This window comes from Canis lupus, chromosome 24 (assembly GCF_011100685.1).
Source record: "Canis lupus familiaris isolate Mischka breed German Shepherd chromosome 24, alternate assembly UU_Cfam_GSD_1.0, whole genome shotgun sequence".
NCBI classification, from domain to species: Eukaryota; Metazoa; Chordata; class Mammalia; order Carnivora; family Canidae; genus Canis; species Canis lupus.
In genome coordinates, this window is record NC_049245.1 from 20,010,047 (window position 1) to 20,294,383 (window position 284,337).

The 284,337-nt window shown below is 45.8% G+C and overlaps 9 protein-coding genes and 5 long non-coding RNA genes across 56 annotated transcripts; 6 read left to right on the forward strand and 8 right to left on the reverse strand.

Annotated features, from left to right (window-relative positions):
* Positions 1–19,050: 19,050 nt before the first annotated feature.
* LOC609523 (signal-regulatory protein beta-1) lies at positions 19,051–38,666 on the forward strand. 5 transcript variants are annotated; one of them, XM_038571827.1, is made up of 6 exons: positions 19,051–19,215; positions 20,979–21,332; positions 31,647–31,961; positions 36,606–36,899; positions 37,661–37,772; positions 38,167–38,666. In XM_038571827.1, exons 1-6 carry the CDS (start codon positions 19,143–19,145, stop codon positions 38,243–38,245), a joined length of 1,227 nt encoding a protein of 408 aa, XP_038427755.1. In that variant the 5' UTR covers positions 19,051–19,142; the 3' UTR covers positions 38,246–38,666. The 5 variants fall into 5 exon arrangements, with proteins under 5 accessions (XP_038427755.1, XP_038427757.1, XP_038427756.1 ...); XM_038571829.1 differs by having other exon boundaries at positions 38,238–38,666; XM_038571828.1 differs by having other exon boundaries at positions 36,630–36,899.
* A 12,320-nt stretch (positions 38,667–50,986) lies between these two features.
* Positions 50,987–65,577, forward strand: SIRPB2 (signal regulatory protein beta 2). 3 transcript variants are annotated; one of them, XM_038571832.1, is made up of 5 exons: positions 50,987–51,206; positions 59,844–60,209; positions 61,311–61,652; positions 62,203–62,268; positions 63,331–65,577. In XM_038571832.1, the coding sequence occupies exons 1-5, from the start codon at positions 51,107–51,109 to the stop codon at positions 63,474–63,476; spliced, it is 1,020 nt and encodes a 339-aa protein (XP_038427760.1). In that variant the 5' UTR covers positions 50,987–51,106; the 3' UTR covers positions 63,477–65,577. The 3 variants fall into 3 exon arrangements, with proteins under 3 accessions (XP_038427760.1, XP_038427762.1, XP_038427761.1); XM_038571834.1 differs by having other exon boundaries at positions 63,620–65,577; XM_038571833.1 differs by having other exon boundaries at positions 61,314–61,652.
* LOC111092086 lies at positions 58,057–62,741 on the reverse strand. The gene is made up of 3 exons (XR_005377696.1): positions 62,237–62,741; positions 59,787–59,957; positions 58,057–59,557 (listed from the first exon to the last, which is right to left on the reverse strand). It is a non-coding gene; the product is annotated as an uncharacterized LOC111092086 (long non-coding RNA).
* A 4,476-nt stretch (positions 65,578–70,053) lies between the features above and the next one.
* On the forward strand, positions 70,054–93,543 carry NSFL1C (NSFL1 cofactor). Of its 3 annotated transcripts, none has more exons than XM_038571835.1 (10): positions 70,054–70,212; positions 72,705–72,802; positions 78,651–78,725; positions 80,630–80,635; positions 81,228–81,393; positions 82,006–82,098; positions 83,134–83,243; positions 84,043–84,180; positions 90,599–90,763; positions 91,833–93,543. In XM_038571835.1, the coding sequence occupies exons 1-10, from the start codon at positions 70,108–70,110 to the stop codon at positions 91,993–91,995; spliced, it is 1,119 nt and encodes a 372-aa protein (XP_038427763.1). In that variant the 5' UTR covers positions 70,054–70,107; the 3' UTR covers positions 91,996–93,543. The 3 variants fall into 3 exon arrangements, with proteins under 3 accessions (XP_038427763.1, XP_038427764.1, XP_038427765.1); XM_038571837.1 differs by lacking the exon at positions 70,054–70,212 and adding an exon at positions 70,806–70,922; XM_038571836.1 differs by lacking the exon at positions 80,630–80,635.
* A 3,071-nt stretch (positions 93,544–96,614) lies between these two features.
* On the reverse strand, positions 96,615–112,572 carry LOC119865641. Of its 2 annotated transcripts, none has more exons than XR_005377698.1 (2): positions 112,335–112,572; positions 96,615–96,952 (listed from the first exon to the last, which is right to left on the reverse strand). It is a non-coding gene; the product is annotated as an uncharacterized LOC119865641 (long non-coding RNA). The 2 variants fall into 2 exon arrangements; XR_005377697.1 differs by having other exon boundaries at positions 112,331–112,572.
* A 308-nt stretch (positions 112,573–112,880) lies between these two features.
* On the forward strand, positions 112,881–138,143 carry FKBP1A (FKBP prolyl isomerase 1A). Its single transcript, NM_001252190.3, is given in 5 exon segments — positions 112,881–112,943; positions 113,054–113,101; positions 131,967–132,079; positions 134,952–135,116; positions 137,016–138,143. Coding segments are annotated over 4 exon segments (327 nt in total). The 5' UTR covers positions 112,881–112,906; the 3' UTR covers positions 135,081–135,116; positions 137,016–138,143.
* On the reverse strand, positions 121,884–165,357 carry LOC119865643. 3 transcript variants are annotated; one of them, XR_005377714.1, is made up of 4 exons: positions 164,845–165,357; positions 149,910–150,061; positions 145,794–145,962; positions 121,884–122,765 (listed from the first exon to the last, which is right to left on the reverse strand). It is a non-coding gene; the product is annotated as an uncharacterized LOC119865643 (long non-coding RNA). The 3 variants fall into 3 exon arrangements; XR_005377712.1 differs by lacking the exon at positions 121,884–122,765 and adding an exon at positions 133,961–134,208 and having other exon boundaries at positions 164,845–165,352; XR_005377713.1 differs by lacking the exons at positions 121,884–122,765; positions 164,845–165,357 and adding exons at positions 133,961–134,208; positions 158,191–158,338.
* Positions 124,680–133,375, reverse strand: LOC119865644. Its single transcript, XR_005377715.1, has 3 exons — positions 131,022–133,375; positions 128,921–129,083; positions 124,680–128,126 (listed from the first exon to the last, which is right to left on the reverse strand). It is a non-coding gene; the product is annotated as an uncharacterized LOC119865644 (long non-coding RNA).
* Positions 165,358–165,506: 149 nt separating the features above from the next.
* Positions 165,507–166,478, forward strand: LOC119865642. The gene is made up of 2 exons (XR_005377711.1): positions 165,507–165,736; positions 166,150–166,478. It is a non-coding gene; the product is annotated as an uncharacterized LOC119865642 (long non-coding RNA).
* Positions 166,479–172,386: 5,908 nt separating this feature from the next.
* On the reverse strand, positions 172,387–177,984 carry LOC111092251. Of its 13 annotated transcripts, none has more exons than XM_038571840.1 (4): positions 177,821–177,984; positions 173,841–173,938; positions 172,963–173,068; positions 172,387–172,731 (listed from the first exon to the last, which is right to left on the reverse strand). In XM_038571840.1, the coding sequence occupies exons 1-4, from the start codon at positions 177,932–177,934 to the stop codon at positions 172,402–172,404; spliced, it is 648 nt and encodes a 215-aa protein (XP_038427768.1). In that variant the 5' UTR covers positions 177,935–177,984; the 3' UTR covers positions 172,387–172,401. The 13 variants fall into 13 exon arrangements, 1 of the variants encoding a protein (XP_038427768.1); XR_005377703.1 differs by lacking the exon at positions 177,821–177,984 and adding an exon at positions 177,315–177,429 and having other exon boundaries at positions 172,442–172,731; XR_005377704.1 differs by lacking the exons at positions 173,841–173,938; positions 177,821–177,984 and adding exons at positions 176,812–176,867; positions 177,315–177,361 and having other exon boundaries at positions 172,442–172,731.
* Positions 174,282–190,540, forward strand: SDCBP2 (syndecan binding protein 2). 2 transcript variants are annotated; one of them, XM_038571838.1, is made up of 9 exons: positions 174,282–174,351; positions 181,596–181,668; positions 182,320–182,374; positions 183,104–183,204; positions 186,422–186,580; positions 187,145–187,320; positions 187,398–187,569; positions 189,664–189,755; positions 190,005–190,540. In XM_038571838.1, the coding sequence occupies exons 2-9, from the start codon at positions 181,615–181,617 to the stop codon at positions 190,057–190,059; spliced, it is 864 nt and encodes a 287-aa protein (XP_038427766.1). In that variant the 5' UTR covers positions 174,282–174,351; positions 181,596–181,614; the 3' UTR covers positions 190,060–190,540. The 2 variants fall into 2 exon arrangements, with proteins under 2 accessions (XP_038427766.1, XP_038427767.1); XM_038571839.1 differs by lacking the exons at positions 174,282–174,351; positions 181,596–181,668 and having other exon boundaries at positions 182,349–182,374; positions 183,104–183,208.
* A 3,012-nt stretch (positions 190,541–193,552) lies between these two features.
* Positions 193,553–228,251, reverse strand: SNPH (syntaphilin). Of its 9 annotated transcripts, XM_038571844.1 has the most exons (8): positions 228,107–228,251; positions 227,743–227,848; positions 207,177–207,232; positions 204,562–204,589; positions 203,173–203,825; positions 202,370–202,477; positions 198,783–198,932; positions 193,553–195,523 (listed from the first exon to the last, which is right to left on the reverse strand). In XM_038571844.1, the coding sequence occupies exons 5-8, from the start codon at positions 203,352–203,354 to the stop codon at positions 194,347–194,349; spliced, it is 1,617 nt and encodes a 538-aa protein (XP_038427772.1). In that variant the 5' UTR covers positions 203,355–203,825; positions 204,562–204,589; positions 207,177–207,232; positions 227,743–227,848; positions 228,107–228,251; the 3' UTR covers positions 193,553–194,346. The 9 variants fall into 9 exon arrangements, with proteins under 9 accessions (XP_038427772.1, XP_038427771.1, XP_038427776.1 ...); XM_038571843.1 differs by lacking the exon at positions 207,177–207,232; XM_038571848.1 differs by lacking the exon at positions 204,562–204,589 and having other exon boundaries at positions 203,173–203,269.
* An 8,140-nt stretch (positions 228,252–236,391) lies between these two features.
* RAD21L1 (RAD21 cohesin complex component like 1) lies at positions 236,392–266,275 on the reverse strand. 11 transcript variants are annotated; one of them, XM_038571853.1, is made up of 15 exons: positions 266,150–266,275; positions 265,369–265,464; positions 264,137–264,310; positions 262,850–262,979; positions 260,861–260,954; positions 258,374–258,447; positions 254,540–254,710; positions 253,540–253,635; positions 252,039–252,149; positions 250,147–250,373; positions 249,806–249,905; positions 248,360–248,484; positions 246,370–246,465; positions 243,955–244,032; positions 236,396–238,326 (listed from the first exon to the last, which is right to left on the reverse strand). In XM_038571853.1, the coding sequence occupies exons 3-15, from the start codon at positions 264,278–264,280 to the stop codon at positions 238,138–238,140; spliced, it is 1,635 nt and encodes a 544-aa protein (XP_038427781.1). In that variant the 5' UTR covers positions 264,281–264,310; positions 265,369–265,464; positions 266,150–266,275; the 3' UTR covers positions 236,396–238,137. The 11 variants fall into 11 exon arrangements, with proteins under 11 accessions (XP_038427788.1, XP_038427783.1, XP_038427786.1 ...); XM_038571852.1 differs by having other exon boundaries at positions 236,398–238,326; positions 258,341–258,447; positions 265,310–265,464; XM_038571850.1 differs by having other exon boundaries at positions 237,315–238,326; positions 258,341–258,447.
* Positions 266,276–277,961: 11,686 nt separating this feature from the next.
* On the reverse strand, positions 277,962–283,011 carry C24H20orf202 (chromosome 24 C20orf202 homolog). The gene is made up of 3 exons (XM_038572986.1): positions 282,937–283,011; positions 282,399–282,542; positions 277,962–278,607 (listed from the first exon to the last, which is right to left on the reverse strand). The coding sequence occupies exons 1-3, from the start codon at positions 283,009–283,011 to the stop codon at positions 278,374–278,376; spliced, it is 453 nt and encodes a 150-aa protein (XP_038428914.1). The 3' UTR covers positions 277,962–278,373.
* Between the last annotated feature and the right edge of the window lie 1,326 nt (positions 283,012–284,337).

Below are 284,337 nucleotides of genomic sequence, written 5' to 3' on the forward strand. Positions count from 1 at the left end.
GGACGTTCCTGCCCCGAGCTGAGCAGATCAGCGGCCCCTCCCCGGAGCCTCCAGGCCCTGCAGACGGAGAGCTCTGGAGTTACTGCGGGAGCTGAATTCAGGGCTCCAGAGCTGGACGCTGCCACTGGGGTTGTTCCTCCTGGGGCCCCACGGGGTAAACAACCCCCGCTGAGCCCTGCACCAGGCAGGGGGCAGAGCAGCTCCCCCAAGTGCTAACACCTGAAAATCAGCACAACAGGCCCCGCCCCCAGAAGACGAACTAGACGGACAAGTTCCAGGGGAAGTCAAGGGACTTAAAGTATACGGAATCAGAAGATACTCCCCCGTGTTTTTTTTGTTTTCCTTTGTTTTGTTTTGTTTTCCTTTGTTTTGTTTTGTTTTGTTTTTTTGCTTTTTGATTTCTGTTTTCTTCCCCCACCCTTTTTTCCCTTTCTTTCTTTTTCTTTCTCTTTTTCTTCTCTTTTTTCTTCCTTTTTTCTTTTTTCTTTTTCTCTTTTCTTTCCTTCTTTCTCTCCTCTTCCCAATACAACTTGTTTTTGGCCACTCTGCACTGAGCAAAAAGACTAGAAGGAAAACCTCACCTCAAAAGAAAGAATCAGAAACAGTCCTCTCTCCCACAGAGTTACAAAATCTGGATTACAATTCAGTGTCAGAAAGTCAATTCAGAAACACTATTATACAGCTACTGGTGGCTCTAGAATAAAGCATAAGGGACTCAAGAGACTTCAAGACTGCAGAATTTAGATGTAATCAGGCAGAAATTAAAAATCAATTGAATGAGATGCAAACCAAACTAGAAGTCCTAACGATGAGGGTTAACAAGGTGGAAGAATAAGTGAGTGACATAGAAGACAAGTTGATGGCAAAGAGGGAAACTGAGGAAAAAAGAGACAAACAATTAAAAGACCATGAAGATAGATTAAGGGAAATAAACGACAGCCTGAGGAAGAAAAACCTACGTTTATTTAGGGTTCCCGAGGGCGCCGAAAGGGACAGAGGGCCAGAATATGTATTTGAACAAATCATAGCTGAAAACTTTCCTAATCTGGGAAGGGAAACAGGCATTCAGATCCAGGAAATAGAGAGATTCCCCCCCTAAAATCAATAAAAACCGTTCAACACCTCGACATTTAATAGTTAAGCTTGCAAATTCCAAAGATAAAGAGAAGATCCTTAAAGCAGCAAGAGACAAGAAATCCCTGACTTTTATGGGGAGGAGTATTAGGGTAACAGCAGGACTCTCCACAGAGACCTGGCAGTCCAGAAAGGGCTGGCAGGATATATTCAGGGTCCTAAATGAGAAGAACATGCAACCAAGAATACTTTATCCAGCAAGGCTGTCATTCAAAATGGAAGGAGAGATAAAGAGCTTCCAAGACAGGCAGGAACTGAAAGAATATGTGACCTCCAAACCAGCTCTGCAAGAAATTTTAAGGGGGACTCTTAAAATTCCCCTTTAAGAAGAAGTTCAGTGGAACAATCCACAAAAACAAGGACTGAATAGATATCATGATGACACTAAGCTCATATCTTTCAATAGTAACTCTGAACGTGAACGGGCTTAATGACCCCATCAAAAGGCGCAGGGTTTCAGACTGGATAAAAAAGCAGGACCCATCTATTTGCTGTCTACAAGAGACTCATTTTAGACAGAAGGACACCTGCAGCCTGAAAATAAAAGGTTGGAAAACCATTGACCATTCGAATGGTCCTCAAAAGAAAGCAGGGGTAGCCATCCTTATATCAGATAAACTAAAATTTACCCCGAAGACTGTGGTGAGAGATGAAGAGGGACACTATATCATACTTAAAGGATCTATCCAACAGGAGGACTTAACAATTCTCAATATATATGCCCCGAATGTGGGAGCTGCCAAATATATAAATCAATTATTAACCAAAGTGAAGAAATACTTAGATAATACACTTATACATGGTGACTTCAATCTAGCTCTTTCTATACTCGATAGGTCTTCTAAGCACAACATCTCCAAAGAAAGGAGAGCTTTAAATGATACACTGGACCAGATGGATTTCACAGATATCTACAGAACTTTACATCCAAACTCAACTGAATACACATTCTTCTCAAGTGCACATGGAACTTTCTCCAGAATAGACCACATACTGGGTCACAAATCGGGTCTGAACCAATACCAAAAGATTGGGATGGTCCCCTGCATATTCTCAAACCATAATGCCTTGAAATTAGAACTAAATCACAACAAGAAGTTTGGAAGGACCTCAAACACCTGGAGGTTAAAGACCATCCGCTAAAAGATGAAAGGGTCAACCAGGAAATTAAGGAAGAATTTAAAAGATTCATGGAAACTAATGAGAATGAACATACAACCGTTCAAAATCTTTGGGATGCAGCAAAAGCTGTCCTAAGGGGGAAATACATCGCAATACAAGCATCCATTCAAAAACTGGAAAGAACTCAAATACAAAAGCTAACCTTACACATAAAGGAGCTAGAGAAAAAACAGCAAATAGATCCTACACCCAGGAGAAGAAGAGAGTTAATAAAGATTCGAGCAGAACTCAATGAAATTGAGACCAGAAGAACTGTGGAACAGATCAACAGAACCAGGAGTTGGTTCTTTGAAACAACTAATAAGATAGATAAACCATTAGCCAGCCTTATTAAAAAGAAGAGAGAAGAGACTCAAATTAATAAAATCATGAATGAGAAAGGAGAGATCACTACCAATACCAAGGAAATACAAACGATTTTAAAAACATATTATGAACAGCTATACGCCAATAAATTAGGCAATCTAGAAGAAATGGACGCATTCCTGGAAAGCCACAAACTACCAAACCTGGAACAGGAAGAAATAGAAAACCTGAACAGGCCAATAACCAGGGAGGAAATTGAAGCAGTCATCAGAAACCTCCCAAGACACAAAAGTCCAGGGCCAGATGTCTTCCCAGGGGAATTCTATTAAACGTTTAAAGAAGAAACGATACCTATTCTACTAAAGCTGTTTGGAAAGATAGAAAGAGATGGAGTACTTCCAAATTCGTTCTATAAGGCCAGCATCACCTTAATTCCAAAACCAGACAAAGACCCCACCAAAAAGGAGAATTACAGACCAATATCCCTGATGAACATGGATGCAAAAATTCTCAACAATATACTAGCCAATAGGATCCAACAATACATTAAGAAAATTATTCACCATGACCAAATACGATTTATCCCCAGGGCACAAGGCTGGTTCAACACTCGTAAAACAATCAGTGTGATTCATTATATCAGCAAGAGAAAAACCAAGAACCATATGATCCTCTCATTAGATGCAGAGAAAGCATTTGACAAAATAGAGCATCCATTCCTGATTAAAACTCTTCAGAGTGTAGGGATAGAGGGACCATTCCTCAACATCTTAAAAGCCATCTACGAAAAGCCCACAGCAAATATCATTCTCAATGGGGAAGCACTGGGAGCCTTTCCCCTAAGATCAGGAACAAGATAGGGATGTCCACTCTCACCACTGCTATTCAACATAGTACTGGAAGTCCTAGCCTCAGCAATCAGACAACAAAAAGACATTAAACACATTCAAATTGGCAAAGAAGAAGTCAAACTCTCCCTCTTCACTGATGACATGATACTCTACATAGAAAACCCAAGACTCCTCCCCAAGATTGCTAGAACTCGTACAGCAATTTGGTAGCATGGCAGGATACAAAATCAATGCCCAGAAATCAGTGGCATTTCTATACACTAATAATGAGACTGAAGAAAGAGAAATTAAGGAGTCAATCCCATTTACAATTGCACCCAAAAGCATAAGATACCTAGGGATAAACCTAACCAAAGAGGTGAAGGATCTATACCCTAAAAACTATAGAACACTTCTATAAGAAATTGAGGAAGACACAAAGAAATGGAAAAATATTCCACTCTCATGGATAGGCAGAATTAATATTGTGAAAATGTCAATGTTACCCAAGGCAATTTACACGTTTAATGCAATCCCTATCAAAATACCATGGACTTTCTTCAGAGAGTTAGAACAAATTATTTTAAGATTTGTGTGGAATCAGAAAAGACCCTGAATAGCCAGGGGAATTTTAAAAAAGAAAACCATATCTGGGGGCATCACAATGTCAGATTTCAGGTTGTACTACAAAGCTGTGGTCATCAAGACAGTGTGGTACTGGCACAAAAACAGACACATAGATCAATGGAACAGAATAGAGAACCCAGAAGTGGACCCTCAACTTTATGGTCAACTAATATTCGATAAAGGAGGAAAGACTATCCACTGGAAGAAAGACAGTCTCTTCAATAAATGGTGCTGGGAAAATTGGACATCCACATGCAGAAGAATGAAACTAGACCACTCCCTTTCACCATACACAAGATAAACTCAAAATGGATGAAAGATCTAAATGTGAGACAAGATTCCATCAAAATCCTAGAGAAGAACACAGGCAACACCCTTTTTGAACTCGGCCATAGTAACTTCTTGCAAGATACATCCACGAAGGCAAAAGAAACAAAAGCAAAAATGAACTATTGGGACTTCATCAAGATAAGAAGCTTTTGCACAGCAAAGGATACAGTCAACAAAACTAAAAGACAACCTACAGAATGGGAGAAGATATTTGCAAATGACGTATCAGATAAGGGCTAGTTTCCAAGATCTATAAAGAACTTATTAAACTCAACACCAAAGAAACAAACAATCCAATCATGAAATGGGCAAAAGACATGAACAGAAATCTCATAGAGGAATACATAGACATGGCCAACATGCATATGAGAAAATGCTCTGCATCACTTGCCATCAGGGAAATACAAATCAAAACCACAATGAGATACCACCTCACACCAGTGAGAATGGGGCAAATTAACAAGGCAGGAAACCACAAATGTTGGAGAGGATGCGGAGAAAGGGGAACCCTCTTACACTGTTGGTGGGAATGTGAACTGGTGCAGCCACTCTGGAAAACTTGTGGAGGTTCCTCAAACAGTTAAAAATATACCTGCCCTACGACCCAGCAATTGCACTGTTGGGGATTTACCCCAAAGATACAAATGCAATGAAACGCCGGGACACCTGCACCCCGATGTTTATAGCAGCAATGGCCACGATAGCCAAACTGTGGAAGGAGCCTCGGTGTCCAACGAAAGATGAATGGATAAAGAAGATGTGGTTTATGTATACAATCGAATATTACTCAGCTATTAGAAATGACAAATACCCACCATTTGCTTCAACGTGGATGGAACTGGAGGGTATTATGCTGAGTGAAGTAAGTCAGTCGGAGAAGGACAAACATTATATGCTCTCATTCATTTGGGGAATATAAATAATAGTGAAAGGGAATATAAGGGAAGGGAGAAGAAATGTGTGGGAAATATCAGAAAGGGAGACAGAACGTAAAGACTGCTAACTCTGGGTAACGAACTAGGGGTGGTGGAATGGGAGGAGGGCAGGGTGTGGGAGTGAATGGGTGATGGCACTGGGGGTTATTCTGTATGTTAGTAAATTGAACACCAATAAAAGATAAAAAAAAAGATAAGAAGCTTTTGCACAACAAAGGATACAGTCAACAAAACTAAAAGACAACCTACAGAATGGGAGAAGATATTTGCAAATGACGTATCAGATAAAGGGCTAGTTTCTAAGATCTATAAAGAACTTATTAAACTCAACACCAAAGAAACAATCTAATCATGAAATGGGCAAAAGACATGAACAGAAATCTCACAGAGGAAGACATAGACATGGCCAACATGCACATGAGAAAATGCTCTGCATCACTTGCCATCAGGGAAATACAAATCAAAACCACAATGAGATACCACCTCACACCAGTGACAATGGGGAAAATTAACAAGGCAGGAAACCACAAATGTTGGAGAGGCTGTGGAGAAAAGGGAACCCTCTTGCACTGTTGGTAGGAATGTGAACTGGTGCAGCCACTCTGGAAAACTTGTGGAGGTTCCTCAAAGAGTTAAAAATAGACCTGCCCTATGACCCAGCAATTGCACTGTTGGGGATTTACCCCAAAGATAGAGATGCAATGAAACGCCTGGACACCTACACCCCGATGTTTATAGCAGCAATGTCCACAATAGCCAAACTGTGGAAGGAGCCTTGGTGTCCAACGAAAGATGAATGGATAAAGAAGCTGTGGTCTATGTATACAATGGAATATTACTGAGCCATTAGAAATGACAAATACCCACCATTTGCTTCGACGTGGATGGAACTGGAGGGTATTATGCTGAGTGAAGTAAGTCAATTGGAGAAGGACAAACTTATATGTTCTCATTCATTTAGGGAATATAAATAATAGTGAAAGGGAATATAAGGGAAGGGAGAAGAAATGTGTGGGAAATATCAGAAAGGGAGACAGAACATAAAGACTCCTAACTCTGGGAAAAGAACTAGGGGTGGTGGAAGGGGAGGAGGGTGGGGGGTGGGGGTGAATGGGTGACGGGCACTGAGGGGAGCACTTGACGGAATGAGCACTGGGTGTTATTCTGTATGTTGGTAAACTGAACACCAATACAAAATAAATTTATTATAAAAAACAATTTGCATATAGAAATACAGTCTGCTAAAAATTAAAAAAAAAAAGTGATAGAGAAACATCCAGATAAGAAAATCCAAAAGAGGACAGTGTATTTAAAGTTTACTCCAGCTATAATTCAGGAAGCATCACATGGCATACATCTGAGTCCATTCCCAAGATACTCTGTTGTACTTATCTTTATTTTATAGATCTGTGGGATCTCAGGAACTAGGAGGTCATTTGGGTTTGGATCAATCACATAGAAGTGAACAAATGAATAAAAGTAAGAATATTGATCTTAGAGTATCAAGACTGATGCTACCATTACTATCATTATTCAGATGATACATTCTTGTGAATGCAATGTTAGATGACTTGAAGAGGTAGTACATAGGAAAATGAATTGTCAAAATAACATACCACCTTGGGGCGCCTGAGTGGCTCAGTCAGTTAAGCATCTGCCTTCAGCTCAAGTTCTGATCCCAGGGTTCTGGGATCAAGCCTGAGTATGGCTCTCTGTTCAGTGGAAAGCCTGCTTCTCCCTCTCCTTCTGCCCCTCCCCAGCTCTCCCCGCTTGTTCTCTCTCTCTCTCTCTCTCTCTCTCTCTCAAATGAATCAATAATTAAAAAAAAAAGAACATGCTGCCAGGACGCCTGGGCACCTCAAGAGTTGATCGTCTGCCTTTGGCTCAAGACATGATCCCAGGATACCAGGATCAAGTTCTGCATCTGACTCCCTGCATGGAGCCTGCTTCTCCCTCTGCCTATGTCTCTGCCTCTCTCTCTGTCTCTCATGAATAAATAAATAAATAAATAAATTAATTAATTAATTAAAATTTAAAAAAAGAACATACTGCCTTGATATAGGTTTTTATTACACACATAATTATCGCTTGCCAATAAAACATATCATCCCCAGCTAGACGTGCAGAACATTGTGCTGGTCAAGGGCCAAATCACAAAGTTCCTTATCAGTCTATTCCAACACTATAGTCTGTGTGTTCTGGCCCCTCTCTCTCTCAGTGGTGTGCTCAAAAGTTCAGCCAAAATTTGATTATCCCGGCCGCAGGGAAGGATTTCCTTTGTCTGATACTAGTTCTGACAGACACAGCTGTAGAGGGACGTCAGCCCTCCCTAAATGGCTGGTGCCTCATTGGCTCTCGGGGTCTCATTGCAAATGTGGGGTCTCACTCACATTTCTTGTTAGATTGATTTCTATATAATATATTGGATGCTATTACAAAATGCTATTATTTGAATTTTTTTCACTTTCTAATATTTATTACAATTAATTTTTACGTATTGATTTTGTTTTTAGCAAGCTTGCTAAATGTTCATATTATTTCTAAAAATGTCTTATAGATTCTTTTTTTACTTTCTCAATGCAAAATGATGCAATACATAATAATAACAGTTTAGTGTATTCCATCTTAATTTTACACCTTTTATATATCCTTGTGACTTAATAAGCAACCTAGACTCTGATAAAACATTAAATTGAAATTGTGGTAGCATGCATGATTATATTGGTGCAAAGCTTCCAGTATTTCACACTGAGTATGATGTTTGCTATATTTTTAAAATTGGGATGAGCCATATGATATTGCCAATATTCTACCATTTTGCATTGGACAAAAATAGTAATTGCATATAGTTCAATCTAATAGATTATCAGATTAAATAATTAGCTTCTATTTTCAGTTTGCTAAGAGTTTTTAAAGATGAATATTGATATTTTAATGTTTTTCCTTTATCTATTGAGATGATCACATGGTTTCCTTTGTCTTTCTTCCCATTTGTAAATGCAATGAATTATATGAGTTGATTTGCTAATATTAATGTAATTCTTCGTTTCCGGAATAAAACTAACTTGGTGATAGTGCATTATTTTGTCAGAGTTTTGTTTGGGATTTATTTATTTATTTATTTATTTATTTATTTATTTATTTTTAGATTTATTTATTTATTCATTCAGAGAGAGAGAGAGAGAGGCAGAGACACAGGCAGAGGGAGAAGCAGGCTCCATGCAGGAAGCCCGATGTGGGACTCGATCCCGAGTCTCCAGGATCACACCCCAGGCTGCAGGCGGCGCTAAACCGCTGCGCCACTGGGGCTGCCCCGAGATTTTTATATTTATAAGTGAGAATGATCTATGATTTTTCTTCTTCATTCATCCTTGCTGGAGTTTTGTTATTGAGGGTATGCTAGCTTCAAAAAATGAGTTGGGAAGTGTACCTTCTTTTTCTATTCTCTAGAAAAGCTTGTGTAAGATTGAAATTATGTCAGTCAAATGTTTTGCAGATATTGTCTGTGAAATCATCCAGATCCAAAGTTTTCATTATAGGGAGAATTTTTTAATTACTAATTCTTTATCTTTAATGATTTGGGGACTCTTCATGTCCTATTCTCATTCAGTTTTTTGTTTTGTTTTTTTTAAGATTTTGTTTACTAGAGAGAGAGTGCACAAGCTGGGAGAAGGGCAGAGGGAGAGGGAAAGAGAGAATCCTCAAGTCGACTTCCCACTGATCATGAAACCCAAAGAAGGGCTTGATCCCAGGACCTAAGATTATGACCTGAGCCAAAATCAAGAGTCAGACTTGACTGACAAGCAATCTAGCACCTTTTATTCAATTTTGATAAGTTACATTTTCTAGGTAGTTTCCATTTCTAAATTTTACATCTAATATTGGCAAAGCTGTTCATGATATTCTCTTTTTATCATTTTAATATCTGCATGATCTATAGGAATGCCCCCTTTACACTCCTGGTATTGACTGCATTCCCCACTCTCCCTTTTTCTCTTCCTTCCTCTCTCTCCATTACCTCATCTTTCTCTCTCCCTTTCTTTTTTTTTAAGATTTTATTTATTTATTCATGAGACACACACAGAGAGAGAGAGAGAGAGAGAGAGGCAGAGACACAGGCAGAGGGAGAAGCAGGCTCCATGCAGGGAACCTGACATGGGACTCGATCCCGGGTCTCCAGGATCACACCTTGGGCTGAAGGCAGTGCTAAACCGCTGAGCCACCCGGGCTGCCCTCTCTCTCCCTTTCTTATCCTCACCAGAAGATTATAACTTTCAGAGAAATAACTTTTGATTTTGTCAAATATCTTTCTTTCATGCTTGTTTTCTGTTACATTAACTTCTTACATTTGTTTTTTTTTCCTCTTTCTTGTTTATTGCTTGCCTTTAAATTTTGTTTATGGTGTTTCTTATCATATATAATTTTTATCATTGTTACACTTACCTTTATAAACCTTTAAAGTTGGGGCACCTGGGTGGTTCAGTGGTTAAGTATCTGCCTTTGGCTCAGGTCATGATACCGAGGTCCTGGGATTGAGTTCTGCATCAGGCTCCCTGCGGGAAGCCTCCTTTTCCCTTTGCCTGTATTTCTGTCTCTCTCTCTCTGTGTCTCTCATGAATAAGTAAATACAATAGTTTTAAAAAATAAATAAAAACAAAAATAAACCTTTAAAGTTGACTTTACAAATCTGTGGGGCTTTTTAAGGATCTTATCTTAAAGCTTTTTCTCATCCCAAAGACATCAAGTTTCAGATATAAGAATTTAATCTGTTGGGATCTCTGTGTTCAACAATAACTATAAAAAGGTAACTTCCCCCAACATCACGTGTTGCCTGGCTCACTTTTGTCACTGATCCCCAAACTCCCATGTATATGTGGGTTTTCCAATCCATTAGTCTTTTAGTCAACAGATTGACTTGTATTCTCTGTTTACATTTTTTTCTTCCTTCCCGATTATTGCATATTCAATTACTTCTTCTTGTCTCATTGCATTGGCCAGAATCACCAGTACATTGTTGAACAGATACAGTAAAAAGTAAGTGTCCTGTCGCTCAATCTAAAGGACATTTTTGTAAAGTTCCACATTAGAGATTATATTCTGTTCTAGGATTTTGCTAGTTACATATCATTTAAAAACTTTATTAAATGAGAATGAGTAACAGGACTGATGAATACCAAAAGTAAGAAAGATATAGCAACATGGCTCTGAACAGAGAAATAATGTGGCCTGAGAAAAGCGCACAAGCTATGTGATCAGAGAACCCTGCATCCTAGTCATGGTTCTGCCAATTTTTAAGATGTTCCTTGCTTCTATTAGCCTCCATTTCCTTGTTTATAGAATGTACATTATCATACCTAATCACAGAGTTGTCAGAATTTAAAGTATATAAAGCACATATAATATTGCCTGGCTTACCAACATTAACTGTGTATTATTCTTTCTTCTTGTAGTCCTGCCCTCTCTGCCTGTGGTAATAGGCCCCTTGGAGAGGGCTCTAATTGGGCAAACTGTGAATTTCAGCTGCATGTCCTATGGCTTCTTTCCCAAAGATATCACCCTGAAGTGGTTCAAAAATGGGAAGGAAATCTCATCCCTCCAGACCCACATTGTCCAGATGAAGAACAGCAATACCTACAAAATCTCCAGTACTACTGAGGTGGTCCTCACTCTACAGGACTTCTACTCTTATGTCACCTGCGATGTGAATCATCTAAGCCTACATTATCCTCTTCAAAAGAATGCTGATTTGTCTGAGACTATACTAGGTAGATGACATCACAGGTGACCAGGCTTTGACCTAGCTTTGGAGAACAGTTCTCCCAAGATTTACTTTGGTAAACAGGTCTAAATAATAATAATATCTTTTTAGCTATTAAGCACCTACTATGTGTAAGGGATTGCCACATGCTAGGTAGGTGCTAAGTAAATGGCCACCGAGTAATAAGCAAGGTGCATCTGATTGTTTCACAGAGTCTGAGCCTTTGTCCTATACTATTTCAGTTCCATCCAACATGTCTGTTTTTGAACATCTCATCCCAAAGAACAAGATAAATGTCATCTGCAAGGCAAAGAAGTTCTACCCCGAGGGCATACAGCTGATCTGGCTGAAGAATGGAAATATCTCCCAGATAGATAAGACCCTGACCCCCAGCATGAGTAGTGATGGACTATATACTGTGTAGAGCTGGATCTTGGTGGATGGAACTAACCACCAAGAGGACACAGTGCTCACATGCCAAGTAGAACAAGATGGGCTACAGGAGGCCACTGCAAAAATGACATTTTTGGTTTCTACTCATCTGGGTAAGTCTGAGAAATAGCCAATGGCAAGACCTACATGACTTACTGAAGAAGGCACCATGATCTTTACTTAAAATTTTCTTTTCTAAATCTTGAAATTTTACATTATAAAAGTAAAACATGCTCCTTCTCTCCCTCCCTTTCTCTCTCTCTCTCTCTCTCACCCAAACAATCCAAAAATTATATAAATAAATAAATATATAAACAATATCTAAATATCTGTTAGAAATGAAGTACACCCAATCCAACTCCCCAGGGAGGTCTCCTATTTATGATGTGCTAACCTCCTTTTAGGTCTCATTTATCCACAAAGTGGATTTCAGGAACTCGGTGGTGGGAGGCCTGGTAATAGCTGAGATCCTTAAGCCAGGGAGTCTATGTTCCCTTGAATGACCTCTTCATTTTTTTTCAAGAATGGTTTCTTGCCAGGGGACGTTTTAGTATTTCCTTAGATTCTGTTAAGCCCAAATCCCAAGATGAGCACTGCAGTCTTGAAACTCTCTCAACAGAAACACATCTATACTCCATTCACTACCAGTGTAGATAAACACTGCTGTGCCTAGTATGTTCTTATGCTCCTAGTTTCTCCCTGGAAGTCTGGGTATCCTGTCCTTTCTTGATCTACAGAGGCAACAATGATCAGCATAGTATTTTATAGACATGATTTGGACTTCTCACTGCTTTGTGAGCCTGGAAAGATACCTAAAATTTCTGAGCCTGAATTTTCTCACCAATCCAGAGAGAATAATACCCATGTCATAAGACTAGGCTGAGGAACAAATAAGGTGGTGCAAGATAGTTAAATGACTAAGGCTGCCCCTGCTTTCTTCTAGATAAGGCCCAGCCCAGCCATGTGAGATGTATGTGTGTTTGCCTGGCTGAGCTGCTGTTTGGGGCTTCTGTGCCAGCCAGAGCACAGTGCAGGACAAAGGGTTGTCATCAATTATGGGAAAGTGAAGACCCAGGAGCATGGACTCCCATGATGACTTTTGCTGCCCACCCTTCCTTTTGTGGCCTGCCTCCTATGTCACAAGGTGCTGCTGGTGATGGAGGTCTCAACCTCCATTCTGCAGGAAGCAGAGGGCTTGATTGAAAGTTGAGAGGAGGCTCGAGGAAAGAAGACAAAGTGGTGAGAGGAGGCTCAGGGAGAGAAGACAAGATAGTGGCCATAGCCTGGCCTAAGTGCAGGTGGAGGTCAGGAGTCATCAGTCTAAGAAGGGCCCTCTAGGTCACATGGGGCCAAGGTGTATCTGGAGGTAAGAGAGGGACACAGAACTCTCACCTCCCCAGGAATTTCCTGGAACTCCCTTAGGATTTCCATCTCAGGTGTGATGATGGGAGAAACAAGGTTGGATCAATGGTTTGCAAAAGATGTCTGAGGGGGATCCCTGGGTGGCGCAGCAGTTTGGCGCCTGCCTTTGGCCCAGGGCGTGATCCTGGAGGCCCGGGATCGAATCCCACGTCAGGCTCCCAGTGCATGGAGCCTGCTTCTCCCTCTGCCTGTGTCTCTGCCTCTCTCTCTCTCTCTCTCTCTCTCTCTCTGTGTGACTATCATAAATAAATAAAATTTAAAAAAAAAAAAAAAAGATGTCTGAGGAACAGTACAGGGTATTAGGACCCAGGGAGAGGGCAGTGTCTGATTTCACAGGACTGAATATCAATGCCCCCCCACCAATTCCTCTCTGGGCAGGGCATAGATGCTGGCACAAGTAAACACTTGAAAAACCTGCACTCCCTGACCAAACAGACACATGGATGTGCTTTCCACAGCTGTTCCCTTTCTGGCACTGTGGGAACTTCAGTCTCTGTTGCCCCTCTCCCCTCCAGAGGAACTCAGCCTGAGAGGAGCCTGAGAGGTCTGAGGAGCTCCACATGCCTCCACTCACTGGGCCACCTGCCCTCCCTATGCCTGTCCAGACCACAGCCCCCAGGGAGGGGTCTCAGGACAAGACCTGGGGCAGCTGAACAGGAGACCTTTGGTGAGGGCCAGGAGGCTCATCTTACCTCCCTTGGGAGGGAGTACAAGCAGTCTTGAGTCCCACTCTCCTGAGTTCTCCTGAGCTCTGCTCATTTCCCTCTCAGCCAGCTCCAACTTCTCCACCTCAGCGGGAAGGGGGGTTAAATTTGATAGCATGCCGCGTTCCTCCTAACCCTGCTTTTAAAGTATAAATGCTCTAGCATGCTAAGTTAGTTTTCTATCGCTGCATAAAAAAAAATTACGCCACAACTCAGGCCTAAAAAACAAACATTTTCTCACAGTTTCTCTGGGTCAGGAATTTGAGTGCAAGCTTAAATGGGTCCTCTGGCTCAAGCAAAGTCAGGTGTCAGTCACAGCTACTGTCAACTCAAGACTTGACTGGGTGGTGGTAGGAGGGTGCTTCCAAGCTGACTTCCTGTCGACAGGACTCACACTCTTACTGGCCGCTGATGAAAGACTGATCCATTGTCTCATGGATCTCCCTATAGGGCAGCTTACACCATGACAGCTGATTTTCCTTAGAGTAAGAGAGAGAGGCGATAAGCAAGACAAGAGTCACAGACTCTTTGAGACCTGATTTTTGGAGGTGACATCCCATCACATTTGCTGTATTCTGTTCATTTAGAACTGAGTCGCTAGGAGCAGCCTGCACTCAAGGGAAAGAGATTGCACATAGTTATGAATTCCAGGAGGCAGGGATCATTGGGAGCCATTTTAGAAGCTGTCCACCAGGCTCTTATATCCTTAAGTTTGGACATATAACTGACCTTCTATTTTAACATGGATCTAATTTATTTGCTGTTTCATTTTCCATAAGATTCAGGTGATTTAAAAGTTCGTTTCTCATACTGTGCATCAAAATTAAAATTGAACAATTAAAAAAAAAAGAAACCGTCCACCACATACATCAAAAATCTTGAAATGATCATTGTTCTTCTTTTCCCTCATACCTCATATTCAAGTCACACTCTATGTCTTATTATCTCTATGTTCAAAACAGCCCCAGAATCTGGTCACTCCCCACCACCTCCAAGGTATCGCCTTGGTCCATGTCCGTGTCAGTACTCACCTGGATTATTGCTAATAATCTCCCAACTCTGGTCTCCCTGCTCCCATCCACGCACATCTCAGCCTCTTCCCCTCAGAGCAGTGAGGGATCCCATGACTCTTCAAACCCACCAGTTTGAAGGAAAGCCAAGAGGAAATCCATGATGAATGGATTTAAAAGAGGAAAGCCAAGAGGAATCCATGATGGCCAAGAGGAATCCATGATGGCCTACCAGCCCCTGTCTGAGTTGTCCAACCCATCTCCCATCACATTCCCACTTACACACCGGGCTCTGGCTGCCCTGGACCCTAGATCTTCACAGTCCTCCTCAGGAATTTTGCCTTTGCTCTCCTCTCTTCATGGAACACTCTGCTCCAGGTATCTTCATGGCCACTCCTTCACTTCTTTCAAATTTCTCCCAAACATCATGTTATTTTTTAAAGACTCTGACTGCCCTAGGAGCACTTGGCTGGCTCAGTCGGTGGCGCATGCAACCCTTGATCTTGTAGTTGTTTGAACCCCACACTGGGTGCAGAAATTACTTAAAAATAAGATCTTTAAAATAATAATAATTTAAAAATAAAAGACTCTAACTGTCGTATATAAACCATCTTCTTGCAAGCCGAGCATCCCCTTCCCCAATACCCAGCTGTATACTTCATGTAGCACTCTTAAAATCAGACATTCTATGTATTCACTTAATGGTTACCATGTGACCCACTTACATGCACAGGAGCTCCTTGGGGGCAAGGGTATTGCCTTTGTTCTTTCTCACTGTTATATCCCCAGTGCCTAGAGCAGCGGCTAGACCCAACAGGATGCTCAAATAAAGATTTGTTGTGAATGACTGGGTGCTTCCTTAAGAGCTTTGGTTACCTTTAGGAGGTGCTTGCCTGGTTCAGTCAGAAAAGGATGTGACTCTTGGTCTTGGAGTCATGAGTTCCAGCCCCATGTTGGGGGTAGAGTTTACATAATTAAAAAAAATTTTTTTTCAAGAACTTTGGTGACATTTTTCAACATAAAATGGTTGGAAATACAAAACTATTCTCCACAAGTCACTTTTTTCTCACATTCAAAAGCCTTAGCTCTACTCAAGTCTACTGCGTTGGCTTTGAGCTTAAGAGATCCAACCAGGAACTCAACCACCTCTTTGTTCTCACCCATGCCACCCTCATCCTAATAATGCCTGAGGGCTAATCCTAATGGGAGCTTGGGGGAATGGTCTGTGTATATGTTGCATGGAAATGTTTGATGAGGATATTCTGTGTTAATATCCCCAAATTTATCCCACCCCACAGACATAAGGCTTACCCTCTTTTGTTTCTGTGATACCTACCAGGAGAGCCAGGCACTAAATAGAGACCCAAGAAGTCTGCCACTTTGTTCCCTGCTAATATCCACCCAGGGGAGCTCCCAATACTAAGAGGAGAGCCCAGCCCTCACCAAGTGGGATCAAGAATGAAGTAGCTGTGAAGCCACCACTATGGTTTACTTAGTGAGTTTCAGGCTCCAAGGGTTTCCAGGGATAGAGGAGCCAAAAAAGGAACAAGGGGAGGAGAAAGCAGCTCTAAGATGCCAGAGAGGGTCCAGATCCTGTGGCTCTACTGCTTCCAGGAAGAACCAGACCAGAGACCAACACCTGGGGTTACCACACACACACTTACCATGAGTCCACCATTCCCTCTGGCATTTAAAAACACCTGTTGAGTATTCTCAGTGAGAGGTGGAGCAGACCCACCCCCTGCTCTCTTTGAGGCATATGCTCTAGTGGGCAAGGCAAACAGTGAAAATGAGTACATGATTACAAATTCTGATAGGTAATTAAGAGTGCTCTGGGCTTATTTATAATGAAGAGGAGAAGTGGGTGGACATCCTCAGTACATGGAAGAAAGAGAGGAGTATGGTGCCTGAGTCACTGTGAAAGGTGAGCCCAAACATGGGGGAAGAGCTAGGTGAGGCTGGCAGAGCAATTAGAGCAGTCAAGCACATGAGGAGAATCCCATGTGGCCATAAGCACCCTAAAAAGCCACTTAAAGAGAGTGACAAGATCAGATGTATCATTTTAAAGTAGCACTGTGGGGGCACCTGGGTGGCTCAGTGGTTGAGCTCAGGTCATGATCCCAGGGTCCTGGGATTGAGTCCAGCATCGGGCTCCCTGCAGGAAGCCTGCATCTCCCTCTGCTTGTGTCTCTGCCTCTCTCTCTGTGTGTCTCTCATGAATAAATAAATGAAATCCTTTAAATAAAAAATAAAAAAAAAAAAGTAGCACTCTGGTTCCAGTGTGATGAGAAGACCGCATGCGACAGACAGGAGAACAAAGAGGGAGGTGAACTGACCGGCTAGCTAAGCAGATGTGACAGCAGGGAGACAGTCACAGAAGGATTTAAGATGTATTTAGATGAAAGGATGTGGGGACAGTGAAAGGAGTCATCAAAAAATGACACCAACATCTCTGGCTGAACTAACTGGCTCACTGGAGGTGTCAGACACTGAAAAGGGGACACAGACAGAGAGCCTGATGGGGAAGTGAGTGATGAAAATGGTTTGCAGGTGCTAAGCAGACAGTATGACACAGGCATGTACATGACTTGGTCACAGTCATGCAGGGACCATATGGGCCCAGGATTCTAACCAAAGCCCCTCAACTTGTCTCCTAAAGTCACGTTCAATGGTCACTGCCAGCAAGGAGCACCAAGCCCAGTAAAGGAGGTAGACACTAATGAGTGCGGATGGGGAACAAGGTTGCCAAGGGTAGCATTGGAGTCACTATTGCTGTGTAACAAAACATCTCAAAACATAGGGGTAGTAAACAATAATTTTATTATGATCAGTGGTACTGTGGGTCAGAATATCAGACAGGACACAAGAATCGCTTGTCTCCTCTGTATATGTCTGGAGCCTTAGCCAGGAACACTCAGCTAGGAGTGACAACTTCTAGGGTCTGGAATCATCCAGAAGCTTCTTCATTTACATGTCTAATGATTGACTCTGGCTACTAGCTGGACCCTAGCTGGGCTTTCAGCTAGAACTCCTACGTCCATCCTTGCAGCATGGTCTTTGTATGCGTGCTAGTGTGGGCTTCCTCCTAGCCTGGTGACAAGATTCCAAAAAGAAGCATCCCAAGAGAGCAGAGGAGAAGTCCAGGGAAGTTTTATGGTCTGGTCTTGGAAGTCACCTCACATCACCTGTGTTGTCATCACAAGCCTGCCCAGATTCAGGGGGAAGAAATATTTACCCACTTCTCAATGGGAGGTGTGTCAAAGAGCATGATGAAGGGGATATTGCTGCAGTCATCTCTGGAAAATACAATCTGTCACCACTGAAAAGAGGAAGTGGGTTGGAAGAATGGAGCTAAAAGGAACACTCTGGCCAGGGCCTAGTCAAGGATCCCCCAGTCAAACTCTCTCAGGAAGGAAAAAAAAAATAGCTAGAATAAGCAATAGCATCTCAAGGGAAGAAGAAGCTTGTCCTGTGACAAAACAATCTAATACCATCTCTGACTTCCTCTTTGGTTCTGCCAACATATAGTCAGCTGCTGGGATGGAAGCAAGGGTCAAGAATAGTGGGGAAACTAAGTCACAGAAGGCAGTATCTAATGTGGGCCCCATAGAAGGCTCTGGACACAATCTTGTGTGCTGGCTGTTGCTGTTCAAAAGAAAAGAGGGGGTGCATTTTTTTAATAATAACTTTATTTTTTATTGGTGTTCAATTTGCCAACATACAGAATAACGCCCAGTGCTCATCCCGTCAAGTGCATTTTTGATGTGGGGTTTCTCCTCTTCATGCCCCAGAGCTGGACAAACAGAAGAGGCACCCCTTCTCCTCCTGGGCATGGGGTGTGTTGCTGTCCTTCAGAATGGACATGCTAAAGTCCCTTCACCACACAGGCCTCCTCCACCCTCTAAAACAGAAGCCATCCTCCCCCTCCAAAGACCTAATTCTTTGTTCACCCGAAGGTCTTTCCCCTGTAGGTGTACTCTCAAAGCCCATCAGACATGGCTCATTTTTACCACTGACCTCTCTGGAGCAGGGAAAGAGGGCCCCACTCCCTGGAAGCCCTATTCCCCAGAGCCTTCCTCCTGGACAGCTGGGCAGTTCATCTGGACCGTTCTCGAAGACTCAACACACCCTCTACTCTGGCAGACCATGTACCTTCATGCTCCTGGACAAGAAAAAGCCAGCAGGGCCTCTGACATGGAGTGAGGGGGCAAAGGGACACAGCCCTGACACTAACAGGGTCTGCCACAACTTCTCCAAGCATCTTGGGAGCCTTCTATCTATAATTTCATAGCCTAGCCTGCTTCCTCTTTCACAGTCTAGAAGCAGAAATTGTCAAAATCCCACAGCACATTCTTCCAATCACAGTCACTTCCTCTTTCGTGAGTGAGACAAGACTTCCCCTCTCATCGCAGAGCGAAGTCCCAGGCCTCTCCAGCACAACATTCACACAGAGTAGGCTCCCTGCCACCACGATGCCTGCACCTGCCTCCCCACCCCGCCTGCCTCTGCCACCCCTGCTGCTGCCCCTGCTGCTGGGCCTCACAGGTGAGTGCCACCCTTAGGGACCACTGGGCAGGGTGCTCACCTGAGTGCAGCCGCAGTGGTACCGGTTTCCCATTGGCAATGGGGAGGACACTGCCGCTTCCTTTTCTGCTTTTTTTTTTTTTTTTAACATTTTATATTTATTTGACAGATTGAGGGAGCACAAGCTGGGGAGCAGCAGAGGAAGAGGGAGAAGCAGGCTCCCCACTGAATAGGGAGCCTGATGTGGGGCTTGATCCCAAAACCCTGAGATCATGACCTGAGCTGAAGGCAGACGCTTAACTGACTGAGCCCCCCAGGCACCCCTGCCACTTCCTCTTGAAGACATTTCTCTGAATGTTTTCTTTTACAACAAGGACCTCCCAAACAAATCCCCCCAGAAGGCTTATTACTTGGAAGTGTCATTTCCTTTCCCAGTCAGGTCCAGACAGCATTTACCCCACCAGGCATTTCTCGGTGACGAGGTTTCCCAGCCCTGCTTCACTTCTAAAACTCCTATCACCCTGTGAAGGCTCCATGACCCCCTGTGGCTTGATCTGCAGGACCTGGTGCCATCCTGAGAGAGGAGGCAGAGGTGCAGCATCTGACTCCTGCTGAAAACCCTAGAACCTGGGAGTCAGAGCCACCCTCATTTAAGATAGAGAGGATCATAGATAGGAAGATCAACAGATCACAATTACTCCACATGCCATGCAGAGGGATTAGGAAATTGGGAAGTGGGGAGCACCTGGATGGCTCAGTGGTTGAGTTCAGCTCAGGTCATGATCCTGGGATCCTGGGATCCTGGGATCAAGTCTCTCATCGGCTCCCTGTGGGGAGCCTGCTTCTCCCTCTGCCTGTGTCTCTGCCTCTCTCTGTGTCTCTCATGAATAAATAAATAAAATCTTAAAAAAAAAGAAAAGAAAAGAAAACTGAGAAGTGGTACTTTGTAGACATTAAGTATCCCCCAAATCTCAACATCCTAAAATTATATTCTTAATATGGGAATTAATCATGCCTTTTGGTTCCCCCCTTCTTGCCAGACCTAATCCCAGGAGCCTGCAGACAGGTGAAGTGCCCCTTCTCCCCCACAGCAGGTTGACACCTCAGTGGAAAAGCTGTCCAGGAAAGTGGTTAAAAGCACAGATACTTTTTGAAACATTATCAGTCAGAGTTCAAATCCAAGTTCACCACTTATACCCGGACTTCGGACAAGTTACAAACTTCTCTGTGCGTCCATTTTCTTGTGTGGAAACAGGGATAAATACTAATGCCTTTCTCACAGAGTAGTGGCAGGAGCTGAAGGAGTCAGTTCTGTATGTGAGTGCTTAGAGTGATGTCTGGTACACAGAAGGGTCTGTGGAAACTCGCTGTCAAATCCTTCTAGGGTTTAATGAAGGCAAATATGAACACATAAAATGACAGTCCTGCTGATTCTGGCCATTATAGCACTCACTCCGTGTCCTTGACAACCCATGTCTTCATTTAAAATTCACAGCACTAATGGGGAAAGGCTTGACCCATCCTGCTTGACAGAGGAAACTACCGAAGCCCAAGGATGGAGGGGAAGGAGGGAGGGGCTTCCCCCAAACAGCAGCAGGTTTGTGCGTCCTGGGATCTGGCCTTGAGCCCACATCAGCCTGACTACAGGTCCACAGTCTCCAGGCCCTAAGGCACAGTCCTGAGTGTTTTTCAAAAGTTCCTAATTTCAGTCTTACAACAAAGTTGTAAGAGAAGTCCCCTGGGCCAGGCTGGGGACAGTGGAGCTAAATTCTTTTTCCCTCCAGGAGTGGCAGGTGAGGTGGAGCTGCAGGTGATCCAGCCTGAGAAGTCAGTGTCACTCCCACCTGGAGAGGCCCTCACTCTACGCTGCACCCTGACTTCCCTGATCCCCATTGGGACGGTTAGGTGGTTCAGGGGGACAGAGTCAGGCCGAGAGTTAATCTTCAGCTTCAGAGGAGGCCATTTCCCCCGAGTAACAAATATTACAGATACCACAAAGAGAAACAACGTGGACTTTTCCATCCGCATCAATAATATCACCCCAGCAGATTCCGGTACCTACTACTGTGTGAAGTTCCAGAGAGGAAACCCCGATGTGGAGTTGAAGTCTGGACCAGGCACCAGGGTGTTTGTACATGGTAAGTCCAGATTCCTGAGAACCCAGCCCCTTGTTCTAAGACAAATCACAAACTCCAGGCTCTCAGCCCAAGGCTCTCCCTTTGTTAACCCTTGTGTCAAAGTTGAGGACAGAAGATGGGGATAGTAAGAAATCACAGCACAAGAGCAGAGTGAAACATAAACCCAGGGCTCCTAGCAGTAGAATCCTACCCTTTAAAATCTTACATTTTCAGGATCCCTGGGTGGCGCAGCGGTTTGGCGCCTGCCTTTGGCCCAGGGCGCTATCCTGGAGACCTGGGATTGAGTCCCACGTTGGGCTCCTGGTGCATGGAGCCTGCTTCTGCCTGTGTCTCTGCCTCTCTCTCTCTCTCTCTCTCTCTCTGTGACTATCATAAATAAAATCTTACATTTTCAAAAGCCACAAATTAGAGTGGAAAGCAGAGTGAGTAAAATTATAGGCACCAGGGCCAAATGGTCTGGATTCAACTTTTAACTGCCATTTTCAAGCTGTGTGACTTTATTGACTTTCTTAAATTCTCTGTGCCTTCATTTCCTCATCTGTATGATAGGGATAATAATAGCACCTCATAGATATGTTATGAATAGTACAAACATAAATGAGTTTATAAATGTAGAACACTTAGAAAAGCACCTGTAACATAAGTATTGCGTTAATGTATATCATCATTATTTGGGATATTAAAACCACTTAAAAGCATAATCTTAAAGGCATGGAAACATGGATTCACAGAAACAAAGAATGAAAGAATTATTGAAGCAGAAAATCATAAAAATAGTATTTGGGGATATGGACTATGTAATCCTTATACTTCTTAACTTTTGCTCTTGTTTTTTTAAGACCCGTGTATTTTTGGATTTGGTCCAGGCGGATAGAATGGTGGCTCAAGACAAAGTTCACAAGACTCTAAGCAGCATCCATACAGGGAAGCCTGGGAAGCAGAGCAGTTAGTTTAAGCCTGTTTTACTAATGACTTGATGATTGTGTTGTTTTCTCTGTTAAAAATTAGTGTGATAACTTACTCTAACAAAACAGAATAGAAACATACATCAACAGAATTTTTTTTCATCAACAGAATTTTTTAATTACAACTTTAGCATCTCAGGGCCATGGAGAACCAAAGGGAATTAGTAGGCAGTCTTTTGAGACAAAAAGAAGGTCATATGATTTTTAAGAATTGAAAATAAAAAGCAACTTGTATGCAAACCATTTGAATGAGATCAGCATGAGATGTATATAGGGAACATACATGCTAGAAGACGAAGAGTGGTGCCTTCAAAATACTTAAGGAAAATGATGTCCAACTTAAAATTCTAGAGCCAGCCAATCTGTTGAATTTGTGACATCACCAAGAGCTACCTTTCAATGTATCCTTTCTGTTTTACCAAAATAAAAGGTAAACAAAGAAAAGTAAGAATGGGAACCAGAAATAGAGGACTGGAGACTCCAAGATAAGAGATGTGAAAAGAGGCATAGGAATAGCCAGTAGGCCATTGTAGAACAGGAGGACTGAGGGCTTTAGAGGGACATCTCAAAAAGACTGAATTGCTAGAACATTAGTCTTCAAACTCATGCCCACCACTTTTTTTTTATAAATTTATTTTTTATTGGTGTTCAATTTGCCAACATACAGAATAACACCCAGTGCTCATCCCGTCAAGTGCCCCCCTCAGTACCTGTCACCCAGTCACTCCCAACCCCCGCCCCGCTCCCCTTCCACCATCCCTAGTTCATTTCCCAGAGTTAGGAGTCTTTTATGTTCTGTCTCCCTTTCTGATATCTCCCACTCATTTTTTCTCCTTTCCCCTTTTTTCCCTTTTATATTCCCCAAATGAATGAGACCATATAATGTTTGTCCTTCTTCGATTGACTTATTTCACTCAGCATAATACCCTCCAGTTCCATCCACGTTGAAGCAAATGGTGGGTATTTGTCATTTCTAATGGCTGAGTAATATTCCATTGTATACATAGACCACAGCTTCTTTATCCATTCATCTTTCGATGGACACCGAGGCTCCTTCCACAGTTTGGCTATTGTGGACATTGCTGCTATAAACATAGGGGTGCAGCACTTCTAATATCATTTAAGATTAAAGTATTAGCCAATGCTTTCAGAAAGAAGAAAACAGTAGAAAGCATACAAATTATAAAGGAAGTGGAAAAACTATCTCTCTTTGTAGATGATATGGATTCTGGAAAATTTAGTGGACTCAACATTAAGCTATTACAAAGTATAAGATACTTTAGTAGTGTGGCAAGTTATAAAATCAATAAATAGACTTCATATAAGCAAACAAAAAACCAGTTAGAAGATATAATAAAACAGATGATCACATATACAATATCAAATTTAATACTTTGGGCACCTTCTACCAAAACAGTGATTTACTTGCCCACAAAAAAATCTGGGCAAATTATATGAAATAATGGTTGACAGGATATTGGACAACAGGCAACAAAGGACAGTGATCCATGAGAGATGAGAGACAAATGATGTGGAACCCAAGTTTGCCCTCCAGCTTACTCTCTGAGAAAGCTTCCATGCCATCATGCAGTAAAAGAAAACTCAAATGGAGCACGGAGGTCTCTTCGAGTTGACAGAGAGAGCTAGAAGTCCAAAGAGGGCAAAGTGGCTGGAGTTTTCATAGGAGAGCACTGAAGATGAGAAAGATACACAGAGAGAGAATCCCAAAGATCTTGAGTATTTGACAAAAGAGTATGTCCATGAGGACATACATGTTCATGAGTATATGTACATAGCCTCAAGGGAAAATATCCCTGGAGCTCACACAAGGCTATTCCTTGTACCTATTCCCACCAACCTGAGTGAAAAACTTCATAATTTATGGGGGGCATCTGGCACAGTATGCAAGAGAAAACAGCTATAATCTCAGATTTCAACACTCCTCTTTCAATAACTGGCAAAACAAGAAGGCAGAAAAATCACTAAATATGTAGAAGCTTTGAACAGCATTATAAAACAACTTAAGCCAACTGACGTTTATAGAACACCTGAGCCCCAAACAGCAGAATACACATTCTTTTTGACTGCAAAGGTAACATTTACCAAGATGCACCATATCCTGGTCCATAAATTGTCTTAGTAAGTTTAAAATGAGTCAAGTCATACAAAATGTTTTCTCACTGAGATTATATTGATAATAACAAGATAATCTCTGGAAAATCCCCAGACATTTGGAAACAAAGTGATACACTTCTGAATAACATGTTATGAAAGAAAAAAATAAAAAGAAAATGAGAGCATTCTAAACTGAATGAACATAAAAGTACAACATACCAAATTTGTGGATGCAGCCAAAACAGTGTTTAGGGGGAAATTTATAGCACTAAATGGACCGAAGAATAGTTTCAACTCAGTGACCTTACAAATTAGAACAAGAAGAATGAATGAAACCCAAAGTAACCAGAAGAAAGGCAATAATAAAGAACAGAGCATAGGGATCCCTGGGTGGCGCAGCGGTTTGGCGCCTGCCTTTGGCCCAGGGCGCGATCCTGGAGACTCGGGATCGAATCCCACGTCGGGCTCCCTGCATGGAGCCTGCTTCTCCCTCTGCCTGTGTCTCTGCCTCTCTCTCTCTCTCTCTGTGACTATCATGAATAAATAAATAAAATCTTTAAGAAAAAAAAATAAAGAACAGAGCATAAATCAGAAGTAGAAAATGGAAAACTAGGAGAAAAATCAATAAAACCAAAAGCTGGTTCTTGAAGAAAATCAGTAAAATTTATAAACTCCTAGCCACACAGTCAGCCAAGAAAAAAGAGAGAAGACGCAAATTACCAATATCAAGACTGAGAGATGGGATGCTAGGCTGGCTTAGTCAGAAGAGTAACTGTTGATCTCAGGGTCATGAGTTTGAGCCTCACCTTGGGTGTAGAAATTACTATAAATAAATAAATGAACAAACAAACTTGAAAAAAAAAGAGAATGAGAGAGTTAACGTCCCTACAGACTCCACAGATATTAAAAATATTATAAGGAAACTTTATGGAAAATTTTATACCTATAAACTCAACAACTTAGATGAAATGGACAAATTCTTTGGAAGACACAGACTACCAGAGGTCACTCAAGAAGTCAGTAGCCTGATTTTTGAATTTGTGATTTAAAAACCTTCTCACAACAACAGTCCAGGCTCAGATGACTTCACCGAGGAACTCGATCAAACATTTAAGAAAGAAATACGAACAATTCTACACAAATTATTCCAGAAAATTGGAAAGAGAATGATGCTTCCCAATCAATCTTTAAAACCAACATTACTGTGATACTAAAACCAGATAAAGAAAACTTGAGATCAATATATCTCATGAATGTATAATTATTATAAAGCTACAAAAATCATACAGTGTAGTATTGGCATCAAGGTAGACAAGTAGATAGGGGTGCCTGGCTGGTTCAATCAGAAGAGCATGCAACTCTTGATCTTAGGGTCGTGAGTTTGAGCCCCACATTGGGTGTAAAGATTACTAAAAATAAACTTTTTAAAAAAGATAGACATAGATCAATGAAAAAGAACAGATTCATATAATAATATATAGTCAATTGATTTCTTTAAAAAAAAAAGTAAAGGCAACTTCATGAGGAAAGAAGTCCTCAACAATAGTGGTGATTCCATTGGACCATTAGTAAGCAAACCAATGGAACAGAATTACAAAATCCAGAACAGTTCCTCCTACCACATACCAAAATTAATTCCACATGGGTCAGATATTTAAATAATGAAACTGTGCAAGTATGAGAATCATGTCTGGATTCTTTTGTAATCTGGAAGTGAGGAAAACCTTCCCAACTGTAATTCAAAATGCAGAGACAAAAAGAGGAAAAAATGACAATTTGATCATATTGTACAAAAAGAAACTTGTTTATGGAGTGGGGGTGTGTGCATATACTATTTTGCAACTTATAACACAGACATAGAATCACCCCTAATGTATATAAAGAGCTTCTAAAATTTTACAACAAGCAACTTTATAGAATTATGGGCAATACATATGAGAAGACAATTTATAGAAAGTGAAATAGAAACATCTCCTAAATATATGAGTATGTTTAATCACCCTCATATGAAAGGATATACTATTTAAAACTACATTGGGACACAACTTTTCACCTATCTGGTTGGCCCAAAATTCAAAATTGTGACAATACACTCTGTTGGAGGAGCTGTGGGGAAACTGATACTTCCATATATTGTAGGTAGAAATTCAAAATTATGTAAGTCATAAGGAGGTGGATTTGGCAATATTTAGCAAAATTACATATTAGATATACTTATTACATGCTTATACATTACCCTGTGACCTAACCATCCCACTTCTAGAAATGTATCCCAAAAATATACTAACATAAGTATAATGTTTTATGGTTAGGCTCTTGGTTACAACACTATGTATAAGAATAAAAGGCAGGAACCCTGGGTGGCGCAGTGGTTTAGTGCCTGCCTTTGGCCCAGGGCGCGATCCTGGAGACCCAGGATCGAATCCCATGTCGGGCTCCCAGGGAATGGAGCCTGCGTCTCCCTCTGCCTATGTCTCTGCCTCTCTCTCTCTCTCTCTCTCTCTCTCTGTGTGTGACTATCATAAATAAAAAAAATTTAAAAAAAAAAAAAAGAATAAAAGACAACCTGCTAAATAAATTATGGTAGAGTCACACAATGCAGTACTACAACTTTAAAAAGCCCTGAGAAGAAGTCAGCACTTTGCTTCAGCATGACCCACAGGATATCATTAAACAGGAAAAGTAATGTGAAGAATAGTGTGTGGAGCACACTATCTTTTATGTTAAGAAGAGTGGGAAATACAAGCATATCCATATTTGATCGTATTCTTTTAAAAGAGGAAAAATCAAAATGTACTTTTAAACATTTACCTATAGGGGAGGAAGGCAGTAGGGTAGAAGGGACAGGGATGAAAGTTAGACTTCTCTGACTGTACTTTGAGGTTTTGATTTTATAAACATTGCACATTTTAAATAATTAATAAACAAAATTTTAAAATTTCTGAATATCTAGATTACTAAATCTAAATTTTAACTAATTAATCTAACTATATATTGATGGCTTAACCAGATAAAGAGAAGTTATTTCAAGAGACTTTAAAACATAGGGCTTTAGGGGCATCTAGGTGGCTCAGTGGTTGAGTGTCTGCCTTTGGCTCAGGTTGTGATCCCCAGGTCCTGGGATTGAGTCCCACATTGGGCTCCCCACAGGGAGCCTGCTTCTCCCTCTGCCTATGTCTCTGCCTCTCTGTGTGTGTCTCTTATTAATAAATAAAGTCTTTTTTTAAAAAAGATAGGGTTTTAGCTTGGACTCACCAAGCAGATCCTTAGACAAATATATGAGTGCAAAGAACCCCAGTAAGGGAGTGGTAAAATCAGTTAGTGAAGGTTGTGTCATCAAGCTCACCACTACTGTGGGTAAATGAAGCTTAATCAGATAAAAACTATGGGAAATGATACAGAACATGTCTCAGATGTATCCCTCTTGAAAGGAAAGGTGTTTGGGCTGATTATATACCAATTTCCTCTCAGGCATTGATTGAGAGCTGTTCTCAGAGGATGTTAGATGCCCCATGCTTCATATGCACGGACAACCTTCCATATAATCAATCTTCTGAAAAAGTTTTCAGGAGGAAACATGCATAGACAGGCTTGTGGAAGTAGTCTTGAATGCACTGAGGTGGTCAAGCTCCAGGAATTGGGGCATACCTTGGAGAGTGTATATTACATACAATATGTATCTATATCTCCAATGAAACATATCCTAAGAACAAAGGGAACCAAGAGGAAATCCAAAACTCTATTCAATAATTTGGTAATAATATCTGATGTTGGTATTTATAAGTATTGTATATGTGTTGAAGGATAAAGCAAATAAATAACTGTGTTGAAGTCCTTAGGAACTGGAATTTTCAGGATAGAGACAGATACCAGGCAGAAATAGAGAAGTTAGGTTTAAAAATTGTATTCTTAAAATGGGATTACAACTATCAGTATTAACCTGTTTAATTGTTTCCCTCCTTAAAAAATACTTACTTCATAGCCCTGTCCTCCAAAAGGACCTGGAAGCAGTGACAACCTAGTAGTAATGAGCATCACTAGTACATAGATTATGGTCTCTAGCACTTTCACAAAAAACACCCAGGGCTATATAGGGCAATGACCGATTCCAGATCTTGGACAGAAAATGTGCGAAATGAGCATGGAGTATTTTGTTGTGTGAAAAGCAAGTAAACTATCAATGTCTACTGAAATTATTTAAAAAGACTCAGGAACTAACTTAAAGGAAGCTCCCATTGGCCAAAGATGAGATGATTTGAGCATTAAAAAGAATAAAAATCACAGTAGATTGACATCCATCAAAAATGTTTAAAATTATTATTTTATAATGATACAAAAATAAAAGAAACTTCATTACTCACCTTTGGGGGTTACTAAGGCACCAACTCATTTTTCCAAAATCCAAAAGACAGTAAGCAAAGGCATTTTCCCTGCCTTTCCTATATGGACTATATGTCAGAATAACCAAAAATAGTTGAATGAAAAAAATAATTTCAACTGATACCAACAGAAGGAATGGTAGCAATAGTCAGCCACCAGTGCGTAACTCCTGGTGGAATGATGGATCAAGACAATAATTACCTACATTTGTTAAAGACATTAGGCTGAAGGCTAGTAGAGAATTTCATCACAGACAGATCAATCTGACAACACCCAAAGCCACTAATCAATCTGCACACTATAAAAAGAGGCAGCGGGGCCCCTGGGTGGCTCAGTGGCTGAGTGTCTGCCTTTGGCTCAGGTCGTGATCCCTGGGTCCTGGGATCGAGTCCCACATTGGGCTTCTCGTGGGGAGCCTGCTTCTCCCTCTGCCTATGTCTCTGCCTCTCTCTGTGTTTCTCATGAATAAATGAATAAAATCTTTTAAAAAATAAAATAAAAATAAAAAGACAGTACAGCCAGATACTACATACCTCTTAATTAACCACCTACAAGGTGTTCTTGCCAAAATTGTGAACCGGGATCTAACCAACTAGACCCTTCAGATCCAACTGCAGGCAAAATATGGGAGAGAGAGGATTGTTTGAAATGATACAACAGAAGGGGCTCCTGGGTGGCTCAGTCAGTTAAGCATCTGCCTTTGGCTCAGGTCATGGTCCCAGGGTCCTGGGATTGAGCCCTACCTACATCAGGCTCCCTGCTCAACTGAGAGTTTGCTTCTCCCTCTGCGTCTGCCACTCCCCCTGCTTGTGCTCTCTCACACTCTCTGTCAAATAAATAAAATCTTTTTTAAAAAATATGATACCACAGAAATATATGCCAGAATGTGGAAAATTCTGCAGGTTTTTCCTGCAGGCTTGGGTTTTTCAATAAATAAATATTAAGAAAAATAAGAGGAGGGGCTCCTGGCTGGCTCAGTCAGTAGAGCATGCAACTCTTGATCTCAGGGTCCTGAGTTAAGCCCCACATTGGACATGGAGCCTACTTAAAAAAAAAAAAAAAAAGACATAGCAACAAAATGTAACATGTGATCTTGTTTACATCCTGATTCAAACAAATCAATTATAAAATGATATTTGTGATAAAAGCAGGAAAATTTGAATGCTGGAAAGTATTAGATAATAATAAGAGAATTACTATAAAATTTTAAGTATGATAATGGATTTTGATTATGTTTAAAAAATAACTCTTTTTTTTAGAGAGAGAGAGCATGAGTGGCAAGCAGAAGGGGCAGAGGGAGAGAGAGAATCTAAAGATCTTAAGATGGCTCTATGCCCAGCATGGAGCCTGACTCATCTCATGACCCTGAGATCGTGACCTGGGCCAAAATCAAGGATCAGAGGCTTACCCAACTGAGCCACTCAGACAACCCTTATACTTTGTGTTTTAATAAAGGGTTTTTTAAAACCCAAGCCTGTATAATCTCTGAAAAGTCCTTGTACATTCTCAGGTATTCATGTACCCTAAATGGAAGTTCACTACACTACTTAGCAATATCAAACATACTGGGAGGACTTATACTTATCTGGCAGAAAGTTTAGGGATGAATTTGTCATAGATTCATTAAAACTAAGCAAATAAAAAGTATAGGACAATTAGGGGCACCTGGATGGCTCAGTCAGAAGAGCATGCGACTCTTGATCTCAGGGTCATGAGTTCAAGCCCCACATTGGATGTAGAGATGACTTCAATAAATAAAAACTATTAAAAAAAAAGAAAGATATAAAAACTGGGTTGGGGGGGAAGTTGTGCAAGAAAGGAAATGTAATAATGATATATTACATGGCCCAGTTGTGAACAATACTTCTTTGGTCATAAAATATAAATGCTGAATACTGATAAGATAAAAGATTTTGATGTGTCTATTATAGGAAGATGTAAGGGAAGGAAGTGTGACTGTTTGGTGGAGGGAGATATATGAGAGTTAAACCGTCATCTTCCATAGTAGTAGGTCTATTCATAATATATGAAACTGAAAAAAAAGACAAATAATGGTATAAGCATCTTATTTAGAAACACAGAGAGGGGGCACCTGGATGGCTTAGTTGGTTAAGCATCTGACTCTTCATTCCAGCTTGGGTCATGATTTCAGGTTCATGGGACTGAACCCTGTGTCAGGCTCCATGGTAAGTGTGGAGCCTGCTTGAGATTCTCTCTCTCCTTCTCCCTCTTGCCCCTCCCTGCTCACACTCATATTCTCTCTCTCTCTCTCTTTCTCAATAAAAGGGGAAAAAAAGAAAGAAAAAGGAAGAAGAAAGAAAGAAAGAAAGAAAGAAAGAAAGAAAGAAAGAAAGAAAGAAAGAAAGAAAGAAAAAAGAATGAAAAAAAGAAAGAAAGAAAGAAAGAAAGAAAGAAAGAAAGAAAGAAAGAAAGAATCCAAAGAATCAGCTAAAATACTTAAAAGTGGTTGGTCTGTACATTTTTTTCCTAGGAGAGGAGGCAAGGGATCTGATGTTTTTAATTCTATACCTTATATGACTTTTTAAACAATGTACTTTAGGAAGGGGAGGAGGGAAGGAGGTTGGGGAATGACAATTTCTGATTTGCATTTTAACACTATTGCCATGGTCTGATGTTGAGTGCAGACAGCAGGGTTGAGAAGCAGTCAGTGAGGCCAGTTGGCAAACTGTTAATGGTAAGAAGTGTCATAATAAAAATTACGCAGAGGAGAAGACTGGAGGTGAGAGTTTGGGGTGAGTGGAGCTGGGTGAACCCTAAGGGCGGGTATCGAACTAAAGAGTAACCTGCCATCTTTATTTCTCTCTCTTCTCTCTCAACTTTGCCTCAATCAAAGCTAAGCCCTCTTTTCCAGAGGTTTCTGGCCCCTCCAACAGGACCAGCACAGGCCAGATAGTGAATTTCACCTGCACGTCAACTGGCTTCTTTCCCAAAAACATACACCTGAAATGGTTTGAAAATGGCATGGAGCTTCCCGCCTTTCAGACCTTGGTCTTCCTGCTTGGAGATGCTGCATCCTACACTATCATCAGCATAGCCATGGTGACCCTTGACTTATCCTCACTCCACTCCCAGCTCACCTGCCAAGTGGCTCACAGTACATTGCAGAGCCCCCTCAGTAGGCACGTGAACATCTCCAAATTCCTCCAAGGTAAGGATCCCCCCACCCACCCAAATGGCCAACCCTTGCTGACCACTACAGGTTCCGTTTGGAGCACTTCACCTGCCTCCTCCCATTTATTCTTCATCAAACCTCTTGTAAGATAGGTATGAGGTTCCCTATCTTATAGGACCATCCTCTTCTTACAAGATGCCATGGTTAGGTACTTCTCTTTCAGAGCCCCCTTTGCTCTCTTATATTTGGGAGGTGGAAATTCATTCATTCATTCAACAAGTGTTTACTGAGCATCTGCTATGTGGCAACATTATTCTAGGTGCTGAGGATTCCATGGTAAACAGAACAGACCTAATTCTGCTCTACCAAGTTCACAGTCACATAAGCCCCATCAACAAGATGCAAAAACTGTACAGTTCTAACTTTTTTCTAAGATTTACTTATTAGAGAGAGGAGAAGCAGAGGGAGTAGGAGAGAGAAAATACCAAGCAGACTCTCTGCCAAGCCCAGAGTCTGATGAGGGGCTCGATCTCACGACCCTGAGATCATGACCTGAGCCAAAATCAAGAGTTGGATGCTTAACCAACTGAACCACCCAGGTGCCCCATATAGTTCTAACTTATAATATGTGCTATGAGAGAAAAGAACTGAGTATTAAGATAAATGAAAGCAGGAGAAATGTAGTTTACTAAGGAAATGCCTTTTTGGGGGAGCCACGGCAAAAAGATGAAAGGGGGTCCTCCAAGGAAAAGATGGAATGTTCCAGGCAGAGAAAACAGGGTGTGTAAAGGCCTTGTAATGGGGACTGGAAGCGAGACATGCCAGAGCAGAGTGGAGGAAGAGATCCATGTGATCAGAGCTCAGGGAAGCAGGGTGTGTGGAGAAGGAAGAGGCTGGAGAGAGAAGCAGGGACAAGACCACACAGCGCTTCAAGCCACAGCAAGGAAGTTTCCCCCTATTGCATTGTCCCTGCAAATTCCTAACACTATGGTGTAAACCACCACACCACCATCGCTTTGCTGCCAGTCGTTGGATTTGAAACCCACCCTGACATCAGGGGAGAGGACAACGCAGGAAGGAAATCACCCTCACTGGCCTTCACAAGGGTGTCTGCAAGGGATCTGCGCTCTCCTCAGTCACCACCCCACAGCAACCTCAGAGTGCAGAGACCCCACTCACCTCCTGTAGATGGGCACATCCCTTTCAGGGCTCTGGAGCCCCAGTGCTCCTTCTCTGTCTATGCCAGCCAGAGCAAAGCAAAGAGAAAACCCATTAACAGCATCACGGTCTCCACAGCAACCCTCCTCCTCACTGGAGACCATGTTTAGTACCAAGGTAAAGAGTTTAGCTCCTCATTTTGGAAATGCCTCCCTCCCTAAGTAGTAGTTTGCCCTTACATAGCCAAAAGATACCAGAGAATAAATAAATAAATAAATAAATAAATAAATAAATAAATAAATAAATAAGGATACCAGAGAGTTCCAGCCTGGAAATGGAATTCTAGCCTCCACCTAGAGCATCCCAAAGAAGCTAGGTGTCCCTGCTTCACGCAGATGATGAAATCAAGTTGCAGGGAAGTAAAATGACTTGTCCAAGGTCACGTGGCTTTTAAGTTCATGAGATGGAATTTGAACTCAGTAATACGCCTCTTGGATGACCATGTCAGACCTCCCACACAACACAGATACCAGAGCAAGGCAGGGTCCCCCTTCCCCAAGAAAGGTGCTTTCATCATGGTCAGTACAAGATAGGCATTGTGCTGCTTTCTGCACTCTCTCCAAACCCCTGGTTCCCCGTCCTTCCCTATATCAATGAAGAGACACACCATCAACCCAACCATCTAAGCCAGAGACCTATTTTACCAAATCTATCACAAGTTCAACCAAATAGACTTCTCACGTCTCTCTGACCTCATCCATTTTAATGCCACTGCCCAGATTCGTCCCCAAGTTCAAGTCAACATCATCCCTTACCTGGTCACCATAGCCCCTTCTCTCATATCTACCATTACCCTTGACAGTGCAGCCCCCAAGTTCCCAGCAGTCAAACGCATTTTATAAAGGAGGCAGATCTTGTCCCTTCTTTGCTTAAAACCCTTTGCTGGCTCACCACTGCTCTTACAAAAATAAAACAAAATAAAATCCTTATCAGCATGTTCAACAAAAATCTTTAAACATTTTTTTCATATACTCCGAGATAATTGTGAAGAACTATGTAGTTCCTTATGTATTTTAAGGTAACATCTAAAATAGTTCATCACGAGTTGCCTGGGTGGCTCACTCAGTTAAGCATCTGCCTTTGGCTCAAGTTATAATCCCAGGGTCCTGGGATGGAGTCCCACATTGGTTCCCTGCTCAGTGGGGAGCCTGCTTCTCCCTCCCCCTCTGCCCCTCCCCCTGCTCCTGTTTTCTCTTTCTCTCTCTCTCTCTTTCCCTCTCTCTCTCTCTCTCTTAAATGAATAAAATCTTAGAAAATAAAATAAAATAAAATTGTTCATCACAGACTTAAATAGTTGCAAGGGCCAGAACCCCTGGGATATTTCTTTAAAAAAAAAAAAAAGATTTTATTTATTCATGAGAGAGAGGGAGAGAGAGAGAGAGAGAGAGAGAGGCAGAGACACAGGCAAAGGGAGAAGCAGGCTCCATACTGGGAGCCCGATGTGGGACTTGATCCCAGGACTCCAGGATCACGCCCTGGGCTGAAGGCAGGCGCTAAACCACTGAACCACCCAGGGATCCCCCTCCCCTGGGATATTTCAAATGTTACATCTCTCTGAAATGTTCAATGGAAAAGTAAAGTCATATTGCTTTGATTTCCACCATCATCCATTACAATAGACATAAACAAGCTCTTCTTGAATAATCAGAAATTTTATAATTTTCTTTTTACTTCCTAAATTTGTATTTCCATTCTAATTCCTGGGGAGAACTTTATCCTACTGTAAATATATTCTATATTTGAAAGTCCTTATTGACCACATCATCATACATATCATAGAGAACTATGAGAAAACATAGAACTACCACAAATATATATGTATTGAATATTGTATATAATAAATTGTATATATAACTTGTTATATAGAAAATTCAATATATATATAAATTGAATTTTTAAAATTGTTTCTTATGACCATAGGCTCTAAGTGTTAAAAAAAATTCTTTTGGATTGAATTGCACAATCGATCAAAACAATCTAAGTATCTGACAAATTTTGACAAACAGTCATCAAAATAACCACTAAAATGTTATCGGAGATGCAGCTCAGTGAGCAAGATGGGGGAGGTTATGATGCTTTGATTAAAGTAGGCATTCTAGCCAGCAAGATTTTGAACTGTCCTTTTATTTTGTGTCCCAGAGTGTCACCCAAGGTCACTGCACCAGAGGTAGATTTGGGATGTGTGGCAGGAAGGTCTTCCCTCTGCAACATTGGGAGAAGGACTGAGGAGCAGGAGCAAGAGGCAGGAGTAGGCAGTCTCAGGCAGATCAATTTCAGGAAAGAGTCATGTGAGGGCTCAGGAGCTGGAAATTAATTGTCTTAAACTACCAATGTATGGGCTCCTTAGGATGTTGTTATGTGCCCCCAGGAGCAAGTGTGTAGGACCAGTAAGTGCAGATAGTCTTCATGGCCAGTGGCTATGAATTTGGTTTCATCTCACTCATGCTCACCCTCACTCATTCTGATCATCTTTCTGCCCTTGGACACGCTAGGCTTCACCTCAGGACCTCTGCCCATGCCCTTCCCTCTACCTGAGAGGCACTTCCCTACATGTGGCCTCTCCCAGAGCCTTCCTTCCTCTGGCCCTCCACCAGTCCCTTTGCCTAATATTCCAGTTAGCAGGACTGCATAGCAAATTATTCCCAAACATATTCCAATTTTTCTAAACTTACTCCAAATCTCCCAAATTATTATGCTCACATATTCTGTAGGGCAAGAATTTGGAGAGGGCCTGGCAGAGATGGCTTATCTCTGCTTCATGATGTCTGGGACCTCACCTCAATGTTTCCAGGGCTGAGATCATCTCAAAACTGCTTCACTAACATGCCTGGCCATTGGTGCTGGCTATTGGCTTGGGGCTTCTGTTCTTTTTGACATTGGCCTCTCCTGATCATCTTTCCATGTGGGTTAGTTTGAGCATCCTTGTAGCTCCAAAAGTGAATGTCCCAAGAGTCCAAAGTGGAAGTCACACCAACTTTGATAACCGACCTTTGGAAATTACAGTGTCAGCTCTGCTATACTCTTCGTCAGGCAGTCACAAAGTCCCACCCAGATTCCAGGGCAGAAGTAGACTCCCTTTCCAATGGGGAATGGCAAGGTTCTGGAAGACATGTGGGGACTTGCTGTGGCCATTTTTGGAAAACACAATCTGCCACATGCAGTTAACTCCTATTCATCTCTCTTATTTCTGCTGAAAGGTCACTTCTTTCAGAAACTCTTCCCTAATATGCCCCATCTCCAGACCAGGTCAGGTGATCCTGGGTAGGTTCTCAGAACCCGTATGAGGATCATGTCCCTGCTTTTCTCCTTCTATGTCCTTCATAGAAGAGCAGGAGCTCTGTGAGGCAGGGATAGTCTTGCTCGCTGCTCTATCCCAAGAACCAGGGTTGGAAAGCTAAGGATGCTCCTTGAACATCTTTTGCTTGAGGGAAGGAAGGAACAAAGGAAGGGCTGTTGTTTCAGTTATACCCACAGTGACTATATCAGCACACCAGGTTCCAAGCCTTCAGCTGGCCATACTCACTTGCCACATCCAAAGGTTCTACCCTGAAGTCATACAAAGCACCTGGCTAGAGATGAACAAAGGCCTTAAGGCCTGTGAGGCTTCCGTGCTCACCAAGAACCCAGATGGCACATTCAACCAAGACAGTCATATCCTGGTCTACACCTCTGAGGACAAAGCACAGCTCACCTGCCAAGTGTGGCAAGAGGCCCAGCCACCAGTCCAGGCCAGCATGCAACTGAGTGAGTTCAGAGGTGAGCCAGCATGTTGGGGTGAGTAGCGGGGGGAATAACCAAGCAGTGAAAGGTCCAGACCTGGACACCAACAGGCCAGGTTCATATGATGGCTCTGCCATGTCTGTCATGCGTGACTTTAAGGAAGTCACTTCACCTTCCTGTAACTCAGTTCCTTCATCTATAAAATGGGACAGGGCAGCCCGGGTGGCTCAGTGGTTTAGCGCTGCCTCCAGCCCAGGGTGTGATCCTGGAGACCCAGGATCAAGTCCCATGTCAGGCTTCCTGCATGGAGCCTGCTTCTCCCTCTGCCTGTGTCTCTGACTCTCTTTGTATGTCTCTCATGAATAAATAAATAACAATCTTCTTTAATAAATGGGACAGCAATTAGAGCAACCTCTGCTGAGGGTGCTGTTTGGTCCCAGAGGCTGCTGCCTGCTTTCATCACCCAGCTGGATCCTGACTGCACACTTCTGGCACCAGCTCTTCCAGTGAATAGCTAAATTCATCTGAACTATCTTCCCCCATTTTCACCCACCCTGTCCAAAGCCATTGGGATTCAACAATTACCGAGCACCTATTAGGGTGCTCTCATTTGATACCGAGACATCCTGAGGTACGTTTTATCATCCCCATTTTAAAGATTATGAAATGAGGCTTAGAGAGGTGAGGGGATTCCTTCTCCGGCTGAGTCTTGAGACCGGAGTCTTAGGTGAGGCTAGGCCTGCCTAAGGGTTGAGAGGTGAGAGCCGGAAGCCAAGTTCGTCCCCATATCTTTCCAGAAGCCAGAGCATTCAGCGCCCCCTCTGGGACCCTCATCCTGCTTGGCTGGAAGTTGTTTTCCCTCACTGCACTTTGCACCATCTGTGTCCTCAAGAGGAGATTCCCTTCCAGGTAAGGGGGACCTCAGAGAGAGGTTGGGTTTCCAGGGGCAGGGATACTCCAGGCCAACAGGGGGCACTGTGAGAAGAAGCCATTTCATACCGACCTTGAAGGTATGTGGGATCCAGAGTGTCTCTAAGAACTGTGCCCCAATCCTTTCAATCTTCCCCTCTGCCCCTCACAGTTCCAGGCTGAAGATGCACAAAGATGCAGGCTTCCCTGTTCTGGGCAGGGGTAGCACCCCAGGAAGGATACTTAATATGGAAACTACACTCTTGGGGTGATCTATGATGAGAAGCCTGAGAACAAGGGCTTTGCCCCAGCTCCCTGCTTCCCCTACAGGTCACAGGTACCACAAGGCCCTCCACAGTGACACAGGAGCCTCAGTCCCTCCTGTTTTATTTAGGAGAACTGATCCAGGAACAGCACTTGCCATGAAGCCTGCAGCCACTACCAAAGCTTCTCCTGTCCCACCAGCCTCCTGAGACCTGTCTAGCACTGGCTGTCCCTCCCTGTCTCCTGCAGCCCACAGAAAGGATGAGAGCCTGGACTGGGAAAGGCTGAGAGGTAGCCTTTCACATCCTATGGACAGCAGTTTCTCTGGGGATTCTGGGCATGAAGTCCATTACCCTGAGCAAGAAATCCAGAAGAGGCAAATTAAGCTCCTACCCAGGGAGGCACACAAACCTGCAATTCTGAAGGCCCCTCCCAGACTCCTCAAGGAAAGCCTGTTGTGCATGAGACCTTTACAGCTCCATCATTAAAATGTTATAAGAAACATCTATGGCCAATAAACATATAAAGAGATGTCCAATCTCATTAGTAATCGGGAAAAACCAAAGCAAAACCACCCTGAGACACCACTTGCTCCCTACATAGAAAAAATAAAGAAGCCATTGACTCTTTCTCATGTTGCTGATGGGTATGTCAAGTGGCACAGCTGCTTTTGGAAAACAGCTTGGAAAATTTGAACTTGAACATTCACATACTCCATAACCTGCTATTTCTGCCTTTGAGTTATATATATCCCAAAGAAACTCTTTCACATGTGCTCCAGGAGGTATATTCAAGTATATATATATGTGTGTGTGTGTGTGTGTGTGTGTGTGTGTGTGTGTGTGTGTGTTAGCATGGTTTCAAATTAGAAAAACCTGACAAAACAATCCAAATGTACAGCCACAGGATGATGGGCAAATAATTTAGTATAATCACAGAACGGAATGTTATAGAGCAATAAAAGTGGATGAACTATAGCTGCATACAGTAATGTGGATAAATCTTAGCAAAAACAATACTAGGAGTGAATAAGACCTAAAAGATTTCATACAGCATGATATTATGTTTCTAAAGCTAAAAACAGCTAACAAATGGTTTTTAGGGATACATATAAATATTATAAACCCATATTTTTTCAAAATAGATGAACTCAAGATTTTTTAAATATTTTATTTATTTACTCATGAAAGACAGAGAAAGAGATAGAGAGAGAGGGAGAGAATGGTAGAGACACTGGCAGAGGGAGAAGCAGGCTCCATGCAGGGAGCCCAATGTGGGACTCGATCCCAGGACTCCAGGATCACGCCCTGGGCCGAAGGCAGACACTAAACCACTGACCCACCCAGGCATCCCTGAACTCAAGATTTTAAATGGTAGCCTGAGGTAGGGGAAGGGAAAAGGATGAAAAGGGTGGTTATGTATAGGTAGTTGGAAGTTAATATCAGGATTCTAGCTTCCATTCTGAGTGGTAGCTTCATGAATGTGTATATCATTATAAATTTAAAAATAGAATAACAGTGTAAGTTGATAAATAGATATGTCAGTAGATAGGTAGATGGACTGATTATTGGAAGGAAGGGATGGAGGGAGAGAGTATATGGATGGATAGATGGGTAAGTAGATTAATAAAAGAGGGTCATGCATGGATCAATGATGAGTGTGTCATGAAGCTAGAATTATGATAGGTATAATTCTATGTACTTAAGATCCAAAGGAAAAATAAATGGAAAGACAATACCTAAAGAGCCCCCAAGTTCCCTTCCTATTATGACATTTATGAATCCACATTAGGAGGAGAGCATAGTCACCCCAGGTCCAGCACTTCACATACAGTCCTATTTATACTAGTCCCACAAGATGTGCACCATTCCCCAATTTGCAGGTGAGGGATCTGAAGAAACCTACTCAGTATGACTCAGATAACACATTATGGAACCAAAAAAATTCAGACTCAAACCCAGCTTTACTCGGTGGTTTCCAGGGAGCTATACTGCCTACTGTCTATGGGCAGATGGGGAGACTTTAACTCATCATCATTCTACTGCTTCCCAATCTTTCAGTCCTGTGTTCTACACTAAATCCCACTCTGTACCTCTATAGGGAACAGAAAGGAAGGACACCTGCACTTTTCCAGTCGTGGAGTGGATCTAGGGTTAGTCCTTAGTCCCAAAACAGCCCTGGGAGCCTCGGTGTCCATCAAAAGATGAATGGATAAAGATGTGGTCTATGTATACAATGGAATATTACTCAGCCATTAGAAACGACAAATACCCACTATTTGCTTCGACATGGAGGGACCTGGAGGGTATTATGCTGAGTGAAATAAGTCAATCGGAAAAGGACAAACATTATATGGTCTCATTCATTTGGAGAATATAAAAATTAGTGAAAGGGAATAAAGGGAAAGGAGAGAAAATGAGTGAAAATATCAGTGAAGGTGACAAAACATGAGAGACACCTACCTCTGGGAAATGAACAAGGAGTAGTGGAAGGGGGGTTGGGGTGACTGGGTGATGGGCACTGAGGGGGGCACTTGGCGGGATGAGCACTGGGTGTTATGCTATATGTTGGCAAATTGAACTCCAATTTAAAAAAAAAAAAAAAAAGAAAAAAAAATGGCCCTGGTAAAGATCTGGGGGAGGAAGTGTAGGCCAACTTCTGGAAAAAGGCTCTCTATAGAAAGATCAATATACCTAGGGGAAATAGGCATCCTACTGCGTTTGTTTCACTGTGGCCTTGAATCTTTGTAGTCACAGAGTTGGAGGGGCTGAACCCCAAACTACATTACCCCTCAGACATGAATCTCCTCTTCAACAATTTCTACTCACAGTAGAGCAGCTTCCACTTCAATATCCCCATCCCCAGCCTCTCATGCTGGGAGCTCTGGGTTGCCCTGGCCTCCTTGCCCCATAGCTCCCCGCCCCCCCACCCCCACCCCCAGAAGCAGGGCCAGGAGAAGGATGAAACAGTAAAGTGCCTAGGGAGCAAGCAAAATTTAGAGACACTCTCTGGGTTCATCAAGGACAGCAAAGACTTGCCACGTCATATTTTGTGTCCTAGACACCCTGGGTACCAAGTCCCATGACTTCTCCGTCCTGTCCATCTTCACATTGCTCAGACCCCAATCAGCATGTACCTAGGTCACACAAATAGCCTCCTCAAGATTCTCACTCTAGAGTCTCCAATCCATATACTACACAGACCTCAGAATGGTCTTTGTCAAACATTTGCTCAAAAATTTCGGATATCCGGGCAGCCCTGGTGGCTCAATGGTTTAGCTCCGCCTTCAGCCCGGGGTGTGATCTTGGAGACCCGGGATCCAGTCCCAAGTCGGGTTCCCTGCATGGAGCCTGCTTCTCCTTCTGCCTGTGTCTCTGTCTCTCTCTCTCTCTCATGAATAAATAAATAAAATCTTAAAAAAAAAAAAAGAAAAGAAAATTTCAGGTATCCATTATAGTTCAATTTTAAAAATACATTAAAAAAAACAATTTCAGATAGTTCCTCAATCCAAGTCCTACCTCGAGAAGGTGACAGTGACTATCCCAGTGTCTCATACCTTGACACTAGAGGGAAAAGGAAGCTGTCAGAAGAGTCCCAGCTTGAACATAAATAAAGATGCCTCTTCCTTTCAGAGAAAGCTCATGTCCTGAGCAAGCCAGAGCTTCCACACAAATAATGCCTCATTGCAAAGAAGATAATGCCTTCACTTATCTCACAAACATTACTGAGTTTATACTCTGTAGCAGGCACTGTTTCAACACAGAGGAAACACTGGTGAACGCTGGTAGGGATGGTCCCTACCTTTGTGGAGTTTACAGTCAAATGAGGACAGTTACAAAGAAGGAAAAGAGGGAAGGACAATGGGGGGAAGATGTCAGGGAGGAAGGGAGGAAGGGAGAAGTTAGTAAGGAAGGAAGAAGAATGTGATACGTGTCCTGAAGAAAATAAAGGGGTGCACAAATACTGCAGATTGCAATGACAGCTCCACGGAATCAGGAATTAAGTGGTAGCTATCTAGAAAGAATAGTAGAGGTGCGCCTGGGTGGTTCAGTCAGTTAAGCTTCTGCCCTCAGCTCAGGTCATGATCCTGGGGGTCCTGGGATTGAGCCCCTGGGATTGGGCTCCCTGCTCAGTGGGGAGTCTGCTTCTCCCTCTGCCCCTTATCCCACTCATGCTCTTTCTCTTACTTGCTCTCTCTCTCGCAAATAAATAGGTAAAATCTTAAAAGAAAGACAGAAAGAACAGTATTGAAAGCCTTTCTGAAAAGGGAATATTTGAGCTGCTATCTGAAAGTTGCCAGAGCCTGGGGAAATAAACTCCTGTTATCAGAACCCATTGCACCAAGACCTAAGCTATGAAGGAATTTGGAACCTCCCCTGAAGGGGGAGCAGGCCAGTGGGGCTGGCATTGGAGAGTAGTGGGACATGGAGCAATGCTGAGGAGATGGGCAGGAGACAATCACACAGGGCTGTTGGCCATGATGGGGGTTTGAATTTCACTCAAAAAAGAAAGGAAAGACATTAGAGAGTTTTAATCCACAGAATAAATTATAAGATCAGATATACATTTTTAGAAATCACTATGACTCCTAGGAAAGCAAGTTTTGAACATCTTAAATGAACATGTTAAATACAATGTTTGTTCATCATCCAAGTGCCAATGTTGAGTAGGCAGATGAACATATAGGTCTTAGGTTCAAGAGAAGGGTCAGAGCTGGAGAGATATTTTTAGAGTCATGGGGTCTGTAAAGCTGGTTGCTAGGGCAGCTTTTTCTTCTCCATCCTTCTTGCCTCCTAAAAGTCCTTGGACACAACATAGACTCTAGGCTCTGGTACAAAAGGGGTACCCATAGGCATGACTTGGAAAGGGGAGCAGAAGGACAAAATATTTCATCTATCATGATGGCAGGATTGTATATATTTTTTCTTTTGCATTTTCATATGATCTCTGCTGGGGCTGAGAATGTCCCCCTTCTCTTATCACCCTGGGCTAGCCTGGTGACTCTCGATAATCTCACTGGACACTGGGGAGAGGAACGCTAAGAACTAACATATAAGAAAAATATTCACAAGTGGGCAGTGAAACAGCTGAGAGATGCTGACACACATCCTGATCAAGCTGAGCTGGAAAAGCTCCTGATACACCTAGTCCAACCTTTCCTCCCAACCCCCTGCTGACAAACAGGGAAGTTGTGTGTGTCTTGGAGAAATTAGGTAACATGATTAACCTAATGCAACTAAATTTTGATGCAACTCTCAAGCCACCATTCCAAGTGTGCAAAAAGTATTACATTGGGGGGGTGCACCTGGGTGACTCAGTCGGTTAACCATCTGACTTTGGCACAGGTCATGATCTCAGGGTTCCGGTACTGAGCCCCGCATCAGGCTCCACACTCAGCAAGGAATCTGCTTGTCCCTCTCTCACTCATGTTCTATCTCTCTCTCTCTCAAATAAATAAATAAAATCTTTTTTATTAAAGTATTACATTTTTTAACTTTTCCATGATTTAACATAATATTTATTTTAAGCACCCTTTCCAGGGACTTAATCTTGATATTCAGGTTATCCTCCATCAAATCAGGCTTCCCTCAATCTCTCCATCCCCAGTAGTATCTAAGTTGCCTCTGTGACTTCAGTCTATGCCAGCATGTGCTAGCACGTCCATCACCCTGTGCTAACTTTAACTACAGACATACAAGGGACCCTAGAATTAACTTTTTCCTGATCTCAGGGCTTCCCTACATCTGCTGGCTTTCAGCTTTGCCCACAATCCTCCTCAGCACATTAGAAAATCTGGCTACTCTGGGACCCCAGGAAACTCTGCAGGGTGGTTTCAAGTCCTCTCCACTCAGGCAAAGCACATATCCAGATCTGTTCTTCCACTGCCGGGCCAGACCGGGGCAGGAACTCCACAAGCCATGTCACCAAGAAGGAAGGCCTGAGTCCTGACTCTCCAATCCATCCAAATTGGAGCTGTGGTTTTCAGGAGGAGCAGGTCACAGGACCCTTCCCAGAACCCCACCAGTGTTTGTTACCTCCATCTCCCATCCTCTCCCCGACAGATGGGGCAATGTTGCAAAGTCTCAGAAATGTGTATAAGGGGATGGGAGGAAATAGGGACAGACTGCCTCTACAGGAGACTGTGTTTTACCAAACTTTCACATCTTTCATCTGGAGCTCAGCTTTGGAAACTCAAAGATGAATTTATGCTCTATTTCTGCAATGACAATCTCCCTTGAGACCGATGCATTACATTTACCTGTGCCCAACTTGGCCACGATAAAGTACAGAACATGGAGAGAAAGGCATCAGTAAAGAACTGGGCTGCAGAGCTCTGCAGTGACACCAACAGGCACATTTTATGACTACATTGTCAGAAGTTTATACATACAGAACATGAAAGACTCCTAACTCTGGGAAACGAACTAGGGGTGGTGGAAGGGGAGGTAGGCAGGGGGTGGGGGTGACTGAGTGACGGGCACTGAGGTGGGCAATTGACAGGATGAGCACTGGGTGTTATTCTATATGTTGGCAAGTTGAACACCAATAAAAAATAAATTTATTTTAAAAATCACAAAATAAAATAAAGTCCAATGCATCTCAACTCTGAATATATACCATTGAACTGTGCACTCTAAACAGGTGAACTTTATGCTGGGTCAGTTATAGCTCAATACGTATATAAAAAGATGAAAAGGCTACAACAATGTGGGGATATTGTATAAAGTTATTTAGTTTCTTTTCTTTTTTTTAAATAAACATCAATTTGACTTTACGGGAAAATATCTAATGCATCCAAACACATAAAACATCAATTTTCTCAACCACACAAAACACCAAATCTCTATGTGCCTTGTTCCTACAAATTTCCAACACTCTTCCATTATTAAAATGTGGGAAGAGAGAAAATAATGTGTTCCATGAAAAACAGTTGGAGGGGCAGCCCAGGTGGCTCAGCAGTTTAGCGCCACCTTTAGCCCAGGGCCTGATCCTGGAGACCCGGGATGGAGTCCCATGTTGGGCTCCCTGCATGGAGCCTGCTTCTCCCTCTGCCTGTGTCTCTGCCTGTGTGTGTGTGTGTGTGTGTGTGTGTGTGTGTGTGTGTGTGTGTCATGAATAAATAAAAATCTTATAAAAAAAAAGAGCCTACGGAATGGAAGAAAAAATTTGCAAATCATGTATCTATAAGGGGTTAATATCTAGAACACATAAGAAGCTTACACAAATCAGGGCAGCCCGGGTGGCTCAGCAGTTTAGTATCGCCTTCAGTCCAGGGTGTGATCCTGGAGACCTGGATCGAGTCCCATGTCAGGCTTCCTGCATGGAGCCTGCTTCTCTCTCTGCCTGTGTCTCTGCCTCTCTCTCTCTCCCTCTCTCTCTCTCTCTCATAAATAAATAAATAAATAAATAAATAAATAAATAAATAAATAAATAAATAAATAAAATCTTAAAAAAAAAACTTACACAAATCAACAAGAATAACCTGATGAAAAATGGGCAAGGATAAGGATTTGAAAAAACATTTCTCTGAAGAAGACATACAAATAGCCAACAAGCATATGAAAACAGATGGTCAACATCTCCAAGCAGAAATGTGAATCAAAACCGCCATGAGCTAGCTACCCTCTCCCATCTATGAGGATGGCCACTATTTAAAGGGACAGAAGTGTAGGTGAGGATGTGAAGAAATTGGAACCCTGTACACCATGGCTGAGAATGAAAAATGGAAAACCAGTCAGGCAGTTGCGTTACAAAAAAGAAAAAAAAAAAGCAGCAACTGTTCACAACCCTTTCGGGGAACTTCCCCAGGGTAATCTGAAACTGGCCTCCAAAAGCACAGAGGGCAGGGAAAGACCAAAGAAACAGGGAGGCCACTCCAGACTGGTAGACAGCAGGTTTGTTTGTTTGTTTGTTTGTTTGTTTGTTTGTTTAGAGCACAAAAGGGGGTGTGGCGCAGAGGGAGAGAGAGAGAAAATCTTAAGCAGGCTTCATGCCCAGAGCTAAGCAAAAGGAAATTACATACAAGACTTGTCTCGGGTGGCAGGAGATGAATGGATCCCCGCATCCCACTGTCCAATCTTCAAAGTTTCTATAGTGGCTTTAACTGGTTCAGTCACATATGCCTTACAAATGTTACCATCACATTACTATCTCAAGGCTATGTCCTTGGAGCAGCTTCTGGAAGCAGGAAAGGCAAGTGGAGCCCATACTCCAAGGACAGGGGGAGGTATGGAGCTTCCCAGTGCCCAGGTCCAGCTCACAGGTCAATGGATGGCCACATCTGTCCAATGATCTTCCCCAACATCCTGGAAACACGCACCTGCTGTCTGCTTGGGTAGCTCACACTCCCATTGAACTGCCATTTGCCATGGACAGAATATTTGTGTCCTCCTCAAATTCTTAAGTTGAAGTCTAACTCCCAGTGTGATGGTGTTAGGAGGTGGAGCCTTTGAGAGGTAACTAGGTCATGAGGGTGTAGTCCTCAGGAAAGGGATCTGTGCCCTTGTAAGAAGAGGCAGGTCACAGTTTGCTGCTCTCACACAACTGTCAGGGCTTTTACACAGAGATTGAATGGGAAGGAACAAGAAAGATCCTTCTATGTCTCATGGTGGTGATTACACAGGTGTATCCAGATATATAAAGTCTAAAAATTCAGTGAGCCGTGCACAATACTTGTGCACATGCATATAGTACTATGTGTGTGATACCTCATAAACCTTCAAACAACACCAATGAGCATGTCATGGGATTTGACATAAAATAGGACAAGGAACAAGAAAGGCAAACCAAGCCAAGGACAGGACAAGTTGCAAATAGTAGAAAGTCAGATTCAAGGACCTCAGAGGCTTCAGTATTAATGAGATATCAAATCATCCCAAATGATGAGAATGGCAAAAATCATACTGGTTGACTTTCAAGGTTAGGCCATAAAAAAACATGCATCCTTGTTTGTTTCCTGGAGAAATGTGGGATTTGGCGCTTACAGACCATTGGAAATCCTCACTGCCTTAGCTCCCAAGCTCACTGCTAGCACCTGGAGAATCAGGAATCTGCAAGATGCCCGGGAAGCGCCACCAGTGATGACAGCTGCCTGTGGTTTACAGGTGGTTTACGGAGGGGAGCCTGGGGACCCCTGCAACCTTCATGTTCACCATCTGCTGATGCTCCGCATCTGCCTCTCTCCATTTCTAGAGGGGAAACCATGCCTCTCCTCACTCAGTTTCTAAATCTAATGCAAACACCTCCCCTGGGCAGAACCTAATCCAGAGCAATGCTGGCAAAGAGCTCTGGAAAAATGGGATTCTGAGAAAGAGGAGAACAGAGAAAGGAATGGAGATAAAGCCTGATCACAAGAACACCAATATTGCTGCTTTTTAAATTGGTGTTTGTTTTTAAACTGGCATTTCTTCGATTGCCTAGGAGATTGAATGTTTTCCCTAGACTTGCTTACTACATTTTTCGTTTTGCAGTAAACATTGAAGAAGCTGTAGTTTTAACAAAGTTTCATTTTTCTTTGGTGGGTGGGGAGAAAAACAAAAGCCAGGATAAGTATAGATGTATTTTGGGACGCCTGGGTGGTTCAGTAGTTAAGCATCTGCCTTTGGCTCAGGGCCTGATCCTGGAGTCCCGGGATCAAGTCCCACACTGGGCTCCCTGCATAGAGCCTGCTTCTTCCTCTGCCTATATCTCTGCCTCATGCTCTCTCTCTGTGTCTCTCATGAATAAATAAAACCTTTTTTTAAAAAAGTATAGATGTGTTTCATTCAAGCACCTGTTGAAAATACATTGGGCTAACTACTCCAGCTAGTTACAATCACTGCCTGTGACTGCCCAGCACCCTGACCCTTGCTGAACCCTTATGGGGAGCCATTGCCCCTCCCCCTGCTGTGTGTGGGTCCATGTTACAGATAAGTGGGGACAGGACTAATTTTTTTTAAGATTTATTTATTTATTTATTATAGACATAGAGAGAGAGTCAGAGACACAGGCAGAGGGAGAAGCAGGCTCCATGCCCGGAGCCCGATGCGGGATTTGATCCTGGGACTCCAGGATCGCACCCTGGGCGAAAGGCAGGCACTAAACCGCTGAGCCACCCAGGGATCCCCCAGGACTAATATTTTTGAAGCACTTTCTTGTGCATTTCTCCCTCTCCCAGGAGTCAGGTTCCTTGCTGTGTAGCTCTGTCCCTTACCAAAGCTAGAGCCTGAGATTTGTTGCCTGGGGAAGGGGGCCAGGAAGGCAACTAGCTAGAACAAAGATCATGTGTTCAGGAGAGGGCTGAGGTTAGGAAAGTCCCTGCAGAGGAAAAGAAGGGGAATGCCCCCCCTTAGGACTTTAGTGAAGGGTGGTGAGAAAAAGAGGGAGAAGAACAGGCGTTGAGACACCAGGGGCCCCGGCACCCCCATGCCCTGGGGTCAGAACTCAGGGCAGGGGATGGAGTAATAGAAACCCCAGCTATGTTTAGAGATTCCTAGAGCAGAAAGGACCATGGCCTGGCTTTCTAGGGTATCCAGGGGGCCACAGGGGCCATGTCCAACCTGGCTTCTGAGAAATAGATCAAAAAGAGTGCAGGACTTGAAAGTTCCAAAAGTGGTAACCATAGCCGAACCCCAAGGAAGGTGATATCTGGGAGCCCTATAAAGGAGATTTTGAATCCTGTGAATTCTCCACCCTGTAGATGCCCGTGGTAGGTAAATTACCAGAATGTTCACCATTCTTTTTTTTTTAAGATTTTTATTCATTTATTCATGAGAGACACAGAGAGAGAGAGGCAGAGACATAGGCAGAGGGTAAAGCAGGCTCCCTGCGGGGAGCCCAATGAAGGACTCGATCCCAGGACCCCGGGATCATACTCTGAGCCAAAGGCACTCAACCACTGAGCAACCCTGGTGCCCTGTCCACAATTCTCTACCCCTTCCCTACATCCACACCCTTGGCAATATGATTTTGCAGCTCCTTCTATCAAGAGGTGCGATCTGCCTTCCATCCCTTCTATCTGATCTGGTCTGTGATTTGCTTCAGCCAAAAGAATGTGGCAGGAGTGACACTTCTGTGATCTTGCAACTTCTGCTCTCTCCATACACTGCCCCTCTCATGTGAACAAGCCAGACTAGCCTCCTGGAGAATGAGAGACCACGTGGAAGAGAGCTGAGGGGGTCCAGGCGATAGTCAGCCAACCGCAGCAGCAGTCACCTCGCCAGCCTGCTGCTAATTTCAAATGCAGCAGCGATCCTAGCCAAAACCAGCTGCAATGAGAACCTTGGAGCTGAGCCCAGGCAAAATTGTCAACTCATAGAGTCACCAGTTAAATAAATGGTTATTGTTTTAGACCATTGCATTTTGGGGGTGGTCTGTTACACAGCGATAGCTAACCAATACACTACTTTACCTATTAAAATAAATAAAATTAATTTTAAGTAACTCTCGAGAAGAAAAGAAATAGTGGAAAAGGAAACCAGGCAGATGTGCAGGCGATTTAAAAGCTCCCCTGGGAGAATGACACGGAGGGGCTAAGGGGCTGATGGAATCTTCTAGGGCTATGGTTAGTTCAAAGAGGCTCCAATATCTAGGTCTCCTAAAAAGCAGAACAAGCAGAAAGAGCAATGGGATTTAGAAGACAGGACCAGCCACACCTCAGGAGACCCTGTACAAAGTGCTCAGGGGCCAGGCCAGACTGACCTCCCCATAGCAGACACCAGGCCCTGAAACAGAACTCAGACCCAAGGCCCACCACTCTGCCCGGAAAGAAACTTTAGCCTTTTCTACACCCAAGACCACCTGAAGTAAGAAGGAGGAAGGGAAGCATTGGAAGCTTGAGGGGTTTTTTCTTTTCTTTTTTTTTTTCAGAAAAAAAAATAACAGAGTTAAACTAACTCAGAGAATGATGGCAGCATATACAATGCTCACTCCACCTCATACATGCAACCATATTTTTATTCCTGTCTTACAGATCAGGAAACTGAGGCACAAAGTGCTCAAATGATAGTCATGATGGATAAAGCCACAATTTGAGCCCAGACACTGCTGCTGAAGAGACTAACAGAACTCTGAAGATCCTGGGATTGCTTTAATTGGCAAATATAAGTAAGCTTTCCTTCCTGATAACCAGGATGATAGGGGGTCCCGAGGAAGTTACAGAAAGTTAAAATGCCACGAACACAATTTTTTATATGATCTGGGTGTGTTACATTTGGACCCCAGGAAATGAAGGTTTCAAGAGTTTCCTACTATTAAACATTTAGGAATGGGGTTGTGCCTTCCCCACACTGTCGAAAGGACACTTGCTTTATAATAATAAATCCTTCTTCTTACGCAAATGCCACCTCTCCTCCTTCCTGCATATCATGAATAACAATGGCTGGGATGTTCAGCATTTTCATTGTGCTGTACATGTGTGGGCCCTCACCCACACACATATCTTATAATTCCCACAACACCTTTCTGAGGAGGGGATTACTACTGTCCCCATTTTGCAGATGAAGAAACAAAGATTCAGAGGTGGGAAGTGAGTTTGAAAGGTCACACAGCCAGGGAGAGGCAGACGCCAATACTTGATCCCAAGTCTAGCTGACTTGGATGCAGGACAGGCACGTTCATCTTCCGTCCAGATGCCAGGGCCTATGGCAAGGGGTCATTGAGGTTTGGACAGAGTGATTACAGGAACCACTCACTGCCCAAACACAGAACCCGGAAACCCTGGGCAGCCCTGGTGGCCCAGCAGTTTAGTGCCGCCTTTAGCCCTGGGGTGTGATCCTGGAGACCCTGGATCAAGTCCCATGTCGGGGTCCCTGCGTGGAGCCTGCTTCTTCCTCTGCCTGTGTCTCTGCCTCTCTCTGTGTGTCTGTCATGTATAAATAAATAAAATCTTTTAAAAAATAAATCATTAAAAAAAAAAGAACCCGGAAACCCTCTAAACTTCTCCTTCCTCTTGCACCAGCAGCCCTGTCTTAGTGTAGTAAAAACACTTCCCCAAGCAGCCTTGGCCACAAGAAGCAGAAACAACCTTGCCCACGGGTCCCATTTCAGGCTCTAACACCCACCAAATCGAAGAACGGTGGCCAACTTTGGGAATGCAGGAGAAACTTGTGCCCCTTGCCATGACCACCCCTACGCATCTGGCCCACTGTCTTCCCTGCTCCTGGCTGCTGATGCTGCTCCTGGTCTTCTTTGGTGAGTGGGATCTGGGACAGAACAGGACCCTGCCCTGGCTTGTCCCAGAGAGGGCCACCAGGGTCTCTGGCATGCCTAGAGGGGCTCGACCCCACCAAGAGGGAATGGGAATGGGGAGCTGAGAGATCTCCTGATCCCAGCAGAGTGCAGATCCAGTGTCCAAAAAAGGAGGACTTCTTGGGAGGCAGCACAGTGAAGTTAAGTTCCCAGGCTCTGGGCTCTCACTGAATGGGCTCTGGCTCCAACTCCCATGTGCCCATGTCACATGCCACATCACTGTCCTCTTCCACAAAGAGGGCTGCTAATGAGGTGCTGTGAATATTAAGTGTAAAAATGGGGAGGCTCAGGGCACCTGGGTGGCTCAGTCAGTTAAGCGTCTGCCTTTGGCTCAGATCATGATCTTAAGGTCCTGGGATGGAACCTCAAATCGGGCACCCTGCTCAGCAGGGAGTCTACTTCTCCCTCTCCCTCTGCCCCTCTCCTCAAGCTCGTGCTCTCTCGATCTCTCCTGCTCTTTCTCAATAGATAAAATCTGTTTTAAAAAAACACTTATTGGGATCCCTGGGTGGCGCAGTGGTTTGGCGCCTGCCTTTGGCCCAGGGCGCGATCCTGGAGACCCGGGATCGAATCCCACGTCGGGCTGCCGGTGCATGGAGCCTGCTTCTCCCTCTGCCTATGTCTCTGCCTCTCTCTCTCTCTCTCTGTGACTATCATAAATAAATAAAAATTAAAAAAAAAATATTAAAAAAACACTTATTAACTAAATAAATATAAATAAGAATGGTGATGCTCAGCCCAGGATCAGTGACATAATTTGCTGGGCCCAGTGCAAAATATAAACACAGGTTCAAAAAGTATTGAGAACTTTAAGACAGCAACAGCTGAGCATTAACACAAGCATGAGGCCCTGTGTGGCCACACAAACTGAACATCCATAAACCAGCATGGGCTCAGCCTGAGAAATCTAGGCTCAACCTCACCACGGATTGCTTCAAGAAACTTCTCTCTGAGCCTCAGTTTTCCTGTCTGTAAAATGGGGTTAATCATGGGACCTACTTCGTGACTTTATTTGGAGGATCCAATGAGATCATACCTCTAAGCACCTGGCACATATACAGATTTAGTAACTGTTGGCTGTTATTATCCTACCTGTGTCTTCTCTAAGTCAGGATCAGGCTGATTTAGCTCCTGAGTCCTGGGGCACCTGGGTTCAGCTCAACCTCTGAACCCAAGTACCTCTGATCCAGCAGGCAGGATGCTGGGCTTTTAGCAGGCTCATTCCATCTCCCGTCTATCTGGGCCACTGTCCCAGCTCCTGTTGAGACCCAGATCCTGCTCATCTCACCTTGGGTCCTCCAGAATGGTCACCTCCCAGAGGGGCCCTGGTGGGCTCAGATCTGGGGCCAGACCTGGCTACTCCTTCATTCCCCGGCTGTGATTTGGGGCACCGCTTCGCTTCTCTGAACTGGTTTCCCTGATTGGAAAATGTGAATTGTAATTCCTATTGCTTATTCCACAAATACTCTTGAGTATCCACTGCATTTTAGGCTAGAAAGTCACATGCATAAACTACCCAGGATCAAATATTTTTGAAAAATATGGGTTTTATACCAGGCTTCCAAAATGGAACCCCTCATCACAGACCAAGTAAGGCAGGGCAGAAAATAGGTGGGAAGGAACCCCAGGGCTGTGGGCAAGGGGCTGCTCCAGCCCTGAAGACAAGGTACCCAGGACATTTCCCAAAGTCCATGGGATGACACAGAGGGAGAACCAAGAAGGGGACAGCAGGAAGAGGTGACTGGAACAGGGCTTCCTTTCATTGGGGTACAATTGACATACAACAAATGACACATATTTAACATGTACACTTTCGTAAATTTTGTTGGGTTTTAGATATACTTTCACTCCTGTGTACTCATCACCAAAATCAGTATAATGAATATACCCAAGACCCACAAAACTTTCCTTGTGATTCATCTTTTCCACTTCTCCTCCTCTCCAGGCAACCACTTATCTGCTTTCTGTCATTATAGACTAGTTTGCATTTTCTAAAACTTGATACAAGATCATGCAGTATGTACTCCTTTTTGTCAGATTTCTTTTCCTCGGCATAACTATTTTGACCTTAATTCATGTTGTTGCACATATTAATAGTTCATGCATGTCTTTTCATTTCTACCCTCTGTATGGATAAGCCACAGCTTGTTTTTCCATTCAAACCAGACATTTGGCGGGCTTGCAATTTGGGACTGTCACAAATAAAGCATTTATAGATGCTCACATACAAGTCTTTATATGGACTTATGCTTTCATTTCTCTTGGGAAAATGCTTAACAACATGACTGGATCATATGATACCTATGTGTTGAACTTTTAAGACACCTCCAAACTGAAAGGGGAACCCTCCTGCACTGTTGGTGGGAATGTGAACTGGTGCAGCCACTCTGGAAAACTGTGTGGAGGTTCCTCAAAGAGTTAAAAATAGACCTGCCCTACGACCCAGCAATTGCACTGCTGGGGATTTACCCCAAAGATACAGATGCAGTGAAACGCCGGGACACCTGCACCCTGATGTTTATAGCAGCAATGTCCACAATAGCCAAACTGTGGAAGGAGCCTCGGTGTCCATCGAGAGATGAATGGATAAAGAAGCTGTGGTCTATGTATACAATGGAATATTACTGAGCCATTAGAAATGACAAATACTCACCATTTGCTTCGACGTGGATGGAACTGGAGGGTATTATGCTGAGTGAAATAAGTCAATTGGAGAAGGACAAACATTATATAGTCTCATTCATTTGGGGAATATAAAAAATAGTGAAAGGGAATAAAGGGGAAAGGAGAAAAAAATGAGTGGGAAATATCAGAGAGGGAGACAGAACATGAGAGACTCCTAACTCTGGGAAACGAACTAGGGGTGGTAGAAGGGGAGGTGGGTGGGGGGTGGGGGTGACTGGGTGACAGGCACTGAGGTGGATACTTGACAGGATGAGCACTGGGTGTTATTCTATATGTTGGCAAATTGAACACCAATAAAAAATAAATTTATTAAAAAAAGACACTTCCAAACTGTTTTCCAAGAAGGTTGTACCATTTTGCATTCTCATCAGCAACGTATGAAGATATTTCTTCTATATGTTCGCCAACACCTGGTATGGTCAATCTTTTTAATTTTAGTCATTCCCACAGGTGTGTAGTAATAGCTCATTGTGGTTTTAATTTCACTTGCCTAATGTGTAATGTTGCTGGACTTCTTTCATGTGCATCCTTTTTGGTCAAGTGTCTCTTCAACTCTCATTTTTTTTAAAGATTTATTTATTTATTTTAGAAAGAGAGAGAGTGTGCACACACGTGGGCACATGAAGGTGGAGGGTGGGCAGAAAGAGAGGGAGGGCAAGAGAACCCCAAGCAGGCTCCACACCTAGTACAGAGCCTCTGTTTGGCCCCATCCCAAGATCCCAAGATCATGACCCAAGCCAAAATCAGGAGTCAGACACCCAACCAACTGAGTCACCTGGGTGCCCCTCGACTCCCATTTATTTTTCGACTCCCATTTTTAAACTGTTTTTCTTATTATTGAGTTTTGAGAGTTTTTAATATATTCTGGTTACAAATCTTTTATCAGATATATACTTTGCAAAGATTTTCTCCAACTCTGTAGGTTGTCTTTTTTATTCTCTTACAAATGTCTTTTGAACAGCAAAAATGCTTAGTTTTCATAAAATCCAATTTATTAATTTGTTCTTTTATGGATTGTGATTTTGTTGTTGTATCTAAATGTATGGCAGAATTCACTAGTGAGGCCCTCTGGGCTTGCAGTTTTCTTTGTGGGAAAGTTTTTAATACAGGTTAAATGTTTTAATTAGATAATAGGGCTACTTAGGTTATCTATTTTTTCTTGACGGAGCTTTGGTAACCATTTGTGTTTTTCAAGGAATTTGTCCCTTTGTCAGTATATATAGCCATGAACTTTCCATAGTATTCCCTTATTCCCATAGTTCTTTAATATCTGTAAAGTCTGTACTGCTGCCACCTCTCTCATTCCTGACTGGCCATATCTCTCTCTCTCTCTCTCTCTCTCTTTCACCCTCTCTCTTTCACTATAGCTATAGATTTATCAATTATAATGATCTTCTCAAAGATTTCATTCTTACTGATTTTTCTCTGTTGTTTTCCATTTTTTTACTTTGTTGCTTTTCACTCAGATATTTGTGGTTTCCTTTCTTCTTCTTACTTTGGGTTTAATTTCCTCTTTTTTCCTTATTTCTTCTTTTTTATTATTTTTTTTTTTAGAAACAAAGAGCAGGAGCAGTGAGGGAGGAGCAGAGGGAAAGGAACAGAAAGAATCCCAAGCAGGCTCCACACTGAGCACAGAGACCAACACAGAGTTCATCCCCAGAACCTTGAGATCACAACCCAAGCCCAAATTGAGAGCTGGATGGAGGATGGATGCCCAACCAACTGAACCAACTAGGAGCCCCTCCTTGTTTCTTAAAGTAGTGACTAAGGCCATTCATTTAAGTCCTTTCTTCTTTCCTAATATAGTCATATAATGCTATAAATTTCCCTATACATTCCACAAATTTTATTATTGTTTTCATTTTCATTTGGATCAAAATACTTTTTTTAAGATTTTATTTATTTATTCATGAGAGACACAGAGAGAAAGAGAGGCAGAGACACAGGCAGAGGGAGAAGCAGGCTCTATGCAGAGAGCCCAATGCGGGACTTGATCCCGGGACTCAATCCCAGGACTCAATCCCAGGACTCCAGGATCATGCCTCAGGCTGAAGGCAGGCGCCAAACTGCTAAGCCACCCAGGGATCCCCAGATCAAAATACTTTCTAATTTCCCTTTTATTTTGTCTTTAACTCATGTGTTATTGGAAAGTGTGTTATTTAGCTTGTGAATTATCTCAGGGTTTCCTGGGCATCTGTCTGCTATTGATTCTAATTTAATTCCACTGTGGTCAAAGATTATGCTTGAATTATTTTAAACTTGTTGAGACTATTTTTATGACTCAGAATATGCTCTATCTTTGCAAATGTTCTTTGTGCATTTGAAAAGAACTGTATATCCTGCTATTTGGGGGCATAGTGTTCTATAAATATCAATTAGGCTAAGTTAGTTGATAGTGCTTTTCAAGTCTTCTGTATTCTTTCTGACTTTCTGCCTACATGTTCTATCAACTATGAAAAGAAGGATATTGAAATCTCAGAGCATAGCTGTGTATTTGTCTGTTTCCCCCTAACATTTTACTGGATTTTGCTTCATATACTTTGAAGTCCTATTATCTGTTGCACAAATGTTTGGGATTTGTGTATCTTCTTGTTTAATTTGCTCCTTTATCATTATGAAGCAACATTCTTTACTCCTAGAGATATTCTTTGCTCTAAAATCTACTTTACCTGATACTAATATAGCCACTCCAGCTTTCCTTTGATTAGTGTCCATATGCTATAGCTTTTTCCATCATTTTCCTTTTAACATATGTGCACCTTTAATATTTAAAATGCATTTTTATAGGCAACAGATAGTTAGGTCTTACTTTTTTATCCAATCCAACAATCTCTAACTTTTACATATGTATTTAGAACATTTACATTCAAAGTGACTTTTTATAGGATCAGATTTAGATATTACTACCTTCCTATTTGTCCAATTTGTTCTTTGTTCCCTTTTTACTCTTTTTCTGTCTTCTTTTGATTGTTGAATATTTTTATAATGCTATTTCATCTCTTTCATTGGCTTATTAGCTGTAACTATTTTGTCATTTAGTGGTATAAAGTTTATAGTATACATCTGTAATTGATTGCAACCTACCTTTAAGTAACAGCATACCATTCAGCATACAGTATAGGAAACTTTTGAAAGTATCCTAGTGTTTCCCCCTTCCAGTCTTTGGTTGCTGTCAGAGCTTCACTTAAACATGTGTTAAAGCCTCACAATGGAATATTGTTTGTTTTTATCATTTCAGGACCTTGCTTTTCAGATTTGCTAGATGAGACCAGAGCACTTCTTTCTGAGTAATCTCTTCTGTCCTTTCTACCCATTGCTCTGTCAATCATGAGGTTTTCCAGTTTGGCTGGTGAGGACAGGCACTATTCTCAGCCCTGTGCTGAGTGGAGGGCACCACTCAGTGCACGTGTACGAGGTGCAAGGAAACTACTGAGACCAGGGAACAGACCGCCATAAAGGATTAGAGAGAATAGATCTAGATCTGACTTGCTCACATTATGGTATTTGAGGGTGGATGCTGCCAAACTGCTCAGAACTTAAGACACCAAGGACAAAAGCAATCCCTAGGACTGAGCATGAGGTATCACTTAATCACAACTGTGAGGCAGTTCTTGTAGAGGCTAGCAGCACAAGCCTAGCAGGCAGAAGAGGAATTTAGAATTCCACATTCCCCCACCCCCACCCCAGGAAATGTCTGCCTCACATCCCTACTCCCCTACCTCACTTTCAACTGAGAAACATCATGATTTCCTGCAAACCTATATCTTGGAGTGAGACCAAGTCATTCACCAGGCCTGATGGTCACATACACCAGGGGACAGTCGGGACACAAAGCTGATGACCTGTATTGATTAGAACCTTAAGTCATAGGCAGCCTGGGTGGCTTAGCGGTTTAGTGCTGCCTTCAGCCCAGGGCATGTTCCTGGAGACCTGGGATGGAGTCCCATGTCGGGCTCCCTGCATGGAGCCTGCTTCTCCCTCTGCCTGTGTCTCTGACTCTCTCTCTCTCTCATAAATACATTTTTTAAATCTTAAAAAAAAAAAAAAAGAAAAGAAAAGAAAAAGAAACGTAAGTCACCTGATCTGAGTCCAGATCCTCAGTCATACTGCTAATGGAATGCCTTGGTCCCCTCATGTTTCTTCCCCATTAGGTTTCCTCATCTCAAAAATGGAGGTAATAACTCATGCCTCAGGGAGTTCTTGAGGGGAACACCTGAGATGATGTTTATTACCCAGGTATGAAAGAACTTGCATGAGAGGCCTTGGTCCTCTTTCTCTGTGCCTGTTTTAAGGCCCAACTCAGCAGTTCAACAACCAAAATAGACCCACTTCCCTACACACCAACAAGCATTGCAGTTTTTTTTTTAAAGATTTTATTTATTTATTCATGAGAGACACAGAGAAAGAGAGAGGCAGAGAGAGAAGCAGGCTCCATGCAGGGATCCTGATGTGGGACTCGACCCCGGGACTCCAGGATCACGTCCTGTGCCTAAGGCAGGCGCTAAACCACTGAGCCACCCAGGGATCCCCCAAGCATTGCAGTTTGGCAAAGAATTCACACAAGACACCTGAAAATAATATAATGTTATATTCAACTCTACTTCAAATTAAAAAATGTTTTGAGGTGCCTGGGTGGCTCAGTCAGTTAAGCGTCTGCCTTCAGCTCAGGTCATGATCCCAGAGTCCTGGGATCGAGCCCCATGTCTGGCTCCCTGTTCCACAGGGAGTCTATTTATCCCTTTCCTCTCTGCACATGGTCTCTCTCATGAGTAATTCTGTGTCTCTCTCTCAAATAGATAAATATTTTTAAAAAAATTTTTAAAGTTATAGAACTGCATACAGGACATAAAATTTCTGGTATTTACTGTATGTAAATAATACCTCAATAAAGTAGTTTTTTTTAAGAAAAGAATTCACGGGGGTGGGGCAAGGGGCATCTGGCCGACTCAGTTGGTAGAGCATATGACTCTTGTTCTCAATGTTGTGAGTTCAAGTCCCATGTTAGGCACAGAAATTACTTTAAAATTTTTAAAAATTCATTAATTTTAAAAAGAATCCACAGGAAACAAGGAGGATGTTTACACTAAACACCACCGTGCACACACTTTGTGTGATACATTTGTGAGCTGAGAGCTGAGAGCAGGGGCTCCAGAAACAGACTGTCACATTCTTATTGGATGAGGTATTAGTTTGGGTGGCCATAACAGACTGGTGGTTTAAATGTATTTTCTCATACTTCTGGAGACTGGAAGTCTAGGTATCAGCAGGGTTGGTTTCTTCTGAGGCTTCTCTTCTTAGCTTACAGATGACCATCCTCTCCCTATACCTCCATGTGGGCCTCCCTCTTTGTGTATCTGTGTCCTAATCTACTCTTCTTCTAAGGACACCAGTCATATTGGATTAGGGTCCACCCTCATCCTCTAATTTTAACTTAATTTCCTCTTTAACAACCCTATCTCCAAATGAAGCCACATTCAGAGGTACTGGGGGTTAGGACCCCAACATATGAATTTGGCCAGGGAGACACAATTCAGCCCATAAATAGTGATCCTGGGAAACTTACCTAATCATCTGGGCTGTCAGGGTCTTCTGTGAAGATAGGAATAATGCTGCCCACGTCACAGGAGCGTTGGCAAGAATAGATGTGGTAAGCCACACAGGGCTTGGGACATGGTGAGCACTTAAGTGCCACTTATTATTTGTAAGTTCTCCATTCAATAGTTCTGTCCTGCCTCTTCAGCCAACCTCCCCATCTTTTGCACTTCCCTCTCCCAGCAACATCCCTCCAGTGTTGTAATTGTTCTTGGCCAGCCAATGACTAGGTTGGGTTAAGCTCACCTCTTAAGGCTCCAGTTCCTTCCTGCTAAGCACAAATCCTTTCTTCCTCTGTTGTAGGAGCCTCTGAGCCGAGCTATGGGAGTAAATGGCAGGTGCTACAGCCTGAGGGTCGTATGCTGGTGGCAGAAGGTAACACACTCCTACTTCGGTGTACAGTGGACGGCTCCTGCACTGATGACATGATTAAATGGGTCAAGGTGAGCCATCAGGACAAGGAGGAGATTTATAACTTCAAACACGGCTTCTTTCCTGGAGTCATGCCATTGATCCAACGGACATTGGAGCCACTTAATTGTGACTATTCCATCTATATCTACAATGTCACCAGCAGGCATGCTGGAACCTACCACTGTGTGTGGTTTGGTAACAAGAATGAGAACTCAGAAAAGACACTGCAGGAGGGCACCTCAGTGTTTGTGAAGGGTGAGTATCAGGGCTCTGCGGGTCTTAGCACCTGGCTCTGATCTGTGTCCCTGCATCAGCCGCCTTTAACCACAACCATGCCGTACACACAAATCCCAGTGGCACACAAAATAAGTGTGTCCCATCACACATGTACAGACAGCTGGAGTGGTTCTGCTCCACGTGCCTTGTTCCAGGGCCACGTCTCATTGCAGCTACCTAGGGTACATCTGTGTCGTGGAGATGGCAGGAGCAAAGAGAACAAGTCCCAAAGCCTCAGGCACATTTCTAGCTTCTAACCACGTAATGTCTACTAACAGCCCATTGGCTAAAGCAAGTCACTTGGCTAAGCTCAAAGGGAGAGACCGTGATGTGTGCCTTGCCACAGTGAGGCCACGGCAGGAGCAGGGATGTACCATACTACCAGAGGACTCAAGAGCTAGGGCTGATCCTTTCATCGACCTCACTCCCCATATAATAAGTCATGCTATCTGTAAGCCCAGCAGCGGTGACCTGGGCACTCAAATCCTGATCCTGCCATTCGAGAAGAGTGTGTTAAATTGATCACTTCAGCTCTACACAGTTCAAGTGCTTAACTTGTAGGATAGGTGACATAATTCCTACTTGGAGGGTCATTCGGGTGATGAAATAGAAGAACAGTCTACAGAACACCATGTAGACTGTTGACAGAATGTCTGTGTAAGGTGGCTGGGGGCAGAGGGAAGGGTTAATTTTTAACTTGATGCAAGCATGTCATAAAGGTTTCTCAGACTCCTTCCAAGCTGTGACAGGTACCTTCTCTTGGTCCTACAGTCCTCTGGGTTTTCAAGCTCAGGAGGATTTTCTGGGCCATCTCTATCTACCACCAGACTGAGAACTTTCCTAGCAGGACATCTGTATGTCTTGCTAAGCTTCATTTTTCTCAATCTTAAACATCAGCACATAGTAGGTACTAGAAATTTCTTTACTGAATGAATCAACCTGAGAGTAATGGGGGGATGCAGAGGGAGTTACTGAGTAGAGAAATCAGGGAAAGGGGAGGGAGGGAAGATATGAGGGAGGTAATGAGCAGACAGTGGAGGAGGAAACAGAATACCACAAGGCCCCTCTCTTTGACTTCAGAAGCCGGGGACCCAGAGCCAGACCTCTGGATCATTCAGCCCCAGGAATTGGTATTGGCAACCATCGGAGACAATGTATTCCTGAACTGCACAGTGCTTGGAGATGGTCCCCCAGGTGCCATCAGGTGGTTTCGGGGAACTGGTCTGAGCCGGGAGGCCATTTACAACTTTGAAGGCATCTCCCATCCTAATGTGACAGCAGTCCAGGCCTCCAGGAGGGATTTTAGCATTCTGCTGCAAGGCGTCTCCACTGAACATGAGGGCACCTACTACTGTGTCAAGTTTCATAGGAAATTCAACAGACAATACCTGTCTGGAATGGGCACCAGACTGAGAGTAAAAGGTGAGACAGGTGGTGAGGGGATGAGGGAAGGGGGAGGCGTTGGGGGTAAGAGGAACGTGGCCTACAACGAACTTTCCATCATGTCCCAAATAAGCCAGCTGTTCTCAGCCTCCAACCTTTACAAAAGTTGTTCCGCTGTCTGGAATTCTTTCTTCTTCTCTCTGAAGAACTCCTACTCATCATTCAAGGCCTACCACAAATAGCCCCTCCTCTGTGAAACCTTTTGTTTCTCCCAGGCAGAATTAATTTCTCCCCATTCTGGGCTCCACAAAACTTTGTATAGACCATTAATGATTTAACAACATCTGTTAAGTGCCTGTTTATTGTCCTGCACTGTATTAGGTGTGTAGATACTGCAATGAACCAGACATTGTCTCTACACCAGAGATGCTCCCACACGTCTAACTAGTCCCTCACAGTAGCAGGGTTTGACTTCTAGCCCCCATCCCAGATAGACTCATCTTGATGACTCCTGGTCCTAGCGCAGGGGCTCAGGAGATGGCAGGACAGAAAGAAAAGGGAAATGTGTGACTATCTCTCTTCCTTGCAGCAAAGCCCCCTTCTCCCCAAGAGACAGAACTCACCAATGAACATGTCGCCGGGATATTTCCATCAGGTGAGTGTACCTACGTCCTGGGAAGGTAACCAGTCCCCAAGGCAAGGGTGGCCAAACATGACGTGGGCCATGGGAAGGGAGCAGTCCCTGACTCCAAAGGCCACCTGTCACCAAGAAAGTCCCCAAGACTTCATCTTGACTGCAGAACCAGGAACCCAGAGAACCATGTTGAAGCTCATTTAAAGAAGGGACTCTCTAACAGCCAGTGCTAACTATTCAGTAGGCAGTCTTGCCTGAGAAGTAGTGAGCTCCCTGAAGTCCAGTGCAAGGATACACCGTGAAACTGTACATCACGGTACTGGAGAACATGGCTTTGTAGCCAGGCATCCTGTATTGAGCCCCTTTCTAGCTGTGTGATTGTGGCAATTTGCCTCGCTCCTTGAATTTTTATAGTCCTACTCTGCGAAACTAGTGGGGAGAAGCAATAAGAATCAGAGAGCCTACCACTCAAGGTGGCATGTAGATCTAATGAGATCACATGTGCCAAATGCCCAGAACTGTGCATATCACATCACATCACATCACAAGGGCCCCTTGTGACTGAGGCGGGGCTGGGGGTGAGACTTAGGGTAGCGACCTCAGATGCTCCCTGTGGCTCAGCCCTGTTCCTGCCATTCTTGGGAGCTGTAACACCTGGTCCCATCACTTCTCTAACATATATGTCCCTGAGAAAATCATTTTCCCACTCTGAGTCTGCCTCCTCATCTGTACCAATTGCATTATTATCCTACCTTGCAAGATAAGTTTAAGGGTTATGTTAGGCAATTAGGAAGTGCTTAGCTCAAGGTCTGGGGCAGAGATGCTGAACAGCCAATAAATGAACACAGTTTTTTATTACTATCAGAGGTCAAGAATGCTGCCAAGATGACTAAACTTACGGGTAGGATATTGGGCAAAGCCTCTTTAGGCCCAGGATAGAGGGAGGGGTCTTTGGTCTCCTCTCTCAGTGTACAAAGAATGTGGCCCAGCAGCTGGGGCCAGACTTCCCTGTGGGGACACTGAGGTCTGGACTATTGGGGAATCACCCAGGGTCCTTCCTGAGTTCTCCCCTGCGTCCTCCAGACCTCCTGTCTGTGTTCACATCTCTGGTCCTGGGGCTGAAGGCAACAACCCTGGCTGCACTCCTGCTGGTCCTGGTTGCCTGCCAGAGGAGACCATGGCAAGAAGACGTCAAGACTCCAGGCCCAGCAAAACTGGGCCCACATTAGCTTGGGGCATGGGGCATGGAGCATGGGGAATAGGGCATGGGGCATGGGGCGTGGGTGAGGGGTCGGCCCCAGAGTGGGTCCTCTGAATCAGAGGGAGGCCAAGGCTTCCCAACCATTTCTCTGCCTCTGATCTCAACCTCCAGAGGCTCCCCAGGACTCATGCCAAACTCCGGGATCCACATACCTGGTTTCCACTCACCTGGTGAAGTCCTCCACTGGGCACTGACTGAACTCCCTTCTGATGTGCCGTGCTCTCCCTTCACAGCCCCTGTAAGCCCTCCTCCTCCTCCAAGGCTTTGCCCAGCCCTCTTCTCAGGATCCTTGTTCCTGCCACAGCCCCTTCTGGAGTGTCTGCCCCCTTCTGCCCCTCTCCACATTTTCTCATCCTTCAAGATTCAACTCAGAGTCCTTTCCAGAAGGTTTTCCTACGCATCTCTGAGCTTGCAGAGCCAGACTGGCCAGGCCCCCCCATTTACTCCTCCTCTCCCCATTTCCTGCCTTCTTTCCTTCCCTACTATGGGTGGCTTGGGTAGCTGTAATAGTTAAATTCAGGCTGGGCAACTTTAACAAAACTCTTAAATAACAGTGGCTTAACCCAGAAGAAAACTAGTTTATCTTGTGATAACCAAGCATAAGCAGGCCAGGCAATAGAGGACTCCTTGATACTGAGACCTGAGATTCCTGGATCTTGCTACCAAGTCATGCCAGGCAGCAAGACTAGGGAAGAAGGCAGTGAAGAGAAGTAGGACCCTCTCCTTCAAGAGCATCGCTGAGAATTTGCCCACATCACCTCTGATTGGCTGGAATCTGGTCGCATAGTCACACCTAGTTGCAAGGAAGACTGGGAAATGTAGTCTTTATTCTGGCAGCAGTGTAGCCAGCTGTCATTTTTCACTAAAAGAACCAGAGGGCAAACATCAGTAGATAACCAGCAGTGTCTACTTCAGTGGCATAGAGGCAGCTGCCTCCTTGCTCTGTCTGACAGTTGAGTTCAATTCCCAGCTGAAACAGCACCTCTTTGTACCACCACCTCCACTAGGGCAGTATAATAGAGAGCAGTAGTTCTGAAGAAGAGGAGGCTTCTCCCCCAGCATACATTTTGCAATGTCTAGAGACACTTTCAGTTGTCACAACTTGGGGGTTGTCCTAACTGGCTATCACCATCTAGTGAGTTGGGATCAGGGATGCTGCTAAACACCCTGTAATACACAGGGCAGCCCCCACAACAAAGAATTGTCTGGTCCAAAGCATCATAGTGCTGGGGCTGAGCAGCCCAATGTAGGGGAAAGTGTGACACACCTAGTTTGCAATTCCGAAGCTTCCATCCACTCCCTCTCAGTGTGCCCTTCCTGCCTCATCAGTCACTCCACCTCTTGGACTCTCATGGATAATAATGTGGACAACGATCATAATGTGGACTTTTGTGCATCGTATAAAAACTGATTCAATTCATATACTCAGGGCTTAATATGTGCTGTGTGCACCAAGTACCCTCGATACCTATGAACTCCCTTTTTGCTTTCCACGTGAACATTTACTAGCACCTACTCTGGGGGGAAGTGCATTAGTCTGGCTGGTTTTCATTATAACAACAGAAAAACAGCTTGCAAAATATAAGCCAAAGGGGCCATTAGTTTACTCTGAGAGTCGCATAAATCGTTGAATTACCAGTCATCAGAATAATGGCCCCCTGCCAGAAGATATCCACGTCCTAATCTCTGGAACCTGTGACTATGACCTCACATGGCAAAGAAAAGGACTTTGCAGCTGGAATTAAGGATCTTGAGATGGGGAGTTTATCTTCGATTATCTGGGTGAGCCCTAAATGCAATTGAGAGCATCCTGATGAGGGAGAGACAGAGGGAGTTTGAACACTGAGGAGGAGACAGCAATGTGACCACAGAGGCAAAGATGGAAGTGATGTGGCCATAAGTTAAAGAATGCCAGGAGCACCCAGGAGCTGGAAGAAGCCAGGACAGCTCTCCCCAGAGCCTCCAGAGGGAGCAGAGGCCCACTGACACCTTGACTCTGCCCAGTGATACGGATTTCAGACTCCTGGCCTCAGAACGATGAGACAATAAATTTCTGTTGTTCTAAAGCACCAGGTTTGTGGTCATTTGTCACAGTAGCCATGGGAGATTAACAGCAGGGAAGTGTGGAACTGAGCCACTGGAAAAACTGCTCTGCCCCCAAAAACTCCTGGACTTGCAGGGCCCTGCTTGATGCAGTCCCTGCAAACCAGCCCCCTCTCCAATCACTTCTCCCACTACCACCCGCCCACCTGACACCAACCTGATACCCATCTTGGCCTCGGCCATGCCACATTCTCTAACTCATCCAAGTCTCTCTCCTCCACGAAGGCTCCCAGGCTGCTCCGTCCACCATGACATCTCCATCCTTCTCATGCCTCATGCAGCTCACATGTTCTTCACCGCACTCATGACTGCCTGAAACAAAGGGGTGTGTATTTCCTTCATGATTGCCAATTGTCTCCACTAGAACTTGAACTTACTGAGGGCAGGAACCTAACGTCTCGTAGCCCTGCCATTCATTCATAAAAGTGGCTGAAGGTGACAGGGAGCCAGGCACTAATTAGTGTACTGAGAAATAAAGAGAAAAATCTGCTCTTTCAAGACATACCTACGACTGGGGGAAGACAGACAACAAGCAAGTAAATGTAGATAAGTAACATGTCACATGATGGTGAATGCTAAAGGAATAATAGGGCTGAAGGAGGAGTCTGGCGGGGGGGGGGGGGCATGCCAGAACAAGGTAGAGGAGATACATTTTATTTAAGGTGGTCAGAAGGGTCCCCACAGGTAAAGTGAGCAGAGACTTGAAGGGAGTGAGTAGAGAGTTGCCGATAACTGGAGGGGAGAATGTAATAGGCGCAAGGAACAGCAAGGGCAAAGACTCTGAAGCAGGAGTGTGCTTGACAGGACACAGGAAGCGTAAGCACCAAGCAGATGCTTGGCACATGTTAGACCCCTGTAACATCTGAGGGGGTGTAGAGGGTAGAAGTAAAGTCCACAGTCTTGGGAATCTACTCAGATTCAAATTCCAGTTCTCCTAATCATCTCTTGGGTGAGTTTGTTCCTCTCACAGTGTGTTGGTTTCCTTGGTTTCCATAAACTGGTAACAACATTAGCATCTCCCTTCTTAGGTATTTTTTTTCTAAAGATTGTATTTATTTATTCATAAGAGACACAGAGAGAGGGAGAATCAGGCTCCATGCAGGGATCCTGATGTGGGACTCGATCCCGGATCTCCAGGATCACACCCTGAGCTGAAGGCAGATGCCCAACCACTGAGCCACCCAAGCATCCCTCCATTCTTAGGTAGTTTTGAGGCTGAAATGCATTGGTGCATGTAAGGCATTAACTGTGCCAAGCCCAGTGGGTGTGCAAGCAGGAGCAGTCCTGGCAAATAAAACAAACCATGGGTAACTCAGGGCCCTTGGTGGGCACAGTAGGAAAACCTGCTGTTGACAGCCTGAAAGAGTGGGGAAGGAACTGGTGTCAGAGCTGCCCAGTCCAGCCCCTCCCTTGCCTTGGGGTGTGGAGCCCTATACCTGTAAGATGACCTACGAAACACAGAAGAGGGTGTGGGCCCCAGGCCACAGATCCTACTACAGTTTCATCCTGCTTGGGCCTCGGAATCCAGACCTTGGGAGGTCAGTGGCTGTAGTCCAGGCCTCCCTGAATCAGAGCATCTGTTTCTTCCCTCCTCTTCTGTTTTCTTCTTTCCTGCTCCTTTTCTTTCTCTCTTTCCATCCCCACCCATGGTTCTTGCCGTCTCCTCCATCTTCCTGAGAAAACTCCTATCAAGCCTGCCCAGGCCTGGCCTCCATGGCAGCTCCTAATGAGAGATGGGCCTGTTCCCCATTGCTCTCCTCGGGCCTCCAGAGCCCCCGCACTTGCTCCTGCAGAGAAGGCGGAGAGCCCAAGGACGAGGAGGGATAGGCAGGAGCTTCCCGCATCCTGCCACCCTGAGGATGGCAGCCTTGAGCACTGTTCCCTGGAGCAGGGTGAGAGGGGTGCCATGCCTTGGCATGTTATTCCACACGTCATTCCCAACCTTGCTTTTTTGGCTCAACATTCAAGATTGATCCAGGTTGGCTACCTGCAGCTCTGATTCATGCATCTTCACAGCTGTGTGATACTCCATTGTGTCAATACATCACATTTGTGATTCTGTTGATGGAGACCTGAGTTGTTCTGTTCTGTCATTATCGCACACAGAAACAATGCCATTGTGTCTCCTGATGTGTGCACGCCAGCATTGACTTGTGAACATCCACAAGTAGAGTTGGCAGGGGATCTAGGTTTCATGACTCTTCATCACCACTAGGTTTGCCAAGTTGTGTTCCGTCTTTGAACACCACAAAGGAAGGTCCCTCCACCTCCATGTCCTCCCAGGACTTCACACAGCTGAAAACCTGTTTTTTATTTTAAAAAAACTTAGATCCTACCTGAACTTAGACCCTACCTCATTTGACATATAGAGTATTTTTTTTTGTACGGCTTTAAATATACACCAAATTTCCCAGGAGTGTAACTACTATGTCATCTGAGGAAAGACTGAACTTTGTGTTGTTTGCAACTTTATCAATAAATTTCTTATAATTTTGAAAAATTATGTCACCCACAGCAACACATTTATAATATTTTAATCATGCATAGCACAACCCTGTATGGGGTTGCTTGAGTGGCTCAGATCTTGATCTCAGGGTTTGTGAGTTCAAGTCCCATGTTGGGCTCCATGCTGGGCTTGGAGCCTACTTTAAAAAAAAAAAAAAACAACAACAACAAAAACAAAAACGAACAAAAAAGCATCCCTGTACACAGAGGTGAGCCCCTAACTGGCTCATTTTGTCTTGTATTATATTTATCCCTGAGAATTGAAATACAGATCATCTTATTCCTAATTATTTCTTTATTTCTCCAGTTAGGGCATGATGTTGATTTTTTTCAATGTGTGTAGGTCAATTTTATCATCTCTGAATTCCATGTAAGGTAGTAAAGGAGTGATAGAAAATGGTTTTTTATGAAAAAGGGGTTGTGGGTCTGCGAAGGCTGTGAACACTGGACTAGCCCGACTCCCTTCCCACCTTGTTTAATTAAAAGCAGGCCCTCAAGCCCAGAGAGGGTAGAGACCTGCACTTGTCACCCAGCTTGTCTGGGAGAGCCCAGCCCACAACCATGATGGATACTGAGGGCAATGTTTTTGCAGCCACCTCACTTGGGGAAGGAACATTTATGGGTCTGAGGTCTCAGGCCATTTCTCCCCATTATAAAGGCATCTGTTTTACGGAAAAGGAATAGTTCTTTTTCTTGAAATTGGATCATACCCCACAGTCAGCTCAACACTCTCCAGGGGTCCAGGTACCCGCCCTGCATCCTTGTCCTCCTCAGATTCTGACCTTGAACTTCTCATCTGGATGCTCAGATACTCCATTGATTCAGCAAAGGATCAGTAAGTGGCTGTTTAATACCAGTGACTGCAGGTCCCAGGAGGGAAAATGACAGCTAACATTTGTAGAGGGCTTGGCGAGTGTCAGGCATTACCCTGAGCACTGGATCCTCACACACACACACACACACACACACACCCGCCCCCTGCAGTACTGTAAGGAGCTCCGTGTACCCATCAGGACACTGCGGCTTGGAAAGACCATACAAGCAGTACTACCTGGGCTTCAACCCCAGGCTGAGTCCAGAGCGAGTGCTGATAAGCCACGTTGTGGCCCCCGGGGAAGCCTGACACTTCATGTGGCCCCACAGGGCCTGCACAAGGATGCCTGATGGAGCCCAGGGATGTGGAAAGGGCTCCTTGAGGAGGGAATACCTACACTGGGGGGAGGGGGCGTGCCCTTAGAGCAGAAGCCTGAGGAAAGTGGGGGAACACCTCGCCACCAAGGAAAAAGGAGCCTCCCCTGCTGGCAGGGCTCTGAGGCGGATGCACGCCTGCAAGACAGCGAGCCTGGAGCTGGAGCAGAGGGATTTCGCGGGGTGCCTAGGACATGAGATGGAGGAGCTGGCAGGTCTCGCACGGGTCCTGCGGGCCCTGAGATTCCGTCTGCTGCGCGGTGTGAGAGCGGAGGAAGGCGCGGGGAGGCCCCTGGGAGCAGAGGAGGGAACCTGTCGCTCCAGGCCTGTTTTTTCCCCTAGAATGTGAGCAAAGGCGCAGGAACTTTGCGTTGCTCCTCGCCTGGAAGAGCACCAGGCCCTTTGACCGCCTTCAGTAAATATGTGAACAAGGGCATGAACGAACGAATAAATAAATGAATGAGATGAAGGAATGAGTCCACGCATAACTGCGAATCCGGCTCGCCCCGAGAGCCTCCGTCCCACAGGTGCGGGCAAGCGCCGCCGCGCCCCTCCTCCTCCGCGCGGCTTCCACCGCCGCCCTTGAGCTGCCTGTCCGCGTCGCGGCCGCCAGGGGGCGCGGAGCTGGGGGGGGGGGTGGGGGCGGTTCCGCACGGAGGGCTTTGCGTGAGGCACCGCATGGGGCGGGGCCTGCGGGCTGGCGCCGCTCGGCTGGGCCGGGTCGACCCGCGGGCGGAACGCGGCTGCGGGGCTGAGGCTGTGCGGCGGCGGCCGGAGCGGTTGGGGCGGCGCACAGGGCGAAGATGGCGGCGGAGCGGCAGGACGCGCTGAGGGAGTTCGTGGCGGTGACTGGGGCCGACGAGGACCGGGCCCGCTTCTTCCTGGAGTCGGCCGGCTGGGACCTGCAGGTAGCGGCGCGGGGCCGGCCGCGTCGGGCCGGGGCTGGGGGGCGGGCGTCTGGCGCCTCCAGCCCGCGGCGGCCGAAGCGCACAGTCATCCCGCGGCCGCGGCCCGCCCCAGGCCTCAGGGTCCCGAGGTGGCAGGCCGCGCGTCGCCAGCTCGGCCGGGCGTGGGGAAACGCGGGCCGGCCCCGGCCGGGCCCCGCTCTGCCGAGCGTCGCGCTCCCCTCCGCCCGGCCCGCCCGCGAGGTCGGCGGGGCTCGGGCACCGCGGCGAGCCGCGTGGAGGGGGAGCCTGGGGGCGTGGCGGCCGCGCCGAGGGGCCGGGCGGGCGGGCGGGAGCGACGGCCCGGGTGGCGCCGCGCCGGCCGCGGGGGTCGTCGGTCCCGTCTGCGCCGCTCGGGCCGCAGGGGGAGGCGGGACCCGGCCGGCGAGTCGGCCCACGCCCCCTCCGGCCTGGCTGCCGGGAGCCGCTCCCCCGAGGGCGGGGGCGCGCGTTCGCCTCTCCGAGTTAGGTGCTCCTTGAGGGGAGACGCGTGGGGGTTATGGTCGTCACGTACTAGTTAGTGAGGACTTTGAGGCGACCCCACGAGGGAGGGCGTTTGTCAGGTCTGACTCCCCGCGTGCCTGGCTCAGAGCGGGCGCTCGGTAACTAATCGTAGAAAAAAAGAACTGCGCCAGGGGTCTCGGCCCGCCCTCCGTCCGAGGTAGATGACGGTGGTTAGTATTTCTTGAGCCAGGTGCCCTTCCGACTGCTTTACGTGTCTTTTTTTTTTTTTTTTTTAATTGGAGTTCAATTTGCCAACGTTCAGAGTAACACCCAGTGCTCGTCCCGTCAAGGGCCCCCCTCAGTGCCCGTCACCCAGTGCCCCCATCCCCCGCCCACCTCCCCTTCCACCACCCCATAATGTCCTAAAGCATTTCAGCGACTTCTAGGAAAAAAGCAAAGACGTGTCTTAAACTATTTAATCTTTGCGTTTGGCAGCTGAGGCTTAGGGAGGTTAAGTGATTTGCTCAAGACGTCACTAGTTACACTTTGGAAGCGGAGAAGACAGAACTCAGTTCTGATTCCAGAGCCCAAGCTCTAAACCACCAAGTGCCAGGCACTCTACAGGTGACGATTTATTTAATCCCAGCAACGCTGAGGTAAAGAGGACTAGGTCCTTCGTATAGGTGAGGAGTTGGAAGCCTAGAGGGCAAGTAGTGTGCCCCCAAGATCCTACAGCCAGTAAGCAGTGAGGTTGAGATTTGCACTGGATCTGCAAACTCCACCATTTAAATTGCTTCCCCGGAGCAAAAGAGTCAGGTGTAGCATCACGCTTTGTACACACGCACAGTGTAAAGCCCCCGTGTGGGGCAGAAATACAAAATACAGCTGCTGCCTGGGAAACCTAGAAGCTCACAATGTTACAGTCACCAGGTCATCAGTCCTAGTCTCCTGACACAACAGGTAGGGCAACTGAGGCCCATACATGTGAAGACTTGCCTGGCAGGGCCAGGAATTGAATGTAGGCCCGCCCTCAATCCCAGTTCAGTGCATGTTCTATGACAGCACGCTGCCTCCAGCCAACTGATTCTATCCCACAGGGGCACACTCCTCATGGGCTGACGACATCCCACAAGGGCTCACTTCGAGCCTGTAAGGCTGCTGATCTTGAGACCAGGATCCATATCTTTCTCATTTCCGTAGACCTCAGTGCTCTTTGTTTCTCTGTTTAAAGTAAGGGATTAGGAAATACCTAACCATTGAGTCTGAAAGAAACGATCAAACACAAAGGGTCAAAAGAATCCCATATACCTTGTGTGCGTAGAGAGCTAAGGCATGACTGTGCAGGAATATTAATACGTCCTCTTGTGCATCATGCAGGGTTGGTGGGACAGGTGTCTCCATTGCATAGATGAGGAAACTGGGCCTCAGTGAGAAAGTAAAAATAGCAACCTAGACCAGTCTCCCTGTTCCTGGCTCCTGTCTATCCCATAAAAGCTGAGTAAGGGCCTGAGCAGACTGCCTGGGATGGAACCTGGCTCTACTCCTTATCAGCTGCTTAACTTTGGGCAATTTTCTTAACTTCTCAGTGTTTCTGTGTCACTTATAAAATGAGACAATAATAACACTAATCACATAGGGTTCTTTGAGGATTAAATGAGTTAACATATGTAGAGTTATCCTCAAAACAACATGGCACATAAATAAATGCTCAATAAATGTACACTGCTTTTCCTGGATCACATTTCCTGATAAAATGAGAGTGAGGAGTGTCTCTATCCCAGCCTTCCTTTTTGCCTTCTATTCCCCTTAGTAGGTGAAATTTGTTTCAGATGATTATGAAGTGAAATAGTTGGGCTGCTATCTTTTGATCTTACTTTCTCTGGTCCCCAGATACAGGCCACATTGTAAAACATGGGCCATATCTTGGTGACTTTGCTTTTTTTTTTGCACTCAAAGGGATCATGTGTTAGATGAAGGCTTAAGAATCCCAAGTTACTACCTCTCTGTTTCAGATCGCCCTAGCGAGCTTTTATGAGGATGGAGGGGATGAAGACATTGTGACCATTTCGCAGGCAACCCCCAGTTCAGTGTCCAGAGGCACAGCCCCCAGGTAAGGGCCAACTTCTATTATTGCTACATGGGTGTGCTTCCAACAGTGATGAGGAGCAATTTCCTGACTTGAAGGAGGGTTCAGGCCTGGGGATACGGACCAGTGGGTTGGACTGAGAAAGTTAGATTAACTGATGGATACTAGTTCCTTACATGCCTTGCTCCTTTCCTGTAGAGGAGATGCACGACACCCTCAGGTGGAGACTTTTACCTGAGTGTGGTTTATGGTCCAGTCCTGGGGAGAAAGAACCACAGAACCTACTTTTAAGATATTTGGGAGTCTTTTATTTATGAATGTGAGGAGTATTCTCCCTATCTCTGGAAGTTTTTAAGTAGAAACCAAAGAACTTCCTTTCTGGGATGCTGTAGATGTAAAAGATTAGACTATATGACTTTAGAAAGGCTCTTTTGATATTTTAGGATGCCCATTACCCTATCAAGTCTTAGAGAAAAATAAACCTGTGTAACCCACTCTTTCCCAGGTTGATTAAGTGAAAAAGAGTTACCCTTTATAATCCCATTTCTATTGCCTGTCCCAGCCTCTAACTCCTAGGTTCCCATGATGGATCAGTGCTAGGATCTGCTGAGTGAGACAGTTCTGGTCTTTTAGGAGACAGGCAGGGCGTCTTCCTACAAAGGTATCTGAACCACAACTCTCCTCTCTGCTCTAGCCTGATTTGTTTCTACTCTGTGGTATATGTTTTTGCCATAAAAATTTGTTTGGTTTTTAAATCAACCCCAAAATACAGATAGAGTGTTTCTTTGCCAGTGGGGTGGTAAATTGTGTTTTTCTCTAAGGGCATCCAAGCTTTAAATTACATTTCCTCCCTCTAAAAACAAGGAACTCTAACCCCAGATTTTGTTCCTCCTTAGCTTCTTTCCCTATCTACCATGTCCAGAAAAAAAGTAGTAGGCAGATGATCTTTTAATTATTCACAGGGACTGACCTACGAGGTGTGGGTGATGGCTCACCTGGATGTTACTACCTGGAACATAGCCACTAAAGAGATGGCTGATTTCCTGGGTGCCTCTCTCCTCTGTAGCTTCAAAGTCTTATCAAGGCAATGATTTATTGGAGCATAGGCCTATCGACCAGACTGCTTGCATTCAAATCCCAGATCTGCTACTTGGGAGCTTTGTGACCTTGGACGTTTTACTGAATGTCTCAGTCCCTTGGTTTTCCTCGCTTCTCACATGGGCATGATAGCAGTGCCTACTGTATGGGAGATTAAATGAGTTTGTAATTTACAAAGCACGTTGAACATAGCACATGTTAGCCATTGTCCTTTTATTATTATTATTGTCAGTATCAGTTTTCATGATCTCTATTCTTTTCCTGTGTGTCCCCTGTCTCTTTCCACAACAAATACATAAACTAAAAAGTAGACCTACAAGTAAAAGAATCAAGGAAATAGAGTTTAATATTAAGACCAAGGAGAGAGAAAGACTGAACACATGTGCAGGCTAAAGGCCTTGCTTTGTTGCTTTGGTTAGGCCTCAGACATAGTACTCAGCTTGGGTGAAGCCAAAAAAAGGAGCGAGGGAATACACAGTCTGTAACGTCATTGTCCTTGTCCGGAAGGGAAGACACAGTCTGTAACATCGTTGTCCTGGTCCAGAAGGAAAACCCAGAGTGCCTTCTCAGGACAAGCCACATTTGTACCAGCACCTCAGAAGAGTTGTGTGTGTGTGACCTGCCTCTGCCCTCACCCTGAGGGACCTGAGTGTTGTAGGACACTTAGCCTGCTTCCAGCTCACCCTGTCCTGCTGCTCTCGACTGTTGCTCTGGAGCAGAACTCCATTAGTGAGGTCGTCTCTTGATTCTAGAATGGCAGTTCTTAATGTGGAGGCCCTGAACCCCCAGGAGGAATCTGGAATGGATGTGAGAAGGCTTATAAATGCCCTGAAATTGCAGGCAGAATTTTGTATGTGTGTTGTATCTTTTCTGGTGAGAAAATCCATAGCTTTTATCAAATCTTCTAAGGTCTGTGAGACATAAAAAGGTTAACTATTGCTATAAGATAGTCTAAACTCCTCAGTAATAACAGTTGTCATTTATTGAGCACTTGCCAGGTGCCAGGCCCTGGTTAAGCCTTGACATGTATATCTCTTTAGTCCTCACTACAACCCTATGTATGTGTATAGTACCCATTTTACAGATGAAGATACTGAAGCTGGGCATCTTCACAAGATGCATAGCTAATAAAACAGGGATTTAAAATGCAGATTTGTTTCTGCTTCTATCGTTCAGCTCTCAGCCATAATGATGTACTGCTCCCTTTGTGGACATTCAGGGTCCTCCAGAGCTGGCCCTGAACCAGCCCATCCTAATCTTACCCCTTCTTCCTTGTTTCTTGAATCTTTATTCCAACCAAACTGATTTCATTGGTATCTCAGTTTTGCCTCATATTTGGTTCTCCTGCTTTTGTTTGAGCCTCTCACCTAACTGGACACGCTTGCACTCTTGCCTGTCTACATCCCACGTGTCCTTCCAGGTTTAGCTACTCCCTACCTTCTCTGTTGAGTGCATCATCCCCAACCCATAGGCAGCATGCAATGGTATTGTTACTCAGAAATCTAGTCATCTGTAGTTCATTCATTCACTGCTTGACCCATATCCACGTACTGCTTGGTGACCTCTCCTGGGTTGTCTTGAACTCTTCTGATATTTAACTTCATTTTTTCTCCCTCAGTAGATTGTAAGTTCCTGGAAGTTGGAGGGCTGGGATTTCAGGAGCACCCACCATCTGTCTCTTCTTACCTATGTTGTTATGCCTCAGCAACTTTGGAAGTCGGTAGGGTGCTGGGTGTTAGATTGAGTAACTGATAGCTGCTTTTAGGGCAGATTCAAGCCCAAGTCTGTGTATATTCAGAGCTGCTTCTGCCACATATGGCCTCCCTGTCCAGCACCTCTGACCCCTCTACCTAGCACAGGGCAGAGCAAGAGGTAGTGGTGAATGTCTTCCTGTTTTTGTTTCTTCATCCAGCTAAACTCTTCTTTCCTAAGAGTGTCAGGGACTGCCATTTTCTGATTCTCTAAAACTGTACTATCCAGTGTAGGAGCCAATAGTTTAATATGGGTGTTTAGTTGAAATTAAAACAAGCATTCAGTTATTTATACAAAACACATTTCAAATGCTCAGTAGTCACATGTGACTATGACTTCCATACCGGACAGCACAGGTATAATGTTTCTATCACTTATGAAACATGAATCTGACAAAGTACCTTATTGCACTTCAGGATGCCAGGGTACCTGGGAGATAGAGTTTTTGATGCTGAAAAATGGAATTTCTGAGACATTTTACCACTTTGTGGAGGACAGAGTGTTCTAAAATCAGTGGTATCCCCTGGACATCCATGCCATAAGGTAACTCTGAGTGCTACTCTAGTGCAGCTCTAAGCATACATCAGAATTACTTAGCTCCCCAAATGCAGGGTGCTGGGCACTCCTCTCAGAGTTTCTGACCCAGGAGCTCTAAGGCAGGCCTGGGGACTGGCATTTCTCACAGTCTCACAGATAGTGCTGATGTTTTCAGTCTAAGGACCAGCATTTTGAGAACCACTTCTTGAGACTAGCACTTGAAACGTGCTGGCACCATGCATCAGTGCCCTGACAGCTCACAGAAAGCCTGGGAGTTTAGTGCTGTGATTGACCCCATTGGCACACGAGAATATGCAGACTCTGAGAACTTTATTAACATGCCCTAGATCCCCGTGTGGCTCATTTGGGATTAGAACCAGGTATATGGACGTCAGAGTCCAGAGTCTGGATGTGAGAACTTTTGGAGAAAGAATTAAACCTGTAGCCAGAGCAAGTAGTATGCTCCAGCACGTGTACACATGGTATTTGAAGGTATTTAACAACAGAGAGAGGGTTTTTTTCCCCCATGGATGCTAGGCTGGAGTATCTGTAGAAAACTCCTTTTGGGAAGATTAATGAGTGGAATTAGCCTTTCAGGGCAGTAGTGCACATCTATCACTTGGATCCTTTTGAACCATGTCATATAGAGCATCCAGGAATGCCCAGGAGGTTGCTATCAGCTAACTCAAGCAAAGAATGCATTTGCTACATTAATTGGTCTTTGTTCTCTCTTTTCTAGTCTGTGGCACTTCAAAGCTTGTTCTGTCCTGTGATTGTCTCCTTGATACAGATCTTCAGCATTGAACTGAGGTCTCTCTCCCTAGAAAATAGTTCCTTGAAGTTTCTTGGTCTATCCTCACCAAACTTGTATTGCACATATTATAAACAACCTACTTTTTTCCCCCTAAGAAATACAGAAAATGTTTTTATATAATGTGTCCCATGATTCCTATGTTCCTTGAGGACAGTCTAAACAAAAAAAATGACAGTGTAAAAGTGTCAGAGGAAGAAGGTGACCCTTCTCACACATTTTTAGTGTGCTCTGTCCGGCCCCCCCACACAGTTCTGCTTTTTTCCTGAACATCAATAAAAACTTTCTCTTGACTAGCCTGCAGCAGAAACAGAGGTGTACTAGTCATGTGTTCATTTCCTTTTTACTTCTGGATAACTTGTCCTTCCTGGAATGTGTTACTCTGTATGTATGTATAGCACTTTCTGCAGTGCCCTGTGCTCCCTTACCCCCCTCCCACCTTTTATCCACCTGACTGATGGTCCACTTGTTCTTTGGCACACAGTCCAATGTTGCATTTTCCTGGAAAACCTTTCTTGATGTTCCCCCATCCCCACCCCATGAGGGAAAGACATTCTGTACCCACACGTCCCATGTACTTTCCTCTGCCACAGCCCCTACCAATAGTATTTAACAGATGATTTCCTGGCCCAGGGGTCACAAGCCTATAAGCAACTGAAGAATAAGAACTGGGGGTGCCTGGGTGGCTCAGTCGGTTAAGCATCTGCCTTTGGCTCAGGTCTTTTTTTTTTTTTTTTTTTTAATCTTTAGTTCATTTAGTATACTTTTTATGATAGGAAATTAGGATTTCATTTTTTTTTTTTTAAGACTATTTATTTATTCATGAGAGACACACAGAGAGAGAGGCAGATACAGGCAGAGGGAGAAGCAGGCTCCATGCAGGGAGCCCGATGTGGGACTCAATCCCAGGTCTCCAGGATCACACCCCAGGCTGCAGGCAGCACTAAACCACTGCCCACCAGGACTGCCCTGGCTCAGGTCTTGATCCTAGAGTCCTGGGATCGAGCCCACATCAGGATCCCTGCTCAGTAGGGAGTCTGCTTCTCCTCTGCCCTTCACCGTGCTCATGGCTTGCTCATTTGCTCACTCTCTCTCAAATAAATAAGTAAACTCTTAAAAAAAAAAAAAAAAAGAAGAACAATGTTTGATTATAGACCTAGTATCCAGTTCAGTGCCTAACACACAAGCGTCCCTTGGTATTTAAAAATTAAATGATGAAGGTTGCCTGGCTGGCTCAGTGGGTGGAGCCTGGGACTCTTGATCTCAGGGTTGTGGGTTTGAGCCCCACGTTGGATGTGAAGATTATTTAAAAATAATAAAAATCTGTTAAAAATTAATAAAAATTAAATGGAAAGAGCTATCCAGTTTTAAGTTTTTAAAGTAGTACGTACCCCATACCATTCCCCTTTCCTCCCTCTAAAGGAGCTTAAATTGGACTCCATCTTATTTCACGGTAGCCCTTTCTAATTTACTTGCAGTCCTGAGTGACCTCAAAGAAAAATGCCACATTATTTTGATAAATTTTAAAAAAGGCTAGCTTTCTTTCACATAGTTGCTCTTCTACTCCACCAAAAAAATCTAACCCCTGCGTCCTCAACTCCTTAGCAACTGTTAATGGGGATTAATTTTGTTTAACTCTCCCTGAGATCATTTTGCTCCTTTCTGTGTCTCCAGTGATAATAGGGTGACATCCTTTAGAGACCTCATTCATGACCAAGACGAAGAGGAGGAGGAGGAAGAGGGCCAGAGGTGAGTCTTTGTTGAGGAGTGCACAATCCACAGGAAAGTTCATGATAATGTATATAAATCATCTAGAAAAATAATTTGCCAGTTATCATTTGCCATTACTACCATGGGCTAGTCTGGGTGGTTTATATCCTAGAAACAGTCTTCTATTCCCTGTAGCTTAGAGGGAACGGAGAACTGAGAGCAACTGAAGAATAAGAACTGGGGGTGCCTGGGTGGCTTCCTTTCCCCTATTACTTTTTTTTTTCTTTTGTGGTATTCTGGGTTTTTCTTTTTTTAATTAATAAAATAATACGTATTTGTTGAGGAGTATTAGGGGAAGGGAAACAAATTGAAAAGAAGGAGAAAACGTTATTCATAATACCGCAACCCAGTGGTCACCAGGTGTCAGTATTTTGGGTGTATATCTTTCCAGTTTTTCTTTTTAATTAAAAAAGCAGTGTATCACATAATAAGAGTAAAAGGGATATCAGTGTGTATTCCCCCACATACGTACGTGCATACATACATACATGTACTGTTTGTTTTTAACTGTTAGAGAATGCTGTAATAAAAATAGTGTCCATTGTGGAAAATACAGAATATGTACTGAAAAAATACAACACTCCTGAACCTTTTGGTAACTAGAGTTAAAGTTTTGGCGTATTTCTATTCAGTCTTTGCTCTGTATAAAAATGTACTTTGGTATTATATTTTACATGGTGATGGTCAGATCATTTTGTTTTTTGTTTTTCTTGGAGTAATGCTATTTTTTCAGTACTTCTCTATGCCATTAAGATTCTTCATTAGTGTTTTCAGTAATTATAATAATAATTTATCATGTGGGTTGTCCAACACTTAGGTTTTTGATGGTTTTTTACACTGTAAATATCAGTGCTATGAACATCTCTGTATATTAATCTTTGGCTACATTTCAGATTATTTTCCTAGGGAAGTTTCTAGAAATCAAAGTGTGGGTTAGGGGAATGAACATTTTTAAGCACTTAATCATAGGCAAGGCTTTGAGATTCCATAATAAAGACCTTTCAGTCCACTGAACAGAACCTCATCTGCAGCCTCATTTCACAGGTTTTAGTTCCTCATGGGCCCTGCCTGGGTCGGTCAGATGTTCCTGAGGATCATCATAGTAGGCCTTATGGAAATATACTTATCTCATGGTCACTCTTTGGGAAGCGGGCTGAGAAATTACATGTGTTCTATTCTCTGTTTTCATCCATATAGTGACCTTTACACTGCCTCACAGCCTTCTTTTTAGATACATTCAAGGTTCAGAGTTTTACACTCCTTGAGTGAAAGGCAATGCCATCAAGTATGTGAATGCCCAACTCCTAAATGGCCGCTGCCTCCTTTTCCTGTCCTGTCACATACTCCAGGTGATGACCTTCCTTTATTTCACATCCTGATTACATCCTTGCCCCCTCAGCATTTCAGACGTGATGACATTGGTGCTGTCGTCCTTGTCAAGGCCTGTGGCTTGCCTTGCAGTCAGTGGGAAATGTCAGGAAGTAGAAGGCTGAGACTAATTTTATAGGTAGGTTCTCAACTCTTCTCCACTCGGAGACATGTTGTTGACCTGGCAGTGAATAGGAGTGACAAACAAGTGGCTAGCCAGGCTACACACGTACTGGTTTTCAGAACCAAATTAAAAACTGCTAACTTAATCTCAAGCCACGGTTGGTCCATTGCAGAGCCTCGTGTAGGTATCTTGGGGCTTGGATTTGTCTTTCCCAACCTCCTTCAGTACCTTCTTTTCATTGCCCCCAGTGGATACCACAAGAATAGCAAGGTGAGGTGAAGCTTGGGTGAGCTCTCGGTGCTGTTATCACACCACGTTACATGTGTGCATTACTCTGTGCTTGTTCTTTTGCATACATCCGCTGATTTGAACCTCATGGCCCTGACTTAAGGAGCAGGTAGGTAGGGCATGTGGTCCTTCCTTCCCATTTCACAGATAAGGAAAATGAGATTCAGGGCAATGTACTGGTTTTTCCAGGGTCACTCAGTGTCAGAGCCAGCACCAGAGCCTAGCTGCTTGTACTAACCATACCACTGCCGTTGTTAACCCAGAGCTGCTAGTGATAGCTGCTTCTGACTGTGACCATAGTTGCTATCTCCTAGAAAGGTGCTGGCCACCGGATGGTTAATTCCCAGTTGGGACTCTTTCTGGAGCTGGCATGTTGTCATGCATGCCTGGAATGCCCTTCCCTGGTTTCTTCACCTGATAAACATATCCTCATCCTCAAGACTCAACCCAGAAGATATTCTAGGAAGCCTTGATTATCTTCCCACAGCCCAATGCTCCAGAGCACCCCTTACCTCCATTGCTGTTCATACTGCATTATGCCTGCCTGCCTACTTACTATTTCCCCAGCTAGACAATAAATTCCTTACAGATGGGCATTGCACCCTTTATCTCTGTGTGCCTAGCCCTAGCCCAGAGCCTGGCACATGTTCTATTCATGTTTTCCAAGTGCGTTTAGTGGTAGACATGTATTTTCTGCACAGGTTTTATGCCGGGGGCTCAGAGAGAAGTGGACAGCAGATTGTTGGCCCTCCCAGGAAGAAAAGTCCCAACGAGCTGGTGGATGATCTCTTTAAAGGTGCCAAGGAACATGGAGCTGTAGCTGTGGAGCGAGTGACCAAGAGCCCTGGAGAAACCAGTAAACCCAGAGTGAGCATGGGCAGTTATTGTCTATGCCCACAGGACTCTGGTTCTGAGGGCAAGTGGGAGCCCTTTCTCACCCCAGTACTGACAGAGTTTGTTTCGTTTTGTCTTTTATTGCTTAGTTACTCTTACCTATGGCAGAATAATGTAGATTCTCTCACTTTTTAGCATGAAATAAAGATTTGAGGCAATTTTCAAACCTGTAGCCTGTGGGCTGGAACAGATCCTATACACACGTTTTTATTTGGCCTAAACCAACTTGATTTACTCAGTATTTTGTTTTAATTAGTAGCCACCTGTGTTACAGAAATTCTAGATTTCTGTTGTCTTTGGGAAAGTCAGAAAGTCTGTGTCTTGCACCCAGATTTCTGCATGACCATTATTAGCTAGAGTTTAGTAGCAGCTTTTCCCTTTAGCCAAGCAGCACCTCCTCCCTCATTCCACTTTTCACCAATCCTGGCCACTTAATTCATCTGCCATACTACCTGGCCCAATGGCTTGGAGTTCAGTACCAGAGAAAGTGCACCTAGTAGGTAACAAGCTTGAGGTATGTTACTGTATCTGAGTAACTCACCACCATTGACCGTCTCAAGTGTTTTATGACCTTGTGTTTTATAGCCATTTGCAGGGGGTGGCTATCGCCTTGGGGCAGCACCAGAGGAAGAGTCTGCCTATGTGGCAGGAGAAAGGAGGCGGCATTCCGGCCAAGATGTGAGTGTGCATCTACGTTCCTTGGGAAATAGACTGTTCTGCCATTTTTCAGAAGAGATTGGTCACATGTTAGTGTGCACCAGCAGATCCTCAAAGGGAAGAGGCAGTGCCCTTACTGTGGTCTGGGAGTGGAGAGGATTACATGACTGGGCAGGGGCACTTGTGAGAAGGGGTGAGCAGAAGGGATGGACAAATGAAGGAGTTTTCTGAGCATTCCACAAATTTTGGGCAGAGGGATCATGATTCTGGGGTTTTCTGGCAGTGTGGACATGGCTAAAGAACTTGGCCTTCAGTCTACCCAAGAGGCCTAAAACACAACTTTGAAAAAATTTTCCTTACTACTACTGCCCACTCCTTTTTTTTCTGTGCATAGGGTCCTCTACCCTAAGTGTCTCAGACTATATCGATAATTGTGAAGTTTGTGAACGTAGTATTATGCCATAAACAAATGTCTTGTCTTGTGACCATTAGTTTCTATAATGTGTTTATTTTTAATCATTTGAGGTTTTATTCCAAAATATAGTCGACCAAGAAGAAAATAAAAACTGTACCCATCTGAGGCAGTAGCTACTAATATGTTGGTTTGTAGCCTAGACCCTTTTCTGTGAATATGTATGGAGAGTTAACAGGGATTGTAGATAGCATTTGTAATGACTGCAAAATAGTCCCATGAGTAATTTTGCCATGGCCGTTTAGTTGAGCATAAGCTACATGCCAAGCACACTGGAAACCCTTCAGATAAGCCACAGCTTTGACTTAGTCACTTGCTCAGAGCCACTTAGCTAGTGAGTGCAAAATCAAAATGTAGACCCAGGTCGGCTTAAATCAAAAGTCCATGCTCTTAACCTGTTGCCATATCACCTTATTTTAGGTTAATATTTGGTGATTGATTTCTTTGTGCATGCGTGTGTGTGGTGTGTATCATTTTGATAATGATACAGTAAAATAGTAAGAACTTGCTAATTTGCAGGTTCGCGTTGGAGTGCTTGCCAGTTTCCTGACAATGTATGGACTGCTTACCTCCTATTGTCACAGGTTCATGTAGTGTTAAAGCTCTGGAAGAGTGGGTTCAGCCTGGACAATGGTGAACTCAGAAGCTACCAAGACCCATCCAATGCCCAGTTTCTGGAGTCTATCCGCAGAGGGTGAGCAGAGAAGCCCTCCTCTGGGTTCCATGTCCGTGAGTGGAATGGCAGATGGAAAAGAAGCTGATCAGATTTTTATTATTTAAGAAGTGAAAGAAAAAAAAAGATTATTTTAGAGCAGGAGAGTGCGGGGTGGGGGGGGCAGAAGGACTCTCAAGCAGATTCTACACTGAGTGTGGAGCCTAATGTGGGGCTCGAGCCTATGGCTCTTAGATCATAGCCCAAACCAAAACCAAGATGCTTAACTGACTATGCCACCCAGGTGCCCCACCTTCCCATTTTTAAATTTTTTTTTAACTTTTTTTGAGAGAGTATGCACGAGTGTGTACATGTGAACATGGGAAGGGGGTGGGGGGAGAAAGAATCTCAAGCAATTCCCATGCTCCGCACAGATCCCGACCTGGGGCTCAGTCTCAGGACCCTAAGATCGTGACCTGAGTCGAAACTAAGAATTAGACACTTAACTGACAGACACCCAGGCAGGCAAAGAAGTAAAAAGTTTTAAGCAGTTTTAACACAATTGGAATACAGATTCACAGATCTAAAACCGTGTGTGTCTGTTTTTCCCTTCTGGGCCTGGGACAGAACCAAGTTACCAAATAAGATAGAGGTCTCAACTGGGACTTTGAGCAAGTGAGAAACAAGTGGGAGGCAGACAGTAGCCACTAAAGTAGCTGCTCCCTGTGGAGGCCCAGCGATTTTCACATTTGGAACTGAGATATTTCTCCTCCCTTTACACCCTTTGTTGCCGGTTCCTGTGCTGCTCGTGTGGACCCCAGTATTGCCTTTTCTTCTGCAGGGAGGTGCCAGCGGAGCTGCGGAGGTTAGCTCACGGCGGGCAGGTGAATTTGGACATGGAAGACCATCGGGATGAGGATTTTGTGAAGCCCAAGGGAGCCTTCAAAGCCTTCACTGGCGAGGGTCAGAAATTGGGCAGGTAAGAATAGCACAGGCGGAAGCGGAACATGCTGGTTACTCTACCACACCCTGCAGACCCTATAACTCACTCACTTTACATCCAGCTCTTCACCATTACAGGGTACTGCATGGTTCATTTTTATGGGAGGAAGAGAGTGGAGAACGTAGACCTTGGTGTTAAAAGAACTGAGCTTGAAATCTCTTCTTCACATTCTAGCTGTATGACCTCAGACTTTATAGCCTCAGTTTGCTCAAATACAAAATAGGACTAATGAGAGTCCTTACCTCCCCAGTTATTGTGAGGAGCACAGAGCACTGCCCCACAGTGAGCAGTCAGTGTAAGCAGTAAGGGTAATATGTTGTTGCTTTGATTCAGTAATATAGCATGTTCATGGCATGCTAGTAACCTCCTTCATGGCTTATGGCTGAAATAGACATGCGTTTTCTCAGGTCACCTGGAATGAGGTTTTGCAGGGATGAATAATTCTAGACTGGCCCACCCAGCCAGCCTTAGAGCAGCATTGTTCAGGATCCAAAGAAGGTTAGGAACATTGTTGCCATGTGCAGGCTGCTGCTCCACCATCATAAAGGCTCTTATCTCTCCTTTGACCCTGCCTGACACTGTCACTTTCTGTGACTTTTTCTGCCTTATGTCCTTTGCCACTGCCTCCATCTTGCATTCAAACCCCTGATAGGATCTGATTGGTAAAGTCACTGTTGCCTTTGATAGGCAGAGTTCTCCCACCAGAGAACCCATACATACACAGGCTGCCTTCTCTCAGAGCTCTGTCAGTGGGTCACTTGGTCAGTATTCTTCAGAGAGAACTGTGCTTAAAAGAGGCATTCAGGAAATAATGACCCTCCCTGCTAGTACAATCATTATTTTACTGAAGGAAAGCTGAGATTCTTGGGTTCTAAGAGTTACCCTTGGGTGCATGACTGGTATGTGGTGAAACCAAGATTGGAACCCAGGCCTTCTAACTGGCATTGCTTCCCACACCTGCCCAGCAAGCATCCTCTCTGACCTATTTCTGGCAGTTTTTGAGCTTTGAGCGGGCCTTCTCCTAGAATCCCCTACCTCCCTATTGGCCATTCATGCTTTATTAGAAGCAAAGGTAATAACTCAGAACATTAGATACCAATAGATGATTTCCCAGGACTGAAATATTAAGTCTACCATGCTTTCACTTTGTCCACCCTGTTGGGCCTATGGGATAGTCCAAGACAGACAGTTGTCCTCAGAGTGGTCCTGTCTGTGGCTTCCCTGCCAGCTATGGTAAACTTGTAGAGCACTAGGTAATTTTTTTAATTATTAAAATAACACATATTAACTTTTAGAAAATACAGATCAAGAATAAAAACTAAACCTAACACCCAGATATATCCAGTTAGTATTTTTCTAGTCCTATACGTTTGTGTAAACAATGTTGTTTTATTACTTGCTATTTTGCCTAATGAAAGATACTGGTATGGCTGTCATTCAATACCAATAAAATGCATTTCTACTATTTTAGTTCTAATACATAACTTTTGATCTTGTGTACGTGCTATAGTTTAACCAGTCCATGCTGTGAACCATTTAGGCAGTTGCCAGTATTAAGAACAACACTGCAATGAATATCTCTAATTAAATTCTTATATACCCACTATTCTTGGGCCAAAAGTAAAATTGCTGGCTCAAAAGGGCTTTCATTTTTTTAAGATGATGTCATATTGTCCTCCAAAAAGGATGTATCTATTTTTACCTACCAGCAATTATAAGGAAGGGCTCAGAACTCAAAACACTGTACAGTTGGGCTTGTTTGGTTTCAAGATACTTAATGGAAAGTCTCTGTTATTTATTTGTGCAAGACTCCACATCTCAAAAAATTAAAATGTTTTTAAGGAAGTCTGTTTTAACAAAATGGGAATAAATAATTTATTATGTGGAGGATGAATCCAACAAGTTGAGACAGATCTTTATAATCAGGTGTTTGGCAGACCTTGATGTTGTCAGGTAAATAAATATTCTTTGCCAGTGCCACTTTCATTTTATTTCAGTTTGGCTTTCTAAGTGAGGTTTTAGCTTTTCAGTCTTAAACAGATGGACAACTTTTTTAGTTTTTCCATAAATTTTGCAACATTTTCCATTGTCTTGTCAATTAAAATGATCAAGAGCCAAAGGTTTAAGAAAATGTTCTCAAGTTTGCCTCAAAAATCAGTCAGCTCTGGGTTTTTTCTCTAATGATCTGAATGAATAAATGGTTCTCAGTTCAAAAATTTGAGAAGATTCTTAAACTTGTTTTAGGTTTTACATTTGTTTGGACAGGAACTACTCTGAAGGTCCAGGAAAGACTGCATTTATTTAATTATGAGTAACAAATGCCAAGAGTGCTCTGAGGAGGGTATAGGGTTGCTGCTACCCAGATTGAATTTCAGCTGCTCACCATGCTTTCTGCAGTGGTCATATTTGTAAAGAGATGGCAAAGTGTCAGCACTTATAATTGTGACAACAAAGCACCTCAGTGCCCATTAATTCCTGACTACAAAGGAAATGAACAATTGAGTAATTCAGGCTCTCGGTCTGGGTGAGGCTCTATTGCTCTGTGAGTCGTATGGTATTTACAGGGAGATAGTAAAGAAACTTCTGGATGTCTGATCTGACCGTTCCCATCCCTAAATGAAGTGCCTTCACTGCCTCAGGTGCCCAGCCGCTGAGAGGAATGGCACAAGTGTTAGGAGTTCTTAGGAAACACCAAACCCAAAGCTGAGTTCTATTACAAATGCATGTGGTTCTCATACACAATTAGAGCAATTTGGACCTAATACACTTTGAGTGTTCTGCTACAAATAAGAACCATAAGATCTGGTATAGAGTTTCCTCCTCCTTAATCCTCACCCTCCTTGAGGGCAATGTAGGTTGGGCGTGCCCCTTAGGTGACCTTCCAGTTATAGCCCATGGCTAGGCAGTAGCATCTCCAGCTGATTTGGGTCCAAAATACAGACAAATATAAGTGGGACAGGACCTTAAGAAATGATAGAATCAGCTTTTAGAGTGTTTTTCTGTTATTAGCTAAGCAGTGTAGTAAGCATTTCATATGTGTTACTATCTTTAATCCTGTTTCAGTCTCCAGTCTACAAATAAAGACTTTGAGCCTTGAAGAGGTCAGATCACACCCAGGGTCACACGCCTGGTCAGTTCAGAGATGGGTTCCTTCCAGTCTCTGTTCTTACCTGTCATGCTGCATTGCATCTGGGATTGTTATTACATAGCCACATAAGCATTTGTTTGTGTTTCTAGTATATGCTGGATGTGGTGGATTATTTTTAACTATTATCTCAACCAGAAATTTCATTTAATTCCCATTTAATTATCAGTGAGCAAACTGTGTGTTGGAACAGTGTTCTGTAAGTCCAGGTCTAGGTCTGCTTGATCCCAAGGCCTGGCAGGAAAGTGTGGCAGATGTTAAGAGCACAGGACAAGAGCCAGGCAGCTTGGATTGTGTACTGGTTTCACATCAAACCAACACTGGGATCTTCAGTATGTTACCTAATGCCATTGTGCCTGTTTCCTCATCTATACATTAGAAATAATGAATCTCTACCTCACACGCCATTGAGGATTAAATGAACTACTTTGTGTGAAATACTCAGCCGAAGGCCCAGCTGGGTGATTAGTGTATCGTAGACATATAGTGTTGTCTGTCCTGCCTCCCTAACTCACCTTAATCGTGGGATGTGCAAGAGAAACAGAAGCAACACAGCCAAGTCTGTGCATCAGGCTTTCCCGGTCTTCATATGATGAGCACCAACTCCATGCAAGAAGTTGTGCTGGGAAGAAGGCCAAAAAAATCAGTTGCCTCCGTATATGGAGGACTTCTTAATTGTCTGGTTTATGTCAGGCCTTCTGCACACATTATCTCAGCTAATCCTCATGGCAGAACAGTTCCTTGTTACCCATGCAGATACTGGAGCCCAGCAGGTTGAGTAACTTGCACAAGGCCACATCTCTTGTATAATTCCATAGTAGAACTGAGATTGGGTGGCTGGTCCTCTGCTGTTTTTCCAGCATCACACTTAACTCTGTAATGGCTGCTATGTGTGGACTCCCTGCCCTGAAAGGTATGGTTCTATGGTTCTTTTTACAGAAAAGGAAATGGAGAAGCCTGGATGTTCACTAACTTGCTGAGGGTCACCCAGCTCATAAGGGAGGGATGTTTCAGATTCTCTGGGAGCAGGGGAGAAGTCTGAGAAAGCATTTTTGCTGTAAAGTAAACCACGGAATGTGAGGCTTGACTGGTAGGAACACAGAACATACAGGGAGAAAGCTTGTTATGTAAGTTTTTAAAAATTGAAAAACTGCTCTACGACATACACTTCTGTTTTCCCATCCATAAAATGGAGAACTGTACCCACAAGGACAGTTGTGGTGAGTCATGAGGCTGAGGCTATCAAAACCCCCAAGACAGTGCATGCACAAACACCCATGTTTATGGGTGTTTCTATTCTGTTTCCCTGCCTCCTCCACCGTTGCCCAAACAGGTACCCTGGGCCCTCTTGAAATAGCTTCTCTCTCATTGTAGGCCTGACTGAAAATGTAAGAGTTCCCTTTCTGGCAGGCAATAGCTTCACTGAGTGCTTCTTTATCCTTGGAAGTGTTATATAAACAGTTGAGGGACAGTCCACCTACAGTCTAATTAGACAGTTGACCTAACACCCATAAAACTACTGAATAAAACAGTTGGTCTTAGGCATTTACAGGTGTAATGTTGAACTTTCCACTGTGAGCATCTCTTGAAGTCTGTGGTGTTGTGATTTCTCTGTGTGCCCTGGCCCGCATTTGAGTCCCATGTGCTGGGAGGCTGATATTATAGAAGCAGTTCCTCTCGTAGCTGGTAACAGTGGCCAGAGTTGTCTCCTGAACTCTACTTGGTGGCTCTCTGAGCCCACGCTCTCACATTCACAGAACAGAATAAGTTCACTGTTCAGTCCTTTGCTAGCTATGTGTTCTGGGGCAGTGTTTGACATGATACAGTATATACAAGTGTCACCTGAAAAAAGGATGTGGTCAAATAAGTTTGCCTTAACTGTACAGTCTCTCAAGACATTTAATATGCAAGTGGCTTCTGGTGCTGCCAGTTTGTTAGGAGACATTTCCACAACTTCCCTGGGTTGTGGGGGGACTAGGGTCCCAGAAACACACTTGGGAAAGCACTTTCTGTTGGATTTGCTATGATTACCATTTTTAGCTTGTAAAGATGGGAGAAGTGTAGGAACTGATAAAATTAGAAGCTTGGGGGAAGCAAGCAAGCTGGCATATCATGGCCTTCTCTCTGCATGGGTCTGGGCTAGGGTATCTGCTAAGAGAAATGTGGAAAGTGAGATGCATGGGTGTTTACAGGAGAGGAACAAAACCTCCCAACAGTTGTCGAGAATTGGGAGGTAGGTTTTTTTTTGGGGGGGGGGTTAAGATTTTACTTATTTGAGGGGGAGCATGTACACAGCGGGAGGAAGAACAGCAGACTCCACAATGAACATGGAGCTGGACGTGGGACTCAGTCCCACAACCCTGAGATCGTGACCAGAGCAGAAATCAAGAGTCAGACATTCAACTGACTGAGCCACCCACATGTCCTGAGAATTGATAGTTCTGTGTACATTTTGTATATGTCAGTATCGTATGTAATTCTCCTTTTTCTCCCTCACAAAAACTGAGGAAGGCACATAGCCTTCACCCTTGTTCAAGATCCTCATTACTACCCTTCTTGAAACTAAGTGAGTTGAGTAACTTGCCCTGCACTACAGAGCTAGTGTGTGAATTTAGACCCCGGTCCATCTGATCTAAGATCTGAGCTCTAAACACTGCAACAGACCATGTTCTGCTCATACTATGTAAATATTCCCTGTGGTGCAGGGTACTTGGTTGGCCTGTGGGAAGTCTCTGCCTCCTTCTAATAGTTGACACAGGAGAATAAATGTGCACACTCCTGAGGTTGCACTAGGGAATGCAGGCCTGAAAATTCCATGACAGGGAAGGAGTCTGAACTGGTCCCTGCGTTCCAGCAGCCACCTGCCTGGCTGTGTCAGGCCTCCTCTGCTGCAGAGTTGGACTGCCCTTCTCTGAGGTTAAAACTCATCCTGGTCTGGTCTGGCGGTAGGCTGCCATGCATCCTGCTTTCCTCCCTTTAAGCCTTTGTTGAGGTGAGGACAGCAGGGAAGGGGCTGAGTCACCTGCCCAGATTACTCAGGAGTGAGGAGGCTAGCAGCAGCTCGGGGCCTGAGTACAGTCTGCTGGGCCCCTAGATTCCACAAGGGCAGGGCTTGTCTCTGTCACTCTGTAGCGGCAGCAGCAAGCCTAGTGCCGGGCACAGCCAGGGCTCAGGCTGGCTTCGAGGCGGGATTGCCCTCCTGCAGGGCCTTGTTTCTGTGTGCAGCTTGATATGCTCCTCTCTCCTCAGCACGGCCCCCCAGGTGTTGAATACCAGCTCTCCAGCCCAACAGGCAGAAAACGAAGCCAAAGCCAGCTCTTCTGTCTCAATCGACGAGTCACAGCCCACTACAAACATCCAAATACGGCTTGCCGACGGCGGGAGGCTGGTGCAGAAGTTTAACCACAGCCACAGGTGCCTTGCGCCGTCTGGCCCCACTTATTCTGGGAGGGCCCCCTAAACAGCAGGCACTGTGTGCTGGCCCCAAAGGAGGCAGTGGGAGGGGAAGGTCTACAAGTCTGAAGCCTTTGTTTCTAGTCCCGGCTCTTGCATTAAGCTTGTGGCCAGTGACTGTTCACTTCCCTTCCGTGGGTCTTATTCCTCACATGTAAAATTAGGGGCTTAGAATTATTAGTATCTTTTTTCACCCCCACAATATTTATTTACAGAAAATTTCATGGTAAAGCCCAGGTGTAGAAAAATAAATTCTGAACTACTGTGGTTGATGGAGGGGAGGAGGGGACATAATGCCAACATCCCCTCCAACTGGCTTCCTCTATCCGCCTCCTCCCTTTGCCCCGGGGATCTCTAAAAACCACTGGGCTATGAAAGTGCCTTCTAGATCTGCCCCTTGAGAATTCTAGAATACCTGCTCTACTGTTTCAGATCATCTGGGCTAGATCAAAGCAAACTATGCCAACCTCATTTTAAAGATAGGGAAATTGAGGCACAGAGATTGAAGAGATTAACAGGGGAAGAGTGTTACTTGGTTTTATAGGTATTTGGCAGTGCTTTTTTCTAGAATAACAGTATCTAAATTTCATCAGTCATAGGCCAACTAAACCAGAAGTCCATATGGGACCCAGGGAATGGCTTGACAGTCCTTGAGTGCTGACAGAGTTTGCATGTGGGCTAAACTGAAACGTGTGTGAGTAGGATTACAGGAGAAGGATCGGCAGAGGAGCCTTTAGGACCCCAATGTGGGCAGGAAGCACACGGCATGAGAACTTAGGAGGAGGAAGACAGAACAAGGGGAAGGGGGCGGTGTTAAATTAGGACTTGGGATCACAGTAAGGTAGTAGAGTTGGTGTTTATCCCAAGGAAACAGGGAGCAGCTGTGAAGGTTTTTAGGCAAGGGAGTGACATGATCTGATGTGGTTCCAAATGAGTGTTTTGACTGCCTTGTGGAGAAGGATGCCCGGGGTTGTGGACAGCAAAGAAGGGTCCTGCTCACCCACCTCCCCACTCACCCTCGCTCCACCAGGATCAGCGATATCCGACTCTTCATCGTGGATGCCCGGCCGGCCATGGCTGCTACCAGCTTTGTCCTCATGACTACCTTCCCGAACAAAGAACTGGCTGACGAGAGCCAGACCCTGAAGGAAGCCAACCTGCTCAACGCCGTCATCGTACAGCGGTTAACATAACCGCCCGCCTGGCCGGCAGCCTCATCTCCCTCCTGCGTCTCCCACGGCCAGCTGCCCCGCGGGGACCGCCTCTCCCGCCCCTTCCCGCACACCCAGCAGTCCAGTGCCACGTCTCCTCCGTAGCTCTGGGTTCTTAGATCTCGGTTGGACATTGGTTTTCTCCTTAGTTGCATTTCCTGGGTTTTTGTGACGATCAATGGACTTTAAAGAAAAAAAATAAAAATAACCAAAAAAATTGAAGGAATATCACCAGCATGTTGTACAGAACCTCTCCCACTGAAGGCAGCTTTGATTGCTGGAAGATCACATTAATTTCCAGGGTACGTGGGGAGGAGTCTGCCTTCCATCATCTCTGCTTAGAAATTGCTGTGACACACAGCTCCCATCCACTAGTGTCCACCTGCCATCCCTGAGATGACTAGTAGAGGGTTTCCCGCTTTGTTGGGAAGGGAGTCGGGCACTTGAAGAAAGAGGCTCTGTAGCCACTTGCTCCCACAAGAACAAATCTCTTGCTTAGATAAAACTGGGCAACAGTAGGCATGCCTAAAGTGTGAGGTCAGATCTAGATGCACACGAGCCCTTTAGGTGAAAATAAATACTTCCCTGTGCTCCTTTCACTCAAACCCTGGGAAATTCAAGCTCCCTGGGCCTTGGCCAACTGGGATTCTAACTATGCCACCTGCCCAAGCCCTTTCCTCCCTCATCTGGGCTACTTGCGCCCCGGATCTCAGCTGTTCTGCCCTTGTCTGCCCTTGTCTTACTTACTCTACATGGAGAGATCTATACCTGGGAGATAGGGTGTCTTCTCATTGGGAAGCTGCTCCTGCCAACCCAAATGAGTGCAGAATAAGCATCTTGGCCTGGAAAAACAGAACCAGAATGTCACTGAGCTATCCACTGATGATGCAGGGCAAACCACATGGGAGAGAAGGGATGGGTTCCCGTTTTACCAGCCCCTTCTGTTAGTGTTTGCCAGAGACTCCTGAGTCCATTTTGAAGGTGAGTAGCATCCATGACTCTGTGCAAGTCTTGTTCCCAGTACTCTGCTCTGCTGCCTTCCCACTGGCAGCAACTCAGGTAGTCTTTCCCCCTGAGAAAGAGCTCCCCCCAGAAGTGTACTTCCTGTGTAAGTTCAGTACAGGAGAATTACAGGGGTCTTGGATGAAAGTCTTTCCACTACCCTATCCACTGAGCCCAACACTGAATCACCACTGACTCAGAGTCTCCTGGTTTTGAATCATCATAATATGCCTCACCCCTCTTCTCAGGCACTCCTTGCCACACACTTTCTCTTTCCTGCTTCACCCCTACGGCGAGACAAGAATACTACTTCTACCCAGAGCTAGGGAAGGGCTTGGGGTTTCACCCAGTACCCATCCCGAGTAAGGGATGTGACTTGGTGTTTGTGATCACAAACTGGTGGGGGCCTGCCAGGGGCAGCAGGATCCATGGCATGTCTGGCAGGCAGAGGTGACTGGAAACTAGACATGGGTCTGCAAAAATTTTGTGAATTGTTGTCACCTTGGCTATTAAAAACCAGAATGAGGACGACAGAGTTTTGTACTTTCTAATGGATTGTTCTAAAGGAGTGTGATAACAGTAGCTACTACAGTGCAAAATCTAAAGCCCAGGTCACAGCTGGTAAAGTGGCAAGGTGGTGTCGGTCAGCTTCCAAAGCTCGTATTCTTAACTGCCATGCCCTGTATCTGTATATACTCCAGCCCAGACCCCAGCCCCCAGCCTTGTATGCCTACACTCTGCTTATGTTATTTCTGCTTACATTAATTAGTACATCCCCTAAGAGATCGTAAAAACACCACTTAGAACCTGCATCTAGAAGAGTTTGCAGAGGGTTCTTTGAATTCCCACCTAACCTGGAAAGTGGGTGGGGCAGCTGATCTAACTGTTACAGCCACCACAGTTCAGACAGGCTGGGTGTCTAGCCAGCCCAAGGTCAGAAGGATTGCCAGCCACCAAGCCAGAGATCACACTGGTCTGGATCCAGGCCAGGCAACGATGTTTTTAGCCCTTTCTGTTCTGGGTGGCTCAGGTGGAAAAGTCCATCACAGACATTTAGAAAAAAAAAAAAAAAAAAACATTAAAACCACTGTTTCTGGGGCTTCCGAATTCAGGGCAGTTGTTCTCCACACAATTCCATTCGTGTTAGGGGAACATTTTGAATCATCCCCAAATTTGATTGGTTGATAGGGGAATCTCCTGGCATTGTATGGGCCAAAGGTATATTGCAAAGCATAGGACTTGTCCTGATGGAACAATATTTAAAATTCATCACAGTAAAAACCACAAGTTAACTGTAATGATGATACCTCACCAGGTTCAGTTTAAACTGTTCATTGTGTAGCATGTGCATTTTTGTTTGGTCTTATAAACTATACGATACATCTGGTCCCTGGCCCCAAAAATCTGTTCACAAACAGGCACCACACCCATCACTCCCTTTAAAGCTCTCAGGCTCATCCCCACCCCCCTTGCCCCTGGAAACCTCTCACTGAGGCCTGAAGAGCACCACAGGGCTGACTCTGCCCGTCACTTGATATCCCTTTGTCCTGCTTTATTTTTCTCATCTGACCTCCATCTGGTGCATTATTATCTATTCTATCTTCCTTCATCCCTCCACTAGATTATGAACTCGATGAAGGCAGGGGTTTTGTGTTCTTCACTCTTGTACCCTGAGCACCCAGCACAGTGCCTGACTCATAGCAGATCCTCAAAAAATAACTGGTTGGATGAACCTGAAAACAAGAGATAAGACCTCCCTAATCTAAGCTAAAGAGTGACCACTGTACTGCCCAGCATGCCCCATGTGGTTGGTACTTAGGGACCTACAGTCCCTCCCTTCTCCCCAAGCAGATTCTCCTTCAGCCACAGGAGGGCATCGCTGTCCCAAAGGGCACCTGTTGCTTCCAGCAAAGGCATTGAGAAGGTGAAGCTAGAAACTTGTGTATTAGGGAGGGGGAGCAGGGTGTGAAGGGAACGCCCCCTAACACTTTCCCTGCCCAGCCTGAGCTGAACTCAGAAGTTTATGATGGGCCGATTACCCTCTGTTGAGCACCTGAGGCCTTCAATGTCCAAACCAGGTCTTTAGCTATGACTGATAATAATGGCAGCATCCATCATTTGAGCACTGTGTGCCAGGCCCTGTATGTACCTTACCTCTTGTAATCTGACAGCAACCCAAAGGTACTATGGTTAGCTCATTTTGTGGAGAAAGACACTGAGTCTTTGCATGGTAAAGGGACTAACCTGAAGTCCCACACTGAGAAAAAGGCAGAAGCAAGATTTAAATGCCACATGCCTGACCAACGCCACAGCCTTTGACCACCAAACCATTGCTGTGAAAAGGGTAGGTCCAAGGACAGAGGGATGGATGACTGGGGCCAGGGGAAATCAGGGAGAGCTCAGAAGAGGGCACACTTAAGCTGAATATGAAAGATGATCAAGGTTGGTTCTTTGACAGAGTGTCAAGATTTCCCTTCCTTAAGAGACTAACCGAAAGGATGTGTGGAGGTATGGGGCAGGCCGATCTGGCTGACCTCTGGGCTCTGAGAGGGAGCCAATGCCAGGGACAGCATCTCGTCCCCTACTGAGGGACAGAAGTAAGTCTCCCATCAGACTTGTTGGAGAGGGGAGCAAACTGATGAAACTAAGAATAGACCCAGAGGCCACACTCAAGCCCTTCCTCCTCAACTCCCCTCTCTCTGTGCTGCATTTTCTCAAAATGAGTTTGCTCATTTGTAAAGTGGTCTCTCCACAGAATGAAAGTAATCAACACACGTAATGCTCTTAGCCCAATGACCTGAATTGTCAGTAATACTGTTTCCCAAAGCTCAGAGTTCCTGTGTCCCCAAATCAGCCAGTACTGTTGGTTTTGACAACCACATTTCAGCCTAGGGCAGACTTGGAACAACTCACCCCCACACACACAGGTGATAGAGTTTATCAGAAGATTTCAGACTGATAAGGTGGCGGGTTAGCTTGAGTGATCCTTGTACCCTCTCTCCCTGGGCCCAGAGTCTGTCCTTTCCTGCTTGATTTTCAGCCAAGAGCCTGAAAGTCAAGGTCCCGATCAGATGAGACCCAGACAGCTCTGACCAGGTGGCTTATAGATCCTCCATCCCAAGAAGATGAGACAACTCCCATCCAGACAGACCAGACCGGTCCCAAAGTCCCCAGTGGTGGCCAGAATTTGAGAGAGACTGAACACTCACAGCTTTCCAGCCAGATGATCTATAGTGGAGGCGTGGGGGAGCCCCTGGAACAAGAGTTGTCACGAAGGCCATACAGTTATCTAAACCAAGTCCTTGAAGCCCCAAGGACTCAGGGAGAAGTAACCAAGAGACAATATTCTCAGGGCCCTGCGCTGGACCTAGATTTTAATCTTACCCCACCTCTTACTGGATGTGTGTCCTTGGACCAGCTCCTCCCTCTCTGAACCTTAATACCCTCATGTCTAAGGGAAGACCGATGATAACTTCCTCAGGTGGTTACTGTGAGAATTAAGTGAGGCTCACATGAGCTTCCAGTGTTACTTGGTCAGGGCAAGAGGTAGACCAGTGAGCTTGCTAACAGCCCTCTGTTTTCACCAGAGACAGCAGAGATCTTGAGCACAAGAAAATATATTTCTGAAATCCAGGTCTCTCGAAGATTTAGAATATTATTAAAACAAATGAGAGAAATGCAGTCCATGGTATCCATCAGCCAGCAGGGGTTGGTGAGCACCTGCTTGGTGCCAGGCCCCAGGGTTCATGGTGAGCCACCAACTTCTTCCAGGGTCCCACCCCGCGTACAGTCTGCTGAGAAGCGTGGTAACTAGAGGAAAGCGAGGATGGTGGGGGAAGAGACGGGCCCTGGAAACTTCTCACAGGTGGATGTGGCCTGTCAGGGGGCCAAGGAGTCTTGTATCAACCAGGTGGTCAGAGAGTAGGTGGAGAATGTTCTGGGAGGAGAGACAGAATGCACACCAGGCCAGTTAGCTCAAGAGAATGTGATGCATTCTAGGAGTGAGACACACATATGAATGAATAAATAGCTTTGGATCAGTCTTTGTAATATAAGATGTTTCCAAATGAATTTAAATGTCCATCCACCCAGATGGTTAAGTCAATTCTGGATACATTCACATAGTGGATACAATGCAGCCATTTGTAAAGAATGAGTTCTCCATGCATGAAAATGGATGTTCTCCAAGATACCTTTTAAGTCATTTCCAGGAATAGGGCTCACCATGTGCCAGACACTGTTCTGAGCACTTGGCAAATAGTAACTCATGATCCTCACACCAGCCCCATTCGGGAGAAAGAAAAGAAAAACATGGAACGTAGGTTACTTGCTCCAAGTCACTCAGCCAGTAGGTGGAGGAGGCAGGATTTGAACTTGGGACCTGGAACTAGCATCTGTGCTGGACCATTCCCCACACACACACACCCTGCCCCTTCAGAATGTGTAGTTTGGGGATGCCTGTGTGGCTCAGCGGTTTGGTGCCTGCCTTCGGCCCAGGGCGTGATGCTGGGGACCTGGGATGGATCCTGCATGGAGCCTGCTTCTGCCTATGTCTCTGCCTCTCTGTCTCTCATGAATGAATGAATGAATACATACATACATAAATACATACATACATACAATTTTAAAAAGAATGTGTAGTTTGCTTCTGTAGGGGAGGCCAAACTTTACCACTAATCTTAGGCTTTCAGCTGGGACTCTAACAAAAATTAGATTAAAAAGAAAAAATTTGCATTAATTCATGTAGCACACATTACTCAGAGAAACCTAATGAAAAGTAACTCAAAATGGCAGCTTAGAATTCAGCCTAGATAGCATCTTCAACAAAAAAAAAATGACAAATTTGCAGAGAAATAACTGAACAAAAGGAAATGACTTAAGGCTTATGAGGGCAGCAGACTGTGGAAAGGTAAATATACAGGAGGGAACAAATGGAGGAAGGTTTGTTTGCAAATTCCCGTGGTGTCATCCTCTAGATTTATATCTGTCTCCAATAAAAGAATTAATATCCTGCCTTTAGGCAAAGAGGGAGCCTTTTCTGGGCTTGCTGCTTCTTAATTGCTTTCAGCTCAAAATAATTTTTATGTCAAAGAGGCATATTTTGGGATGACATATTCTGGTTTCTTTCACTTCCATCCTTATAAAATAAAATGGTTATAAGTACTCATTTGATTATCTCTATAGAGACCCTCCACCCTGGAAAGACACACCAAACAGTAATAGTGGGTGAAGGGAGATGGGACACCTGGGTAGCTAAGGGATGGTGTGGGAGGGGGACGTATTTTACACTGCCTTTTTCTTTTTCTTTTCCTTTTTCTTTTTCTTTTTCTTTTTTTTTTTTTTTTTTTTTTTTTGGTTTTTGCTTTAGAATTTTGTACCATGCACTTTCTGTTTAAGAGTTTATTTATTTGAAAGAGAGCACAGAGGGAGAGGGAGAAGCAGTCTCCCCGCTGAGCAGGGAGGCCAGTGCAAGGTCCCTGAGATCATGACCTAGCAAAATGCAGACCCTTGACTGACTGAGCCACCCAGGTACCCTGTACCATGCACTTTTAATGCGTATTAAAGATCCTGCTGGCTGGGGGAAGAGGATGGACTCAAATGCTCTGTATGGGAGTGCAACTTGCTAGGACCACCTTGGAAAATGAATTTTCCTAGATGTAAACCCAAGAGAAATGAGTGCGTATGTCCAAAAAAGGCATTTCAATAGTCTCATACTGGAAAAAAAAAACAAAACAAAAAACGAAGTTCCTATGGATGGTAGGATATAAAAATCCATGTGTCTAGTTCTACAAGGGACTAGCACACTGCAAGGCAAATGAACATGTGACAAATGCACAAATGTGCTGATGAATTTCGAGGATATGACGTTCATCCAAATAAACCAGACGCAAAAGAGCACATACCACATGGTTCCATTGATACGAAATGAATCTGTGGTGTCAGAAATCAGGATCAAGGGTACCCTCGGGAGAGGGTAAAGGAGCAAATGGAAGGGCTCAGTGGGACTTCTTGGGGGCTGGTCATGTGCTGTTCCTTGAATTGGGTGATGGTTTCTCAAGCGTGTTCAGTCCGTGAGAATTCATTGAGATCACACTTTTGACTATGAATTATATGTATGTATGTCACTCGTGAATAAACAGCTTCAAAAATGAAAAAGCAGGGCGGCCTGGGTGGCTCGGCGGTTTAGGGCCGCCGTCAGCCCAGGGTGTGATCCTGGAGACTGGGGATCGAGTCCCATGTTGGGCTCCCTGCATGGAGCCTGCTTCTCCCTCTTCCTATTTCTCTGCCTCCCTCTGTCTTTCATGAATGAATAAATAAAATCTTAAAAAGAAAAAATGAAAAAGCAGCTGGGGGGCATTTGCAACTGTCAAGGTGAGAGATAAGAGAGCTGGGGCTGGCCTGGAGTGCTGATGGTGGGGTGGAGAGAGGGCTAGGGAGAGGGGTAGTGAGGGAGCTTGAGAAGCCAGGAGGGTGCCCAACTTCTGGCCGGCTGCTATGGTGCAGCCAGAGAGATGCTGGTAGCAGACACGGGCATGCAGGAGTATGAAGAGCTTGGTTTTTGTGGTGCCCAGGGGATGTGCAGGATGGATGTCATTCCAAGAAATGGTTGGCTGTGTCTGGGTTCAGAAGAAAGATCTAGAATCTTTGATTTTACAAAGTCCAACTTGGAGCCCCTTCCAGGGTGAATCCTACTCACTGGGAACCTATCTGGTTAGGAAAAACAGCCTTGGGATCCCTGGGTGGTGCAGCGGTTTGGTGCCTGCCTTTGGCCCAGGGCGCGATCCTGGAGACCCGGGATCGAATCCCATGTCGGGCTCCCGGTGCATGGAGCCTGCTTCTCCCTCTGCCTATGTCTCTGCCTCTCTCTCTCTCTCTCTCTCTCTCTCTCTCTCTGTGACTATCATAAATAAAAATAAAAATTAAAAAAAAAAAAAAAGAAAAACAGCCTTGTCCCCTCTGAGCTTTATCCCTGGAGCCCTTTGGGCTTGATGGAACCTGGCAGGTCTAGCTGGTTGGTCCCAAGGTAGACCATTCCTGCCATTCCCAGTGGCCAGGGCTCTGGGGCCAGGTGCTCAGGAAGCTCAGTGAAAGGGAAAGGGTGGAGCAGATGTTCCCCAAGGCCTGAGCCTGAGGGGGAGCTAGGTCAAGGGCTGAGTTAACAGTAACTCCATTAGTCACAGCCAGGTGGTCCCAGTGAAGGTCCCTGGGACTGGTCTGTGCCACACTCAAGGTGGCAGACACGAGGAAACTAAAGTTTCACAAAGAAGTTTAATGTAGTCTTACCTATAGAGCCTCAAATATGCCCCCTTTGAGAGAGAGTCGGATGATCCTGGAGCAAGGTGTCTGTTTCCCAGGGGCAAGAGATGGAATGTACCTGCCCACACGTCAGACTGCCCACGCACCTTCTCCTCCACCTTCTCCTCGGTGTTCGACCACCTGCTCCCCTAGCGTCCAGCCCCTTCCACCTCCTGCCCCTCCACACCCACCACTGCAGTCTCCACGACCAACTCCAAAAGCATCGCTTCTTCGCCTCTCCCCTCCCCCGCCCCCTCTTCTCTCCATCTCCAGGCCCTTCACCTCTGTTTCTTCCAAACTCAAGCTGTCTGAAAATGCCCACACTGCGCGGGGGGGGGGGGGGGGGGGGGGGGGGGATATATTAACAGCTTTTTTTTTATTATACCTGACCATTCGAAACATCTAAAACAACAAAAGTTACTATCCTCCATGATTTACCATCACCACCCAAGATAATATTGTTTCATGCTGATTCTTCCTGACTTCTCTTCTATAATGACAGTTAATCATTGAGTGCTTACTTCTTGCCAAACACAATTCTGAGCACTTCAAATGAAAACAGAATTATAAATGTAATTCTCAAAACAACCTAATGGGGCACCTGGGTGGCATAGTCAGTTAACCTGCTCCCTTGGGCTCAGGTCACAATTCCAGGATCCTGGGATCAAGCCTCATATGAGGCTTGCTCAGCAGGGAGCCTGCTTCTCCTCCCTCTGCATGCCGTTCCTCCCACCTCCACCACCACTTGTGTTCTCTCTGTCAAAAAAATAAAGAAAAAAATCTTAATTAAAAAAAAAACCCTTATCGAATGTATACCATTGTTTTCTCTATTTTACAGGTGAAGAAACGGAGGCACAGAGAGTAAGATGAGTCATCTGTTCCCTCATCTCCCACTTCTCCCTACACGGGGCTCCCTGCTGTTCCTCAGGCCAGCCTGGTGTGCCCCACCTCCTGGTCTTTGCATGTGCTTTTCCATCTGCCTGGAACATTTCCAGATCTTTACATGGCCCAGCCACACACACACCTCACTCCTCCTACCACCCTCCGGCCACACACACATACACACACATACACACACACACACACACACACACACACACTATATGCAGGTCTCTGATCAAATGCCACTTCCTGGAAGGCTTTCCCCTGACCCTCCACCCCTTCTACTAGCTTTCTTTTGCTTCATAACAATTTTTACCACCAGCCATATTCATTCATCCATTCAGCACATATCTAGCAAGGCCCTCGAGTGTGCCACATACCGTTCTGAGTACTGGGGCTGCAACAAGGAAAAGATAGATGCAAGCTCCACCCTGATGGAACTTACACCCTCAGGGAAGCAGACATTATTCCACTGGCTCATAACAGCTGGCCTATATCCTGGCTCCATTTATGAGCCATGTGGCTCAATGCTTAACCTTTCTGAGCCTCGGTCCCCTCATCTGCAAAACTGGGCTAATCATAAAGCCCACCATGAGGGCTGTTGCAAAAATGAAACAAACTAGGGGTGCCTGGCTGGCTCAGTTGGTAGAGCATCCGACTCTTGATCTCAGGGTTGAGTTTGAGCCCCATGTTAGGGGTAGAGATTAAATTTTTTAAAATGAAATGAGCTAATATAGTAACAACTGTTCAGTACTTATTGGCACTTATTATTATGGTTGTGATTATCATCATTAGGCTCCATAGGGAGGCAGAGGTGGTCAGTCTTTCCGCCCAGGACCCCATGGCCCCAAAGTTTCTCAGAGCAGCCAGAGAGATCAATGGGGGGCAGAGAAGGCATGAGAGAGGAAGCAGGCCTTGAACCAGGACTCAAAGAGGGGATGGGATTTGGAGAGGTGGGAGTTGGGGAGAGAAGGCTCACCAGGCAGGACTCCCTGACCAGAGGGAAGCAGGTGGAGCTGAGTGCCCAGGCCTAAGTGTGCTTCTCTTCTTTTGTCCCCCTCGGAGAGCACACATGGTGGCTGGGCACCCTCTGCTGCCCCTCCTGTCTGGTGCAAGTTCTGGAGGTAAAGGAACAGCCCGGTAAGGAAGCAGGAGGTGGGTAAGGCAGCCAATGGGTTTAAGAGGGCAGCAGTGGTCTCATGCCCCAGAGACTGTAAGCATGAGACTGTGAGGACATCCAGACAAGAAATGTCACCAGAACACTTTTGTGAGGCTCAATTCTACCTTGAACTTGGCCAAACCCCAGAAGGGTGACAGAGTGGAGACCAGGCAGGCCCTGGTGTGGATGGAGCAGCCCAGGTGTGACAGTTGTTTTTAATTTGCCTTTTTGCTCTGTCAAGATCACCCAGATCACCAACATCCCCATATCGCCAAGTCCAATGGCCGCTGCTCTGGCGCCTTGTCCTCCCAGCAACCTCCATATAGCAACCGGCCCGTTAGGGCTTCCAGAGACCCCGCTCTGACCCAGCTGCCCCTCCCAGCCTCCTTGGCAGGATCCTTGGTCAGTCAGTTGCTTGCTTGCTTGCCTGGTTTTGAGCACTTTCTTGCTTCCTAACACTACAAGATGCTCCAGCCTATCCTGCCAGATCCTAGATTGGGTATTTCTTCAAAGAGCCCTGGTTCCTTTTATTGGAGAATGGTATTAGAAACCAAGATCTGGGATGCCTGGGTAGCTCAGTGGTTGAGTGCCTGCCTTCGGGCCAGGATGTGATCCTGGAGTCCCGGGATCAAGTCCCACATCAGGCTCCCTGCATAGAGCCTGCTTCTCCCTCTGCCTGTGTTTCTGCCTCTCTCTCTCATGAATAAATAAATAAAATCTTAAGTAATAAATAAAATCTTAAAAAAAAAAAAAGAAACTAAGATCTAGGTGCTAAATGTGCTTCTTGCTCTTTGAATGTCTTTCTTTTAGGCCCTGACAGCCAACAGAGCAAAGAAATATATGTGTGTATACTAATCTGTAATATACACATACCCATAAATATTTCTGTATGTAACCATCTGTATCTATATTAAATTTAACATAGTTCTCACTAACAGTTCTTTTTACAACTTTTTTATAATATCTATTTTGTTGCTGAGATTATTTTTTCCTTCATTTCAAGGGAATTTGTAATTGATTGTCAAAGCATTTTTATGATGGCTGCTTTCAGATCTTCTCAGATAATTCTAACATCAGATTCAGCTCAGTGTCAGAGTCTGTTGATTGTTTTTCTCATTCAAGTTGTGGTTTTCTTTTTTTTTTTTTTAAGATTTTATTTATTTATTCATGAGAGACACAGAGAGAGAGAGAGACACAGGCAGAGGGAGAAGCAGGCTCCATGCAGGGAGCCCGACGTGGGACTCGATCCTGGGACTCCAGGACCACGCCCTGGGCCGAAGGCAGGTGCTAAACTGCTGAGCCACCCAGGGATCCCCTGATTTTCTTGATTCTTATTTGGATGGGTGATTTTCAGTTGTATCTTGGTCATTTTTGTCTGTGATCTTTAGAAACTCCAGGTCCTACTTAAGCCCCTTATTTTAGCAGGCAAACATGGTGTTTAGGTTTAATGCAGGTCCCAGACCATTTTTGTGGGCTGTGGTTCCAATGACAGTTTAGTTTTTAGAGCCTTTGCTATATTATTTTGGTCACTTTGGTTTATCTGGTATCATTGGATCTTGTACTGGCTTCCACTCACGCTACCAGGAGGGTAGAAGTGATTGCCCCAGGCCTGGCTGCTCTGTGTCCCTTGGTAGGGAGGGAAGTGTCAGACCTACTGGGATTGCTTGTTCTGGCAGGATCTATCCTGCCTTTCCACCTGTTCACAGCACCCCCCCCCCCCGCCCCTGTGTCTCCCTGAGGGGAATGTGAGTGCTCCTCCTGCATGCTTACTGTTAGCGGTATTGGACTCATCTGATATTGGCAGGGAGGCTCCCTTCAATCCAGGGCTGCCTACCTGAGCCAGATAGACTTAGGCACATTTCTGTGTTGTTTTTGTTGTTGTTGTTAAAGATTTTATTTATTTATTCATGAGAGACGGGGGGTGGGGGGCAGAGACATAGGCAAAGGGAGAAGCAGGCTCCCTGCCAGGGGCCTGATGCGGGACTCAATCCTCGCACCCTGGGATCACCTGAGCCGAAGGTAGACACTCAACCACTGAGCCATCCAGGTGCCCCACATTTCTGGTTTGATGTGGTACTGGTAGTCTAAAGCTCTTTGTGGCAAATTACCGCAGTCTTGATGGCTTAAAACAACAGAATCTATTCTCTTACTTCTGGGGGTCAGAAGTCCAAAAGCAGTATCACTTGGGCAAACCAAGGTGTTGACAGGACCACAACTCCTTCTGGGGGCTCTAAGGAGGAAACTATTCCCTGCCTCTTCCAGCTTCTGGTGTCAGCTATTTTTCCTTGGTTTGTGGCTACATCAATCTGGTCTTTAATGCCAGCACCTTCAAATTTCTCAGCTCTGTGGTCACATGACTTTCTTTGGGGAGGGGCAGGGGGAGGGAGGACAGGGGAGAGGTAGGAGGAGAGAGAGAAATCTGCTTTCCTCCTATATACATGCAATTGCATTTTGGGCACCCTGATAGACTGGGATAATCTCCCCACCTCAAGATCCTTAACTTAATCCTATCTGTAAAGGTCTTATATCCATGTAAAGTAACATTTATAGGTCCCAGAGATTAGGACCTGACTTCTTTGGGAGATTATTTTTCAGGCTGCCACATGTAGCCAGAGACAACTTACCCCCATGTCACTATATAAAAGGGGGTTTTCTCAGCTTTCTCTTCTATAAAAGGGGGTTAATAACAGTGATATTGGGATGAGGATTATATAAGCCACTGCATACAAAACACCTATCACTGCATTTCGCATTCTTGGGTCAGCCACCTGTTGCCTTGCTAGATGGGAAAAAAAGATTCCACCATGGGAGAAGGATGGGATCACAAAGGGTAGGAGGCAGGTCAGTAGAAATCTATGTGTCCTCACTTCCCACTGAGGGCACAAATCCTGCAAAAGACAGTTAGCTAGGGTAAAGGGAAAGTCAAAAGCACTGGAGAGGTTGCACCTGAAGGTAAAGCCTCACATCTCAGGTAAGGCTTACAGAGTTCCCTGAAGTTCCCCATACTTCCAGATCAGGCTGGGAAAGCTGCCAGAGTGGGGCACCTCTGTGCCAGAGGTGACACTCAAAAGAGTTAACAACTGGCAGGACAGTGCCAATCACAAGACTGGCCCTAGGTTGGAACAGGTTCCTGGGGGTCCCTGCTGTGCCCTGTTATCCACTCTTTAATTGCTAGATCACAGAGAGGTCTGAGAAGGCAGTGCCTGGGGGAAGAGAAGGGAGAAGAGCAGTAGGGGCCAGGGGGCACTGCTACCCTGCTACCCAATAACCGTTCTGGAGGTATTTTAGTTTGGGTGTTTTGTTTTTTTTTTTTTGTATTTTAGTATTTTAATAATCATTGAGATCTTTGTGGCAGATTGCATGTCCCAGATATGGCTATAACAAAATCTCCCATCCCACCTGGTCTACTTAATGATGTGACTTTTACCCTCCTCCCACCGAGAGAGAAGGTCTAAGTTTCCTTCCCGTTAATCTAGGGTGGGGGTGGGGCTAACTATGGAATAAGTAACGTGACGTGACTTCCAAGTTTAGGTCCCAAAATGTGATAGAGCTTCCACCTGGTTCTCTTGGGACACTATTGGAATCCAGGCATCCTGCTATAAGGAAGCCAAACAGCCTTCAGAGAGGTCACATTTAGGTATGAACTAAATGTTTGTGTCCCCCTCATACACACATCCTAATTCATATGTTGAAGTCCTTACCTTCATTCAACGTGCTCCCAATTCCGAGAGGAGCTTCAGGCTTTACCTTCTCATATGCTATCTTGGGATGGGGGACGGAGGTAAGCAATAGCTTTGAGGTGTTGGCTCAAGATTTATCCCCACAGAGAGATTGTTTTAAGTGAAAAGAAAATGTGTTGTTGTTGTTGTTGTTTGTTTTTACTACTGCTTTTTATGAGGGCTTTCTGTACCAGGCACATTTGTCCTCACCCGAGCTAAAATATTTTTTTGAAAGTAATTTCAAGCTTATAAGAAACAAGCAAAAATTGTATGAAGACTTCCCATTACTACCTTCACTCAGATTCCCCGACTGTTAACATTTTATACTTGCTTTATCCTTCTCCCTCTTTGTCTCTGTAATGAGATCTTTTTAAAAGCCAAAGGGACTGGGTCTGGCTCAGGTAAGATGGCCCTTATTTCTCCCAATGGATGCAGTCATAAAACCTGGACAGAGTACATGGAGTAGCTATTTAAGAACTCTGAAGAATAAGCAGTAGCAGAACGATGGAGGGACAAGACCAGAATTTGAAGTACCACCACGCTAGCAATGAGCTTACCTTTTTTTTTTTTTTTAAGATTTTGTTTATCCATGAGAGACACAGAGAGAGGCAGAGACACAGGCAGAGGGAGAAGCAGGCTCCATGCAGGGAGCCCGATGTGGGACCCGATCCCAGGACCCCAGGGTCACACCCTGGGCTGAAGGCAGACACTTAACCGCTGAGCCACCCAGGCATCCCAAGTTTACCATTTTCACCACAGTATTTCCCAGCCTGGACCCAATGCAGCTTACAACGTGGAAATGCTGCACATCAGGGTAGACAAAGAAAGCTCTAGAGTCCCACTAATTCTGATTAAGTTCAGAAAAGTTCTCCTAATGCTTAGAGTTGGGGAAATCTCCCAGATTTGTTTCTTCATTCCATTCACTTGCACATTGGCCCCCAAGAAATCCCATGGGGAGGGTAGTAGCAACAGCAGTGATGCTCCACACCCGCAGGAGCCGAAAACATTGAGAGATGGGGACATTCCTCTCCATTCACAGGGGCTGAGAGAGGAGAGCATACTCCTGTTGCCTTTCCTTATCTTCTGTTCGCTCACTGCTTGGTTCCTAACACGGGTGCAGTCATGGAAGGTGATGGACATACTAGAACAAATAAGTTTCCAGATTTCTGATTGGAGGACCAAAAAGAGAGCCCCAGCAAACCAAAAATTTACAGAGGCAATCACAAGAAGAGCTCAGAAGAGCAACCTAAGTTGTTTATAAACTCCTGGGCCCATCCCCTGTTTTGTATATGTGAATTAAACACAAAAAGGTTCACCTAGACTTTGAGAATTTACTATAGGATTAACTACTGCCCAGGTTCTAGACAGACCACTGAGTGATGCACACATGGAACAGATTCAAATGGCAGGGGAGAGGCTTTGAAAATAGAAAGGACCTGGAAGTCCTAACCCACAGCCTGAGCCAATCTGATCAATTGCCTGCCTGCTAGAACAATATATCAACATTCTCCATAGGATTTTTTTTTAAGATTTTGTTGATTTATTCATGAGAGACACACAGAGAGAGGCAGAGACATAGGCAGAGGGAGAAGCAGGCTCCCCACAGGGAGCCTGATGTGGGACTCGATCCCAAGACCCCAGGATCATGCCCTGAACTGAAGGCAGACAGTCACTCAACCACTGAGCCACCGAGGTGCCCCTCTCCATAGGATTTTTTTTTAAGATTTATTTATTTTATTCAGAGAGAGAGAGAGAGAGAGAGAGAGACAGAGAGACAGAGAGAGAGAGAGAGACTGAGAGGCAGAGACACAGGCAGAGGGAGAAGCAGGCTCCATGCAGGGAGCCCGACACGGGACTCCATCCCGGGTCTCCAGGATCACACCCCAGGCTGCAGGCGGCGCCAAACCGCTGCACCACTGGGGCTGCCCTCGATAGGATTTTTAAAGGACTCTGAGTATTATAGCATGATATTCAGAATATCCAAATATATGCCAAAATGACTTTACATATGAAGAAACATGAAAATCTCAACTCACATGGGAGAAGACAATCAACAAATGCCAATGCTGAGGTGATATAGATGTTGGAATTATCTGACAGTCTTTAAAGCAGCTAATATAAAAATGCTTCAGCGAATAGGGGCAAACCGTCTCAAAAGGAATGGGTAGATAGAAATTTTAAGCAAATAACGTGAGAAGAACAAAATGAGAATTCTTAGAATTGAAAATCTTAGAATTGAAAAAAAACATAAATAAAAACTTAAAAACTCTTTGGAATGGGTGGCTAGCAGAATAGAGATGGTAGAGAAACAAGTCATTGATCTCAAAGATAGAAAAATAGAAATTATCCAATCTGAGGGTGCCTGGGTGGCTTAGTCGGTTAAGCTTTCTTGATTTCAGTTCAAGTCATGATCTCAGGGTTATGAGATCGAATCTTGCATTGGGCTCCATGCTGGGTGTGGAGCCTGCTTAAAATTCTTTCTCTCTGGGACGCCACTGGCTCAGGGGTTGAGCATCCACTTTCAGCTCAAGGTGTGATCCTGGGTCCAGGGATTGAGTCCCGAGTTGAAGTCCCTGCGAGGAGCCCACTTCTTCCTCTATGTCTCTGCCTTTCTCTGTGTGTCTCTCATGAATAAATAAATTTAAAAAAAGATTATTTTTTCCCTCTGCCCACCCCACCCCCCACTTGTGTGTGCATGCACATCCATGCACCTGCGTGCTCTCTCTTTCTCTCAAAAGAAAAAAATTATCCAATCTGAACAACAGAGAGAAAGATTGTGAGGAACCTCAGGAATGGGTGAGACTATTCCAAAAGAGCAAATGTTTGTGTAATCAGAATCTAGGAAGAACAGGAGAAATATGGTGCAGAAAAAATATTTGAAAAAAATGGCTGAAAATTTCCATGAATGAAACACAAACAGGATAAACCCAAAGGGATCTAAGCCCCATTTTTCAGACCTTGGAGTCACAAGGAAGGAACCACTTCCCCTGTCATCTGAGATACTTATAACTTGAGACTAAAATGACATCCTGTGTCCTTTATAAACCATGAAAATAATACACACAAAGATTAAAAATAAACTCAATCAGTTCAGAATGACATTAAATGGAAAGTCTAATCTCCTAGTCCCACCTCTTAGAGTCACTCATTATTTCCATTTTAAGTTCTTCCGGTTGCTAAAGTTGGACTTTAAAAGATTTGAACACTGGGGTGCCTGGGTGGGTCAGTTGGTCAAGCGTTGGACTCTTGATTTTGGCTTAAGTCATGATGTCAGGATCATGGGATGGAGCCCTACTTTGGGCTCAGTGCTCAGCAGGGAGTCTACTTGAGATTCTCTCTCTTCTTCTGCCCCTCCTCTTCCTCTCTCTCTCTCCCTCTCAAATAAATAAATAAATAAATAAATAAATAAATAAATAAATAAATCTTTTTTAAAAATTAAAAAATAAAAGATTTGAACACTTAACATCTTTATTAATGAATAACTAGACTTAAGCTAACCAGTTAAGTCTTATAAGAAAATAAATCATAATTCTGTAAAAAAGAAAAATGAACATAGAACCAAAATCACTGGGCAGTCCCGGTGGCGCAGCGGTTTAGCGCCGCCTGCAGCCTAGGGCATGATCCTGGAGACCCTGGATTGAGTCCCACGTCGGGCTCTCTGCATGGTGCCTGCTTCTCCCTCTGCCTGTGTCTCTGCCTCTCTCACAGACACCTGTCCTGTGTCTGTGTCTCTATGAATAAATAAATAAATAAATAATCTTTAAAAAAAAAGAACCAAAATTACTTTGAAATGCAACACCAAAAAAAAGAAATCCAATTAAAAATAGGCAGAGGACATGAATAGACATTTTTCCAAAAAAGACATCCAGATGGCCAACGAACGTGAAAATTTGCTCAACATCAGTAATCATCAGGGAAATGTAAATCAAAACCAGAATGAGCTATCTTACACCTGTCAGAATGATTAGAATAAAAAAGATAAGAAATAACAAATATTGACCAAAATATGGAGGAAAAGGAACTCTTTGCACTGTTGGTGGGAATGTAAATTGGTGCAGCCATTGTGGAAAACAGTGTGGAGGTTCCTCAAAAAATTAGAAATGCCATGCCATCCAGTAATTCCACTACTGGGTATCTTTTACCCAAATAAAACAAACAAAAAACACCCCCACTTAATTTGAAAATATATATGCGTCCTTATGTTTATTGCAGCATTATTTGCAGTAGTCAAATAGGGATGTAAGTGTCTATCAGTAGATGAATGGATAAAGAAGATGCAATATACATATACAGTGGAATATTACTTGGCCATTAAAAGGATATCATATCTTGCCATTTGCGACAGCATGGACTGACCTACAGGGTATTATGCTGAGTGAAGTAAGTCAGACTGAGAAAGACAAATACCATATAAATTTACTTACAGGTGGAATCTACAAAACAAATGAATTTTTTTTTATTTTTTTATTTTTATTTTTTTTTAATTTTTTTTTTTATTTATTTATGATAGTCAGAGAGAGAGAGAGAGGCAGAGACACAGGCAGAGGGAGAAGCAGGCTCCATGCACCGGGAGCCCGACGTGGGATCCGATCCCGGGTCTCCAGGATCACGCCCTGGGCCAAAGGCAGGCGCCAAACCGCTGCGCCACCCAGGGATCCCGATGAATTTTTTTTTTAAATGCAGAAACAGTCCCATACAGAGAACATAAGATTGTTACCAGAGGGGAGGGGGGCAGGAGGAGAGGCAAAATGGGTGAAGGGGAGTGGGAGATTCAGGCTTTCAGTTACGGAATGAATAGTTCCCAGGAATAAAAGGTACAGCATAGAGTATGTACTGTAATAGCATTGTATAGGACAGGTGGTAGCTACCCTGGCGGTGAGCGGACAGCATAATGTATAGACTTGTCCAATTACTATGTTGCACATCTGAAACTCATGTAACATTGTGTGTCAACTATAATTCAATAGAAAAGAAAAAAAGCCAGGTTGGAAAGGAGCTCCTCCTTTTAATTGTCTCCCTCCCTCCCTCTCTCTCTCTCTGTCTCTTTTAAAAGTAGGCTCCACACCCAGCATTGGAGCCCAGCACTGGGGTTGAATGCACATCCTGAGATCAAGACCAGGGCTGAGATCTAGAGTCTAGACACTTAACCAAATGAGCCACCCAGGCACCCCTAATTTTGTCTCTTAATATCTATTCTTCCTTTCTTCTATAGGCACAGAACCCCTATTTTTAGTTGGGCATGGGGCACCCAGAATGAATGCTATATTTCCCAGCTTCCTGAGCAGCTCAATTTAGCTACAGGACTAGGTGGTAGCCAGTGAGGTATGCCGGGAAGAGATGCATGCAACTTCTAGGTCATGCACTTGCAGGGAAGGGGATATATCCTCACATTCCCCTTTTCCCTCTTTCCACTGGTTGGGATGCAAACATTCTGGAGAGCCAGCTTGGGTCATTCACAGGAGAGAGTAGGATTCTAGGGATGGAGAGGTACAAGTAGAAGGATCCGCCTGTGAAACTGAGGTGCCCTATCTGCCTCTGGACTGTTATAAGAGAGAGACAACAACGTCAGACTCATTTCAGCCACTGTTAATTTGGTTTCTGTTACAGCCCGTATCCGAAATAATGCAAAATTCCCAAAGCAGTCACAAGCTGAGATTCTAGGGAAGGGGACATGAATGATGGGAAGCGTGTCAAAGAACTTTAAGGTCATGTTAAAATATCTCAGGAACACATGCAGGAAGACCCAGAGAAGGATTATCCATACCTGCCTCCCACCTGTCCTGCTCCGCTGTGTCACAATGTTTCCCTGGGGCCAGAGTATTTCTGTGAGTTCTTTCTACACCGGCATCCGCGTCCACGCAGTGGGCCAACTCCTAGGACCTTGGCTAAACCTAGCTACCTCAGGGAAGCACTCCGCACACCCCAGGCCAAGGCATCTCTGTTGTATGCACCTCAGAGCATGGCGTCACGTATTATGCACAGTACTCACAAATTTGAAAGTTCACATTTACCTCCGCGGTAATTTAATAGACTAAGTTCTGCGAGGTCGGGGACTGAATCTGTCTCCTTCCCTGTTGTATCCCCAGCACCTAGGACAGGGCATGGCATATGGTAGGCGCTCAAGAAGAACCTAAGTGTGGAATGAATGAATGAGTCAGTGAATGAATGAATGAATGAATGAATGAATGAATGAATGAATGAATGAAAGAAAACCAGACATGACCGGACAGGCTCCATGCAGGGCAGTGTAAATAAATACCGACTCCTCTTCCAGGGAAAAATGCGGAGCTCAGGATCGTGAACCATTCTTGACCGCTAAGTGAAGGTTCCGACCAATGCGCCGACCTCCGCCCACCACCCTGGGGGACGCGCGTGTCCTTCCACGTGTGAACCTGCTGAAGGTCACCCAGCCGGGAACGAACGGCTCCCACTTCCCAGGTGCAGAAACACGGGGAAAGAGGCGCCGGGCCGGCCGGGAGCCCGCGGCGGGGACGGCGGGGGCGGCGGGGGCGGCGGGGACGGCGGGACGGCGCCCCGACCGCGGCCTCCCGAGGCCTCGGGGCCGCCCGACTTCCGGTCCCCGGCCCGCCGCCGGGCTGCGGGGACGTGCGCGCCGTGTGGAGCGCGCGCGCAGGGCGGGGCGTGCGGGGGCGCGCGCGCAGGGCGGGGCGTGCGGGGGCGCGCGCGTGCGCAGGCGAGGCGAGGCGCCCAGGGCCGAAGCAGAGCCGGGGCCGCGCCGCCAGGTCCGCCGTCGGTCCACGCCGCCCGCCGCCCGCCGCCCGCCGCCCGCCGCCCGCCCAGCGCCTCCCCCCCCGCCGCCGCCGCCGCCGCCGCCATGGGAGTGCAGGTGGAGACCATCTCTCCCGGAGACGGTGAGTAGGCGCGCTCGGCGGGCCCGGAGTGCCCCCGCCGCCGCGCGCATCCGCTCACCGCTCCCTCCCTCCCTCCGTCCGTCTGTCTGTCTGTCTGTCTGTCTCCTCAGGACGCACCTTCCCGAAGCGCGGTCAGACCTGCGTGGTGCACTACACGGGTGAGTCGGCGGGCTCGCGGGGGGCGGCGGGGCGGGCGGCCGCGGCGGCCTGGGGGCAAAGGCCCGGGGCGTGGCGGCGGCGGGGCCCGCGGGGCCCGCGTGGCCCGAGGCGGAGGCCTGGGCGGTGACCTCGGGCATGCCGGACCCGGGACGGTCTGACCCGGCTCTTTCGCGCTTCCACAGCAGTCCTGTGCCCACTGCGCGGATGGGGAAACTGAGGCTGGGGTGGGGGGCGAAGTCGCTGGCGCAAGGTCACATGCTCGGAACCGGCAGCGCCCCGGCCGGCCGGGGACCGTCAGAAAGGGGTTTGTACCGTTTCTGTGTCCCGGGTGACATCCTGCCTCCCCTTCCGGCCCTCCCTGGGATGGAGATAAGAAGGGCGAGGTAATTTCCAGTCTGCCGAGCTGCCTCTGCCTGAAGTCGGGATTCGTCCCTCCGCCGCGGTTGGAGAAAACGTCCTGGTTCCTAAGCACTGTTTGGGCTCAGCCTGGCCTTGGAGGAGCTACATCTGCACGGTCTTTTTTCCTCTTCTTACTTTTGAGCCACCTGCAAATCCAAGCCTCAGTAGCACGTACGGCCCAGGCTGATGGAACATGTAATTTAGCCCCCACCTCCCACCTCCCACCTCCAGTCCTCCTAGGAGTACAGACTTTCTCCTCCCCATTTTAAAGATAAGGAAACTGAGGCCCAGTTAGAGTTACACGATTGTGGACCTTCAGCCAGAATCAGTCTGCCATAACTCAGACTTCAGAGTGGATGCCTTGAGACCATCTTTTACTCCATGCCCTTACAAGGTCCTCCTGGGTTGTATTGGGGAGGGGGGTGGAGGCTGAGCAGGCGGAGACTCTCCGTGGCTCTGGGCAGGAGTGGGGGGCGGTGATTGGTGTAGCCACAGTTGATATGAATAACCTTCCCTCCCTCTCCCCCTTCCCCTTTCTCCCCCTTCCCACCCTTCCCTCTGTTCCTCCTCTCCCTTCCTCTGTTTCTTCTCCTTCCCTCTCTTTTCCTCTTTCTCCTCCTCCTCCTGAGTAGTAGGCTGTAGGCAGTTAGGTCCATGCTGCTCAGGGATAAGCTCTATTCTCTCCCAGATTATGGGGGCGGCCCTCTGTGAAGGGCGGTAACTTTCATAGGGAAGGAAGAGAAAGGCACTTCACATCTCCCTTCCCATGCTCTCTCACTTATTTGGCTGTTTTGTCTCTCTGGTCTTTCTCCAGGGGCAGAAATGGGGGCAGGGGGTGGAGGGAGTTAAGAACTAGAACCTTTTAAAGGCTACCCAAGGAGGAAGTATTAAAACCCATCTTCAAGAGTAGGGAACTCTCTCTCGTGCCTATAAAATGAAACTGGAAGGTGCTTTTGACATTTTAAACGGCTGTCTTTGTAGGCTGCGGTCAGCACCTGAGCCTAGGCGCTCTAATGGAGGAAAGCTTGTCTGTTGGGTCGCTTTTGATCAGTGTGATGAAAAGAGTAAGCCTTGCCTTTCACAGTGCTAGGGTGAGTAGGCAGTTTATTCAGTTCCCACAGCCAGCTAGGGCAGATGCTGGCACTCAGGTGATGAGGTGACTTCTCCCACCCCCCATATTATAAGTAGCCATGTTAGGATGATTGGCTGTATCTGTCTCACTCCCAAGTCTGTGTCCCTCATCCTTGGTTTACCCATCTTCTGGTGCTGATAGCAGGATTGGATCCACGGCATGTAGGCAGAGCCATGTTTCACTGTGCCTTTTGGTGAAACGTCCCCACACAGCATGTCTGGAGCCTTTCCTAAGAGAACAGATGGTCGTGGGACCCAGAACACCATCAGGGCTCCCAGTGCCTCTTCTCCCAGTCTGTGTTTTCCTTGAGGGTGGCACCCACCCACACGTTCCCAGAACAGCAGCAGGACCCTGGCGTGCACTAGGACAAGAGCTTTCTTTTTTATTTCATTTTTGATAAGCTCTACAAAGACGCCTTAGTGAGAAGCCAGCTCTGCCTCTTGCTCACAGAATAGGCTGTTCTTGGGCAGGCGGCTTTGTTCCTGCGGGTCTTTGCCACCAGCCTCCCAGGAAGAACCTGTTTGAGACCTGTGGGGGCGTGAGAGGAATGGGTAGGCGCTTTGAGATTTCATCTATAGCAGTGAAAGCTTTCAAGCCTGTGGGAACAGACTTCATCTGGAAGGAACATGATGGGGGTGGGGGAGCACCCTCAGGACTTAAGGGTCTTCACAGGCATGAAGCCCCCCTGGGCCTCAAGAAGGAAGAAGAAATGCTCCTAATACCCCTGGTTTTCATCCCTGTTATTCTCTGCTTGGCTGCCTCAACATTCCCTTGTCAGATTTCTTTTTCTCTGCTTCTCCCAAGTGGTGACTGTTGGAAGTCCCCTGCGTGCCCTTCCACCCCTGGGCCCAGTTCCTCACATTGCTTGGCTGTGTGACTCCAGTGATTACAATTCCTGGGAGGAAGAATCTGATTGACCCAGGTTCGGGTCAGGCAAACACTCTTGATCCAGCCTGCTGTGGCCTGGTATCCACCGCTGCTGATTCGGAGCCGGTCCAAAGAAATAGCCGTGGAAGTAAGATAGCCAAAATCCCCTCGCAGCCGCCAGAGAGATCTGCATAGCACAGACTGACTTTGACCACATGGACATTTCAAGTGCTGCTGGTGGTTGCCAGTTACAGCCTCGAGGCCACTCTCAAGGCTCACTCTGGTGCCTTCTGTGGCCTCTAGCGGAGCACAGCATGCGCATGGCTTCAAAGAAAGGCCTGTGTCACCTCTCTGTGGTGCCAGAAGGGAAAATGAAAACTTTGCTGTCACCAGCCAAGCACCTCCTAGTAGCATGACAGGCATCGAGGTGGGAGGAAGGAGGTGGCAGGATAACCTGCCAAGTATGTGCCTTGAGGATCAAGTGGATTCTCACAGCTCCTTCCTTGCCTTCGGTAGCTTCGTCATCTTTATTGTTGAACTTGGTCTGACACACAGCTAGGCTTATGTCGCTTTTACTCATATCAGCAGGCCACATGCCTGCCATTGTCAGAGCAACCTCAAGTGGATTGAAGGAATTCTTTTTTTATCCTCTTAAAAAGTAGTTAACATTTCATCCTTGGGATTGGGTTTAAGTTGTCAGTAGCCTGGCTTCTATATGAGAAAAACCAGAGGTCCCTCAGCCCTATCTTGTCAGCAGGTCCACTTAGCGGGCATCTGAGGTGGCCACTCTCCTGCAGCCCCTGTCTCCAACCCCTTGTTTTTCTTTAACCCCTATCTCCCCTCTCTTCTCTGCTTTATTCCATCCACCCTCCCTGCTGTTTCTGGTGTTCGGAGGAAGGCTTACCCCCAGTAGAGTCTCCACAGACTGGTCCTTCCCCTTGCCTCCACCCCATGGCGTCTTCGGTCAGACAGGCTGGCACTGTTCGGCCAGGGCTGCAACAGGACCCTTTTACTTCCTACAGCAGGTGTTTATGAAGCAGCATCAGCAGCAAGCCAGGCTCTAGGGGCATGACTAGTGAACAGCATAGGCAAAGACTTAATCTGCTGGGGCTTCCCTGGGGTGATGTGGCCAGTAGCTTGCAGGTGTGAATGTCAGGTGGCAAGAAGCGCTGTGGAGAGATGGAAGCAGAGTGCAGGCATGGGGAGGGGTTACTGCTTTTGGTGAGGGTGGTTGGCAAAGGTCTCTGACAAAATGACCATTTTAATATTGACCCAGAGGAGGTTGGGAGTGAGCATTGTGGAAGAGTCTCAGGCAGAGGGCCTGAAGCTGGGGCATGCTTGGTGTGTTTGGGGAATAGCAAGGAGACCAGTGTGGCTGGACTGGATGGTGTGAGGGGAAAGCTGTGGGAGAAGGAGGTAATGGTGGGGCCTTGTAGGTTGGTTTAAGAGCACTGGCATTCTGAATCCTCAGTGAGGTGGCAGCCATTAGAAGGTCAGGAGCTGACTTGGATTTATTTATTTATTTATGCGTTTATTTTAAAATTTTTATTTGACAGAGAGTGCACAAGCAGGGGGAGCAGCAGGGAGAGGGAGAAGCACGCTCCCGGCTAAGCAAGGAGTCCAATGCAGGGCTCGATCCCAGGACACTCGGATTATGACTCAAGCCAAAGGTGGCTGACACCTAACTGACTGAGCACCCCCCAGGTGCCCCTGACTTGGGTTTTAATGGGCCCACTTCCTTTGGGCTACTGACCTTCTATGGGCAGGGACAGAAACAGGGCTCTGGTTGTATCTTGGGTATGTAGTGTGCTGGCCTGGCCAGGAGGGAAGAGGTGGTGCCAGGTGGACAGTGAGCCCCACCAAGAGGGGTGTAGCATCCTTGAGTGGATTTCACATCTTGCCTCTGCCCTGTAACTTATGAGAGCTTGGACAAATTGTCCCACTTGTCTCAGCTTCTGTGTGCCATCTGTAAAATGGGAGTAACAACACCTGCTGGGGGCAAGTGCGTTCCTTGGGACGGGGAGCAGTGACAGCCACGTCTTAGTGCACATAAGGTCGTTAAGGCTGCCAGTGTCCCAGGCACTGAGTGATGATGTATCCCTATCGGTCCTTCGGCCAGTCAGCACCACCTAGGATGCCTAGAGTGGGAGAAAGGTAGAGTCCCAGTGGTAACACTCAGCCCCTAGAGTGGCCCAAATTCACTCACAGGACAGGGTTGGAGCTGAGACCTCATCCTCTGTTCCTTACACATAGGGAAGTAGGCACTGATAAGATAGATCTGAGTGAGTATTCATGTTCAAACAGGCCTACACCTTGCCTGCAGAATAGAACATATTGGCTAAGAAAGTTGCAGCTGATCTAAATGGGTGTACTCAGGGAGGCTGTTAGCATTTGTTTCCCTTTCCTTGTTTCCTGGTGGGCATGAGAGGGGCAGGGTTGGGCTATACCAGTCTGGCTGTGCAAGTCAAAGTGCCAGTCCTTTTCTTTTTTTAAACTGAAGTATAGCTGACCTATACTGTTTCACTGGTTTCAGGTGTGCAACACAGCTCTTAAACAAGTCTGCATCCCGCTGTATTGTTGTATTGCCCCCCCCATCCCCCGTCCCCAGCTGCCATCCCAGGGTGTCTTCGTTTCCTTAACATAATGCAATTTTAACATTTTGGAAATAGACCTTGCTGTGGAAGCCTTATTTTCTTTTCTCTGGAATTGTGATTACCAGCATACACAGTCAGGCCAGTGTCCCATGATCTTTTCATGGATAAGAGCAGAAGGCTCATGTGTCTTAAATGAACCGAACAATGAACATAGCATGCTTGTATGTGTAACTGACTTGTGAAGTTTTCAGACATAGAGAAACATCCAAATAAATACCCCTGTGCCCATGACCTAGATTCTGTGATGGTTAACATCTTGTCACGTTTGCCGTTTCTGTCTTCTTAGAGAAAACGCGCGCGCGCGCGCGCGTGTGTGTGTGTGTGTGTATAATCTATGGGTTGTTCACCGAGTCACTTCAGCTGCAGACATCATGACACTTCACCTTTAAATACTCGAGCATCTGGGCAGCCCGGGTGGCTCAGTGGTTTAGCGCTGCCTTCAGCCCAGGGCAGGATCCTGGAGACCGGGATCGAGTCCCATGTCAGGATCCCTGCATGGAGCCTGCTTCTCCCTCTACCTGTCTCTGCCTGCCTCTCTCTCTCTCTCTCTGTCTCATGAATAAATAAAATCTTAAAAAAAAATAAATACTCGAGTGTGCTCTAAAAATGAGAATATTCTCCTTATCCTCCTACTGGTCACACTTAAGAAGATTTAAAATGATTTGATAGTACCTAAAGCCAAATTCATATTGAAACCACCCCAGTTGTAATTAAAGCGTTTATTTTTTTTTTAATAGCCAGCATTCTTTTAAGGTTTATTCATTGTAGTTGGATATTGTTTCTAGTATCAACCTAGAAGAATCCTTACTCAGGTTTTTTTCGTAATGACCCTAATTTTTCAGAGAGCAGGCTTGTTCCCTTACTGAATGCCCTACGTCTGTCCCTTATTGTCTCCTGGTGTTGTTGGACTTCTCCGACACCGGCCTGGTGCTGTCTTCCGTCACTTCATATGGGGTGCTATATGCTTCATACCCAGCACACCATGGGGGAACATCCCTTTTTGTGATGCTGAATTTCATCTTTTCTGTAAAGGTACACTTTCCCCTTTGCAGTAAGCAGACAATATGTGGGGTACTTGGGCATCATGCCTCTGTCTAATCCTCATCCACCTTTCACCTCTGGCATTGACACCATTGATAATTCTTGCTGGAAGATACCATTTCATTGGCATTTACAAAGTGGCAGTTTTAAAATTCCTTTATACTTCCTACATTTATCAGCTGCTATTCTATAAAATAGGGTAAAGCTTAATTCTTTTCCTTTAATTGTCAAATTTTAAAGTGAAGAACTTGTTTTGTCATCTCTGGTGGTGGCAAATGACTGCCCCTCCCCCATCTACTTATTTATGGGTTTTTTGTTGTTAATATACTGTGGAATCATAAATTTCCTCAGAGCTTAGAATCATTGATAATCATTATTCTTTTTGATATTTACATTATCCCAGATTTGGCTATTAGGAGCCCCTTTGGGCTGCCTCTGATACCTTTTTGATACGTTCCCCTTGTTTCTTAATCACCTCCTTAGTTCCCCTCCTCTGGTCCTGGCATCAGTCATCTCTCCTAAGAGCTCTGTATCCTTTCAGTGGGTCTCATTGATTTTTTTTTCCCCATTAATAGCTTTATTGGATATAATTTATGTACCATAAGATTTACCCATTCATCCATAGGCTTTTGAACTTGAACATTTTTGGTGGTTAAAAACTGATTTTGTGGAGTGCCTGGCAGTAGAGCATGCAGCTCTTCATCTCGAGGTGGTGTTTTAAGCCCCATGTTAGGTGTGGAGTCGTGTTAAACTGATTTTATGAAGTGCTCATGGGTTGTTATCTGTAAGCTGGGTTAATTGTTATCTGTAAGCTAGGAATTGCTTTTCTCTCTAAAAAGAGTATTGTTACCTGCTATTTCTCATGGAAAAGGCCAAGGGTGTTTTGGATAACTTATTATCCAGTTCTCCCTTTGGTGTTCATGGTGATGTTTGTTTATTTTTATTTCTCTTTTTCCTCCTCTGTTCTTTTACCTACTGAAGAACTCAGCTGAGTCCTCATATTCCTTTCCCCAGCTCCCTTTAACTTCGGTAGGATACATTCTAGCAGTGGAGGGGGAGGGGGAGAAAGGAGAGAGGAGGAGAAATAGTCCACTGCTGGGACTGCTGTCTCTGCTCTTGCTGCCTTTACTCGTCCCCTTCCAGGAGCTCAGACCTCCCTGGCCTACCTTCAATTCCTCTGACACACTGAGCCCATCCCACCCAGGGAGCTCTCTGGCTCTGTGTTTCTGTGCCACCACCCTGCTGCTGCTCCCCACCACAGGCAGGCTCTTATCAAGCACAGCTTCCATGGCAGCCGTCAGTGAGTCTCTCCTGACTGACCCTTGGCTGAATGGTTTTTCACACAAGCACACCACATGTGCCTGATTGTCCAGCAGTGGCACCCATCTATTTCCTTCTTGGTCTTCCTCATAGGCAGTCTGAGTACAGTGGCCTCCACTCTTTCCCCAGCAGACTGCAGGCCTTAAGAGACTAGACCCACACTGGTGGTGTTCTCCAGGGTCTCTCCCCATCAGCACCTGGCATGGAGTCACACAGGGACTGTTGGAATAGTGGTCATTTAGGATCTAGCTGGAATGGGGAAAGCCCATATTCTTGTTAGGTTTGGCATAGTATGTCTGTTTCCCTTAAGTTAGAATAAGAAGGAAAATACTTAGGTTTTGGACTTTGCCCCATCCCTGTGGATTAATAAAATTGTGACTACTTCCTCTCACACCTACTACATACAAAGCAGCACGCCAAGCCCTTCCCTCAGTCATTCAACAAACGTGTTAGGAGCTAGGAAAAGCCTCGGCTCTGCCCTTGAGATGCTTACCTTGAGGGAGTGCCTTCCCCTGTGCCTACTTTTTTTTTTTTTTTAATTTTTATTTATTTATGATAGTCACATAGAGAGAGAGAGAGAGGCAGAGACATAAGCAGAGGGAGAAGCAGGCTCCATGCACCGGGAGCCTGACGTGGGATTCGATCCCGGGTCTCCAGGATCGCGCCCTGGGCCAAAGGCAGGCGCCAAACCGCTGCGCCACCCAGGGATCCCCCCTGTGCCTACTTTTACAGGAGAAGTGCCCTGAGCCGCCCATACCTGGGTGGAAGTGCCATGTGGTCTTAGATGTGTATGGCTTTGGCTGGCAGGAGGGGAGAGCTTGCCAAGTGTGTGGAGGGGGAAAGGGAGCCTTTGGTTTTTCTGCAAGTACTTACCCACCATCTCTTTTGTGCAAGGCACTATTCTAAGCACCAATAGTATAGGAATGAAAAAGACACATCATGGTGCCTGTCCTCATAGATCTTACACTGTAGTAGGAAAGAAAATAACAGATATGACTGATTAGCAAAAATATATTGTACATTAGCTAGTCAGTGCAGAGGAGGGGACAGGAGAAGGTTGAGATTTTAGATAGACCCAGGAAGACTTCAGTGAGAAAGTAACATTTGAGACAAGACCTGAAGAAGGTTAGGGAGTGGTCCATGTGACTATGCAGTAAGAGCATCTTAGAGAACAGCAGGGATGGGGCAGCACAGGTGGCTCAGCGGTTTAGCGCCGCCTTCAGCCCAGGGTGTGGTCCTGGGGGCCCCCGGATCGGGTCCCACATCAGGCTCCCTGCATGGAGCTTCTGTCTCTGCCCCCCCCCCCCCGTCTCTCATGAATAAATAAATAAAAATCTTTAAAAAAAAAAAAAAGAGAGAGAACAGCAGGGATAAAGGACCCAGGGTGATAGTATCCCTGGTGTCTATAGAGAACAGAAGGAAACCGTGTTCTTGGAGTGGAGAAGTGTGTGAGAGTAATCAGAGATGAAGTCAGTGGGATGCCATGTGGGGTGGCAGCTCTTCCAGGGCTTTGTAGACCATTTTTAGGACTTGGATTCTATTCTAAGTAAGATGGGGAGCTAAGGGAGGGCCTTGAGCAGAGGAGTAGTAGGGTCTGACATGTATTTTAGGAGAATGTCCTTCTAGCTGCCGTGTCAAGTTTAAACTGTAGGAGAAAGAGGGCAGAAGCAGGGATATGGGGTTGGGGGTTGGGGGAGGAATGCTGTGATCATCTGGAGCCAAGCCCCAGAACTCATGCCTTTAATCCCATATACCCTACAGATTCCCGCCTCTGTGTTTTCTGGAAAACAGAAAAAAAGAAAAGCTAAAGATCATGCATATTTCTACCATTACCAAATAGCCACTGTTAAGTATTGTTTTCCTTCTATGCATCTCCACCTGCTCCACCCCAGCCCCATGACATATAATGTGGCAGTCCTTTTATTCGTATTGTGATAAATTGGGAAATGAAAGGCATGCCCACAAGGACATGAATTGTAGTTCATGTTCTGGGATCCTGTGCGTTCTTCCCATCATGGGGCCTTCTTGAAAATATACTTTTGGTCATAGAATTGAAAGAGATTTAGCAAAAGGTTAGGAGTATTTCCAGATAAGAGATGGGGTATGTCCTTACACTTGTTTTCTGTGATGGGGGAAGAAGAAGCTGGCTCCCTCTTTGGGTAGGCACTTGACGTTTGATCATACCACGTGCATGGGCTTCTCAGAACTCCCAATTCAGGAAGGTTGCCCAGGGAATGCAACCACAGAGGCCTGGAAATGGAGCAAAGACATAGGCTTTGAATTCATAACTCTTAGCTAGCTACTGCCGGGTGGAGAATCTCTTTTCACTCATTATGATGGGGCAAGTGGATAGTTGACTATAAAAGTGGCATGACTTCTCTAAACATTTTATTTCAAATCCAAGCATAAATCATTTACTAAAGGCCCATGTCTTTTAGGGTGGCTCTTCGAGTAGTTTCCCATCAAGGTTCTTGCGAAAATCTAGTTTTGGATTCTTCTAAAGTCAAAACAGTAAGGACTATTGTGAGGTCATATCAGTGCCACACCCTTCTAGATTTTTTTTTTTTTTTAAGATTTATTTATTTGTTAGAAGGGTGCCTGGGTGGCTTAGTTGGTTAAGCATCTGCCTTTGGCTTAGGTCGTGGTCCTGGAATCTCCAGATCCGGCCCTGCATCAAGTTCCCTGCTCAGTGCGGAGCCTGCTTCTCCCTCTGCCCCTCCCCCTGTTAATGCTCTCTCTCTGTCTCTCAAATAAATAAATGAAATATTTAAGAAGAGTAAAGGTTTATTTATTTGAGAGAGAGAGAACATGCGTACATGCAGGAGAGGAGGGACACAGAGAAAATCCTCAAGTGGACTCCCTTTTGAGCTGGGAGCCTGACATGGGCTGGATTCCCCAGGCCCTAATATCATAACTTGAGCTGAAATCTAGTCAAACACTCAACTGACTTAGCCACCCAGGTGCCCCAAACCTTTCTAGAGTTTTAAGATTTCTTTCTTCAAACATACATTAGTCTTATTCACACACACACATATTCACTAGGAGTATTTTTTGTGACTTGCCTTTGTTGAGTCTTTCCAGTCAGCTGACCACTCTTTTTCTGTTCACACTCAGTTCATTTCTTTGCATACTGTTTATGTTTCCTGTCCTCAATAAGTGTAACTGACATAAATGAGTTTGCGGGTAACATAGCTGACCGGCCCTTCCTAAGCATAAAGTGCACGTGGGGAAGAAGAATTGGAGGTGATTAGAGACGGGGCTGAAGGCTCCTTTGCTGTGCTGGAGCTGTGCAGGCTGTGGTGTGTAGGAGTCTTTGGCAAGGCAGTTAAGTAAAAGGCGGTTGAGGGAGCTTCTGTAGATAAGAAGATAGAGGAAGGGAAAGAGCCATGCCTGAGTCAGTATGCCCATTTGCACCTAGGTCAGTACATCCATTTGGGAATGGTGGCTTCAAATGCAAATCTACAGAAAAATTAGTAATTTTCAGTTTGGTTCCCCCTCCTCCATTCAACCATTGTTCTTTTATACTTGAGAAAATACCTGTTGAGTCGAAAGCCAAAGTCCATTCTCCCTCTCCCATCTGTAAATGGCAAGAGCTTTATTTTGTTTGGCAAGTTTGGAGTGTGGGATATTCTGTTTTATTGTTATTGTTGTTGGACTTAGTTTTGGGCTTTTTGTCTTTAATTTTAAGATTCTCTGTAGTTTGGACCCTGTAAAATCCTGCCTTTGAAAACCACCTGCAAAGATACCATCAGCAACTGAAAACCACATTGTGAGTCATGAGCTTTAAGTGCCACAGGTGTGTAGTCCTCACTACAGATCCTTCTGCAGTCCTCCTCCCCACCCTGGAGAGGGTACAGGGGCTCTGCCTTCCGTGATGCATTCTTGCGTTATTAGTGAAATAATTACCCTGTGGTCCCCTTGAATCTCCAGACCCTGGCCTTGGGTCTTCACCACTGCTTCCATGACTTGCACTGAGTACCAGGAGCACGGTGCAAGGGCATTTGCTCAGCAGCCACTGGCCACGTCTGCCTTTCCTGGTTCCTCCTGAGTGAGCACACCCTGAAACAGGCGAGCTCCAGGAAAGAGCAGCTGTGGGGGAGGTGAACTTGAGATTGTTCTCCACATCCTTTTTTTTTTTTTTTTTTTTTTTTTTTTAAGCTCTCCTGCTCCTTCTCTAAGGATTTGAGTCTGGTTCTTCCCCCCAAGAACAGCTGAATTGTTTGGGAGGAAACTCAGATGAAGGTGACATCAACGCTTTCAACAGCCAAAGGCTGCTTTACTGGTCTCTCATGCAACCATAGCGTTTGCTCTTTTCATGGTCTTTGTGCTTTTAACCAGAGACTCTCAAATGTTTGCATTTTTTTCCCTCCCTGATTAGTAATTTAAAGGTGCTGAAAGTAAAAGCTGTCATTCTGGGATTACCCCTCAGAGTCTTCCTCCCATACAGGAAAGAGATTCTAAATAAGATTCCTTATGCTTGTCCTGCTGGTTCTTAAAGATTGTGCAGGCGAAACCACTCTTAAAGGTGCTGCTGGTCTGGAGGGTACCAGGGGTTGAGCCTACTGCAGCAGAGACGTAGGACTGAAGGCCAGGTTTGTGACCTCAAGCTGCCTTCAATCAGGAGAGACAATAATTCTTTTTTTTTTTTTTTTTTTTGAAAGAGACAATAATTCTTGAAATGGAGAATGCAGAGCTGTCCTGGGCAGCCTGTGGGTCATGAGGCATAGGTTTGTATGTAGTCAGAAATGCAAAGAGAGGCCCATGCTGGTGATGGGTTTTGCTAATAGTGGCCTCTGGAGCTTAGAGTGTCAGCTGTCATATCTGACTGTAACCTCAGTTGCCTTCTCTCATCAGAGCATGCTTTCTCTAGGAAATTATGGCACTAGCTTGGCAGGTGCTTTCATTGGTCAAGGGCTCCAGATCCTGGCACACAGATATCCAGAGTAAAAATGGGAGCAGTGGCTGAGACTTTACCAGCCACCTGCTTTACTTGCTCCCTCCCTTTACAGAGGAAGTACCTCGCTACTCACTGCCAGGTTGGATATAGGAGGTAAACATGTGTAGGATTTTAGTGAATCTTAATTTTTTCACTTAAAAAAAAAAAAAAACAGTTTTGTGGAGGTATAATTGACATCCAGTAGACTGCTCGTGTTTAATGTGTATGTGCTCGTGTTTAATGTGTATGATTTCATAAGTTTTGATATGTCTCTTTGTTATTCTTCAAAACCTCCTCTTTCCATCCCTAGCAATCTGTGGCATGCTTTTCTATCAGAATTTGTATTTTCTAAAATTTAATATACATGGAATTGTACAGTGTATAGACCCATGTCTGGCTTCGTTTGCTTCAGCATAATTATTTTGAGATTTTTTTTGTTCCGTGTTATCGATAGTTCATTCTTTTTTATTGCTGAATAGTTTCCTTTTATATGGATGTGCTTGTTTATCCACTCACCAGTTGGCAGAGGTTTGGATTGTTCCAGTTTTTGGCTATTCCAAGTGAGTTTGCTATGGACATTTGTATATAAGTCTTTTTGTATGGCTGTCATTTATCCAGGATAAATGGAATGGCCCCGTCATATGGGAGGTGTATGTTTAACTTAGATGGCCAACCTGTTTTCCAAAGTGGTCGTTTCATTTCATATTCCCATGTGCAGTGTGTAAGAATTCCAGTTCCTCCACATCCTTACCACTGCATATGATCAGTCTTTTTAATTGTACTCATTCTAATCAGTAGTAGTCCTATCTCCCAGCCGTTTTAATTTGCATTTTTATGGTGACTAATCATATTGAGCATCTTTTCATGTGCCTACTTGCCACCTGTATATTTTTTTCAGTAAAGTATCAATTCAAATCTTTGCCCTTTTTAAATTGAGCTGTTTGTTTTCTTACCGCTGAAATTTAAGAGTTCTTTATATATTCTGGACACAAGTTCTTTTTTGGATCTATGATTTGTGAAGATTTTTCTCCTAATCTGCCTTGAGTTTTCATTCACTTAAAAGTGCCTTTCAGAGTGCAGAAATTTTTAGTTTTGATGAAGTTCAGTTTATTCTTTTGTGCTTTTTTGGCCTCCTATCTAAGAAATCTTTGTCTCACAGTCATAAAGATTATTTCCCTATGTTGTCTTCTAGAAGTTTTATGGGTTTATGTTTACATTTAGGTCAATTACCCATTTTGGGTTGATGTTTGATCATGATGTGAAGTATAGGTTCAAGGTTTTACTTTTTACCTGTGGGCATCCAGTTGTTCCAGCCCAATATAGTTTTCATATCTAGAAGTTTGGTTTGACTCTTTCTGTCCTCTACTAATTCTAACATCTCTGTCAGTTTTGGAGTGGTTTCAATTGATTGATTAGTCTTCTCATGGCGGGTCGTGTTTTCCCTCTTGTTTGCATGCTTGGTAATTTTGGGTGCTGGACATTATGAATTTTACTTTTTGGGGTGCTAGATATTTTTATTCCTGTAAATCTTCTTGGGCTTTGTACTGGGAAGCACTTAAGTTACTTGGAAACCATTTTGTCCTTTTAGGTATCTCTTTTATGATTTGTCAGGTAGGTCCGGAGCAGTGCTCAGTTTGGAGCTGATGATTCCCAGCTACTGAGATGAGATCTTTGAGGTGTCCTACTCAGTGCCTCATAAACCAGGATTTTCTCCAGTCTGGCTAGTGGGACAGTCACTATTCCAAACTCTGTGTAAGCACTGGGCACTATTCCTTCTAAACCTTTTGGATGGTTCTTTTCCTGGCCTTAAGTAGTTTCCTCAAACTCGTGCTGATCAGTGTTCTGCTGAATACTCAAGAGGGACCCTCTGCAAATCTCTGAGGATTTTTTCACTCTACACTTCTCTCCTTCCTGGTTTGTGTCCTTTGGACTCTGAGCTGCCTTGAGCTCCATCCAGGTCCCTCTCCCTGGAAACGCCCAAGGGTGTAAGCTGGGCAGACATAGAGCTTGCCATTTTAGTTTCCCCTCAGGGATCACTCTCCTTCATTGCTGTGTCCAGTGTCTTAAAAACGTTTTAGCTATTGTCAGGGTTGTTTCTCTCTCGCTCTCTTTTTATGGTGGAGGTTTTTGTTTTGTGTTTTTGTGGTTTCTTTATTGTTGTTTTGTTTTGTATTTGGTCACACAGAGTAAATCTGATCCCTATTCCTCCATGTTGGCTAAAGCTATTTTGATGTCACAGCTTCTGTCGTGTTCTGCATTCAGCACTGACCAGCCCGATTCCCACTCCAGAAAACACCATACACATGTTAAGTTCTGCTTCTTAATGAACACTGCATCCTCCCCTGTGTCACCTGTTTCCCTGGCCTGCAACTTATAGCCATATATAAGTGGTCTTTTCCTCACCACTGGGGAAGCCCTCCTTCTAGCCCATTCTTACTCCTATAGCCCGTGCCAGTTGTGTGAGATTTTGCTCAGCTCTGGGGATGTTGTTTACTTTTCCAGCTTAGATTATAAGACAACTCCTCCTCAGGCCTAAGGAACCCCACCACTAGCAACACCACCACCCATCCTTCCCTAAGATTTTCTCCTGCAAGGAAGTGAGATGGACAGTTGGTGACAATGGTCTGAAGTTCTGGAGCAAGGCTCATGTCTTCTTCTCAGGGGAAACAGCTCATCTGAAATAGGGGAAGAGAATAAGGATCCTCAGCAAGGAGCGAAATAAGTCAGAGGAAGACACTTATATGGCTTCATTCATATGTGAAACATAAGAAACAGGGCAGAGGATCATAGGGTAAGGGAGGAAAAACTGAATGAGAAGTCATCAAAGAGGGAGATAAACCATGAGAGATTCTTAACTACAGGAAACAGGGTTGCTGGAGGAGAGGTGGATGGGGGGGTAGGGATAACTGTGTGATGGGCATTAAGGAGGGCACGTGATGCGATGAGCACTGGGTGTTATTTGCAACTGATGAATTCTTGCATACTACATCTGAAACTAAGTTTGTATTATATGTTGGCCAAGTGAAAAAATATTTTTTTTTTAATTTTTATTTATTTATGGTAGTCACACAGAGAGAGAGAGAGGCAGAGACATAGGCAGAGGGAGAAGCAGGCTCCATGCACCGGGAGCCCGATGTAGGATTCGATCCCGGGTCTCCAGGATCGCGCCCTGGGCCAAAGGCAGGCGCTAAACCGCTGCGCCACCCAGGGATCCCGAAAAAATATTTTTTTTAAGGATTTTCAGCAAGGCTCCTGTTTAAAGTCCCTTTACTTAGAAATCCTGCTTCTATGGTTTTTTGGAATAATAGGGAAAGGCTTTGCCCCTCAGTGTCTTAGAAAAACTGAGAGTTGGGGCTAGAAAGACATGCTCCCAGACCCACAGTCTGCACTGAAGAGCATCCACTTCTCCAGGTTAGCTTAGCAGCAGGTAGCACCTGATGCTCCTGGCCTGGAACAGTAGGCATCTCACCTTCAGGTAAAGTAGGATGGGTGTGTGTAGCATCTGGAGGTAGCTTGGCAACACATTTGATCAGGTATAAGAGGGAAGTGTAGGGAGTCTGCCTCAGGACCCTTTGGTCTTTCATTGCAGTCAGAATACAATCTTGCTCGGGTTGAGGCATGTTCAGATTTGGCTGAAAGAATAATTCTTTTGTAGGTATATTTATATTTTAAACGGTGAGCTTCAACCCGTAGTGTATCACAAAATAAATTTAGGAGGTCACAGTCAGCATTCTTTTGAGAAATGGAAAGTATATCACATGCAGTAACTCTTACATGTAAATCTTATTTCACTGATACATGTGTGTGTATGTCCTGGGTCCTGATAGATCATGCTGGTCTGCTGTCAGAGTCGATGACAGCCTTTGTCATGTGAGTTGTTGAACTCCAGTTCTTTATTACCCTCTCATGGCAGTACTACGGGGTGGGGTGGGGGGCTATTAAGTAAAGATCCATTAAAGAGTCGCTTCATACCTATTTAGGTTATTTTCAACTGCAAGTGATTGAAAACCTGACTTAAGGCAGAGCAGACTTAATCACCTCAGAACATAAAGCTTCAGGGAGGCAGTTTGGGGCTGGTTCAGAGCAATAGGACAACTACTCTCTGGTACTCTTGACCTTCTCATGGTTACAAGGTGGCTGCCAGGGTACAGATATCACATCCTCACAGAACAGCATTCAACAGAAAGGGAGGGCAGGAGCTTTCTTCCTGAGTGTCTTTTTGACCAGTGAGGCAAGTCTTTCCTGCAGGGTTTCAGTAGACTCCACATTTGATCTGAGTGCCCAGACTGGCCCATGTGCCTACCCCACACTGACACTGGTATAGGAGAAAGGCCTAGATTGGTTCCATTTCATCTCCTGGGCCATGCTGTAGCTGCTCCTGGAAAGTTGCTCAGTTGGAGAGAGGAGTGGGAATATTTGGTCTGGATTTTCTAAGGGTCTGGAATGTGCCATGGCCTGGATTCCAGATGGCCCTTGAGGCAGGTTTTTGTCTCCCGTTTTGTCCAGCCACCCTTTGCAGGCAGGGCTGAGAGGGCAGGGACCACCCTGCCATTTTTAGCTGTTTCCCAGGGGTTTCCTTACCTAGTGACTTTTCTACCAAATCTGCTAAGGGAGCCCTGGGGCTCTATTCATCATCTCCCCAGATGAGCACAGACCAGAAAGAGGCTGTTTCTGGTCTTTGGTCTCCTTCATAGCTCACATTCTCCATTGGGCCAAATACAGCCTTTTGATAGAGCCAGGCCCCACTACCCACTGGCTCCGACCTTGGGTGGGTTAACTAAACCTTGGAGTTGGTTTCCTTATTTTCGCCATAAGCAGGCTCCAATGGGTGATAGAAAGGCTCTCTGCCCGGTCAAAGAAAGGGTTCTGAGAATCCAGACTGCTCATTGCCTGCTCTTACCCTTAATGCAGGGTTTAGGTTGGTCAGGTTCAGTGTATGCAATAGAGCTTGTAGGGGACAGACTAAAGTGAGAGTTGTGGAGGGTGGACACCTGTTTTTCTCCTAGGTGTTCATTTATAGGAAACTACTCAAGTCCTGCCATTTGTCATTTCTTTTATCAGGCCATGAATGTGTTCTGGTGAAGAGATGAGTGCCGTGTACACCCCACCTTGCTAGTTCTGGGGTACCAGTTCCTGGCTCTCTATTGACTTGGCAGGGGTAGATCCTCACCCTCCTGTCTCCCTCTGAGTCCTCAGCCCCCAGCTCCAGACTTCAGGCACTGTCAGCACCCACACTGCTCAGGACATCTGTCTGCCTTCCTGTTCTGTTAGGACAGCAGTTCCCGTCCCCACCACTGCCCATTTCCTATTTTGTCAAAGTTGAGCTAGTCCGGTGGCTTTGATAAAGCTCTCAATTGATCTCTGCTTCCCTATCCCACTTGTAAGTGTTGACATTGTTTTTTAAGTTGGGTTTATGTTAGGATTTCCCTCCTCCCCTAAAAACATCCGAACACAACAGAATTCTGTTTTACTGGGTCTTCTGAGTGATACTTTAGAACCATCGTGGGCACCCACCCTTAGCCTCCAATGAAAACTGCTTTGTATGAGTTGTATGTCAACAACTGGCATACCTCTTCCAGTCTGGGATGGTGCTTTGAAAGTTCAGGACCTCAGTGACGGCTGTCTCTGACTTTCAGAGAAACCACTGCAGATGATCCTGTTTGAACGAGGAGTGGTAGGTGTCTGTCTTGTGCACTCACCCTCTGGCATCTCCATGTCTAGAAGTCCCCCTTTTGGTAGAGGCTGCCAGTGTGGTTTGTCTGGCTCCTGGGGCACTGGAGTAGTTGAATGAACATGGTTTTTGGATTTATAGTCTAGCTGACTACTTTGGCAGGTTGCTTCACTTCCTTCTGCTTCTCTCACTTCCTTCCTCTGTGAAATGGGGACAGTGCTGGGGGAGGATTGAGTAAATTCATGTGTGGAAAGTCCCTGACTCCCAACTGGACGCACTGCTCTCAGTTCAGCTGGAGTTGTCCAGAGGCCACCAGGGAGAGGTTTGCAGTGTCTTTTCTGTTGCCATTTCTCCGATTCCCTGACACCAGCTGGCGTCCTGCAGTTCAGTTTAGTTCTGATACTACCTGCATTTCTGTAAAAGGGGATGGGTGAACTGAGGAAGGCCAGTTGCTTCTGAACCATATGTGACTGCCAGCCATTACATGTGCCTTAACAGGCCCATGATTATTCTTCATCTCAGAGTGTGCTGACAGTTCATGTCTAGAGCATGGACACTTACCCATTCTCAGCCCAAGGTAGACAGCTGCCTGCCTCTGGTGGTCAGCTCACTGCTTGGAGTTGGGAAGAACACACATAGCCCTGGGGTAGACGGACTGTCCCAACTCTAGAGGCCCGCTGAAGACCCAGGAAATCCTCCCGGGACACCACACTCCTCCTCAGGCCTCGGGCAGCCCTGCCAGGCCTGATGCCCGGCATCCGGGACGGGCACTCCTCGGCTGGCTTCTTACACGCCTCATGTCATCACTCCTTGTTGCTCATGTTACAACTGCCCTTTTTCACAGGGATGCTTGAAGATGGAAAGAAATTTGATTCCTCCCGGGACAGAAACAAGCCCTTTAAGTTTATGCTAGGCAAGCAGGAGGTGATCCGAGGCTGGGAAGAAGGGGTTGCCCAGGTATGCTCTTGTTTGTTTTGTTTTGTTTCCTGGTGTCTGCCTTTGAAATGATGCTTATGGGTAGGACATTCATATGATTCCAAAATCAAAAAAGATGTGAGTAGAAAATTTTACTTGCATCCCACCCCATCTTGCCAGTCCCCTCACCCCCAGCAACTCATGGTATTAATGTTTTTTATAGAGTTTCCTTAAGCATTTATAAAAATACGCTTTTTTTTTTTTTTTTGCTGTAGACACACACAGTGTTCTGTACTTTGCCTTTTCATTTACTTTTTCACACTTTATATATCCAGAAATAAAAGAGGAGGAAACTCTCTCTTCCCACATTCCCTTAGGTGGGTGTATTTTATCAGTACAATGACCTATTGATGGTCATTTCCAGTATTGTGGCTGTCATAAACAATGCTGCAGTGATGAATCTCGTGTGGACTTAATTTTACATTTGTGCAAGTGTTGCCACAGGCAGATTCTGAGAAGCAGGGGTGAGTGGTTCATGGGCTGTGTGCACAGTATGTTGATATACTGCCAAGTTGCCATCCGTAGGGATTACACTGAGCTGCCACCAGCGGGCTGTGAGGATGTCTGTCTCCTCCCAGTCCCACCAGCAGTGTGTTGTTAAACTTTTGGATTCAGGACAATACAATGAGTGAAAAAAGTTACCTTGGTGTGGTTTTAATTTGCGTTTGTCTTATTATTGGCCGTGTTGTGTCAGACCCCTTCTGAGAGGTCATACTCATGGAGAGAGTCATTTTGTTTGTCTTGAGTCTGTTTCCTCAGCACTCCCTCCCCATTTGTGTAAATGGCTTTTGTTCTGCCGACACAATTCCCAATGGACAACAGGATCCACGGTGCCAAATTTCAGTTGGGTTCTAGCCTTCCATCAAGCCCAGCAGGTTTTTTCTCAGCATTAACTGGGTTCCAGCATCCTGAGACTCAAGGGGCTTTATAATCAGCCCTGTGTGGTGGGTAATTAAGCAGTCTGTTTCCCTCTCACCGAAGAGAATTGAGATGTAACCAAAGTGGAAAGATGTCTGTCTTTCTCTTTTTCCAGAATACACATTGTTCTACTTCCTCTATAAACTCACCAATTTATTTCCAAGTGAACTGCTTAACTTGCAGAAACTTTTAAGTCATCCCACTCCCAAGTGTTTAGATTTCTGTTCCTGCAGGGTAGAGGGTTGATAGTGCAAGAATGAGAGGATCTTTGTGGTTCACTTCCCTTTGGAAACCTCTGTCCACACTGCCTGCATCTGGCTGGCTCTTGGTCTGTAGCCCATCCCCCAACGACCATGCCAACCATTGTCCACACCGCAGCCATCTTCTGTGGCCGTTCCGGCACCAGAACAATAACTGTGTTGTGTTCCAAGAGCCATAGCTGCCACCAAGATAGTGTTATCAGCCTATTGTACATCCTAGGCTTGGCGAGGCCTGACCGAGTATTGGGGAGATTCTCAGTCTCCCCAAGGACCCAGGGCACATGGGGGTCAATCACAGGCCTGTCACTTGTGAGAAGTCTGGGTGGTCTGGGACCTGCACAGAGCATCTTTGAAATTCCACAGGATATCTTTGAGTGAGTTAAAAGCACAGGAAGAAGGGGGGGTTGTGCCCTTTTCCCTTTCTTTTGATATTGTTGTTGTTTGGCTCTTACGTGTACAAGTATGCGGTCCTGCCACAGGACTGTTTGCAGCCTGCGTTTTCCCCTTCTCACCGTGTCTCGGCCATCTTTCTGCGTTAGTACATTTCCATGTTAGCCACTGTATTCTTTCTAGTGGCTGACCATGGTGCAGATGTGCCTGTGAAACCTCTCTCCTCATAATGGGCATTTGGGTTGTTAGCAGAAGATGCTGGAAGTGGAATTGCTGGGGAAAAGGACATGACTCTTTTGAATTTCATTAGATTAAACCATATGCTTTTAATTTTAACTGCCCTTACCACCCTGGCCCAGCATGTCCCGGTTTCCTAAAGGAGATGTGAGGAGCACAGTTTCTGAGTCACATTAGAGTCTGAGCGCAGCCTTCAGCCCCATCTCAGTTGCTGTCTCTTAGGCTGGGTCAGAGAGTCAGGAGCGTACACCGGGAAGCTGAGCAGAGTGCGCTGGGAGGATGGACATGCAGCAGAGAGTCTGCTCACTGTTCAGAAAATATATATTGAAAGTTATTTATGTATTTGACTGAGAAATGAAAAAGTACAAACGTATCTTAAAAAGTGAAAATTTTCCCTCCACCCTGGCCTCTGTACTCTCTTCTCCCCATGGAAAAATGCTGGTATTATTTGTGGCCTTCCAGAGGTATTTTCTGTTTATATAGGCAAGGTGAAGGTATGTAAGTATTTCCCTCTTTTTCACACAAATAGTAGCCTACTATACATGCTACTTTGTAAAATCATGTCCTTTTGAAAGTTTTTCTATATGAGTGTAAGTATAAAATATAGAAGGTATAGAAAAGTAGACTACCCCAAATATTACTTTCTGTATATGTGTTTTCTTTTAAAGCAAAGTTTTGGTCAAAGTCCTCCTTTCTTAAGAGTGTAGATTCCACTTAACGTGTCCTTTGAGTGACAGACCCCTGAAGGACAAAGTGGTTATACTGACATGGTACTGGCTGCCCAGAGTTAGGTACATAAGAGCTGGGCAGAAAGGTTGTTTTTATCTGCCATTGAGCCCCTTAGAGCCAGATGCAGGGATTGTGCAGCCTGACTGCCAACTTCTGTGTTCTGCGCTGGAAGGTGCCTGGCACCCAGGCAGCCACACAGTCACTGGCATGTCCTAGTCACATTATGCTGTCTCAGGGACACCCCAGTAACAGCCCTGCTTCTTATAGAAACAACTGGGGAGTGCGTCTGGTTGAGTCTTTCTTTTTTGTTCTTTTCACAGATGAGTGTGGGTCAGAGAGCCAAACTGACTATCTCCCCAGACTACGCCTATGGTGCTACTGGGCACCCAGGCATCATCCCACCAAATGCCACTCTCGTCTTTGACGTGGAGCTTCTGAAACTGGAATGACAGGAATGGCTTCCTCCCTGAGCTCCCCATTCTTGGGTAAGGAACTGAATGCCAAAGGCCTTTTCCTGCCTGTGTACCTCCCAGTGTTTGGTGGACAGCAGAACCAAAAATGCCATGGGTTCTTCCCCCCTACATTCTTGCTCTGTTGGGAAGCATTTCGGTTTCAGTTACTAAGTTATTAGTGTACACCTTGAAGCTGGTCACCCTGTGGAAAGGGATGATATATGCTTTCAAACAAACTCATTGGTTTGGGGCAGCTGATAGTAGCTGTTTAAACGAAGGATGTTTTTATATCTAACTTAAAAACTAAAACTGAATTGGGAAGTGGAAATGTGGCCAAATTTATAATGCCAAAATTTTAGTTCTTTAGAAAAGGAAGACTGTTGAGGACTGCTTACCCTATCCTAGTGCATGCAGCCCCCTCGCCATATACGGTGTGACCACTGCCTATCAGGGATTGTGAGAGGGACACTGTCACCTGGGCCAGCTGCCTTGGGGGCAAGCCCAGAACACTAGAGCTCACAGGCCTGCCTCCTTCTCATGGGGGGAAAGGTGAGGCCAGGGTGTCCTCGTGAAGCATAAAGGTGCTCTCAGTCCTCAGATCTGAGGGACTGATCCGCTTTCCCATGGACCATGTGAGAGAAATGAGGTCTAGAGAGAAAGACCTTACTGAGGGTCACTTCCAGGCAATGACAAAGTAGGACTGAAACCTCTCTTGCTTCCCCTTCCTGGACTTGCTTTTCCTTCCTTTTACTGTCATCTCTAGGAAATGACACTCTGTGTCCTAAGGGCTCACAACTTTGCATGTGGGTATCAGACTCATAAAACACATGAATGCTGCCACCTTCTCTCTACTCGGTCCCAGACCTCTCAGCTTTCCCCATCCTGGCCCTGGAACCAGGGGACCACAGCCAGGGGCTGGGTGAGAAAGCTTCTGTTCAAAAGCTGTCACAAGTGGCTGCCAGTGGTCTAACCCTGACCTGCTGTGGGCTTTTTAAAAATACAGGGTCTTTTCAAATTCTTAGCTATTTTCTCTCTGTGGTTTGAGCCCTATGTACCTGGTTCATACAGGCTTGAGCAGGTTTGATGATCCTGGCTTCTCTACTTATCATTCTTACCAGGAGGGAACTCCTGACATTTTACAAAGCCTCTGTCTGCCCAAAGGTCTACACTTCACTACCTCTTTACTGTCCTTTGAGAGCTGAACTCTTTGGACATAAAAGTACTTGAAGGGAGTCTTAGAATTAGCCTGACATGGGTACAGGCATCCTGTAAACCTGGTAGGCTGAAGGGAGGGGGAGGATGGGAGAGAGGGCTACCAGTCACCCTGGCCTAAGCTTCCCCCTCACTGCCAAAGAACATCGCAGAGTTTGCATAGGTCTTGAAGGAAAGCCTAAGGGCAGACCTAGAAAGTTATAGATTTGAGTAAGTGAATAAAAGACCACAGACGCTTTCTAAATTTCTTCAACATGAGGGGCATACCAATTTAGGGCTGCACACATGGAAGTCACTAGGAAGTCTATCCTAAGATTCTCCTGATGGCTAGGGCACACCTCAGACGATTAACCACAATTACTGGGAGTGGGAGCCAAGCATGACAGTTTTTTAAAGCCCCCAGGTGATTCCTATATGCAGCCAAGCTGGGAGACCCTGTGATAATGAGGAACTGTACCATCACTGCTCTCCTCAGTAAGGTAGACGGAACCTTAGGTTAAAGAAAACACTACCAGTTTAGGCAGGAAGAAGACTGCTCACCCGGGAATCCAGCCCGGGCTCAGTGGTCTCTCCCCAGCTGGAGCAGAAGCGGCTTGCTCTAGGTGAGACCTTGCAGCTCTTGAGGAAGGGACTAAGTGTGGCAGGCAGCCCCATGTCTGTCTCCGCCGCGCAGATGGAGCCCTGTGTTGCTGGAACTGACAGATTTTCTGTCCCCCACAGATGTGCCATGGAGGGATGTGGCGCCTCCAGATGCGCACACGCGAGTCCGTATGGAGCTTTTCCTGATGTTCCACTACACTCTTTGTATAAACATCGACCCCGACTGAATGTGTTCTGTCACCCAGCTTTGCTCTTTCCCTTTCTCCTCGTGTGTGTGTTGACCTAAACTATATGCCATAAACCTCAAGTTACTCATTTGATTTCGTTTTCATTTTGGGGTGAAGGTTCAGTTTCAGTCTTTTGGATCTAGGTTTCCACTTAAGTATTAGTCAAGTATTAACAGCACAAGTCATGGGTTAACTTTAGAATAGGAATTGATGTTTGGGGGGGATTACAAGAATCTTTATTTTATTTTATTTTTTTTGGATGAAATTTTTATCTATTATATATTAAACATTCTTGCTGCTGCGCTGCAAAGCCATAGCAGATTTGAGGCACTGTTGAGGGCCGAAGTAACTCTCCCAGTTGAGAGATGTCCTTGGGTTGAATTAAAGCCCTACCTGAAACTGAAGTGGGGAGGGGGAGAGCCTCTGCCTCCACTACCCCTCCCCTGCTCTCCCCCCCCCCCCCCCCAATAATAAACCCTCTGCCTTTTGGAAGCAGATTGTTCTCACTGCGATATTGGACACTACAGGTATCTGTCCCCAGGCCAGCAGGGACCTCTGAAGCCTTCTTCATGGCCTGGCTCTTTGTTTTGTTTTGTTTTTTTTCCATCCTGTGGTTTTTCTAATGGATATTCAGGACTTTTGTAATCTCATAGCTATTTGAGCTCCACTTTCCAAATTTTAAGAACTTTAATTGAAAGTTTAAATTGAAGGTGCTGTTTGTAGACACATAACACCCAATGAAAGCCCAGCCATCATGACAAACCCTTGAGTGTTGTCTTGAGAAAATGATGCTGGTCATCACAGCTTCAGCATCTCCTGGTTTTTGATGTTCGGCTCCCCCGGCTGATCTCAGAGTTTCCTGGCTTTTCCTCCTCCCCCTCTCACCCCTTTGCTGTCCTGTGTAGTGATTTGGTGAGAGAAATTATTGCTGCCTACCCCCCCACCCCCACCTGCCCGCACTACGTATGAGTTTCAAGTTTTATTATTGCAATAAAAGTGCTTTATGCTGGCTTTTCTCAGCTCCGTGTGATGGTGGTGACTTTGATTACATTCAGATGCTTCCCCGGGCCATTTGGTGGAGGGGGGTGGAGTAGGGTCTGTGCCAGTGGGGACGTCCTGTAGGAGATTGTGTCTTAGCAAAAGAACTGGAGTAGGAACATCCTTCCCTGTTGGCCCCCCTGGGGGGGTGGAGGCGGAGGTGGTAGGTTTACATCTTCACTGGGGGAGGAACTATCAGGAAATGCACACACATACGCACACACATACACACACCTGCCGCCCATCATCAAATGTTTTTTTTCAATACGAGTTCTGGGTATAGCGCTCTGCTGGGTTCTCCGTAGTTACCAAGAAGTGGGAGATGCAACCAGCCCTCAAGAAATGAGCCTCCACCCTGTTGGAGATGTGCTACAGCAAATTGATGGAGGGTTATGAAGGGAAGATTGGGGTTTTAAATCAGTGTTCCTCAGTGACATTGGTGTAGAAATTATTTGTCATGTGTACAGACTAGTCGGTTACAGTAGCTTCTCTGGCCCCACCCCTGAGTGTGCTGGTAACACTCCCCATCTTCCTTGTGATGGAGACCATCAGTAATACTCCCACGCCTTTTGAAACACCTCCCCAAATTGCCCTGGTCGAGGGCCTTCAATTTTAAGTAGAGAGCTTGTTTAAGAAGTTGCCTGATGGTTTTCCAAATCCATGCCTTTATTAATTTAAGTCACTGGAGCAGTATTTGAGGGTCATAGCTTGTTTTTTCCAAAATTCCCTTTAAAAATTGTCAAATAGGGCAGCCCTGGTGGCTCAGAGGTTTGGCGCCACCTTCGGCCCAGGGTGTGATCCTGGAGTCCCGGGATCAAGTGCCACATCGGGCTCCCTGCGTGGAGCCTGCTTCTCCCTCTGCCTGTGTCTCTACCTCTCTCTCTCTGTGTCTCTCATGAATAAATAAATAAAATCTTAAACAAAATAAATTAATTTAAAAAATAAAAATTGTCAACAAAAGATTTTATAATGAACACCATTTATCACATATTTATCCATTCCTCTATGTATCCATCCTTTTATATTATATTTCAGAATAAATGTCAGACATCAGTACAGTTCCCCCTAAATACATATTAGAATTTAGTATTTGTTTATACTTTTGTGCCCTACAGCACTGTCAAATATAGACTATGGCTACCATCTCAGAAAATACGTTTATGCCCTTTCTCAGTCCTCACTTTACCCCCAGAGGCAACAGTTATTTTCCTACTATAGTATTGCCTATTACTTCTGAATTAAATTTAAATGAGATTCAGCACTCAGTGTGGTACCTTCACTCAGAAACACAAGGATGCTGTTAGTTCTCATGGAACTTAAAGTTAGGCAGGACCTGTGACTGTGTTACAAGGTGAAAGAGACTTTGCAGATGTGATGATGTTACGGATCCTGAGGTGGAGAAATTATCATGGATTATGTGGGTGGGTCCAGTATAATGACGAGAGTCCTCAGGAATCAGAGAAAAGACATCTGAAGATGCCTTGCCTGCTGGCTTTGAGATCAGAAGAAGGGACTAGAAGCCAAGAACTGTGGTGGCCTTTAGAAGCTGGAAAACACAAGGTATCCTATCTTCCCTGGGGTCTCTAGAAGGGAACCAGCTTAGCTAACACTTTGGTTTTAGTCTGATGAGACTTCACTTTGGACTTCTGACCTCCAGAACTAAGATGATAAATGTGCGTATGTTGTGGTAGTTTGTTACAATAACAAGAGGAAAATAATACGGAGACTTTGTTTCTCTTAGTTTAATTTTTTTTTTAAAAAAAAGGTTTTTTTGAGAGGCATCTGGGTGGCTCAGATGGCTAAGCGTCTGACTCTTGATTTCAGCTAGGTCATGATCTCAGCGTCCTGAGATCAAGCCCTACATTGGGCTCTGTGCTCACCATGGAGCCTGCTTAAGATTCTCCCTCTCCTTTTCCCCCTGCTCCTTCTCCGGCTTGTTCTCTCTCTCTGTACACTCAAATAACTCTCTTTAAAAAAAGATTTTTGGGATGCCTGGGTGGCTCAGCAGTTGAATGTCTGCCTTTGGCTGGGGTCGTGATCCTGGAGACCCGGGATCAAGTGCCACATCGGGCTCCCTGCGTGGAGCCTGCTTCTCCCTCTGCCTGTGTCTTTAAAAAAAAAAATTTAAGTAATCTCTACCCCCATCATAGGGATCAAACTCAGAACATGAGATCAAGAGTCACCTGCTCTACCTACTGAGCCAGCCAGGTGCCTTTAGTTTTAATATGTAATGGAACAGAAAATAAAAAGTAAGGATTAAAAAAATCTCTAGGATACTACCACCCTAAAAAAAATCAGGCTTTAATTTTTTTCTCCTTCTCTTTTAATTCTTGCCTTAGGTACTTAAAATTTTTAGTTCTAATCACAGTCTCATACAAATTTTGCATTCTGCTTTTTTTCCCCACCTAATGTTTTATTAAGAGGATTTATCCATGTTGCTATATGATTTTTTAAAAAGATTTATTTGTTTTAGAACATGAGTGGGAGGTGGAGAGGGAGAGAAAATCTCCAGCGGACTCCTCACTGAGCACAGAGCCTGACATGGGGCTCGATCCCACACCCTGAGATCATGACCTGAGCCAAAATGAAGAGTCCCTATGCTTAACCAACTGCATTACCCAGGCGCCCCACTGTATGGTCTTTGTATCTATTTTGAAGAGGGATGTAAGATCAAAGTACCAAATTTATTTAACCACCTTGCTAAAAGATAATTTTTTTTTTAGAAAGTAAAATCAGGACTCAAATACAAAATAAACATGTTAAAGATTTTATTTAGCTTGGTTAATGAGAGAACTAGTAAGATGTCTTTTTTTTTTTTTAAGATTTTATTTATTCATGAGAGACACAGAGAGAGAGGCAGAGACACAGATAGGGGGAGAAGCAGGCTGCATGCAGGGAGCCCGAAGTGGGACTCCATCCCGGGACTCCAGGATCAGGCCCTGGGCTGAAGATAGGTGCCAAACCGCTGAGCCACCCAAGGATCCCCAGTAAGATGTCTTAATTGGTTCAAAGGAGACTCCAAAGAATAAAATATAATTAGCTTAGTAGGAATGCTGAAATGTACTTGCTTCATAGATACACAACTGGCAAAATTGGCCAAGAGCTACAGAGTAATAATCTTTTACATTTAGGACTTTATAAAGTACATTTTGCATGTATATGGACAAAAAGCACCTGCATTATCTGTTTCCCTCAGTTTACCTCATGATAAGGTAACCCGAAGAGTTTGTGCCTAGGTAGAAGACCCCATTAGCTGCGGATGGAGCGGTATATGTGTAGGGGGACTTGTTTCAAAGTCTTTCACGGTGTTTCCTATGCCCTGTTGTTGGATACTTCGGGTACTTCCAATTCTTTGCTTTTACTAAAACAAAAAGCCGATACATCTTAGAATGTGTTGGGTTTTTTTTTCTTTCCTAAGTAGGTTGATTCTGTAGGATAGCATACTAGAAGGGGGATTGTAGGGTCAAAAGATTTTGAGTTCCAATTCACCTTGCCAAATTGTATGAACCTATTTCCCATACACAGAAAACAAACCCCATGGCAGAAAGTATTACCTCCACGGGCTCTTAAAAAGCCCTTAATCTGGGACTCCTGGGTGGCTCAGTGGTTGAGCATCTGCCTTTGGCTCAGGGTGTGATCCTGGAGACCTGGGATCGAGTCCCACAATGGGCTCCCTGCAGGGGAGAAGAAGAGGAGAAGCAGGAGAAGAAGCAGGAGAGCCTGCTTCTCCTCTCTCTCCCTGTGTCTCTGCCTTTCTCTCTGTGTCTCTCGTGAATAAATAAAATCTTTAAAAAAAAAAACCCTCTATCTTTCTTTTCCAGATGCCCCCTTACCACCCCACCACCCCATCCACTTTTCCCTAAAGTTCACTGACAAGAATGAGATCTGTGGAGCATTCATTGGTTTGAGCCAATTGAGGACTCTCCTTCCAGTACTGAGGAGGGGCTTAAACTCCCCTGAAGCCCAGAGTCCCTGAGCCCTGCAACAGACTGGTTCAGGATTCTGTTAATAAAGGAGCCAGGGGTATTCCTGGGCCCAGCTAGAACTGGTTGATGTTGCTACTGACTGTATTTTCATTGTTTTCCTTCGTTGATATCTGAGAAGCATGGTGGTTATATTCACAGCCCTAGGATCCAGGAAAACTGATTCTGCTTCTGACCATCGCTAAGCCTTAAACACCCAATTACGCTGTTTCTGAGGTTTCCCACTCATTGAATGGACTTAGGGTGGGGACCATGGGTCAAAGTGAGCCCATGAATTTTAGGATGACTTTCAGCTCTAAATTGCAATTATTTTAAATTTGATAATCATGTGAGAGACTTTCTGCAGAAAAGCAGCCACCCCCCACCCCCAATAACCATGATGACAGTTTGACTATAAATAAGCATCCTGTCGACCCCCACTTCTTTCAGGAAATGGCTGACCACAGAAAACCCTCCACCCTTTCCTCTTTTGAAACATCCCCAAACTGCTCACTTGCCCCCTTGCAGCTGACTGAGGATGATGGCCAAATGTATTGGAAGACCAGTAAATCTCCCTCACTCCACTGATCCTACCCTTGTAAAACAGTTTTCAGTAAGACAGCATTTCCTTTTTACTCAATAAAATGTACTCCCCGACACCTTTGAATCCCTGCTGAAACAAGGGTGATGGCAGAAGGATTCTCCTGCTGCAAGTTTATGAATAAGCAAGGTTTGTTAATATTGTGTTGGACCTAGCTTTATCTTTGATACATGGGATGTGTCTCTGTAATGATAATACCCTTAATGTGTGCCTGCTTCCCGGATATGTGGGTTCATTTTGATTGACAGTGTTGGACTACAGTAGTTTCTTAGGTGCCATAGTTTAGGGATTCTCATTCAGCCCTCTAATTAAATTCAGTGAATTAATGAGGGACAGCTGACACCAAAATGGATTAAAGTAAAAATGCCAAGGGCAGCACTCCCCTGGCTTCTACCCAGAGTGTGTCTGATAAGTTCCTCTGAGTTCCCTGAGTTCCATGCATGCATAGGCCAGATTGATGACGGACCCGTCAGAGGCTGAGCTTGCAGCAGCTGCCCCACAGGACACACAGGAAAGCAGCTGTCAGCTTTATTAGGAAGGTAGAAATATTAGCCAGTGGGTATGTAGAACTAGTACACTGTTGGATCTGTATGCTAATTACCACTGTAGTTCGCATGTTTTAAAATTAATTCATACATTTCCGATGGCAGTATGTGCCAAAGATTTAGGGAAATCAATTTCAGTTAACCATAGAGTATATTTATGGTATGCCAGCCTGTGATGAATGCTTTTCTAGGTGTCAGAACCAAGAAAGGCACTGCTGGCAAGGACCTTAAATTCTAGTGGAGACCCAAAACGTGAATGAATAAATAATGTCAAGTATCCAAGTGAGGCTTGGAGGAAAACCATTCCAGGTGGGTGGAACAGTAAATACAAAAGTTTAGGGTGGTGAGTTAGGGGTGCTGGGGAAGACAGTAAGGACCAATGTGAGGAGAACAGAAGTATGAAGGACAGGATTGAGCAGGAGCCAGGTAAGGCAGGGCATTAAATGGCAGGTATTGTGAGTATGATGATATCATTGGTGGATTAGCAGGGGAGTGATGTCTATTTGTTTTTAACAGATGTCTCTGGAGGGTGTCTCCAGGGTGGGCCCAGTCGGTTGGGTGTCTGACCCCTTTGTGGCTCAGGTCATGATCTCATGGGTCCTGGGATTGAGATGTGTCAGGCTCCACGCTCAGAGGGGAGTCTATTTGGATTCTCTCTCTCTCTCTGGCCCTCCCCTTGTTCACACAATCTCTTACACGGGTGTGCTCTCTCTCTCTCAAATCTCTTTTTTTTTTTTTGTAAAGATTTTATTTATTCATGAAAAACACAGAGAGAAAGGCAGAGACACAGGCAGAGGGAGAAGCAGGCTCCTCCCAAGGAGCCTGATGTGAGACTCAATCCCTGGCCTGGGATCATGCCCTAAGCTGCTCAACCCCTGAGCCACCCAGGAGTCCCTCTCTCAAATAAATCTTTAAAAAAAAAAAAAAAAAAAAGTCTCTGGAAAATGGAAAATAGACTGAAGGAGATCTTGGTAACTAGTCTCCAAAGATGGCCCCCTCTGATTCCTCCACTCCCCTTGAGTCTGGGCTGGTCTTGTGGCTGCTTTGACCTGTAGAAGACAGCAGAAGGGATATTCTGGGACTTCCAAGCTTAGGCTTTAAGAGACTCCCTTCCTCTTAGAACACTAGCTCTTGGGTCCACGTTACAGGCCACACAGAGGAGAATTGAGACCCACAGCCCAGAATCCTGGCTGAAGACCCAGCCAACTGCCAGTACCAACTGCCAGCCAAGTTTGGTGAGTCCCTTGGATATTCTGCCCACAAATGCCCACAGGCCCAGCAACATCACATGAATAGAGGAACCACCTCCCTCAGCTCAAGAAAACCAAAGAATTGTGAGATTTAATAAATTGGTCTTGAAGTAATTTATTTCTTAGCAATGGATAGCTGAAACAAGGGCAAGGGTGGAGGCAGGACACCAACGAGCCAGGTGCTGGGGTCATTTAGGCCAGAGGTGATAGAAGCCTTGACCAGACTGGTAGAAGTGAGGAGAGTAAGTAGATTCAGGGTACACTTTATCGATGTAACCTTTAGGCTGGACTGTGAGGGAAAAAGTCAATAGAAAAGCAGCAGCTCCTTGCCTGGCTCTCCGAACTCCAGACCACTCCCTAGAAACAACTATTAAAACTAAGTTCTCACTTTGACAATGATTGCTCTCTCGCACCAGTTGTTCATTCTGGTTTGGTGGTAGTGGTAGTGGTGAGGATTAAGAAAGAAAATAAGGGGCCCCTTGATAGGGGCTCCTGGGTAGCTTGGTTAAGCGTCTGCCTTTGGTTCAGGTCGTGATCTCAGGGTTCTGGGATCCAGCCCCACATTGGGCTCCCTGCTCAGTGGAGAACCTGCTTCTCTCTCTCCCTCTGCCACACCCATGGCTCATGCTCTGTTTCTCTCTCTCAAAAAAATAATATTTTTAAAGGGGGGAGGGGCACTTGGATGGCTTAACTGACTAGTTAAGTATCAAACTCTTGATTTCAGCTCAAGTCATGATCTCAGGGTTGTGAGATCAAGTCCTGCATCAGGCTCCGAGCTCAGCAAGGAGTCTATGGAGATTCTCTGCCTCTCCCTCAGCCCCTTCCCACCTCTGCTGCTCAGTCAGTTGAGCATTGGACTTTTGATTTCAGCTTAGGTTTGACCTCAGGGTCCTGGGATCAAGCCCTGTGTCAAGGTCCACCCTCAGAGGGGAGTCTGCTTGAGGATTCTCTCCCTTTTCCATTGTGCCTCCCCCCTCCAATAAATCTTTTAAAAAATCTCAACAACATAAAGACAAAGGAAATGATTAATAGATGTGACCCTAAAAAAGCAAAACTATATCTTGAAAGATACCATGAACAAAAGACAAGCTATAATGAAGAGAAAATATTTGCAAAATATAAAAACTTCCTATCTTAAATAATATATAAATATAATAAAAATATAAAATAAATATACAATATAGGTAATACATAAACAATTTGAAAGAAAATGAATCTAATAGACACCATTAAACTAAGAATTTCACATTATATTGCTTTGTGTTGATGCCTCACTTTTAGATGTCTTCTCTTGTGGTCTCATCTTCCAGTAGATAGATGTGTCCCACCTTCACAATATGGTGGTCCCAGTTCCATAATGGTCTCTGATCCAGAAGATGAGATAGTTCAAGGCTTCTTTAAAACCTTGGCTGTGGAACTTACACAGTATCCCTTCTGCCATGTTCTGTTGGTTAAAAAAAGTCACATGGCCAGCTCAGACTCAAGCGGATGAAGAAATAGACTCCTCTCACTGGGAGAATCAGCAAAGTAACATCACAAAAGGATAGGGGAAAAGGGAGTTGTAATTCGTTGGGGACTATTACTATAATACTCTACCACATGATGTCCAAAAATGTCTTTCTTCTACCCTCACGACCAAGTAATAGTTTAGTTGAGAATATTATTGTAGATTGCTAATTATTTTCCCTAAGAATGAAGGTATTGCTGCATTGTCTTCTAGTTTCCAGTGTTGTTGAGAAGGGTGATACCATTTTGATTTGTTTCTTTATATGTGATTGCTTTTATCCTTCTGAAATCTTCTAGGGTCTTTTGCTTATCTGTGGTATGATAAAGTTTCATAATAGGCCTAATGTGGGTCTTCTTTTTTTTTTTTTTTTTTTTGTCTTTATCTCCTCCTGTTTTGCATTTACTGTGCTGAACTTTCATGTGGAAACGTGTTCTTTAGTTTGAAAGTTTCTCTCGTATTATTTGATAGCTAAATTTTCCACAAATACATTTTCTCATGAAACAAGAGAGTGGCATTGGGGTGCCTGGGTGGCTCAGTCAGTTAAGTGTCCAAATCTTGATTTTGGCTCAGGTCATGATTCCAGGGTTGTGAGAATGAGCCCTGGTGAGCCCAGTGCAGAGCTTTGAGCCTGCTTAAGATTCTCCCTCTGCAACTCCTCTAACTCTGGGAAACGAACAAGGGGTAATGGAAGGGGAGGTGGGCAGGGGCTTGGGGGCACTGGGTGATGGGCACTGAAGGGGGCACTTGATGGGATGAGCACTGGGTGTTATGCTATAGGTTGGCAAATTGAACTCCAATAAAAAATATGCAAAAAAATATTTTTTAATTAAAAAAAAAAACAAGATTCTCCCTCTCTGCCCACCCCTGCCCTGTGCTCACATGCTCTCTCTCTCTAAAAAAATTAAAAATAAAATAACAAAAGAATGTCATTATTTTATTTTATTTTATTTTTTTGCCAATCTCTTTAATGCCTGGCTTAATAGAAGACAGCTGAATTCTCACATCTACTTCTGTATTCCATCTGTTGCAATATGTTGTTTTGGTTGCAGTATATGAAGAAATTCTGACTAGGCACATTTTAAAAGGAGCTTGTGTCTGAACAGATAGATAGTACAGAAACCAGTATAACTAGAAACCTGGCAACCATCTATTTACCTTAGGACTTTGCTAAATGGGAAATATTATTTTTAAAAAGAGTATACCCAACTTTGCACTGGTAGAAAACAAAACTTGCTTTGTTTTCCTATATAAAAACCACTTAGCACTTCATTTGTGAGTCTGAATGCAGAATTTGGTGAAGACAGCAGTCAGAGAAATCATGAATCCACTTTGTAAATGTAACTAGCCAGGAGAGAATACAAGGTCAGATCATCCCCTGGCTAGTGTGTCACTTGCCATCACAATGGAATCAGATGGGAAAAAACAACAACAACAACAACAAAGGAATCAGATGCATGGAATACCGAATTTCTTCTGCTAGGGATATGAGGGCATGGGTTAGACAGAAGACAGAGAACCTGACAATGTGGATAAGTGTGTTTGGCGAGGTACCCAGTTCATCACAAGCCACTGGGAATTCAACATGGAGGGATGGTGTTAGTTATGCATCACTGTGATCTGGTAGTTATTTTTGCATAAAATGAAGAGCATATCCATACTCTTATTACTAATTCAGAGGACACAACACTATAAGACCAAAGTTATAAACCCCTAAAATTCCCTGCCAAGAGAGTGATTGTTTTCATATACTTTGGTCTGAGCCCATGATTAGTAAGCATATGACAGAGCAGATCAGTGCTCTGCTCTTTCTTTACTGAAGAAAAAGAAGATGCGAAAAGTTGTGCTGAGTTTTTGTCTCTCTCTAGACCAGGATAGAGAAGAAATCCAGAAGAAACCATCCTTTTTATTCTGAAATTGTATCCTACCCCTGCCTTGAAGGAAGTACTAACATTAAATGATGTAGCAAGCTTTTTCTCCCTTGAATCACAGAAGGAGCTCTGAGAGCAGAAACGCAGCAGCGGTGGCTGGGGGAGCTACTGGGGGGTCATTGGCTTTTGAAGTTTGCCAGGTAAGAGCAGAGGATGGCAACAACCCAGACGAAAGCACAGACAAAAAAATAATGGAATCCTACTAAGAAATGAAAAGGAATGAACTGCTGATACACCTAGTGGTACATATGAATCTCAGATACACTGAACGAAAAAAAGGTAGACTTTTATCAAAGAATACATTCTGTTTGATTTTATCTGAAACTCTGGAAAAGACAAATCTAATCCATCGTCACATAGATCAGTGCTTGTCAGGCCTGGGAGGAGGGAAATTGCTTGGGAAAAGGCACAAAGGAAACTTTTGGGGAGATGAGAATGTTCTCTATTTTGATTGTGGTTGCATGGGTATATATATACCTTTGTTGAAACTCATGGAAATGTGTATTATAAATGGATACGTTTTAGTGCATGTAAATTATACCTCAAAAAGTTGATTTTGAAAAAATATATGGGGCTTCCGTTTCCAAACAAGATGAGTAAGTGGATTCTACCCTATTCCTTCTACTTACTACAACCAAAAACTTGACAAAATATGTAAAGCAACTATCAGACTGTTCTGATGGTGGAAAAAAGATAAAACTGGCTAGACAACTTAGGTCTCAAGTGATAACCTAGTTGGGAGACCTCACGAGCTTTACTACTTACTAGATCCTATCCTGGACACCAGAGAAGGTCAAACCCAAAACCATCACCAAAGCACAAAGTCCCAACAAAAGCCCACCCTTCTGGAGTCAAAGGCTGGGAAGGACAGCAATGAAAGACTTTTTTTTTTTTAAATATATTTATTCATGAGAGACCCAAAGAGAGAGGCAAAGATATAGGCAGGGGGAGAGGCAGGCTTCCTGCAGGGAGACCATTGTGGGACTAGATCCCAAGATCCCTGGATCACGTCCTGACCCAAAGGCAGACACTCAACCACTTGAGCCACCCAGGTGCCCTGAAAGACCTTTTGACAATACTTGCTCTTTCTTGGGCAAACACCATAAAATAAGCCACAGCCCTCCCTTTTCAGCTGGCTTTGGGGAGGCTGTGGCGTGGAGCCTGTCCACCATCCCTCCTATGTACTACTATGTGAGTAGTCCTCTCCCCTTACTAGTGAGGACTGATGTGGAGCTCTTGTCAGCCAGCCCCATTCTGCACAAATGCAATCAGCGTGAATCCCTCTCTCCCATCCCCATGGAGTGTTGTAACAGCAGGGTAGAGCTCTGTTGCTATCCTTGCACTAAGCAAAGGTAACAGAGGCAGCACCCACCCCGTCACAGCTAGGGTGTGGGGGGAGGGTAACAAAGAAGAGGGAGCTGCAGAAAGAGATTGTTTGAATTTGTGTATGAAGTCCAGGGCACACCTACAAGTGACCTATGTGTGAAACCCACCAGAATTAACATAGAAAGCTTTGAGAATTGAACTATGATGTAGAAGACTGTACTGTTTCAGATTGGCCTCTGGGTAGCACACCATAGGGCAGACTAAAATAGGACTGATTTGGGGACTCCTGGGTGGTTCAGGGGTTGAGCGTCTGTCTTTGGCTCAGGTCGTGATCCCGGGGTCCTGGGATTGGGTACCACATCGGGCTCCCCACAGGGACCCTGCTTCTTCCTCTGCCTGTGTCTCTACCCCTCTCTCTGTATCTCTCATGAATAAATAATAAAATCTTTTTAAAAAATAGGACTTATTTAAAACTAAACTGACATTCAAACACAGGCCACAAAAGTGAGCCATGGTTTTCATTTTGAACTTGAACAAGTCAAATACATACTAAAATAGTTTTTAAAAGGAACCACTAACTCGTAATATAATACCCAAAAAGTCCAGGATAAAATAAAATATGCATCATACCAAAAGCCAGAAGAAGGCTGAACTGGAATGAGAAAGGGCAATCAACAGATGGCTAACATATGGTGCCTGGCTGGCTCAGTCAGTATAGTGAGTGACTCTTGATCTCTGGGCCGTGAATTTGAGCTCCATGTTGGGCAGAGCTTACCTTAATTCTAAAAAACAAAAAACAAACAAATGTTAACATCAAGATGACATAGATGTTGGGATTATCTAACAAGGATTTTATTATTTATTTTTAAAAGATTTTATTTATTAGAGACCCATTAGAGATGACAGAGACAAAGGAAAGCAGGACCTTGGAGACAGACCACTAAAAATCCTACAATCAGGGATCCCTGGGTGGCGCAGCGGTTTGGCGCCTGCCTTTGGCCCAGGGCGCGATCCTGGAGACCCGGGATCGAATCCCACATCGGGCTCCCGGTGCATGGAGCCTGCTTCTCCCTCTGCCTGTGTCTCTGCCTCTCTCTCTCTCACTGTGTGCCTATCATAAATAAATAAAAAAAAATTTAAAAAAAAAAAAAAAAAAAAAAAAAAAAAAAAAAAAAATAAAAATAAAAATCCTACAATCTGAACAAAAAAACAACAAATGAACAGAACTTTAGGGGTCTGTGGGAAAATACCAAAATATATGTCTGTCACTGGAATCCCTTAAGAAGAGAAGGAGTGCAGAAAATATACTTAAATAATAGCAGAAAGCTTCCCAAATTTGGCAAAAGACATAAACCTACAGATTAAAGAGGCTGCATGAACCCCAAACCAAGAACTCATAAAAATCCTAAAATAGTGTGCACCTAACAGCCAAATTCACAGACACAGAGAGTAGAATGGTGGTTTCTAAGGGTGAGGGATGAAGGAAACTGGAGATATTTGGTTAAATGTTACAAACTTTTAGAAGATAAATATGTTTTGAGGATCTAACATATAGCAAGGGTGACTATAGCTAACAATACTGTATTATGTACTTGGAGGTTGCTAGGAAAGTAGATCTATAATGTTCTCACCAGAAAAAAAGAGAAGTAGTAATCATGCAAAATGATGGAGGTGTTAACTAACCCTATTGTGGCCATACTTTGCAATATATGTCAAATCATCATGCTGTACACCTAACATTACACAATGTTATATGCTATATCTCAATAAAGCTGGAAAAAATAATGAAAAAAATGAAAAATATCTAGGAACTGTGGGACATTTACAAAAGGTGTAGCATAGGTGGACTGTGGGCTGCCAGGGTTGGTGAAGGATCTCAAGATGGCTGGGTGAAAACTTGCTCTAAAAGCCATCGATTAGGTAGCTTGGGGGAAAATCATACCCCCAAACCAGAAGGCCATTGCTAACTCCTGAAATTGTAGAATGAGCCTCTTACCTCCAGATTGGCTATGCTCCCTGAGAAACCACCTGCTATCAACTGGGCTAACTACAAGGCCAGTGTGATAAAGCCTGGCTTGGTAGATGACTTTGAGAAGAAGCTTCCTTTGCCAGAGGATAAATAAACTGTTCAGGTGGATACTGAAGAAAAAGAAGATGCGAAAAGTTGTGCTGAGTTTTTGTCTCTCTCTAGACCAGGATAGAGGAATATGAAAAAGAGCTAGAGAAGATGAACATAATTCCATTTGATCAGATGAACACTGAGGAACTAATGAAGTCTTCCCAGAAACCAAATTAGACAAGAAATATCCCTATTGGCCTCATAAGCCAATCAAATATTTATAAACTTGAGTTGAGGAGAAAGCTCTGGCCCTCATGTTATAAACACTGGACATTAAAAATAATTATACAGTAAAAAAAAAAAGTGCATACATAAAGCAGGAAAACTAGAAGGAGAAGAGAGAGAAAGAAGTAGTGGTAATGGCTTAGAGTTTTCCAGAATTAATGATAGACACCAGACCACAAATCCAGGAAGCTCAGAAAATACCAAGCAGAAGAAACACCAAAAATCTACACCTAAGTGTATCCTATTCAAATTGCAGGAAAATAGGGGTGCCTGGCTGACTCAGAAGAGCATGCAACTATTGATCCTTGGGCTCCATGTTGTATGCAGAGATTACTAAAAAAAAAAAAAAAAAAAAAGTAAACTTAAAAAAGTCAAATTGCAGGAAAACAAAGACAAAGAAAAAATGTTTGAAAGAAGCCAAAGTGGAACAAAATGTACCTTACCTATCAAGGAACAAGGATGAGCATTACATTAGATTTCGCAATTAGAAACCATGCAAGCAAGAAGAGTGGAGTGAAATATTTAAAGTGTTGAAAGAAACCAGCCTACAATTCTGTAATCAGCAAAATTATCATTCAAAAGTGTAGGAGAAATAGTCTTAGACAAAAACCAAAGGAAGTTGTGGCCAGTAGACCTGCCTTCCAAAAAATATTAAAAGTTCTTCAGGGAGAAGTAAAATGATTATAGGTTAGAAACTCAGGTCTATACAAATGAAAGATAAAGTCTTTGTGTTTGGGGCACCTGCCTGGATCATTTGATAGAGCATGCCGCTCTTGACCTCAGGGTCCTGAGTTTTAAGCCTCATGTTGGGCATGGAGCCTAATTAAAAAAACATACAGGGCAGCCTGGGTGGCTCAGTGGTTTAGCGCCGCCTTCAGCTCAGGGCCTGATCCTGGAGACCCAGGATGGAGTCCCACTTCAGGCTCCCTGCATGGAGCCTGCTTCTCCCTCTGCCTGTGTCTCTGCCTCTCTCTCTCTCTCTCATAAACAAAATCTTAAAAAAAAAAAAAAAAGAAGAAGACCACATTCTGGGCCATAAAACACACCTGAAAAGTTTTGAAAGAATAGAAATCATATGAAGTTTGCTCTTAGACCACAATGGAATTAAATTGGAAATGTATAACAGAGAGATAGCTGGAAAATCTAACATATTTGGAGATTAAGCAACATACTTCTAAATAATGCATGGATCAAAGAAGTCTCAAGAAATATATAAATATTTTGAGTTAAATGAAAACACAACAAAATGTATGAAAAGCCATGCTTAGAGGGAAATTTATTGCATTAAATATGTATATCAGAAAAGATCTGAAATCAACAATCTAAGCTTCCACCTTAATAAACTAGAGAAGGTGTCCGTCGACTGATGAATGACTAAAAGAGATATGATCAGAAAGAATGAAATCTTGCCATTTGCAACAACATGGATGAAACCAGAGGGCATTATGCTAAGATAAGAATAAGAAATAAGAAATAAGAATAAGTCAGAGAAAGATATGATTTCACTCATGTGGAATTTAAAAAACAAAACATGAACATAGGGAAGAGAAGTAAAAATAAAATAGGATAAAAACAGAGTGGGAGGCAAACTGTAAGAGACTCAACTATAGAGAACAAACTGAGGGTTGCTAGATTGGAGGTGGGCAGGGGTGGGCTAAATAGGTGATGGATATTAAGGAGGACACTTGTGATGAGCACTGGGTATTATATGTAAGTGATGAATCACTAAATTCTACTCCTGAGTTGAAAACAATACTACACTATTTGTTAACTAACTTGAATTTAAATAAAAAATAAAATAGAGAAGGAAGAGCTATATAAGCAGAAGAAAAGAAATAATAAAAAATTAAATCAGAAATCAAGGAAATTGGGGTGGCGGGTAGTTCAGTCAGTTAACTGTCTGCCTCTGGCTCAGGTCATGATCCTATGTCCTGGGTTGGAGCCCTGTGTAGTTTCCTGCTCTGCTGGGAACCTCTTCTCCCTCTGCTCCCCAATCCCCATTCATGCGCTCTCTCAAGTGTTTTCTCTCTCTTTCAAATCTTTCTTTTTTTTGTACATTTTTTTATTGGATTTCGATTTGCCAACATATAGCATAACACCCAGTGCTCATCCTGTTAAGTGCCCCCCTCAGTGCCTGTCACCCAGGCGCCCCATCCCCCCACCCACCTCCCTTTCCACCACCCCTTAATTGTTTCCCAGAGTTAGGAGCCTCTCATGTTCTGTCTCCCTCACTGATATTTCCCACTCATTTTCTCTCCTTTCGCCTTTATTCCCTTTCACTATTTTTTATATTCCCCAAATGAATGAGACCATATAATGTTTGTCCTTCTCCGATTGACCTACTTCACTCAGCATAATACCCTCCAGTTCCATCCACGTCGAAGCAAATGGTGGGTATTCGTAGTTTCTAATGGCTGAGGAATATTCCATTGTATACATAGACCACAGCTTCTTTATCCTTTCATCTCTCGATGGACACTGAGGCTCCTTCCACAGTTTGGCTACTGTGGATATTACTGCTATAAACATTGGGGTGCTGGTATCCCGGCGTTTTATGCATCTGTATCTTTGGGGTAAATCCCCAGCAGTGCAATTGCTGGGTCGTAGGGCAGTTCTATTCTTTGAGGAACCTCCACACAGTTTTCCAGAGTGGCTGTACCAGTTCACATTCCCACCAACAGTGCAAGAGGATCCCCCTTTCTCCACATCCTCTCCAACATTTGTTGTTTCCTGCCTTGTTAATTTGCCCCATTCTCACTGGTGTGAGGTGGTATCTCATTGTGGTTTTGATTTGTATTTCCCTGATGGCAGGTGATGCGGAGATTTTCTCATGTGCTTGTTGGCCATGTCTATGTCTTCCTCTGTGAGATTTCTGTTCATGTCTTTTGCCCATTTCATGATTGGATTGTTTGTTTCTTTGCTGTTGAGTTTATTAAGTTCTTTATAGATCTTGGATACTAGCCCTTTATCTGATAGGTCATTTGCAAATATCTTCTCCCATTCTGTAGGTTGTCTTTTAGTTTTGTCGACTGTTTCTTTTGCTGTGCAGAAGCTTTTTATCTTGATGAAGTCCCAATAATTCATTTTGCTTTTGTTTCCCTGGCCTTCATGAATGTATCTTGAAAGAAGTTGCTGTGGCCAAGTTCAAAAAGGGTGTTGCCTGTGTTCTCCTCCAGGATTTTGATGGATTCTTGTCTCATATTTAGATCTTTCAACCATTTTGAGTTTATCTTTGTGTTTGGTGTAAGAGAATGGTCTACTTTCATTCTTCCGCACGTGGCTGTCCAATTTTCCCAGCACCATTTATTGAAGAGACTGTCCTTTTTCCAGTGGATAGTCTTTCCTGCTTTGTCAAATATTAGTTGCCCATAGAGTTGAGGGCCCTCTTCTGGGTTCTCTATTCTGTTCCATTGATCTATGTGTCTGTTTTTGTGCCAGTACCATACTGTCCTGATGATCACAGCTTTGTAGTACAACCTGAAATCCGGCATTGTGATGCCCCCAGCTCTGGTTTTCTTTTTCAGTACGTCCCTGGCTATTCGGGGTCTTTTCTGATTCCATACAAATCTTAAGATTATTTGTTCCAACTCTCTGAAGAAAGTCCATGGTATTTTGATAGGGATTGCATTATATGTGTAAATTGCCCTGGGTAGCATTGATATTTTCACAGTATTAATTCTTCCAATCCATGAGCATGGAATATTTTTCCATCTCTTTGTGTCTTCCTCAGTTTCTTTCAGAAGAGTTCTGTAGTTTTTAGGGTATAGATCCTTTACCTCTTTGGTTAGGTTTATTCCTAGGTATCTTATGCTTTTGGTGCAATTGTAAATGGGATTGACTCCTTTTCTCTTTCTTCAGTTTCATGGTTAGTGTATAGAAATGCCATTGATTTCTGGGCATTGATTTTGTATCCTGCCACACTCCCAAATTGCTGTATGAGTTCCAGCAACCTTGGGGAGGAGTCTTTTGGGTTTTCTATGTACAGTATCATGTCATCTGCAAAGAGGAAGAGTTTGACTTCCTCTTTGCCAATTTGAATGCCTTTCATTTCTTTTTGTTGTCTTATTGCTGAGGCTAGAACTTCTAGTACTATGTTGAATAGCAGTGGTGAGAGTGGACATCCCTGTCTTGTTCCTGATTTTAGGGGAAAGGCTCCCAGTGCTTCCCCATTGAGAATGATATTTGCTGTGGGCTTTTCATAGATGGCTTTTAAGATGCTGAGGAATGTTCCCTCTATCCCTACACTCTGAAGAGTTTTGATCAGGAATGGATGCTCTTTTGTCAACTGCTTTCTCTGCATCTATTGAGAGGATCATATGGTTCTTGTTTTTTTTCTTGTTGATATGATCTATCATGTTGATTGTTTTATGAGTGTTGAACCAGCCTTGCATCCCGGGGATAAATCCCACTTGGTCATGGTGAATCATTTTCTTGATGTATTGTTGGATCCTGCTGGCTAGTATCTTGTTGAGACTTTTTGCATCTGTGTTCGTCAGGGATATTGGTCTGTAATTCTCCTTTTGGTGGGGTCTTGGGAATTAAGGTGATGCTGGCCTCATAAAATGAATTTGGAAGTATTCCATCCCTTTCTACCTTTCGAAACAGCTTTAGGAGAATAGGTATTATTTCTTCTTTAAACGTTTGATAGAATTCCCCTGGAAAGCCATCTGGCCCTGGACTTTTGTGTCTTGGGAGGTTTTTGATGACTGCTTCAATTTCCTCCTGATTATTGGCCTGTTCAGGTTTTCTATTTCTTCCTGTTCCAGTTTTGGTAGTTTTTGGTTTTCCAGATATGCGTCCATCTCAAATAAATCTTTAAAAAAATAGAAATCAATGAAATTGAAAATAGGAGATCAGTAGAGATCAAAACTGAAACTGGTTCTTTGGGGAAAAAAATAATTAAAATTCATAAGCCTCCCAAGCTAACCAAGAAAAAAGAAAGAACAAATTACAAATATCAGACATGAAGGAGGGGTCGTTGAAAGGATAATAAAGGAATATTATGAAGAGCTTTATGCCCATAAATTTGTTAACGTAGATGAAGTGGGCCAATTCCTTGAAAGATACAAACCACCTAAACTCATAAAAGGAGAAATAATTTGAATAGGCCAATATTTACTAAAGAAATAGACAAAAACCATATTAAGACATTTATAAGGAAGGAATATTACAGACCAATATCTTTCATGAATGTAGATGCAAAAATACTCAAAAAATATTAGCAAATCAAATCTAGCAATATATAAAAAAGACTTACACAACCTGACCAAATAAGACTTATTCTAGGTATGGAAATCTGATTCGGTCATTCAACATGATCACATTAACAGGCTGAAGGAGAAAAATCATGATCTATCAGTAGATGCAGAAAAAGCGTTTGACAAAATCCAACACCCGTTCATTATAAAAACTTTCAACTTATGGTTAATAGGGAACATTCTCAAACATTGATAGAGAATGTTTACCATAATCCTATGGTTAGCATCATATTTATTGGAGAGACACTGGATACTTTCCCCCTTAAGTTAAGAATATGTGAAGTTGTCCCCTCTCACCACTCCTATTCAACGTTGGACTGAAGTTCTAGTTAATTCAGTAAGAAAAGAAAAGTATATATATATGCAGGGGGAGGGCATAAATAAAACTGTCTTTGTGCATGGTGGACATGGCTGTCTATGTATAAAATCCCAGAAATTTGACCAAAAAAATCTGGAAATATTAAGTGATTATAAGAAGGTCACAGGATATAAAGTTAGTATGTAAAGGTCAGTTGCTTTCCATTGCCAGCAATGAGTAGTTGGAAACACAATACCATTTACATTAGCAGCAAAAATAATGAAATGTGGAGGCATCTGTCCAACAAAATAGGTATAAGCTTTATATAAAGAAGATTATAAAACTCCAGTGAAAGGAATCAAAGATATAAATAAATGTAGAAGAGAGTTCGTGTGCATGGATAGACAGACTAAATATTTTTAAAATGTCAGTTCTCCCTAATTCCATCTATAAATTCAACATAATCCCAATGAAAACCCAGTAAGCTTTTTTTTTTCATATTGACGACCTAACTTAATATATGAAAAGGCAAAGGGCCCAGAATGGCCAACACAGTACTGAAGAAGAATGAAGTCTTCATTCTGTGAATTCAGACTCTGTGAATTCAGAGGATTCACACTACCCGACTTTAAGGCCTACCATATAGATCTACAGTAATCAAGACAGTGTCACATTGGTGAAAAAATACACAGATCGATCAGTGAAACAGAACAAAGCTCAGAAATAGACCCACACAAATGTAGTCAACTGATCTTTGACAAAAGAGTAAAGGCAATTCAATGGTGAAAGGATAATCTTTTCAACAAATGGTGCTAGAACAATTGGGCATCCATATACAAAAAAAGTGAAGCTAGATTCAGCCCTTATGCTTGTTACAAAACTAACTCAAAATGTATCTTAGAGTATAAAGTACAAAACTATAGAATCTAACATAAGAGCAAATCTGAGTGACCTTGGGTTTGTCAGTTAATTTTTAAATTCAACACTAAAAGCACAATCCATATGAGGCACCTGGGTGGTTCAGTTGGTTGACCGCCTGCCTTCAGCTCAGGTCATGATTCTAGGGTCCTGGAATCGAGCCCCACATTGGGCTTCTGCTCAGCAGGGAGCCTGCTTCTTCCTTTCCTTCTGCCTGCCACTCCCCTTGCTTGTGCACACTCTGTCAAATAAGTAAATAAAATCTTTAAAAAAAATCCATAGGAGAAAAAAATGATTCCATTGGACTTTGTTAAAAGTTAAAACTTCAGCTTTGTGGAAAAATGTTAGGAGATTGGAAAGATAAGCCACTTCTCCAGACTGAAGATATTTGCAAAACATATTTGATAAAGGACTGGTACCCAAAATATGCAAAGAGTATTTAAAACTCAATAATAAGAAAAAAAACCTAATTCAAAAATGGGCAAAAGATCTGAACAGACACATCACCAAGGAAAATATACAGATTGCAAATACGTATATCAAAGATGCTCAATACCATGCCATTAGGGGATTGTGAATTAAAATGAGATATCACTTCATACCTTTACAATGGCTAATATCCACGAAACTGATAATACCAAAAACTGGCAAAGATAAAAAGTGATAGAAATTCTCATTCATTGCTGACAGGGATGCAAAATGGTACAGTCACCTTGGAAGACAATTTGGTAGTTCTTACAAAAGTAAATATATTCTTACTATGCAATCCAGCAGTTGTGCTCCAACATACCCAATTGCATTGAAAAGTTGTGTGTAGGGGCACGTGGGTGGCTTGGGTGGTTAAGTGTCCAACTTTTGATTTTGGCTCGGGGCATGATCTCAGGGTGGTGAGATCAAGCCCCATGTCAGGCTCTGCCCTCAGTGCAGAGTCTCCTTGGGATTTCCTCTCTTCCTCTCCTTCTGCCCCTCCCTCCACGTGTGTGCGTGCACATGCACATGCACTTTCTCTCAAATAATAAATAAATCTTAAGAAAAGTTACATCTACATGAAAAACGTGTGAATGTTTATAGCAGCTTTATTCATAATATCTAAGAACCGGAAACAACCAAAATGTTCTTCATTGGTGAGTGGGTAAGCAAACTATTGTACCCAGACAATGGAGTATTATTCAGCCATAAAAAGAAATGAACTATCAAGCCACAAAAAGACATGGAGGGTCCTTCAATGCCAGGTGAGCTTGGGAAGACAACTTAGGTCACTAGAGGGCTGGAAATGGAGGTACTAAATAAAGCCTCAGAAACCAGAGAATTCGACCTTGGTAAACATTCCTTTTGAGAACCTGCCTCCATTGTTATGTATGTTCTCTTGGACTTTGATGAAACCCAAGTATAAAAGACTTTGTGGCATAGCAAGAACTCAGCCTTTTTCTCTGCTCTGGAAGGAGCTACCTAGAAATAGCAACTGAGGCCCCACAGAGAACCCTAAGGACAGGAAGAAGCTGGGCCACCCTCAACTGCATCTGCTCTTGCCCTGTGACCTCCTTGCTTCCACGAGATCTACCCTTGGCTAGATCAATGTGAAGTTAGGGTGTACGCCTGAGTGTGTGTTCTCTTCCAGGCAGTCTGGTGTTCCACAGCTGGTCAGAGAGCCATCAGATGAAAAGTGGGAGGGGAGCAGAGGTTCCAGGCAGGAAATGAGGCTGTTTTCTAACCAAGCTCTGCTGTAGCATAGCCCACCAGAAAGAAGACGGCTGACTGACAGGATGAAGAGATGTCATTTGGGGCCCCAGCCTGGAGCTGTGGGGCCTCTGCAACAGCGGGACGCTAGGAAGGCATTTCTTACAGGCTGGAAACGGGGTGGCCACAGGGCAACCACAATGTAGCTCCAATGGCAGGGGTCGTTGGGAGTTAGGGGCTGCCAGAGCACAGGCATTCAGCTCCCTTCACATGAGGGGCCGCTACAGAGCATTCACGGCCTAAGAGAGGGTGTGACTTCCCTAAGACACACAGCATGTTATAAATTGAGTTAGGCCTAGGACTCAGAAGCCATGGCTCCCTGTTCCCAGCTGCCTGCCTCCCTTCCTCATTCACCCCTTCCTGGGGATGCCCAGTGGTTAAATCATGTTCTGATCATCAAAACAACACATGAGATGAGCACAGTGGAGTACTGGCATGGGGGGAATGGGGGGGGGGGGGGCAGAGGTAGATCTGCCCAGTGCAGGCAACGAAGGAGCGTCATCTGCACAAAGTTGAAAAACACTAATGAAACCTCTAAAAGTGAGTCTGCTTTTTATTATCACTCTGCACTGGCAGCTCTCACTGAAGCTGGTGATGAAATTTCTCCTCCCAGTCAAAATATTTTGTTAGTCTACGTTCTAAACAATCACTGCTGTTACTGTAAGGTTGAATATGAGATTAGCACATTAGAAGACAACATGAACTATGATAAACACTGGGTTCGACACGGAAGGTAGTCCAGAAAACCCCATTGTACACTTGGCTCCCAACATACCCAGAATCAACCACAGACATTGGCTTCAAGTTTAGTAACAGCTGGGAATGGTTCAACTCAACTTCAGCCGCTGGTGCTCCATGCAGTGCTCCCCAGACCCTTGCATTTAAACAGCAGATGGAGGACAGGCAGCGCCAACTCTGTGACTGCCAGAGGCCAAAGCCAAGCTCCAGGAGCCTCACACTGGCCTGTGCACATCACACACTCTGACCACCATGGGTTCACTCTTTTGCAAGTGTTTCTTTTTTTTTTTAATTTTTTTAATTTTTTTTTTTATTCATTTATGATAGTCACACAGAGAGAGAGAGAGAGAGGCAGAGACACAGGCAGAGGGAGAAGCAGGCTCCATGCAGGGAGCCCGACGTGGGATTCGATCCCGGGTCTCCAGGATCGCGCCCTGGGCCAAAGGCAGGCGCTAAACCGCTGCGCCACCCAGGGATCCCTTTGCAAGTGTTTCTTAATCTGCTCTTTTTCCTTTTTACAAAAAAAAAAAAAAAAAAAAAAAAAGTGACTTAAAAGTATTAATTCATTACAATTTTCTTATTTACAAAACTATAATTTTGTATGTGTTCAGTTTGTTACTTTTCACGGCCACAATTATATATATATATATGTTCAATAAGAAACTTTCAGTATCTGCTTTTCTTTTCTGCCCATTATCCTTATTATTCATTTTATTTCAGATTATTAATATTAGTAGTTATGTTGCATAGGAGGTGAGGGGGGAAATGGCTGCTGCATGCAAATTCTGTGCCAGGTTGTACTCAGCCCTGATGTCCCCCAAAACTTTGTGCTAACTCCATGAGATGGGCTTTGGTAGCCCATTGAACAGGTGAGGACTGTAAGGCTCAGGATTATGTAGTTAATAAGTGGCAGAAGGAGGATTCAAATCCAAGGATGGCCTGATTCCAAAGTACATATTTGAAATGCCAGTGAATGTTGAGACCCTGCAAGGAGCAAGGCAGGGGGACGTGGGCTGGGGGGAAGGGGTGGGCTATGAAGCATGAGGATATGTGAGGAGTCAGGGAATGGGGAGTTCCAGCCAGAGCTCTATCACTCTCTAGCTGCATGGCCTTGGACAAGTCCCATCTCTTCAAAGGCCATGATGTTTTCTCTCTCTGGAGTTCTCAAAGGTCCACGATTCCACAATCAGACTAAGACAGTGGTCTGGACAGTGAGCTTGGCTGGTGAGTAAGTCTGACTTTTCCTTGCTCCATGTCTAAGAACTAGACCTCAAGTTCTCCTGGTCTGCCCCAGCCTGTACCCTTGGAGGTCCATGTGGCATTATGGTCAAAAACATAAGCCTGGGTACTGGGCAGGGTGACTTTGAGTCCCAGATCCAACATCTCCTTCCCAGATGAGTGACCTGGGACATGTCCCTCCATGTCTTTGATCTCAGTTTCTAAACCACAGAGTAGGATCATCCTCTTGACCTCAAAGGGTAGGTGTGAGAATTAAAACAACAATAACTGATAAGTGGGATCCCTGGGTGGCGCAGCGGTTTGGCGCCTGCCTTTGGCCCAGGGCGCGATCCTGGAGACTCGGGATCGAATCCCACGTCGGGCTCCCGGTGCATGGAGCCTGCTTCTCCCTCTGCCTGTGTCTCTGCCTCTCTCTCTCTATGTGACTATCATAAATAAATAAAAATTAAAAAAAAAAAAACAATAACTGATAAGTATTGGGCAGTCCTTATATGCCAACACTGTTCTAAGAGTGTTACACAGATTTTTTCATTAAATCTTCCCAACACCTCGTGAAGCTATTATTTTCATCTACAGACAAGGCAACACAGAAATAGCCTGGTGATGTTACTTGCCCAAGGTCATAACTCTGTTCTGCTTAGCTTGGTGCCTGTCCTGCAGGAAATGATAACTCCATCAGAACTAGTTCTGACAGACCAGCCCCACACTGGCATCTTAACGTTTTTTGGGATGAGGATATGCTCCACAACCGATGTCTAAGAAACATGCCAATCAGTGGGCGGAGGGTGATTAAGTGTCTTCACTGTGGGCTATCCAGTGGTTCCGGTGGTTGCAGTCAAGCCTGATGGAATTTTACCAGCTTGGATCCCTAATTATCACTTAACAAGACTTCTAAAATGACGCCACATGAAAACATAAGGTTAAGTTTACAGTCTATCGCCAGCCAGGTGATGCAATTAGAAGTAAAAATTGCCAGATTCTTCCAAAGAAAGTTTAGACTCTAAATATGAAGAACTTTGATCAAATCGCTAAAAGAGACAATTTTATTAACAAAAGCATACTATTGTCAGTCTTTTTTTTTCTTAAGATTTTATTTATTTATTCATTCATGAGAGACACAGAGAGAGAGAGAGAGAGGCAGAGACACAAGTAGAGGGAGGAGTAGGCTCCATGCAAGAACTCCATCCTGGGTCTCCAGGATCATGCCCTGGGCTGAAGGTGGGGCTAAACCGCTAAGCCACCTGGGCTGCCATACTGTCAGTCTTTTAAGGGCATACCTGATATGCTTTTTTCATCAAAAAGCTGTTATTTAAATAAATGGATATAATATTTTCCTTTAAAAAATTATCTTACTATTGATGGTAAAATAGAATCAAGTAACTCCAACTAAACAGTCACTATTCTTCCGATTGTAAGCAACAGAAAATCCACTTGAAACTGACTGTAAGTGATAAAGGTATATATAGGCTCCTGGGCCTGAAAAGCCTCGGGCAGTTGGCTTCAGGCGCAGCTGGACTGGAGGTACTGAGCTACATCAGCAGTTGGATCTCTCCACCTCCAAGCTCTGCCTTCTCTGCCTCGGCCCCGTTCCCAAGGGAGGCAGGAGGGCTGCCAGCAACTCCAGCCGCCAGCCCTCCCAGGTTTTATGCGTCCAGACTTCTCAGCATTTGGGCTAAGTCCTGAACCTGACTGCCATTGGCTGGGATTGGGTCACATGGCTACCCTGGACAGCTCAGGAAATGGAATGCAGGCATTTCCCTGTCTGGTTACCTTCCTCCCCATGGAGTCAGGGATGGAGTCAGCTCCACTCACTGCACCTGGCTGAGGTGGAGGGAGGAGGCTTCCCCCACGGCTACTAAGGAGAAGTGGATGCTGGGTGACCCCCAAGTAGTAGCCATACTTGAAAGACTAATTGATGGTGATAGAAACGTTCAGAAAGGTGATTCCTACCAGATCGTCCACCTGACAGCTCAGGGGATCCCAGAAAGAAAAAGCACCACTGCCGGACCACCTGTCAGAGCGAGAAGAACCCTTGGAGGTCCCTGGTGTGGTAGGAACAGGAAGCTAGAGACCCAGAGAGGGGGAATGACTGGTTCAAGGCTATAAAACAGCCCACAGGTGGGAATGAAACCAGAACACAAATCTTCCGTATCTTGGCTCTCCATCCAGTGCTCCCAGCTGGCCTGTGAGGGCCAAAGCGGGCTCTGGAAGGGGGCCTCGGCTGGTTCCTTAATCTTGGATGAGAAGCCCCTTCACTTCCCCGGAGACTTTCCTCCAGCAGCCATAATGGAGTGTGTTTGACATGTCTCCCGACACCTGCTCCCTCGTCCCACTCTGCACTGGGGTCCCCCCGTCTGTCTCAGATGCATGGGAGACGGGTGAGAAGTGCCTTTCCCAGTCGTCTAAGGCAGGAAGCGCAGCCCCAGGTTGGTCCCTGTACCAGCTCCAGCTGCCCCCTCCTTTCTGGAGCTCGCGGCGTCCAGCCAGGCGGGGCCTTGCCGGGTTTCCCATGGCCCTGGGCTCCAAATCTTCACTGGATCCGAGTCTAAGAAAGCTGCAGGTTCTCCATATCTGGTGTTTAAAGCAGGAAACCCGTGGTCTTGAACCTACCCGCCAGGCTGGGCACTTCTCTGGGAGGGGCTTGGGTGCCGCAATCTGACTGGATACAGGAGGGAGCCTGTCTCTAAGCTTCGTTTGCATAATCACATTTTATCTAGAAGGTGTGCCTATTGGGTTGGGAGGAGGGGTTCTGATGGAGATTAGGAGGGGGTTAAGCACCCATCCGTCCACCCCTTTGTCATCATCAATTTATTTTTTTTAATTTTTTCTAAATTTATTTGTGATAGTCATAGAGAGAGAGAGAGAGAGAGGCAGAGACATAGGCAGAAGGAGAGGCAGGCTCCATGTACCGGGAGCCCGACGTGGGATTCGATCCCGGGTCTCCAGGATCGCGCCCTGGGCCAAAGGCAGGCGCCAAACCGCTGCGCCACCCAGGGATCCTGTCATCACCAATTTAAATTAGAGGAAGCCTACCTTAACTCAATGACAGGGCGCCGGGGGTCCGGACCCAGGTCCCTTAGCTGCTGGGGAAAAAGGGATATGGGGGGCGGGGCGCATGGATAGAATCTTCCCAGCGCGTCGGGACCTGAAACAGGAATAACCGAGGGCTGTATTTATGACGTGGAAAGCGGTCAGTGACGTAAGTGAAAAGGAAAAAGATGAGAAACTATATAGGGCATGAGTGTGTGTGTGTGTGTGTGTGTGTGTGTGTGTGTGTGTCTAGTAACAGTGGTTAAGAGCTTAGGGCCTGGAGCCAGACCGCCCAGGGTCAGACCTCACCGTCACGTCGTCTTTACCTTGGGCATTCTACTTAAACTCTGTGCCTCCACTGCTTCATCTGTGAAATAGGGCTAAATACTAGGATAAGGTGAGGATCCCAGGGGAGAAGCCACGGCAGGGGCGAGGCAGGTGCCGGCAGACAGTAAGGTCCCAGGGGCGGCCGGCGGCAATCTCGTGGGTCCCGGGCGCAGGGGCCTGGTCCTCCCGGTGAGGGTGGCGCCCGGCCGCGCCCTGCCTCCGGAACCCGGCTCCCGGCTGCCCATTGTTGCGCCTTCCGGGCCTGGCGGGCCGGGGGATCCGCCGCAGCAGCTCGGCCCCCGCGGGGAGGGCATCCGGGCCGCGGCCGCCCTCCCCCGCGCCTTGGCTCCCCGCCAGCCAGGCCCCTCCCGCCGCGAGCGGCCGCCCCGGGACGCGAGCACTGGACTGCGAGTCCTGGGGCCTCGGTCCCACTCGGCCCAGTGCCTTCTCTGGCAACACGGAAGCCGGCGGAGAAGCCCCCCACTAGGGCCGCGGGCGGGTTAGTGAGATCGCGCTCGCACCGGGCCGAGCTCCCGGCCTCCTGCACGACTGTCCTCGGTCTTCCCCGGTGAGCTCTCAGCGCTGCTGGCCGCGCCACCGGGAGCCAGCGGGACGGATGCAGCCCTGCTGTCTGGGCCTGGGTGGATTCCTCAGATCAGGCCGCCTCTGCTGCCCGCCTCAACCTTTCCCCAGCACCAGGCAAAAAAACTGGGTGAAAGGGCTGGGCAGCTTTCCCAGGCTGGCAGCCTCCCCAGCCAGGATCTAGAGTCCTTGCATCCTGGCTCTGCGGCTGGCTGAATTGCTGTGTGACCTTGAGCAAGGCCTTCCCCCTCTGAGTCCCAGCCTCCCTCCCCTAGGGGCAGAGAAGGCAGGTGTAGCCTCTCATCCCCGCGACCCGGCTGCCTGGCTGGGCTACCCTGGGAAGTTGTTTGATCCCCCGGGCTCAGTTATCTTATCTGCAAAATTGTTATGCCCATGTAGATTCAGCAGACAACACCGGGTCTTCGGATACATCTTTCTTGTCTTTCTGCCACCCTCTGCCCCGTTTCTTGGCTCCGAGGGGGGAGTATGCCACTGGGACTGGCTATTTGAGTCATCCGAGGAGGAGATGGAGCCTCGACATTGTCCCTCTGCACCGGGCAGGACCAGGACCGGCTTCTGATATGGGTTCTCCCCACCCTGCCCTGGGAAGAGGGAGGCCTCTGGCCATAGGTTGGCTTTGAGTGCCCATGGTGCAGGAGTGAGCCTCCTGTCAACAGAGAGAGTTGACTCAAGATTTAAGGAGTAAAAAGGAATTGGGGCTTACAAAATTTAGCCTATTCTTAGAGTACCTTCCTGCTGCCTTCCTGTTCCCAGGGCGTCCTCTGGTGTTTATTCCACCTGGCAACCTCTGTCCCTCACGCTGCCTTCCTTCCCCTGAGCCCCTCTCTGTTTTCTCCGGTCTTGTGGCCTGCCACCGGAACCCCCAGCTTTCTGTTACACAGAACAATTGATCTGTTAGGAGTTTCGATGGGGGTGGGGGCTTGGGTACCCCCATGATCGCCATCAACTGCTTCAAAGCCATCTCAAAGAAAGTCACTCCCAAAGAAATCTTAGGAATATATTGTGCTTTTGTAAGCACCCCCCCCCCCCCCGCACACACACACACACACTCAGCTGCCTCCCCCAGGCTTCTCTCAGGCAAGCTCCTGTGCTCAGATTTGCCCACTTAAATTCATCAAAGGGCTTAGGAGGGCAAAGGGTCTTCCACCAAAGAGTATTGCCTTCCAGGGAAAGGCTGTCAGGAGTATAAAGGCATGTTCGCCCCCATAATCTTCACTAAAATTCTGCCTACTGGGAAATGCTCTTCCGATTTCACAGCAGTGGGATCTGAGCCTCCCTGCTGGGATTGGAACATAGGACTGTCTGGCATCACAGCCCCTGGATCTGGGACATCCCTTCTTTCCTTCTCTCCAGCCCCTCTCTCCCCAGGTAGGTCCCGCTGGGCTGAGTGCAGCACCCCAGGGCACAGCTGCTCACCCCGCCTGTGCTCAGGTGATCACAGTTGCCCGGCACACGCCTGGGGTCCTTTGTAATATCCTCCTCCGTATTTTTTCCCACACTCTGCCCTCCAGCCATGTGGCAGGATGACACTTCTCCATCCTTTTGAAATTGGGTAGGGTCATGTGACCAGCCTTGGCTAAGGAAGTGTGAGAAGTGACATCTGTCACCTTAGGCCAGAGCACTGTTACCAGGTGGAGACCCTCTCCCTCTGCGTGGCTACTGACAACTTTTGAGATGGTGGCTGCCCCATCGCCCTGGGCCCTGGAGTGAGAAGCAGCGGAGAGCCCTCCAGACCTACAAGGACATACTATGTGCATGAGAAATAGCTTAGTGTTAGGAGCCACCGGGATTTGGGGTTGTTATCGCAGCGTGACCCAGCAAAACCAAGATGGAAGTGAGACACGGCGTGGAGGACGCTCTGTCTCTGAAGTCCTGCTTCGTGTTCTTTCATGAGATGGTGCGGCCACAGAGGAGAGGTGGTTTATTTATTTTCTATTATTTATTTTTTTAAGATTTATTTATTTATTCATGAGAGACAGAGAGAGAGAGAGAGGCAGAGACATAGGCAGAGGGAGAAGCACACTCCACGTGGGGAGCCTGATGCGGGACTCGATCCCAGGACCCCGGGATCACAACCTGAGCCAAACGCCGACACTCAACCACTGAGCCACCCAGATGCCCCAGGAGAGTTGGTTTAAGTAATCTCTACACCCAGTGTGGGGCTTAAAGTCATCACCCCGAGATCAAGAGTCACATGGTCTACTGATTGAGCCAGCCAGTCGCCCAGAGGAGAGTTTCTTATGCTCACAGGTCCTAGAGATAGGAGGTTTGAAGGATGTTCAGGACCTCATGGAAGAACACTGGGATAGGTTGGAGGCAGAAGATGGAGGGAGGGTGCTTGGGCCATGACCTTTATTGGGGTTTCCTTGGGAAAGGCAAGACAGGGCAAGGCGAACAGTTTAGGGTTGGTTAGTTTGAGTAATTGTAGCGGGCTCTGGGCTATACAGGTGGTCTCTGGTTGCCGGATAGCTGGCCCTGGGATGATTAAGGAGAAGAATATTGCTTCCTGGGGCCCCAGATCTAGATGTCCAAACATCCAAATGTCCAAACCAACTATATGTGGTGCCTGCCTTAGGACCAGCAGAGGCCCAGGTGATGCTGGGCTGGCCCTTTGTTGGATCTTAGCACGTTTGACATGATGGGCCGAGACTGCTTATTGCCCACCCAATATCCACATTCCCCTTGTTCCCTCCTAACAGAACCCCAATATTACCTGGCAGAGTGCCCAGCCCACAGACTGCAATTCCTAGATCCCCATGTAGCTGTGTGGCTATGCAACTAAATCCTTGCCACCTGACTAAATAGGCAGGCTTCCTGGAGGAGGCTGACTCAGTGGGAGGTATTGTTTTTGTTCTGCTCCCACCTTCCCGCTGCCTGGAATGTAGCTGTCATGTCTGCAGCACGGACAGCCACCTTGGGTGGTGTAGGGAGTACCTTGTGAGTGCAAAGATTGTGAAGAGTGGGAAGATGTAGCATATAATGAATGCCTCATAAAATATCCTATAATAAATGGACTCTTCGAGGGGATGTTCTGTGTGTTCTTTGTGGCTTTGTGCCCAGCCAGAGAAGACCTGCAATATCAGGTAAGTCACAGGAGGGCCTTGAAAGAGGGCATTTCTGGGTAGGTTGAGGGAACTGGGGACATCTTTTCCAGGCAAGTGGGAAAACAGGGCTCTGACCATACATTCTAGAGATTTCTTCACCTTCGTTCTGCCCCAGGCCCACTGGAACCCCCATACCCCATCTCCACAGCCTTCCCCAGGGCTACTCTCTGCCGGGCAAATGTAATCAGAGGGAAAGGTTTTCCCAGCTAGCTCTCCTTGCAGTCTTTAGGGCGGCCAGGATGTGGGGCAGATGGGAGAAGTCCAGTGGCAGGGGACGCGACTGCACTGTGTGCGCCAGACAGGCACCCAACCGTACTCAGGTCTGTCATCTATAAAATGGGGCAATAAGACGGGCCCGGCTCCCCTCTCACAGGGCCCAGGGATTATCCTCCCCTGAGCCAGGAGGCCTGCAGGAGGCGGGGGACAGGTGAGCTTGCAGCCTGGTTTGGTGGCCTACTCTCAGCCACAGGACGCACAGAGTGATGACCTGGGGGCCGGAGGTCAGAGCCCCAGAGTCTGATGGACTTGGGCTCACCAGCGCAGCCCACCACCCACAGGAACCCGAGCTGTCTCATTTGGTAGAGCGGGCATGATTCCTGTAGGGAGGGATAGAGGCTGGAGGGTGCAAACCACTTAATGCTCTGCCCGGCCCGTGACAGCGCGCAACAACGGCTGCCTCTTCCCTGCCCTGCTCTTCTCGGACCTCTCCCATTTTCCTTGGCTGCCCTGTTGAAAGCCGGTCTCCCATGTCAGGTGCGCCCCCCACCTGGTGATGCTTCCAGTAGAGGAGCCCCAGTGTGTCACGCTTGCTTTGCTGTGACGCTCTACCTACCAGTCACACCCGCCCCCTGCACAGACCTTTGCAGGAATCCATGACCCAGGGAGGCCGGGGCACCCAGACCCATTCTGGTGGTGCCCACATCCAGTTTCTGGAGTCCTCGGGGACAGGGACGGAGGCCTGCAGGGACTGAGCGAGTCTGGGCGTCAGCAGGACAGGCTGCCCAGTGGGTGTCCCGCGCAGGAGGCTGAGGCCATGAGAGCTCCCGGCTGGGTTGTCTGACCCTATGAGCCCGCAGCCTCCGCAGTGGTGTTCAGTGAGTTTCTGTCCTGCTGACGTGACCCACAGCCGGTCTGTGTTGGGGGCAACCACAAACCCCCGCGGACCCCTCCCCAAGGCCCGAACGCCGACCCTCCCCGAGGCTGTTCCCTGAACTGCTGGCCCTCCCCCACCCCACACAAACTGCTTATGTGTTTAGTTGCTTTTTTCTGTGCCTTTGGCCAAGAAGCTTAGCTGGAGTGACCAGCGTTTGCCTGGAAATTACAAAATTGGACCCAGGCCTGGATCCAGGCTGGCATATCTATGGGAGTTCACATTTGCAAGGGGAAAGCACTCAGGTCAGTACCCTATTCTGTGACTTACCACATGTGGGTCCTTGGGCCCAGAGCGTACCTCTGGACCTCAATTTCCTTTTCTATTACAACACTCCAGCAGTTGCTTTTTGATATGTTTTGGAGTTTAAAGGAGGTCAGGGATGGGAAACCCCACGCTACATGCCCCATACCCAGCACGTTGTTGGCATGGGATTGAAGAGAAACTGGGTCAGGAAGAAGGAACAAAGCACCAGTGCTCATGTAGTTACATCAGAATCACCTGAGACAGAAGTCAAATGCAGATCCCTGGGCCCCACTCCCAGAGTTGGATGTACCAACTCGAGGTGCCCCTGGGATCTGTATTTTTTGGTATTTGAAAAAAAAAATTAAGTAATCTTTATACCCAGCGTGGGGTTCAAACTCATGATCCTCAAGATTAAGAGTTGCCCACTCTTACTGACTGAGCCAGACAGGTGGCCCTATAATCGGTATTTTTAACACACATCCCCCTAGAGGTCTGTGCTGTGGATGGCTGAGGCCACTGCTTTTGGAATAATAATATAGGACCCAGTGGGAAGCAGAATGGAAGTGGTGAGGGTCCAGATGGCTGGGCCAACAGAGTAGTGGGGTGTAGGGTCCCTGACATTAGCTTCACTCTTACTAGAAACTTCTATAGTAGCCATATCAGGGACAGTCCAACCTGGATTTATGTTCCAGAATGCAGCTAATTTCTGTATGTTTGATCTTTGATCACATTTACAACTGTAATGGACACATTTTTTTCTCACTTGGATAAAGGAGTAATTCAATAACGTGGATATCCTAAGTCCAAATTTAGTTAGCGCCTCCCAAGGACCAGGCAGGTACTTTCATCTGTGTGGATAAATACAAAGTGAAATTATTCTCATCTCTCACGTGGGACACTGAGACTCAGAGAGGTGAAGTCACTTGCATGAGGCCACACAGCCCAAGTAGGGATTTGAGTCCAGGCAGGCTGGGATTCCACAGCCCATACAATAAGCTGTGCCCCTTCAAGATAACACTTTGGGGGATCGTGTGGGAGTTAGAGCTTGGGGTCTCAGACAGGTGCTGTTTCCAGGAATGGGGCTGAAGTGTTAGATGGGACCAACTGGGGTACAAGTATGAGGGAGTGTGGGCCGTCAGCCCCCAGACCTCTGACTCACTAGGGCCACTGGCTACCGTGTGGTATATCTGACTCAGCTGTTCGGGGATGGGAAAGACTCTGAGGCCAGGCAGCTCTGCTGGGTTCACCACCAAGGTCTGGCCTTACCACGCAGGCTGTGTGGCCTGGTCCATTCTCTAAATCTGGGGGCTGCTGGGAAGAATATGAGATCGGGTTATGCCCCACACCCAGCATGCAGAAGGAGCTGTGAACAGCCCCTGCAGTCCTCATACTGTGGTATGGGCACAGGCGCGGCCACCTAACTGGGCTCATGCCACCTAAGCAGGCTCGTGCCACACCACCCAGAGTCCACGCTGAGAGTAGGAGCACCCAGCTGGTGCTTCTCTCTGCCTGGCAACCATTCCCCCTTCTTCCAGAAAGAGCACTTGTGTTTCTCTAACTTGCAGCCACACCGACTCCATGAGGAAGTCAGAAACTGGCATTTGCTGCATGTGAGCTGCGTCCTAGGCTCTGCCCAGGCTTCCTTCATCTCACCCTCAGGATGAGCCCAGAAAGCAGCCACCAGTACTCCCATCTGTAGGTGTGGAAATGGAAGCTCAGAGAGGTGTACGAAATGTGCTACGTCACAGGCCCCGGCTTTGGATCTAATGCCCCAGAACGGACCATTTTCTAAATAAAACTGAGCCACTGTGTTTACCAGGAGGGGCATTTGTTCATTCAGCAAACACGAGATCCCACTATGGGCCAGGCCTCCGTGCCAGGCCTTAGGGACAAGGACCATGCAGCCGAGCCCCTGCCCTCAGGGAGTGCCCATCCCAGATGGTACAGGTGTCCTTCCACAGGCCAAATCCAAGTGGCAGTAGCTGTCTGCAACATTATTGGGAGAGGATCCTGAGCCATCTCTGGGCTCAGTGGGAAGGGGAGTGAGGTAGTGGCTGATTGATTACTCAGGTCCCCCGGGGCAATCCTAGGGAGTTTCTGAGTGTAAACTGCCTAGTGGATACCCATGTCTTAGACTTCTGACAAATGTGGAACGCAGCAGAAATAGATCCTGGTTGGAGCACAAGTTCCAATTTTTATTTTGAAAATGGCCACTGCCCATCTAATAACTAAGCCTTGCCAGTGCAACTTCGGGTCTAACTGGCAGACTGATGTACACAGAAGACGATAGTTGGATCCAGAGGTCAGAGGCTGGGGAGGCCAGACAGATGGGGATGACCAGGTGCCTTCCTGGAAGAGGAGCTCAGAGATCTGGTGGGGGGCAGGGGAGGCATTCCAGAAGTAGCAGGCAGGCAAGGGGATGGAAGTGTGAGGTGGGTGTGAGGTGGGGGTAGACTCCACCTGAAAAGACAGTAATGGGGACAGGCCGCAGAGGCCCTATGTCAGGCCTGGGAGTTTAGTCCTGACCCTTGGGTAGGGAGCAACTGGAGACTTTGAGGAGGGGCATGTCCATGAAAGATCCTCCTGGGTGGCCAGGATGCTGGGGGGGGGAGGGGGAGGGGGGAGAGTGAGAGAGGGGAGGTGCTAGGACATCGTGGAATGGGGGGGTGGTTTGGGGAGTAGGAGTCCCACCTCTGTGCTGACATGTCGTGAGACCACCGGCAGGTCTCTTACTCTTCTGGGCTGGTTTCCTTCTCCGTCTTCTCCCAAGGGCCCTTTCAGACCATGACTGAGTGAACTAAGGTGTGTGGGGAGAGGGAGTCACGTGATTCCATTAGCATCACTATTTTCTACTTTTCTTTGGCCTCAGAGACCTGGCCTAAGATGGGTCCATCACCCATGGTTTACTCCCTGCTTCAGGCCCATATGGCTCAACCTCCAGTGCATTAGCCTCACTGAAGAGAAAACATGACCTTGGAGCCACCTTCCAGCTGTGTAACTTGAGAGGAACTTTGCTTCTCCCACCTACTTAGCAGGGAGGATATGGCCATTGAGAGACCTTCACAGCACACAGGGCAGTGAGTGCTCAATTAGTGGCAACTGCCTTTCTCACTATTGTTCCTGTCAGGTTTCCTGGGTAGGACTCTTGGCTGTAAGCTCCGTGGAGGCTGGCGGTGTCTCCTCCCTGGGGCTGAACGCCAGCTGGGCCCCCAGTCAGGACGTGATGCCCAAGGCTAGTACAACTCTGCCCAGGCTCGTCATGGGGACTATGACGTGGACCTGCCCGGCCAGGTGAGCAGTCTCGATACTCACCCCACCCTGGGCGGATGCCCTGCGTCATTCCTCATGGGACTACCCCAACACAGGTCCCCAGTCCCTCCCGAGGCACCAAGTGTGACAGGCACTTATGTTCAACCAAACCCACCAGGACCTAAATTCAATTCCTCCTCCTTTTCTGTTTAATTTTCTTTGATTATTGGGGGGGGGGGGGGGGGGAATAGGTAATACATTCAAATTCTTCAAAATTTAAGAGGTACCAAAAGTGTATCATAACCCCTCCCCCACTCCACCTAGTACACAGCCCCTTAGTTCCTCTTCCTGGAGACAACCAATCTAATCTTCCTGGGCTCTGGGATCTCAATGCCTTCTTGTTCACTGGGATGCATTCCTAGAAGGGCAATGATGGGTCACACGTTATGGCCATTTTGTAAGACCTTGGATGTCCATCAAACTGTCCTCAAGTTCCACAGGACTGGATGTCCAAACCAAATCTGATTTCCTCAAGGTCAAGAAGTCTGTTACTATCCCTCCTTACAGCAGCTGTGTGTCCCTAACCTGTGGCCTCACCTCCACGTCTTGACTAAGGCCAAAGCCCTCCTCTGGGCCTAGTGACTTGCTTTGTTTATACACTCACAGGGATTTTACCTAGGTCCATCCGGGTGCATCAGCTGACTGGGGGGGCGGGCACCACCCTTCCCAAAGCCGGCACCTGACTGGGTCAAGGGCCACCACCTTCTGGGAGGTGAACAGGCTCTCTCAGCAGTGGCTGGAAAAGGACGCTCAGCAGCACCTGGCCAGCAGGTAAGAGCTGGGGCCTACTGACCGGGACTGGAGCCAGTGAGGCTGGCTCTTGTATGGTGTGTCCTGTCCCGACCCTTCTGGGACCTCCCAGGTGGTTTTCTTTCAAGGTGGCTCCCCTCCCTCTGGTGTGAACTGGGGTCTCCTTCTCTGACCCCAGCCATGGGTCAGGTTTGAGTGCTGAGTGAGCTGCAGCCGGACACCATGAAGGCTGCAGGCTCCCTCCGAGCTCCAGGACAGTGCTCAGGAGACACGGCCCACACCCTGCTCCCTGAAGGGGGCCTTTGGAGGGCCAGGCAAGGAGTGGATTTCCACAGGGAACCTGGAGTCTATGCCTCAGTTTCTGCTTATTTTTCTGCCTGAAGCTCTTTCTACCAGCTACCCTATCACTGCAGGAAGAACCTGCTGAGGAACTGGCCAGTGGTTGACCTCCCTCAGAACTGGTTTCCTCATGTGGACACTGGGAACATCCCCACAGTCGGGAGAACTGAGTGAGCTAATGAATGGAACCAAGGGGGACAGCCTGTGCCCTCCACACAGCAGAGCCTCAGAAAATGGAGCTTCAGACAAGGCTGCTGTGTGCTAGGAAGACACTGCACTGGCTCGTTACATATGGCAGCCCAAACTAACCAAAGAATTGTTTTTGTTTTTAAATAGTTTTTGTTTTACATTTTCGATTTCCAAACTAATAACGATTTTAACACCACTATCACTGCTCACTGGGGTTCCCTGTGTCCACCGTTGTCCCTCTGGTCAGTTCTCCAAATGTTAGCCAAAGGGGACTGTCAAAATGTTAGATTGGACCATGTCACTCGGCTGCTCAACATTCTCCAGTGGCTCCCATCTCAGCAGAGTAAATGCCAAAGCCTGGCCATGGCCCCCTGGGAACCTGACCACACCCTCTCCAACCTCCTCACCACTGGCTCTCCATCTGAATGAGACTCCAGTCTCACCGGCCAGATGCTCTCTGAACAAGAGGCACCCCGACCTCATGCCCTCAGCCTTGATGCTCTTCCCTACCCCTTTAGGCTTTTATAAAAGTCACTCATCACTCCCACTCCACAGTGAAACCCTTCTGGATCTCTCAACACTCTACCCTCCATCCTGCTTTATTTTTCTCCTCATTATTCCCTACCACCTAACACAGCAAACACACTTATCCAGCTAGAAACACTCAAGGACAGATTTTCCTTTTGCTCACTGCCTCAGTACCTAGAACAGCACAGGGACTTAGGCACTCAGTAAATGTCCTGAATGAATAGCTAACGATGATTGCATGTCTTATGTGCTAGGTACAGTGCTAAGTGTGCTTCACACATATCTTAGTTCTTAAGGATCTTTAAATCTCCACAATAACTCTGTGATACAAGTACTGTTACCCGTATCACAAAGGAAGAAATGACAGTCAAAGGGGACTTGTCCATGTTTGCTTTCACAAATTAGAGGCAGCAGTCTAAACCCAGTCCTGCCTGCCTCCCGGGGGCCTGCATTCAAGAGCATCTGCATTCCCTAATGACGTTCACAGCCTTCCTCCAGCAGGCAGCACAGCCCTGAGGAGGAGGGTGGGGGGTACATGCTGGTGGCCTAGCAACAGCCTCTTCTTTCTAACCCACCACAAACTGGGCTAATCTGGCCTTCCAGGAGCTATTCCTCTGACACTCTAACCCACGCTTCCCTCCCGCACACACTGTCTTCTGAAGGATGGATGAGTTGTCCACAGGAACAAGTAGGAGTCCCATAGTTTCAGCTCTCTTTGGAACAAGGTGTTCCAAAATCCAAAGATGAGAACTGACCCCCCCTTTCAGCCCTGCTGATCTCCCAGGACATGACTGCTGGATTGCAGTGGGTGGTGTTCCTGCTTGTATCAAAAAGTACAGAAGCTCAGGGATGGAAATTCTGTAAAGTGCAACGTAAAGGAATATTCCTGTGAGAGATGGGTTATTTTCCTTTCACGGGAGCCAATTAATTGCAGGAAGCCAGCACTCAGCTAAGCGAACTCTTCCATTGTCAGACTGGAGGAGCCAGCCTTGTAGTCTACCTCATTAGGGCAGCGGGTTTTTTCCTCCCTTTCTAGGTCCAGAGCTTCTCTTCAAAGGACTTTTTTGGGGCTTTCCCTTCCGTGTCTTGCTTTCCCAGTCCTTTAAGAAACAGTAACTTGGGACGCCTGCCATGTGCCAAACACTGGGCTCAGCAGTGGGGAGACAGGCAAACAAACACAGCACAGAGGAAATCCAATCCTAGGGAATGTAGAAGACCTTGCTCACAAGAGGTACTTAATAAACATTAGTGGAATGAATGGTGAATAGGTGAATATGAGGTTCTGGGGTCTAGAGAAGGGAGGTTTGCCTAATTCTGTGTGTGGGGGGATTTGGGGAAAAGCTTAGAACTCAAGGGGACAGTTCACCAGATGAACAAGAGGGAGAGAGAAGGCATGAATGGCATCCAAGACAGAGGGACAGGTACCTGAAAAGGTAGGGAGGCATGAACCAGGAGGGTGAGTTCTAGTGTCAGCAGGCAGTCTGGAATGAATGAAATGCAGGGTGAGTGTGGAAACGTGAGGAAGTGTGACTGTAGATGGTGCCCTCAGGAGTTAGGTCATGAAGATTTGAATGCCAAGTTGAAGTTTGGAGATTTATGCTGAGGGCGAGAGCTGGGTATGGCTTCAAGAGCAGGAGTTAACGTTAACTTCCAGATTTCTGGCTCAGACCAGGGGGTGTACTTGGTGGGGCAGCTGCAGAGGGGAAGCAATGCTAGGGGGAAAAATGTTGTTTGGAGAACCTGCGTAACCTGCAGGAGGTAGTAAAGCTCTGGAAGGCAGCTGGTCTCTTGGGTCTGGGCCTCTCTCCCCCTGGAGTAGCACACGGCTCACCCACTTCCTTCCTCCAAGAGGCTTTCCTTGGTCACCCTGGTCTTTTATCCTGCACCCCGAAAGCCAGCCTGCCTGAACCCCTTAGGGAGCAGCACACCCGATTCTGCCGTGGGACGATCTGCCCGGCCGACCACGAGGCCCCCACCCTCCGCAGCGGGGTGCGATCACTCAGCTACTCGCCGGTGGGACCCCCGCGGGATCTTGGTGGAGCGGGGGCACCTGGTCAGAAGTCAGCCCGGCAAAAAACGACCTGGAGGGACGCCCAGTGACGTCACAGTGGGTAGGGAACACTCGGGAACGGAAAGCGCTTCGGAAGCCTGAGCGACGGCGGGACTCCATTCCAGCAGCAGGCAACGGGGAGCGCAGGCGTCCCTACACCCTCCTCCCTCCCACTGCTGCCTTTCTCAGGGTCGCCAGCACTCTCCCTCCTCCGCAGGCCGTAAATGGCCCGTAAATGGGGTCAAGAGCTTGGCGCGGGGGGGGGGGGGGGGGGACACACACTCGTCCCTTTAAAGCTCGATCGGCTCTGCGCGGCCTCCAGTCCCGTAAAGAGGGGGCAAGGGGTCCGACCGAGCTTTTCCATCCCTTACTCTGCAGCTTTACCTGATTTCTTTTTGTGGGTGCCGGCACCGGCATGGGCACCTGGAGAAAGCGAGAGGCAGGCTGAATTCTAACAGCCCAGCCGGCCGACCGCCCGAGCGGCCCGGGAGCCGCCATTCTCGACCCCGCTACCGCGGGGCAGCCTGGGAGCCCCCCTTCGCGGCGCGCAGGCCCGGGTGTGGGACGCATGCGTCCTCGACGCCGCAGCGCGCCCCAGCGACCCGGCGGGCTCTGCGCAGGCGCCGTAGCCCCGAGCCGCTGGGAGGCGGTGGTCCCGGCGGGGGTCGCAGCGAAGGGGCCCCAGGGCGGGATCTGAGGGGATCTGAGGGGATCTCAGAGCGGGATTGCGGGTCTTTGCGCCGTCCGGCGGGCTGGGGAACGGGCCTGGGGTGAAGAGCAGGGCCGTGCCCCGGCCCCCGGTGCGTGGACTTGGTGCTTGGCTGCGCAAAGCGGGGAAGTTGAGGCCGAGGGAGGAGGCGGGTTCGTCCGGAACCGGCGGTTCCCCGCGGGCCAGCCAGCAGGATGCTCCGACTTTATCATAACGGCGGCGAAACACGGGCGAGGAAAGTAGTTTATAGCGGAAGCTTGGGCCCTTCGGTTTGCCAGAGCTGGAGCTGGATGACGCCAGAACGCGTGCGTCTGGGGTTGAGACCGTATTCGACGGAGAAGTTTCCGCCTGTTTCGGTTCGACGTCAAAGGCCAAGTATTTGTAAACGGGTGTGGAGTGAGTGTGACAGCCACGTGCGGGCGCACAGGGCCGCGTCCCGGGGTCTCAGCGGCCGTGGGGGGCGTGGCGCTGCAGCCTCCCTTGACTGACCTGGTAGATGCATTTCTTGCGTATTAAAACCAGGAAACGCTGTGTCTGTATATAAAACAGGTTATTAAAAAAAAAAAAACCCACAACACAGGTTATAAGCAGGCTCGATGCCCACAGGAAGGTTTGGGAGGACGCTGGAAAGTTGCACAGGACAGAGGACGGTTTGTTGCGAATGGTCTGCGGGTCCATTACAAGAGGCCCAGATCTCTGTGTTCGTGATGTCCCCCACAGTCTTCTGACACCCAAAAATGCCTACAGAATTTCCAATCTGTTCTCGGAAAACCACGGATTTATTCAGATTTAACCATTTTTATCACCATGCATATTAGCCGTTATTGTGGTGGGGAGGCCTAGTGTGTGGTGAAGGGGACACGGCCCCTCCCTGTCTTTGTGAGGCGGGGTCCAGTATGTTGATCGTGTAATATGGTAAATAGCTTGACAGCAGAGGCAGCACAAGTCAGGGATGGAGCACAAGAAGATCCAACCAACTAGCGGGGGAGGGTCCAATGGCCTGAAAAAGGCAACCCAAGAAACAGCATTTGAACTAAACCTCAAAGAGCACCACCCAGGGAAGGGCGGTGAGCCAAGCAGAGGGCCCGGGATGGCTGAAACAGGTCCAGGGCCCCTGGCGCACGGTAGATACTCAAATGCTACGAGTGGGTAGACTGATGATTGGATGAGGCACAGCATATTTGCTGGCTGGGAGCCATTCCCCACTAGATCATACACTGTTAAAAGGTAGGGGAATACCTGCCTCCCAATTCTGCCCAGAGCTCAGTAAAACTGAGCGGGGCCTCAGAGGTGGAGGTGGTAAAGGTCCCAGATGCAGAGAAAGTGCTGTGTGGTTCTGGCCTGGGAGTGGTTTCCAGGAAGTGGAGCTCTGATTCTGCTGTCCCAGAGGGCAGCCACTGAAAATGTAACTGCTGTGCTGGGGGATCCCTGGGGGGCTCAACGGTTTAGCGCCTGCCTTTGGCCCGGGGCGCGATCCTGGAGACCCAGGATCAAGTCCCGCGTCGGGCTTCCTGCATGGAGCCTGCTTCTCCCTCCTCCTGTGTCTCTGCCTCTCTCTATGTCTATCATGAATAAATAAATAAAAAATAATAAAAAATCTAATAACTGCTGTGCTGCTTCAGTGTTAGAAAAAGCCGGGCAGGGTTGGCCTCTCATTTTCACATATGCTCTTCATGCATGATCCTGGTAACAGGGCGTGTTTTGGCAGATGTCACCTGCTGAGGACTGCCCCAAGATAAAAATCTCCCAGAGTATGTGCACAGTGGGGAAGGCCACAGGCAAAGGGGTCTCTTTGCCCCAGATGGTCTAAAGGAGGTCAGAGCCAGTCCCCCTTTCCCCCGGGACAGTCTCTCTCCTCCTGAGGTGATCATTTCTGCCACAAAGATCAGACTAGGCCAAGGATCCGGTGCCGCCTGCTTCAAAGAGCCAAGCACGTGACATAACTGGCTTGGGTAGTTATGGGAACTACACAGCTGGCTTGGCTACTTTGGGAACTGGGAGAGCATAGGCAGCACCATCTAAGAGGCTGGCTGCAACTCAGCCTGGACTGGGTGTTGCTGTGCATGATTCTTGCTCTTGCATTGCCAAATGTTTTGACTTTTTTTCAATACAAATTAGAAGCGAAGACTATTTTATTCCCAGACTTTAAAATATTTGCACTAATTCAAATTTGAAAAAAATAAAAAACAAGACTGAGAGGTGAATGAAATACATTTGGGACCTCTGGTCCTCATTTCCATCCTAGGAAGGTGGGTACCCTTAGGACATCAGAGCAGGTGAACACAAAAAAGGAGTGCCTGGGTGGTCACAGGGAACTGAGTGGGCTGTGCCAGGGGTGAAGGGACTCCAGCCCTGCCAGGTCCGGATGCTCTGGGCATCTCCCCTGAGGGACCCACAGGGGCCAAGGTCATCCTCATCCATCACTGTTCCTTCTTCTTCCTCTGTACCTGCTGCTTTGACAACCCTTCCTCCCCCGGCATATCATTACTTCTAACTTGCCATCAAATCTCTCCTCTCTCACATCCCACCCCTAACCCCCATGTTGTGTGCAGACCTCCATCATCTTCCTGCCCCTCCCCAGGCCCTCCAACATCCTCCAATGGGTCTTACCTCCTCTCTTGTTGTTCTCCAGGTGGAAGTCAATAGGCCCTTCTGCATGAGCCTGGGATGTCTTAGCCCTGCTTAAAGCCCCCCCGGTGGCTCACCACTACTCTCAGTATCTAGCCCATATTCTCTAAAGTGGTCCCCACAGACTTCTGTTTCCTCCAGAGATTGGAACTGGTGGCTCACAGGCCATATGCAAACAGATTTTATTTGACCTTGCAGAGTACTTCATACATTCAAATTAGTTGTCTAAATGCAAAACTCAAGACACTGCCTTTAAGAAGCTTGGAGCTTTACAAGGAGAGAAGTGGAAGCCTAGGCTAAGATCAAGGCTGGAAATGGGTGGTATACAGTAGGTGCTCAAATACTCAGAGGGGAACAGGGATGTGGCTGTGAGGGAGGGATTCAAAATGCCCTGCTGCCTTTCTATTGTAATTAAGACCCCTGGAATTCTGTGCAGTTGTGGGATGATGCTGTACGCAGCAGATGCTCACTATGAACTTGCTGGAATGAATTTGGGTCTTGAGTGACCAGACCCCCTCAGCCCACCTGACCTTTGAAACTCCTGCTCTTCCTGGCCAGCGTGTCCTGGGTGGTCCCCTAGGTCTGGGGTCTGAAGCCCAGAGTCAGTTGAACAGGTGGGATGGAATTTTGCAAGGGTGGAGATATGGGCTTGGGAACAAAACAGATTTGGGTTCAGACTCAGCTCCCCCATCTCCAAAATGGGCATGATACCTTCCTGATATCTCTCTTGTCCTGAGAGTCCTGAGTGGCACCCATGGGCGCGAGGCAGACATCCATGCTTCCTCTCACCCCTCACCCCTCCTCACTCTCTGTGCCCTGAAGGGTGTTCTGAGGAACAGCCATGTCTACCCTGTACCCGTCTCTGGAGGACCTGAAGATGGACCAAGCCATTCAGGTAAGCCACTGGGCATGTGTTAGTCTAGGCCCTCGTGGGCCCTTTGTGATTGTCCCAGGGTGAGTAAGGGAGGCTTGTCTTGAAAGGTGCTGGGTGTTGCAGGTCACCACTGCAGGGCCTGCTGGTGGACAGGAGGCTAAGGCAGTGGAGTTACAGCAGGAGTGGAGAAGGCCAAGCAGCTGCAGATAGGCCTGTGCGTCCCAGCACTTCCTCCATCCCCGTTCAGGTAGACGCCACACTGTAGACAGGCTTCCAGAGTAGACCCCTTGGGCATGGCATGTGGCCTGCTCATCCCCAGAAGCTTCTTCCTTCCATCCACCTTCCATCCACCTGCAGTTCCAGTGGGTTTTGAGAATTTGGGACTTGTCGACTGAGAATTTCGTTGGGAGGTGGGTCTTGATGTTCTGGATGCCTCACGTAGCAAGCGGGTCATGACATTTGGTGGGTTGGGCGCTACAGGGAGAACCTTCCCCAGAAACATGGACATCTGCAGAGACCACATTTACACATCTCCGAGTTCCGTTGGATGCGCCACCCTACCCTAGGCCTGCCAGCATAATTAAGGCCCTGACCCTCAGCCCCAGGGAGCCCCAAGCTCCAAGGTCTGCGGGTCCTGGCCACAGCTGATCAGTGCATCTCACCTCTCCCCAGGCCCAGGCCAGAGCTGCAGCCAGGATGCCCGCCCTGCCAGTCTCCCAACCTTCAGGTGAGCGAGCCGGGGTGGGGTGCTCCTGACTGACAGTGACCTCTTGTGGCCACTTCCAAGCACTGCCTCTTGCCTGCCGCCCTGCTGTGGGCTTCCTGCACATTTTACCCCCGCCAGAACCCTCTGAGGGGACCCTGAGAATTCTGTGGCTTAGTGAGAAGACCAAATCCTCTGATGTGGGACTAACTTCTATGGCCAAGTGAGGAGACCGGGATGTTTGTGGTGGCCCCCAGAGATGATGGCAGTCCTGATTCAGGTCCTGTGGCAGCTACCTTGACCACAGGCCCACTCTTTCCCTCCTCACTGTGCATTTTCCTGGGAGCTGCCCTGGGGTCAGATGCCTGCCTCCCACAGCCCGCCTCTCCCCATCCCGTGGATTTCCTAGGAGCCGGGGCCTCACGTCCCCAGCACCAGCCCTGTGCTTGGTGTCGCATGTCTGGCTGGTGCCAAATAAAGTCTGTTGCGTTGAACAGCCAAGTGGTTCGTACATGAGGGATTCTGTGTCCCAGGCTGCTCCTGGCGAGATCACTGCCCCTCAGCCCTCCTGAGGGGAGAACCCACATCACCAGCGAGTGTTCCCTTGCCCTCTCAGGAGTAAACAGTGTCCCTGGGCCCTGTTTATTAATACAGCTGAGTGACACGGGGGAGCCAGGCAGGCGTGGCCAAGCACGCACCCCTGAGTAACACCTCTCCTCTTCCTTCCCTTCCCTTCCCTTCCCTTCCCATCAGTTTTGTACCCGAGCCTGGCGGACTTGGAAAATTATATGGGTCTTTCCCTCTCCAGCCAAGAAGTCCAGCAGAACCTGCTTCAGCTTCCAGAAGGTGCTGGTGTAGGTATTCTTCTCTTGCCTGATGTGGGCACAGAAATGTTCCAACTTGCCCTCCTTGGTTTCGCCGTTTGCACAGACTGGAAGCTCCTGCTCCCTGGCGTGCCTGCGGCTCTGTTTCTTGATGGCACTTCTCATTTTGACCCGTCATTAAAAGTGCTGTGGGGTTTCCTGCAGTCTTGGGCAGAGCTGGAGGACCACTGCCTGCCCCTTGACCTCTGGCTTCGGGCTGCTGGATGAGAAGGGAGGCGTTAAACCCAGCCTGAGCCTGGAGGCATCTAATGTAGGAGCGCCTGTGCCTTGAGAGCTGTTGCCTGGATGGCAGAGCCGAGAGGGGGAGCAGCTTGTCACCCAGCTCTGGTCCCCAAATTAAACCACAATGCTTGCTTGATTCCTGCTCTCCATGGTTTTGGGGAGCAAGAGACATCATGACACTGAAATATTCCCTCCTGAAAATACGCTCATTCAGAGACCCAGTGCCCACCCAGACCCCCTCCCAGTGGGCTCCAGCATCCCCACGGGCCGTTGGTCAGCGTGCTTGTCTGCTGTCCTGTCCCCAGGCTGCTGAAAATTGGTGGCAGAGCACAACCCCAAGTCCTGTTGAGGCTGAAGGGTTTCGTGAAGTGAAGGGAGTGAGGATGAAAACTGCCACAGCCACACACACACACACACACACACACACACACACACACAGCCACTGGCAGATGAGGGTCTGACAGGAGAAAGGCCACCAGGAAGGGGACACGTGGGGCCTGGGGTGTTTCCCCACAATAACCCCCCATAGTCATGCTGTGAAATACAAACTTCGAAGCAAAGAAAGTCCCATGGTGTATACTTCCCTTGTCAGCCTTTGACTGAATTTCTCTTCGTTCCAATAATGAGGACGTGAGTGCATTTCACTGAAATGTTGATACAAATATGACAGGTGGATTCATTTTTATAGCTAAAAGTTTTATTTTTAACTTTTTATTTTTCAATAATCATGAACTCCTGGGAAGCCACAAAGACAGTATAGAGAAGGGCACAGAAAGCTGTACCCTCCAGCGAGTGTTCCTAATGGTTATGCAGGAAGTGGCTGCAGAACCACAGGATAAGGAAAACGGGCATTTTACGTTGGTACAGTGAGCGTCTGTAGTCCTGTGTCACTTTGTCACCTGTATAGATAGACTCATGTAAGTACCAGTGCAACCAAGGCACGAACTGTTTCGTCCCCACAAAGGTCTCCCCCAGGCCGGCCCTTCGTGGTCATGCCCACTCTCTCCCCCTGACCATCCCTAACCCCCTGGCCACCACTAGTCTGTTCTCTGCCTCCATGATTTTGTTTCAGAATGTTATATAAATGGAATCCTACTGCGTGTAGCCTTTTCAGATTGGCTTTTTCCACTCAGCATAATGCCCTTGAAACCTTTCCAGGTTATTCACTGTATTAATAGCTCATCTCATTTTATTTGCTTATTTGTTTGTTTTTATTTCATTTTATTTTAATTCCAGTATAGTTAACTTTCAGTGTTATATTAGTTTTAGGTGTATAATACAGTGATTTAACAATTCCATACATCACCTGCATCCTTAATCCCCATCAATGCCCCCCCCCACCCCCCGCTCCCTTAGTTCATCCCCTTGCATTGCTAAGTAGCAGTCCGTGGTATGGACATCCCAAAGACTTTTGAATCCATTGAGAGTCATTTTAGTTTTTTCCAGTTTGGGGCTGTTACAAAGTAAGTTACTATGGATATTTTTGTATAGTTCTTTTGTACAGACATAAGTTTTCATTTCTCTGGGATAAATGTCCAAGAGTACAGTTGCTAGGTTGTATGATAAATGCATGTTTGAATCTTGAAAAGAAACTGCCAAACTATTTTAAGAGTGGCTCTGCTGCTTTATTTTCTTGCCAGCGACACTCTTCCAGTTTCTTCCCATCTTTGCCAGCTTCTCACTAACGTTCACTGTTATGATAAGTGTGTCATGATGTCTCATCAGGGTCTTAATTTGCATTTCCCTCACGGCTAGTGATGTTCAATGTCCTTCCATGTGCTGTTTACCAGCTATGATTTTTTTCAGTAAAATGCTCTTCGTATGTTTTGTTCATTTTCTCAATGGATAGTTTGTTTTTCTTTTCTTTCTTTTTAAAAAATATTTTATTTATTTATTCATGAGAGACACAGACACAGGCAGAGGGAGCAGGGAGCCTGATGTGGGACTTGATACCAGGACCCTGGGATCACGCCCTGACCCAAAGCAGACGCTCAACCACTGAGCCACCCAGGTGTCCCTCCTTTGTCTTTTCATATAAAGTTTAGATTAACCTTGCCTACATCTACAAGACATCTTGTAAAGATTTGGATAGAAATGGCATTGAATCTTTATGTCAATTTGGGGCAATTGATGGCTTTATTATGTTCTTCTAATTCATGAATAGAAAATTCCTTTCCATTTATTTAAATATTTTTTGATATCTTTAATCAGCCACTTTTTTGTTTTTGTTTTCAGTATGCAAGTCCTACATATGTTTTGTACACCTACTCCTATGTTTTATTTTTGAGTAATTATAGTTGGTAGTGTACTTTTAATTTCAGTTTCCATGTGTATGCTGTTAGTGTATAAAAAGTACAGTTGATTTTTGTGTGTTGATCTTGTATCCTGTGACCTTGCTGAAGTCACTTAGTTTTAAGAGTTTATTTGTAGATTCCTGGGAATATCCTAGTAAATCATCCTATCATCTGCAAATAGGGACCATTTTATTTCTTTTACAGTCTGTATGCCTTTTATTTCCTTTTCTTACTTTATTGCTCTGGGTAGTTATTCCAGTACCACATTTAAGAGTAGTGGTGAGAGTGACATCCTGACTTGTTCTGGGCTTTACGGGGAAAGCACTCGTTTTTATACTTTTTGCTTACATTTTTTTTCAAGACAAAACAAATCAAGTCCTTTTTCCCCCTAATTGCTTGCTATTTGCTGTGAAATTTTATTTTTAATTGGATTTCGAAGGGGTCTTCTCCTGACACCAAAATGAGGGTTTCTTTTCTGTATACCCATTCTCTTTCCCCTCATTTTCCTGGCTGTTTTTCAGGGGGTATAGGCTTTGATGCCTCCTAGTGGCTTCACGGAGCCATGCACCCTAACAGGCCCTGAGAGAGGAGTGTGATCTGGGGATGGGAGAGGGCCCAGGGACCACTGCATCCTTCTTTCCCCATCCTTATGAGACCCCTGGTGTCTGCAGATGGTGGGCTCTGGCCTGTCACTGGGCCAGCTGGTGGCACCGCTGTCTGGAAACAGCCTTGGCACACGGCGAGCAGAGATCAAGCCTGGGGTGCGCGAGATCTACCTGTGCAAAGATGAGCATGGCAAGACGGGGCTACGGCTGAGGGCCATTGACCAGGTAGGGCTGAGGACTGGGCAGGAGAGGAGGGGGCATCTCCCACACGTATTGCCCACCAGCCTGGGAGGGGGGCTGCGGGCCCTGTCCACAGTAAGGAAGGTGCGGAGCAAGCAGGGGAGCCAAGGCTTACCCAGCCTCAAGCGGAGGCTCTTCTTCTCAACCTCCCTCCCCTAAGGCCCCAGGGTCAGTGCTGGGTTCTAGAATGGACCTTCCACTTGTGCCTCCTGGGCTCCTACCATTCGGGGTCTCTCTTCCTCCCTCTCCTCCATCAGAGGGATCTGGCTTCCAGGCAGCTCAGCTGTCTGCAGAAGGTGGAAGCCGGCGGGACCAGTGCCGTCGTAAGAAGCCATGCAGTCCAGGGGCTGGGGCTGCAGCCTCCAGCCAGGGTTGAGATCTTACCCAGCTGCTCCCTGGCTATGTGGCCTGGAGTATTTTGTCCCCAGGAAAATGGAGTGACCGCTGTCCTGCCAGCTCCTAGACGATCAGGAGGCAAACAGCAGCCGGAGGGACCTGGGCTCCGAGTGATGTGATGGGGAGCTGACCACAGGGCCCTGCCTCCTCCAGGGGCTCTTTGTGCAGCTGGTGAAGGCCAACAGCCCCGCGTCTCTTGTGGGGCTGCGCTTTGGGGATCAGATCCTGCAGATTGACGGCCGAGACTGTGCCGGGTGGAGCACGGACCGAGCGCACCGGGTGCTGAAGAGGGCATCGGCAGAGAAGATCGCCATGGTCGTTCGGGACAGGTGAGTGGCCAGGCCCCCGGTGCCTCCCTGTCTGGCCCCAGGCACGTCTAGGCCCGGCTCACGGTCTCTCCCGCCAGGCCGTTCCAGCGCACTGTCACCATGCACAAGGACAGCACGGGCCACGTCGGCTTTGTCATCAAGAAAGGCGCGGTGGTCTCTGTGGTCAGAGGGAGTTCCGCGGCCCGCAACGGGCTCCTCACCAAGCAGTCCGTGTGCGAGGTGAACGGACAGAATGTGGTCGGGCTGAAGGTAGGTGCGCTCGGCCGCGGAGCTCAGGCGCTGAGAGGCGGGCAGGCCGCCGTGCCCCTGAGGCTCGGATCCCCGCGCTCTGGTTGCTGTGGGCTAAGCCGAGGGAGGTGGAGCTCTGAGCTCAGCGCCCAGCACCCGAGCGCGGGGCAGTGCTCAGGGAGCAGGAGGCCGAGGAGAGCGGGGCAGGCGGTGCGTCCAGGCAGGGGGTGCGTCAGGACAGGGCGCCCGGGAGGGGGCTGCTGCTTGCATGGATACCTGCCCCCTCCACGGCACTTCTGTTTGCATAACTGGCTCACATTCCATAATAGGAACATCTTGGAAAATGGCTGTTCAGAGACACACTTCTTCTTTTTTTTTTTTTTTTAGATTTTTAAAAAAGATTTCATTTATTTATTCACGAGAGAGAGAGAGAGGCAGAGACACAGGCAGAGGGAGAAGTAGGCTCCATGCAGGGAGCCTGACGTGGGACCGGGTCTCCAGGATCATGCCCTGGGCTGAAGCAGGCGCTAAACCACGGAGCCACCCAGGGATCCCCCAGAAACACACTTTCTGACCTCTGTTCATCTTTGGAGGGTGTGTGTGTTTTATCCTTAAAAAGCCAGAAGGAGCAAGGGGTCCAGGGTCTAGCGGATGTGGACTGAGCAGTGGGCGCCTTCAGGCACCGGACCTCAGAGGATGATGAGTCGTGTGGCTTTTGGTCCCTGAACAAGTGAAAGTGGTTTGATCCTGACTCGCTGCCGCCTGGACAGAGAGCGGTTCTTCTTCGAGGTTGTGATTTGGAGGGAGAGTCCTATCCCCTCCTGCAGCCAGGGCTCCAGGGCTCCCCCCAGCAGAAGTGGCCTGGGCAGTGGCATCTCACTCCGCAGCTGGCACGGCCTTCTAAGCCAGTTCTCCACCCCTCCCCAGGGCCATCACCCCGCCATTCCTGTCCCAGATCTGCTTCCCATGCTGGACTGTCTCCCCACCTCCCTTGGAGGCTGGCTCTGGAGGCTCATGAGCATTGTGATCAGGAAGTTCTTCCTGATGTGAGTCTGTGATCCCTCCTACTGCATATCTCCCCCTCGGGGATCAGGCTTGACAATCCAAAGGGAACCGTTTATGCCTGAGAAGTTGACGAGGCCAACACCGATTCTGAGTAGCTTCCCTCTCGGGTACCTGCAAACGCCCTCCTTTCAAAGCATTCCAGTTCTTTGATCTTAACTCCTCTGGAGACCAGTCATGCTAAAATGTGCCAAGGATTCTCTCTTCCTCCCCGAAGGCTCAGGGCATCATGATGAACTTGCCAGTTACCCTGGCAAACCGTGGTGCTCGGAGGCTCTCACTGGGTTTCTCCGTTTCCTGAACGGCCCTGTGTAGTTACGCATTTTGAGATATTTGTCTTCTGAAAGCTGATCTGTTTCCACCGTGTGGCTGTCACTGGTCCCATCTCGCACATCTCGCACCTCACCAACTGAGCACATAACCAAGTTAGAAGTGCGTGGATGGTCACTAGTCTCTGTGAAAGGGCCGGAAGCTCTGCTGTGGCCGTGCTTTAGAGTTCAGTCTGTTTGGCCCACGTGGCATAGGGGCTTGTCCTTTCCTGTTCTCCTCATGGTCTGAACGGCGTCTGCAGACCTTTCTCTCTTTACCGGTCAACAAAGTGTAAGCGGAAAAGAGCCCTGGAGGGCTCGGCTCGTCTGGCTGGCCAACAGGAGCCCAGCGGGTGGATGGATGCACCCGATGGCCTCCACTGCATGGTAATTTTCCAGAACTTGAGTGTGACTGAGTCAGGGAGATGGCATAGACAATGTGGGCGTGGTGAGTGAGGCGTTGGAGCGCTCCGGTGGAAGGGGACGCAAGGAGAGTTTGTGAGGCCTATTCTGTGTCAGGCCCACAGGACTTGCCTTCAAGGGGAGAGTGAGGAGAGGCCTGCTCATTTTTACCACAGAGATCCTCAGGTCGGGGGCTCACGGTCTTGCTCAAGCGAGGCCTCACCTGGCTGCTTACCTGGAACTCTCCCCTAATGGCAGCAGGGTCTTGGGGGTGGGGTGCTGACCCCTCCTCTGCAGAGGTGCCCCTGGCCCCAGGGTGACTGCCCCCTCACTTCCTCTCCAGGACAAAGCGGTCACAGAGATTCTGGCCATGGCCGGGAACGTTGTCACCTTGACCATCATCCCTACCGTGATCTATGAGCACATGGTCAAAAAGTAAGGCTCCCCCCTCCTAGCCAAGCCCCTACCCCCACCTCCCCACCTCCTAGCCAAGCCAGCCTCCTCAAGCCTCACGCAGGGCACACACCAGCCTGCCCCCCTTCACTCCCTTCCAGGTGGCTGGTGATTGCAAGGGACTTGAAAGTCTTAGGAATGGAAATGAAGGTCCCCCTGGGGGATGCACAGGCCGGGAGGGAGGAGAAGCAGGTGCTGCCAGTTTGGGTGACTCCTCGTTGCTGTATCTAGGTTGTCCCTGACCCTGCTCCACCACGCCATGGACCACTCGATCCCAGATGTCTGAAGCCAGGGGAGCACTGCTCAGCCGTCCCATACTCTCCACCCCTGCAGGAAAGGGCTCAGAGTCCTCCTAGGACATGTGTGGGGGGCTGTGCCCAGGCCAGGGCTGCGCTGAGGGCACAAGTTCCAAGTGGGGCAGGTGGGGTTCCCGGTGGGAAGCCACCGAGACACACGGGGCCTCCCTGGAACCTCTGACCGGGAACTGCACGCAGGCCCCCAGCAGTGATTCTCTGTGCCTATTTAAATGCTTAGCACGGAGGCAGTCCGGCCAAACACTTCTTAAAGTTGCAGTTGGGCCCCTCACAAGACTTTTGCTGCGCCTACCAGAAAAACAGCTTCACGTTTTGAGAGAACACAACTACATCCTTTGTGAGACTGTTTTCTTTCTCCTTCCCTTCCCGTCTGTCACAAACTACATAGTTATAATCCTTCATTTCTTTTGAATAAATACTTGATTTTAAATAAAAGCCTTTCTTCAAAAGTGATTGAGAATTCCAGAATCCTTGGTCCCATGACACGCCAGGCCTGGTTTTCTTCTAAGCAGCGTTGAGACCGTGGTCTTTTCTACACACAGTGCCTGAGAGCAGCGCTTTGGCCCTGCCGCCATCACGTGCTGCCTGCCAGTCGGGGACAGAGGTGCTGGAGTGGGGGAGCAGTGTGGGACTCTGGAGGAGGGACTCTGGCTTCAGAGCAGCCCTGCTCAGCCTGCTTCTGCATCTGCAGAGAGCACAGGAGATCCACTTCAGGGATACCAGAGTGGATGCGGGGCACTGACAGGCGCCAGCAGGGCTGACCCACAGGGGGCTGGGAGAGGCCCTTCTAGGTCCGAGATCATCTGTGTGACCCAGGAGGGGAGTGAAACTTCAGCTGCCGCAACAGGTACATGACAGCGCTGAGCCAGCACGAGGCTGTCTGGTTCCAACCTCAGAAAGGCCCTCTTTCTGCCAGTCCTTCCCTGTGTGTACGCCGTGTATCCTAGATTGGCAGGGATGGTTTAAGCCTCCTGCATCCCTCTCAGAAAACAAAAACAAAAACGAAAAAAACCCACCACGATATAAAGAATTCAGGCCGAGGGTCTTGCTGTGGTTTCATGCTTTAATTCAGAGCTGTCTGCTGCAGGTACAACTCTATCTGAACAGAAGGACAAAGGAGACAAAATGAAGACCCTCCCCACCTCCCCCCTTCCTGTATCCCCTGAATTCTCCATCGAGGGGATGGCCGAGTGGGAGAGTACACTGTGATTTGTTTGCATTGTCCCCATAGGTCAGAGAGGGTGTCATGAGTTCCCCGGGCTCAGGCCCTCGGTAGGCTCTTGCCCCGGAACTCTGCCGATGCCCGCCCCTCCCCAGGCACTGTCAGATACCCCGGTGCTAGCGGTGCCTGGGAAGGCTGTTCAGTGAAAGGCTAAGTTATCCCCTTGGGAGATGCTCGGAATAAACTCCGCCGGAGGCCAGCTCTCTGTGCAGAGTCCCAGCCCTGGCTCTGATTCCTGCCTGAGGCTGGACCAGAGGAGCAGCAGGGAGGCCCAGACCCAGGCCCTCCATCTAAGCAGAAGCCACTTCTGGCCACTGAGCTCCAAGGAACCAGCAGTTCAGTAGGTGGTTCCTGGGGAAATGTCCCTTAGGATCTAATCAGCTCCAGCTGGAGGCTGGCAGGAGGGGAGGCCCCGACAATTTCTGCTCCGAAAGCTGAGAGCAGGAGGGAAAGGCCATAGCCCAGCAGGACGAGGTATTAAGCAAGAAGAAAAAGGGTATCTTTGGAGGAGGAGCCCCGGGCAAGCAGCCCCTGCCCCTGGCCTTGCCCTCCTGCCCCGTGCTCTGTGCCCTGCATGACCAGGGCCGGGAACCCGAGCCAGCAGGCCGCTGTGCCTCCACTGCTCGGAGCTGCACATGTCGTGCTGCCCCTTTTGCATAGATGCGGACACTGAGCACACACACGCGCACACGAAGGGCCAGGCCAGGGCCACGGCAGCGTGCTCTCAGGTCCGTCCCAGGGCTGGGCGCTGAGCCACTGCCTCCACTGACACAGGAAGAAAAACCCGTTGAAGGCCCCAAAAGAGAAGACCCTCCATGCTGTGGGCGAGGGCCCTACAACCCAGAGCAGTGGCCCATCTCGAGGGCCTTCTCCAGAGGGACACAGTGGGCTCCGGCCTCAGCCCTGACCACGTCCACCAAAACACAAGACACAATAGGAAGGCCACAGAGAGCAAGACACAGACAGAAGCGGAGGGGCTACGCAGCTCACAGAATTCCAGTGGTGAAAAATATATAGATTTCGTGTTGTCAAATATAGTCATACATTTATTTTCTCGGCAAAGCTTGGACTATTTCTAAGGAGACACTACGCAGCTTCGTGAGTACACGGCACAGGAGGCTGGGGCCACGGCCAGTCCCGGCTTGGCTTTGGATTGGGTTTGTCCACTGCCCCTCCATGTCACGACCCCAGCATCTGTGGGGCAGCCCCAGCCAGGCCCCAGTTCAGGTGTGCTTCGGCTGGGGTGGGGGTGCTCCACAAAGGATGGCTGATCTGAGGCCCCAACTGGTGGGGGGAGCTTTGGAGGCACAAAGCGTTGTGGCAGAGGGGGCTGTTGCCCCCATGGCTGGGCTGGCTGCCCCTGCCCAGTGCATGCAGATGCCCCACCTGGAGCGGGGGGTGCAGGGAGGAGGGCTGGGAGCCCCTAAGTCAGGCGGCAGCTGTCGGAGCAGTGGGGGTGGGCAAGCAACCTTGGCAGAGAATCAGAGTGGCCCGGGGCCAGAGGGACGAGTAAGACTCAGGGTCCCACCAACCCCCCCAGGTGTGGGGCCTAACCTCTGAAGAGTGCGGGGGGTGCCCAGATGGGTGTAAGTCCCACTATGGAGCAGGAGTGGGTTTACTCTGTAAAATAATAGTGGTGGTAAAATCAGCAGCATTGCTGGGGGACCAGATGTGGTCCCAGGGACGGAAGGGGGACAGTGAGGCTCCCAGGCCAACTGGCCTCAGGCTGTGAGCAGAGAGTCTGCAGGCTCCCCTGCCCTGCCCTGTCCTGCCTGGGAGACGACCCGGGGCACCCTGCTTTGGCCTGGATGAGCATCATGGCTTCAGTATCCCATCTTGCCGCTCATCCTGCTGGAATTCCTTCCAGAGGCAGACAGGTCTGAGTTTAGGAGCCTTCACCCTAGAATGTGAGCAGCCCTCAGTGGAGATGCTGGGGTGCGTGAGGGCCAAGCCCCAAAGTGAACATAGTGCAAAGCAGAAGCTGGGCCCGAGGCCCCCATGGAACCTTGGGGTGAGCTCCGGGGGCAGTCATGGCCTCTGGCTTCTCAAACCGAGTCCGGCCCTGCCTCCTAGCCCGCAGGACCTGTCCCAGGAGGCAGAGGGGCCCTGCTGCGCAGCCAAGGACAAGCAAGGAAGGGCTGCCTCCTCCTCTCGGGCGGGCGGGCAGGCAGGCGACAGAGGCTGCAGACAGAGCCGGGGCTCAGGCAGGTGTTCCAGCCCCAGCCCCAGCCCCAGCCCCAGCCCCTCCCCCAGCTCTCACGGGAACAGTGATCTGACGCAGCTGGAAGTGCCGAGAAGGGAATGGATCCCAGGGAAGGTCTAGCACAAACAGACACAGAACCCACGCTGTGCTCTGCTACCTCTTGCCCGTCGCCACCTTTGCTCCGGCCCACGCCTGTGGCCTGACCACGGTTCTGAATCCCGAGGCAGGGAGCAGCCCGAAGGTGCTGGAACTGCAGCCCAGGCCCAGGGTTGCCGACCCTGCTCAGAGTCCTGGGCCGGTTGCCTGTGCTCTGGGCGGCAGCTGCCTCCCCGTGAGGAGATAATACTGGCCTGGAAGGCAGGACTGAGGGCAAGGGGTGGCTTGAGAGAAGGCGTGGGTGGGCAGGTGACCGGACGGGGACGGGACGGGGCAGGGGCGGGGAGGCTCCCACGGGCGCCTCAGGCCAGCCTCCCCAGACCAACACACCAGAGACTTTCCAGGGCAGGGGCAGTGAAGGTCCAGACAGACAGGGCCAGGTTGGGGGGGCCTCCCCACCTCCTCTCTCTGCAGCGTGTCCCACCTGTGTGCCTCCCCACCTTTGGTCTCTCTTCCCTTTTCTCCTGTCACAGTTTTGGGGTGCCTTCCCCCAACTCTGACTCCCGGCCCCCCAACACTGTTCAATTCCTGAAAAAGCCACTTCCAAACCCAAAACTAAATAAATAAGAGGAGGCCCCGGGGAAGGAGTGGGAGGGAGAGCGGCACCCCTACAATCAGTGGTCAGGCCGCCGGAGCCAGGCCGGGGCCAGGAGGGCGGGAGGGAAGGTGGCGCACTGCTCACAGCTGGGAGCCGCCGCCCGCCTGGCCCGGGCCCTGCTGGCTCAGCGAGCGGCAGCTGATCCTGCGGATGGAGTGCAAGGCCACCGTGCAGCAGCCCCGCAGCAGGGAGCTGATGTTGTAGATGGGCTGACCCTGGCGCCGCTGTGAGCGGCAGAGCCAGGCCACCGTGGGCACAGCTGGTACCACCACAGCCAGCAGATCCACGATGTAGTGGCGGCTCCAGTAGCTCTTGGGCTCCTTCTCAGCCGCGGCCGCCTCCTCCTCCTCTTCCACGGGGCATGCCACACTCACCGACAGGCTGGGGCTGGGGTTGGCACTGGGCCGGTGTGGGCTCGGCCCTCGGGTGACAGGCTCCGGGGCCTCAAGCTCGTCACCCACCGTCACAACCACCGCCAAGTCAGGGTCTTTGGGCCCCGGGGGGCGGGGCTCCAGCTCCGGGCACCTGTCCCCGGCATCAGGGATTGCCCCGCAGGCCTGGGCCTTGGTCACTTTCTCCAGGATGGTGTCCATGTCCGGCTGGTACTGCACGAAGTCTGTCTGGATGGCTTGCTCCTGCATGCAGCTGGCCTGCACGCCGGCTTCCAGGCCACACAGCAGCTTCTCATAGGTGTTGCTGGCAGGGAAGCGGGGACCCAGGCTGAGGCTGCTGTGCAGCGAGCCCTCCTCGGGGCCGCAGTCCACCCCTGATGACAGCAGGCTGCTGGCCTCCAGCACGTCCGTCCGGCTCAGGGTGTCGTCGGTCACGGCGAAGCCACTGTCGACCCCATCCTCGGCAGAGGCCCCAGGGTGGTCACCGGGGGGGCGGTCACCGCAGACAGCCGGGTCGCTCAGCTTGGTGTAGGTGGAGCTGCGGGTGAGGGAGCGGGCGGGGGACCCGCCAGCCGACTCCCCGGCACCATCCTCCTTGGTGGCGCCATTCTGGGCCACTTCCATACTGTGCAGCAGTGTCTCCAGCTTCTTGTTCTGGATGTTGATGTCCACGAAGTACTTCTGCAGCCCTTTGTCCTTATCGATCAGGTTGTTCTTGACCGTGTCAATGACCTGCTTGAGCTGCTTGATCTCCTTGCGAGCCTCCTTCAGGGCCAGCTGGGCCTCCACGCGGTGGCACTCCTCCTCAATCCAGTCCTCCTGCATGCGAGACAGCTGCATCTTGAGGTCGTCGATCTCAGTGTCTCTGTGAGTGGACGAGACACACATGCTCACTGACTGGCCTGCCACCACCATGGAGGACAAGCAAGGAAGGGCTGTTGCCAAGGATTGGGGGAGGGGGGCGGCCAATACCTCCCGGCCCAGAGCTAAATGCAAAAGGCCTGATTCATTGGCTCCTTCTCGCTCCAGAGGGGACCAGAGGGGTGGCCAAGGGGCCTCCTCCCCACCGAGGGCAGTGGGGAAAAGAAACGTCTAGCCCTGCCTCTGCCTCCCCAGCCCTGGAGGCTGAAACCTAGACGACCGACCGTTCCCACTTAAATCCGATATCTACAGGAGAGATTAGATATGAAAGATACTTAGTGTATCAATCAATGCCTAGCACTGTAAAACCCAAACACATCTGTTTTAAAATTTTAATATAAGATAATAAGAACTAAAGCTAAAATTTCTGTTCTGTGGGGAGGGACATGGCCTCCTTCCTGTAGGTGAATACTGTCCCCGGGGGTCCCTGGCCAGAGCCCCTGGGGGTAGAGGCGGTGGGCTGCCGCACTTTGCTGAGGAACTTATTGCTGTCATGTGGGGGGAGCTGTGGGCTTCACATGTCCCCTCAGTGTAGGGATGAAAGGTGGTGGGTGTGATACAAGAAAGTGGTGAGGGATCCCTGGGTGGCGCAGCGGTTTGGCACCTGCCTTTGGCCCAGGGCACGATCCTGGAGACCCAGGATCGAATCCCACGTCGGGCTCCCTGTGCATGGAACCTGCTTCTCCCTCTCCCTCTGCCTATGTCTCTGCCTCTCTCTCTCTCTGTGTGACTATCATAAATAAATTAAAAAAAAAAAAAAAGAAAGTGGTGAAAACAGGTGGCTCTTTTTTATCTACACTGATCATCCTTGCTTTGTATCTACTGTGAAGACGATGGGCCAAAAAGTTGGACAAGAAGGCCCAAGCTACTTCTGAGAGAAAAGGCCAGTGCCAGGCAAACCAGACACAGGCACCCCGAGTCACAGACAAATCGGGGTGTGGGGGAAGGAGGTGCATTAAAAGAACATTCTATCAAGTCTGGCAGAGAAGGCAGCAGGAGACAGGGCAGGCTATTGTGAGGGCAGTGAGGGTGGAGGAAAGCCACTCCTGAGCCAGCACGTCCTGCAGGGTGGTGCAGGGGGCGGGGGCCATCCACCCCAACACCACTACCTACCCCCAGCCAGATGGCCCACGTGCCCCACATTCAAGGAAATGCAATCCACGCAGGGCTTGACCATCACTGTGAGGGTGATGAGCCCAGCAGAGGGACCATCCCAGATCAAGCACTGGGCTCTTTTCAGAGCCAGATGAGATGGCCAGTGCAGGAAATGAGGCTGAAGTGTGCTCTGCAATGTCGAAGGGTCTGGGCTGAGGGGCTGCGGTGGCCAGGAAGGTCAGCCAGGGCATTATCTGGAAAGGGGTGGACTGGACTGCCCCCCAGGACACAACCTTGTGATGGCAGCAGGGACTGGAGTGACTCAGAGTGGCAACGGCAGATGGACCCCCACGCATGAGACCCTTACTGGGGTTCACTCTAGAGAAACCTTCCCCGTGGATTCCAAGCCCTGGGAGGGAGAACGAGTTTGGAGGAAGGGACTGGGCTGCTCAGTGTGGCTGGGCCCCGCCCCTCTGTCCTTGGAGCCAGCGGGACCCCCAGGCCAGGAAGCCATGCCTTTCCCACCCCGTCTAGGACATCACACTGGAACTGAGCCCTGAAGGATGAGTTTGCCAGCAAAGCAGAATGGGGGCAAGGCCATCTCAGGAAGTAGGGACACAGCAAACAAAAGCATGGAGTGTAGAAGCTTCTTTAAGGAGCAGGGAGGTTACTGCAGGAGGCAAGTATCAAAGTGAACATGTGGAGCGTGTGTGGTACAGCAACAGAGCAAGCAAAGAGCTGCCACAGGTTCCCGCAAGAGTAACAGGCAGAGAGTGGCCAGGGATTTGAAGTGTAGGCACGTCCATGCCAGGGCACTGTGCCCAAACCGCACGGGGCAGATGGTCTGCTTGAGCCGCTGGGCCAGCCCCAGACAGGAGGCGGGGAGACGGGCTGTCTGCTTCCTGAGGACGTGAGCGCAAATGGCCAGGCAGACCCAGGACTATTTTCTAAAAACAGAAATCCCAACTATGAAGGAGGCCCACGGAATGCCACCTGTAACTTCCCGTAGTTCAAAACCACAACAGATCCATACCGGATTGGCTACTTGGCAGCGCTCTGGTCACGGAAGACGTGCTCATGCATATTGTATGCTTCCATTTATATGCCATGTCCAGAATAGACACATCCATAAAGATGGAAAGATCAGTGGTTACCAGGGGCCTGGGCCATGACTGCCACTGGGAACGGTGTTTCCTTCTGGGGTGATGAAAATGTTCTGGAACTAGATACTGGGGATGGTTGCATGATTCTGTGCCTATCCCAAAAATCGCCGAAGGGTGTGCTTCAGAGAGGTGAACTGTACGGGATGTGAATTACATGCCAAATAAAGCTGCAGAGTTTTAAAAAAAGAGGAAAGAAGCCATAGTCGTGGGAACCTGCCCTGACCTCTGGTGCCTGGCATAGTGCCTGGTGTGGCTCAGAGTCGGCTGCGTGTTTGAACTGACAGTCTGGAGGAGAGGGAGAAGATGACAGAGTCAGAGGGCAGACCTGAAGCTTTGATCGTAAGAATGAAGCCGGAAGCCCAGAAAGTTAGCAGCTGAGAGGGTCAGGATTGGCCCCCAGGTCTGGAGAATGTGCTCAGAGGGGACTGTAGGGACTCCTGAGGGACCCCCGGGCTGGGTAGGAGCTCGAGAAAGGTTTTTCATGCTCACACACATCATATGCAAGTAGATGAGCAGAGAGGCCTCTGGGGCCTGAACCAGTGGGCCAAGAGCACCCTGGTGACTCCCTGGGAGGAAGCAAAGGGGGACTCACAGGGAAGGTAAGCCAGGAAGAATGCCCTGGGCTCCTGATCCTCAGGTGAAAAGGAGCCAGAGGGCAAGAAGCAGCCAAAAGGGACCACCAGGCCCAGACTGGGAGAGGACCAGCAGGCCATCAGGGGAAGCTGCTCCCTGCCTGAGCCCAAGCAGCCCCTGTGGCAGTCCAGAAGAGCAGCTGAGGAGACAATGGGGATGGCTGAGGGCTCTAGAAAGGGGCTCCTACAGGGCTTTGCTGGAAAGGAAAGGGCAGGTGGGTGTCAGGAAGCCCTCAGCCACTCCTTCCTCCCAGAAGTGCTCCTCTGAGTGTGGAGAGCATCTCTCCAGGGCTGCCCTGGGCCAGCGGCTCACCGGTCCTGGAGCCGGTCCTGTGTGTCCTTCAGCCGGGCCTTCAGGTGCCGGATGCACACCTCCTTCTGCTGCAGGGGGGTCAGGTACTGCTCCGGGGTGGGGGGCTTGACGCCATGGTTGTCGCTGCACAGTGTGTACTTCATGGAGCGTCTGCAAGGAAACGTGTCAGTGGGAAGGGAGGAAGAGGTGGCTCATCGTCCTGGTCCCACAGCCAGCAGGTGCCTCCAGGCTAGGCCTCCCCCTGGGGCCTGTGTGGGCATGAGAACGCCCAGACCTTTTGGCAGGTAGGTTTTATCAAAGCTCTTGTAAGGGAAGACCACAGTGGGAAGCTCAGGGCTCCTCTAGTTAGGGGTGCAGACACAGGGCACCACAGGACCCACAGCCTGGCACCCGGCTGTGTGGGGCACTCTACTGATGTCATCAGTCATATGACTCCTGCGGTGGTCCCAGAACTCAGGTGTCTGGTCTCCTAACCCAGAGAATGAGTTGGGCACTAGAGCCTGGGGGCAGGTGCACTTCCCTGTGTAATTCTCCGGGGCTGGCATGGGGGTAAGGGCTCACCCCAGGTAGGAGAACGCACCCCCCAGGCTGAGAGCCTTCACTGCCGGGCCTGCAGGAGTCCGGGGCGGGGGCGGGGGGCCGGGAGTGCAGGCACAGCTCTCTCCAACACACTCCGGTGCCCTCCTTGCCATCTTCATGTACACGCAGGCCTGCACAATCATGTACACACGTTTCCTTGGAGCGCGTACATCTGAGTAGTTACCCTGGCCCACTTGCGCCTGCGTGTCCACCTCTGCGTGCACACACCCAAGGGCACATGGCCCCACCATCCTGCAGCCATCCTCGGGAACGCTTGCAAGGCCTGGGACACCAGCCCATGCATGGGTTCACACAAATGCACACACTTTCCACACACACACACACACACACACACATTCTCTGAGGTCACATCCAAACACATGTGTGAACACCCACTGGCTCTGGGCATCTAGTCCTCAATAGCTAAACCCTGAGGTGGCAGCAAGCCAGATGCCACATGCTGCCCAGCCTGAGGTGGCACAGGCGTGTGTGTGTGTGTGTGTGTGTGTGTGTCATACCCAGGTTCAGCACTGCCAAGAGGAGGAATTGCCACCCAGTGCAGGAGGAGGGAGGGAAGGCGGGAGGGAAGGAGGGAGGGCCTGGCCTCGCACCCAACTCTGATATGCTGTGGCCGGGCCACAGTGTCCTGCCTGCTGGTCATTCTGGGAAGCCTCCTCAGAGCTTGGCCTCAAAGCCTGGGCTTGTTCTCATGCAGCCTGGCAGAGGCCTCGTGGCCAGCCAGCCCTGCTCCCCTAGGGGACGGGGCCAAGGACATCAACAGGTCTGAATAGACAGGCCCTGGTTTGCTGAAGCAGCCACGAGGGAGGCAGTTTGAAAGGTTCCATGGGGGCCGTCTAATGTTTGCTGAGGATAAAGAATTTGTAAACTGTCAGCCACTGAAGAGAATGTGTGTGGATAGAAGAGAGAAAGGGACACGATTCTCTTCTGCTTACTCACCTCGTTGTCCCTAGGTTAAACTCAAGCCATACCACACGCCGGCCTGTTTTCCTGGTGACGGGGGCAGAGGGGTGGCGTGGGTCGGGAGCTGGGGATGCCCCCTCAGTGGGCTCTAAGAATCTCCTCCCAAAAGAGCAGCCATCCTGGTGGCCGCCGTGCCAGGACTCGGGCTCGAGGGGCACGGATCTGCAGTGAGTGGATCTCCCCCACAGGCCCTGGTTAAACTATTAAACTAGTGCAGTTGAGAATTAGAGACAAAGCTGTTCTCACTCTTCCAACTTGCTTTCATGACTGATATATATGTATATATATCACTCATGAATATCACTCATATCACAGAATATATATATATATATATAAAACCCTATATATATATTCTGTTATCCATTTTATATGTATATATGTATATATAGTGGAAAAGAAGAATATTCTATAATCCATGGCTCTCTGCTATTCCCGTCTCAGAATGCCAGTTTGCACTGAAGCCACAGCCCAGGGCAGCCACTATTGATGTGGCCAGAAGATCCTCCCATGCTGCCAGTTCTCAGCCTCAGGGCTGGGACCGTCCCAGTGAGCTGCAGTTATGACAAGCACGGCAAAAATCTGCTACTAATGAAAAAGTGTTAAAGTTGCCAATTGTATACTTTTCAAAATTTGAGCGCTGTAGTACCACTCTCGCCCCCTGCGCTCAGGGTGGAGTGACGGCCAGGAGGCTGGGCCATGGGTCCTGCACACATGTGTCACCCATCACATGTGTCACGGTGGGAAACTCTGAGAAGTGCCACCTCAGCGTGATCTGAACGTCACTTCACACCCATGACACCATCTCTGCTGGAAGAGCAGGACCAGCCTTCCCATGAGGTTCTCTGGCTGCAGGAGCTGCAAGTCAGCTGTGGTGGCCCAGGACTCTCACATGGGACCAAAGGCCTCATGATGGCAGCTACCAGTTACAGGCCACCTGCAGACATCGATTCGTTGAAGCTGGAGGGACGTTGGGCACCCAACGGGAAGGGAGATTCAAGGGACGGGAAGTTGGCTGCCCAGCCTTCGCTCCTTGGCTCCACTGGGGAATCAGGATGGGCCGCTGGAGCTGTCACCCCCTGGTTTTAGAGAATGCTCAGCTTCCCTTCACCTGCCTCCCCAGCAGATCCTGCTTTTCCGTTCCTCCTTCCCTGAGCCCCACAACATAGCACGTGCCACATTGTAATGCACTCCGCTTTCCAAACCAGCTGCACCTCTGTCACTGTCCAGGTGGTGCCTGAGGAAAGCAGGGCCACAGATGCCGAGTGGCCTGCCCATATATCCATCCTTGCTCCTTCCCCAAGAAAACTCCAATTCTGTGAGAGCTGGTACCATACCAGGGACAATGTGGTGCTCCTTGTGCCACCAGCCCCACAGCCACAGCCAATCACATCACCCAGTGCCAGCTGGCAGCGTGTAGATAGAATTCCTGGGGAAGGTGACCCTTCCCAGAAAACAGGAGCCTCAGGACGCCTGGGTGGCTCAGCAGTTGAGCGTCTGCTTTCAGCTCAGGTTGTGATCCCAGGGTCCTGGGATCAAGTCCCGCATGGGGCTCCCTGCACGGAGCTGCTTCTCCCTCTGCCTGGGTCTCTGCCTTGCTCTGTCTCTCATGCATAAATAAATAAAATCTTAAAAAAAAAAAAAAAAAAGGAAAACAGGAGTCTCTTGTAGTAGCGGAGGGGTGGCCTTTCTACCTTCCTCCTTCCCTGCCCCGATGCTGACCTGACGCCTGGAGGTATCAGAGCCTCTTATAAGGGTGAGGACAAAAGCTGTGCCCTAAGGATGGTGGAGCAGGAAGATGGGCTGGGGTCCCCAACACTTCAGGGAGCTGCTTGCCGCTGGGCCTAGTTCTGAAAGCATCCCCTTGCTTGTCTAAGCCCCTGCCTTGGTCACGGGCAACGGGGCGCCACCCTCCCCTTCACACAGGACCTGAGGCTCTGAAGGACCAGCTGGAGCCCGTGCAGCCAGGAGCGCAGGAGTCCCGGTCCCCACCCATGGGGGTGCGGTGTGCAGGTGCACAGGGGGGTTACCTGGGCGTGGGGCTGCTGTCGCTGCCCTTGCAGGAGCCGGAGTTGCTGCTGCTGCTGAGAGAGGAGGTGCCGTAGGCGTCCCGCACGCTCACGGGCGGAGAGGTGCGCCTGGAGGCAGGAAGAAGAGGCAGGTGCTCGTTCTGGCTGGCGGGCAGCTGCGGGCACTGGGCGAACACTGCCAGGCCGCTGCGGCCCAAAGGGCCCCCGCTGCGGGGTCACGGCCGGGGGAGAGAAGCAGAGGAGAGAGGGGACGTACACACAGGGGTGACAAAACAGACAGCGCAAATCAAGATGGAAAACCAGGAGGAGGCTGGTCCTCCTGGCTCCCCAGGACGGGCATGGAGGCTGGGCAGGGCTAAGGGTAGGGTCCCATCTGCCCTAGCCAGGGTTCCTCAGCTTCCAGGGTTCCAGGGTCCCCCTGAGCCCAGAGGAGGGCCCTGCAAGGGCTGACACAGCTGGGGCAGAGGGGGCAGGCAGGGGTGGGGACAGGAGGGGGGCACACACAGGTCGGAGTCAGGGGGGCCAAGTGAGCCAGAGTGGATGATAGCATGAGTCCTTCTAGTCACCGTGAAGCTCAGCAGCAATACTGAGGATGGTGGGACCCCCAGGGCTTTAATGCTTCAGAGAACCTTTCTATCCACTGTGTCATTTGAGCCTCAGCAGGAGGTGAGTGTTAGCAAGCCTGTTCTAGAGCTGGGAAAACTGGGAAATGACTTGCTCAAGGCTACACTGCAGGTTGGTGGCAGAGGGGGGAACGGAGGCCCTCCCCCTTCCCGCCCTCCGAGGCCAAGGGGGGCACTCACCTGCGGGATCCAGCAGAGGCCCGTCTACTGCCCGGCAGGGACATGGCCATGAGGCTGCGGGTCCGGGTGAGGGGCGGGATGGGTGGTGTCCCCGGGGCTGAGGAGAGAGGGCGCGTTGGGGGTGCCGCGGGGAGGGCCGGACCAGGCCACGTCATCCTCTCGTTGGGGCCGCTGCCTGGCATGGCTCCTCCTCTCACCCTCTGGCAGGACACCCCAGGACTGAGCGAGGGCCTGGTAGGCCAGGCGCTAGCTGCAGCTGCCTCCACCAACGAAGTTAGCACACTCTTGCCACCTGACTTAAGACCTTGATCGATCGTCAGAGCCTCAGGGGCAGCCAGAAATCATAGATCCGACCCCGTGTTCTCCAGATGATTGAATGTGGAGCAAGAGCTCAAGGGCCTCACCCAAGGTCACATGGGCATCGAGGCAGGGCCTCCTGACCCCCAGTGCAGCACTGAGTCCTCTATGCTACAGGCCAGGCCCTCCGATCCCTTACTCGGACCCCACCCTGCGCTGGACAGTCCTCCCTCCTTGGCGGGGGCTGCTGGTTGGAGGACTCCTGGAGCAGGACCAGGAACCCCAAGTGAGGCTGGGCTAGTCTCGACGTCACCTTCCCAGAGCGCCCGTTGGCGTGTGGCTTGGGGGCTTCCTGTCTATAGTGGAGACAAGACAGACCGACATACCAGCACACGTGTAGAAAGACATATGGATACACATGAATGTGAAAAGGTACTATGTCTCTGCCATTCCAAGACATGCCACACACATCTCCATGAACATGCTCAGGGCCTTCCCATGATGCAGGACATGCAGCCAGGCCCTCCCGCATGCATGCTGCACACAGCCATGCCTGCACCCACCCATGCAAACATGCATGCTGACTGGGGCGTGCAGTAGGACCTCAGAGCATTGGCTCAAAGCAGATGAGGAAAGGGGTAATGGGTACAGAAGCCCTCCTCTGTCTGGGGACTCTTGGTGGGCTGGAACTAGTAGGAAGTGACCAGGCCTACAGAGACCCATCCTTGGCACTCTTGACAGGCAGGTAGAGGCTTAGGCTCCACAGGCAGCCCTACAGGGGTTAAAGGAGGGGAGAAGCCCCATGGTGGGCTGGGTGTCAGCTGTTGTAGGAAGGAGTCCCGCACCGGGCACTGTCCCAGAGCGCCTGGAGTCTGAGACGGGGGGCCCGGGCTCTTTGCAGCCACTAGTTGTGTGCCAGCTCCAGAGACCCCTGTTCCCTCCTTCCATGCTCACGGCAGGGGCTGAGGATAGCAGCCTGGGTTACTGGAGACCTGGCCAGGGATACCGTGCCCTGACCTCTCCCATGCTGGAGAGAAGCGTTCACCACGCCCCACTGTGCGCACGCCCCAGGCCAAGCACATTACTACGTACAGTGTGCCATTGACTCCTCCCAAAAACCCTATGAGGAAGTGCTGTGATTAGTGCCCTTACAGACAAGGGATCTGAGCCTCCCAGAGGGAGGGACTCACCCCCGTCACACCCCCAGGGTGTGGCAGGGCCAACAGGAGAACCAGGCCAACACCAGAAGCCCAGGGGCTGGATCTCAAACTTTGGGGTCCCCCGGCTGGGCACCACCCCTTCTCGTGTTAGGGCCTCGGGGGAGTCGGCTCATCCTGCCCGGCAGTGGGGCTGCCTCCTGAGGGGACAAAGGCGCTGCTCAGGTGGCCTGTTTCCTGGCTGTGACACAGAGTGTAGCCTGTTCCTCTGGCGGGCCCAGACACAGCCAGCATTGTCTGCCCGGAGGTGTCGGATGCCGGGCGCAGGAGCTGCCGACACTGTGCCTGTCACCTGAGCTGCTCGCCTCAGCTCAGGGATGTGTCCCCCCCCCCAACATCGTGCCCCCATCGTCTAGGCAAGGCCTCCTGGCACTGTGGGGTTGGCCTCAGGAGGAGGCACCGTGGGACAAGAGTGCTCCCCACACTTGTCAGGGAGGTTGCCAAGGGCTCCATTCTTCCTGCGCACAGCCCAGGGGGTACAGAAGGGCGATCTGTTATCACACTTGGGCCTAAGGTGGCAGAGCTGCAGGGCCAGACAGACCCTGGCTTCTAGTCCCAGGCGGCCTGACTTCCCTGGCAGCCTCACCCCTTCCCTTCTTGCTTTTGGGAGGATGCACTGAGGAGGTGGTGCCTTCAGGAGGACTTTCCAGCAGAGGCAGGAGGGCTCAGGTCCGAGGACAGGCCTCACTCTTCCAAGCCAGCTCGGATAAGGGTTGTTAAGGAGCTAGGAAGTTCAGGTGGAGTCCTGGGCCTGTGTCCGGGGAGGCAGGCAAGATGCCTGGTTTGCCTTGGAGCTGAGTGTGGCCTCAGTACAATGAGGGCTTTGTCTCAGCGGTCCCTGCTCCTACCTCGCTTGGCAACCCCACACCTCCCTCCTCTTGCACTCCCTCTTCCTTCCTCTCTGGCCCAGGGGCTGAGAAGGGGACAGCATTTGTACCTGGATGGACCCAATGGTCTCCTGGGAGGCCAGAGCCAGCCATTCATCCAGGACAGAGGCGGAAGTGGCATTCCCCTACTGGGACAGGACCTTGCAGGTGGGGGTCCCTAAGGGGAGGACAGAAGCCACCCAGGCTCAAAGGGAGCCACCTCTCCAGGATCCTACTCAGAAGCCTGGGTGTGCTCTCTCAAGTCCTCCTTCCCTCTCCGGGCCCCAGAGAGGAGACAGGTTGCCATAGTCTATGTCACTATGCCACCTGCCTTCTCCCCTGGAGTCCCACAGCCCTTTGCCCAGGCAGCCAGAATGGAAGGTGGAAGGAAACCCTTCACCATGGGGAGCTGGGCTGAGAGTCTCCTGTCACCTCAACACCAGAGGAAAGCCAGCCCCGCACTCCAGTGTCCCTCCACTTCCCCATCCTGCCCACACCAGGACAGCTCCGCTGCACGCTCCCTTTGATCAGTCCCCACAAGGCCTGCAATAGGGTCCAGGGGACACAGCAGGATCCAGGCAACAGGATGCAAAAGGATGCAAGAATAGAGTCAAACAGGTCTGGGCTCAGATCTCAGCCTGTCGCCCTCCCAGTGCATGCCCTGGGCATGTCACTCCCCTTCTCTGCGTCTCAGCTTCCTCATCTATGAGTGGGGCTGTAACAGAATGCACCTCGTGTGGCTACTGTGGCAGGTTAATGCATGCCCAGGGCTCAGCCTAGCACGCATCACATAACACACACTCAAAAGTGGGAATCGCCAGTATCTTGGAAGTAGATCATTGCAACACAACGTGAGCTTCAAAACAGAAACAGATTCAAGACATCATGTGGTCTCATGAGGGTCAGCAAAAGCTTCTCCAAAGTGAAATTTACACTGGGTTTCAAAGGATGAATAGGAGTTTGTCAGTCAGAGAAAGCAAGTGGGAAGGAAGGAAAAGGCTGGGCAAAGGCAGTGAATAGTTCCATGGCATGGTGGCTGGGGAAACCAGGGGGTCTGGTGAGGTCAGAGGCACAATGGGGGTGAGGCTGTAGGACAAGGCAGTGCTGGCCACACAGAACACCTAAGCCAGGATCTTGTCCTCTGGGCAACAGAAGCCAAGGAAGGGCCTTTGAAGGGGGAGGGACATGATCAGACTTGCAGTTTAGAAAGCCCCTGGTAGGTAGGGGGCCTTTGTGGAATGTGGCTGGGCACGGACAAGAATACTGGCAGGGAGATGAGCTAGGTTATCAAGACCTCCCAGGTGAGAAATGAGAAGAACTTGGGTCAGGGCAGCAGCAGAAGCAACAGAGAAGAGGCCATGGAACCTCAAGATACATCAGAGGCCCCCCGATACATAAAAATAGGGCATAACACTTGATTCTGGCGTTCAAGGCCGGCTCATCTATACCCTTGCCCACGTGCTCTCAGCGGCCTGCAGACCCCCAGGGGAAGCCCCAGCAGTCACTGTGACAGCTTGCTCAGCTGTTGGTCTAGCCTGCAGCCGTTCCCCACTGTGCCCTCATGCATACATCTGCAAGGCTCTGCCCTGCAGGTCTTTTCCCCTGGACTTCTCCCATCACTTACTGTGGTGACCACTTAGCATGCCATGCCTTGGGTCGAAACTCAGGGACCACCACCCTCTGGGGGAGTTCATAAAAATAAACACAATCAACACACAACTGTTAGTAACACAATGGGTTAAGTGGGCACATCTGGTAGGCCAGGAGTTGGATTAGATGGTCTCTAGGACACCTCTGAATCCGACATTCTCTGATTCTGCGCTGTTCATGAAATGATGGACTTCCAATTAATGCTTTCTTCTCCTTCCATTATTAGGGCTCCTGGGTTTCAGCTCCCACCCCTGTAACATGAGAAAGCTGCATTTTTCAAAAAACACTGTGGCATTTTTACTCAATCAGCATGTCATGGGGGAGAAACCAGGCACTTGCATTAATTCTAGCTAAGTGGAAGTTCCCGTATGTACAATAAATGATTTTTTTTTTTTTTTTGCAAAGACTCAGCCATCAATAAAAGAAGAAAGCTACCCTAAAATCCAAGAGAACAGAACAATCTGTGTCTCATGACTCGAGCCTCTGACAGCTGTGGAAAGCCAAGCATTGCGATCAACAGAACAGAACTTGGGAGGGGTCCTCGCTGTGCCAAGGCAACATGAGAATGCAGAACATTCCTCCCATGCAACAGCAGAGCGCCTGGTGCTCCTCGAATGCCAAAGCCGAGAGAGAGGCAGGAGATGGAAGCCTGGCCCGGGGCTGTGCCAGCAGCCGTCCTCCACATCTCCGAGGATCAGTCCTACCAGAAGCTCAGTAAACCTGCCACTTGCTTCATGACCTCACCGGCCCCCACACTGTCCACACCCTCAGAGAAACTGAGGACATTTCTTCTTGAATTTAGGAAGGGGGCACTGGTGGCATTTCCCCCGCTGGCTGTCTGTGTCCTGCAAAGCCGGTCTCAGTGCAGGAACCAGAGATGGGAGGCACGGGGCTCCTTCTTCTCACCAAGGCCACCCCAACAAGGTGGCAGGACAGACAGACCCACCACTTGGTCAGATGCCCTGGGGGCTGCCCGAGGCCAGCAGGCCACTCCACAGGCGTCCTGCAGTGATTAGACTCGGATTCCAGACCTTGGCGAGCATCGAGCCCCCATGGTCTGCAAACCACCCGAGAATTTGCCCCTAGTGCTCAGGCCCCCTTCCCTCTTCACCCACAGGGGCTCCTCTGGTATCTGTTCCATGCATGCAAGGTCTGCAGTCAGACTGCTGCTCTAGCTAAAAAGGGTTTGCGGTTTAAACTCTACGCACTGTGTGCTTTCCACAATGAGCTACTTCACATCTAGAAGGATGGCTGTAATCAAACAGACAGACAATAACAAGCATGGGTGAGGGAGCGGAGAAGCCGGAGCTCTGGTGCACGGCTGGTGGGAATGCTGGTGATGCCACTGCCACCGCCACCACCACTGCTACCACCATGGAAAACAGTGTGGCACTTCCCCAAAAAGTTAACCATAGAGTTGCCATGCAACCTCGCAATTTCCCTGGTAGGCGGATGCCCCGAAGAACAGAAGACAGGAGCTCGCACAAAGACCTGTTCAGGAAGAACAGCATTAGGCACAGTGGCCGAAAAGAGGAATCCCAGCCAGGAGGCCACCAGCATCCAGCGACTGGCTAGACTGAACGTGGTTTGTATGGCTAACGGAACACCATCAGTCCCAAGAAGGCACAAAGGGCAGACACTTGCCACAACATGGGTGAGTGGTGCAGTACAGTGAGTGAAAGAAGCCAGACACAAAAGGCCACACATTGTCTGATTCCATTTATATTAAACGTCTATAACAGAAAAATCAGTGGAGACCCAAAGCAAATGGGTGGTAGCCAAGGGCTGGGAGAAGAAGAGGGAATGGCTGCTGATGGAAGGCTCTTTGGGGAAACATGAAAATGTTCTGGAATTGGACAGTGGTGATGGATCACAACTCTGTGAATATTCTAAACCACCCTCCCAGAATTCTACATTTTAGGGGGGAGGGGTCCCTTTTTTAACATGTAAATTTAATCAATTAACATATAGTATATTATGAGTTTCAGAGGTAGATGCCAGTGATTGATCAGTTGCACACAACACCCAGTGCTCATTACATCAGGTGCCCTCCTTAATGCCCATCACCCAGTTCCTCAGCCCCCCCATCCATGTCTCCTCCAGCAACCTTGTTTGTTTCCTATGATTAAGAGCCTTTCATGGTTTGTCTCCCTCTCTGATTTCATCTTATTTTATTTTTCCTTCCCTTCCCCTATGATCCTCTGTTTCTTAAATTCCATGAATGAAATCATATGATAATTGTCTCTTACTGACTTATTTCACTTAGTATAATCCCCTCTAGTTCAACCCACATCATTGCAAAATGGTGAGATTTCATTTTTTTGATGGCTGAGTAATATTCAATTGTCTTAAGTGGATAAGTTTTAAAGGGTGGATATAAAAATATTTATTTATTCATGAGAGACACAGACAGAGGCAGAGACACAGGTAGAGGGAGAAGCAGGCTCCCTGGGGGGAGCCCGATGTGGGACTCGATTCCAGGACCCCATGATCATGACCTGAGCCAAAGGTAGACATTGACCACTGAGCCACTCAGGTGCCCTTAAAAGGGTGTATTTTACGGTGTATGAATTTTTATCACAATAGAAAACAGATTTTTTAAAACCTACATAATATATGTTTTGTGAATACAAATATGAGCAGTTCTAAAAGGACAGGCATAGTCCAAAAAGGGGGAGGGAATCACCTAGGCTAGCTCAGCCCAGCTGCCACATGGTGAAAACCAGAAGCAGCCCCTCCGCCTTCTGCCTGACTTCAAGCACTGACCAGGGCACTTCCCTGGTGCTCCTGATTCTGGGTCAGCCCAGAGGAGACAGGAGACAGAGGCTGCCCCTTCTGAAGTTTGGCCTATCCACCAGCTCATCTGATCCTCGCCTGTCCCCTGTGCAGGGAGGCCAGGTGGAGACTGTTATGTCTGACACATGGAAATCCGAAGCTGCAAGACCGCCAAGGTCACACCTTGGACTTCCATGTCGTAGGAGCCCGCATACCTACTGCATCAGAAGGTGTCATGATAACAAGGGAACTGGGACATATATTATTATGCTGCCTAAGAGAAGAAAAGTGCTTTCCCAGAAGACTCTAAGATCATGGTGGAAGAGACGGGGTTATGTCCCCTATGTCCTGGCTTCTCGTGCATCTACAAGGTAGGACACCAACAAGACAGGAGGCAAGCAGAGCAAAGACCAGAAATTTCTCATGTGCCTCGCTACCTAACCAGCATCTCTCCCTGCACCCCCCAGAACCCGCAAAGGAGAAGCCCTCACCATGAAGACCACTGCTCTCACCTCTCCAGCAGCAGTGGCTTCCTGTCCATCAGCACAGATTCTGAGCGAGCCCTCCACTGAGGGACCCTTGGCGGCTCCTCCGGGCTACCTTGCCTGGTGCCTCTCGGTGACCTTGGGTCTCAGCTACTGTGCATTTGGTGGGAGTCACCCTTCTGACCCCACCCATCTCTTCAGGAACCAGTCCAGGGAACAGATGGAGGGCTGGAGAAGTCCTCTGGCTATCAGAGGCAGGCGTGTTTCCAGCTATTCCTACCACGGCCTCCCCAAAGGGATCTCTCTTTTCCCTTTTTCAGAGATAGTCTTTGTTTTACCACCACCTTGGGCGCGTCAGAGCAGGTCCAGGAGTGACTCTGGAATTCCTGGCACCCAGCTGCCCTGGGGTAGCCTCCCATGTGGGGAGGGGGCAGCAGGGGAACACTGGTTTCCATCCCCCCACCACTCCCAGCTGCTCCAGGGCTGCCTGTCTGCAGATGCCCAAGAGGAGGTAGGTGAACTGAGGGGCTCTGGTGTCGGCCCCAGCTTGGTGGCCACCTGGCAAGTGGTTCTGGCAGATGGAGGCCCTCAGCAACCTTGGATACAGCGTATGCTGATAGAGCTGTCAAGCCTGAGCCTGGCTCCCCTCCCTACCTCCTCCTCCTGAACTTCCAGCTCTAAAGCATCCCAGGAAGGGGATGATGGCCAGGCCTCCCCTTTGTCCAGGTCTCTACCTGGCCCCCTCTCCTACTCTAACATTTACCCCCAAGTATCAACATGGTTATCACGCTCTCGGGAGTCCAGGATGGAAGGGATGGTGGGTAGACTTTGTCACGACCTATCATCCTACAGCAAGAAAATAAAACCCAGAGAGCCTGTGATCTGTCTGAGGTTTGCCCAGTGCCCGGCCGGGAGCCCCATTCCTGACACCAGTGACACCAGTGACGAGGTTCCTGCAGCACAGCCCCCATCCCTCACCCTTATTTGAATCTGGGCAGAAGTTCTATTAAGATAAGAACAAAGGGTAGCTTTTTGGATAAATAAGTCATGGAAGGGAAGCCTAGAGGTAAGACAGAAAACGTCCCATCTGCTTTAGGGCAGCTCATGAGTGGCAGGTAGTAAAACACATGGGAATCGAGGCCTCAGCCTGAGGGTGCACTGCGGCCTCGGCAGCAATAACAGGGTTCAGACTCTGCTCTGGGCTTCCTGGCCACCGAGGCAAAACAAGAAATTATGCCCAGTCTTCTCATTCTCTTGGTGATAGGAGAGCAAGAAGCAGACCAGTTCTTCAGGAGATGTAAGGATCTTGAAGTGAATACAAGAGAAACTGTTGCATGGGGTTTGCTGTGGGGAAGGAGGACTGCCCTGTGGGAACCTGCAAGGTCAAGGAAAGCCAGTGGCCTCAGGGCCTCCCTGGGACACTCTGTGTGTGCCCTGCTCTGCTGCTTGGAGACTGCAGGACATGTGGGACATGTGGGACACAAGGACCAAAGGGCTAACAGGCTGTGGACCTGTCATCCCCTCTGCCTGGGACCACAGCCCCTTTCCATGGGGACAGCTCCCTCTGGACTTGAGATCACAGGGCTTCCATGGTCCCGGGAACCACACCAACTCCCACCGCCTCTGGCCTGCCCGCCTGCTGGTCCTCCCTCTCTCTCCTGGCATTGCTTGACAATCCAGTCCGACTGCCATATTTTCCCAAAGCAGAAAACCACAGACTTGCCAAAGGCCACAGTATGAGCTGCAGGAGTGGGGACACAAGACTGAAGGTGGGCCAGCTGATTCCCATCGCACCAACCATTCTGGGCATGCCACACCTTCTGGGAGCCAAGTCTCATCCACCTCCCTGAAGCTCCTGGGGGCCCTGAGGGGGATACTCGTCCCACTTGCCCAGTTGGTCCTGTTTGAGCCCAGGAGCCATGCCCCTGCCCACGCAGCAGGCCTCGTCCCTCCTCCCAGGGCCCCCTTCCTTCCTAGCTGCCAGCTTCCTTGCCATTCTCAGCAGCTGATCCCTGTCTGGCTGCCTTCCAGCGGGCATTTCCCCGTGTCAGGCCCCATTCTTTCAACCTTCACTAAGGCGACCTTCAGTGGGGTCCCATATATGGCTCACACTTGCTGTAGGAGGGTGGGTGATCATAAACCCTTGTCTTAAGAAGTGTTCTCTCTCTGGAGGAGCTGCCCCACCCCTTCATTTACTGAAAATGAGCATTTAAAAATGCTTAAAAGGGAGATTCTGCAAACATCTATGTTCTATTTTGAAAGTCCTTTGAATGAGGTTAAGAGGCTTAATCTAAAAGAAAGGAACCAAGGCTTTGGGCTCAATTATAGCTGGATTTGAATTCTAAACTCCACCACTCACCATCTCTATGACAGTAGGACTTGATTTCTCTGCGCCTTAGTCTGCAAAATGGGGCTACATACAGTTGTTGCATTTGAATGTGGTCATGATTAGCTATAAGGTCCGCTAAATGCCCAGCAAGGACTCAGTGTACAGAGAGCCCTCCACAAACAGTAGTAATTATTTATTAACCTAAATCTATTCTTACTTTTAATGTTATTCACATATTTTACATCTTTATCCCACTCCAGAATCTAATCTAAAACATTATAATAGCTAGTGTCTCAGAGGTCCCTGACTACAGAATCATTTGTATATACTTAGGTCCCCTGGCCAAGAAAGAAAAGAAGAGAAGAGGGAGATGATGAGAGGGTAGGAGGGAGAGGAGAGAGAGGAAGAAACAATAAAGACAACCTATCCCTCCCTCACTCCACCTGCCTCCCCCCTCACCCACAGCCCCCCGCCTACCTCCCGCACCTCACGCCACACCTCCTAAAGCAAAGAAAGAAAGAAAGAAAGAAAGAAAGAAAGAAAAAAGAGGGAGGGAGGGAAAGGAAGAGTCACAAATCAATCATTGCCCACCAAATGGCAGAATTTTAAGACATTGCACTTTCATCTAATAGAAGGTCTTTTTTTTAATTTCTGTTTTTTTTTTTAAAGATTTTTATTTATTTGACAGAGAAAGGGCAAGAGGGGGAGCAGCAGAAGGGGAGGGAGAAGCAGGCTCCCCGCTGAGCAGAGAGCTAGATACAGGGCTTGATCCCAGGACCCTGGGATCATGACCTGAGCTGAAGGCAGATGCTTAACTGAGTTACCCAGGCGTCTCTAACAGAAAGTCTTAAAGATGAACATATCCAAAATACAAACTCCTGCTCTGGATGTGATGCTTCCTTGCTCCCTCTTTGGCCCAAACCACCAGCTCCCTCCAGGTGATGCAACAGTCTCAGCCCTATAAGCTCCGTAGCCAGAGGGATCCTCTTAGAGTGTGAATTTGGTCATGTCACTCCTCTGCTCAAAACCTTTCTCAATGGTCCCATGTTGGAATGGAAGCCAAGGTCCTTACCCTGGTTGATGTTGAGTCTTGCATCCCATACTCCCCCCCCACCTTCTCCTCTGACTTCACTTCCTGCTCCCCTCATGCACCCTGCTCTAGCCACACTCCCACAGGCTGTTCCCTCTGCCTGGAACGTTCTCTCAGGTCTCTCTCTCCCTGCAGGTCTTTACTCCAAGGCTCCTTTCTTGATAAACCTGCCTTGACCACTTTATTTAAAATACAACTCTCCCTCCCTCCCCAGCACTCCTCCTTTCTGCGCATGCATTTTTCTCCACAGTCCTCAGCAACAGATACTTCTGCATTTACTTTATTTTTAGAATATAAGCTCCAGGAAGGTAAGGGTGTCTGCACATTTTGATCTTTATCTAATTCTCAGCACCTAGACCAGTGCCTGGTACATCATTGGTCCTCAGTGAATATTTGCTGAATAAGTCGGTGTGTGTGCACATGGATTGATGTCAGCACCCAAGTAAGTGCAGGTTTCTTAGCAAATCAAAATAGGGGAAAACAACAACAACTCTATGGCACTTGGATTATATTATCATCCTTTGTACACATGGTGTCTTATCTGGCGGCTTGTCTCTCCTACTGGATCATGAATAGGGAGGGAGTAATCTGAATCATCAGGATGTAGCAAGGACTGGGGGGCAAAACCCTTAAAAACCACACCTGGGGGGAAAAGCTGTCACTTAGCACCTTGCCAGGCCCCCAGGAGTCCTGGGGGGACTCCCTCATTTATGCTCTCAATTCACACTCAGGACCCCCCACAGGTTAGGGAATATTCTTTCCATTTTACCATGAGGGAAGCTCAGGCTCTTGGGGGCCAAGTGACATGTCTGAGGATGCAGGGCAAGCAGGTAGCAGTGCTGGGATGGGGGGGCCTGGACTGGTGGCAGCTGCCCCCCAAATTACATCTCCACACCAGAAGGTCCAATTAGTTATGCCAACTATTTTGAATCCCGATAGTAACTCCTAGACAAAGATGGAAACACAATTATAGTGGATCCTCATTATCTGCGGATTCTGTATTTTTTAATTCACCCAGTAGCTAAAAATTATTTGTAAACCCCAAATCAATACCCGTGATTCTTTCATGGTCATGTACATTAGGGTGGAAAACGTGAGTTCCCTGATATACAGGTTCACAGCTGGAGTGGAAGGCATCCAGACCTTGTTTCACTTCTTTTACTGCAAACATGTCTTTTTGCAGCCTATTTAGTACCACATTTTAAGCATTTTTGTGCTTTTTGTTGACTTTGCCATTTACAATGACCTGCACTGTAGCACTGAGGCACTGGCTAGCCTTCCCATGCACAAGAAGGCTGTGATGTGCCTTCTGGAGAAAATCTGTGTCAGGTGAACTTTGGTATGAATTACAGTGCTGTCCGCATGAGTTCAATGTGAATGAAATCAACAACTTATATTAAAGAAGGTGTCTTTAGACAGAAACACGCATAAAACAAGATTACATATTGATCTGTTGATGAAAACGGTGTGACCTGAGGTCCATAGGAATCCAGCCCCCTGTGTTCTCCCTCAGGAGCAATGGTTCTGTATTCACTAATTCCAGGTTTGTAGTGGCTTCACAGAACATACTAGTGCAAAGAACAAGAACTGACTATACCAACCCAGCTCTCTAGTACACAGATCTGCACAACATGGGTCCAGTTGTGTTTATGCACAGCATGTGTGTACACATAATCCCACTCTGTGCTCAGCCCCAGGCACTGAACACTGCCGTTAGCACCAGCACCACCAGGTCTCCTCCGAGGGGACATAATGACCACATGCAGGAGCTCAGGGGGATAGAGTCAGACGCTCCTGGATTCAAATCCCAGCACAGCTGGGAGTTGTGTGCCTTCAGGCTGGTCACACTCAGGGCCAACTTCCTTGTGGATGTGTGAGGTTAATCATTGTCATGATGATAAAACAAGGTTGTGCAGGACAACTGCCAAGCACAGTGCCCAGCACACAAGCCACAGCTGGGACAGCAGCTGGGCAGAGCCTTTTAAAACCCCTGTATTTGCCCAGGGCATGGAGGGGGCCCAGGAGACCCACTTAGGGCTCCCTCCTCCTTAGCGAACTGGCCTTCCTCCTCTGACAGGCCTGGGCCTCATTCTGCCCAGCATTATCTCCAGGAGCATTTAGACGAGGAGTCCAGGAACCAGACAGTCAAAGCCAGAGGTGCTAGAGACAGGTGACTCCAGAGGTCCCAGATGGGCAGCCCATAGGCCATATCATTATGCCTGTCGACCACTTTCCCTTGGCCTGCATACATATGTATGTTAATCTAAGTCAACATTAATAAATTGAGAAATTTTTTATTTTAAAAATCCAGATTTCTGGCTTGTCTTAAACAACCTGAAAGATCTTGCCTCTCTGCATCTGCATTCCTGCATGGCACTGACCAGCCGAGGCTGGGAGGCAGCTCCTTTTTGCTAATGTTCTTATCAGCACTCTTGCTCTTATACCTGGGCTGTTTTTGCTTGTTAGCTGCCTAACACTGGAGTTTGGAACCTATAATCTAGTCCAATCTTACTTACAAGTAAGTTGGGGGTGGGTGGTACTTGCTTGAAGCCCCAGGTAAATCAGTGGTGGAGCCCCGACTCGAACCCTAGACTTGCAGCTCTGAATCTGGGGCACTCAGATGCACAAGGAGGCTGGGGACGCAGAATGGATATATTGAGCAAAAAGCTGCTGGGGCCCAAGAGCTAAAGCAGAGAACACCTGCTCTGGCGGTAGTCAGCAGAACATGCTCCTCTCCCCACCTGCTGGCGAGCTGAACTTCCCCACCCCGTAAGATAAGCTCTTGCACAGGCTCTGTTGACACAGTGCTCTCGGGTGTCCCTCTCACCTGTCCCGTCCCACCCTTCTACGTCCCCCACCCCTGCCTTGAAGGCGAAGATCTTCATAATCATAAGGGGCCCCTGGATTGCTTTATCCTGGGGTAAAACCTAGTTCTTAGCAGAAGATCCACTATGAGCATTAGCTTCCTCACCTGCAAAATGGGGTATCAGATGGGAAGATTTAGTAAGATAATGTGTGTGAAGAGCCTGGCACACACTGCCCAGTGAACACTAGTTTCTTTCCCTTATTTTATAAACCAAGAGCCTAGAGACAAGTGAATGGTTCATTCCAAGAAGTTCAAGGAATTCAAAGGGACTGCCTTAGCTCCCACTAGATAGTTTTAAAAGATTAAATATAGTTATATTTGTGAAGGTATTTATTATAGTTATAAAAGTAGCACACTTAAAAAAAAAACCCTCCAGTTTTGCTACTTAAAGATAAACCACCGATTAATTTCATTGATACTTCCTCCAGTCTTTTTCTAAGCACAGAAAAAATTTTTTACATAGTTATAACCATGGTATATATGCACCTTTATAGCTTTTAAAAATTTAATATAGCTTAAGAATTGTCTGTGCCATGGCATTTTCTTTATAAAAATTTTTTTCTAAGGTTTTTTGTTTTTGTTTTTCTTTTCTTTTTTCTTTTTCTTTTTCTTTTTTTTTTTTTTTTAAGATTTTGACACAGAAAGAGAGAGAGCACAAGCAGGGGGAGCGACAGGCAGAGGGAGAGGGAGAGGCAGATTCCCTACTGAGCAGAGAGCCCAACATGAAGTGGGGCTGGATCCCAGGACCCTGGGATCATGACCTGAGCCGAAGACAGATGCTTAACTGACTGAGCCACCCAGGCGCCCCGAGATTTTATTTTTTAATGTAATCTCTACACCCAATGTGGGGTTCAAACTTATAATCCTAAAATGAAGAGTTGCACACTCCACTGACTGAGCCAGCCAGGCACCCCTATAAAGTATTTTGTGGGCTGCATAATTTTCCATTTCATGGATCCACCATGGTTAAGGTAACTTCTTCCCTTTTTGAATATTCAGACTTCCTGACTATCAAAAAAGAAAGCTATGATACAGACCTTTGTGCATAATTATTTTTCTGTACTGAGAACTACTGCCTCAGGATAGATCCCCAGTGGTGGGTTTATAGCGTCAACAAAGATGCTGCCAAACTGTTTTCCTAAAGGGTTGAGTTACCAGATGATTCTCTCACCCATAACATATGCACATGAGCTGTGTTTCCCATTTGACAAAACTACTGGCACTTAGCTCTGCCTCCTAAAAGGCAAAAAGTTCAAGCTCAAACACAGGAATTATCGGGGATGATCTTTCCGAGTGTCTTCAGCTTTGGGACAAGTATCTTCACCTCCACGTGGCAAGGAGGGGGGATCTCCTGGAGATATTTAGCTCTAGAGTGGCCTAGAGCCTCTCCTCTCTCCTAATGACAGCACTTCTTACCTGTGTGGCAGCTCTGGCAGGGCTGCTTCAGTCAATATTCACTAAGCCTCTACTGGGTGCTGGGTCCTCCCTAATAGAGGAAGGAGTGAGTCTCTCTACAGAGCTCAGGAGGAGGTATCCATGAGCAGGGCTCTGAAAGATGAGTGCAGAGCTGCCCATGGAGGAGCATTCCAAATGTAGGGTCAGGGCCAGCATTATGGCGGTGGAGAAGGAGAGCTCCAGGGGTAGGGGCACAGGAGAGTAGAGAGGGAAGCTACGCATGGGGTGGGGAGGGCCTTTTGCGCCTACGAGTTTTGAGCAGGGGAATGACAAGGTCAGGTTTATCTAGTGCTCTACCAGCTGTGCTGGGGATGGGTGGAAAGAGATGAGTGGGGGTACCAGGAGACCCTAGAGGAGCAGAGGAGAGGGAGTGAGAGAAGCAAAGATGGCTTCCAGAGAAACTGAGGACGGAGGCTCCTCAGAGCCCAGAAGAGAGGGGCAGTAGGGAACGAGGGCACAGGGAGATTTGCGGCAGTGCCCAGGCATCTGGGTAGGTTAGGGGTGGTGGATGCTACTCACTGCCCGCCCAGTGTTCAGCCTCCCCCTTAGTCACAGAAGCCTAGTGTGGGGCAGGGGTGGTGTATCCCCAACCATGATCCACACAAGCTTGCAGAGGGGCCTCAGCAGTGCTGGCCTCGTGCTGGGAGCAACAGCACCCTGCAAGGGACCAAAGAGGAGTGGGCATCATGCCTGCAGCGGCTCAGGTCTCCATAGGGGCTGGGGACACAGTGGATTCCAAATCAAGGCCTAGCAGATACCTGCTGACAGAAGTCAGGCAGCCAAACAGAATGATCTGGAAGCCCTGGGAACCTCACAAGCTCAATTCAGGTACTGGGAAAGCAGCCCTGAGAGGGCCCCACCATCCACCTCTCCTGGGACACAGCCTGGCACAATGTCAAGAGCCGGGACACTCAGCTCTGCCACTGACTCATGAGCCTCAGGGCACAGCTCCTTTGACCTCTTGGTACCTCATTCTCTCCATCTGTAAAATGGAGATAACACCCCCCGCTTGATGGAGTGGTTGTGCTAACCCTGCTTTCTTCCTTGCAGCCTGTTTCCCATCATATCGTCTTCCCAACCATCTCCACTGAGCTTACCCTGTGGATTCATACTTTTTGCTGATGTGATACCCTCTGCCCAGAAAGCCCTTCCAAGCTCTCCTCCTCCTCGTCTTCCAAGCTCAGTTTGAGTACGGATGTGTAGCTTCATAGGAGATGGAGTTCATACTCCCTCTTGGGAGGCCTCTTGCACATGCTCCCTTCAGAATACCTCTTACACCAATGAGACACAGGCTGTTTGCACACACGCTCACCTGTGGACCACAATCTTCCATCTTTTGAGGGTTTCTAAGTCTACACACCCACCCACACACACATACACACAGAGGAGCCGGCATAAGCAGAATGTGGGCTGCCAGCAAGTGGTCAGAGGGCTTTGGCAGAAGAGGTGATGTTGTCTTCAAGCAGGCACCACCCAGTCCAGAGAAAAGCAGAAAAGATCACCCAGCACTGCTCTAGTCCACACATCCCCACAGTGGCCCAGCGTGGAGCCCAACAAAACTCAATGAACATACGGCTACTTTTCCTCTGCCTCCCAAAGGCCTTTTGATGGCAATAGAGAGTGCCAACATCTACTCCACATCCTTGGAGTTGGGACAGCCAGCTGGAGAGCTCTACTGGCCTCTCACTACTGACTGTGCCCATCTTACAGACCAGGTGAGGTGGCTCAGAAAGCTCACCTGACTCGCCTAGGGTCAAGGAACAAAAGGCATCAAGGTATCCCACTATGGGCCCTCTTCCCCTCCAGATCAGAGGTCTGTGTGGACTCTGACACCACACCCCACGGGATCTCAGGACTGAGAAGCTGTTGAGATGTGTGGCCTTTAAGAACCTCTAGGATCTGTCCTTCTGTATTCTGCATGTGGCAGAGAAGGCATGAATTCAGAAGCAGGGGTCCCTCAGGAAGCCAGTCTCCCTCGAAGCCTATCTTTATCTCTCTCCCTCTCTCTCACCCTCTTCCTGTCTCCCTCCCTGTCTCCCTCTCCCTCTCTCTCCCTCTCCATTTTCTCTTTCTCTCTCTCTCCCTCCCCACCCCTCTCATTCCCACATGTGCATGCATACACTGAGTCTGTAACTCTCACTGGGCCCTCTAGGGCAAGATCCAGGTTAGAAGAAAATACTTGCAAAATACATATTTGACAAAAAACTTGCATACAGAATGTATGAAGAACTCTTATGACTCCATAAGAAGAAGACTGGGAACCAAATGATTAAATATTAAAAGTGGGCTAAACGTTTAAACAGAAACTTCACCAAAGAAGATATATGGATGGCAAATAAGCAAACAAAGAGTTGTTCAACATAATGTGTCATTAGGAAAATGCAAGTTAAAGCCCTAAGGAGATACCACTGCACATGGATTAGAATGGTTAGAGTTTAGAAGACTGACCATACCAAGTGCTGGTGAGGATGTGGAATGAATAGAACTTTCATATACTGATGATGGGATTGTAAAATGGTTCAACCACTCTGGAGGCACTTGGGAAGTTTCTTCAATATTTAAATACATATTTGACAAGTGATCCAGCCTTTCTACTTCACTCCTGGGTATTCACTCAACAGCATAGGGAAGTATTATCCAAACAAAGATTTATACCCATATATTTACAGCAGCTTTGTAATTGCAAAAAACTGGACAAAACCCAATTGTCCATCAGCAGATGAAGGGATAAACTAACCACATCTTTTCTTTATCCATACAATGGAATACTACTCAGCAATAAAAAGGAAGATATTGAAATATGGGACAATATGAATCTCAAAATAATTATGCTGAAAGAAGCCAGACACCCCAAAAAAGAACGAAGAAAAGCACACACTGTATGATTCTATTTATATAAAATTCTAGAAAATGCGAAGTCATCGATACCGATATAAAGCACATCAGTGGGTGCCTGGGGATGGGGGCGGGTGCCAGAGGGAGGAATTACAAAGGGGCAAGAGGAAATTTTGGGGGATGATGGATTTGTTCATTTCTTAATTGTGGTGATGATTACACAGTCAAAACATGCCAAATTGTACACTAAATATGTGCAGCTTGTTGCCTATTTGCTATAATTCAATAAAACTGGAAGAAGGAAAAAGAGGAGAAGAAGCGGGGAGAAGAGGAGAAGCAACCCCAGCAAGCAGGAGTCTTCCTCAGGAAGCCAGGCACACACAACGGACGCACACACGTAGGTAGAGTATGAAACTGTCACCTGGCCTCTAAGAGTCTCTCAATCCAGGATTCCATCTAAAAGGGACACCAAGCTACCTGTCATCTGCTCATTACTTTTCCAGAGTCCTCCCTGCATGTGTGGCTTGAGCTGGGCCCCAGGGCTTTGGAGATGAACCACACAGAGTGCCAGCCCTAGGAAGTCCATTCTGTCAGCAGTGATGCAGCTGCCTTAGAATTCAGCCTGAACACGAGCCACAGGTCTCCAACACCCCAGCCAGGTTCCCTTCACACCTTCTCTGAGGTCCTTCTCTTCTCAAGGCTCCCTCCCCATGCAGATGCCACCTTTCCCTCTGCAGTGGCCATGTGGCAGATCTGTATGTGGAGAGCACACTCCCAGTCTGGGCCTCAGCACAAGCTCAGCAGAGAGCAGCAGACCTCAGATGCAGGGCCAGCATGACCTCCAGAGAACGGGACCTGCCCCCACATCCCCCCTGCACTGAGATGCTGCCAGAAGCCTCTCCTCACGCCCATCTCCTGAGGGTAGCTTCTGTGCCAGGCCTTACAGGCGTCAGCCAAGTCCCCGCTTCTGAGGCTGCTGAACCCAGCTTCCAGAGCCCCCGTGGTGGGGAGGCCCAGCCAGCACCAGCTTCAAGGGGGCAGTGAGGGGTCTGGAGGCTCAGTCCCCGGAGATCTGATCCTGTTGGTGCTGCTGAAAGGGGCACAGGGTGGACCTTTGGAACCGTGGGCCCTGAAACAGGGATCACAAAGTGCCAAAGTAACATGGCCTTACAGACAACAGATGCCCCAGCCCAGGCCTGCCATTCCAGCCTTGTTGCCCTTCTCTGCCAACGTTCTTACCCGGCAACTACTAAGCACCACGTGCCTGGCATCTAGAACTGTACATGAGAGGACACAGACGGATGGCCTGCCACAGATGCATTTTAATATGTGTACTTAAAAAAGTTGCCTAGTTGGCCACATTTTGGAAACAAGAGATGTCACAAACATCCCATTTCTGTCTTATAAATCAGAAGATCTGCAAACACACTGACCTGCACTCTTGCATGGCAGCGTGCCTCTTTCCAGTGAGCACCTTCAAGTGTGTTACATTCCTTAAACAGCCACCTGACCTGTTTTGCCACTGTAGACAACTGAGTTTGAGGTCCCTTGCTTTACATGTTTTATTCTGACATATAGACTTCCAATGACTTTATGAGGTAGATAGCATCATGTCCCCATTTTACAGAATAGGAGACAGAGCAATGTGACTCCAGAGCCAAATGCAAGAACACTGGTCTGTGACAAAGAGAGCAAAACATGGACAGTAGGGCTTTTAATAAAGCAAAATGCATTTAATTTGAAAAAGTACCTTTTTTCTGATATTCTTGCTTTGGGGATATAGGTGCTAAAATGCTCTTTCTCTCACTGTATGGCAGTGATAGTAAACAAAAGTCTGATTAAGTGTCATTTGAATGTCCTTATCTGTCAAAATAAAAAGTTGGCAAACCTAGGATAGATTCCTAAATGTACCGATCTTTGAAATCTAAGTCCGAGAACCACTGCTCTGATATGTAGCCTCTCAGCCCCAGAATAACAGTATGCTTTTGCTATTTCTCCTGGTTCAAAAAACAAAACAAAATAAAGTCCTAAACCACTTCTGTCTGCACCTCATCTTACCTTTGAAGAGGTGGCTTTTGAACTGAGTGTTCCCCAAGCCCCCACCCTCCAGCAAACCCACAGAGCATTTGTTCCCTCTTGTCATATTTCTCTCATTCCTCCTCAAGTTACAGTTATGTGTATCCTACACACTTGCACAGCCCCCAGAGAGCTCATAGAACAGAAGAAAGAGTCGGCCAGTCAGCACTTGAAGGGCCCTTAGAGACCCCTGCCTCTGCCTGTCAGTTTGTTTGTGGCATAGCCTCAGGCCACATAGGGAGTTGAGGGCAGACCAGAGCTGAGATGAGGACCCAAGTCTCCTGATGCCTGGGTGCTGGCCTTTTCCACTTTGCCAGGCTGCTTCCCAGACTCTCCTTTCTGGTTGGCTCAGTACCTTGATTTAGAGGACAGTGCTGAGCACGTGACAAATGCTGCATGAATGTCTGTCCATTAGGAGGGGCAGAGCAGCCTGGAGAACACAGGCCTCCTCTTCTCTATGGGCCCTCTGCTCTGGCTGCATATTACCTGCATCAAACCTTCACTCAGTGTGAACTGCCCATCAAGTGAAGAAATGGCCCTCCAGCCTCTGGTGACCTGGATGCAGAAAGACCCCATAGGTCTCAGGAATACAATTCCAATTAGGCCAGAGTTATGATCTCAGCCTTGCCGAGCAATCTTGGGTAAATGCTTTCACCTCTCCAGATATCAGGTGCTCCAGACAGGTGGGATGCTGAGAATAGAGATGAAGAATTCCCCAAGCCTGTTGGCTTGGTTATCTGGCATTAGATAGGCTTTCCAAGAGGAATTTCAGAGTCTTGCCTCTAGAAGCCTCTAAAGACAGGAAAGGTTCTCATCCGCCTGGGACAAATGGATTATTCCATTAGAGCTGTGCCAGAGTGAGCTTGAATGGTCCCTCAGACTCTGTGGCTACTTTTTGTGTTGCTGGGGTTGAAAGCCAACAAATCTTTAGAACAGTTTGGAAGTGTCCTAAGCTGGGTGGATGATGATGATGACGGTGATTCATAAACTCAATTCAGAAAACAAGGACATGACAATGGCGTCATCTCTCTAAAGCCTTCCTGGCCCACTGAGTAGGAAAGATCATCTCTCCTCTCTGACCTGCCATTACACACTGTCATCAGTATGCATCACAGCTCCTGGATGGTTTGTCATACCTACATGTTTAGATGTTTGTCTCCTGCTTAGACATTAGTTTCTTAAAACTAGGGATCACCTCTTACTCTTTCCTGTATCCCCATGCACTTAACCCAGGGCCTGACTGAGAAATAATAAACAAATGCTAATCAACATTTAGCTAGACAAGGGATTCCTTCCCCCTATTCTGGTATAAAGTGGCACTAGGTCTCTTAACGCCAGTAGATGCACCCAGTTTATCTGCAGGATGGAAATGCCAACTTTCAGAGGGAAACTGGCTTACCTAAAGTTACTCAGTTAACAAGACAGCCCAGGCTAGAAGTAACCCTGTTGACTCCCAGCACAGCGGGCTTCCAGCTAAATCTTCTCAGCTTGTAACACATTAGCTGTGTAACTCTCTGCCCTGGCTTTCTCTCTTGTGAAATGGGTAAAAGTCATAACATGATTATCTCAGGAATAAATAAAACAGAGCACAGCAAATAGAGAGCACATAAAATGCGTGTCTGTCATGACTGTCGTTCAGGGTCAGTAGTGAAAGGGCCCCCACCACCCATCGGCAAAGCAGGGCTCACAGTGAAAGGAACCCTTCACAGCCCTGACTTACATGCTCTTCAACCCAGCAAGTCCCCTGCAGTCATCACTTTGGGGAAATGCCTGATCTCTGGTCATGAACCCTTCACTGCTTTCCCTTCTTCTAACCCCGAAGCGTGTGCAGAAGAGTACACACAATTCACAGTGATGACAGCGAGGTATGTTGGGGTGAGGGGGAGTGAAACCTTTGGAAGAGCATGCTGTTCTGGGTCAGACAGACTTGCTATCAGATAACATGCTGCCCTTCCTTGCTGTGCAACTGCAGGCAAGTCAATCTCTCTCAGCATTGCACTCCTCATCTTTCAAATAGGTATAATTTGTTATGAGGATCACCTGAGGTAGGTAATGGCCTGGTATTCCACAGATGATACTAAGAGTAATAATACCTGTCCCATTTTTATTTGACAAAATGTCAGAACCAGAAGGGGGCCTTAGGGATCAAGTAGTCCAGTCCTGTTACGTATGGGTGGGGACCCAGAGGTCATGATTGGCCCAAGGTCACACAATGGGGTGGGGGTAGAGTGAGACCTGGGGCCTGGGTCTCCAGATTTTCTGCTGCCTGTTCACTTTGGCCCACTTGATTCTCCTCATCCTCCCTCCCCCACCTGAACACTCCCAAGAACGGCAAGGGGCTGGAATTATGTTCTTCCCAATCCTTTTCCCTTCACGTTCATCTTAAACCAGTCAGCACCATCTGTTTGTCAATGTCAGCCTTCTCCCAGGGACACTGAGCCCCTTCCAGCCTGTCTTGCAAAGAAGGTAAACCAACTGCTGGCTACTGGCAACAGCACTAATAACACTTTTAGTAATAGTGATTAATGGCAACCAGCAAACCTGTATAGTGCCCTGTGCTCAACAGTGCTTTTCCTACAACTGTCAACACATTCCTGAAGTTTCACCCTAACCTAGTTAGCTTAGGGGCATAATTTCTTCAAACGTATTCAACACTTACTGAACACCTACTTTGTGCCTAGCCACAGGCTAGGGGTTGGAGACAGAGGAAAAAGACCAGGTCTCCACAAGGAGTTGCTCAGAATCTAATGGAGATTTAGGGGAGGTGGGGACATAACTCCATTTGGCCCAAATGATTCAGCAGCAAAATGCCCTGCCCAAGCCTATTGGGAGCCTTCTTTATCATGCTGTCAGGAGACAGAGTGTATCTGTGGAATACATTGGAGGAAGAAACGGTGAGTGCTAGGCTGAAAGAACAGCAGGGGGAAGATGAAGAATAGAAGATACAGACATCAAAACACTTGATTCCCTGTCTCAGGGAGATTCTAGTGGGAGATTCCAGGGAGGGCAGGGGAGCAGCAGGAGGCCCCATACAGGATCAGGAGGCCTTGGCCCCTGATCCCTGCAAGTACACAAGATTTCGACGCTTCTCTTCCCTTAGGGATTTTGCCTTCAGATGCCAAGATTTTCCAAACCCAGTGCTGGGCTACACATGCCTCCTTGGGACCATCATTCGCTAGAATGATGTCACACCCCTAGCAGTGGAAACGTTTGTACCTCCTGGTTGCTTCCTAGGCCGTCAGCCCAACACACTCCAGCATTCATTATCCCCTGGCAGGGATGCCATCCTCAGGGACATGGAAGAGATTGGTGAGGTGGGGGTGGGGGGAGAAGAGGCTAAAAGCAGCCACTCTTCCTCTCTTCCCCCAGTCTCTCTCTCAAGTCCTGTGTCCCTGAACACCTACCATGTGTTGGGCACAGGCACTGTTTTAAGGTGCTTCCCTATAGATCTCATTTAATCATCACTCAATCCTCTGAGGCATGCCTGCCTCTTCCCAGATTTACAGATGAGGAAATTGAAGCTTGGGGATGGGAAGCAACCCCACGAAGGTCACCCCAGTGACGGCGTAAGGATGTCACTACAGTACTGTCTGATGCCTCCTGTTCCATGAGACTCACAAGGTCATGTTTCACTAGAGGAGTCCAGAGTTGAAAGAGACCAACTGAGGAAACCCCAAGTATTTCATAAACCCAAGTTTAAATTCTGGGTTGCTTTAGTAGAGGGGTCTCCCTGACATGTAAAGTGCTGCGTGAGTGGCATATCACAACTCTACAGACCACCGAATCCAACTCCTGCATTTAACGGATGAACAGACAAACACCCACGCCTAAAGGATTTTAAGATGGCTACTGGTGGCCTACTAGCAAGCTAAGAGACTAGAACCCCAATCCCTGGCACTTTGCATACACCACTCTGCCTGCAGAGATCACCCTTCCCTGATAAGCTCCTCCAGCCCACCCCACACCACCAGATGGGCAGGGAGGGCAGAGGAAATGGGCAGCTGTGCAGCCAGGCCTCCCCTCAGCCTGCAGGGTGGAGGAAGGGAATATGGGGCTCCCGGGGCTAGTAGGTGCTCTGCTGGGGAGCCGAGGGAGGAAGCATCTTATCCCATGGAAGGTCCAAGGGATGGAGGCTCAGGTCTTCCACTGCAGGGGTCGTGGCATATTTTCCCGATCTACTGTAGGGCCCTGATGCTTCTCAGGGGGAAATGTGGTAAAGAAGCAGTCACTGGCATTTGACCTTGGGTTGGGTGTGGGGTTCCACCCCTCTCCCACCCCTAGGTACCCTTACTCCTCCTCAGAAAACGAAAGAGGCTCCAATATTTGCCAAATGCGGGAAGAAGAAGGCATTTAGGAACGGGGTGGTCCCTAAACCTCTCCTAATCGCCCACCTTGAGCATCTTCCCTGCTGCAATCAGCATCCTGTAATTAGTGATTTTCACGGTTTGGGGGCGGGGTGGGGGGGAAATGAAGGGAGGGTGAGAATGAGTCACAGTTAACCCCTCCTCGGCCGGTGCCCTCGCGGGGATTCCACCGCAGCGGGCGGTCGCCAGCGCCCCCCGCCCGCCAGCCCGTCCGCCGGCCGGTGCAGCGCGGGGCCCCCTGCGGGCTCGGCCGCGGCCTCCTCACCTGTGTCCACCGGCGCTCCGCAGCCTGCCGGCTCGCACCGCTCCGGCCCCGCTTGGCGCAGCGCCTCTGCAGTCGCGGCTGCAGCTGTCTGGCCCGGATCAGCAACCTGCGGCGGTGGGGGAACACACAGACAGGGGCTGGTGACCGCGGGCGGGGACGCCGGGCGGCCGAGCCCCCGGCAGCTGACAGCTGGGGCGCCGCAGCCAGAAAGCCCGGGGGGCAGGCTGCCTGCTGGGCGCTGGGTCCGGTCAGCTCCCCGGCGCGGCCCGCGCCTCCCCTCCCCCCACCCGCACCCGGCTCTCGCGACTGCGGTGGGTGCAGCTGGGTGGCGGGTCCGGAGGTCCCTGGGGGTCCCCGTCATCACCTGCGGAGGCTTCCATGGCTTCGGCTGCCCTGCCCAGGCCGCCGACCTGCTCTCCGGAGCCCCTGCTGGAGGCGGCTCGCCGGGGCTGGGGCTGCCGGGAGGGAGGGGACGGGAGGATGAGGTGGATGGAAGGGACCAGCCAGTGGGCGGCTCGCTGGCAGCTGCGTAAGCGGCCCGTCTTCACTTTCCTTCTTAAAGAGATAGTTGGCATCTTGCTCCAGAGGGCGCGGGAGCCGAGCAAGCACGGGGTGGGGTCCTCTCGCACCTACATGCCCGCCTGTGCTTAGAGCTGGGCAGCAGCTGATGGAGGAAAGCGCATTGTCCACTGACAGACTGTGGGATCCTGAGCAAGTCCTTTGACCTCCCTGGGCCTCAGCTTTCTCATCTGTAACATGGGTTGATGATACCAATCTCACTTCCTGGCACACTGCCGGCTTTTGTTAAATACTAACATCATCTGAATTCCATTAGGAACATTTTTCACTTCTGAGTACCAGGGTTACTTATTTAATGTGAATAGCATCTGCATTACGAAGAAAAATGATGGCAAGAATCTGAAATAACTGAAAACGAAAATGTTTGTCTTTGAAGTATTAAGATGGTGAATCTTTGAAAACACGGAGAGATAATCACAACCTAAATTAAATGTTCTTTATACACCTGTTCCCTCTGTTTTCCATCTGCTAATGCAGGGGAAACAAGAACAAAGAGTCCAGAAAAGTGGCTTCTCTGCCTATCCCTTCCACTTCTAGCCATGTAGCTTTAGGTAAGTTAACTAGCTCTCTGGACCTGTTTCTTATCTGCTCCATATGTGAGAAGCGGGGTGCAACAGAGGGGGCTCCCTCTTTTTGCAGCAGCCCTTCTGGTTAGTTATTCCTTTGCCTCAAAACCATCTCTCACTTTTTCAGATCTCTGCTCAAATGTCACTGTCTCAGGGAGGCCTTCCTTGACCACCCTACATAACACAGTAATTTCCTCTTCCCCTACTTCCTTTAACCTAGTTTTGCTGTATTTCTAGTTGACATATTGTATATATACTACTTGTTTGTCCGTCATTGTCATCCCTACTAGAATGTACTCTATGAGGGCAGGAACTTTGTACTTCCCCTGCTATATTTCCAATACCTAGAGTAGTGCCTGACACATATCAGGTGCTCAGTAACTACTGACTAAGTGAATGAGAGAGCAAGCATACATTGTGCCAGTCTTCCATAAGAACACAAGGCCAGATGCCATCCTGGTCATCAAAGCTCTTACATCCTTAAGTCTCTGTCTACTTTTGGAGAGACTGAACCTGGTACCTTATATCCTCCACCTAAACTGAGGGAGAAGAATTTGTAAAGTGATTTTACCAAGTTTATATCATGACTCTGCAGTACTAGCCTAGTGAGAAATAGTACTTGTACAGGGGGAAAAAAAAACACTTTATATTTACTGTTCCTTTTCAAAGTTAAATCTTTTCCTGTGGCTGGAATTTGTGGTAAATCTACCACTCTGTAACAATGCCTATAATTTGAAACTTATGCCTATAAATATTTTTAGTGTTGGTTGTTTTCTCCACGATTCTATTAAATTGAATTTTTTTAGTCAGATAGCCATCATTACATTATGCTTTGTGGAAAAACGTGGCAGGACAACTGTAGCAGGAATAGGAAATTGTAGTTGAAAAAGCCATGTGAAATAAGGTCTGCTGTCTAAAAAAATTAATGCTGTATTAGCAAGTTAATCGATAAGATGCTCTATCTGCCCTAAGGCCCACTTAAATTATAAGTGATTTCTTTGCATTTGAAGCAAAACCAAAGGAAGCCATGCAATTAGTTTTCTTATCAGGAGGTAATTTCTAAGATCCTCATTTAAAATTTTAAAAAAATTTTTGTCTGTACCATAGTTTTGGTTTTGTTGTTGTGGTGGGTTTTTTTTTTTTTTTTGGCTTGATACTCAGAAGACTACATTTCCCAGAAATCCCAACAAGGAACTTCTCCCAATCAAGAGAGAGCACCTCCACCCACAGTACTTCCATCTGGGATGGTGTTAGTGGAAAGAATTCTCTCTTCAGCATCATAAAGCATATGATGAAGAGAGCCAGTATTTAGTTATGATGTAAATTACAACAAACGAGGATTTTAAGCATAAATCAGATTATTCTAAAGAAATCAGTAGTTTTGTTTTGTACTAATTGGGAGATACTTAAATTTGCTTAGTTTCAAAGATAATTTTGGTTCCAATTCTGGGTAAACACTCCTCCCACTGAATGCAGCAAGAAAATCTGAACAAGTAGCGGCTACGTGAGGAGTCTGAAGAGAAAATACTAACAGGCAAACTAGGGAAGAAGACCAGAATTTTCTGGCCTAGTAAACTAGCAAATATACGATTTTTATTTCCTCTGGTATCCCCTGGCCTAGTCTCAAGGCAGCCCAAATCTGGAATCGGGGGATCAACACAGAGAGCTCTCAAAGCAACTCTCTAGTTCTGACCTGAGGGTCAGGAAAGGAGACCCTTTATGCTCAGTGTGAGTGGGGGGAAAATAATTTTTCTTTTCTTTTTTAATCTTTTCTCCATTGTCTCACAACCCAGCCCTCAGGCAATACTGCAGTGGAGGCTAGGACAACAGGGACTCATGTGTCTCAAACTAAGGGAGGAAAGACTTCTCCAATCAAAGTAACTGTGGTTCTGAGAGAGGGTGAACCTCTAATGTTTTTTGTCTCCTTCTGTCCTCCCACCATTTGGCTCCAGATGCAGGTGCAATTGTGGGAAGAAGCTAACAAAACAGAAGAGTAAATAAAACTCCACACTCCAGCTTCCTGGTGAGTCCCAAAGAGGAGAAACATCATCATCATCATCATCATCATATATTTTCAGTTACTTTTAAAAACATAAGGAAAAAAATCCTGAAAGGAATCAGAGAAAAATGATATATTAATTATACAGGAAGAATGATTTGAATAACTGGATTCCTCAACCAAAACTACAGATGGCAGGGCATCTGCCTTTGGCCCAGGTCATGATCCCAGGATCTGGGATCGAGTCCCCCACAGGGAGCCTGCTTCTTCCTCTGCCTATGTCTCTGCCTCTCTCTCTCTCTCTCTCTCTCTCTCTCTCTGTTCTCATGAATAAACAAAACCACAGATGGCAAGAAAAAAATGGAACAAAATTTTTAAATTGCTGAAAGAAAAGATCAGTCAACCATATCCAGCAAAATTATCCTTCAGGAATAAAGGTGATATAAAGACACTTTCAGACTAAGAAAACTAAAAGAATTCATTGTCAGCAGACCTGCTCTGAAGGAACTGCTGAAGAAAATTCTTCAGATAGAAGGGAAATGATATTAGAAGGAAACGTGGAATATAAGGAAGAAAAGAACAATAAAAATGGTAAATATCTGGGTAAATTTTATAGACTATTTTTCTCCTCTTGAATTCTTTGAAGAAGTTTCAATAAGTTTGACAGTTGAAAGCAGAAATCCTAACACAGTCTGGTGGGGTTTCAATATATGTAGGTAAGACAATTGCATTATAAGGAAGTGAGTGTAAAGGAACTTTTATGATGCAAGGTTTCTACCCTCCACTTAAAGTAATAAAATATCAATTCTAAGTAGGGTGTGAAAAGCTAAGTATATATATTGTAGTTCTTAGAGATCCTTAAAAAATATCTCTAACAAAAGATGTAGTGAAAAAAAAAACAGGTAAATTAAAGTGGAATTCTAAAATATGTTCAAATATTCCAAAACAAGGCAAGAAAGGAGGAACAGAGAAATGAAAAATACAGAGAACAGTAAACAAATAATAAAATAGTAGATCTATATCCAAACATATCAAATATTACATTAAAAATAAATGGTTGAGGGGCACCTGGGTGGCAGCTGCTTAGTCTACCTTGGGTTTGGGTCATGATCCTGGAGCCCAGAGGTGTCTGCTTCTCCCTTTGCCTCTGCCCCTGGCTCATGCTCTCTCGTTCTTTTTCTCTCTCTCAAATAAATGAAATCTTTAAAAAAAAAAACGGTTTAGATACACCAATTACAAGAGATGATCAGAATGAATAAAAAATTACTTAAATAGATGCTGTCTATAAAAAAGCTCACTTTTTAAAAAAGATTTTATTTATTTATTCATGAGAGACGCACAGAGAAAGGTAGAGACACAGGCAGAAGGAGAAGCAGACCCCCCACAGGAAGCCCAATGCAGGACTTGATCCCCAGACCCTGGGGTCATGCCCTGAACCAAAGGCAGATGCTAAACCGCTGAGCTACCCAGGCATCCCTATAAAAAACTCACTTAAATATAATTATATAGGTAGATTAAAAGTTAGATATATACATACCAAAAAAAAATATATATATATATATACACACACATACCATGTGATCACTAATCAAGAGGAACCTGGAATGGCTTAAGATGAGAAAAAGTAGACTTTCAGAGCAAAGAAAATTACCAGGGATAAAGAGAATTATTATACAAAAATAAAAAGGTCACTTACCAGGAAGGCATAATTATTAACGTGCATGCACCTAATAAAAGAACTTCAAAATACATTAAGCAAAAGCTGTCAGAACTGAAAGGAGAAATATACAGATTCATGATTACAGCTACAGAGATGAATACTCTTTTCTCAGTAATCATTAGAATGAGTAGACAGAAAATAAGCAAGGATAAGGAAAAGTGAAGAGCACTGTCAATCAACTAGGTCCAATCAACATTTATAGAACACTTCATTCAACAACTGCAGAATATATTCTTTTCAAGTGCCATGGAACATCCACCAAGACAGACCCTATACTGGGTCTTAACAAATTCAAAGAATCAGACTCATTTAAAATATGTTCTCTGGACCAAGACCAGAAATAAACTCTAGAAAGATAACAGGAAAATCTCCTTTGGAAATTAAACAGTATCCTTCTAAATAATCTACAGGTCAAAAAGAAGTCTCAAAAGAAATTAGAAAATATTTTGAACTAAACAAAAGTGAAAATATAATGTATCAAAATGTATGCAATGCAGCTAAAGCAGTACTTGAAGGGGAATACATAGCATGAAGAGTTTAAATTAGAAAAGAATGGTCTCAAATCAATTAAGCTTCCATTTTAGCAAAACAAACTCAAAGCAAGCCAAAGGAAGGAAACGTCAGAGCAAAAATTAATGAAATTGAAAAAAGAAAAAGAGCAATGAAACCAAAAGCTGGTTCTTTGAAAAGACCAATAAAATTAATAAATCTCTAGAATGACTGAAAAGAAAAAAAGAGAGAAGACACAGATTAACAGTATCTGGAATGAAAGAGGGGTTACTACTGTGGACCTTGAAGATGTTAAAAGGATAATAAGGGAATACTCCAAACAACTCCACATACATAATCACCAGTTTAGATGAAATAGGACAATTCCTTGAAAACTGGAAACTACCAAAAGTCACTCAAAATGAAATAGATAACTGAATAGCCCTCTATTTTAAAAATGGAATTCATAGTTTAAAGCCTTCCTAAATATTAATCTTCAGATCCAGATAGTTTCATGTGTGAATTCTACCGAACATTTAAAAAAGAAATAACACTAATTCTACAAAGTCTCTTCCAGAAAAATAAAAGAGGTGGAAACACTTTCCAAGTTATTTTATGAAGCCAGTATTACCCTAATACCAAAACCAGAAAAAAAATAAGAAAATTCAAATTACCCTCATGAACCAATATCCATCATAAACACACAAAACAAAATCCCAAACAAAATACTAGAAAATCCATATGAAAACATACTCACCATTGTTCATTATTAGAAAAATGCAAATCAAAACTATGAGTTATCATTTCACATTCACTAAGATAGGTATAATTATTTATTTATTTATTTATTTATTTATTTATTTATTTACTTATTTATGTGTACTAAAATAGCTATAATGTTAAAAAGTGACAATAACAAACACTGACAATGATGCAAAGAAATTAGAACTCTCATACATTACTGATAGAAGAGTAAAATGGCGTAGCCACTTTGGAAGACAGCTTGATAGTTCCTCAAAAAGTTAAACATAGAGTTACCATATGACCCAACAATTCCACTCCTATGTATATATCCAAGAAAGATGAAAATACACATACACAGAAACTTAAATACTAATGTTCACAGCAGCATTATTCTATTATAATGGTCAAAAAGTAGGAACAACCACATGTCTACCAACTGACGAATGGATAAACCAAATGTATATCCATATAATGAAATATTAATTTGGCCATTAAACAGAATAAAATACAGATACATTCTACAATGTAGATAAACCCTAAAAATGTTATGCTAAGGAAAAAAAGCCAGACACAAAAGACCATATGAGAGTCAAAAAATGCATTAGTTGCCTGGAGTTGTGGGGAAATGGGAGTGAGGAGTGATTATAATAAGTATGGGGTTTCTTTTTGAGTGATGAAAATGTTCTAAAATTAAATAATGGTAATAGTTGCGTAACACTGTGACTATACTGAAAACATGAAGCGAATACTTTAAAAGGGGTGAATTCTATGGTACGTAAATATGTCTCAATAAAGCTGTTAAAATAAATTAGCAAATAGAATCCAGAGATACATCATAGCCAAGTAGAATTTATCCTAGAAATGCAAAACTGCTTAAAAATTCAAAAATCAATTGGTGTAATTCACCATATTAACTGTGTAAAGAAAAACCTCATGAAACAATCAGAAAAGGTGTTTAACAAAATTCAACATCCATTCGCGCATACACACACACACACACACACAAACCCAACTCACAGCAAACTAAGAATAGAAAGGAATATTCTCAACCTGACAAAAATTATTCCTCCCCCACAAACCAGCTATAGCTAATATACAGAATGGTGAAGATGAATGCTTTCCTCCTCATATTGTGAACAGACTGACAAGGAAGAAATGACACTGTCCTTCTTTGTGACATGAATGCCTAAAGAAAATCCCAAGGAATCTACAAAAAACAAACTCTTGGACTAGTTTTTAAGTTTAGCAAGGTCACAGAATACAAAATTAATCCACAAAATTGTATGAATGATAAAATTATAGAGATGGAGAACAGATTAGTGGTTGCCAGAAACTAATGAGGAGGGTACGGAAACAGGTGGCTGTGGCTTCAAAAGGGTATGACGAATGTTTTTTGTGATGAAACTATTCTGTTTCTTGACTGGTGGGTGGGAGTCACATGGAGCAACATATGCAATAACATTGCATAGAACTAAATACACACAAACGAGTGCATGTAAAACTGGTGAAATATGAGTAAGGTGAACAGACTGTATCAATGTCAATTTCCTGTGATACCGTACTATAATTATGCAATTATTGTACTATAATTATGCAACTGGGTGAAGGGTGATCTTTCTGTATTATTATTATTTTTCTTTAAAGATTTTATTTACTTATTAATGAGAGACAGACACGGGGGGGTAGGGGCAGAGACACAGGCAGAGGTAGAAGCAGGCTCCATGCAGGATGCCCAACATGGGACTCGATCCTGGGTCTCCAGGATCACACCCTGGACCCAAGGTGGTGCTAAACTGCTGAGCCACCCAGGCTGCCCTCTGTATTATTTTTTTTAAAGGGCATGGAGTCCCACTATGATCTAAAAAGTAACAAAACATCAGTTGTTTAACTCTCATACTGCTAGTGTGAGTACAAAAAGGTACATCCACTCTGGAAAATGATTTGATAATTTCTTATCAAGAAATTCTTAAACATTTCTTAAACATGCACTTACCATGTGATCCAGCAATCTTACTCCTAGATATTTACCCTAGAGAAATAAATTTATGCTTACACAAAACTGTACATGAGTGTATGTGTACAGCAGCTCCATTTATAATGTCTTTTTTTTTAATTTTTATTTATTTATGATAGTCACACACAGAGGGAGAGAGAGGCAGAGACACAGGCAGAGGGAGAAGCAGGCTCCATGCACCAGGAGCCCGACGTGGGATTCGATCCCGGATCTCCAGGATCGCGCCCTGGGCCAAAGGCAGGCGCCAAACCGCTGCGCCACCCAGGGATCCCTGCAGCTCCATTTATAATTGTTAAAAACTGGGAACAACTTCAATGTCTTCCAGGGGCTAAATGAATGAATAAACGGTGGTATATCTAAACAACAGAATACTATTCAGCAATAAATAGTATCAAACCACTGATACATGCAACCACTTAGACAAATATCAAAGGCATTAGATTATTGAAAGAAGCCGTTCTCAAAAAGATGACATATTATTTGATTCCATCTATAGGACATTCTTTTTTTTTTTTTTTTTTTTTTTTTTTTTATACGACATTCTTAAAAAGACAAAACTATAGTCATGTAAAAGAGTGGTTGCCAGGAGTTAGGATGGGCAAAGGAGTGATTACAAAGGGATAAAACACAAGGGAGTTATTTTGGGTGATATAATTCTTGCTATCCTGATGATTGTAGTGGTGGGCACAGGAATCTTAGACATGTGTTAAAATTCATAGAACTGTGTGCCAAAATGAAAAAGTCCGTTTTTCTTTATGCTAATATAAAAAATAAAAGATTTTTTGGGGGGCGACTTTTAATCATGTATCTCTCAAAAAATAAAAGACATTTTTATTTTTTTTATTTTTATTTTTTATAATTTTTTTTGAGAGACATAGAGAGAGAGGAGGGGGGAAGGGGCAAAGAGACAGAGAATCTTTTTATTTTTATTTTTTTATTTTTATTTTTTATTTTTTTTATTTATGATAGTCACAGAGAAAGAGAGAGAGAGAGAGAGAGAGAGAGGCAGAGACACAGGCAGAGGAAGAAGCAGGCTCCATGCACCTGGAGCCCGACGTGGGATTCGATCCCGGGTCTCCCGAATCGGGCCCTGGGCCAAAGGCAGGCGCTAAACCGCTGCGCCACCCAGGGATCCCTAAAAGACATTTTTAAAAGGCAATTTTGACATATCAATCTCATAAATTAACACATTTAAAGAGGCCATTTAGAATTTTGTTTGCAGCATAATTCCAAATACACGGGGAATGAAGAAAGTACTATAGGCTTCACTTTATAGTATATTATGGAGCTCACAGAGCATTACATGAAAATTTCCTAACTCAACCTTCAACTAAGAAAAAAGAAAAACAATGGTTTTAATGTCAAAAATACTTAGCAAAGGGCAGCCTGGGTGGCTCAGCGGTTTAGCGCCACCTTCAGCCCAGGGTGTGATCCTGGAGACCCGGGATAGAGTCCCACATTGGGCTCCCTGCATGAAGCCTGCTTCTCCCTCTGCCTGTGTCTCTGCCCCTGTCTCTCTCTCTGTGTCTCTCATGAATGAATAAATAAAATCTTTAAAATAAATGCTTGGTAAATACTAAGTAAAAGAACATTTATTTTAATGACCTTTACTTTAAATGTAGCTGCAGACAACATGCTAAACAAGTGTCTACTAATTTTTTAACATAAGAAGATTTAATTTTGCTGACACATGACTGGTAGTTATAATAATCATTAAATAATAGTAAAAATGTTAAATGAACGATAAATAGACTACAATAATTTAAAACAAACATGAATTTTAGAACTTTCAATTCAGATATTAGATTAAAAACCATGGCAGTAGGTCAAATCAAGGATTATTTGCATTGTAGAATCAAATAAATTATTGTCTGTTGGGGGGGGGAGCAAGAAAGTATTAATTGTTAATTAGTCTCATAGAATTTAAGTAAATAATCCAATGTAAAATGACTTTTAAAAATATCCTTAAATGTTTTTTGAAGGCGCATAGTATTTTAAGAACGTATTCTAAATGCAACATTCAAGTTAGGGAGATGTTGTAAATACTATACATTCAAGTTAGCTAAGTTAAACATATTACTTAGCTACAATTAAGTTTTTCTGTAAGTATATAGGTTTCCAATTCTGGCTATGATTATTCTGAATTTACAAAGAGGAAATAGGAGTCAGCCTATAGATGAAACGGATCGGACCTTTAGCTGCTTCCAGACAGCTTCTGCATTAAATCGAACAATCTATACAGAGATTCCAATGATTACATAAATCTGCATGTTCTGGATTTCCTTCACATTTCATAGAACATTGGTCCCACTGTAGCTATAATATCTGCATAGGGAGCACTCTGGCTCAGCTCAATAGCCTGCTGTTTTTTTAGGACAAGAAAGCTATAAAATTTGGCAGCAGCTTGTTTCCGGTCACTATTTCTGCAGAGCTTCATCAGACTAAAGTACTGCATTCCCATCCTGTTGGATTCCTGGGAAAATAATCAGAAAAGAAGAAAGGAAAGAGAAACAGCATCATTAAAAGTACAGCAGAGGATGCCTGGGTGGCTCAGCGGTTAAGTGTCTGCCTTCGGCCCAGGGTCGTGATCCTGCAGTCCCCTGATCAAGTCCCACATTGGGGTCCCTGCATGGGGCCTGCTTCTCCCTCTGCCTGTGTCTCTGCCTCTCTCTCTCTCTCTCATGAATAAATACAATCTTTAAAAAAAATAAAATAAAAGTACAGCAGACTGTGAATGCATAATAAATAAAATACTGATATTTTTGATAAGTGTGAAACCCTAAGATGGAAAAATGCAAATGACTCATTAGTAAACTTAAAAAACATTATAGGTCATTGAGTATAAGCTTGGTTCATTGAGAAAATACATGCAAAAGAACTCCTAAAGTGTTATACAAATTTCTGATGTGTTATACAAATGTTAGATCTTTGACAAGATCTAAAATTTGATGTTAACATAAATGGCTCTTGTGGAAAGTGCAGTTAGTTTACGCTTGCAGGCAGAAAACAATCCACAAGAGTTTGAGAGGCTTCAAATACAATGAAAATTATCAGCTTCTTTTCCTTAAAGGTACTGAGAGGTGGTGTTGACTATAAACAACTATAGTTATAAATGTAAAATTACATTTATATATCTTAGTGGTAGAGGAATATGACTATCTAAACATCTCCCAGTTTCTTGGCACATACTAAAAAAATGTTGGATTAAGCTTAAGGCACCCATGAACCTATTAGAAAAATTGAGATGCAATGAAGTATTTAATTATGGATGAAGATAACTCCTTTTGTGAAGCCTAGTACTTGGAATCAGAGTTCTAGAATAGAAGTACAGTATAGTTTTTTTTAGTTAGAAATACTGTAATGAATATGGGCCACTATCCCTTGAGCATCTTACTCCTTTGATAGCTTAGCTGTAAAGCATTTTTAGAAATACCATATACAGGTTTTTTTGGGTTAGTCCACAATATTTAGCAAATTAATAAATTAGTTTATCATACTTTATCTCAACAAAAGAAGTGGACCAGTACCAGCAGCCTTTCAGAGATGGCATGCCAAACCTTTACTTAATCCCTCTTGAGGAGACAAGATGTGATTGACTGGCTTTTTCCCCTGGGAGAGAAGAGGGACACCCTTTTCTTTTTTAAAAAAGATTTTATTTATTTCAGAGACAGAAAGCACAAGCAGGGGAAGGGGCAGAGGGAGAGGGAGAAACAAAATCCTTTCAGAGCAGGGAGCCCAATGCAGGGCTTGATCCCAGGAGCCTGACATCAGGACCCTGAGATTAGGACCTGAAGTTGAAGACAGATACTTAACCTACTGAGCCATCCAGGCACCTCAAGGGGCAGCCTTTTCAATTTCAAGAACCCTTTTGAAAAACACCCCAAGGGGACAAATATGCAAGAGTGAACACACGTGCTTATTTATTCTGTTCCCTCCAGAAACGCCTCTAAAATGAAGGTAAGGGACACCTGGGTGGCTCAGCGGTTGAACGTCTGCCTTTGGCTTGGGTCGTGATCCTGGAGACCCAGGATCGAGTCCCACATCGGCCTCCCTGCATGGAGCCTGCTTCTCCCTCTGCCTCTCTTTCTGTGTGTGTCTCTCATGAATGAATAAATAAAATCTTAAAAATAAAATAAAATAAAATAAATAAAATAAAATAAAATAAAATAAAATAAAATAAAATAAAATGAAGGTAAAAGAATAAAAGGTGACAAAGGAAGGAGATAAAGACAAAGTGAAAGACAGACTGACTTAGCAGAGTAGAGAAAGTTAAAACCTAATTGCCAGCAAGGAAGAAAGACAGCAAAAAGCAAGCCAGTGTGAGCTATAGAACCTTGGAAAAGCTCAGGTATTACAGGCAATAGTATGTTATAAAATGGAGACAAGAATTCCTCAAAAGTCTGCTTGGGAGGAGTTACACTCTCAGGTCCACTCCACCACTTCACTGAACCAGGAGACCACAACTACAATACCCTACCAGGAGGCAGAAGGTTGCCTTTTTAGAGCTTCCAATCACTGAGACTCTAGAATTGGAATGCCAGGCAACTGTGGATGGTGAAGTGTCATACCACAAGCTGGGGGTTAAGTGAAATTCTACACACTATACAATGAGATAGCAAAGGTCTCTCCTCCCTCTTCTCAGTTCCTAAACCACCAGCATCATGCTTATATCTCCTAGGCAACAGATTTGATTTAGCTGGGAAAACGGACCATGGGGAGGGAGGGGATACAGATAATGGTGCATGTGTGGGAGCAAGTATGTGTGTGTGTGGGGGTACCACCCGATTATCTCACTATAAAGACTAAGTCTCCAAGGCCCACCCTTGCTTATATAACTTCCAATCTGATTTTTGCTATCTCATTTTTTTTTGAAGATTTATTTATTCATTTGAGAGAAAGAGAGAGAGAACATGAGTAGGAGGGGCAGAGACAGAGGAAGAAAGAATCTCAAGCAGACTCCTTACTGAGCACAGAGCCAAGGTGGGACTCGATCTCACAACCCTGAGATCATGACCTGAGCCAAAACCCAACAGTTGGGTGCTCAACCAACTGCACCACTCAGGCACTTCTTTGCTATCTCACTCCTAAATAAGAACAGATAACCAAAGATCTACCAGATATTTGGGTATAATTTCTAACATTCAAGACCAAAAAAAGAATACATTCAAGAGAATCACTAAGCAAACAGAGACAATGCAAGGACCAGAAGAAAACTATAACTTATGAAAGAGAAGATTCTGTATCCATAAAACATGTTAGGGATGATTATTGAAAGAAAGCACATTAGTGGTTGCTTGGGGAGGGAGGAGGGAAACCAGTGGGAGAGATGGGACAAAGAATGATCAAGAGGCACAAGGAAACTTTTTGGAGTTGTAGATATATATGTTCACTAATTTGATTGTAGTGATGGTTTCACAGGTATATACATAATGTCAAAACTTATCTACTATACACTTCAAATAGGTGTGGTTTATTGTATCTTAATAATACCTCAAAAAGCTGTTAAAAAACTAAATAAATAAGTGAAAAGATTAGAATGCTACAAAATAAAAGAACAATTAATAACTAAGAAAAAACTCCTGGAAGACAAAAAAGGTAAAAGCAGAAATAAAATTCAATAAAAACTGGAAGGTAAAGTAGAAGAAATTTTCGAAGGAGTAGAAAAAAATAAAAAGACAAAGGGAATTAATATAAGGGGATAAAAGATTTTTTAAAAATTAAAGGTGCAATTCAGGGGATCCAACATTTGACCTGTAGGCAATCCAGAAAGAACAGATTAACAAGGAAGAAATCTAAGAAATACAATAAAGTTTCCTAGAATTCAAGGACATGAACTTTCAGAATAAATAACCCATTACATGCTCAGCACAATAAATAAAAAAAGACCCATATCAAAACACATCATCATGAAATTTCAGACCACTACAAATAAAGAAAAGATCTAAAAGTTTCTAGAGAAAAAATCAAGGTCACCCACAAAGGATTGCCAACCAAGCAGCATCTAACTTTTCAGTAACAATACAAAAAGCCTAGATATGTTACAAAACCTTCAACATCTGAAAGATATTATTTTCAAACTATGTTCAGAGATATCCAATCAAGTTACAGGTAAAATAAAGAAATTTTCACACCTGTATATAGGGTGACTATTTCCGGTGTACTCTTTATCTCAGGAAATTATATGAGAGGATGTTAACCACCAAAATATTTAAGGTAGAGGAAGATCAAAGCATCGAGAAATAGAGAAACTAACATAGAAAAAAGACAAAGGAATTCTCATGTTATGATAAAGGAATGCCTCAGGACAAAAATATGAAAAAGACCTAGAGAAAAAAAAAAAAAAAAAAAAAAAAGACCTAGAGAGTAGCTAGTCTAATCAGAACAAGAGGATGATGAGCTCTGGAAGGAGTATCTTCAAGAAAACAAACTGAAACTGATCAATCAATTGATACAATTTGACCATCCTAAGAGGGGTTTCATTATGTTGTCAGAGAATTTAAGAAAAGAATTAAGGATGAGTAGATAGATAGACCCTAAGCAAATGGGAAAAACGAGGCAATGATTAACCAAAAAAAAAAAAAGAAACCAACAAAAAACAACAACAACAAAAATGATAAAGTTGACAAGAAATGTAATTACACTAATTTTTGCATAGTCTTGGTAGCAGTGACAGCTGATTATCCCTTAATATCCATTCCTGTCTTCTTTTATAGTAACAGAATTATTACCTGGGCCCAAGGTTGTCAGATAAGGACTACATTTCCCAACTAGATGTGTCATGGTGACTATGTGCTGGGTCAAATGAAATGTGAAAAGTGATACAAAGAATTTCTGGTTGTACTCTTAAAAGAAATTTTGCTGCTGAATGGAATGCAGACATGTTGGGTACTTAGCCATTTTTGATCCTGAGAATAAAGAAAATGAGATAAAGGTAACCTACCTAGGTCTGACAACTTTGTGAGTATAGTGGTCATATCAGATTATACTTTATCTTTTTAAAACATTGATATTTTGGCTGTCTATCAAAATCAAACCTGCATCATAACTATTTTAACACTGTAAACACTGAATACTGTACTAAAAACAGACTGCAGTAGCAAAGCTATAACTAAACTAAATTTTCATTTCATGTTGAAAGAAGTCAACAGATAAAACTTAAAAGCTGAAATATCAAGAAAGAACAGTAAGAACATAAAATTAGAAATATAAATATAGGGGCACCTGGGTGGTTCAGTCGATTAAGCCTTTGCCTTCGGCTTGGGTAATGATCTCAGGGTCCTGGGATTGAGCCCCACACTGGGCTCCCTGCTCAGCAAGGAGTCTGCTTCTCCCTCATGCTTGTGCTCTTTCCGGCTCTCTCTTGCTATCTCTCTCTCAAATAAATAAATAAAATCTTAAAAAAAGAAATATAGACATAAATACTAAAAGAAACAGCTTAATGTAATTGCCTCTGGTGAGCAGGATTTAGGAATAAAGAAGGTAGGATAAAACTTCTGTGTTTCCTTCTCAGCCTTATACATAGAACTACTTAACTTTAAAATTATATACATGTATTTTGATAAAAATAGAAGTTAAATTTTTGAGAGAGAGGGTGAAAGTGGGGGTGGGGGGAATTGGAAGGGGGAGAGGGAGAGAAAGAATTCCAAGCAGGTTCCATGCCCAGCACAGAGCCTGATGGGGTCCTCTATCTACCTTGAGATCATGACCTGAGCCAAAATCAAAACTCAGACACTTAACTGACTGAGCCACCCAAATGGCCCAAAATATAAGTTAAATTTTACAATTGTCTGTTTTACTCTTAAATTATTATAAACTTAGTTCCATATAGTTGATAGCTTGCTAAAGACAAGAATGGGACATACACTAGATGTCTTAGGGGCAGGAGTATAGGTAAGAAGTTGATTAGAATATACAGGCACCAACAAACTCCCAGAGTTACCCTGGGTACAGTGCTCAAAATCACTTCCTTCTAGTAGAATTTGGTCTCAACAACAACAACAACAAAACGAAGATGTCTTCATTTTTATTAACGTCTAAAAGATTGAAGCCAAAATTTTATTTGTTTTTAAAAACAAAAATAGGACAGACCCTACCACCTTACCCGCAAACTATTTAACATCTGTAGGATTCTTCGATTCCATCTCTCTGTATCAATACTTTGTTCATTCCCCGAGGACTCCTGTTTGAATGATTGATAAAATATTTCCTTTTAAACAAATTTTACCAAATGCTTACTATTTACCAAGCGTAGAGTTAGTTGCTACAAGAAACCCAATTATAACACTGGATACTGCTAAATAAGGAGCTTATATAGTCCGATGAAGGAGAGAATTGGAAACATACAAATATAGATCAATCTTTCCAGGATTATATATAAGCTACCGAGGCAATGAGGGGCTCCAGTAGGAGATTCTGCAGTCTTTATTGGTAGTACATCCAAGGGCCCTGTGTCCTTAATTTCAAAAGTAAAATTGGCAGTGACTTTTGGTTAGGACTATCCTAGCTCTGGTCAATTTGAACTGGGTTGACAGAAATATACATAAAGCTATAGAATAAACATAAAGCCTTATAAAGGCCTTTATCTGAACTTACCTGGTGATACAGAAGATTAATAAGTGATATTTGGCAATCTGTGTACAATTGAGTTACAACCTTTTTGATTTTAAGGGCAACTTGTCCAAAAAAGATCAACCCACTTCCTGTCATATTATCTGAATAGATTCATTCTTTCCAGTCTTTAAAATTTAGCCACCTTCAGAAACACCTCAATATTTAAAAATTGTCAAGTTGAAATCCCTTCACAGGAACTCACTCTAAGTTCTTATCAACTGACACTTTATGAGCTAAGAACAGAACCGGGTATAGGAAAGGTGCTGATGAATCTGACAAAAGAACAAGTCTACAAAGTGTGGGGGGTGAGGGGAGGGCGGAGGGGAGGAAGGTGGCACCGATCTGACCTACTTTATAATTTTTCTTAGGCTAGCTCTGACCATACAATCATCCTTACCACAGGTGCACTGTTTGTCAAGTGTCACTTTACATGTACCTTTGGAGCCCAGACTCTCCAATCTGTTTTTAATTTCACAGACTCCAAAATGATTTCAGAAAGTTCCAGAATATTCTGCATAATATTTTGAATCATTTGAAGCTAAGGGGACTGACTGCCAAGACCTCATTCCTCCAGCTATACTGGCTTCCTGGTCCTGCCTAGATAGCCTCCTCTCTTAAATTCCAAAGGGAATGACCTGAAAATATGGTCATTTTATTCTGAAGAGTTTTCCAAATTCCTCCAGGCACAATTTATTTTTATTTCTTTCTGGTCTGCCCTGGGATAAATGAGTTCACCCAATTACTAACATTTATTATATTGTTAAATACACAAATGCTGTTTTTCAAATATAAAAAGCAATGGCCCAACTCTTTGTTAAAGATCCATGAGATTGCAGCTTGACCTATAATTGCACAATTAAACTAACCAGGAAAAGGCTCAGAAAAAATAGTCTGTGCACTCTGCTAAAGCCTATCTACTTGATCTATCTGGACATCCTACAGCTGAATCCATTGTGTGGAAAGTCCAGTGGATTATTAAAACAGCTGAACTTGTGCTGTGTTGTGGTTTGCTTGACTATGTATGAAAATAACCTGTCTCTACAGAAGCAAAGAGGCGAAAATGAATCAACCCACTTCTGGCTGAGCTGTTTGTATGTTTCAGGTAAAAAGTTCAGGTATCTATCCTGTCCTAGATTATCCAGAGAATTCAGTTTGTTTTCTATATATGAAAAAGGAATCTAATAGTCTTGGAACTCATTATAAAGATAATTTACTTAAGAACAAACTAGCATCTGGCACTAATAGCTATTTTGACATTATTCAATAAGAAACTTTTGCTAAAATTCATTACAATCTTAAAAATGCTTTCAGCACTGTGGAACAAGGACTGGAGAAATAAGAACATGATACGTATGGAGCCAGGTGAGTCAGATATCATTTCTGGCTTTGCTATTGAATTGTGGCCCTTTGAGTAGACTTTCTTTTTCTGATTTCTAGAAATCTTGGACAGATATAGACCTTGAGCCATACAAAGTTTTGGGGAAAAAAATGTCATGTTTTGTTTTTGTTTCTTGTTTGTTTGTTTGTTTTTTTGTAAATAAAGTAAAATTTAAAATGCCCTAGGATGCTCTATTATAGCTCTGCTTCTTTAAAGCTGTAATAAGATTGAATAGTGATTCTCAGTATTTTTAACCTATGACTAACTTTGATAACGTAAAAATCTCACAATTTTCTTTAAAATTATTTGAGGTTTCAGAAGAAGTTAAAGAAAGAAAAATAGGTCAGAGCAATTCTGAGTACGTTTTATCAAACTACTGACACATCTCTTTGTTGAGATCACTAATTTAAATAATAATTCTAGAAAGTAACACCATAGCTCTAAGACCAATTTTTAGGTATAAATAAAGTGATAACTATTTAGGAACAAAGTTTTTAAGAACATTCTCAAGACTATGCATATATTTACCAGCTCCACTGGACAATTCTCAATTTCTCGTGCTAACATAGCATTCATTAGAGAGGATTCTTCAGCAGCCGAAGAGACCAGTTCAACAATAACTTGCTAAAGCAAATTAGGGAAAGTCAGGTAAGTCGTCACAGTAGTAGTAATCACAGGAACAATTTTATTTTGTTAAATGCTTTAATCACATAAATGCTCATTTCTAAAACTAGTTTAAAATGTTACCTGCATTCACAAAATATTATTTCTGAACTATCCCAGATAGCCTCTGTTTTCCATATGTCTCCTACAAATGAAGAATTGGCACACCCTTGCCCTCTTGGCTGCCTATCTTTTCCTCTCCTACTTCCTTCACCACTGTAGACCTCATATCAAACACATTCATGGCTGTGTGACTGAGACCATTTTCTTTTGAAGCATTTTGTCTAGCCCCACCCCCTACCTTTATCCTCATGCCAGTACCAGGTGGCAGAGGGAGAACTCTAAACAGTGCTGAAAGTGGGGGAAGGGATATTAATATCTTTATGTAGAGCCATGATGAGATTCTTGCCACCACTGCTGGAGCTGTCACTGGCAAAAGGGAAGAAAAACTGTGCCCTCTGGAAGGGGAGCAAAGGCATAAGGGAAAAAGGAAAAAGAGAAAGCAAGAAATTCTCCATTCCTTATTATCACCTTTTTTCATCGTTACAGAAGTGTCGGCCCCCTTTTCATCTTTAACCAGTCTTCAAGTTAGGAACTTCCTACAACAAAGCTTACTTGATTTTTAATTTCAGGTTTAACATTTTTAGTAAATATAAGGAGCTGCATTTTATTCTTTAATCTACATATTTGTCGAGAATTATGTTTTTTCTCTTTTAATTTCTATGAATATTCTACATTTTAGGTACTTCCAATTTTGTAGTTACTTTACACAAATGTTTCATAAAGATTTGAAAATGATTAATCAGAATCAAAATTTTTCTGTCCTGTCAATGTGCTCCCTTTCCTGATTATATTTCACAACTGTTCATCATTTTTGGAAGTAGTAGAAGAATGGAATTGAAGCTTAAAGCATAAATGTAGAGTTAAGAGGGTCAATAGAATTGTACATCAATCTCTTTAATTCAAGCACTTGGGAAAATCTATTTTGATAATACGTTAAAAAATCACGAACTAAACAAGCTTATCTATCATAATTTTCAGTAAGTACACTCTAAGAAATGCTTGAGCCCAAATAAGAAAGATAGTAGTACTGGCAACACAGTATCTCAATATCTAGTGTACTATCAAATATATAGTAAAATACATTATTTTAATGCATTATGAAATTGTCCTTCCTTCCAATGGCATTCACTTCCAGTGTGGATTGACTTTGAATTCCCTGAATAATTATCAGAATACAGTGATGGTGAAACAAACCAGAAAAGCACCAGTTTATTTTTATCTGGTTTGCCTATAATATTTACATTTGTACAACCACCAAAGTGACAATGGGGAAAATATTTTAAAGCACATTGTTTCCAACCATGTTCTTAAATAATTATGTTTTTTTTAAATAAAAATTACATCTTCAAATAAAATTTTTGTTTAGTCATGGGTCTTTAGATAATCTTTTGAATTCAGAGTTAAGGTAGGTCTAAAACACAGCCTTAGAGGTGAGAAGAGTGAATTTATGATCAGAAACAACATAGGTGCACTGTCTAGAGTCCTAAGAAGTTCCATGATATACTGAATGTGGGGCCTAGTAGAATATAATCAGATTCAAGTACATTCATTTATTTGATGTACTATGTAAAATATTTCAGTATGAAACTACTTATCTTGTGATTTACTATCCAAAACTTCTAGAAAATACTGTCCTGTAGATGCTTTACATAGTACTGCCACTTACTAAACAAATTACAGAATAACATAAGATGAAATATAAACTATAAATGTAAGAAGACATACTGGAGTCTCAAGGTTCCTTCACTCTGTGTCAGAAAAATAATATTTTTGTGATTTTTCTTTAACTTACCTCAGAATTAAAATTTTTATTGATATCTTCATGAGAACTACACTTAGATCCATTAATCACATCCTTCCAAGTTTTTGATTGATTTAAGTCTTGCTGGGAATTTGGCTCTTCCGTCTTGGAGGTCTCTGAATTATTAAGGAAGTAAAGATGATTTCACCAAAATATCTTTCAAACTTAAATTTGGGATATGGTTATTACAAAAGAAAGCTTCCAACAGAAAACTTGGAATCCAAGAATTTGGGCAAAGGGTACAAACGTTCTTTTTTTTTTTTTTTTTAAATTTGATTCGTGTATTCACTATTTATTGAGCATCTGCTAAGCTTTAAGATTTTTTAATTTATTTATTTATTTATTCAAGAGAATACACAGAGAGGAGAGAGAGAGGCAGAGACACAGGCAGAGGGAGAAGCAGGCTCCATGCAGGGAGCCCGACGTGGGACTCGATCCCGGGTCTCCAGGATCACACCCTGGGCTGCAGGCGGCCCCTAAACCGCTGAGCCACCGGGGCTGCCCCAAACGTTCTTATAGTTTCTCAAGTCTCACATATTTATCTTCTTTTTCTCCTTGTCTGCTTCTTATCGTCTCCACTTCCCATCCTCCACACTATCTCCTCCCCACTCACTCCCACACAAGCACTTACAAGACAATATGGATATTTCAAGCCCATCTTGGTGTATTGTTCAGCAGAATTTAATGCCTTTAGGACAGGTGCTCAGGAAACAGATTCACTCACTACCAAAGGTGGCTTTATTATTCCTTTATAATAGTCACAATAATAATAAGTAATTATTAATACTCTGTGTATCCTCCAGGTGAATGGAAATATCTATGTCTCAGGCTAATTGCATTGTTTAAATGCTATTCTTATCACTAGGTGACTTTTCATGTTAGCTGTCTTTTTTTTAAAGATTTTATTTATTTATTCATAGAGACACAGAGAGAGAGAGAGAAAGAGAGAGAGAGAGAGAGAGGCAGAGACACAGGCAGAGGGAGAAGTAGGCTCCATGCAGGGAGCCTGACGTGGGACTGGGTCTCCAGGATCATGCCCTGGACCGAAGGTGGCGCTAAACCGCTGAGCCACCCGGGCTGCCCTCATGTTAACTGTCTTAAAGTGAAACATTACCCTACTAGGTAAAATAGTTATATCTGTTGAAGGTTTATGAGTACTGCCTATATGGATCAGGGAGGTAGGAAGGAGAGAGATTAGGAAGGATCCACATAGTATATATACTTCATCTTTTTAATGTAGCTTGTTGAACAAAAATTAATCTGCAAAGCAAAAAATGGCAATGCTGATGTAAAAATTTCTTTTAAGTTGAAATACTCTTACAGAGATGGCATTTATACTTGGGAATGTGGAATTGGTTCCCTTCTTCATTTTGAAATGTAAAATGACATTTTGTTTCTACAACATCCCCCTCAATACCAACAGTTAGTATGTCTCACCTATTATGTTTTCACTTCCTACTTCTTCCCTTACTGATTCCTTCTGTATCCATTTTCTTCCAAGTTTAAAGCCAGAGGACAGAAAGCATTTTGTAAACAACTGTAAAAATATACATTTTTATTTCTTGCTTTTGCACAAGGAAACAATTCAATAAAATATAAGCACAAATGCTAAAAAGTGAAAACTATAATTCATGCACACATATCAAGCAAATTAACTCAAAAGAAAAAGGGTATTTTTTACAAGTTTATATTCTGTTGTATATATGAATATAAATATGTATTTATTTATTTATTTATAACCAAACACTGCACCTATGTAAAAAGATGGAAACTATTACCATCTTCAGTTCAGCATGAGTCAAATCCTGGGCAGCAGTTGACAGAAGTGTGTCCACTCCTCCCTTTTTCTTCCACATCATCAATCTTTGGGTAGGAGGAGCAAGTTCCAAAACCATGAGTGTGTCGGTAAAGCAAGTAAGCTGTTTATGCATAATTTTGCTACTGATCTCTTTGACTGGATCTATGAGCAACTTTCTCTTTTTGCCTTTTCTTTTCTCAGCAATGTCTAAATATAAGAAATAGGCATAAATGTGATTGGTTGTACAGCTCTGTAAAATGATATTCTAGGCACTGCATATCTAAGACACGTTTACCACAATGCAACCTACGGAACTGCCATGGGAAGAAAATCTCTTTCTCTCTACTGAAAAATTATGCTTCACAAGGTTTTTGCACAGCTGTACAGTATTTGAACAGCCAACAGTTGATGCCTTTTATAAAGTGTTCCTTCAAAGTGCTTAGGAGGAACACTGTTGACCTAGCAGGTAGACAACTGAGGAAATGTGGAGCAGAGGATATAATGAGAGTGAAGTTGCTCAGTTTTTTGAAGTTCCCTAAAATATCCATATAACAGGATATTTTGAAACATTAATTTGTATTTTTCCAGTATATTTTTCTCTTCTCCATTGAAATTCCCTCCTCCATTGAAATTCATATACAAATTCCAAGTAGGTAACTAGGCCCATGGGATTTCACTCCTTTAGATAAATTTACCAGGTAAAAAACAAAAGTTAAGCTCTTCCTTATGAAGATATAAAGGGGGAGGGTTAGATTTCCTAAAATGGGTGAAGATCTAAGATCAGATGGAGCCAGAAGGAAGAGTAACCTGCCTGCTAATGTGCCTTAGTAAAATCCTGGGAACATGACAAGATCCCAGAAAGGCTGGCTGTGTGATGACCCCAGAGGCTATTCAGGCTGGGACAGTGGGTACCACAAACTGTTGTGGCTGATGACCACAGTTTACTTTCCACCTGCCACACCCCTCCCCCAAATTTGGATGCTACATGGCTTAAGGAACACAGGGGAACTATACAGACTCAAATTTTTGCCAAACCAGTGAGATAGAAGCTCAGAGTTGCATACAATAAAGAAAAAAACTTGAATGCTTTGTTTCTTGCATGCTTGAGTTTATAACTGAAATTCATATCAATTATCCTACTAAAGGTATGTTGTCCTTACAAGGTCAAGTTTATATTAGATTCATATTTATCTTTTATTCCTAAAAATATGTGTGCGGTTAAATGTTAGAGGGTATATGCGTCTCTTCTGATCCTTTTATTCCATCTTACTTTATATTCATTTGCATGTTTATCTATCTTCCCAATCAGACTGTGAGCCTCTTAAAAGCAGGTACTATGTCTTCTTCATTTCTGTGCCCAACAGAGAGTAATGATTCAGTAACTACTGGCATTGAACTCAATTTTAGATTTTCCAGTTTCCCAAACTGGGTATATAGTTTGACCAGGACTGACTACAATGAAAGGATCACATCAAATTTCCTCCACATTCTTTCCCTTTTGTATTGCAAATGTCACTACTGGGTTGACTACCTCCTATAATATTTTACAGATTTTCTCATGGTAAATAAGATAGTAGTATATCAAAAATAAAAACAAAGTTTTTTAAAACAACTAAGCATTGTTTTTATTTACATTAAAGGAAAAACAACTAAGCCTGGGTGGCTTAGTCAGTTAAGCAGCTGACTCTATGGATTTCAGCTCAGGTCATGATCTCAGGGTCGTGAGATTGAGACCCATGTTGGGCTCCATCCTCAGTGGGAGTCTGCTTGAGATTCTCTGTCTCCCTCTCCCTCAGTCCCTTCCTCCACCCCCGGCTCTCAAATAAATAAATAAATCTTTAAAACAAAAACAGAAACACGAATGAGTCTGACCTGAAATATCAATTGGTTCAAGAGTAATTCCTTGTTCTTCAGTTGATAATGAGGTTTCATCCATTTTTCCATTTTCAGGTAGACATATATACTCTGGATTATCTGGTTCCACTAATAACATCACCATAAAAATAATTTTTATAAAAAAGGTTATGTGTAAGCTAGATGCTTATATGAGAATAAAAGCAAAAGATAATGATAATTGAAGATTTATAATGCTAACTGGAGCCAAATCTGATTTTTAGAATCATGTACTTAATAGAGTTGAAGAGACACAAGAGATTATATGGCCTGGAGCCCAGTGTCTAAGTGAATCAAGTATCATCACCTTCTTTTGCACATGTGATATCTAAGGTTGGACTTAATAGATACTGTGGTAGCAACCACAGTACATGACTGATATAAATTTGATTATATGTCTGCTAAAGAACTTGTATTCTGGGATCCCTGGGTGTCTCAGTGGTTTGGTGCCTGCCTTTGGCCTGGGCATGAGCCTGGGGTCCCAGGACTGAGTTCTGCATTGGGCTCCCTGCGTGGAGCTTGCTTCTCCCTCTGCCTGTATCTCTGCCTCTCTGTCTCTCTGTGTCTCGCATGAATAAATAAATAAAATCTTAAAAAAAAAAAAACTTGTATTCTGTTAAATCACATAATAATTAGTTGACCCACAAAGAACCTAAGTAAACTTGTATCACCTTTCTTTTCACATTTTAAATTTCTACTCTGTGTTAGGAGGGAAATGCAACATCAAAAAGAGTGAAGACTCAACATGGGGCTATTCATGATTTTAATTCTTAAGAAAAATCAGACAAAGACTTCAAATAATTTGAAGGACTTTCACATGAATTTCAAGTAGAAAATATCCCCACAGGGATCCCTGGGTGGCGCAGCGGTTTGGCGCCTGCCTTTGGCCCAGGGCACGATCCTGGAGACCCGGGATCGAATCCCACGTCGGGCTCCCGGTGCATGGAGCCTGCTTCTCCCTCTGCCTATGTCTCTGCCTCTGTCTCTCTCTCTCTCTCTCTCTCTCTCTGTGACTATCATAAAATAAAAATAAAAAATTAAAAAAAAAAAAAAAGGAAAATATCCCCACATCTATAATTTTTCTCAAATGGTATATGGATTTTCCAATTATATTAATGCCAATATAGTATTAATAATTAATAATATGAATAATCAATAGCCATATTAATGTCAAACATTAATGATGTTTTGAACAGGTAAAAAATATTATTTAATAATTCAAAAACATAGTATTTTGGCAGAGTGTTTAAATGTGCTCTCATACCAAATAAACCCAATCCTGGTTAAATACCATTGTTGTACCTTTCTCAGAGCCTAGTTTTCTATTCCATATTGTCTAGGGTCAGACTCAAAGTTTGAGGGACAACATTCTTTATTATTTTTCACTATACTATATTGCTACTTATACTGCACAGTTATAAGGCTTAATTTGAATATTCCTATCTGTTCACTTTCTACACAAAGGATGATTTCATCATACCCGCTATAGTTTCAGGAGGCTCAGGAGGCAGACAAATTTCTCTGCTCAAATGCATGTCTTCTAACAGAATATTCTGATCATCTTGCAGTAGATTATCTTGGAAAACACAATAAATACTATTGTCATACAGAGTTGAATCTGTCATTTGTTCACTAAACATTTATTGACATTATTGTATACAAGAATTGTAAGGGGCTACAAAAATGAATCAACTCTACTTAAATAGATTTGATTGGTTATATAGACTCACATTTTAAGCAGGATAATATAGAATTTTATATATATATATATCATTTCCTTTCCTTTATTAAATAGATGTTTCATTTCAGGAGATATTTACTAAACTAATACCAAGATAGTAACCTTGTTACATAGCCATGTTTAGATTTTAAATCAAGAAGTAAAGGCTTTCAAAACCCTTTGCTAGAGATCTAAGGTAGAACCACTGTTTCTTCAGTTTTGAAATTTCAAAGTTTGCCATAACCAGCCTTTTAAAGTAAACCAAGAATTAAAAAAAGACTTGTTATATAGCCATCAGTATCTTTAAAATATGTGTATTTATATTTCCCAATTTTTGTCTACCCTATTTCTATGATTATTTTATAATAATAACATAATAAAAATATATTTATAATATAAAATGTTGGAAAAAAAACTTTAGAATAGCTGTTTCACAATTTCTGTTAAGGAAAACAATGTTTCTAATATATGATCTAATATATTTTGTGAGGAGTATATTAACTCCACTCCTTTCCCCTTAAAACTTAGGAATTTGTAAAAATAAAAACAAGCAGTATTTTATATCCTATATGAAAAATGTACTTAGATGGCTATTCACTTAGACCTACGCTAAATGTTTAACTACATCACAGACTTTGAAAACTTGTATAAAAAATGCAGGGGCATACCTGAAATTTTAGTTTGATCTAATAAATCTATTAATATATATTCTAATATGATTGAAATAAATATCCAACTTCTATATAATTAGACAGTATACCGATCATCTCTCCTGCAGCCCCTTCATCTCCAAATCCATCTCCACTGTCATACAACAGAGATTTTTCTCCAATGAGGCTTCCAGAACTATGTTCAGCTAAAGGACCACTGGAATTCAGCAATATGTTGTCATCAAAGAAGCTATGTCTTCTGAGAATTTCAGGTTCCTCCCCTAAATAAATATATATTATCAATACTGAGTTAGCCATAGAAACATAGAGTTTTGGGGTTAGATAGAAATTCATATATTTTCTTATATAGCCCCTTCCATTTTACAGATAAGAAAAATGAGAGCTAAAAAACATATTTGGATTGTTCAACTAAAGTCACTCAGTTAATCAATCAGTGGAGACTGGATTTCTAGACTAATACTTTTTCCAAAACAATAGGGAAAAAACATTAGGATAGAATTTTTAGTTGTGGTTCAGTTTAATAATTTCCCAGATGGGAAATTAGTATTGACAGTGGAATGATTTTTTTCTATGTTAGATAGGTCATGTCCTTCTTGATTAAGTATTATTTTATATTATTTCAAGTGTAATTGCTTGTGTTGTTTATCCATAGTGGAGATTTGGAAAATAAGGAGCATATCTGTCTTCTTAGGAATGGAAAGGCAGGTAAAATATTAAAGAATGCGCTTACAACATTCATGCAATAAATCTTTATTGAATGACTGGGTATTAGGAAATATGCTAGGTGTTGGAGATACAGCAGTGAAAAAGACAAAACCCAGTATGCTAACATTAACTGAGTACTTATTATGTGCATTATATTATGTAACAGAAGATACTATTATTATCTGTATTGTCCACAGAAAAGGAAATATGTCCACAAAAAGGTTTTAGAATTTGCACATAGTTATACCCTAATGACAAAGCCAGGATCTGAACCTTGCAGACACAGTAATAGTATCAGTGTTAGAATTTCACTGGTGAAATATTTTGTAAAATGGTGATTTATGAGAGCAAATTCTTAAAACACTGATAGCAGATAAAATGAACTCCCCTGCTTCAAAATGACTTCCTTCCAGATTGGCCACCTGCACATGTATATTCTTTCCCTTTCTTGGTTTGAATCTCTAGGTCTAGGAATCTGAAACCCAGAGGTCAGACAGACGTTGGTATTCTCTTCCCTCTCTCTAACAACTCATGTTGGTTAGTGCTAGTTAGTAAAGAAAATAATAATTAAGTATCATTTATATTAAAATTCTTCTATAGGCCTATATCTTCTAGAAAGGAAGAGTTGAAAAAGGCAGCCTTCACTGCACTGGATTAAAGATTTGCTCAATAGAAAAGACTGGCTTAAAAAAAAAAAGCAACTACCCACCCCAAAACCTAAAAACATGTTCACATCTTCCAGGAGCAGCTTAAAAGCTCCCAAAAGAAAAACCAGCTTTGGTCAATAAGAAAATAACATTTATGAACAAACACGATATTCTGAGCACTGAGCATCATGATACCCTGAGATTACTCAAAAAAAATTAAAGAATTATTGCTTTCAATCTTGTATTATAGCTCAGAATAGGATGGATTAATATTAAACACTTCCCAGAAACCATTAGGTTTCAGCTAGTTTTTGAGGAAGATAAAAATCACTTATTGGTGAAAAAGACTGAAGGAGGGAATAAGAGGAATAACTCTCTGATGTTCTAGTAGTATCCCAATTTTACAAATAGGATAGTAAAGCTCAGAGAAGCTAGGTAATTTGCCCAATATCACACAGCAAGGCAACAGAAAAAGCTTATTCAAACTCAGGTCTGTTGGTATACTAAAAACATGTTCTTCCCTCTTTCTGAATTGTAGGAGACACAGTCTGAGAATAGCTAAATTGTACTGGTTGCCTAATAAGATATTTTTGTAACTTGAACAAAAAGTCGTAGTGAGAGTAAAACAAAGTTGATAAAACAAAGAAGGTAATAAACTGGTAGAGGGCCTTGAGGATAGGCAGGGGTCTCTAAAGTCAGAGGGACCCAAGGTACTCAAGTAGAGGAATGTGATATGAAAAAAAATGGAATTTAAGGACAATTGCTCTTGCAGAGATATATAAAATGTAGGAAGAGCTTGGGATATATAGGAGGGTATTACAGTACTCCAGGTCTAGTCTCCATGCCCACCATGGAGCCCAGTGCAGGGCTTGAACACAATGACCCTGAGATCAAGAGTCAGACACTTAATCAACTGACCCAATCAGGCGGCCCAGTACTGGTGTTATATACATTGGTGGCTAGGGAAATAGAAGACCTAAGAGACATTTCCAATTTTTTTGTTGTTGTTAATCAGCACTGGCATTAAGCTTACAGAAAGTGTAAAAAGTGATCCTAGAGGGGTGCCTGGGTGGCTCAGTCATTTAAGCATCTGATGCTTGGTTTCAGCTTGGGTCATGATCTTAGCCCTTGCATGGGTCTCCATGTTGAGTACAGAGTCTGCTTGGGATTCCTTACTCATCTCTCTCCCTCCCTCTCTGTTCCTACCCCATCCTGCTTACTCTCTCTCTCTCAAATAAATTAATTAAAAAAATTTTTTAAGTGATCCCAAAGTTTCAGGCCTAAAGAAGAATAATAGCATTTACAGGGAAATGTGTAAAGAGTATCTTGGCAGTAGGAAATAAGATTAAAATTGCCACTGTATTACATTTTAAGGCTTGGGGTTACAGACAGTAAGAAATCCAAACACCTCAAAGTATGGTCTGTGGGTTGGTGCTTTACTGTGATGGAGTAAATACACAAATTAGAGGTAAATATTTAGAATATTTTATAGCAATTTCACAGAGTAATTTTATATATGTTGAATTCAATAACAAAAATTGAAGCATATATTTTGATTTTAAACTTTTAATTTTTCTAGTCATCAATTTTTAAATGTTTTACAAAAGTATTATTCCATGACAGACTGGAAATTAACAAAAGTTATACAACTTGTCCTGTCCCCACAGATCATTTAAGAACACAGCTATAGATCATGAGAGTTATGGAAGGAGAGTAAGGATGAGAAATGGAGGTTAGAGATACAGTTCAAGCATTACTGCCTTGACCACCCACCCTCACCGAACACAGATTTAGGTCATCCTTCTCCTATGCTGCTTCAGGCACTATATGAGAGTCAGAGATGAATATGACACAGATCTTACCATCATGGAGTTTTCAGACCAACACAGGATATACATAATATCATGGCACAAGACAGAGGTAAATGCCAGAAAAAAAAAAACAAATACTATATGGCTCAATTCTAAAATACACTCAACAGTTTCTGTTTCACAATCAATGAGTAAGTATTCAGCATGTGATATTTCTCCGCAGTCTCAAGCCATGTTAAAATGTTATTTTACAATTGATATCATCATATACTGGAGGAATTATCATATTTTGAAGGCAGTATATGCAGCACATATGTAAAACCTTATATATATGTTACTATAGCAAATGTTTATTTGCATGTCTATCTCTCTGCCTGAATCTCCTTCAGGAAAGGATTCTGCAAACTTTGTGCTGCCTATGCCTACGACAACACCTAACATATAGTAAGTATTCAATAAATAATTGTACACTAAGGGAAGTTTATAGCCTAAGACTGAGTCTTGGCATTGACATCTATTTAGAAAAAGATAAAGGCAAACTTAAGTAGAGTTGCATTTACACAAGAGATTCATTCTAAAGATATTCATTCTAAAGATATTCATTCTAAAGATTCATTCTAAAGATATTCTATTCATTCTAAAGATATTTCTATTGACGTTGTTTCAGTATAAAAATGCAAATATAATTGATTATAGCTTGTAGCTTTAATTTCTCAAATATTCTCACCAAAGCTCCCAGCTTGGAAAAGTAGATCATTACCATAATCTTCTCTAAGTGTGATTTCTTCCGGTCTGCTTTGGTTGTGAGTAAACTGTTCTGAAACGTCAATAGCACTACGGAGAAACAGAAGATTGAGAAAAACATGTGAACAGAATTCAAGGATTTTGTGGTATACTGGAAAAAAAAAAACCCCACAAATCCCTAAAACAAAAAACAGGTTTTATTATAAAAATACTTTTTTCCTCAATAGTATTATTTATAAACACTAACGTACCATACATGCTTCTATACAAGTGATCTCCAGGTTGTCAAATCCAAATGGTTGATTCTCAGTCCTTATCTTACTTACACTAACCAACCACATTTGAAACAGATGTTCATTCCCTAATGGAACCCAGTCTTCTCTTGGTCTACTTTCTCTTGATTTTTTCCCTACCTCATTGGCTGCTCTTTTTCCATCTCCTTTATTAGTTCTTCCTCAAGTCTCTCAGACTATTAGCTACTAGGAACAACTCAACAACTCTGTTCTCAGATCTCTTTTTAAAAAATTACACTCACTCTCTAGGGGTTTTATGACTCACAGTTGAAGTTCCACCTATATACTCACAACTCTCAAATTTAGATCCTAATCCAGACTGCTTTCCTGAATTTCAGACCCAGATATTCCACTACCTGCCTACTCCCCTTGGATATGCAAGTCATCTCAAAACTTATGTCTAAAGCCGAATTAAGCCTTTACCCTGCCCCTCTTAGACCTGCCATTCTCTAGTTATCCTCATCTCATTAGGTGGCTAACTCCATTCTCATATCCAAATCATAGTCATCCTTCACTTGTTTCCCTTAAAGCCATTTCCAACTCTTCAGCAAATCCTGTTGGCTCTGTCTTCAAAATATACTCATAATTTTGACTGCTACCTCCTTGATAACATGAAGTCTGAGAAGTAATCACAGACATTGTTATTTCTCACTTGGACTTTTTTTTTTTTGAGGGGATAATACCCTTTATTAAGGAAGATCAAGACAAAGACCACAGGAGGGTCCCTTCTAGGACACAGAGGCCAGGCATCCTGACCCCACATTTGTGGGCTGCTGGTGGGGAGAGTGTATGCCCTCAGTTGGACCCTGAGGTTCCCACAGACAGGACAGGGCTGTCAGTCCCAGTTATAAGTCCTGGCATCCTCCATCCAAAGCACTAACTCTTTTCAACCACCAATGCCCTCTTCTCCCCATTCCCCTGGGCTTTCACTCCAGATTATTGGGGTGTGTTTGTGTGTAGGGGTGGGGAATGTAGCCTGGTATGGGAAGGGAGACCCTCTCAGTGCTGGGCTCTACCTGTAAGTGTTGAGGGGGAGTTTCCCTTGCAGCCTCTGAGGGCAGAGGACTTGGGCTATGTGTGTTGTATACGTGTGTGTGTGGGGGGGAGTCATCTGGACTTCTTACTGCAATAACCTTTTCATTGGCTCTCTGCTTCTGCCCCTTCCCCCTTGTAGTAAGTAGCCTGAGGGAGCATGTTAAAACCAAGTCAGATCCAGTCACTCTTCTATTCAAAACCCCTCTATGCCCCCATCTGAGTAAAATAAAAATTCTTATTGTGGCCTACAACACCCTACATCATTTGCACCCCCAGCTACCTCTCTGACCTCGTCTCCTACGACTCAGACGCTCATTTACAGCACTTCAGTCTTACTTGCCTCCTTGTTGTTCCCTGAACTCGTCCAATGTGTTCTGCCCTAGGGCCTTCCCACTTGCTCTACCGGGAACATTCTTCCTCACATTACTGAATGGTTTATTCCCACACCTCCTTCAGATTTCAGCTCTGACCTTATTAGAAAAGCCTTTCCTAACTATCCTGTCATTTATTTACTTTATGTTCTACTTTTTTTTCATATTTTTGCTGATCATTTCCTGACATATTGTGTATTTATTTGTTTATTATCTGTTTAAACTATAAGATTCATGCAGACAGGAGCTGTTGTTCATTGCTATCTCCTTGGTGCTTAGAGTAGTGCCTGGTATATAGAAAGCACACAATAAATATTTACTGAATGAATGGACATACTGTTAATACTGCAAACTACATTCAGCAAATATAATGATACATTTTTGGCATTGTACTTCAAAATTTCACACCAAATTTAAGTCTTCATCAACTGCATGTGTATTTCATTTGTTAACTAGATTCCACTTGTGTACATGAAATATGAAGATGAAAATAATACAATATCAAGAAAATCAAATTGAGGGCAGCCCTGGTGGCTCAGCGGTTTAGCACCGCCTTCAGCCCAGAGCCTGATCCTTGGGACCTGGGATCCAGTCCCATGTCAGGCTCCCTGCATGGAGCCTGCTTCTTCCTCTGCCTGTGTCTCTGCCTCTCTCTCTCTCTCTCTCTCTCTCTGTCTCTCTCTCTCTCTCTCTCTGTGTCTCTCATGAATAAATAAAATCTTTACAATAAAAATAAATAAATAAATAAATAAATAATTTTTTTTTTAAAAGAAAATCAAATTGAAGGAAAATTTAAAAATTTACTTCACATTGTGGGTGTCAAAATCATGAAATTCTTCTGGCAATGTGATAGCACTGTAAGCAGCTTCAAAATTCTCTTTTGGAAGGTCCACCAGTCCTGAAAAAATAAAAAACCACAATCAATGAGGAATAATGCTATATAAAAAACTCCCAACTCCTGCTTTTCTTCAGTCCATGCTCTACAAACAGCCAGAGTGATATTAAAAATATTTAAAAAGCAATCAGATCAGCTTGCTCTCATGCTTAAAATGATTCAGTGACTTCCCCAGTGCATTTAAATAAAATCCAAACTTCTAATCAGGGCCTCTGCAGCCCTACAAACCTATCAGCATCATCTTTCCCTCATTCTCTAGACTCCAACTATACTGGTCTTTTTGTTCCCTTAACAAGTCAAACACTTTTCTTCCTCAAGACCTTTGCTCTCACTATTCCCTCTGCCTGGAATGCTATTCCCTCAGGGATGTTTTACATGGCTAAGTACTTCTCATTCATCAAGTTTGACCTTAAATTCTATCCTCTCTTGGGATGCCTGGGTGGTTCAATGGTTAAGCATCTGCCTTCGGTGTGATCCCCAGAGTCCCGGGATTCAGTCCCACATCGGGCTCCCTGCATGGAGCCTGCTTTTCCCTTTGCCTGTGTTTCTGCCTCTGTGTGTGTGTGTGTGTGTGTGTGTGTGTCATCAATAAATAAATAAAATCTTTTAAAATAAACAAATAAGTTATATCCTCTCTGAAAGGCTTTTCCCAATCAGCCTAACTCAAGTAGTTTCCTGTTATTTTTTGATGAAACATTCTGTTTATATTTCTGCATAGCAAAATTGCAATCTATAATTGTTGTAATAATTAAAAAAAAAAAAAAACATGGTCATTATCTGATTTCCTCACCAGAGACCTTATTTGCCTTGTTTGTCCTTGTATCCCAGAGCCTAAAATAGTGTTTGGCACAGAGTATGGGATAAACAAATATCTGTGGATTATATAAATAAAATAATGAGCAAATGAACCATATTTGATTGAGTATAAACCCTATGTAGAGATTCTACAAATATTTTAAATAAAGAACAAAACCCTGTCAACCCTGATTCAACAAATATTGAGGGAAGAGTATGTTCAAGGCGTTGAGACAAGTTGTATAAGAGATTCAGGAAATAAATACAACAAAGATGTTGCCTTCAAGGGGCTTGCAAACTGGTGTGACAGGCAAGGCCTGTACCTAAATAACCAAAATACAAGGTAGAAATGATGAATGTCTTAAAATTAAATTAAAACTAAAAGGCATTATATTTATGACACATGTAAATCTTTTTTTTTTTTTTTTTTTTGACACATGTAAATCTCTAGCACTTTGGAATGCCTAGAGATTTTCTATGATATTTCATAATAGAATGCTGCTTAGCATCCTGAGAATTCTGAAAACAATGACAATTATGATATCTGGGTTTTGTCAATTACGCTATTTCTAATTCATCTAATAAAGGCAAAAACAGATACAGCAAACTAAGCAAGCCATTAAAATTGAGTATCAGGGGACGCCGGGGTGGCTCAGCATTTGAACATCTGCCTTTGGCTCAGGGCGTGATCCTGGTATTGAGTCCTGCATCTGGCTCCTTGCGAGGAAGCTACTTCTCCCTCTGCCTGTGTCTCTGCCTCTCTCTGTATGTCTCTCTTCAATAAATAAATAAAATCTTTAAAAAAATCCTGAGTATCAGAGTTTCTTACTCTGGTAAGGTAGCTTTATGTATATTTCTTAAGTAAATATGCAGGAGTATTACAAGTTTCTGAAAACATAACCTTTCCCTGCAAACATAGGAAGAGCTCAAGGGAAAGAATATAACTTGTCCTTAACTACAGAAACTTAGAATCAGTAAAAAGGAAGTTTATATTTACTATATATCTTGGAATTACAGAGTGCCACCAATGAAAAGAGCTCACTCAAAATAAAAATACAAAAGGGAACCAAAATAAGTGAGACCAATCAACATTGCAAGTATACCTGGGCGAAATGTCATCTTCATTTTAAGCAATGCTTCACTGCAATCTGCCAAAAGATATTTTGCCTTCCTATTATAAATTCGCACAACTCCCAAAAGAAGGTGTCCTGAAGTTCGAAGTGCAATTTTCACCTTTCAATAATTTTTAAAGTATTAGAATGGTAAGAATTAGACTCATAAACCCTGTTTGAAAATTATAAAATCATAGAATTTCTTCTCTTTAAAAAGCAGACATTTTGCTTATTCTTATTTAAAGTGAATTATTTAACTTTTACCTCATCTTGTAAAATGATTAACTTTTATTCTTATTCAATGAAGATAATCTCATGTACCATTTAAGTGAAATACGTTATTATTGGTTTTATGGGAAGACTATAAACTCTGCAGTCAGGCCGACTCAGGTGCAAGCCCTGGCTCAGTTGCTAAGGCTGCCATTCAACCTTCTGGAACTTCAGTTTATTAATAATGGCTACAACTTATTATATACTTATTTTATGCCAGCCATTGTCCTAATAGCTCTTCATATATTATTTAATTTTGACAACTTGTATTTACAGAAGGAAAAAACAGACTCAGAAATGGTAAGTAGCATGCCCAAAATAACACAACTGCTAATGGAGTAGGAATTAAATTAGATTAATTCAAAAGTTCATGCTCTTATCTATTACACTTCACTGGGGTTAAAAGAAGCCCATCTCATAGGGTTGTTGTGAAGATTAAATAATCTAATGAACATAAAGCCTAGCCCAGTGCCTGACAAATGGAAGGTTTTCAATTATAATTTATCCTTCTTTCAAACATAAAAATACTTAACCTAAAAAAAATATTAAAATATTTTAATGCAAGTTCTAATACCTTATTAGAGTGTTTTATAAGGAACATAGTACTTTGTGAAGTGTTTACATACATATTTTGATTTATACTCAAGACTTTTTTTTCTTCTCTCCATATTCATGTACTCACTATTTTTCTAAGTACTTATTTGGTACCTACTACATACATGGTATTTTATTAAGAGAATAAGAAAAGATTACAAAGCATGTATAAAACATGACCTTTCTCCTTCAGGGTCCAATCTGTTCATGATAAACATATGAAACAGTTAATTACCAACAGAAACTGATATGTTTATTCTCAGGTAATAAATGTTATGGGAATTAAAAGAGAGAAGACCATTGTAGAAAGTGAAACTTCCTTGGAAATGTATTTTGTGATATTAACATAATTCAGTTCCTTTCTTCTTCATAAGTCATGCCAAATACATACTGTAATTTTAACCAATAACATACCTTAGGTGAAATAATTTTTTCAATGGTTATCTCTAGATTACATTCAAATACATGAGCCTTTGTGAGTTTCTTCTCCCAGTGAGCTGCAAGCCAGATTTTGGCCAATGGCCCTCGCTTACTCATAAGCACATGTGTGTAGAACATGTTGCCTGTTTTCCTTAGCTGTTTAACAAACTAGAGGGAACATTAAAAGATATTTAAAATTTGATTACAAAAATATTTCCATGCTGTTTCACAGTAAAAACACTTTTTTCATTAATTCTATAAAATAACACTCAGATTATCTTCTAGTTCAAGGCATCATTCAAATGATTTTCTTTAAAGAAGAAACGTCATTTAAAATATGAAATCATAAACTAATGAGAGCTCTGTTTGATTGTGAACCACAACCAGTTTATATGTATTCTGATCACTGATGGCTTCTTACATTCTACTTATTTTACCCAGCAAAGGATTTGAGTTCTCTTACTAACACGGTCAAATAAATAGAAGAGAAAGCCTGGGAAAAATAGGAGATGGAAACAGGGAACAAAAAACAAAACAGGAAAAGGTGGACTAAACTAAGAAAAGTGAACACATGTCCCCTCTTTTCTAAAACTTAGGAATTTGAGACATGTTGGATTATTGGCTTGTAACTAAGTGTTGAATTTCTTTCTTTTCTTCAAGATGATCTGGTTCCATAATCCATTCAACAATGGATTAATCTTTGGAGTTAAAAAAAATGAACTCCAAAGGATTATAAAGTGGAAAGATGAAGAAAACAATAAAGTGCAGGAAAAACACAAAGAAAGGAAACTGGAATCAAATGTAAATGTTCTCAAATAAGAATGGTGAAAGAAAACCTTAACTTAGAAGAAAAACAATTTATGCACGCTTCTACCTATTGTACTATCCTCGAGAATATCGTAAGACTCCACTTTAAGCAAAGGAATAATACTTTGGCTTCTAGAGAAGAATCAAGTTATTGCGCACATAAAGTAATCTTAAGCTGCCACTATAAAAGCCTTTTTTGCTTTTCTACTTAAAGTTCTGATCAGGAGAGAAAGCCGAGCCAAAATGAACACAAAAACAAAATCAGTCACAGAATTCCAAACTGAGGTGAACTTGGATCAACGCCCATTTCCTCCCCAAAACCAAATCACTGTGCCCCAAAATTAAAACTTAGGCATCTACCGAACCATATTCCCCAGTGAGAGAGCTGGAGATTTTAATGTTTATGGCCTGTGCCTTGCCTTGGGTCCACTTCTTGTCTGTTCTACGTTCGGTCTTGGGATAAATTCCAATTTATCTTACAGGATTGCTCCCAGGTATATGGTTATTGACGTATTCTAAGGAAAAACAACAACCCTGCGATTTAATTTTCCTGAGACACGGATTTTCCCGAGCACACTCTCCACCCCCCCCCACCGTCCCCCCTCACCAAAAAAAACCCCAAAGTCCCGCGGGGTTATTTCTAGATTGGCCTGGCTTCGCGCCAAGCCGAGAGGCTGAGGAGAAACAGGAACCGGGAGCCAGGGAGAGGGAGGGGGAGGAGGGGAGGAGGGGAGGAGGGGCGCAAAGCCGAGGGGCGGGCGGCTCTGGGGCAGGGGCGTGGGGAGAGCCCGGGCGCTGCTTCAGGGGAGGAGAAGCCGGTGAGCGGCGAGGAAGGGGAGGCGCTGGGGGCGGGGTGGGGCGTCCACGAGGCGAGGCGAAGGCGCGAGCGCGAGGGCAAGGACGCCCGGGGGCTTCCTCCACAGCGACTCCTCCTCAGCCGTCAAGGCCGGCGGCCCCGAGACCCTGAGGGCAGCGCGGCGGCCGCAGGCGCCCGTTCCTCCCGCGCGGGGAGGGGGCGCCGGGTCGCGCCTCCAGCCCGGGAGGGCTCAGGGAGGCGGCGTTCCTCCCTCAGGCGCCGTCCGCAGGGCTCGCGCCGCTGAGGAGCTGGCGGGGCGCGAGTCGGGTGCCGGCGCCGCGGCCCCAGCACTCAGCCCGCCTTCAGCCCCCGGGTTGCGCCCAGCCCCTCAGGCTGCGCCCTACTTTCGGAGCCGGGTCTGAAGAGAGGCGTGCGGGAGCAGGGGCTTGGAGGACCAGGTGCCGGGGTCCGCGCGTCGAGTCCTCCCGGGGCTGCCAGGCGTCAGGGGGGCGCGGCGGGGCGAGGGGCGGGGCGAGGGGCGGGGCGGCCGGGAATGGGGCGGGGCGAGGGGCGAGGGGCGGGGCAGCAGGGCGAGGGGCGGGGCGCGCCAGGACCCGGCTGGGTGCTTGCGCTGTCCGAGCTCTAACCTGGGACTCAAGCAGTGCGTGGCGGGGAGCGGAGGGGGCGGGGCATGGACCCTACAGGGAGGAGGACAGGGGCGGGGCCGGGCCCCACAGAGCAACTGTGAAGGGTGGTCTGACCCCTCTGCCTGGTCTCTGAACATCCTAGGACGGCCTCTCTTCTCTTCCACTTAGTACCTGGGGGGTTCCCTAGAGAAGTTACTTGATCGCCTGAACCCCAGGTTTTCTCATCTGTGGAATGGAAATGATGCTAATAAAAGTACCTGTGCCGGGCGCCTGGATGGCTCAGGTCGCAATCTGGAGTCCTGGGATCGAGTCCCACATCAGGGTCCCTCTCAGGGAGCCTGCTTCTCCCTCTGCCTGTGTCTCTGCCTCTCTCTCTGTGTCTCTCATGAATAAATAAATCTTTATTCTATTTATTTATTCATGAAACACACACACACACACAGAGGCAGAGACACAGGCAGAGGGAGAAGCAGGCTCCACGCAGGGAGCCTGACGTGGGACTCGATCCTGGGTCTCCAGGATCAGGCCCTGGGCTGGAGGTGGGGCTAAACCGCAGAGCCACCCGGGCTGCCCAATAGAATCTTTTTAAAATTTTTTTTAAAGTAACTGTGCTGTAGGTATCGTAAGAGATAAATGAGACAAAGCATGTAAAGAACCTGGCAATAATAAATGCTCAAGAAATATTAGTTATTATTACTGTTATTAAAAAGATTGATCATATTGACCTACCTTTTGGGGACAGCAGTTACTTTCCTGCCTGGGAAGATCACAGCTTTCAATAGTCAAAAACAATTGCTAGAGCCTAAGAAAAATCATACCACTGAATAAGGATCCAAGGCTGGTTTCCTCCCTCGAGATTCATGGTAAATGCTAATAAACCTTGGAAGAACTCTGACATCTAATATATAGATTATTGATAAGGTCCCAGGCTTCTCCTGATAGGTTGTCGCATTTACGCGTGTTAAATAACACATATTTAAATAAGTACATTTTAAAGATCTAATTGGCTTTATTAAATGATTCATGAATCAGGCAGCACCACATCTAGCAAGTAGACGGAAAAGCACAAAGTAGGTTTTTATGGAATAGCAGTGTGGCGTGAAAGTTAGCAAAAGAAGGATTGTTTCAGGTAATCTTGCTTTCACTTAGGAGCAAGAGCAAGGGGTCTTACTGTGCAAATTAACTCATCCTTTGTGGGGGATGGGGAGGGCTCCTTGGCAGACTCATTGGTGCCTGTCTGAAAATTCCTGACTGACCAGTTAAGACCACATTTCTGGGGGAGGTTGAAACTGCACTTAGCTTATGGATTAAGTCCCCGATTTGGGGACTTGGCCTAAGTGGCATTATTTTGGGCCTGTGGTTTTCTTTGTCTTTTATTTCTTTTTTAATTTTAAGCATTTTATTTATACATGAGAGACACACACACACACACACAGAGGGAGGCAGAGACCTAGGCAGAGGGAGAGCAGGCTCCCTGGGGGGAGCCCAGGACCCCAGGATCACGACCTGAGCTGAAGGCAGATGCTCAACCACTGAGCCACCCAGGAGTCCCAATGGTTTTCTTTTTAATACTCTTCAAACAAAATACTCTTTTCCCCATTTTGCGATGAGGAGATGACCCAGAGAGGAGAAGCGACCTGTCCCAGATCACATAACTGGGAATGATGGTAGAGACAGGATTCAAACTTAGGTCTAAGTCCCATTTTCCCAGCTTGGGATGGGGTCACAGCAACCACTTAAGGAGATATCTGGGAGACACTTTTTTTTTTTTTTAGATTTTATTTATTCATGAGAGACACAGAGAGAGAGAGAGAGGAGAGAGAGAGGCAGAGACAGGCAGAGGGAAAAGCAGGCTCCACACAGGGAGCCCGACATGGGACTCCATTCCGGCTCCCCAGGATCACGCCCTGGGCTGAAGGCAGGAGCTAAACTGCTGAGCCACCCAGGCTGCCTGGGAGACACTCTTGATGCCCACCGCACGTGCACTTAATATCAGTCCCTCAGCACACCCACCACTCACCTTATGCTATCACTTCTCATATCACTTCTCACCACCTCTACCCAGCCCACCCTCATCTAAGCCACCTGTCTCCTGGAGAAGGCCCACCAGCCTCCTCAGCAGTTTCCTTCCTATCACTTGCCCCTTAAGCCCACTGTCCACACCAAAGCCAGAGTAGTCTTTGAAAAATATAAATCGGGGCACCTGGGTGGCTCAAATCATGATCCTGGGGTCCTGGGATCGAGTCCCACATCAGGCTCCCCATGGGGAGCCTACTTATCCCGCCACCTATATCTCTGCCTCTTTCTGTGTGTCTCTCGTGAATAAATAAATAAAACCTTTAAAAAGAAAAAAAGAAAGTATAAATCAAATCACTTTACCCTCTGTCTTCCTCCCTTAAAACCCTTTACATTTTCCTGTTTCTCTTAGAATAAAATCCAAACTCCCTCCTAATAAGTGCAGGGTCCTGCATAGTCTCTCCCTTACTTATTATTCTAGCTTCATTTCAGGTGGGTGGATTTATCTTGACCACAGTGAATCTTCAGGTTCAGAGCCCTCCAAGGCCCTGGACAAAACATAGCAATGTGTTCATCTGGGCACACGTCTTTGTAAACATTGCAGAAGTAAGATATTTAACTATAATCCTTTAAGATTGATGTCTCCTTCCATCCTAGTTCTCCATCCATCACACCATGGTGGCAGGGAGTCTTGAAGGATGTAGCTTTTAGCCTTAAAAATAAAAACTGCCAGTTTTACCTCACCAAAGATGGGTTTTATTTAGGAATAAAAGAGAATTGCAATCTAGAATAAATAAACCGCTGCAGACCTGCAGGCATGTCGGGGAAACAGGTGAGAGGCATGATTTTTTTTTTTTTTTTTTAAGGGGAAAGGGGATAGATTGGGAAGGCTGTTATGAATTAAAAGTCCATTGGAGTAAATGAGAGTTTGAAGTATTGTGGGTTTTTATTGACTGAGCTGTTGCTGGAGGGATAAGGAAAACATCTCTTCCTCCAGCTGGAATGGTAGAGTAGTATCCACATCCAAGGTCAAGTTCATGAAAGGTCAAGATCATGAAAGGTCAACTCTGGCTCTTCCTGCTGGGTCTGTAACTGACTAAGAGTAGTAGGGCATGAAAGTTCCCTCTGCCAAAACCTCCCCACTCCATTTAAGTGAGGTTCCCTATTAGTAATTTTCACACAGCTAAGGCGGAGTTGAGTTAGGTGTACATTTAATTTTGGTTGAGATGTTTTGGACCGAATATTTGTGCCCCTCCCCCCCAATTTGTATGTTGAAATCCTACCCCCCAATGTGATGGTATTAGGAGGGGGCCTTTGGGAGGTGATTAGGCCATGAGGGTGGAGTCCTCATGAATGAGATTAGCGTCCTTATAAAGGAGACCCTGCAGAGCTCCCTTGCTCCTTCCACCAAATGAGGACAGCAAGAAGAGATGTCTATAAACCAGGAATCAGGGTGTCTCACCAGATGTAGAATCTGTTAGCACCTGAACCTTGGACTGCCCAGCCTCCAGAATGGTCAGAAACAAATGTTTATTCTGTTGATTAAGCCACCCAGTCTATGGTAGTTTGTTATAGCAGCCCAAAAAGACTGAGACAAAAAGGGTCCATTTATGTGGTTCACAGTAGCTTTCATCTATAGTAAGGTCACTGCTGCCCATCTCAGTGCAGGGATTCTTCCAGGAATACACTCACTGGCCCCTGCTGACTCATCCTGCATTGTGACATGATGGTGCAAGACCATATATCATATTTAGGGCCCAGCATCGAGAGTCAGTACATAGTACATAGTCAGTACACAACATATAGACTTGAAACCTATAGAGCCAGAAGCTAGTCTACAAATAATGCTCTCAATCATCAGACATATTAAACTATAAGCAGAGGATTTGGTTCTCACCAAAGCCTAGTTAAAGCAGACGTTCTTGGCCATCAGAAATATACCGGGCAGGGATCCCTGGGTGGCGCAGCGGTTTAGCGCCTGCCTTTGGCCTAGGGCGCGATCCTGGAGACCCGGGATCGAATCCCACGTCAGGCTCCCGGTGCATGGAGCCTGCTTCTCCCTCTGCCTATGTCTCTGCCTCCCTCTCTCTCTCTCTCTCTCTCTCTGTGACTATCATAAATAAATAAAAATAAAAAAAAAAGAAATATACCAGGCAGTGCAGCACATGCAATTAGAAATGCACTGCATATTTTTTCTTCTTTCTAACAGGAATTTCTTCTTCTTTCTAACAGAAACATCAGAGTCCTGTGTTCATAGGCCATGTGGCAAACGTGGCAGGATTACAAACAGCTAGTACCTCCATGCGGGAAGTCCCATGTTTCATGACCTCATTTGTATTGTGTCATGTCTTTCTTAGCATTTCTGCCCTAGGGACGTCTGATACTTACTGATAAAATGGCCTGCAGATCTAACAAAAGTAGTAATTCATTAAGAGAAATAGGTACATTTCAAATCAAAGAAATGAATAGACTTGGATTGTTTAATAATCTCATTAATTTAAAGAAGTGAATTATAAAATTTATTGGGAAAAGATTAAGATTTCTCACTTCTTTGACATGAAATACTGACATGTTAAAGATTTCATCTTTCGGGGGCAACATTGGTAAACTGGTTAAGGTTGGTACTCTGGTCAACTCAAGAGTACTTAAAATTAGGGAATCTTGGATGGCTCAGTGGTTGAGCATCTGCCTTTCGCTCAGGGCATGATCCTGGGATCCCGGATCAAGTCTCACATTAGGCTCCCTGCATGGAGCCTGCTTCTCCCTCTACCTATGTCTCTGCCTCTCTCCTTCTCTCTCTCTCTCTCTCTCTCTCTGTGTGTGTCTCTCATGAATAAATAAAATCTTTTTTTAAAAAAAGCACTTAAAATTAGTCACTATTGTACATAAGACAGATCATACATAAAAGAAATTTAGAAGCTTTCCCAAATTTGACAATAATATGAAAATTTTACATGGCAAAACCTTTACAACCTAAAAAAATTGTTTAAACTATCCACAAAGAAGTTAATCTTGTAAAGACCAAATTACCTTCCTTATCTTTCTAGAAAAACAAAAAAATCATTGTTTTATGACTGGATGATCAAAGAATACACAGCAAAAAAATGTAGAGAAAAATTATTGTAGAACTGTATCATTAATAAAAATATTATTCAATGTCTCTAGAATGTATGATGTTTGTGATAGTTGTCAGCTTTATGAACTCTGTGATTTGTTATTTCTTCTGTCCTTCTTTTAAAAATTCCCTTTCTAACCTAGTTCTGTATTTATGACCTGCGTTCTGTTTCTTTAATAAAAGAAGACTCTAGATTTTTTTTAATATTTTATTTATTTATTCATGAGAGACACACAGAGAGAGAGAGAGAGGAAGAGACATAGGTAGAGGGAGAAGCAGGCTCCCCCCAGGGAGCCCGATGTGGGACTCATGATCCCTGAACCCCAGGGTCATGCCCTAAGCCAAAAGCAGAGCTCAATCGCTGAGCCATCCAGGTGTCCCAAGAATACCCTAGATTTTAAAAGCTTCAGGCCCCATGAAACTTGGTCCTGTCTCCTGCTCAACCCCCTTCCCCTGGCTTCCTGTCTTCTAGCCATATTGGACTCCCTCTATGCCTGCTGCTTAGGAAAGCGGCTGGCACATAGTAATATCAGAGAAAAATATTTGTGGATCAATGAATGACTCGGAAACTGGAATGCTAGAATGTTAAATACATGAAAACATACATTTTATATGTTTGATTCCTTGCTACATTCCCATGTCCAGAAAATTGCCGGGTTTATAGCATGTGCACAATTCATATTTTAAAAAATGAATCCAGGCCTATTCGATTGCAGATAATGCTTCTCGCCATTGTCTCCGATTATTCCCAGTTTACAAAGCACTTTCTCAAGATCCTCTCCATGGCTTGGGGAGGTGTCATTTTCATTTGAGAGCTAAGGTTAAATGGAGGATCAGAGAAGTGATTCGCCCTAGGTCACTAAGTCAGTGGCAGAGCTGAAATTCACACCCAGAGTTCGAGGACCAGAAAGCCTCATCCTTCATAGCCTTCCCAGGAAGATGTCCCACCGCAGGAAAGGATGGTGAAGGAGCCAGTCCTGTAGAACTCAGAGCAGGCAGGTTCCAGAGGAATTACTCTGCGTGGACACCAGGTGGCGCCCATGGACAGAGTAGTTACCCCAGGCTGACAGCTCTTGGGAAGGACCACAAAAACGTTGGTCAAATATCAAACTTTGAATGGCCCATTTAATTGGCTCTCAACTATCCTGCTTTTAGCTTCCTTGGCTAGTGCTTTTTGGGCCTGGATAGAAAACCTGGTCTCTTCCTCCTGAGTAGGGAAAAACCCAGTTCTCCACACCTCGTCTGTCACCAAATGTGCATTTTTCCCTCCCACTCCAAGCAATTGTCCATGATACCAGCTGGGTGTCCCTTACAGTTTAGCTCAATTTTGATACTATCTACCTGGAGATCTGTGTGTACAGGTGAAGGGCTTAATCCTACGAGACTGCTCCTCCCTCCCCCACTTCAGATGCCAGTAGCAAGTAGTAGGTTGCTAGGTTACCCACAACTTCCACCTGTCTTGGCTACAAATTGGGTCTTCCCATGACCCCGTCCCTGGCTCAGTTAATTTGCTAGAATGGCTCACAGAACTCAGGAAAAACTTACCTTTACCAGCTTATTAAAAGATGCAGATGAATAGCCAGAGGAAGAAATACATAGGATGAGGTCTTTGAGGGTCCCAAGCACAGGAGCTTCTGTGCTTGTGGAGTTGGGGTATGGCACCCTCTGGTACGTGACTGTATTCACCAATCTCGAATTTCCCCCAACCCCCTGATATTAGGATTTCATGGAGGCTTCCTTATGTAGGTACCATCAATTATAAGCTCCATTTCCAGCCCCTCTCTCCTCTCTGGAGGATGGGAGGGAGAGACTGAAAATTCTAACCTTTAATCATGGCTTAGTTTCTGGTGACCAGCCCCCATCCAAGAGCCAGCTACCCAGGAGCCTACCTGAGTCCCCTCATTAGAATAAAAGATGCCTCTAGTGCTCTTATAACTTAGGAATTTACAAGGGTTTATTGGTACTCTGCATCACGGACGGGGTCAGGCAAATATAGAATAAGAGATGCTCCTAGTGCTCTTATTGCTTAAGAGATTACAAGGGACTGAGAAGCTCTGTACCAGGAACCAGGGGCATAGATCAATATATATTTTCCATTATCTCCCAGAGCCTCAGTTTTCTCCTCTGTCAAATGGGAATATTAATATGCGGTCCCTAGCCAGGTGATATGTTTTGGTGCCTGTGCATAGTAGATGTTCAATAAACATGTGTCATCCTTCTTTGGACAGGGCCCAACACACTCTCCAGCTATACAGAATTCTTCTTAGCCCTTATGTTGTCCAGAGAATGATTTCCAAAAAAAAAAAAAAAAAAAAATGAGAGGGAAGTTCTCTTTTGTTGATTACCTACGGTGGTAGCTGAAAAGTGATGCCCACACCCTAATCCCTGCTATTTGTGAATGTTGGTTTACATGGAAAAAATAAGAGGGGGCATGGCTTCACAGACATTGACTGTGTTAAGGATCTTGAGAGAAGTTTATTCTGGATGATCCTGGTGGGTCTTAAAGGCACTCACATATATCCTGAGTCAGAGAAAGGCAGAGGGAGAGTTCACACACATAGGAGAGGACAATGTGAAGACAGACCAGAGATGGGAGTGATGTAGCCTCAAGTCAGGGAGTGCTGGCAGCCACCGGAAGCTAGAAGAGGCCAGGAATGCACTTTCTCCTAGAGCTTTTTAGCTTCCAACCTCATCTTTCTTTTTCACATCTGTGGCCCATCCTCTACTCACCCTTGAATGTAAAGCTTGAGTGTATAGTCCTGTTTTTGTTGCTTTAGCAGAGAAAACACTGGATTTCCCTTTCTGAGACCATGACCACATGCTCCCTCTGGTGCTCACTGTCTGTTCTGGATGTACGTGATTTTCAGCTCAGTCCTCTAGGAGCCCATGCTGATCCCACTTCCACTGCAAGCCCCTAACCCCAGCCTCTAGGCTCAGTCTAAGTTTGTTCTGACCAAGGATCAGGAACTGAACCTTGGTTCCAGATGTGGGGTCTTGGAGAACAACAAATAATCCGACAGAGGAGACAGGCTCAGGAGTTCCAGGTCTGTCTTCCTAGATTGGTTGAGGGGCACTTGGCAGGGGTTTTTGGTTGGGGATCCAGCTGTGGGAAGCTGGGAGGGACAGTGGATGCTGGTGGTTGGAACCGGGCATGGAAGACCAGTGTCCTGCTTTGCCCAGCCAGGCAAGTATCTCTCAATGATGGTTGCTAGCAAACTTCTCTATCTGTAATAATCATAGTTCTGCAAATCAGCACACAATCACATGACCTGTAATAACAAGCTGTCATCTACTAGCCTTTCCAATGCCAGGTGCTGGGTCAAGTGATTTCTATGCATTATCTCATTTAATCTGTACAATCATCCTAGGGCATAGATACTATCTTTTTTTTTTTTTTTTTTTTCCAGGTGAGGTAGCTAAATAAGTAAATGGTGGACCTGGAATGAGAAGTCAGGTTAGCACCCATGTTTGTATTCGGGAGCATGCCTGTTAAGACCACAATGTAATATCATTTTGCACCCATTCTCTTGGCAACAATAAACATTGATAATACCAAGTGTTGGTGGAAATGTGGAGCAACAGGGACTCTGAGACACTGCTTGTGGGAGTCTAAGTGGCCCACCATGAAAAACAAGTTTCTCATAAACTTGATCATTTGTCTACCTCCAATTCAACCCTTTGTTACATGCCTTGGAGAAAGTCTCATTCTTGTGCACCGGGGGACATAAACACCAGTGAGTCCAGCAGCACTGGTAGGAATAGCCATAATTGTGTCAGAGACAGGCAGGAGACAGAAGCACCCCAGTTATTTAAGGGAGAGAATTTAACACAAAGAATTACTGGGGTGCCTGGATGGCTCAGTTGGTTAAGTGTCTGACTCTTGGTTTCAGCCCAGGTCATAATCTCAGGGTCATGAGATTGAGCCTTGTGAGAGGCTCCATGCTCAGCAGGAGCATGAATCTCAATCTCTGCTTGATATTCTTGATTCTCTGCTCCCCCAGCTCCCTCTCATATGTGTACTTGCTCTGTCTCTCTTTCTAAAAAAAAAAAAAAAAAAAAATTGCTAACAAGGTATAAAGTTGTTAACTTGGTGACTGAAGGGTTATTAGGGTTATCTTAGTTATTACTAAGATAGAATGAAGGTAGCACTTGCAGTAAGCATTTACCAGCCCCAGGGCTGAGGATAAAAAGAGAAGCGACTGAAATTATTAAACTTTAGAAACAGAGGAGGAGCTCTGGGGAGTAAACTCAGATACTTGAGAAGGGAGCTCTGCTCAGCTGGAGCTCATGTCTCAGCCACCCAAGAAGGTCCAGATGGGGCAGGAACTGGGCTTTAGGGGAGGAGACTCTGGCTACACACCTGAAGCTGGTGCCTCTGGCTTTGGGGGAAAGGCCTCTCGAGGCTGGGACCTAGCACCTTGAGAAGGGAAGTACTGCTGTGAGATGAAGCCCTGCTGGCTGGAACTCCCAGGAACTGGGGCCCATGGGCAGCCACAGAAAACAGAGATGAAGAAGCAAGTTCTTTCTCTCTGCTCTAGCCCTGCAGTGTGCCTCCAGCCTCACCCTGCTTGTTGGCAAAGCCTCACAAAGTCTAACCCGGAGCAGCTGGTAATGCAAAAATGTGTTACCAGCCCCAGCATCACAGAACAGGTTTGTTTGTTTGTTTATTTATTTCGATTTTTAAAATTTGTTCATGAGAGACACACAGAGAGAGGCAGAGACATAGGCAGAGAGAGAAGCAGGTTCCCTGTGGGGAGCCCAATGCAGGACTTGATCCCAGGACCCTGGGATCACAACCTGAGCCAAAAGCAGACACTCAACCACTGAGCCACCCAACCTCTGAGCCACCCAGGTGTCCCAGGTTTCTTTTTTAAGTATTTATTTTTAGTTGTGGTAAAATATCACACAAATATTACCATTTTAACCATTTTTTAAAAGATTTTATTCATTTGAGAGAGAGAGTGAATGTGTGGGAGGTAGGGGCAGGGGGGAGAGGGAGACTCCCTACTAAACAGGGAGCCTGTTGTGTCTCGGGGCTCAATCCCAGGATGTTGGGATCATGACCTGAGCTGAAGGCAAACACTTAACTGACTGAGCCACCCAGGCACTCCCATTTTAACCACCTTTAAGCATGCAGTTCAGTGGTATCAAGTATATTCACACAGTCATACCACCACCACCATTTATCCATAGAACTTTTTTATCTTGCAAAACTGAAACTCTGTACCCTTTAGACACTAACTCCCCACTGTCCCCTCCTTAAGTTCCTGGCAGTCACCATTCCACTCTGTCCCCTATAGATTTGACCTCATATATAAGTGGAATCATACAGTGTCCTTCTGTGACTAGCTCATGTCACTTAGCATCATGTCTTCACGGTTCACCTGTGTTGTAGCTTGTGTCAGAATTTCCTTCCTTTTTAAGGTGGACTAATACTCCATTTTATGAACATGCCACAAAATGTTTGTTTACCCATTCAGCTGTTGGTAGACAAGTATTTTTTTATTTTATCAAAGACTGTATTAAAATCCCAGGTTAGTCTGACTAGAAACATTGTACAGATAACATCCACACACACACTTTGCTTCTGTATACAGGGGTTTACTTTTTCAAAACCATAAAAACAGTATCCTAACAGCATGCAAGTGGATTTTCAATAATAAAAAGTCCTACCAATAACTGGATCATCTTAACACGAAGCCTTTAAAATTTTCTCCTAGCTAAAGTCTCTCCTATGGGCAGATACAAGTTGTCGAAGTCATGACCCCAGCACCCCATATGACGGAGTGTTCTGCTACATCACAGTCCCCAGTCTGCGGTTGAAAGGCTGTTGTTGCCAACCCCGAGTGAGCAAAATGCCCTTTTCTTCAGCATTGCTTTTTGCTTCTTTGAACATCTGGATTGGGTTCTTCAGGATCGTTTTGTTTGCACCTGAGGGAAACTCTACTCAAGTCAGCTTAACCAAAACCAAACTGGTGTGTGTGCTGGAGGATGGTGGTGGTGGTGGCATTTACTGGTTTCCGTCACTGGAAAGAACGCAGGAGTAACTCACAGAACTAGGGCCTGAAACCAGGGACTAAAAGCAGCCAGCGCCCTTCCTCTCTGCCCAGCTCTCCGTGGCCCTCCCTCTTCCTCTCTTTCTTTCCTTAATGCACTCATGCCCGCTTCACCTGGCGGGGGAATGTGGCCATTGGCAGGCCCTGCCTGGCGAATGCAGTGGCAACACCATCCAGAGAGTGATCCCAGAGAAGGACTGTGATTGGCTCTGTTGAGTCATATGCCCTCCCTTTGGGCCAATCATGTTATGAGGGTGACCGTGAGTTTTTATTGGCCAGGCCTGGTCTCATACCCATCCCTCTGGCCAGAGTGGTGGGAGCCTGTGGCTTTCAGAGAGGGAAGTGCAGACCTACTGGGAAGACAGTAAACAATTGTGGAGTCACTGTGAAGGGGGTGGGGGTGGGGGTGGGGGGTCTGTTGTTCACCATGGCAACAGGAAACATCTACTACACACATTGAGCTCTTGTTTAACAATCACCTGGGGGGGAATGCGCGAGGGCAGGATTGATGTCTCGGAGCTTTGCCAGAGGCCATGTAACATGTTTGTGTTTTCAAAGCATGTCCACATCTGATAACTTATTTGTGTCCCACCAAAACCCCGGCGGGGCAGCAGAAAAGGAACCAGTGACGCAGAGAAGTTGAGTGATGGGTTTAGGGACACACGGCAGATGAATGCAGACAAGAACCCAGAGCCCCAGCTCCCTGACTCCCAGGGCTCTGTCCCAGCAATATCACAATCAAAGTTTGGACAAGTGGTGGGAGGTTCAAGCCCCGGGGGGTCAGGCCTGGCCAGCTAAGGGAGGGAGCTTCGTCTGCTGTCTTCCCCTCGTATGAGCCGGGCGAGCCCTTTGGAAGAGACGGGAGGGCGGCCCCTGGTTTCAGAGCCTGCCCGAGCTCTGATAGGGGACGTCCCTCCGCTGGACCTGGCATCCTCCCAGTGGGCGCTCTCAGTACGCAGCTCCTCCAGGACGCTGTGAAGATGCCTCAGTGTGAGCAGGAGTCTCTGGTCTTGCACTTGCATCTCAGCCTAGGAGACAGAATCAGTGTGAGGGGACTGGGCGTTCTCCAGGAAGGTTGTTCTCATCACTGTCTCATTGGAGACAAACCTGCAGCCTTGCAGAAGCCGAGTCCACCCAACCCTCAGTTTCTTCATCTGCAAAGTGGAAAGCAAATTGTACCTTTCAAGGCTCTTAGGAGGACTGAATGAGTTAGCCCATGCTCTAAAATCTGAGATGCACAGGGCGCCAGGGTGGTCAGTGGTTTGGGCCTTGGACTCTTGATTTGGGCTCGGGTCATGATCTCAGGGTTGAGCCCTGCATGCTGCTCTGCACTCAGCAGGGAGTCTGCTTGAGATTCTGTCTCTCCCTCTCCTACCCCCACACCTCAAACTCTCTATCTCATAAATAAATAAATAAATAAATAAATAAAGTCTTTAAAATGCTGGATCACCAAGTTATATGATCATCTTCATCATCATTATCAAATGTTATTCTTTTTTTTTTAAAGATTTTATTTATTTATTCATGAGACACACACACACGCACACACAGAGGCAGAGACACAGGCAGAGGGAGAAGCAGGCCCCATGCAGGGAGCCGGATGCGGGACTCCATCCCGAGACTCCAGGATCATGCCCTGGGCGGAAGGCAGCACTAAACCACTGAGTCGCCCAGGGATCCCCCTCAAATGTTATTCTTATTTATACCTCCACTGTATGCTTTAATTCTCACTGCAACAAACAAATCACTTTATAGGTATTAAGGTGCACGTGACTTCATAATAAAACAAAGTGGAGTATACCTTGCAGACAGGCAGGAGTCCTTGGGAACAGTGATTCTCAACATACGGTCCAGGGAACCCTTGGATCCCAAAAACTCCTTCAGGTGTTCGGGGAGGTCAAAATGACTTTCATTACAACACTAAGATATTATCTGCCCTTTCATCCTCTTATGAGCCTACAGTGGAGTTTTCCAGAAGCTATATGACACATGATACGATATCTGATTACTTGCAGAAGCAGATAGGAGAATCCAGCAGTTTTCTTTCGTAAAGAGTTTACTAATGTTCTTTTTAAATGCATTCAGTAAACACTAAAAATTTCTCCTTTTGCCAGCACTGGTTGGTATAACTATAACTCTCATAAGAAGATGTTAAAACCTTACCTTTCTGACTAGGTAATTCTTTTTTTTTTTTTTTCGACTAGGTGATTCTTATCCGTGATACAAAATTGAGAAGCTACAGAAAGGGCATGTGGTTAAATTCCCTCCCACCTGTTCCACCCCATGCCGCTACTCAGTCTGCTCCCCCAGAGGCACCCCCAGGGACACAGACAGTGTCCCTTCTGTCTGTCTGTCTGTCTCTCCAAGAGATAATTATTAACATTATCTCTTCACTAGAATAGGTAGTCATGAGACACACGCACGCACACACGGACACACACACAGGCAGAGACACAGGCAGAGGGAGAAGCAGACTCCATCCATGCAGGGAGCCCGCTGTGGGACTCCATCCCAGGACCCCGGGATCACGCCCTGGGCCAAAGGCAGGCGCTCAACCGCTGAGCCACCCCGGCCTCCCTCTTCACTAGAATAGTATTTTATTTTCAGGACAAACTACTTTACAAGTGTGAAGATAAGACCCATTTCCTGCACTTCCAAGAGAGTGGATAGAAGGAAGGAGAGCCACCTCCTGAGAACCCTGGGGCTTCCCAGGCTGTGGTGTGAGTGGGAACAGGGACACCTCTTCCCAAATTCTTGGGACACCATTATGTCTGTGTTTTCTCAATTTTAGGGTCTTCCTCCCATACATTTTTATCGTTCAACCTTTAGCACCAGTTCTGGGCACATGCTCGTGAGAACGTAGGGCAGCACCCAGCATGGAAGCAGTGGTAAGGAAGGTGATAGACTCCATGCCCTTGGAGTTGAGGACCGGAACCCCTGAGCAAGCTGGCCTCAACAGGAGGGAGATGTCCCCTCTCACAGGGCAAGAGGGGGGACAGGTTAATCCAGTCCAGCGTGCTCTGGACTCAGTTTGCTCAAGTTCTGCACTGAAAGCTCTTTCCTCCCTCTGAATGAATGCCCCTTAGTCATCAGACTGGTCTGGCTCATCACAAGATGGCTGTAGGTCTCTCTCCTCTGTTAGACCCCACCAGACCTTTGGGGCTTCCATGATCACCCATCACGTGAGGGCCATGAAAGGAGGGAGAGCACCGGACTTTCATCCATGGTAGTCAGTGCTACCAATGTGTTCCTTCACTGCATGAAGTACTGATCCTTCCCTGATGGTCAAATGCAGCTTCCTGCTGCATAAGCACTGAGATGCCTTTATGGAGTCATGTCAATTCCATGTGATCGAGGAGAAAACAGGCTTGCCTGGGAAATTGACAAGTCTGGCAACAGGAAGTGGAGACTCAAGGCTCCCACCTCTTGGCATCATGTGGAGGGAGCTGCTTGGACCTGGGAGGCTGTACCCAGGTGGGCTTCCTCCAGCCCTGCCTTGTTTTCCTTCTTTATGTGGTGAGAGAGGGGTACCTTATCAGGTGGATATTGGCCCTTTGGGTTCAGGAACCAAGCAGACTCAGTGTGGGAGCCCGGGGTTTAGGGGAGCATGGGGAAGGCCCCTGCTCAGCCTCTGGATCCCTGGAGACTGTGAGAAGCTGCCCCTCCTGCAGCTGGAGTCTCCTGGTCCCATGAGATGCCCCACTGGGTCAGCCTCTTCCATTAGGATGAGAACAGGTTTGGGTCCCCAGCTGATCTGTTTCCTGGCAACCCAGAAAATCATTTTTGGACGGTCCCATGTGTCTCTCCCCTGACTGAGAAGCTGGCCTATTGGGATCCAAACTTCTTTCTATCTCTTGGCTGGTGTCCCCATGTGCTTTGGGGCATACCTCTGTTTTTGGACTTGGAGAAAACTGCACAAACAGAGGCAGAAGGCCTGGCTTCTTGAGGAGCCATCAAGGCTTACTCAAGCCTTACTCAAGGCTTACTTCCATGTGGGAAGTAAGCAACATAATCCATAAATTTAGGTGAGTAAATGCCTATAGGAAGGAGACAGGAGTGAGCTGGGCAGGCAAAGTTCGTCTTCTCCCCTCTCCCCCAGGGTGCAGATCCCTTGCCACCCCTGCAGAGAAGCCCAAAGCCAGGAAAACCAGCTGCTGAGAGTGTGCTGGGCCTCTGGAGGCTCCTTGCAAAGTGATGGCCTGCTTGGTGACACAGTGCATCACCTCACATACCATCACCCTTTGCTGCCACCCTGTTTCCTTCACTCTCATCGCTCTGCTCGGGGCTGCATCTCCAAATAAATCGTTAGTACCCCAATCCTTGTGTGGGCTTCTGCTTTCTAGACAGTCTGGGCTAGGACAGTGGGTGTGATCCATGTCTACCTGGGCCATGGTTTTGATGGCCAAGCAGACACTAAGTCAATTATACCTGTCTCCTTCCCAAACTATTGCAATAACCCACGCCATGTTGGTACTGTTGTCACCCCCATTTTATGATAAGGAAACTGAGGCTCATGGAGGGAAAGCTACTGGCAGAGGCTATGCAGCAGCAGAGCTGGGCATACTCCCAGGATTTTGGTGTAATTCTAAGGCCAGTCGGGCCAGCACCCAGAGCCTCCTCCTATATAGGCCATGACCTACTTATCCCGGCACCCGAGACAGTGATGGTGTGCTGCATGGCTGGTATCATGGGGGAGACTGCTGGGCCTACACCGGAGCTGCAGCCTCTGTCCCAGCCAAAGGGCTCCTAAGAGGGGGCCCAGGGAACCTGAGAAGACATGGAGTGAGGCCATCAGGTAAAAAGAAATGCAAAGCCTTACCAGCTCCTTTCTCAGCCACTCCAGGGTCTGTCCAAGACTCGTGGTTGGTGCTTCTGTTTTCATCTCAGTGTCCTTGGAGAAGATGTTGTCACTGACCTGGTGATGGGCCCGAGGGACCTGCTTCAGGCAGGGAGCAGGGTCTGGCTAAGTCACTGAGGATAGAGTTAATGAGAGCAGGAAGTGGCTTACATTGGAAAAATGTAGGTTTTTTTTTTTTTTTTTTTTTTTTTTTTTTAAGGGCTTCAGTATTCTGAACAGAATAAGGAGGGAGGGAGGGAAACCACTGGGGTATGGGCACTTCAGGGCCCAGTGGTTCTGGAGTCTAAAGTCTGATGCCAATAGGATCACAGTGACTATAAAGCTTTCAATGATAATAATTATCAATATACTATTAGTATAGTATTAGTTATAAATTAATAATTAGGAGGATAAGCATCCCTTTCTGAAGGCTTAGTTTGTTCCAAGGGCTTTACTACATATGACTCCATTTGGGGCACATACTGCATCTGTGTCCTTAATCCCCTTCCTCCTTCCTCACCTCTCTGTAGAATCTAGTTAAAGGGAAATGTTCACCTTCCAGGTCCCTTAGCTTCTGAGTGTCCTCGCGACCCATTTCTAGAAAAGGAGATTAAGGCAAAAATTTGCTGTTAGACTTCTAGGAAAGTCACCTTCCTGATAAAAGGAAAAATGTCAGTGAAGCTCCCCCTAAACTCCAACTTCTCCTTCCTTCAGCCTGGAATATGGACGTGATACCTGGAGCTACAATAATTATCTTGCAACCCAGAGACAAAGGCCAAAAAACTTGCAGAGACGTTAGAGACCACTGTGTCACTGAATCACCGACAGCATCTGCCTGTTATGTGAGACAATAAAACCTCATTTTTAATTGGGCAAACACAGGCCGACAGACACATCGTTTATCCTTCACAACACACTATGAAGTGGGTATTCTTTAGTTGTCTCTTTCTTTTTCTTTTTCTTTTTTTTTTTAGTTGTCTCTTTCAACAAACACTTATTGAGTATCTATTATGTGCCAGGTTCTGCTCTAGGCACTGGGGATGTGGCCCCAAATCAGAGAGACATGGGTCCAGCTTTCCTGGAGGACATTGGAGTGGACGGAAACAAACAATAAGTAATTAATCACCATTAATCATTATTAATATTATGACGGAAATAAATAGGATCTATTATCACATAAGATTTAAAATAATTTATTCTACCCACATGAACTAGGAACCCCAAACTAAGAATTAACATGGTGATCCCAGATAAAGAGCTGAGGGGACCAGCAAAACCAACTCAACCCGTTTTGGAGGGACTTGCCCTCAACCTAGGCTGCACAAGTTGATCAGAGACAAAGCTCCCCTACAGATGAATTCAGAATTCAGAATTACAAGGAAACTGCCCACCATAAGCAAGAGTCAGCAGACACTATCAACAGCAGGGTTAGGTGCCTCTTTTCCCAACAACTTCAGATGAAGATAACAACAAGGTATTTTTGGAAAGAATTAAATTCATACAAGAAGGGATAAAAAAATATAAGAGAAAAGACAACTTAAAAAGGTGGATTCAAAAAAGAACTAAATAGAATTTATAGAAGTAAAAATGAAAGCAAATGTTTCTAAAATACAGAAAAAAAAGAGTGTACCTTTAGAGTAGTCCCCGACTACTTCTGGTGGTAGGTACAGGAGCTAGGGTGGTAAACTGGTATTCAGTGGGAGGAAAGTGCTGCACAGAATTCTCTCCAGGGGCACTCAATGGAGTGAGGATGTGCAGCATGAATGATCAGGGAGGGGTAGGGGCTCCCCTGGTTTGGAAGTGGGACCTGGGGCTCCTGGCAAGGCTGTGATGGACCAGGTGGGAAAAGTGGTCCTGCAGGAAGCCAGGACACCTGGGATCCAACTCTGGCTCTACCAAACTTTCTATGTGAACTTGGGCC

Coding starts and splice junctions, on each gene's coding strand:
- LOC609523 (XM_038571827.1), top strand. CDS start 19,143: ATGCCTGCACCTGCCTCCCCACCCCGCCTGCCTCTGCCACCCCTGCTG. Junction 19,216..20,978: donor CCTGCTGCTGGGCCTCACAG/GTGAGTGCCACC, acceptor TTTTCCCTCCAG/GAGTGGCAGGTGAGGTGGAG. Junction 21,333..31,646: donor CACCAGGGTGTTTGTACATG/GTAAGTCCAGAT, acceptor CCTCAATCAAAG/CTAAGCCCTCTTTTCCAGAG.
- SDCBP2 (XM_038571838.1), top strand. CDS start 181,615: ATGTCTACCCTGTACCCGTCTCTGGAGGACCTGAAGATGGACCAAGCC. Junction 182,375..183,103: donor GCCAGTCTCCCAACCTTCAG/GTGAGCGAGCCG, acceptor CCTTCCCATCAG/TTTTGTACCCGAGCCTGGCG. Junction 187,321..187,397: donor GCCATGGTCGTTCGGGACAG/GTGAGTGGCCAG, acceptor CTCTCCCGCCAG/GCCGTTCCAGCGCACTGTCA.
- LOC111092251 (XM_038571840.1), bottom strand. CDS start 177,934: ATGGCGGCTCCCGGGCCGCTCGGGCGGTCGGCCGGCTGGGCTGTTAGA. Junction 173,939..177,820: donor CACCCACAAAAAGAAATCAG/GTAAAGCTGCAG, acceptor TTGCCCTTCTAG/GAATGCATCCCAGTGAACAA. Junction 173,069..173,840: donor ACTAAGGGGCTGTGTACTAG/GTGGAGTGGGGG, acceptor CACACACCTTAG/TTCACTCAGTCATGGTCTGA.
- RAD21L1 (XM_038571852.1), bottom strand. CDS start 264,280: ATGTTCTACACACATGTGCTTATGAGTAAGCGAGGGCCATTGGCCAAA. Junction 248,485..249,805: donor AGGAAGTGAAAACATAATAG/GTGAGACATACT, acceptor TTAATAATTCAG/AGACCTCCAAGACGGAAGAG. Junction 246,466..248,359: donor ATAAAAATTTTAATTCTGAG/GTAAGTTAAAGA, acceptor AATTTGCTTTAG/CAAGTTATTGTTGAACTGGT.
- C24H20orf202 (XM_038572986.1), bottom strand. CDS start 283,011: ATGGGTCGCGAGGACACTCAGAAGCTAAGGGACCTGGAAGGTGAACAT. Junction 282,543..282,936: donor TAACTAGATTCTACAGAGAG/GTGAGGAAGGAG, acceptor TCAGTGACTTAG/CCAGACCCTGCTCCCTGCCT. Junction 278,608..282,398: donor AGTGGCTGAGAAAGGAGCTG/GTAAGGCTTTGC, acceptor TCTGTCTCCTAG/GCTGAGATGCAAGTGCAAGA.
- NSFL1C (XM_038571835.1), top strand. CDS start 70,108: ATGGCGGCGGAGCGGCAGGACGCGCTGAGGGAGTTCGTGGCGGTGACT. Junction 72,803..78,650: donor TCCAGAGGCACAGCCCCCAG/GTAAGGGCCAAC, acceptor CTGTGTCTCCAG/TGATAATAGGGTGACATCCT. Junction 90,764..91,832: donor AAGTTTAACCACAGCCACAG/GTGCCTTGCGCC, acceptor TCGCTCCACCAG/GATCAGCGATATCCGACTCT.
- SIRPB2 (XM_038571832.1), top strand. CDS start 51,107: ATGCAGGAGAAACTTGTGCCCCTTGCCATGACCACCCCTACGCATCTG. Junction 51,207..59,843: donor GCTGCTCCTGGTCTTCTTTG/GTGAGTGGGATC, acceptor CCTCTGTTGTAG/GAGCCTCTGAGCCGAGCTAT. Junction 61,653..62,202: donor CACCAGACTGAGAGTAAAAG/GTGAGACAGGTG, acceptor TCTTCCTTGCAG/CAAAGCCCCCTTCTCCCCAA.
- SNPH (XM_038571841.1), bottom strand. Junction 198,933..202,369: donor GACAGCAGCCCCACGCCCAG/GTAACCCCCCTG, acceptor GTTTCCTTGCAG/ACGCTCCATGAAGTACACAC. Junction 195,524..198,782: donor CAGGACCGGCTCCAGGACCG/GTGAGCCGCTGG, acceptor GTCCACTCACAG/AGACACTGAGATCGACGACC.